The following is a 288,358-nucleotide window of genomic DNA, read 5'->3' on the forward strand; positions in this document are numbered from 1 at the left end:
TTTCAGCTGAACTCTCTCATGTTTATTTAAGTGGCTGAGTATTAAAATAATGGGAATAAGGTAAAACAGACCTGTTCATAACGTGCACCAGCACAGCCAAGCGGGAACTAACATACCATGTATTTATTATATTGTATCATAGTTGTCCTTCAAAAGTCAGCACTGCCATGTATTTCTCCATCTTTTATCCAGAGGGCAACATAACTCTCTGTAACTGGGAAATGCTAAGCTTTTAAAACACCTAAGAATGAGGAGATGTATTACCATGATATCATACAATGAATGGAAGATGTGACGCATCCCTCTTACTGGCAATATTGTAGATTTACATATATTAGCAAATCAGACGATAATCTTAAAGGACGGCATTCCGAACATTGCATTTGTATCCTGGACATTTATATGCAGTACGTTGAGTATATAAATACCAGTTTTCTCTGACAAATACGAATGTAAAACTGCTAAAGAAACTGTAATTTACATGGTTACTTTGGCTAAGTATCTGAGAAATAGGCCAATTCAGATTAGTTTCCTTGCAACCTCTATTTTAATGACTGTACCTCTTTTCTAAAGGCCAGCTTACTCATGTAAATGTCCCATGGTCTGAATTGCATGCAGTAATCTTGAGGGGAGAATATGTATTTGGCACCATTTTCAATGATCAAGACACTTTACATGACATTCTTGTTTAAATGCCATGAAAATCAGAGTTAAGTGCTGTGTAAATGAGGGCAGAATAGAGCCCTTTGTATCTCATTTTCCAACTGCCATGGGATCATCTGGAGGTATAACCACATAAATCCCCCGAGGATATGTCTCCAACTCTCTCCCTTAACATGCTGTTCCCTGATCACATTGGAAATCCACTCAATTTAGATTTAATCTCAGCAAAATCTATCTACCCCGGACTTTCTTTCTAAATTTGCAATACTATCTTTTTGGCACTTTTTTGCTTGGGCTACTATGTTTAGCTGCATTTTTGCTTAGATATCCTCAAACCTGCTTCTCTGGGGGGGCACCACTGTGTGTCAGGAGGGTAGGGATCTCTCAAAATTAGAGATCAAACTGTTGGCTCAGCCTCCAGTATGGCAGCATATTGCTTCCTCTGCCACTAACTGCTGCATTGATGTTAGGATTGTACCTTCTCCCTGCCTTACTTTGCTTATCTAAAATATGGCCATAATGTTTTCCAAACATTTTTTACTTTCTAATCTTTCCAAGTTAAGGCTCTACATTGCATGGAGCAAAAGTATGACTATTCTCCCCACCCAAAAAAAGAAGTGCCGAGCTTGTAATGAATGAGTATAGCAAATTTACAAGTAAAAAATAAATGGCAAGTTGCATGTGGAGAAAGAGAAAGAGACACAGAGACAGATGGATTTATATAAATTCAGCTTTTAAAATGTTGGGGTTTGTTTTTTTTTAAATTAAATAATTGTAAGCAGTAACCAGCTGTAGTATTATTCTTCACTGTGTAATCTGCACAGTGAAATGTAAACAGGGGGTCAGGCTCTCCTGTGGCCATATGACCCTCTCAGCAGGAAAAGAGGGCACGGAGAGAGGCTGTGCACAGAGAAGCGTACAAGGATATTCATGAGCTGGGAACTTTTGCAGCAAAAAATAGCTTTCCTGCATAGTCAATGGTGCATAGCGTTCAGTTTAAAAACCCTTATTAAATTAAGAGGAGCTTTCTGCATCCACCAGCCTTTGCCGCTGCTGCTGTGTGTACTTCCATAATGTTGTTGAGAATACTGGGGCTTAATATCAACTCGAAGGTTTAGAAAAATGCAATAACATTCAGATACAACTTGATTACTGACGGAACAGAGATACAGAACATGAAAACTGATATGTCTGGGGAATCTAGGTCTTCTGAATCTCTTTGTTCCTTAAAAAAATTCTTTCTTAAAAAATAAATGTCTATCTATATGTATATATGCATTCCTTTGTCAACACAGGAAGATGGAGGGATTGGCAGCCAGGCATTCTTCAGTATGTTAATTATCTAATGTTTTCTGTTCTTTAAAATTCTCTTCTTTTTCTTCCTTTTTTTTGCAGATTAAAAAGCTGAGCCCATCTCTGGCACTCTGATCGTAGTTCTTGTGCTGTGTATTTAATACAGCTTATTTTTTTAATTCACAAGCATACTCTTTCTGTCATTGCTATAGTCACTATAGCGCTGACTACCTTTTTGTTGTGGCTCAAACATCTTTTTCTCACAGTATTTTTATGACATAACAAACCTTTATTTATTTCTTCATTTATTATTTTAAAAACCAATATAGTTTTCCACCCAAAATACCCGTTTTTACATAACCTTGAGATGCCTATTCATTCTTTCTCAGGAGGCGTACAGGGGAAAGGTGCAGCGCCCCTCTAAATCACAAATGAAATGAGTTTGTTGGCTTGAATAGTATTTCTCCTTTCAACCCTCCGCACATTTCAGTGCATTCCATTAGTCATTGTTCAAATGAGGCTGTTCTCCGACCCCAGAGGCAGGGGAGGAGGGAGTTTGGGGTTTAAATGAGTTTGCCGATCAGTACATAGAGGCACATTGTTTCTCATCTTATATTTTGCATGTTCTATTTACAGACAATAACCCTGGTTCCCAGGACAAAATGTTTCAGGTTTGGAGCACACTGTATGTTTGATGCAGCTAATTTAAATAAATGACTTTCACATTTAAGCAATTAAACCTATAATTAGCACTGTTTGAATGAACTAATCAGCTAATACCCTATGACACACAGTTCTTTCTTTCCTCTAAATATTTTTAAAGGGAAAGGAGAGAGTTTTATGAAAAATTATAGGTGATGCAGTAAAAAAATATGCTTTTATTCATGGAAATTACAAAACAACACCACAAACTATTTAGACGGATGTTCTCCTTTTGCCTTCCAGGGAATGTGGAATTATGCACACTCATTTCCTCCAAATTCAGGGGAAAAGACTGCAATAAACAAAGTAGTGAATCTTTTTTAAAATGGGGCAAACTTCTACCACTGTTGTGTGTTTTTAAAAATACCCAAATGCACTTTTAGAGGTACTTTGTACTCACTGTATTTTAAAACGTGTGCACACATCTAATCCAGTGGTAGGAGAGCTGCATAAGCCATACCCTTGGGAGATTCCCTCTGACTGGCAGAATGTTAGCCGCTCTCAATAAGATGGAAATTTATTAGGAGGAAATTATCCTGGTGTCCTCTGAAAAACAGCATTTCTGATAAAAATCTTGTTCTCTGACAACACTGTAACAAGGTACATTTGTTAGCTGGTTTTGTTCCTTGGACTCATCTGTTAATTTTAATTCTTCTGTTGCACTGCTGTGTATTTACGTTCTGAGGCAGACATGATCTATGTGTGCTCAGTGGAGATTGAGATGTTGGGGGTGAGAGGGCACAGAAGTTTGGGAGAGAGCTAGGTTGTTTTTTTTTTCTTTTCCTCTAGTTAAAGTGGAAAAAATGTCCTTACATTTTTATTAAAGCTTGAATTTTTGAATAAATGTTGTGCCTCTGAATCTGTTACTATAGATTTCTGTTACTACAGAAATATGTATAATTTATCATATAATTCTTCTTTTCTTCAGCTCTGTTGTCCCTAAATGTCACAGTATCACACACAGGCCATACGAGTCACACCCCATACTAGCATTTTACTTCCCCCCCCCCAGAACACCACTAAATGTCTTCAAATGCTGAAAATGGCTTGAACACCCTTGAGCTGTTCAACTCTGTCTATCCTCACTGCAGCTCCACTATGGGATTCAGGACCTTTCTCTCCAGCCTAATTTTTCCTTGAGTCTCTGCCCCATGTGGGGCTCAGGCTGGAAGGTTTTCAAAGAAGGAATGTGGATTCTTAATGAATGAAGCTGGCATTGGGAACCCTTCCCCTGGCATTATGACTTGCCACAGTTAGTAGGTACGTAGTGCTCTGCTCTTCCAGACCAGAAAGGACAGCAGGAAGATGGCAGATGGTCTTTTGTGGTTATATAGCTCACCAAAACTTAAGTGAACTGGTTTCTATTCCTGTGTGATGACTAGCTTCTGAAAGTGCTTTTTCATCTGCCAAGCTTAAGATAAGAGCTAGTTTAGATTTAGGTTCTTTTTGTCAAACATTTTGGGGAGAGTAGGAAGAAAGTCACAGGATTCACCCTTGCTTTTGATGGAAAGTCTCACTTCAGCAAGGAATTTCTTTTTTAAGTAAGAGAAGGAGATAGTACCACCCTATGCAACCAATACTGTGGTGTAGGGAACATCAGAGAAGGTCTGGGTTTGAACCATCAGGTTCAGAGCAGAAACTTGCACCTCAGGCTTTTACGCTCAGGCAAAGGATTTGTCTACCCAGTCATTTGTCATGGTGATAGTCTTTCTACCTAATGCTTCCAAATGTTTCCTCCAGCCTGGACTGGGGAAAACCATTACTTTTGTGAAACTTTAATAGATAGGAAAATAATTTCTTCCTTGCTCTACTTCTGAAAATCAGGGTATAGGTGTCTGAAGTACTGATAGTTCTCACTGTAGATGAAATCTGAAGGAGTGGCAGATGATCAACAGCTCAGGGAAATCAAACCCTAGATATTTGAAGTTGGGCATCTAATCACTGAGCATCCCAAACTTCAAAGGAATTCACAAATTTTAGCCTTAATCTTGCTATGCTTCAGTGCCCATATACAAAACAGAAGCACTTATGCCCTATTATTTAACAGGGGATCTCATCAGTACTGCAAGAGGTGCCTCCACTTGAGAGACATATGATACCAGTGAAGTTCCTGGAAGAGCTCACGAGAAAACAGATACTTTCTTATTCAGTGAAGCTTTTGGATAAAGTGTAGTGAGTATTGTATGACAGGGCTGGCAAGGTTCACACATGGCCTGAGAGATATCCAGTTGTGAATACGCTCTCTTGAGAACATTCCTGTACAGGAAGATACTCATAAGCACAGGAGAAAGGAGGTGGCCCCGCAGGTCACCCCACAGCGATGTGGTCAGTCTTGCAGAGATGGCCTGCAAATCTAAACTATGATCCCCCCATGTTTCTCTCAGGATGCAGATCAACTGGACCTTTTCTTAGCACACGTCTGCCACACCTTTGAAGGACTGCTAGGGAAATTACTCAGCTGTAATTTTACAGATTTGGTTTGGAATTAAGTGGTTTTGCTACCAGGAAGCTCATTATTTCTAGAGCAGAATGAAAACTGAAAGACTTCAAAACTATTTTAATATATTTTTCTATGTTATAATCTCTGTATTATATAAAATGATGGTTGTTCTGATTATGTACTGACAGCCATTACCTCTGAATGCAATTCTTTAAATATCAGGAAATATCCAGCTAAAGCAGCTTCTGTAACATACCTAACTCCTACACAGCACTCTAACCTATCACTTTGTGAGGGTCTACGCCTCTCCAGTGCTGTTAGCAGAGTTGACCTCATGCAGAAAAATTATATCTGCAAAAAAGTTTCTAAATACTATCCTGGTTGGTTCAAAGTTTAAAATTTTACTTTGAAAAGTAGAAATGCTATTTTCAAAACTACTCTGCTTGTGTTTCTATTCATTGTTTCCATGGCAGAGCTGAAAACTATTACAGCTGTGTTTTGGGTGGTCTATTGTATACCACTGTTGGTTTTGATTATTACGTGCAACACTCTCTTGGTATGTGTTTCACTGTCCCACTGTCTCCACACAAATAAGGAGTGGTGCTGCCTCCACCCATTGTTTATACAATTGCTCTGTGGTTACAAAGTGGGAAACCTAACTTCTTTGCCCTCTTCTGCTGAAGGGGTTCCCATGTCCATACACTGGTTCCTAGGGGTGTGCCCTAAACACTAGGTTATAGCTTAGTATTTAAGAGGGCACCGCTCTGCCCTTCCTTCAGGAAAAGTCCTGGAACCAAATGTAGAACATAGAGGAAGGAAGGAGCACGATTCAATGTCCAAGTGATAAGGACAGCTGGCTGAGATGAGGACAGCAGGTTTCTGCTGGTTTGACTCTGTGTTTTAAGTTGGACCATCATCAGATAAAAAAACCCCAAACACCAAGGAGTATAGAAAGAAAGATACAGGCTAAGGTATTGCTGACCTGATTTTTAAACATGCTCTTAGAAAGACCTTCTGCTAAAGTCAGTCAGGCAATGCATAGTGCATTTGCCTGGAATATACTGCTCAGTGTAATGGAGACTAACTTTCAATAACATGTGTTTTAAAGTCTGCATTTGGACATTGCTCCAGAAGATGTGATTTATTAAAGGTTCATAATTCTCAGAACAGAATTATGAGTAGTTAAAATACAGACTGTTGTCTGTAAGATACAGACACCATTTGCTGTTGAAGATGGGAAAATAAAAGTGCTTCCTTGGACCCAGTATTGTGAAAATAAGTGATTGTGGGTGTAAAATTAGCGATTACCTGTATAAAATGGCAGTTGTAAATACAGTGTGTCTAAGCTGACCAGCAGAACACATCCTGTCCTGTACAGCAGCTAGCAAGGATCAGAGTAAACAAAAACTGCAATGTGGCCTGTCTTCTCTCGCTTTGCAATTATACAGCATTTGACCTTCTGCAGCTGAAGCGGGACCTTGTAGCCTAGCCATAAAAAACATCCTTTAGAAACCTACACCTTGAAGTGGGCTTAAGAGAGCTGAGACACGTGTACCTGGAATCAAAAGTAACTGATGCCTTACAACAGTCAACAGAAAACTTTCTTACGCGATGGTAGAGTTTTTCTTTAACTATGCAGTCTCATGTGGTTTTAATTACTTGATGTAACTGTTGCCATTTTACTTTGGTTTTCTTTGTCCAGTTTTCACCAAGAATAGGAAATCTGTAAAGGCAGAATTTTTAACTCAAATCATTATTCAAAACTTCCTGTGTTTGTCTGAAACTCTGAGCTTTCTGCATGTGTGTCTCCAGGTTAGTTCCGGCAATATCGTTAAATGATCTTTTTTGTATGTAAGATCGTCAATCCTTGATTTAAGATGGTGTCATGGTAAAAGTAAAAACAAAATAAAAACCCAGGGTATTATTTAAGGGAACTAAAATTAAGATCATTTCTCAAGTAGGAAAAATGTACAAGATGGGGCACAACAGACTTTTATATCCTGAATAAAAAAAATCACTAAGCTTTTGTATTCATGAGAAACAGAAGTCTGTAACCTACTTGACTAAACAGTAGAACAGGAGTTGGTTGAGCCCCCGAATGGACATAACTCTGGGTTGAATGGGGATGACTACAAGCCACACAGATCATGTTGTGAACACCATTGCCTCCTCTCTTTCCTCTGACTATATCCAAGTCTTGAATACATATTTCAAGGAACTGTGACCTGAATCCAGATGATTGATCACAGTAGCAGTAGAGTAAACTTTCAGTATATCTTCACATTGACAGTGAACCTGATATCAAACTTTAACCTGCAGCACTTTGCTTTCCTATAAAATAAGAATATTCTGTCCTAAATCACTGCCTTTTCAAAAACATAAACAAAACAAAAAAAGCCAGCTCTTTTTGACTGGCTGCATTGATTTCCATATAATTCCAAGTTTCTTATCTCTCTGATTTCCCATGCACTCCTTCTTACCTTTCCTGATCTCCCATGAAACCCTGGCAGAGTATCAGCAGATCTGATAGTTTCTTCTGGGCTGGCTGCCATTACCATATTTTATGTACTTCAGGGTTTCTGTGGGATTGATGACGCACAATACATCATTGGACTGCTGTGACCAAACAAGGTTTGCGTGCTGCAGCTTCCCCTAGCATTTTGCCAGAACTGCTGAGACCTATCAAGGGGCTGAAGAAAGATGAGTAGATGTTGGTGAGGGATGGAGGAACAGTGTTGAAACAGAGTAGATGTTGGGTAGGAGGAGAGGTCTAAAAACAGTGGCAGGGGAAGAGTTAGTAGGTGTTTCAGAAATATCTGAAATTGAAGGGAAGATAGAAATATTCTGGTTCAGGGTAAGATATAAGGAATAGGCTATTAGGGTGAAATGAAAATTGAGAATTGAATAGAATGGAAGGAAAAGAAAAAGGTGAGTTTGGCTTGGAAGAATGATGGCTGCAGGGCAGTATGATGGTGAACAGGAAGCTTCATTAGGATTTAGTAAAATAAGCGTCTTTGTATCTATGCCTTTGGCTGAACTGAACTATACTTTACAGCCTTCGTGAAATAGCCTGTCCCTAACCATGGTCCATTGCTGTACAAGGTTATTAGCGTTAACCAGTGTATGACAAGGTTTATGTCTGTGCTGCAGGACAGGTGCATCTCAGGATCACATGGGTGAGCCTTGCAGTGATGTCCTAACCCTGTGTTGGGAAGACAATGGGGCATGCTGTCTGCCCCTTTACCTCACTGCCAGTAGAAGAAGACCTGGCTGCATGAACTGCTGTATATGACTTTAGAGACATCAATTTGGACAGCTGGGCAATCAGTGCCACAAGACACACTGGAGAGTGTATCTGCCTTGATACGCACCGCCAGATTCCACTGATCTGGTGCTTTTATGATATGTGTAGGAACAGCAGAATATGATTTGAGCACAATATGCCTATGGAAATGCCATTCCGAAATTAGCAATAAATGATGTCAAGCTCTATGCATGGTATATGCTCCCGGTTTCTTACAGGAAACATCATTAACTTAAATTTTAGGTTGTTAAACTTCATTTGACACCATCATATACTGTAAAAAATCTAAGAAATAGCTAGTACAGTCATTCAGCTCACTATCCCATTCTCCCACCCCAGTCTCACCTCTTGCCTCTTCATCTCAATAAGCACTGTCTTTGAAGAATGGTTGTGGGAGATGCATAAAGAAACCAAATACATGAAAATAAAAGTTTTGGAAGAGGAGGCTGAGGGGTCTCTCCTTTTTAGACCTCATTGGCAGATGCTGAGACTGTAAGGACAAGTGTAATCTATGTCTTTGTAAAAGCTTGCATTTTCCCTAAAGTGGCAGGTGCCTGCTTTTGCTTTAGACAAGAAATGCTGTAAGATTTTCCCAGTGTGACTCAATCTGATGGTTTTGAATCAAGGAAATCAACGTGAATTTGAATTTTAGAGTTTCCAAAGTGGCAAAGGCTTAAAATTGTGCCTTAGTGAATATATTTACAATTAAGACCTTCTGGGAAGTGTGAAAGAGGTAAGAGCAGTAAACATACAGAAATTAGTCTGGACAATTTTTCAACAAGGGAACTTCATTTTAAAATGTTTCCTCTGTACCAGTTAATAAAAATGAAGCTTAAGTATGGAATACTTCAAAAAACTATTATTGCCTTTGACTTATTTGCAATCAGATGTGCTCCCTGAAACTACTTAGAAAAGCCTGAGCTGCAAAATGGAGGTGTGACTGCAGATCATATACAAACTACCTGCCATCTACCTTGCACAGGGGATGGGAGCAGCAAGGAGACAATCCATGGACATGTCCCTCCATAAACTTGACTACACATACCAATTGTGTACTCATCCTGACACCCCCATCCAATTGTGCTTTTTTTATTACTCCACTAGAAAACTGTAAGTGAGCCTAGATATGGTTGGTAACACTTTAGAATCATAGAATCATAGAATCATTTAGGTTGGAAAAGACCGTCAAGATCATCGAGTCCAACGATCAGCCATGCCCACTAAACCATGTCCTGAAGTGCCTTGTCTACGTGCTTTTTGAATACCTCCAGGGATGGTGACTTAACCACTTCCCTGGGCAGCCTGTTCCAATGTCTGACAACCCTTTCAGTAAATAAATTTTTCCTAATATCCAATCTAAACCTCCCCTGCTGCAACTTGAGACCATTTCCTCTCATCCTATCACTAGTTACTTGATAGAAGAGACCAGCACCCATCTCACTACAACCCCCTTTCCGGTAGTTGTAGAGAGGTAGTTGTAGAGATCTCTCCCATAATGCAAAGAAGTTCTGAAAATCTAAATTCAGTTCATCAAAATGTGAAATGATTGGATTTAAATGTTTTTTTTTAATGGCAAATCGCAGTGTAGACTTAACTGAAGGCATGTGAACACCTTTGTTTTGATCTCTACGTAACACGTATTACTAACTAGGGTGCGATTATAACATACATATATACATGAAATGCAAAGGTTGTATGAAGACTTAAGAAAATTTTCAGTGCTCATGCTGTTAATGTAAAACAGCCCTGTAATTGTCGTTATTATGTTCATAATTCTTTAGCTGACTAAATGTCCCTTCTCACACACTTTCATTTATCCTTCCCGCCCCAAATCTTAAGATTTTAAGTTTAAAAATGTAAAAACCTAGAATGTTGTGAGTTAGAATTGTCATGCCTGAACTCAGTCCAAAATTTCATATCATGTTAAGGATGAGGTGGTTTTAAAATACGTGGCATTGTTGTGCTACCCTTTCTAGCCAAGACACAGAAAAGTTTGACTGCAGGTCCTGTGGCAATTTTACTTGCTTTTTCACTTTTGCAAATTAACACAAATGTCTTGCTGGTTCATTTAAAGCCTTTTATATTCCCTCCAAAATTTCTATCTTTATTGGATCCACATCTGTAGTTTTGTTTAATATGAACTAGATGCTGAAATCAAGGCAATATTTATTAGGACGCTTGCACTGAAGAAGGCTTGCTACAGACAATGTGTTGTGCTAGTTCTCTGGGTACAGTGTCACACAGAAATAAAGTATGCTGGAGGTTTTCTCTGTTTCTCTAATTACAAACAAAGCTTTCTAATCAATTACCTTCAAACTTCACAAGCAAAGAGATATGGACAACTGTACATAAAATTCCACAAGCTGTTGTACTTCATACACGAAACATTGTGCTGTTGTGAAAACTGCAGGTTGTTAATACACCAGTATAAATGGGCATGCATGGCTGCAGAATCTGTGTGATGGGAAGACAACAGACAGCAGAGAGCAGAATGCACTCTTAGAATCAAAAATCAAAGCTAGCGATGAGAGCGGAAGCTGGGAGATGCAGCTGCTGCCACTGAGCAGTTGGTTGGTGGTGTCCTGTCTCTGTGAGAGGCAGCAGCTCCTGATGTGGGCTGAGTTACAAGTCAGAGGGAGCTCAGATCTGCTGCTTCTCCAAAGATGTCAGCATCTTTCCACGCTGTCTGCAATATGTGCATGTCGGACATGTTTAAGATGCGTCTGGTGTGTTTTAAATGCTGAATTAGATACATGGCCACTTTTTTGGTCACTGGATATAGGTCACTGAGTATCACGCCTGGAAGGTATGAGATGTAGAAGGAACAGAATCTATGACATAGAAGAGATAAAGATTCATTCAGTATATATTTTGCTTAGACTCTATTTTTCTGTGCAAAATCATTATTCACTAAAAGGAGAGGCACAGCCAGTCTTTCGCCCTCATGAGCTGGAACATTTTGCTCTTGCAGCATAATCAGATTTTCCAAGCAAAACTCCTGGTTATTTCAGTCACATTTATGCAGCCGTACAAGGCCTTGGCAAAACTCAAGCACTGCAGAGCATGGTAATATTTCAAAGTATAAAATTTAAATCAATAACATATACTTAAATTTTAAAGGCCAAATTAAAAAAATATATTGTGTCTACAAAATATGCATACAGGTAACTGATTGCATTTTTCACATATTGAGTGTACCATCTACAACAGTGCAGAGAGCACCTGCAACAGTGATATCCAGAATCTCAATGGATCATATTCAGCATGCTTTCATTTCCTGGCAAGTTTTGGCTTGCGTTTTGCAAATGCAAAGGTTTAAGCTTAAGATCAAATCTTTATAAAGAATGGAGAATGAGTTAGAAACATGAAATAAAAGACTAAAAAAATCTGTGTAGGAAATAATATTTTCCAACATACATTTCTTTCCGCTATTGGTTGGGACTTGGTGTTAAAATAATTGAATAAATAAAACAGAGTAGCACTGCATGTTTTGTAGTAAGGTATAACTGTTGTTTCAAAGGAACGAGGTGAATGCAGTATAGGCTCTGGTGGGAGCTTGCCTCAGTTATATGATAAAGGCCTAATTACAAGATCCAAATTGCTGTCAAATTAATCCCACCTTGGTACCAGGCACAGAATTTCTCCATGCATCATTCCCTTTCACACCAGTTCTCCTGTCTGTCCATCATTTGTTCTGCTTAGTACGTATGTCTGTGCTGTGCGAGATCCAAATACAAATCCCTAAGCTGTAATTTCCTGAGGTATAACTACATGACTTCCTCCGTCATTCATCTCTCCCTTACCTTCCCCACCTGTAAAATGGGGCGAGAGACCCATATGCAGGAAGTTCCACAGTTTTGTCGTAGTGCTAATCACCACAGTGTCTCTATGAATGTTTATAAAGTGCTTTGAAGATGAAAATTGCCAAAGAAGTGCTAGGGATGATTATTGTAAGTTAATGAATAAATTTCAACATGTATTTGATTGCCAGGTAATTCAGAAGGGAATCACCAACCCTTCCCTCTCTTCGAAGAAGAAAAGTTGACAGTCAGCTAGTTGCTAATTAGCACTCAACTGAAATGCCTCCAAAGCTGAGTGCTCCCAGTTGAGTCCTTTAAAAAGTAAGCTTTCCACTAATTGAAATATGCTGAAAGTTGAGCAGCGGGTGAGGTGTGTAACAGGTAAATCAGTATGGTGGAGTTGGGTATGTAGAAGGAATATTAAGCTTTTCCAGGTAGGGACTAGAACTTTGGGGGGAAACGCTAGCCAAAATGAGCATCTCTCTCATATTCACACATCTGTTCCCTTTCTGAAGCCCGGTTTGTAATCTGTCACAGGCAGGCGATGCTGCCATACATTTGTGAGGGCAAGTTAGGGAGGAAGGGTTGCTTAAAGATTGTATTGAACTCTGGTGTTGCTTATTTCTTACTATACTGAGGGGTGGCTATAATGATTCTTGCTTTGGACTGAGATAGACTTAAAAAATTTTGAATACGTTAGAGCTGAGTGACTGTGCCACCTGCATTTAATTCATATGTAGCTTGTCTGTAAGGGAAACTAGTGTATCGGAAAAGGGCTCGGACTCTTCAGGTCCTTACCTCTCTGCTGGCCAGTCTGATTTTTTGCTAGAGGGTCAGTCTCCCAGACCATAGTCTGCTCCTGTAGCCTCCCCCACCACTTCTTTGGATTACTTTTTTTTTTGGCTGGCTGCCAATGCTATAAACCGCAGTACTGTCTTCTCTGCTGCTGAAGGCTGTTTTCTTCCTCAGCCGCTGGGAGATGGCTGCAAGAGGCAAATGACAGGAATTTCATCCCTTTCTTTTCCCTGCTTGACTGCTCTGGATTTACCACCCTCAGCATCAGCTCTTCAAGCTTTCTTCAGGGAAAACACACTCAACTAAACTTGTTGAGCACTTTGGGTAAAGAATCTCAGTTGCTTCAAATAGCACTTAGCAGCATCAGCCTCCAGTGATAACCCACCCCAAACTTCAGTAGTGTATACGGGGGCAGGGGAAAAAAAAAAAAAAAAGAAAAAATGTTTAGGGTGAGAAACTACCAAGGCAGATATTTAGAAATGATTCATGGAAAAGGAACTCTGTACTCGGAAAGGGGCTATGGGCAGGTATGGGTGATATGAAGGAAAATGGGAGAAATGGAGTGAACATGGAAACAAGGGGGAGATGGAACAAAACAAGACAGAACTGTTCTTGAAGCTGCTGGATTATGCAAAGCACCCTTCGTGGTGTCCTCAGAGATGCAGCAAAACCAAGGTATATAAAATCTCTTTGGCGTTTTACTAGTCTGGAAGATGATCTGGTTCTGCCAATGGGCAGGTGTTCTTTGGTATCCTGAAGCTATTGCAGCCCAGGGAAGCTCCCCTGGAGGTCAAAGGCTGAATATTTCACACCCGGGACCTCATCCTCTCCTCCCAGCACCTCATGGAGCTATTTGCCTTGACAAGAGTCCTCTCTGCCATGGTCACGATGTACTTTGTAGTTGCAGCGCCCAGGTGTGATGCAGGGTAGGTGGAGGCCTCCCAAGTATACTGTCCACACAGGGTGCCAGCTGACAGCACCATGAGGAGCAAAATGAAGCCTCTAGTGCTTAAAGCATAATTCTTTTGTGAGCTGAAGAGCCAGACTCTGCAGCTGAGAGCTCCTACAGACCAGTATCCCCTCTGTGTTAGGCACAAAGGGAGGACACTTAAAACACACTGAATGCTGGCTTACCATAGCTTAATTGGAGAGTTGGCAAGTCAGTTGGTCTGCTATATCTTGGTATCTTCAGAGGGCCCATCACTGTAACACCAAGATATGGTTTGCACCACTTCGAGTTTGTCTCATGTTTTCTCCCCCAGCTCTGTCTCTATGGGTATAGCAGGCAGCCTGCTTGGTTAGAGATGGGCAGGCTCCTCAAAGACTGCATTCAGCTGAGCATTCATAAAGTTCCAAGACAAAATTTAATATCCATTTTGATTGCGGACAAAGACATTGTGTACACTGCAGAACTAAAAAATATTTAAAATCCCTTTTGTATTATCATCCATTCAGAGGTACTTTGAGCATCATTGGTGAGTGCTGGAGCTGTAACTTTAATTTACTAGCGTTAAATAGGTGAAGAGAATTCTTAGAATTGTCATATGTATCGAATTATCATTATATGTAATTTATGCAAGGTAGGTTTGAGCTCACAAAAAGCCTGAAGCATTTAAAAGATGTGAACCCTTCTTGCTGCACTGTAAACTGTGAAACACAGTAGTTTTGGTGGGCCCCACTTACAGATTTTTTAAAAACCTTTCTGATAAAAATAATCATGTCATTTATTAATGACAGAAAAGGACAATTATCATGATGAAAAAAACAGTAGTCTACATGGAAAAAGCCTGGAAGTGTATACTGAGCCCAGCAAATATTTTTAACAATGGATTAAACATACTTATTTAGTTTCCTGTCCACAAATTGTCTGTGAAAGGACAGTGTTTTCCGGAATATGTTTTTTATTTCAATATATTAATATTTAATGCAAACAAATTACAGCTTCTAGATTTCTTAGAAACTGCAAGCATCTGGTACACACTATTCTATAGCTATAGAAATTAACGGCAGTATTCAGATCTGAAACCTGTCAAAATCCTGTGTTTGAGCTCAGCAACTGAGTGTATATTACAGATGATGTGTTATTGCTGGTAGTTCCTCATTGTGCATCCCAACTTTTGATAAGCAAATTTCATTTAGTCACTCATGAGCATCCACAGGAAAACAGTTTTGTTCTTTTACCTAAGGTCACTCCATCAAAAGTCTTCAATGCTATCTGGCTTTTGTATAAACAAAGGACAGTTTGAAAAGGTAGTTTTGTTATTTTTTTCAAGAAATTCATGTTTACTTGAGTATTCTCAAGAAATCTCATTTCAAGTACCTCTGGTTTTTAGCTCTTCATTTGCTGTGTATCTTTAACCAAGATCAGTCTCTCCTTTCCTGTTTTTTCAACAGCTACAAACCACCTTAAATGTATCCTTGTAAACCTGATTACTGACAGAGACTGAACAGTCAATGCATACCAGGGATAAATACAGCAATTACACCTATTTACAGCTGTATCTCTTTTCTGCATTATTATTATTACTAAGTGGTTATTAAAAATAGTGCAGCCTTCAGAGCTGCTTCGACTGTCAGCTTGGCAAAGCGAGGACCATGCCTCAGTTGCGCGTGGCACTTTTGGCAGCGCTGTGTCACGGGGCTGTTGATGCTGCTGCGTGGCGTGGCGTGGCGTGGCGTGGGTGCCCTTGCAGTGCAGGCTGTGCCAGGGGCTCCAGTAATAGTCACGACGAGAAGGCAGCACCGGACCGTGTGTGACGGCTTAAACAGCAGAGACAGATGAACAGACAGCTCTGGTTCATCCCTTCTCGCTCCCTGCTTGTGTCCTGGAGTAAGTTTCCGCTGCTGGTTTTTGGTCCTTCTATCATAGCGCATCTCAGCTACTCATAGGCACTGAGGGTTTCGTGCTGGTGGGTGCAGTGGAAGACGACCCACACCCTTCTGCTCCACCAAATCCACGCTTCCCGCTGAAATGAAGGGAAGTTGTCCTCCAGAGCTGTCAGTGGAGTCCTTGACTTACGTGGGTCCTTCTGCTTCTGCCCAGGAGAGGGCAATCCAGCACCCAGACATCAGCCAGCTCAGCGCACCATGTCTTGAGGCTCCTTGGGGTGTCGGGGGTCTGTGTGGTTAGCGCCTGGCCCGAGGGGCACGAAACATGGCTCGCTCTCTGCTGGTGGGGTCTGATGGCACACTTCTACCCAGCTCCCCTTCCTCAGCTGGGAATTGCAGGCCCGCATCCCGGTGCCTGCCTGCTCTGGTGTGCCGTCGTCTCCTTTCCTGCCCAGGTGCAGCACCCAGGCGGGGGCCGGGAGAGCCTATGCGGTGCGGAGGTTTGGGGACTGGGTAACTGAGGTGGTCACAGTCCTTCCGCTCTGGGCTCGGAGGGGTGGGGAAAGGCTCTCCACTTTGAGGCGCGGCGATATTCGCACGTGCATACACCCGTGTAAATGCAGCTCCGCACAAGCCGTTTCCTCATCTGTTTGTAGCTGTGCGTACGCGGGCACAGGAATATATTCATTTTCGGATTTGGGGAGACTAACTAGTCTCTTCCTCTTGTTTTCCTCCACCTCTTTTTTCTCTGCTCACATTAAACTCATTTTCCAGATTAAGGAATTTATTGATTGTCCTACGTCTTGGGCCAGATGTTTACCTTTGACCTCAGAGCCGCTTTGGGTATCAGCTTGATGCCAGTGGTGCGGGGGTTTGGAGCTGCCCAGGCAGCGGGGCTGGCTGCACGGCCCCTAACCGGCACTCCCGGAGAGCACACGAAACTTTAAAGGCAGCAGATCCAAGTGGGAATCAAGATGACACTGCCAGGATCCCTGTAACTTTATTTTCCTTTGATTCTGCCTTCTGTTTTACTCTTCTGCGTGTCACACTGGTCTAGATGATAACAGGCAACTAGAAGTGCTGCCGGAGCCTGTAATTAGCAGGTTCCTACCCTGGGACTTGGTTCTTGTTGGTGGGCTGTAGGTGTGCGATAATTTGCCAGTTAATCAATGGGAATTATTAAAATATCACTGCATATTTTTGCTTTGCGCTAGACCCATACACAGAAGATCTTATATGGGGTGTGGGGGGAGTATCTGGGGTTCCCAATCATGAAAGCAAATCCTACTGCTGATTCACTTTCAGGACTCTGAGTTTGGGGTTTTTTTTTTATTTTAAAGCAACCTCTTCCTTTCCCCCCACCTCAGCCAAAATGAAAAATATTAATATTATTGCCATGTTTAACTTCTTGAAACAGTGAATTTTAGCCTAGTCAAAAAGTCCTTAAACAGATACAGTTTTCAAGCTACGCAGAATTCCACTGTTTTAACTACAAAAAGCAACGTGTCCCTTCTTAGGGCAAATAGGTTTTACTTTGCATTTGCTTTGTAAACAAAGTAAAATCCAGAGTTTGGTGGGTTGATTTTTTTTTTTTTTGACATTTATTTAAGTAGGTGGTACTTCAGCCATAAAAATTGTGTATATTAGTGCTGTAACTGTAATTTTTCTGGTCATTTTGGTTTTAGGCTTTAAGGTAGCCTTGCTAGGATCTGTTAAGAGTACAAGGTAGATGCAGGGAAGTTTTCTCCTAGGTACACAGCCATGTTAGAGGTTTCTTGTGCGGCCAGTGAACCCTGGCAGAGCACTGTTGCTGTCATTGCAGCACTATTGAGCCGAACGTTGTACATGCCATTTATTAAACTCAGCACTTCCTGTGATGGTACTGGAGCGACAGCACAGCATTGCTACATAGCTGGGGAGCATCTAGAGAGAGAAGCGAAATACCCCATGTATTATCTGTTGGCTCTGTGTTTAGTGACAGAAGCTGTGGGAAGTCTATAAAACAGCTCAATACGTCACTTCTTATGGAAACTGTTATTCCACAAGAGCGTACAGAAATAGTTTTGCTGAACAGCGACTGGTAGATCAAAGACAAATTGTGATCCCAATCAGTGGTCACTAGAATAAAACAATGAACTTTTGTATTTTATCCTGAAGAGAGAACTCAGGTTTTCCAGATTTAGCCGAGTGCCAGCAAAACCAGAATTTTTCAAATCTGTCTTAAAATATTCCTACATTCAGTCAGAGTCGAATTCATTTTTTGGCAGTGGGTGAAGCCATATCACACTGAAATATTTGGTGGGACTATTACGTAAATTTAGAAAACATAATGGCGCGTGCCTTGATTTCCCCTTCTGCGAAATGGGTGATCCTGTAGCGTTCCTGCGAAGCACCCCGGCTGAGAACCGCTGTGATTGCAGCTGATTGTTATTCTCTTAACCATATTAGTTAAATCTGTTCCTAGAGTGGTTCCATTTGCTTGACTGAATTTACATCAGAGATTAATTCAGTGCTGTTTATTGTTGTTTTTACATTTATTCAGTACTGTAAATAATGCCTGATACTTTACAGCTGTGTATAAAGACACAGTCTGTGCTTCAAGGGCTTTTTTGTACAGGTAATTGAAGGCTCCCCTCTTAAGCCTGGCACTTTCCCATGTAGTGGATGAGCCCATTTTGTTTCCTCTATATTTTGAGGACTTTTCGTTCACGTGGTATCCGCTCCCAGCACTTTCCTGCAAGTATGATTCAACAGATAAAGTTCATCCTTCACCTCCAAGGGGTGACTACCTCCTCTCTGCCCTCCCCTCCTCCCTCGGCTGCCCCGTCCCGTGACACCCCCCCCCCCCCCCCCAATTTTAGGTATCTTTCCTTTGCAACGTACTCTAACCGCTACTGGATTTATGCACAGCAATGATCCTGAAAATAGGGACCGGTCTCCTACCTAGCCGCCGCCACCTTTAAGCCGGATAGCTGCTTTTAAAACGCTCCATTTGTTTCTTCCTAGCCGCCGCCGAAGGGGATTGCCGGCAGTTGTTCGGGGGGCTCGTTCTGCCACCCGGCTCTTTGTGTTTTTACATTTTTTCCGGGAGGTTTCTGTTATTAGCATTTGACTGCTCTCCATTGTGTGCGAAGTGTGGTGCGTGGAGGTGATTTCTTTGTGCAGGCTCCCCGGCCCCGGCCATCCCGCCTCCGGTCCAGCGGCAAGGCCGCCCTCCCTCTCGTCCCCCCCAAACTGCCGATGCGAGGTGCAGCCCCCCCTGGCCCCCAGCCCGCCCCTCCCCGCTCCCCGAGGGCACCGGCGGGCTGGCGAGGGCTAGCGAGGGCTGCCGAAGGCTCGGTAGCCCAGCCCAGGCACTTCGAGCGGGCAGCGCGGCGCTGAAGGGAACCGTCTGGGAGCGGGCGAAGCACCAGCTGCGAGCGGCGGGGATTGTCGTGGCCTGTGTTTATGTATTTTGTAGTAATCACATTTCTGACATTACCCAAGCGTGCTCCTCGCGGAGGGTGATTGGCTCAGGCAGCTTTTAAACCACCTATATGCTAACAAGCCTTGCTGCCAGGTTCCTGAGGGGTCCTGGCTGGGAAAAATTAAACCCAAACCTTAGACCCCTGTCAGGCGGAGAGGAAAATTGTATTTTTGAACTAGTCTACAGCGCGGACAGGAAATGACCCCTCCAGAAACTGCTGCTTTAAAAACGAGCGGTGGTGCCTGAAGCTATCCAGTCTCTCTCTCTCTCTCTCTCTGGAGCCTGTGCGCTCCCGCTCCCCCCCCCCCCCCCCCCCCCCCCGTCTCCTGCTATAGAGGGCTCCCACAGCAGTTCCCAGGCAGTGCGTGCAGCCTGGATGTGTGTGTGTGTGCGCGCTGCTACTTTGTACTGTGAAGAACACACAGCCCATGTGCTCTGTATGGATGTTGATGATACTCTGTGTAGCTTGAATCTCTGCAAGCAGGCAAGATGTCCAGCACACCACATGACCCTTTCTATTCTTCTCCTTTTGGCCCATTTTATAGGAGACACACACCATACATGGTGCAACCAGAGTACCGAATATATGAAATGAACAAGAGGCTGCAGTCGCGGACGGAGGTAAGTCCCTCAGCCTTGTTTTCCTGTGCATGGACCGTGGTAGGCTTCAGCCCGAATTCCAGCTGAAGCGTCCCACTAGACAGTACAGTGTATGCAGGCACGAACCCTAATTAATTTAGTAGTTTAATTGGGTAATCCCTCATTATGTTTCCACGCAGAGCAACTCTTTGAGGAGATACCAGCTTAGGCTGAAATCTTGAAATTACAGTACAGCACTTCAGGATTGATTATAATGCTGGTCTCAAGAAATTTCTTTGCCTTGCTGTGTTGTTTGCTCAGGATCTGTCCTGCTGGCATTTGCAGCTATAATATTGCAAGGTATCGCTTGAGCTTTTGCACAAAACTCATTTAGAAACGTTGCAGGTTTAGGGGGAGAGACAAACCTTCCTCTCGTTTTGTTTTGTAAACTCGTTAATATTAAAAATGAATGGTAACAGAAAACAGGAGCAGAGTTTTAAAAACTTATTCCTAGGCTGCACTTAAAGAACACATGTTCAGGACGACCGACGAGAGAAATCCGTGTTTACATTTAGAATGCTGTTGCTTTTAGCAAGAGAGATGATCAGTTCACGACTTTATCATATAGCTGTCAAAAGTACCCAATAATGTAAACTACATTCACTGTTGGTTATGCTTTGTATAATGTGTTAGTGGTTTATACGCTCTGGCTTCTATACCCAGATCAGCCACCACAAAGAATATGCTGAATAGGAAGGGGAAATACTTTTGTCACTTAAAGAAAAAAAAATAGTGGAGGCTGCATCTCATTATTTATGCGGTTAAATAAAGCACACTTTTTAGTCTGTTGAAGTGAAGAGTGTGTGGACTGAATCAGGCTGCATCTCTGCCCATGTGTCTGTGCTTGTGCAGCAAACATTCTTGGTGCTGCAATTTTTCATAGTAGTTTACTAGTGGTGCCCTGAAAACACTTTTGGAAAGTATTAATCTCTTATAGTGAATGGCTTTATATAGAGGCAAATATCTGCCAAATTCGTGGCAGGAAGCATGGTAAAGGAGCTCAGATTGATCTGTTTGTTGTATTGTAATTCTTTAAGAGAACATGAGGTTATCATAAAATAAAACACACATGCCTGAATTGTCAGCTAAGCCATGGAGAATCTGTGACGTTTAATGTATATGATACAGCTAACGAGATGTGACCTGCTTTCTGATTGGGTAACTGCTACGGGGTAACTGCTTTTCCAACACTGTTACCACTGCTAGTCTTAAAACATTGCTGTGGAGTAATCAGTAAATACACTTCGTGCTGGCTAAAAACTGCAAGCAGCTCGTTGCTCCCAAAATCATGGCAACTGTTTGTCAGTTTTGCCCCAAGTCGTTGGCTGTGGGGGGTCACTGCCATTTAGATAGAATGAGGGGGCTTGGAGGGTTTTATTTGCTACTGTTCATTGTCAGTGTCTTGCAACTCTGTTCCTTACATTCCTGTACATATTAATGTAATAATTTCTAGACTTTTTCAAGTGAAAAGAACAAATATGTATCATTAAGTGATTCCTTCAGAGTTTTATATACAAGCTGTTCTGAAAAGCTGTCAGTGTTAATTCAGCTGTTCTATGTAATATTTTAGTGGTACTTTTGAAAATTGACCGGTTTCTGATTGTAGCTCCTTTACAAACGTTGCACTAGAAAAGTTTTTGAGGGACTTGTGAAACAACTTCCCCCTCCTGCGTTGCTGAGGTGTGCTGGGTTAGACTTTAGCGCATTCAATTGCAGTTTTTGCTGTGCACATTCACATGGACTGTTGTGGGCAAAAAGCAGTAACCTGCTCTTTCTTGCTACTACTGCCATAGGTTTCAGCAGCATTTTACTTTGACAGACAATGCTTAGTTAATGAAGGCCTTATGCTCCAGTATTTCTTTTATTTGCTCAAGGTAAAAATACTTTTGCCTTGTGATTGTTCAGTGTTTACATTCTGGTTCTCTCTTTTTTTTAATTTCTGAGCTCTGTGCTGTAAGCATTGTTGTCTGTTGAAATGTATTTTCTAGCTAGCTTCAGCTCATCTCGTTCATCCTCCAATTAAAACACCTTCCTTAATAAAAAAAAGTTAGTTTCCTGGGACACTTACAGTGACTAGGTGTGGACAGCCTGTAAAGAATCATGCTGGCTTCTGGGGCAGGTTGGGAGTGGAAGTTTCACATTAATTTTACGCACTTCCAAGCATGTTTGGGATTGGTAGCTGAAGGCTTCTAGAGCATGTGTAACTAGCTCTGAATTTTTTGAATCCAGTCCGATGGAGCCCTGTATGGCATGGAAGGAATGTGCTTGTGCTGTGGGTGATACAGGCTTGCTGCATGAACATTTCTCTTCAGGCAGTCTTTGGAATAATGTAGGCACTGGTCTCTGAAGGAGGCTGCTTGTACTCTGTGAGCCCCAGGGGGTAGGTGAGCACAAGCAAAGCAGCTTAAGGGGAAAGGAATTACAAAGAAACTCTCCAAAAGACTGGGGGTAGCCAGCTGGCAGATTCCACTTGGACCCAACTTCTGGAGAGAGCCAGTGGCAAGTGAGGATGCATTAAAAAATGGGAACCTACAGCTCTTATCCCAAATATATCCTTGGAAAGCCTTTGGGATTTTCCCGTTTTCCTACAAAATAAAAATGTGCTTAATAATCCTTTAGAGTCAGATTCTCTGCTGTCCCTTGCAGTGATCGAAGTTCCAAGGCAGAGCAAAATGTACATAATTCAATTAAGTTGTACAGAGGATGGATGGAGAGCCTGTGAAAGGAGTACCTGTATGTCATGTCTATCTGTGTTCTCCCTTCCATCTGTAGAGCCCACCTTTGTAGTGCATTCCTATAGCTGCTCTCCAGAGCTTGCAAGTAGGAGAGAAACGATTCAAAAAAAGCAATGGGCTGCTAGAGACACCATTAGGGAATCCACCGGTAAATGCCATTTCTACTCCTGCTCTCCCAGCAGCAGGGTCTACGGTATGTTGGGGGAGGTGGAAGTGTCCTCAAAGTGGCTCTGCACTTGGGGACCCTCCCTGAGAAATCCACTGCTTCCACTCTGGTTTGTGTCAGCATTGGGTGGAAGGGAATAATAATCGGTGTGAAGGATGTGCTCAGTGTATTAAGCAGACAAAGTACAGAGTGATAAAAAAAGGTCATTTAGATGCAGGATGGCTATCTTTGTTGTCCTTGTTTTCTTTAGGAAGAAATGGTAGTCATGAAAGTAGAGAATTAGCAACTCTAGTCTGTGCTAGATGTGCAAACTTTTGCTCTCCAAACTTCTCACAACTTTATGGGCTCCTCAGGCAGAACCTACAACTGCCTTTTTAAATTCAGGGTCAGTCTTAGGCGAAGAATTCCAATCACACCCAGGCAGGGGGTGGTTTTATGATGTAAGTACTGGCAAAAGTCCACCACCTAGCTAATTCTTATGTGATCTAAAGTAAATTAGGGAGTCTGAGTTACTAACTAGTGTACAGGAACACCTTACCTTCCTTAAAAGTTGTTCAAAGAAATCTAATCTGGTAATACTTTTTTCTAAGTGGAAATTAATACATGCTTTCTTAATAATACTTTGGGAGCATCTAGTGCCATTTTGTAATGCACCAACAATCCTGATTTAAAGAAGTGAAATGAATATTTAAATGTTTAATAATCTCTGGCAGATATAAAGATAAATCTTATTTACTTCTATCATAGTTGATTAACTTTCTGGTTAACCAAAATGCAGCTGTTTCCTTGCTCTGTGTGTGGTTTTAAGTATTTCATTACTGTTCACTCAAACTTAGTTTATCTTAATATTTTTATATCTATGTTAGTTTAACATTTCAAGAAAGCAATCCTGTTGCGGCATAATCAGCAGTTTCTAAAGTTCCAGGTAGCAATACACAACATAGGTAAATTAGCTGAAATATTTTCTGTGTTTTTTGTAAAACTCAATGTTTAAAAAAAGCCTCTTTTCCTCTTTGATGTTGTAAATCCTTTTCTGTTCTAATTTTTAATCATTTGAAATTGCTCACACTTAAAAGAAAACAAAAGGTGGTTATAACTTGTATATAATTATTTTTCAGTAACATTACAGTGCACTGTGGATAGATCACTTAAAGTTGCTGACAGTCTAAAGTTTGAGGCATTGCTTTATTGCCAATAATACAAGAAATGTATCAAGCCTTTCACTTGGTTTAGTCCCCTATATTGTTAGAACTTTTGTGTATCACAACATATTAAATTCACCTGTATCTCTCTCTGTCACTAGAAGACATTATGCTTTACATCACCATTATATGCAAAACACAGCTTTCCTTCTGGCCAAGAGAGCAGTGTTTTAAGGGTGACTAGAGAACTTGATTAGTATCATATTTGTTTTAAAGACAATCAGCTTAATCAAATCATATTAAACCCCTATTAAACTGTACAGTGAATTTAACAAAAGTAGAGATTTCATGATGAAAGAAAATGTAAAGAAAATTAAAAGGAAAATAAAGGAGGATGTTATGATTATTTAAAAGCTACTAAATGAACTGGAAGCTTACACAGACATTCATATTCAACCAAATATTTAAAGCAAATCGAAGCAACCCCAAATTTCTCCAGTTTAATGGAAGTCTCTTATTTTACTTCCTCACGTTGCTATCTGATGAAATAATATTTTCTTCTTCTTCCTGATGCATTTTTAACAGATTAGTCATAAAAATCTATGTTGTGACATCACATTTGTTCACATAGCAACTTAGTATCGCAAATAGATCTCTCGTATTGTGTACATAAGTCTGAGTTTGTCCAATGAGTTTGTTTTGTTGAGGGGAAAACACATAAACTTCTGTCTCAAAGTATTTTTGAGGAAATATTCTTTCACCCACAAATATACTAATACTTAGCAATTCTAGGAACATGAGTAAAGTATTTTAAAAGATTACTTACAAACCATGCTTTACTGAAACTAAAAGGTCAGTTTTAAAAGAAAACCCTTGAACTCCTTTAGGCAGACACTGACTTCAGAATGGATTCAAGGCTCTTTTTACTGATTGTCTTTTATTTCATATAGTTTTTTCATCCCTTTAAAAAATTTCAGTTGCAGCTGTTTTCAATTAAAATTGTTACAAACTAACAATTCTTATGAGGCTGGGGGAGAAAAAAAAGACTCTACTTCCTTTCCATGCTGATCCTTAGCTTACAATCAGGGATGTCTTGCTGCTTTTTTTCCTCCTAAAGTTATAATATAGAATGTAAACTGCAAGCATAAGGAACAGGGAGCTTTTGGGGGCAGGGGCTGGTGAGGGGGGAGAGAGAGTCAGTGTGAAAGTGTAAAAATGGATCTCGTCTGCAAATTACTCTCATGCTTACTAGATCATTTTCTATAAAGAAATCTTTCCAACCCTTCCTTTTCTCTTTTTCATTCTTTACTCTTTAAACCGTAAATCCACTTTAAAAAACTTAAACTCAGTCTTTCCCTGATATAAACAAGATTTACTATGCAGATCCAGTCTCAAAAATAGAAGCCTCTGGATGGTGAGAAGGAACAAAATAGAGATCATAACAAGGGCCCAGTCCTGTTCTCTTATTTAAGCTGGAGTTTTGCCTGCAGTAGGATTGCAAGATCAGATAAAAAAAAAAAATCGTATGTTTTTGGTATATATACTTTCTTTGTTTACAGAAAAAAGGGTATGGGTAGATTGCTAAACTCATTGCAGTATTTTTAGCTGGACTCCTCACTTCAAATGGTGTTTTTTTGTATCTTTTTGCCAAAAGTTGCATATCTGCTGTAAACAGGCATTCCAACCATGCTGATACTTTGTTTGGTTGCTTCCTCCCCAAGAAGAGCTTTCTTTCCTGCACTGTACTGTGTAAACAGGGCAGCATATATCCTCAGTTTTGCTGGGTGCTCTTTTCCAAAAGTTGTTTCTGGGCTACGTAAAGCCTCAGAGGGGTGATCCTGGCAGGGACAAGGGTGCCCCAAAGTGGCTGATGATTAGTCTCCAAAAAAGGCTGTGGTAGGGCAGGGCCTGTTGGTCTTGTTGGTCTCAATTGTCTTATCTATTAGGCAAAAATAGTAGTGAAAGAAACATCTCTGGACCCCTGGCTGAAATCTTCTCCCTAGGCTTGTGTCTTTCTTTTCCCCAGTACATTCGTTCTGTGTTTGGTTACTGTTAGAATTTCAGAGAGAAAGCACTTTATGGTGCCAATACTGTTTCCTTTTCTATTACGTTGTGGTGGACAGCCATGCCCTTCTAAACTAAAGCCTGTAAGTTACTGATCTAAGCCGAACACTACACTTGGTACTCCTGAGGTAACTGGGGATCAGCTAGAACCACCTGTGGACCATAAACCTCAGTATGGGAACAGTTGATGCTTCTGGAGACAACTCTGGCATTTTCGTGCCTTATGGGGCTAGTGAAAAATCATTGACATGGAAAAATGAGACCTTTGCAGAACTAAACATGAACTAGTACTTGGTGGCTTTCTAAGCCTATCACCTCTTCAGGACTCAAGAGTGTTGGTAGTGTAGAGTCTTTGTAAAGGCCATAAATTTTACAGGAGCAGGCTGTCCTCTCCATGAGACTTAGGTTGGCACCTTGGCACCACCTTGCTGTTTATACACCATTGTCAAGATGACATACTCATGATGAAGCTCCTTGCCAGGGTGGTGTTCCTGTCTGCATCACACAGACTTGAAGCATGAGACTTGAGCGTAGCAGACTTCTTCTTTATGAATAACTCTAACTACAGCCAAAATATAAGTATCAAACTAGAACTTCTCCTTAAGGTGTTTCTGTTGTCAATATTCACATCCAGGTACTCGACCAGGGCAGAGTCACAAACTCACAACTGACCCAGTAAAGCCATAACTTTACGCAGGTTTCTAAATGTACTTAAAATCTGCTGCTTGGTTACCTGCAAACTAAATAGTTAGGTCTTTGCATCCTTCCAAGCAACTAATAAATTAGAACATTGCTGTAATATCTATCGCACGTGATCTCCAATACCTGCTGATATCCATCTCTCCTGATTCTAAGCCACAGAGTCAGCTTGCCAAACCTAGTTAGCTGAGCAGAAATACTCAAGTCTGTCTGCACCATTCGTGTGTGTGTTTAAAAAGGGAAGGGGGAAATCTAACCTCTGGGTATAGTTTTGCCATCAGATTACTCACATACAGCAGATTCAGTATCTGTCCAGATCCTGTCCATTTTACACAACTGCTAGCTGCAGACTAGAGCATCCTTCATGATCCAGAAGAATTGCACAGGCTAGTTGAATGACCTGATCTGTTGCATTCAGAGGGCAAATGAAACATTATGTGTGTATGAAAGTGATCATATTTGGAAATCCCTGATTAAGGCAGACACGAGAATAAACCTAATCATAGATCATTCTTCAAAAACTAAATACCTGGAAAAAAACAGCTGTCCCTGTTTGAGTATTATTACCTGCAGTCTTACATCATGTGTGCAGCAGACTATTTTTACTTTTCTTTTGGACTTTCAAACATTTGTTTTTTCTAACTACATTTTTTATTAGGTTATTTTCTAAAGTAGTAAATTGAGAAAATTATGACTTCCAGTACATTGCACATTTAAAGTATTTCATGTACCTTATTGCGATTCTTGTTCCAGTTGTGCAGTTTTGCTTCAGCCATTAGCAGAAGATTGTATCAGAGAAAGGACTGCCATCTGTCCTAGAGCAGGTTACAAAGAGACTTCTGAAATATTAATGACCACATTATACAAAAAGAAGTATCCTAAATCTTTAAATACAGTAGTCACATGGAGAGAGGAAAATGCTCCAAAACCAAGAAACTAAATACAATGAAACCTTTTTGTTTTATTCTTGTTTGAGCTGAAGCACCCTCAGCATACTTGATCCCTCAGGAAGGCAGTCGGCAGCACCAGCGTTCCTAACCATCTCCTCTTCTAGGGACTAGAGATCTTCCAGGGTGTGGTTGGCAAGGCAGGCATGAAACCTGCTTTGCTGCTAGGTTTGCAAACAGGATAGTATTTTACAGTTGGAAAAAGGGAATATGAAATGCCTTGCACCTAGAATGCTATGTTTTCTTAATGCAGTTTACAAAAGTCTCACGCATGGGTTATGCAGCAGTGGAGGAAGGCCTACAACTGTCTGTTTTACTCTGTCCCCCATATTCAGATAGTAACTTGCCTTTTCAGGTCAATGTCGCCATCTTCCATAAGATGTATCCACTTCCATTCTTGTATCCACTTTAGGTACTAAAATGTTTCCATGTTACTCCATTTCACACCACAATAATGTTATTGTGATTAGAAAGGAAAAGAACTGCTGTAAAATAGTTCCTTTAGAGCAAATGAAAATTCTTCTGAGGTTGCTCAGCATCTTGCAGAAGGGACCCTCCTTCCTTTTGGTACCTGGCCAGCATTTCTCCACCTTTCTTCTTTGCCATACCAAGATGTTAAAGATGTTGACAGGATATAGATTCTATATGTGCGTTTGCAACCATACCACTTGCTGTAGCGGATGAAGGCAATACAATAGCTCTACCACTTCTACCTAGACTTAATCACTGGAGGATCAGTTAACCCTTAGGGTAATTAGGTACTAATGTCGTTGATGTGATTTGAAGTATCATTTTAAGCAATTAGAAGTTCAGATATAATGTGATGCAATTATGCATTATATAGCGCATCTATCCATTTTACAGAGCAAAAATTACCATATGTGTTGTGGGAAGCTTGGCATTTTGCACTGACTGGAGTTCTGCTTGTATTTACGAACAGCATGCCTGTAAACTATGGTAATGACTCTTTGAAGACCACACCTATGCACATTGCTGATTATGTTAAAAAGCATAGGCCCATTTTAATGAATATGTTGGCATGAATAATGGGACATGAAAAGCCAACACACTGGGTAAAGGTTCATTACCTGAGTGCAACAAATACTACATGCAAAATTGCCATGACTATTCACTTGAGTTTAACAGTGAATTTGCTTTGGCTATGCTTGTGCTCTTTATGCGTTTCTGTGAATGTTTGCTCAATGCAGTTTTTTTCTTACAAATTATTGCAGAATGCAGATTTCAATTTGTTAAGCATTCTGGAAAGAAGTTGCTTATTTAATATGGGCTAAGCTGAGAGGCAGTGTTTCCTGTTTTGAGTTTCCAAAACCTCCCAGATAGAACCATGATACTTAGAAATTAAATACACCAGAGAAGAACCTCTGATTGCTTTGCAGTGAGGACTGACTGGTGTATGAATGTAAAACAAATTAATGGCAATGACTGGTGGCAATGGGAAAATTACAGGTCAGTAAATATGATGTGTGTGCATATTTTTTTCATGGGACTGGATGCTGCTTACCATGCAGTTACTTTAGGAAAATGTAATAAGAAAAAATTGGTGAAAAAATTCAAAGCTTCCTGGCATTTTAAGCTCTAGATCCATCTGTGCTCATCCAGTCAAGGATGAGAAACAGTAACACACAATATATGACCAACCACAGCGTATAGTCTTAGCAGAATATTACATGCTTACAGCACACTGCTTGTTATGAAAGACGAGCAAAAATGTGTCTTAAATTTGAATAATTAATACATTCAAATAAATTATTATTAATTCCTAGCAACTCTGGGTAGAATGAAGTGGAATTCATAAAGTTTATTATTTAATGTGAATGATTAACTCAGCTCTTTTCAGTACCTCTTAACACTCTGTCAGGGTTAATAATGCAAAGTAAAAAGATCGGTCAAGATGCCAGCGCACCAAGTACATCTCTTCTCTGGCGGTGCTGTAAGATTATTTAACACCCACATCAAGAGCATCCTGAAGCAACCAAGTTACACCTTGACTGATTGTTTCATCCAAAGGGCTGCACTTCTAAATACGCAGTGTAGCACAGACTTCCTCGTACAGAGCAGTGTTAGCACTGGTATGTAACCTGAAGCCACAACCTGCGTGTCTAGACTGACAAGAATCCTACCAGTTGAGCCACTGTGACACCTTGTGGCTTATGAAGCAACACAAGCATCTTTTAGAAAACAGGTAAAAACCAGAGGTTAACGGGTATTGATAAATGCCCTCTCATACAACTATCAACAAAATCTCTTTGCTGGGTTACTTTACTATGTTTTCGAGATACAGTTAAATTAAGTGGTAGTGGGCTCTTTTCGGGGTCCTTGTATTATGTATTTTACTGCGAAGTGCCGTAAGATGGGGCATCATTTCACTAAGTCTGACCTGCTGCTATTACCTCCAGTGCTCTGGTGTTTGCTTATCATTCAGATTACATAAAGAAACACTGTTTTGGCTGCAGTACAGAGTAAATATTTTATTTGTTTGCAACCATTAATTTGGTTAGCCAAAAGAATGCTTGAAGGGAGTAAAGTACTTTTTGGTGCTGAGTACGTTCAAACGGTAGCAGAATTAAAAGTAACTAAGATATAGTAAGCATTTGGCAATGGGCATGCAACTCTGTAAAACCCTGAATTTGGGGTTAAATAGATCAGTGTTTCAGCTGTGGATAATTCATGAACTACAATGAAGCTGTATTTTGCTGAGAAATTCTCAATAAACTTAAAATGGGGCCAATAATGCATGGAGCCGAGAAGGAACTCTGCATCTGTAAAGGCTCAGGACCTCAAAGTACCTGACATCAGTCTCTTGATTGTCACTTGTTACGTCTTCAAACGAGCACGTCCATGTTTCCTTCCATGGTGATCCTGAGCATTTGAGAGGATTTTCCTGTAAACTCATGCATTATGTCCTGTAACACTTTCCTTGGCTCCGATGCTTTCAAAAACTTGGCAACAACTGGGCTGAAATAGTTGCCTTCTGTTGCCAAACACTGACTTACTGCTGAATACACTCCCTTACGATGCAAGGGGTCGGCATCCCTCTATTGTCCCTTATCTTCAGGTATGTCCACAGTGCTGTCACTTAAACATAATACGTAGACATACATGCCCAAACTTGCATTTAACTTGCTGGTGTGGGAAGCAGTAGCAGCACAGGGCTCAGGGCATGCAATCTACCTTGTTTAAGGTAGGTATTTTGATCCTTTGCTGAGCTTTATGCTCTTAAAGTTAGGTGGCTACTGATGCTTATACACAGCCCTGTCTTCATGATGTGTAATGTTATATTTATTATAAGATTCTTGGGGCTGGGACCACCTTCTCTGTTCTTGAACAGTGCTAGCACAGTGGAGTTCTGGTCTGTATCTGCAGCCTATTTTTAATACTGTGCTGAAGTAGCTAACTAAAGGCTAAAAGGAGGTAGTAGTATTTAAAATACTTTCAAAACCAAATCTAAATATACCACATTCATTTTGATTTCACAAATCAAAATGTTTTAATTGATATTACATATATTTATGCACTACAAAGAATTATCTGACTAGAAAATACCATAATACTCTAGGTTCTTGGAAGATGACTGTTTAATGTTATTAACACATTTTGTTACTTCTCAAATAATTCAGCACACCGGTGCAAACTTACTGGCTTTGCCAAGCAAGTACAAATATATTTTAGGGCAGCATTCTGCTGGTTGATTTGTACATCTGATATTGTTATTAAATCCATTACTTTTTTTAGTGTAATTCTTCAGTAGTTTCATGTCACTCAAAGCAGCTCATTCCAAGTCCATTTTCTTGTAACAGTGGAAAGACCGTCTTATCTTAAATTCCACGGGAGAAGCATATTCTTCTCAATGGGAACTGGTGCTGTGGAATATGTACTTTATTTCATGAGGATTTGGGGAGGGAATATTGTAAAGTCTTGTATTAAATAAGTTCTTGTAATAAATAAGTATAGAGATGAACCAGAGAGGTTGTTCTAGGGAAGAAAGGCAACACTTATTTTTTCTTTTATTGTTTGCACTCTACTGATTTAATTAGCCAGTGAGAAGAGACCCACTTTGAATATTAAAAAGACAAAATCAACTCCCCCTTCCCCCGTCCCCACATCTGTTGCCTTTTGGAGACTACTTACAGTACCAGAACCACCCAGAGTCTAATGGATTTTGCTTTTTAACAGACGTTACCTCTATTTGCTTGCAAATAAATGAGGTAGTTATGAATATTTTATTCTGGTTCTGAGGGAAAGGTGCTGTTTAAATTGTCATTTTGAAAGAAACTGGGCTACCTTAAGCAAAACTAAAACATTTTTGCTGTTACATAAATGAAGGTATTCACAGTCTTGATACATTTCTGAATGGTGATCTAATAGCAATATCTTAATGAGTACCATATTATAGAAACTTAAATCATTCCTGCAACTGCTTGAAGTTGGAATGAGTGGAGTCCTGTGCGAGGTTATACGTTGGTCAGGAGCAGGAGAGGATAGATGGGTAAAACTCCTGAAATGATCTCTGATCTCTGCTCTATTTCATTACACTACTGCCTTCTGCAGTATCAATTAGATGGACTGAATTTCAATAAGAAAGCAAAGCAGTTCACTGCACCTCTGCTGAGTTAGGCCCACCCCTGCACAGGAGCTAGAGCCTTCTTTCTAATCGCAGTCTGGAATATGAATATTAATGCCTCATCCAGATTGCAGTATTGTAGGACCAAGGGACCCTTGTCCTGCTCAGTGCCCATCCTATTTTGTGACCTTTCATCATCTGTGGACACCATAATTCCCTTAGCTTTGTTTAATGCCACATCTAAAGACAGCATCAAAAAAGGGGGGATTTTTTCAATAGTTTTTTCTCAACATTTTTATAGGCGTACACTAGCTGCTTTATTAAAATATTTTTCCTGTTGAGAGGAAAGAACTCTCCCAATTTTGCTGAAGGTGGCTTTTTAGAAACACAATTACCTATATAATTTTCAAGATTATTATTAGGAAGTTGTGGTGCTTAGTTACCAGCTGGGGTTAAACCACGACAGAAGTATATGAAACTATTAGGACCATGGGAACTTGGATAAACCCACCCAGTGTGCAAATTTTGTTACCAGAATAGCTGCACTAAGCTTGAGAACACTGAGTGTGATTATAAGAGTCAACTGAGAAACATAAATTGAGAGCTCAGCCCAGCAGTCTTTCCCTTCCTTAGAGATTGATGGCACACAGATGCACGATTGCAAATAACATAGTTTGTGGGCCAAGGATGCTGTTGTGATTTAAAAAAAAAAAAAAAAAAAAAAATCTTTTTCTCTATCACAAGATTCCTACATTTGTTTCCACCTGATCTTGTAACTGCAGCTCCTCATCCCATGCAAAGCTTTCCTGTTTATGTCAATGAAACGAGCATTTGGGCCTGTGTATGAAGGTGCTAGAAGAAGGTGCAGAAGCTGACACAGCAAAAATTTGTTTTGTGGAGCCTACCTATTCTGATGGGTTTAGCCATTTTAGGTGACTTAGTTCTTAGAGATGAATTTGAGGCACCTTAAAAGGACTAGAAGGCCGTATTCAGCTTTTAAGTGTTGTCCATAGTTGGCTATGTGATAAAACTGCATGTTCAGGGGCTTAGATTATGTTTGCACTTACCATTTCACAAATGCCAAAGGTATAGTAGAAAGCATGGTTAAGAACAAGCAGCACTCACTATTAAGGAATATTGTGTAGCAAAACAAATAACAGAAAGGGGGTGAAGTTTTTCTCAATCAGAAATTTAGCTGGAGAGAAATGTATGGCCCATAAATTAGCAGAATAGTAGGTAGATCTGGCAGGCTGTATGAAAGTACATCATTTAGCTGAGCTTAGGCACTCACTCCTTGAAAGTGGACTCTGAAGCCTACATTGTTAGCTGTATTAATAAATAACAAATTTTGCAAGATTTGTTATTAGGTTTATTCTTCATTTGGTTTTAATACCAATCAAAACCAAATCCTGGACATTCATAGTTAATATTTTTCAACATTTTTCTCCGGCAGCTGCTAGCCTCTACTGCTTTACCAGGAAGGGGAAAAGAGATGATTAAATGAAATTCATAGCCTTTTAGTGTCTGCTCAGCCTGTGACTGGCAGCATGTGGGGTTTGTGGCTGCTGACCTGGCAGACTTACAGCATTTTTATGACGTCAAGTGCACACATCATGGGTCTGTGCAAGCTAAATATGGGCTTCAAACCCCCCCTCCCTATTGCTTTCATTTAGGAGACTAAGGACTTCTCCCAGTAAAAATCAGAGCGAAAGAATTGAGCTGCTCATTACGGTTGCAAACTCGTGTGCTTGGCAGCATGGCCTCAGTTACTGGGCCCAGCAGTGTTTTTCTGTCGATGCGCTTTCTGTATAGTGCTTTATTTGTTTGGTATAGTAAACGATAACTTGCTGCTTTAATAAGTGACAAATGGATGCAGCTAGCAAATCTGAGTTCTGCTGAAAAAAATTAGCAAATTCTTCATTAGCTTCAACAGCACCAGTGCTGTATATCTACCTTAAAGTATGGATTCCTTCAGTTTGTTACTTGTATGAACCTTTGGAGTTCTTTTGCTAAGAAAGTGAGATTGAAATAATTATCTCTACAAGGTTTTATACATGTTGATAAAATGTTACTGTCTGTTTCACACTCAGTTGCATTTAAAACCTGTGGGTGCATTTCAGGCCATAAAATAAGTTTACAAAATAACAGCAGTCATAGTTGTCTCCCTTGCATCTACTTAATGATTTATTTATTTCTAGGAATTGCATTTGAAATTCCCAGACATCTAAACCTTTTTCAGCATCAAACTGACCACTGATCTTAAAAAATCATCTACATCAGCAGCAACTCAATCATTGACAAGGGCTGGAGGAAATGAAACATCTGGGATCTATTAAGATTTTTATTTATGCTTTTAAATATTGAAATGTGTATCGCTGCTTGCCTTTTATGCTTAGAGCATGAATCCATTAAAGCAAGCTCTCACAACACAAACAGTTGTATGGTAAAGTGATTTGGGCTAGAAAGCTGGGACCCCACCATGAAACTGTAGAGGAATTGCAAGGAAGGCGACGACTGTGGTGAACGTTAATGTATTTATTTATTGCGGTGATAGAAGGACTTTACCAGGTTCTTCCCAAAGATAACAGATTCTTCAATTCTCTTGTGGCTTCTCACAGAAAATGCTTCACCGTTGCATTTATCTGCTTTCTATACACCGTGCCTTTGAGGTACAACCTTTGGAGTCTTTGGTGAAAGTGATGGCCTGAAATTTTCTCACTACCACACTTTCAGATAATCCCCTACCTGCACCCTCGTAGGACACTTTTTATATTATTAGCTTGCCTTTGTAATCATGTAGTATTTTTGGAGGGGGAAGGAGGCTGTTAGGCTAATTGCTCAGGCCTCATCAGAAGTCAGCTGAGTTTCCACAAACTCTGCTAATTCTCTTCAGCTCCCCTGTTCTCCTCGGGAGCCTGTGGAGACAGTGGGGTGCAGGACGAGGGGATTAAAGTCTCCGAGGTGCTCTGTCACCACAGTACTGGGCAGACTGTAAACACATTGTTAAGGACAGACATTTGGGCAACAGGCAGTGCTGCTGCTGGGCCTTTTCGGAGGTCGGTTAAGGAAAGGTCTGAGCTGGAGTGCTGTCAGGTTTTCCACAAGGCAGCCCCGCACCTGGAAGGGAACGGCCATGTCTGAACGAGGCAACGGTTGTTGTGTTGGGGCCTAAATTTTCCAGACTGTGGGCTCGTGCTATTGCTTTGTAAATACACTTCTCTGTCTTGCTCCTCTTTCAGGCAATACATTCAATTTCTAAACTAAAGAATCGTGTAGGCCGGTCTCGTTAATCAGGTACTTGCAGATGGCCCTTAGGGAAGGAGAAGACCCCGGAGGTGGTCCCTCTGTGGGAGCCTGCAGCAGAGCGCAGGCAGTATGGCAGCGCTGCCGGCGCGCAGACACCTGGGTCGGCAGCACGCACAGCACCTGGGGTTCTCGGCATCAAAAGCAAAAGCTGAAGGAATGGCTCGCGTTAACGATCAGTAAGTAACTGTATCCTATTCTCACTGGGACCAGTCACTAGAGGGGGTGAGATCTCATATATTAACCTAGAGTATTACAGTCATTTTGGAGGAAGATTGTAAATCCTACGTATAGTGGCTGGTGGAAAGAGGAGCTCATCACCAGGTAGCAGTCCTTCAGCTGAGACCGAGTCCCTTCCATCCCACAGAAACCCTCTCGTAAAATATATTTGGGATTTTGTCTACGGCTTGCTGATTTTACTGGAGACTCTGAACACAGTAGCTGGAAAGAAATACCTGGAAACCATGTCATTTGGGGGGAAGAGGAAGGGAAAAGGATGCACACTTGCAGATAATTGGTGCATTCAAGGTATGCTTCCCATAGTGAGTTTTACCAGAATTTTCCATTCTTTACTTTTGGATTCAGGGAAATAGGAGAATAATACAGTAAATGCTGAAAGTTAATTTTAGGAAGGGAGAGGTGTTCAGAAGTGACTTGCCAGCAAATGTACCAGTTTGACTGACCATGAACAGAACGAATGTTTAAATACCATTTTTATAGACAGTACTAACCCAAAGGGAACAGTACAGAAGGGTTTGCTGATGTAGCATACAGTGTCTTTAAAAGGACATTTTGAAATTTGTTGTGACCTGACATGAAAATTCAAGATTGGATAGTATCCTGTAGTGAAGACAATTTACTTAGTTCTGTTACCTTGATGAGCTGCATTTAAAACTTGCCTATGATGTATCTAAAAAATTATACTGAAGTAATAACTCAGTGAAAAGCTAATATATTATTTATCCACAAATCTTCACTAGATTACAAAAATTTTAATATCCTTCAGGATTTTACTTTGGGTGTTGTCACAATGTACACATGAAAACATTAGACACGTCAGCATAAAAACTTAAAGAAAAGTAAAATTAGTTGAAGTTTCACCCAGAACCTCCATTGCTGATACAGGGAACTGCAATGAATACAGATGATTCCACAGCTGATTATCATTCAAAATACCAATGCTGTGGATTTTTCCTTTTAAGAAGTGACATTGTAAGAGGGATTTTTTTTTTTTTTAATAGGTTTAAATTGGCATTTCTCATTCATTTAGAGAGATGCACAATGTTGTAATAGCTGGCAACCTAAACTTGTGGTAAGAATGGAAAAGCACATTTACAAACTCTTGCAGCTAGATCATAGCGTGGCAATTCTGTGAAAGACTGTTCGCTCAACGATTAGTCGCAGCACTCTTACTAAATGTGTTTCAATTCATTTTTTGTCACTGAGAAATCAAGAAATGGGTAGCTTATTAAAGGCGACCACATCCTTTTATGCAAATTTAATGCACTTGGCAGGTTTATCGTGATAAATGGTCAGGATAAGATAGTTCATGATGTATCTCTAATCTCTTCTGTGAAGATGTTCATGTCTTGCAGGAAGTAGCCCCTTGAGAGCTCAAATCTTTAGAAGTATGTGGCAGATGGTGATGTCTGCAGAGTCTCATAGATTGCTTTGAAGTTCCTCCAAATGATGCCTTCAGTTAGTGTGTCTGAGTGGTGCCCTCTTCTCTCCTCCATCATGTTGTGTCCCCAAGTTGTTTCTCATACTGGGAACACGCACCACATCCTTACAGAGTACATCTCAACTCACTCCCCAGTCTTGTCATATCTTTGCCTGTAAAGTTGTTCTTCCATTAGGCATCTTGCATATTTTAAGTACAGTGGTTCACAACAGGAAAACAATAAAACAGAACAAATGTCTTAGAAAAGCCTATATATCATTCATGCTTTGTGTTCAGTTTTTGAGTAAATCTTTGGAGCCAACATCAGCACCAGTGTCTTGTTAACTAATTAATCAATTATAATCAATTACCAATATTAATTAGGCCAACTTCTCTTTAAATTAGTAACAAGAAGTGGTTAAATTTTAATGCTTCTGCAGGGAGTCTGAAGGAGCTCCCCAAATCAAAAAACACTACAATGCTTTTGAAAATCAAAACTTAATTTACTGGAATACAACTAATGAAATAGATACAACATAAAAGCATAAAATAATACAGGTTAGAGATCTGAACAACTGTATTTTCAGAGCTGAATATTTTCACTTGTCATTAGTTGGCCTTAATTGATCTGAGTTTGGATGGGCTTTTTTTCTGAAATCAAGTACCAAATTTCATGTAAATTTTTATACCTGTCATATTCCCTTTGTAAGTTCCCATTTTAGAATCACTCTTCTTAAGTATTTCTGTTACCATCTACACTGTACATAATCTTGTATGTAAAAATTGGTAATATTTAGTTAGGTATACAAAAATTTATAGTGTCTAGGACTTTTTTGGCATTAGTTCTCTCTCAAATGCAATTCCCACAGCTTGATCCCTTTTAAATATCTGTATTTGTAATGGTTTTTCAATCATGGCCTACCAGTTCCCACTAAAGCCATAAAAAAATCATGTATTAATATTTCAAGTAGTAGTTTCATAATTATTTTGCTATTCCTCAGTCTACTGTATGCCATGTAACAAAGTATAGCTTCTATTAAGGCTAAGACCTAAATATTTCTGTTAGCATCACACTTTTACTGTTTAAACCATCCTTGAAGGCTTTTTTTCTTCTTACATGTGTAGGAGCCATGGCTAACCATGCTGCAATACCCAGTTGCTTTTAAAAGGGAGAGGGCCAATGAGCTGTGTATTCTTGAGATGCGATTCAAGGAAAATTCGGGGAAATCATTAACTTCTGTGATTAGTCCAGTTTAAAAATTCTTGATTTTGAGGTTGTACTTGCAACTGTCAATCTATGACATTAACTAACCTCTCCCTGTTGGCATTTTTTTATGAAGTACCAGTAATTAAATGTTGAAGGTACATTAGTACATCTTAATCAAAATATGTTTTAGGTCCTTGTTGTTATGATTTGCAAAGCGTTATAGTTTCATATCATAATGCAGTTGGTTTAAAAAAAAAAAGAAGAAGAAAGCCCTGAAAAACAGTACCACAGACCTGACTCAGCTGTCTGTGATCTAGAAAGGGGTACTAAAGAATTGTAAAATCTCCTTGTTAAAATTCTGCTTGTGAGTTAAGGAAAAGACTGTAGTGACTTTTCTATCTCTGTGACGTTCCCTTTGTTTCTCGTTATTGCTATAGCATGTCATGCCAAGGTGATTTATAGAATCACTTGGAACGATTCTAGATTTATAAGAATTCATTTGCAGAGCAAAGAGGTTTTTTTGCTTTTGGAATGGAAAAGAAAGTCCGAAATTATAGTTACAATACTTAATTTAAATATATATTCTCTTACCCAATTGGTACTTTACAGTCTAGATCTACAAGGCCTATCAAAAGACTTCTTTCCCTTCCACAAATAATTCTTGCAGTTCTAATCCAGACCCAATGAACACTTTAATAATGATGTATCTTGTACTATATTTTAATAAATTATGTGACTGAATGCAAAGTTAGATTAACCCTCACTCAGAGTGCCTGGCTGAAATGTCACCTTTGCATTTCTTCCCCCACGTTGAACTGGCAAACCATTTGTACATGCAAATGAAATAATAAATATTTACTTGTTTACTGCCCTTCCTGTGAGTGCAGATTTTTCTGGAGGAATGGGGGACAGACCTGGCAGTTGATTCAGTCCATTCTGAAACCTTTGGCTCGTGTGCCAGGGAGACTGAATCAGTACCTGTAACTTGCTGTGCTCTAACACAGATCATATTAAAGTTTAATGGACAAGACCATTGGAGGCAATCTGGCCGTGACCAGAAGATTCATTTGTTCAAGTCTCACCTGTTTTCTGATTCAGCTATTAAAAATATGTCTGGGCCATCTGTGTCCCTCTTGGTTGCTGTCCTTTTTGTATGAGCCATGCTGCTTGTCTTCCATTTGTTGAGCAGCACCCTTTCTTTCTTGGCCTTCTTTCAGACCCAGAACTAGACCTCCTCAATTCCGTGCTCTGACCTAACTCTTCTTGTCCTCTGGCCCTGGAAAGATTGTTAATAATATGGTGCTATGTTTTTGCTAGTGAAGTTCAGTAATGAATATTGTACTTCTCTGGATCATTTCTTAGGCTTTCTGGAGCAGCACCCAAAAGACCAATATATTCACAATTCTGAATTTTCCAACTTTGATGTTAATTTTGTTGTAGATTTTTTTTTTTAGTAATAGCAAAATAAGAAACTTCTTTCAGTATTACTCTGAAAATCATCATAATGACCATATATCCATGTTGCAAATGAATATGCAGTACAGTGGTATCAGTCAAGAATGTCCTGAATAGTACATCCATTGCACACATTGTGAATCTTAACCCAAATGTTTTATCTAGGGCATCTTTAGACTGTGCTTATGAGTGGATTGCTATCTGGTGATCTAGTGATCTTCAGAGGAGAAAAGCTGCTTAACTGGAGAGAGAAAAAAAATACGAAAAAGGGGGGGGGAGATAATGCCATCAAGACTAAATGCTTCACCAATAGCTAATATCTGTGTCCACACAACTGATGCTACTTTTTAATCAATAATATGCACTGATAAAAAGGAGGTTGTGTATTCCAGTGTGGAAAACCCAAAATATTTACTCAACCGTCTGTTTGCTTTTATAGTAGCAACAAATCTAGACTTTTATTTGCAAACTGTGAACAAAGATGAAACACTAAAATGGCTGTGAAGTTTCCTTTTTTTTTTTTTTTTTTTCTTTTTTCTTTTTGGAAATCCTTTCCACAACTGTTGGTTTAGTAAATGAACACATTTTTAAATTTTAGGCATCATACATGGTAGCTGTATAGACTAGCCAGAGTCATTTCACTTACAGGAATGCCAGCAAAGCTCTGAGAACTGAAGCAGACCCTAAAGCTAGCTTTAATTGTCCTGGCCATGTGGGCACAAACATGGAGATCATGTGCCATCTCTTCTGCGTTGCTTGGCCAGCCTGCCTGGAAAGAGATATCAGGAAAGGACAGACTGGCATAAACCCTCATGCGCTGTTCCTGGGAACATCATGAAAAAAACAGATTCAAACTCAATAATACTGTGGGCCAGCTAGCAGAGTAAGGAAACTATTGGCAAAGTAACAGCTTTGGTTTTAGAACAGCCCGGAGGCTCTTGTTTTTGTTAGACACTAAGAGGAAAGACAGTTGATAGATGCTATTTAGATTAATCAGCTTTGATGCTCTCTTTCTAATGCTAAGGGTTGCTTTAAGTAAATACCTTTTTTTTTTTATTTTTCCTTCATAGAAGAACCTTCCTCCAGACTTAACAGATGGGTTAAGAATGGTCATCTGGTGATGATCAGTAGAGTAACTCTTGGTTTTTGAGGAACGTAATTTAGCAATGAGTGTGTACGATTGGCCTGTGTGACCATCATGTTTATACAAAGGCCAAAACTGATACATGGCTTGAAATAGGTTACTTGACCATTTTCTATGAACTCTAATACAGAGAGGAGAAGGTGAAGGACAGAGTCTAAAAATATACCTGATATCTTATAGCTGTAAATAGCTGTAAAAGTAGTTGATATTGCAGGATCCTCCTCTGCCCCCGCCCCAGTATGTAAGAAAATAATGTATGTATGAAAGAAAGCAAAACATTGTAAACTTCTAGGATGGTCTGCAGCCAAAAAGTGGTAATTCTACTTACTAAAATAGAATAGGCAGTGTGTTCTCAACAGAAGAATATTGCCAAAAGGAGCAACTGAATACATAGTCTATAAAAAGTATGGGTTTAGGTCCTGTGAATTTCTTGCAGTTGAATCCAGTATCACTTAGGAGAGTGTAGAGCACTTGAAAATGCGCAAAACCAAAACCCTGGAAAATTCTGTTGTCACTTTTCCATCCACGCTCCCCATCTGATTTTGTCTAAGATTCATATTTGAAATTTTAGTTAAAAAGAATACTGTCAGCGATATAAAAAATAAAAAAGCAAGAAACCAGAATTCCTTGCCAGTAGTACTATAAATAGAAGAAACATTTTTTTTAAAAAAGGTCTGATATACCTAGCACTGTGTATTATGTAGTGTTCAAATTTGCATAGTGTTTTCTACCAGGTAGTGAAAATATATTAATTACCCCCGCCCTTTCCCCCCCCCCCCCCAAATCTGTTTGTGGTGGATTTCTGGGAGGGGTTTTCTGGAACTGGTGGACCTGCAGGACTACTTATGAGGGCTTCATAAAAGGTAACTAGGAAGAGCAAAGTCCCTGTTGGCAGCCTTTTACTTGCCTTGCAAAGGTTAGCGTATCTCCTGTTTAAAATTTGTAGGTGTCAACATATAAAAAAAAAAAGAAAAATTATGCATTGTTTGGTTTCCTTGTCACTTCCTAAACACTAACTCCATTGTGCAGTGTCTGGATTATAAATAAACTGATTCATTGTCCTCTCCTTGTGTCCTAATATACAGGCTCAGAGACCTCAACAGAGATCCATTGAAGTTCATTAGCTCTGACTGCAGCTTCCAAGTTTGTTTGCTAATTGATAAAAATACTAAACAAAGCCTTAAAAAGATCATCATCACCCCCACCAAAAAAAAAGAAAGAAAAGGAAAAAAGGCCTGGATGCCTGAGTTGAACTGCCAGACATTATCTGTTTAAATTCTCAAAGATAGTGAAGGAGATCTGCATAGAAACTCAGAAAGAGCATCTCTAGACTGAACGCTTTCTCACATGTCAGTGTTCTCACAGGCTGGCATGTCAGAAGAGGCTTTGCAGTTTTGTTTTTTAGAGTGTCACAAGATAGCACAAGCATGCAAGCTTTCTACATTGCACGAAATTTTAAGAAAAACTGATCTCCTCAGATAAGAGTATGAAGGAAGTGAGTAAATTCTGCTGTTTTCCTTCCATCCATCCTTCATCTTGCTCCCATTCAGAAGGTTACATTTAGATAGAAAATTTAGACCTCAAACATTCTCTTCTGTATAAAATTTTTTGAAAGAGCAGTTTGGGATGTGGTTGCATGTTATGTTCGCATAGACCTTCACCTATGAAGTGATCTATCATTGAGAAGCTCGGCACCCACGCACAAGTGTGTCATGGTGCCTGACTTCATCGTAAATCTGGGGCCTAAATGTTTTTTTTCAGCACAGATTGCTGCAGTGAAGATAATTTTTGCTATAGTTTTTATTGTACTTGAGCTTTTAGAAGACTTTCCTCTGTCTGTGCCTCTACGTTCACACAACAATTCATTGTTTCAGCTGGGATCAGCAAAAATAAGCATTAAGTTGGATGACTAGATGAATGGAAGGAGTGAAGCTCTCAAAGCTAGCAGTGAATCTTTAACATATGAATTACATGCTTCTTCCTTTAGCCTGTCCAACTATTTTGGTGTCCCCGACAAGAGCTCATTGATGGACAGGCCTCTCTCTCTCTCTCTTACAGTGAAACTGTTTTTGGAGAATGTCCTAATCTGCCTGTCTAGGATCTTGTATTAACACTCATTGCCATTGTATCTGAGCACTTCCCAAGTGTCAGAACAACAATGATATCTCTCTCTCTTCCTTCCCCACCAGGGATGGAAACAGTTAGTTTGTTCTTTCCTCGTAAGGGAACTTAAATGGGGTCAGGGAGCCAGGATGGTTAACAATATGGTTTTGTAACTTAGCTGGATGGGTGGATTTCATACCCATTGTTGCTTTCTTCCTGCTTTGTGGTGGTTGCATGCTCGCTTGCCAGCTTCCCTTCCTGGTCATTGGCACAACTCAAAAGAGGAAAGGAAGGGTCTAAGTGGCTGGTTGCAACAGTGAGGCTGGGAAGAGGTGAGATGTTGCATGAAGCATTCTGATAAGGAAGAGGCTTGATGACATGATCAGATAGAGGAGCTCTAAAAGGCTACGTCAGATCTGCTGAGAAGGATTTGCTGCAGTACCAAGAGGTCATGTATCTTTCTCTTATGAAGCCCCATAGGAATGGGCTATAGTGCTAAGAACTATGTGAAAAGCCTAATAGCAAGGAAGGGGAGTTAGTTCTCTCTCACAAACCAGTGGAGAGTGAGTCCTACACTGAACTGTATAGCCAAATGTGCATGGTGGAGGTCATATAGCTGGCAGGCCCCAGCTTTTGCTGCAGTTGGGTGCTGTCTAGTAACTTCTCCCAAAGGCAGCGACTTTAGCAGGGTTATTCTAGTAGGCAGGTCATGCTGCCAGAAAGTGACTCTTAAAACATTTGTGAGGAAAAAGAAAATTTAAAAAATCCATTGCTGAGAATATGCTCCTGGCCAAAGGTTTTATTTATTTATTTAGCTAGCTCAAAAACATTTTAGCAGTGTCCATGTACCCTTTGCCTGAGAGCTCTGAGAGTTTCATCCTTTACTCCCCTGAGATGGGCTTGATGGCAAGAAGGGAAGTAGCAGAAGATAGACAGGGTGGTGCCGAGAGGCTCAGAGCTGGAGGACTGCATGGCGCAGGATAGATTTGCCTCATTAGGGCAGGATACAACGTTGGCTCGAACATATCAGATGTGCTGGTTGCATGGTCAGATCAGAGGAACGCCACATCCTCAAACATTAAGTTCTGTTAGGCTTTTCAGAGTGTGTGAAATGCAGGGGGTTTGCATTTCTTCTTTGAGAATATATTTCCATGCACTCTGTCCACCCTGACCCTCCATACAGACAGCAAGAGTGGCACAACTAAGCATTAACAACACGGCATTAGGCATGACATTTCCACTATGGTCAATAATTCTGCAGGATTCTTAATGCAGTATTTACAGTATGAGTTGCTGCGAGAACTACAGGCACGTTGTTGCTAGAACAGCAAACAGCAGTGAGCTAAAAATACCAAGGGCCAAAATTTACTATTGGGTTAAATCTGTGAACTGTGTTAGTTTTTGAGGGACTCCCTCATGCATAACCAATTTACCAGTGTATGCTGCTTGATGTCTGGCCTCATAAGCCCTTTGCTTTCTCAGTTTTTGTAGTAAAAGATTCCTCCAGATCTACCTTATTTCTTATTGGAAGGAAAGTGCCTGGCCTTTGAGAGCTCTCTCTTTCCCTCTTGTTTCTCCATTTCTTTTTTAATCCTTCCTTGGTTTCTGTCACTTTTGGTTCACAAAAGCTGATGTCCTTAGTATCTGTCAATGCACAGGATGCCCCAGTGTTAGCTGGTGATTGATAGGTCCTTTACTGAACCCATGTTGTCTTTCTACATCCCCTTCCCTTTCCGTGTTTCATTTCCTTTTCCCCCTGACTACACAGTGGTTTCCAAACTGGATGTCTTTGGCACTGCTTTGGCTTTGAAAATACTTCACATTTACATGTTTGGGGAGTTCTGGAAAGGAAAAGAGGATGGTTAAGGCTTTTGTGTTCCTCTTGTTTTCTGCTAGAGTTTGAATTTCCTTGAATTCCAATGGGAAAGAGAACAACTTTCACAAGAACAGCTTTGACAGACTGACCGGGAGTTAGATCCTGGGAACTTGCACAACAATTCACCCGTACTATGAATGCAGCAGTCAGAATACCTCCTATAATCTCCTTCATCTGCAATTCAGAGCTTTTGATTCAGACTGCAAAAAATGTTTAGTTCAATATCAAAAGAGATGAGAAAATACAGGTATCCACCTCTTACTGGGCTTCTAAAGCTTCCAGAGAATGAAAAGCTTTCCTTCTTGCAGCTGTCCATGCAGTGGTGTCATGTCTCACCTTTGTTCAGATTTGCACTATTCTGGAGAGCTCTGCCCAGCGTATCTTAGAGATATTTTTCTGTAGGTATCTTCTGTCTCAGTTTTGCTAGCTAGACTCAACTCCATTCTCCCATTTTCCTTTTGACTTTGGATTTGGTTCATATATTTGTTCTTCCATAAAGTGTAGGCAGAATATCAGAGGCAATTCTTTCCACATCACTCCCTGTGATAGTCTCCCCTCAATGACCATAACAGCCTGGATGGCTGGCAAAACCCCTCATCTGACAATCATTTGCAATTATTTAATTTATCCACACCCCCAAATTTTGGTTATATTTTCTACATTTTCTACTGAACTCTGTACTGTTCCAACTTGAAACTCCCTGGTGCCAATGAGACACCTCTGGGAACAGAGTGTTTTTAAGCCATCCCTTCTCCACCTCCCATAACTCTAAGTGATAGCATGAAAGAAATGGAAAGCTGATTTACACAGCTCTAGAACAACTTATGTTAGTATGGAAATCTGCGTGTGGCTGTGATAGCAGAGAATTCTTACGGGAGCGTGAACTAACCTGCACAGTATTTTGGGCAAAACTGCTGATGGCAGGAAAAAGAAGTGTCTCCTGATCACTCTATTTTCACGTGGTGGAAAAAAACGTTGGCCATTACCTGCTGACTGAGGTGCTGCCTTGATCCTTTTGGCCTTGGAGACCAAGAATAGAAGTACCAAGAACTTAACATGACTTAGTTACAGGCAGTTACTTGCTACACTGAATAACACAATCTAGACAGTTTTTTCTTCCTACCTACACATTAGCTTTGGCTTAATAGTTCAAGAGGATGATCCAGAAAATAGCTCTCATGCTTTAGTAATTTCAGCAAATGTTTACTTATGTTCACAGAATTGAGTGCAGACTGAAGCTTACTCAAAAAATAAATATAATTCCCTCATATAATTCCCTCACATATGCATACATGTTTTCTACAGTCTATTGTATTTATTAGTATGCGTATTTAAAATAACGCTACAGAGAGATGTTAGTCCAAGATTTTTTTCTTGGACACAATCCAGCTTACCCCTTCTCCCTGTGGTGGGCTGTTCCTACACTCCATTCCCACAGGACTTTCCTCTCTTGAGAGCTGTCATAATCTCCGTAAATATTAGGGTAAAGTAGCCTGACCACTAATCATCACTCAGCATTTTCCAGGTGGAACAACACCTGTTCATTTGGATGTGGGGAATATGCGGCAAAACTGTTCCTGCTAGCCTGGGACGATAAATAATGTTTTGTTAGTTTTAAAATTAGTTTCCTAAAACATACAAAGAACTGAGAAAATTCTGGATGCGTGGCTATTAAACATGCTTATCTGTGTCAACAGAGTTGATAAATGCTGATGCTATGCTTGTATGATTAAATAGGGAATACGTAGCTGACCAACTGAAATAAGAAAAGGACCTGTCACACGGGAGCATTTTGAATTCAGCTTCTTCCTTTAGGACTGAATGACAGTTTTAGCAGACAGAGAGCTTAGAGAAACTCATGCCTGACACTGTATACTCCTAACCTGCACAACATGGTATAAAATACATCAGCTTAAATGCTTTGTGTTAGCAGTTTCCATAATGTGCCTTACCTTGAATTTGTGGTAGGCTAACAGCATGCACCCAGTCAGTTACTGACTGATGTACAGACACATGCTAGATGGTGGTAGCTTGTTTTCTGGGTCTGAACCCCAGGTAATGTAGCAAGAATGGCCTATGTTTAGAGCACTGGGTTTGAAAACAGGGTTCCTTAAAGGCATTTCTTCTGCTGTAAGAGCTCTGTAAGACGAAGGTTCCCTAGCACTATGATGAAGAGAGGTTAGCTGACAAAAAATAAGAAAACATCTTTACAAAGAGGTAACAATCCATTAGTTAAAAAGCACTGCTTTGGAACCTGGAGAAAGAATAAATACATCTGATAACCCTTGTTGATCTCATGGCCCTATTTTTCATTCTTAAGATACAGTCTGAGATTTCCAGACCATAACTGATTTTTCCAAGTCTAACTAGTATCTCCCCAAATACATATTACATATGTTATATATAAACACACATAGTAAAAGCATATTTTATTCTAACTTTGTCTGATTTTGTTGTTATCCTCCCTTCAAATGAGAGAACATGGGGGAGATAACATAGCATTACCCATGTAATCCTGCCATGATCCTTTGTTAAGCAATCCAGAATGCCAAAGAAAAAGCAGGAGAAAACTCTATTTTGTAGGAATTTTATCCCAGTGGTCACTCTCGGGCATCCCTACTTATGTCTTCAGCCTGTTGATCGGGGTTGGAGGTCTGTTGCTCTACATGCCTCTTGGCTTTTACCCTCCTCCTCTAGGCCACCTGTGGATCTTGTTAATTGGTTTTGTTAGTGTTCTGTTGTGGTTTTGGTTTTTTTTTTAATCGTGCTACTTTCATTTAAAGTGTCTAATTCAGATTTAGTAATGTAAGTATCAGCAGTCAGATTTAAATATCTTGGCCATAATGTTCATACTGCACTGAAATATTGAATCTGTTCTCACTAAGAAGGCAGTTTTTCACACATTAAAGGAATATGTCGAATGTTGGATCTGTTATATTCTTGAAGTGTTGGATCTCTCCCCTACTCAGAGCAGCAGTCCTCGTCATATATTGCAATTCAACAGTAAAATATTGAAACACTATTGAATCACATGGATTCTTCCCATGCTTCAGTCCTATAAAACAAGAAACAAAGCTCAATTGGCCCCTTGAGCCTGAGACAATAATTCATCAACGCTGTTAAAAGAGTATGTGTCTTAAAGTGCTAACACAATTTTTTAGCTTTATATGTCCTCTACAAATAATTGGATGGAAAAAAAACCCAGCACCACCCAAAAATAAGTGTATATAGCATGCATTGCTTGTTCCTTCCCTATATCTTTTCAGGTTTAGTCTATGGCACCGTCTGTGTCTCTTCTCAGAGCTTGTTTAAAACCAATATGCCTATTAGGTTTCTGTAAACTCTGTTTACACAGTCTCCTGGACCTGTGCATGAGGCATTTAATTCACTGATAAATACCTCAGCTCTTTTCTAGTTAAGTGATACAACTCTGTGCTTCAGTAAAACTGAGGTTCAAGATACTATTTAGAAAAAAAAAAAACTATATAAGAATTTCTAGTGAAATAGTAGACAATGCTGTACCAGAATTATCTTTAAAAAGCAGCATTACTGGGTGATTAGACTTTGTTTTTTAGAGTTAACTGTACTGAGTTACACATGTATGTATATTGATGCAGTTTTCAAAGTCAATTAATAGTGCATCAGCTCCTGTATGGAAAGAGGATGTTGCAGAAATAATTATGACATGATGTGATAACCCCTTCTTAAAAAAAAATAAAAATTAAAACAAGAAAGGAAAAAAGCAAAGCAAAACAATACTATACTGTTCTGGCCATCAGGAAACCACGACAATGCTCCCACCTTTTTCCTGTGACTTACCCAGAGTTCCTTCCAGGCGACACAGATAACTGATAATGCTGCGGACTGGATCCTGTGCCAAATGAAAATAGAGTAATTTTTTGTTAAATTTATATCTGATTAAAAATGGATCTTAACAACACCCTTTCCACTCAGCTTTACAGCTCTTCTAGGTAAAATACTTCTTTGTAACTTTAAACATTGCATCATTTCCTAGTGCAAGTGTTACTTCAGCAGGACAAGCACAAAAAACTTGCTTTACCGTGTAAGTTCGTATCTCATAAGCTAACTGTGATTGAATAAGAAGGTTGTTCATCTCTGTTTCTACTGAAGAAATAGATCTTTGGATTTAGGTTTTATGATTCTCTGGGACTTGAGTATTTCTGAAACAGCTAGATTTACCAATAATGCTTTTCGAAGTGCATGTGACTTAGGGAAACCATCTCAACTTGCAGTATTTGAAATGCAGATGTGGTCCTCTACATGTGAATGTTTGGGGTTCTATTTGTGTCTTTATGGGCACCCCCTATTCTCCACGCAGATGCGTGTTTTACTGTCTCCCTCTGTGCTCTGGGCATGGTGGAACTGGGGCAGCTCTCCAGCCACGGCTGCAGCAGCACATGGGTTTTAGCCTTAGAGGTCTTTGATGTCTCACTTAGAATAGGGCCACTGTTTTATCTGTTTAGGAATGGTGTTTAGGTAAAATCCGGCATCAGTGCAGGGCTCTGCAACCATGTCTTCGGGCAGTGTGGTGTGGATTAGGAGTTGGCTGCAGCATCAGGGTGCAGAGAAACTCTTTGCCTCCTGCTTGCTGGGTGAGAAGGGGCCCCTCTGGTGTGGGTGAGTGATGCTGGGGTCCATGGGGACTTGCTGTGGCTCCCATCAGCACACACTCACAGTTATCTCATGCTCTCCTTACAGGTAGGGAACTCTTCATAGTCCCTTGTTTTTAGCTCTGCTCACTCAGTTAATTTTCTCAGGCGTTTTGCAAGGGTATTTATGCTTCAGCCTGTACTTAGCAGCCAAGTTATTTTTTTCTGACTGGCTACTACTAATGAAGAATAAGTCAATTTATCCTCATCAGTTAAATTATAAATACAGAGAAAACAGAGTAAAAATGTCACCACATGGAGATGCCTTCGCTTTTTTCCACTCCCAAAATCCTGGTTTGTGTAAACTGAGATAAATATTTATTAAAAATGCTGGGCACAGTAACCCTCTTTTTTAAACTATTTGGATTAGCCTGTGAGATGTAACTATTGATAACAGACTTTGGTACCTCTGTAAATAGATTTACCCTGTACAGCTATGTCTTCCACTAGGTTTTAAAACAAATGCTGCGTTTTATTTGAGCTGTGTAAGAAAGGAACTTGTGAACCACCAAAAAAATAAAAGCTGTCAGAAGAAGGTTAATCTTCATAGTATATATTGTGATTAAAAAAAAAAAAAGAAAATGCCTTACAGGCCAAAACTTGACCCCAGACCAAATGGGATTAAAGGGGACAGACAGAAGGGACTTCCATGGACTGTGTGGAGGTCTTCTGTGCACGCAAAACATGTGCAGGATGCGAACGGGTGTCGTCACAGGTGTGCTGGTCTCCCCCCTCCTCAGCACATGTGTCTGTGGGGAATGAGGCAGCTGATCGGTGCAGTCAAAGCCTTTCCCAGAGGGGCTGATCCTGCTCCCCTTGAAGTCAATGCCAGGGCTTCTCTGTATTTCAAAGGAACAGTGTTAACCCTCTATTACATGCCCTGGAGGTTGTCCTCTGGTGTGACCACTTTGTGCCATCCCAAGCTCATAATTACTGCTTCTGCTGTAGTAAGTGTGCAGGCCAGAGGAATTTGTATAATTTTTTTCCCTAAAAAAAATACAGTGAGGAATTTCAGCATTTTATGATGTTTTTAATAATTAATTGTCAAAAACCACAACAAAAATAGATGGACCATTAAAACAAATTTGCAAGCCATTGAAGTAAAGAGCTGCAAATAGAAGCAATGCCTGTATTCTACCTTCAGCTATCAGTATAAAACTCATCAAAGTAAACCAGTTTTATTTAGACATCTGGAAAATGTACTTTGACAAACATCCACTTGATGACTGTCAGTGTCTTATAAAGAGACTTTGATATCAAAGATCCTCAGAAACTGTCAGAATAAATCGTATTTTTTTATGACAGAAGGATGTTTCCTAGCCATGATTTGTATTGTCTGGTTGATATGTTTTTAGTATCTTAATACAAAGGATTATTTTTACAAATGTTTTTGTATCTACTTGTGCAAAATGACGTGACATTAAGAAGATATTTTCAGAAGTTAAGCAAACCAGAAAAGCAGAATCTGTATTCATGATCCTTCCAGCACTCTTAATTGTTCTGTCCCCAAGGTTAATGGGTAGCAACTTTAAGACTTTGGATTTTCAATAGACTCATAGAGTTTAGGTAATCTATCAAAGCCCCTTTTCAAGCAGATGAAGAGAATACACTAATCATGTACTTTGAATGATATTGTTTCCTTGCATTTATGCTACTGAAATATATAGGAACAGGGCAAAATACAGTTGATTCCGTTACATATTTTAGCCTTTCTACAAATGGCTTTTCATCAGCCATATCCAGCATACCTCACCTGAGATACAAAGAAGATAATTAGTCACTGAGCTGTTCGAGGCTGTAGGTATGACTGCAGATGTCCAAAACCATTTTTTCCTCACAGCTTTGCTTTTTTTTTTTTTTTTTTTTTTAAATCCAGAAAGGAGGTGTTGCCTTGCAGTGTTACTGGAGATGCTGAATACATTAAAATAGGAAGATGAGAGGAATGCCTTGTGGGGACTTCTTGTAAACATGCAGCATGATTGCTTTTTATTGGAGAAGGCACTTCTGTGTTGTTCTGTGCAGTGCTGTAGTGCCATAAATATGTTGAAAATGCTGTGAAAGCCTTAACTGTTTAATTCTCGTAATCCATCTGCGAGCACTAAGTGATTAGTTGCAGTTTATCCCAGTGTGGAAGCTGGTCTTGGTACTTGCATAAGCCTGCTCTGCAAGGCCCTGCAGGAGATGGTAATGCCCACACCCAGTGTGGCTGGCAAAACTTCTCTAGGAGATTAAGAAGAGGGTGGGCAAGTGGTCCTGGGTAAACAGAAAATTCTGCAAGAGACGAGCAGTTTAAACTGTTGGAGGAATAACAGTGTACTGGCTTGGTGTCTACAAGGGTGCTCACGCTGCTTAATTTTAAGCACCAAATTTAGGAGTAGAGTTCCCTGTTTCGTCAGGAGGGAACAGAGGGTCCCCATGTAAATGAATCAGAGCAAGAGACAAACTAAATTTAGGTTTATATATACATCTCTAGGCTCTGCTTTTCAGCCTCACTTGGACAGTCTGGTATTTGCTTAAATGTAGGTTTCCTCACATGTTTTTTTCCGGTACCAAAGAAATGCTGTGGTATATCTCAGCGTCCCTGCCTTGGGAGAGTACATTGTTTGCAGAAAGGTATTTTATAGGCAGATAAAAGAAATCCAAGAATCTTGAAACAGTTTGTTTTAGGAAAGCAGGCTGCCTTGGGGTGGATATCCTGTATGGAGTCAGGAAGGTACAGGAGGGGACAGGAGATGCTGTGCTTGCAGTGGCTGTAGATCTAGAAATGGATAACAAAGGGGCGGGGGGGAAGTTAGTTGCTCTCTCGCTCTTTCTCTCTCACACATAGGCTATTTCTGTCTAACAAATATCAATTTGTCAGTATTACAAAGCAGTCCTGCTAAGGAAATGCCCTATTTTCAAGTTTTTGTTTGCTGCAGAGTTTCAGGAAGTATGGCCAACTTTATCTCAAAATGAAGTGACTGAATTATTTCATTATTTACCTTCAGGATGGCTAAACAAGGATGCAGTTCACTTCTAAAACACTACATTATTTCAGGGCAATTGCTTGTGATACAGGTAATTACATGATACAATTCCCTTGTTTAAGGGTGGCTGTTCAGGGAATCACAGGTATCAGCCTACAGGGACACAACTAGCATTGGCTGCAGCCTGAACATTGGACTAAGTGAGTTAGAAGGAGGCTATTTATACCTTTCAAAATCTGTTTTTCTTAGATATTTTTTTGACTATCCTTCCATGTTTTGGGTCAACCTCAGATGGTGCTCCAGGAGAACCAACTTCAACTCAGTCTGAACCAAAGGGCAGCTGGAGTGTGCTTTTTCCTGGAGGTTAAAAGATCATGTGCTCTGTTGTCTCTGCTATTACTTAGTGTATATGGATTTTTACAGGTGTGTACAATCCTTATTCTAGAATTGCTTGAGGAAATGAAAAGGAATCATCAGTAACTTAAATTTTAACTGGAGTGAGTCAAAGCTTATTTAGGAAGGGGCTAGAGAATCACTGGAAATAAGTGTATGCTGCTAAACTTTGTCCTGCAAGGCAAGACTATGAGCTATTTTGACTAGGTGGAAAAGTTTTCAAAGCTATAGGTAAGGTTCCACAAAAATAGCTTGTAACTTTGTGATAGTTATGTCCTGGATTATATTCCCCAGTTTCTCTCCATGACCGCAAGTGTTTGAGCTCACCACCTTGTACTTCTAGCAAGGAGTTCCTTTCAGCTGATTTGGGTAGGTTACTTTCCTTGACCTAGGGATGGTGGTGTTCCTCCCTACCTGCACATGTCTTTCTTCAGGGAAGTGGCCTCCTCTGCTGGTCATTTTATTTTTTCCTCAAATGTGGGAGATGGAGAACTAGTATTCTCATTTCCCTTTGAAATGATCTTTAGTTGTTTGTTTTGGCAAATGATTTCTGAGAAAGGATCCGTGAGAGCAATTGCTACTATTATATTAGCTTCCTCTAACTCATTTCTAGCCCCACCCCCAAGTCACCTCCTCTCCCTGCTTTTCCTTGTCTTGACTATTCCCCGCTCTGGTTTCCTTTGGTGGGTTTTTTTGGGGTTGGGGGTTTTTTTGCCTGTTTATATCTTTTTGTCGTCCTTTCAGTTATGATTTTTCATCCATCAACTCACTGCTTTTCTAAGTCAAGCCAAGAATCTGCAATACTTTGCACCTACGCTCATTTAGCCACACAGAGATTTAAATCTTCAAGCTGTAATTTGTCAGCCAGTTCTCACCTTCCTTTCCCTCTGTATGAACAGCCTGTGTCTTTCCAAATTCCGATTTTGGGATACTCTCCCTCCCCGCCCCCCCCCCCCCCCCAGCCCCGTTATGTTTAATTCCTAGGAGGTAGGCTGAATTAGGCAGAATAAAACGCTGGCTCCACTGCATGCTCTTTGCTACAGAGTAGTGCCCACACTTTTCATCTCTGTGACTCATAACGTACAAAATTAGTGCCTGCAAAGCTCGAGGAGCAGGGAGAAGCTGCAGTTCCCAAGAAACACTGTTAGCAGGTGTAAGCCACTGCTGCCACTGAAGATGGTGACTTTTTTCTTTGGGCTTATCCCTGTTGCCCATCCTGCCTTTCTTTCCTTATGCCAGAAGAAGCATTTGTGTAACTTTCCAGATTGGGGAAAGATTTCAGGTAAAGCAACTGGGGAAAATAGAAGATTGATTTGATTTTTTTGTGTCGAATGCAAAGATTTTTTAGTTGACTTGTTCCTTCTTTTTTAAGGAATTTCCAGTAATTATTTTTCATTTTTTGTTTTCGTGGATTCTGTGATGATAGAGAATGCTTAAATCCTGTGTTCACTGCCAGAGAAAATGTGCAAAATTTTGCATTATAAATCTGTCCAGGCGTTCCTGTGGTAGCCAGAGACCTGCCAAAACATATAGACTCCCTGGGAATTTCCCAGGCCTGCAGTGATCTCACATCAGCTACAAATTTGTAAAAAAAGAGAAAAAAATTTTTTTTTGTTTCGTTGCTTTTACCACATCATTTAAGAAACAAAAGTTACTATCCCACAGAAGGATTCCCAGTTGGAAACTATTTCAGTCTTAAGTGGAAGATGAGAAACTTGATATACTCAGAGCATTATATCAGCAACTGTAGCTAACAATGTAGTTTTGAAAATATTTTAGAACAGAGAATAAAAGTTAGCATGGTTGTTTACATCTAAATCCAAACTAGTCTCCTTATTTGAGTAAACTTTCAAAACTGTTATGCTTTCTAATAATTGTGTATCTGATATGAGTTTGTGCATTACGTGTTTAATTGTCATCCAGAAAATTGAAGCTTTACAGTTGGTACAACTAAAAATATAGTCCAAAGAGTTAAATTTTCAGTTTTTGATTGAGCAATATATAGACATATGCATGTATGTATATATATGTATATATGCATATGTATACAACCTTTCATAAATATAGCTAACAATATGTTTTTCTGCTAGATAAAAAAATCACAGTAGAGCAGAGTGTTAGTAGCCTGTAATAATCTAAAATAAGTCATCCAAGAAAGCTGAGGTGACCATATTTCATTCGAAGCTGCATAACTCTGCCCATTTCAGAATTATGATGTAACAAATTTATATTTATCAGCACAGTTTTTTTGAATTCAACCGTATTTTTTAACATTTGAAATAGCACATAATATTCTCCTCTGTTTAGGAATGCTTTCCTGAAAATTTAAGTCTGCTCCTAAATGCTAATGCAAGAGCTAGTTATAGTTCAGTTGAATTTTAACAAGTGTATGGATGGCACGTTTCTGTGAAATAAAATTCAGTGTAACTTTCCAGGGTACTTGCTCTGCCAAGAAGCATGTAATTTCCCATGCTAACTGTATGTAATCGTTGGAGGATATCTTGTGGTTTCTAGTAATAGAGATGGAAAAATATGCCCAAATTGGTCAGGCTAGGTAATGTTATTTTGAGCTCAATCCTACATAGCACTGAGCATCTCCATCACTCTTTCTTCCTTGTGGGAGACAGCTGGGAGGGAGGCACATTGATGCCCATTTTGATTTGGGACTGCAGCTGCAGATCCAGAGCTAAGGGATCCCTCTTTAACCCCAGCTGGAGGTTATGCCCATTTAACTCTCTGTTTGCTCTCTAACCCCTCTCTGCAAAACCATTGCCTCTTATAAAAAGGGTGGCTTTTGGTTTTACCTGGAATCAGTTCACAGAACTGTGTTGGAAAGTGGCCAGACAAACAGGTCAGCCGTCTGTAATGGTTGTGCGGTGTCTCTGCAGCACCGAGTGAAGGAGAGAGGGGACTGACTGGGGACTGGGGGGGAATGTGAAGGAATGAGGGAGGGCTGAATGATGGTGCTAACTTGGGTCTGCTGCTGGCTGGGCTGTTTGGTCAATGACCTCTTAAGCTGCTCGTTCTTGTCAAGGTGGTCTCCCTCCAGCTGTGCCCCCTCTTGCAGTTGCAATGGCACGTCTTGAACCCCTCCACAAATTGATTCTGCTTGCTAAAGAAACAGAAAGCTACCCCAGCAAACAGACAAATCCACCCAGTGTTTTGACAGGTGAATAACCTGACCTGGCCCACAGAGGAGTCAGATGAGCTCAAACCCGAGGGGTGGAGGGTCTGCAGAGCCAGGAGAGGACAAGGTAGGAAGGGAAGGAGGTCAAGAGTCTGCTCAATTTGACACGAGGAGCTGTTGCACAGGCTCAGCTGTGCTGCTTAACCACACTCTCAAAATGGGATTTGCAGCAGCCAGAACACTGTGTGGGGAACCCACCAGCCTAGCCACGAGGTAATGCAGGAGAAAAAACAGGAGATGTAAATCCTGCCTTTGCTGTGGTCTGTGGGGAAAGACTTACTTCAGTTTGGGACTGTCAGCTCGGTTGCTTCCTGGAGCAGCCACGTATCCCTTTCCAGCTGCAATATACTCGCTCGTTTTTGCATAAGGTGCTGGTGATGAAGAGGTTCCTCAGCTTTCTTGCTTATCATGGGCAAATGCGCCCAGAGAGCCACATCCATGCTTACCAGGCAGGATGAGCTTGGAGAAGGGACTCAAGACCACAGGTTAGGGAATAGGGCACTCACCTGGAAGCAGGGAAAACTGGGATCCAGTCCTGCTCCCAGCACACTGGCCACAGTTCTGATTATGTGCAGAAGAGGAGACTTCTGCAAACATGAGGAATGGGATTCACCCAACCAAATGTGGATGGCAACCTTTGAGTCACATTTCTAGATGCCATTTATAATCACTGGAGAGAAACATGTTTGCATAGGAAACAATTTATCTCCTTCCAATGTGGACATTTAAAATAGATCAGATGAATTGCAGCCTCAGAGCATCTTTCTCTCCAGAGAAAATTTAGAGAATTTAGAGAAGCAGCTCATATGTAGATGGCTACACCGAAGGAGCCTGGTTGAGATAAATCTTACTAAAAGTAACCGAGGAATTCAGGGGTATTTTGAGAACAACACTTTACAATTCTATTGCCCGAATTTTCCTCTCTAAAATTCTATTGCCTGAATTTTCCTATCAGCATCTAAGTCATTTAGTGGATCTGGGTCACATTACCTTACAGGGTAGGACCTTTGTTTCCCAGAGTATAATGATTTTCATGTCCAAAAGTGCACTTCATGTTGCACATTCTGATGGAATTTATAGCAAAAAGCCTAGCATGGGGGAGACAGAAAACGTCAGAGAATAATTGTCTACCGACTTTTAACAGTGAGCAGAATTTGTTTTGTGCAACTTTTTGTCAACCTGAGCCTTTTTCATATCATTAAGATGCATACGTTATTTAGATTGGGAAAAAAAAGAACATATTGAACAATAGTCTGGTAGCCACAAAGCTGGGAAAATGTTTGCAACGTTGATAATTTCCTTTGAAATATTGCAGCCTGATCCTGCCGATTACAAAACCGATTTTGTTTCCAGGCTGTGAAGATAATGGCTGACCATAGTAGACAAGCCTTTCCGCCAACAGAAAGGTGGCCATAGCACACCAGGAGCAAGTTCTTCCCATCCAAGCTGGTGTGTTACTGCATACTGGGTCATATACATATGTGCACAGAGCAGAAAAAAAAAAAACCCACAGAAGAAAGGAAGAATAACTACCTGCTATCCAAAGGGCTTGGCCATATCTCTAAAAGTAAAGGCATAGCGAAGAGAAGTTATTTTGCCATTTTCTTAAATAGTATCTGAATTTACTTCTGGTTTTATTTGCTCAGTATAGACCTCTTATGGAAATTATGAGAGAACTAGAATATTGAAAAAGTGAGCTTGGAAAAATAAAGTAACGTTGCTGATTGTAGGACAGCTCTGTTCCCCTTATCTGGCTGTGCTGCTGCACCCTTCCTGTATGGAAGCCACCAAATTTCAAACTATAAAATAAGTGTCAGGATACTTGTTTTTCTAAAATTTGTGAAGTGACATGACTCTTGAAAGTCTGTGAAGGTTTCTTTTCACTGGAACAGATCTAATAAATGCTAATTCATCTGCAGAAAGAAATAAACATTTCATTCTGTTAAAAACATATCCATATCCATATAACAGGTGTGGTCGTGATCCAAAAGGGTTGGTGGCACACGGCCAAATAGGACTGGCAAGTAAAGACACCTCTCCTCCACAGATCATCCATAGGCAATGACATCTGTTGCGATACACAGTGGCATTGCTGTGGTACATTCCCATCAATGTCATGCTCAAATTCAGAATTTAGGTCTCAAGTCAACATTTTTATTTTCTATTGAAACAGAAATAGCTCAGTAAAAATGGGCTGGGAGTTTTAACAAAGACAGATATCCATTATTACAAGCATCTGAATAAAACAAATTCATGAACAACTGATCAAATTTCAGTATTCTCTGTTTATATATCACAGTGTCATGGACTGCAGTCCCCCTCAATCAAATGACAGTTGCTTTATACTGACTACAGTAGTAATCGTAATGAAGCAACAGGTGAAAAACACAGTAATTTAATTAATTAAACCTCAAGCATTAATTTTCCCTGTATTTGAGTCATAGTTTTGGGAAAGAATAACAGAAAAGTTATGTTTGTTATTGGAAGTTGCTCCTACATAGCGGCTTTGTTTTATCTATTTTTTTATTTTCTAAGCTTCACACAGTGGTTTGATTCTGATTTAGTTAATGTTCAGCCTATTCAGCAGGGTAAAATTACTGGGGTGAGCTTTATTGCTGTAATGGAGGTCTTGAGAAATTTAAATTGAGAAGTATTCTAATGCATCTCAGTGGAATATTATCTGCCTCACTTCTGAATGCTCTGCTACCGTGTGCAGAACATGGCACATAAGTGGCTTTTGGGGCTTGCTGCATTTATGCAAGTGTTTTTCGTTGCCGTCTCCTAACACAACAAAAAGACACTTGAAGCCTCTTCTTGGGGCTTATTTTTATTGCTAACTTAGATGTAAATAGACTAAAGTCCACCACAATTCGCCTGTAGGCTTTTTTTTCAAATGTAGACATTGTGATGATTTTCAATGAAAAATTCTGTTGCTGAGGAATCATTGAAGTGAAGGTTTGTGAAAATCCATCATTGAAGATAGAGCCAAGATTAAATTAAACAAAATTATTTTTGCAACTTCTTGTAGATGGAAATTGTTTATAAGCTTATATTATCCGGTCAGGGAACATAAACTTTATCCTCTGCTCTAGCCAGCCAGTTCTACAGTGCAAACGTTGAACTGCATTTAGTGAATTATCTAAGGAGTATGCTATGTGAACAGCAGCAAACATTATATGCTGAGATGTGTTCAATACACTGTTCATTGAGCAACTCTAAAGAGTAATAGTAATAATAATAATAATAGGAGCCTATTTGCAGACAGTTGCAAGCAGGAGAAATGGCTAAATGCTTCAGTTAAATTATTCCTTATTTGCCTTGTCATACTATGTGGTAACAGTTAATAATATAATGCATTTTAGTAATGGGTTGGGTTGGGTTTTTTTTCTGTATTACTTCCTCTGGACAGATTATCCTCTTCCATTAGCCCATTCTCAGTGGTTTATTTGTTTGCAAATTCCATTCAATGATCGTAGGCTGAATTCAAACTCAGCTTTCCTACTATGTCCAAGCGATGAAATAATGTCTTTTTGTGGACCCTTTTCCAGCAGATCTACTAGTGGAGGGTTTTGTTGCTATTTTATTGAAATTCTTCCTGTAGGCTTGGTAATAGCTGTGCTGAGTATCAAAGCTGGAGATAGATATGGATCTCCTTTACACATTTTTCAGAGAATTTCTAACCCCATTTTCTGACCTTTAATACTGTAAGATACTTTAATAAATATTATGATTGAGACTTTCAAACAATCAGACTTAGGATAGTATTAAGTCAGTTTAAAATTACATCAGTTTTGTAGTTCAAATATGAAACTTTACACCTCACTAAGCTTTCCTATTTGTATTTAACTCATCTACTACTTTCTGCAGAGAAAAGTATTTAAGCTTGTAGAAAACGGTGTCTTCTCTTAGCTGTTTATAACAAGCTGATTAATGTAATGTATTACAAATAATGTGGTATTCAGGTGTGGTTTTTTAAACTAAATCAGTTCATGACAGACTTTATAAAAATGCTAAAGACAGAACGTATATTCAGATACATCCATCTAAAAGCAGAGGAACATTGTGCATTAGAGTGAAGCAAGAGGAATTTTAGTGTATGCAGTGGATATTGCCACTTGCATAACAATTCACCTCCCTCCGTTGCTAGTGAATATTCATATTCCCATAGTAGGGCTCTTTGTATTTACTGTTCTGCCGAAGTGCGAGATGGCATCCAAGCCCTCTAGCGTTTTATCAGAGTAGACATGTCATTTGCAATGTTATTCTAAGCCTTCCTAAATAGAACAAGCTGAGATGAACAATACTTTTGTACACCTCTCCTAAAACTCCTTAAAATGTAAAAGTAATGTGATATTGACTCCTATATAACTTACTCATTTTGTAGAATCACTTATACTGGCTTGACTTGGAATAGGAAGCGAAGGTGGGGAGAAAGGAGAGAGAGTGGTTCTCTGGACCCCGAGCAGAATGTATCTGTAGTCCAGAAAGCAAACTCCAAGAATCATCTGCACTAGAAGAAATAGTTTCTAGTATAGCATGCAGGAGAGAATTATTACACAGAAAACAAATTATATAAGTTATAGGTGATTCCATTCAAGGATTCTGTTTACTGTATAGTTGGAGTACAAACTTTCCAATAGCTATCACTGCCTGCCTGTAGAAGTACAGCCTGTAACTATGAACTGTAGACTGTTTATAAAATAAGTAATCAGTATGATTCCTGTCAGTCTTCCCTGCTCAGCTAGCCCTGCCTTCGTGGCCCTTCCCTTGCTTCTTATACCATCCTTCCTACCTGTGCTCCCCCTCAGGCCTTTTCTTCCCGCTCTTACCGCACTGTCCATGTGCTGCATTCTTCACTGTTCAGCACTGGAGCTGCTCAAAGCATCCACTCTGGCAGCTGCGTCTTTTCCAGGAAAGCAGCCCTCACTTGCTGCTCCAACAGCCCCCTTTCCCTGGGGGGTATTGGTTGTTCACCTCCCTTTCCTCCCTCCTCTCTGCTGCCTTCCCACTCCAGCAGCTCATTACCTCAGCATGTTAACTAACACCCAAGAGTTGCATGCAAATTTTAGCACACTTTACTTACAGCTGCATTGGCTACGTTTCGCTAAGGGAGTCTCGCCAGAGCAATCTGGACCCAAACTGGGACAGCACTAGGTGCTCTCCCTGGCTTTGAGGGGGTTGTTCTCTCTCTAGGATGGTCGGGACTGCTCTCTGAGCAGTCTGAGGCGCAGCTGAGTTTCACATAAAGCCTGAAATCTGGAATCTCCAGGTCAGACCCAGACGTGAAGCAAGTATACAGCACAGCTTCAGGTGCCACGTTTCAAAACAAATGTAATTAACATCTTCTGTCTTGCAAGGGATTCAAACCCACCTGCATAGCCACTCTTATGAGATAGCTTGTTCTCATACAGTTAGCTTCTACCATGTTTATGTGCAAATAGTGCTTTAAAGTGATCAGGCAGCGTAATTAAGCAAAACTGTCTTTAGAAGCACCAAGTGAGTTTCCTCTTCATGTTGGTAGGAAAAGAGGAAACAGCCATCAGGCCTCACACTTAAGCACACCAGAATGATATGACTCCTGTCGCTGCTCTTCAGTGCCTCTCTAATCAAGGTGCTTCTTTCCAGATCACAGTTAATGCTTTGGCAAACCCTCATCAGCCTCCAGTGCGCTGCAAGGACTCGGAACGCAAACATGGAAAGAACAACCTGTTGTTCTGATAGGTTGTTGTGTGCGGTGCTGACAGCGTACCTGCAGCAGCGGGGCTGGCGAATGTATGAAATCAGAGATGGGTGCTGGAAAGTTCGTTTTTAACAGTGCTGGAAAGGGCTGAGCCTTTGGTGTGCTTGAGCAGGAGGTGCTCGACCCCTGGCAGCAGCTCCGCGGCTGAGGGGCTGCCAGCCCAGCTTCATGATGCAGCCCTGCAACCTGCTGAGGGCTTCTCTGGGTGCCTCGGGACAGCGATTCAAAGCCTGCAGACAGACCCCACTAGGGAGCGTAAGCGGCGTTGGCTGCTTTTATCCACCATCCTTATTATATATTAATATTTCCAAATACACGAAGGCAGAGATTTTGTTCTCAGATTATACAGTGACTTTTGTGCACCATCTGTATTCTCTACAGATACAGTCAGCATGCTCTGGCTGCAGCCTGCCATTGCAGGTAGGCCATATTTATTCAGGTAGTTACCCAGTGCCTGTTACCTAATGAAAACCTCATTGCCACAGGTTTCTGTCAGGGCAAGGGACATTCAGAGCAGCAAATGGGAAACAGCTGTCTCATTCCAGTTGGATTTCTTTGGCTTTTGTGCATTGCAACTGTGGTCCTGTTGGGGTTGGGTGTCTTTTTTGCTAGTGTAGTTGTCATATGGGGTTTAAAGGACTGATCTTATTTAGTGAGTGTTGTTACTGATAAAGATAATTTTAATCATTCTCTTTCTATAATCTTTCAGCTTTTCAGCGTGACAGGGTTATATTTGCTATTTGATTTTATTGCAGTCTCTGTTAATTTGAATCTGATTTTTGTTACTTTATTACAGTATTCAGCAGCCATTGTATTTTATAAATATAAATGACTTATGACTTGAAACACTTGAGCAGGACATTATAACTTGTCATTTTGTATTCTGGAAAACAGATTTTCATTATTTTGTCAGGCAAACTTTAAGCTAAAATGCCCCTATCAGTAAATGAACAGCATGACTTACCTTGGCTGGGAGATCTAAAGTAATTTGAGTGAGCCTACTGCAATGCTTGCTTTGTCCGTCTTACACAGGCGATACTTCCATCAAAAATAATGATTCTTAGAACCACCTTTTCATGGGGGTTTTTGCCCTCAGCACATCAGCAGATACAAGAACTCATTTTACAGATGTATATGCATGTGTAGGTATGGCGTAAAGATGGGGTATATTTCAGATGGCACTAGCTGCCTCTGATGCAAGAGGAGGGGAATGCAATTAGTTCTGTGGAAGTCTGTACATATTTGCCAGAATTTATAAATGTTTACAAGTAACTGGTCTTCACATAAGCAGGGCCCTCAGGGAGTGCTAGGCCCCCATCTGCTGGAGAGTTTTATGTCAATTCTGGTGATTTTTAGGTTATTTTCCCTGCATTTTTCTCTAAGAATTATCATCACTTGGCTTTCTTACTTAAATGTTGATAATGCCTGGAGAGGCAAAGGCCTGATTGTTCAGAATACTCTACGTACATATGGTGAGAGACAGTTCCTCTCCCAACAAGTTTTCTATCTAAATAAACAAGGTTAACAGGGCTGGGAAGAGGCAATAACTCCCCATTTCACGGAGGAAACATCAGAAAGTGAGAGGAGCTGAGCACTGAGCCCCAATCCTGACAGGCAACGAAACGCTTGCTCCTGGCAAGGGCAGAGGTTTTTGGAAAATATTTTCAAGTTGAAAACAGTTGGAAACGTACTTCAAGAAAAATAAACATTGCAATCTGCTTGGATAGCTAAGGAGGAATGGCACAGAACTTGGCATCCCAGAGGTTTTGGGGATTAACGGCTTTCAGCTACTTTTATGTCCTTTTGGGGATATTCTATGGCCTCCTGAGTAAGTTTGGTAGCTTAATTTGCAGCTCTTCTGTGTTGTAGTGCTTCCTGGATCTGTGCCTTTGACTGGAGTCTCTCGACTGTACTTACACAGCAAAACCCTTGATGTGACCGAACTCTGACTGTGAAGTAATCTCTTCCTTGGTGGTTTTGAGGAGCCTGAGAAGGTAGCTGAGATGTCTGCCTTGGTGTTTGCAGGGAAGGCTTGCTCGAGGAGTTTCTTGCATGGCTGGCAGCAAAACAAATGGGGACTCTTTCTAGGATGCAGCTTGTCTTCTACACGCTCTTAGTTGGGATGTAGGAGGATGACACAGGGGGATGTAACGAAGACATTGAGAACAGTCAGGCTCGTACAGAAAATTCCTTCCTTCGCCCTATCTTTCCCCCAGCGTGGCCACTGCAGAAAGCAGCAGTGAGGATGTTCCTGGGACTAGCCTTACAGCTCCTGCCAGCCACCTCAGGGCAGTGTGTTCCAGTGGCTGGAGTAAGATTCATTGCACCCTAGAATTTCACACACATCTTTAAGGGCACCTCTAATTATGAATGTATTACAGGTTACAGTTAAAAATTGTTAAAAACGTGGAAAAAAATTGACACTTAAAATTGTAACACTGGGAATGTTTAAAAAAATACATTTTTCAACAGCAGGCTAATACTTAAGGAGGTAAATCTTGTATTATCGTTTCCCTCTTCTTCCAGGTAAGAACAGGAGTGGATGAAGAGGGAACGTTTCTGGTTCTGTAGAGGAAAAGCCCCTCTGTAAGCCCCTCTGTCCAGTGGTGATGGCATTCCCAGGGGAAAGCATCCAGGTTTTGGGATTCTTTGGGAAATCTGCTGTTTCTCCTCTATGAGGTCTAAGAAATCCTTCACAGACATGCCCGAAGAAACTAGCATGAAGCTGGGCCCAAGTTGTGCCAGCAAAGAGTGGTTACACTTCCTCACACAGTGTAGTTTGAAGAGACCGTCAGGGCTATAAATACAGTTGCCTGGTTATAACATTGGGCTGCTTGCAGGGGAAATTAATCGTATTTAGGTAGAATCCCATGTATTGCTGCAAATTGCAATCACTTTGAAAGTGACAGGATTCACCTGATTCTTCTGAAGTCCTGCTTTCATTCTGTGACCCGATGTGATGTAGAAAGGATCAAACAATCTCTATATTAAAAAAAAAGAGAGAGAAACTGTACTCAAACCATAAAAAGGTTTTTGGTTTCTTCAAAAGAAGAAAGGCAGTCTTGCCATAAGTTCGGTAAACTGCATTTATAGTGCTTATGCCCACAGATTTAGCTTGTAACAGGGAAATGTGCTATGTTTAAATACCCAGAAGGAGTCTGGAAGACAGATTTGTCCTGATAGCTTGTCATTTACCAAAATGGGTAGTGATAATTGGACACAGGAGATGCTTACAGATCAGCCTTTAGTGACAGTGCTGATACTTACTGAACACATAAAATATCTCATGGTGGAGCTTCAGTGCCTTTTCTCTGATCAGCCCGGGTGATGTCCCCAGCAAACGCCATATGCACCATTGCCAACTGCATTTTATCAAGATATTATCAGTTCAGTCCCTTTCCCATTCTTTAAAATATTGTACAACTGTGCATATTAAAATTTACAGAATATTAATGAAATTGGAGAAGTGTAAGATAGGGATGGATAAACCCATCCTTCTGAGGTTGCCTTTGGTTCTGATGGTTCTGGCCTAGACTGTAGCAGGCATATTGATTACCTGCCAGGTTTAAACCTTTTTTCCAAACCTTGCTACCCTTGATTGGCATTACACCACTGATCTTAACCTTTTAGCCACCCCTTTGGTATTCTGTGCCATAGGGGTGAATGTCGCTCCGATGTAGTGGAACAAGATGAAGAAGAAAATAACTTCTTCAAAGAGTGAAAAATCACAATTAACAGAGAATTTGGGTATCAAAGAGCCTCCCAATCTTTCTTAATTAGAGCCCTTTCTTTTGCATTGCTTTTAAGTATCACTTGTTGCAACTTCCTCTTTATTTAGTTTATGCTTTTAAAAAAATGTGGGGTTTTTTGTAAAGCACTGTACACAACTATGATATAATGGTAGAAATCTCAGGAAAAGGTTGTATATCGTTCTGACTTCTCTGACTACACTTCTGCCTGTCAAGTAACTTATAAGAACTGGGGGTTTTTTACATGCTTGGGTGCCAGATCTTAGATGCAGGATACTTATCTCCTGGCTCTGTACCTCCTTTTCTGTGCTTTTAACTAGTCCCTTTCCTGCTTCTCATGTAGGATACACAACACTGCCTGCAAAGGGTGCCTAGATTGCTTAGTTGTAACATTAGGCTGTCTAAGGAGCTGCTGAAAATGATATTCAGATGAAGCCAAATTGCCAGCTAAATATTGAATTGAGCAGTAGATGATGAAGTCCCAAGTGGTATTTTATTATTAATCTCATCAGGAGGTTGTAAAGAACAATACCAATAATTAGTAAGCCTTCTAACCCTGCAAAACAGAACCTATTAGTTATATTACTCTTCATAGTGTATTTCATTAATAACTTCCTGTTTTTCCTCATCATGTATTATCACATGAGAAGGATTGCTGTATCTTAATGAAGGTATAATATGAATTAAATAATACAATTTGACTGAACAGGTTAAAAAATTATTTATTCAGATCTAAACCAGTGCTCAGTAGGTTAGTGTGTGTGATATAAAAGGTAACTTTTTTTTTCTGAAATGAGACCTTGGATTAATGGATGCTGGAAAGATTTAAGAACTTTGCTGCCCTTCTGCTTACATTGTTACCCTAGATATAAGATAGTCAGGCTGTATGTTATATTCATATCCACTGCTTCTATGACAGATGACCTGAATGTAGCAAAAAGATAATTTTATAATATAATGGCAAGAATTTATAAGGATAAGAAATGAGGCTAGTAGCTAGCCTATAATGAAGGTTCTTTTTGAGGAAAGGATCCCTGTACAGGAGAGCTGTTAAGATCTGCTAAAGTAAATGGGATTTAGGCATATACATAAAGTTAAACACATACTTCAGTGTTATTATTAATCAGGATCACAAAGTTTGTTGAAATTTGTAATTGAGTTGAGAAAATGTTTGAGTATATTTCCCTTGACTTGTTATGGCTTCAGTAAAGTCTGTGCTGCATCATTTTACCCAAAAGTTATTTGGAATAAAAGATCCAAGGGAGTTCAGTAACACAGACTGGCTCAAGTTCTCAAGAGAGCACAAACACTAAATGCATTTATAGATTTAAATTTAAAGCATTTTGCTAAAGGTTACTTAATTTAACATTTGTTGGTATGTTCTAGAAATGGTTTCTCTGACTGTACATTCTATGTATGTATGAGTACCAGGTTAGCTCTATGCTTTGAACTGATAAATATTTACTTAGAAAGTTGTTGGGTTTTTCTGTAGTTAAGCTGATGAGTGGCTAGTATAGGTCTGGTGTGAAGAGAAATACCATCTCAAGCCAACCTTCCTTAAAGTAGGCTAGATGCTGAGACTGTTTTGCTACTGTCCCCTCAAATGCTCACCACAAGCCACAAATTGCCCTTTTAGCAAAGCATAGCAAACTGAAGGCAATGGTAATCAGCAGTGCCTAGGCAAAAGCTTGCAATCATTGCTGTAGCAACACACAAAGGCAATTAAAGCTTCACATAAATAAATTAAAAAAAAACAAACAAAGAAGGTAATGTTAAATGTCCAGTATGATCTGTCAGTATTTAAACTTAAGGTTGAAATTGCATACCTAGTTGGCTAAATATGTGAAAGAGAAAACCCTGCTTTTGCTCTTAGGGATCTTCAGTTTTTAATTTATTCTTCTGTCTTTGGCCCAAATTAATCCAACTCTGAAAACCTTAATGTTGCCATCTTTTCTTCAAACTTTTGAGGAGAAACAGGTGTACTGAAAAGCCGTTTTCAAGCTTTAGGGCTTGCTTTCTTTTCTTGTTTGTTTTGTTTTGGGGTATTGGGATTTTTTATGAGTATGTTTTTTTTCCATGTGTCTGAGATGCCAAGAGCCAGGCTAGTGGGTCTCTGAGGTATCTGATAGACATTCAAATACGTTGTAAACTATATTTATTACTCTGTGTAAGATGCAAGGCTAATGGAATGAATCGATAATGCTCTGCATACACACGCTGTGTTTACCTAGTTCTGCATAAGTATGAATGGAAATTTTACTTGTTGTTTAACTAATAATTAATTAACCAGCTATATTAGTTCTGGGTATTGATTTTACACTAGCAGTAAATTTGATAAATCTTTTTACAACTATTTAATTGTTTATTTCTTTGTTTGTAGATAATAAAATTAAAAGTCATGGCTGAGATATTCAGCTGCCAAGAATGAGCACGCACCCATACAAACCCAATAGTAATTCTTTTCTCCCCAAATTCTTCACAGACATCAAATCAGAGTCTGATCTATGTACCCACATGTATCTAAATGTTGAATTCTTTAGAAGTTGGAAATAATAAACCTCTAATAGTACAGGCAGGTGTCTGAATTTGGAGTAAGTTGCCCACTTAGAAGTCCTAATGAGGAATAATCCAGGTGAAAGTGGCAGCCACAAGTAAATGTCCTGTGACTATTTTAAATTGAGTTAAAGATGCTTAAAGGTGCGTGGAACCACTGCAGGGTAGAAGACAGGGATCTGAACACTAAAAGCCTATGCAGGCTCCACCTGAAGTTAGTAAGTCAGAGTCCTGATGTAGACTTCTGCGGGTAAGCATTGTTCCTGGGGGTGTAAATGGTGAAGAAAAGTATGTTTGGAGCAATGCTGGTTAGGAATGATGTCCTGCTACTCATTTAGATCATGAACTGTTTGTCAATACTAACAATTAGTGGGCTAAAGATTCCATTGACCACATGACAAGAATCAATATACACAGTGCTTGTTAGTTATTTACCACAGAGTATATTAAAGCCTATAGATTCACCATAAATCCTTTAAAGCTATCCTGCTATGATCCTTGCCACAACATGCATTGACACATCAATAAATCCTTTTGACAAGGGCGATATGTGAAAATCAATACCAGTTTATCAGCTATTTCCATGTAGTCTTTTCTACAAAGGTTTAAAGATCTTTTCCCAAAGCTGTATAACTGACACGATGTAGGGACAGATCTTGTATCAAGTAGTGACCTTGATTAATGCTGTTCACTCAAAGAATTTTGTAAATCCCATACAAGGGACAGAAAACCATTTCTGATGAGGTTCACTGTTTGGAAAGTGCTTTTCAAAGCTTTTACTGAAACTATTTTTTTTTTTTTTTTGTGAAAGCGAATTAACTTTCTGTATGCACACAGAATGAATTCGGCTTTTTTTTCTTCAAGAAAAAGAAGTTTCTTCTGCTGATAAAAAATTGCCAGGTGTTTCCTTTTCACTAAGCTATTTTCTACAACTTAAGGGCCATCACCAAAGGCTGTGATGTGTACTTACTCTGCTATACAAACTTTATTGCATTATAAAAATAGATTTAAAACACATATGTATAATGCTAAAGTATACAATTTAGGCAAAGTAGACCTTTTTTTAGCTGGTTCTTATTTAGTGCTTGAGGAACTTTGAGCTGATCCCATCTGATTTCAAGTGTCAAGCAATCTTTTAAAAATCTAGGTTCCTTTGGCTTCCAGTGGTTGGTTATCTTTCATGTCTAAGTAACAGATTATTTAGATATTTACAATGATTCCTTCTATGTACACTTTTCTCCAAATGTATGCAGTAGTTTTATCCTGGAGATGTATACATTACTTATTTTACCAGCAAGTTCTAATTGTCCTGGAGGATGTAATAACCTTTGGGACCAATGGAAAAAAGAAATCTTCCTAGAATACAGAAATGTATCTGAAACAAAACTTAAACAGAAAAGAATAGCTACATTAAAAACATTAATTGTTATTCTTTTAGATTAAACTCTTTTCCCCCTTTCTTGCACAACAAATTAACAGTTTGAATTCCAAAGTAGGCAAAATATTTAATTAGTTCTGTATCTTGCATTCAGGGGCATGTAAGTCACGCAGCAGCTTAAAAACCATCTCAAACCCCACAGAGAGGAAGGGATAAGGAAGCCTATTACATGCCTCTTTGGGAGTACCTCTGCGAAAGTCAGCTTTGATAGAAGCAAATCCAACTCCCACTTCAGTCAAAGGGAGCTGGCGTTGCTAATGGTAGGGTTCAATTCTGCCCCTTTCACATAATTTTTCCTGCAAAAGCTGAATGCATTGCATGTTACAACTCAGTGCAAATGTTTCCTGTAAAGTTTTCTACAGATACTGACCCTAAAGGAAGGAATAAGAAAGCTTTGGTATGCATTGTGATAGTTTAAATGAACTGATGCAAAAGATAACTGTAGCACTCATGATGAGAGATTCTGGTCTCTCAGTCTTCCCCCCCCCCCCCCGCTGCCTTCCCATTTTACTGTAAAAATCTTACCTAAAACCTCCACTCTAAAATCTCAATTATTTTGCTATGCGTATGATATATTATTACACACTGTGTTATCTGCCTTTCTTTCTCCCCTTTATTTTCCTCACCTCTCCATCATTTTTCCTCTATGTTGTTCCCTCTGATGAATCTTTGAAGTACTGATAAATGTAATGTATTAAATGGCAGTAAAACACAGGGAAAACCGTGTATCATTTAACTACCTTGTTTATGGAGATAAAGATATTTAGATGGCATCCCCTCCCTGGTTTAGATACATGAACTGTCCTTAAAACTAGTGAATTTTTCACTTTTCACAAAGGATTTGTTAAATACCTGCTCCCTGTCTCTCTCTCTCCTATAAAGAGGAAAACTCCATTTTCACTCCAAGCTGCTCTTTCCCATTAGAGTAGTCTGGATTTCTCAGTGCACAACCAGGATGGGCTTCTGGTATGTGCTGTAGGGACTGCAAGCTGAAAAGGGAGCAAAGCATGAAAAAAGGGTGGAATAAAATCCACATAAACAACCAAAGAACAATGATCCCTGAATGAAAAACAAGGTAGAGTAGCCTCGGGCAACAGATAACCCAAGCTCCAGCTGACCTTGGCAGCATGACAGGGTCTTTATGTAAGGACAGAATCCTCCAGCAATTTCATCAATTTTGCCCCAGTGTCAACCTTGCATCTGTTGTTATTTTACGTCTTCTTTTCTTTGTTTTCTCTGCTCAAATGTATTTATTGCTCAAATGTATTTGTTATGGCTAATAGAAGGAAACTCTCTAAGTATGCTTGAGTTCTCACAAGTCCCTCAGACTCCAGAGGACTGATGAAATTCAGGACTGTTTTTTTTGTTTGTTTCAAAACTCTTGAGCCAGGGAAAATTAGATATTAGTTGTGCACCAGCAGGGTTGAATTTTGGGCATAAGAGCGGTCTTGCTTTTCATTTTGGCATAGTTGTAGAGTATATCTTTTGCTCTTTCTGCTGTGAATGTGCAGTTAAACTAACAGCAGAGGATGGAAAGGCAGCCGTTTCAAGCACGTCAGTTGGCAGCAACAAGACCTTAAGCATGAACAGATTTGTTGAGGCAGCTTTCCCAGCCTATTCAGTAAAGGCAACCAATTCTGAGCCTTGTGTACTATGAGCTGATGGGGTCTATTAAATATCCTCACATAAAACACGCCAGGGGCCAGTGTAAGGGAAAGAAAGGAGTATTCATTTAGAGACCTAAGTTCAAAACTGTCAACAGTTCCATCTCACCAAGGCTACTTGTTTGACTATTCATTTGCAAAGGATGCGTGAATGCACCTTACTTTAAAATTGTAAAGTCTGCATGAATTTTTTATCGTATAATAATTTTGCCATTTCTTTTGCTATAACAAATGGTCATGCTGCTGCACCCACAGCTGGTATATGCGGATCAAACTCTGGCCAGCTGAGAGAGGAAGATTGCTTGGTGGTGTTTTTGTTACAGACTACCATGTACCCTATGCACCTGTATTGTTGCATGAGAAGAACATTTAAAAGTGGCAATATATCAACAAGAGTCAAACGCTTGTGAACTAAGCTATACAGGATAAAAATGTGTTACCATGATGTTTTGATGTTTCAGCAGTTTTAAATGTTAATATCACTTAAGAGAGTGAATTGCAAGTTTTAATTGATAATTGCAAAAGGATCATTTCTACTATTTGAAGCATTTTGTGTATATCTTCATTTAAGACTGATCAACTGATTTCCAATGTGTTTATTTTTAAAAGAACGAGTCCTATAGCTTCAAGAAGCACATTAGTAAAAATATTGTTAATTTGTAATGCTACTGAAAATAAAGGTGTCTTCTGGTTGCATAGTTAAAAAAGAGACTGGTTGTTATGACTAGACTGATAAATTATTACATGGAGCACTGTTTGCTGTTTTCAAAAGCAGAGAGAAGTTTTATCAGTCTTCTGCTGATTGTGCCCATCTTGATCAGATTTTGATGCAGAGGAGGTGCAGTGGCAGAAATCTGTGCAAAAAAGCCCTTTAGGAAGTATTGCTGCACAACCATGAGGTCTCTTCAGAAAATTATTATCCCTATAGTTGGCAATTTGGGTTAGGAGCCAAGTTAGAAGTTTGAACAAACAAATGGCAAGGAGCAAGAGAGAGGATTTCAGAGGCAGGGATTTGTTTGGTAGTCAGGAAGATGGTTTTATTCCTGCCCTCCAATCTGACCTACTTTCTTTGCTTTAGTTGTTTCATTGTTTTACATGAACAGTGATGTAGCATGTGTGTTAAATAAGTAGTGGTGTTTTGGCAAGAAGAGGTTATATTTCAGGAGAAAGACTATATCAGTTGCTTTAGAGAGTTTGTAAATCCACTAGTAGAGATACCTGAATTCTGAAGTCTGACAATGCTGCATAGATATTTAACTGAATTAATGATAAGGTGTAAAATCATACCAGAGTCTGTTAGATGGGGAAGCAACAAGCACATTATGGTTTCACCTTCAGTTGTTGTGTGACAAAACCAAACCACCCATTTTTCAATGTGCCTTGCACAGTGGGGATGACAGAATATTTTACTTCTTTCCAAGTATACAATGGTAGTGTGCTAAAATACTCAAAGCATTTTTATTCTAGAAATAATATTTCCTCAGCTTCTAGGGTCATAAAGAGAACAGACTTTAAAAACAAAACCCAACACCAAAAATCTTGGGGAAGCCTAGGCTGTGTAGTCAGTCCACCCATTATATGTGTTTGTTCCCAGGAATTTCTGAATTCCTGAGATTCAGACATCCCTTCCGTACTCTGACTGAGACCAGGGCCTGTGCTGGAGACAGGTTGGAAGAAGAAGGGCTTGCTTTTAAAGATGTCTCAGTGTGCATTTTGGCAGAGTTCCTCTCAGGAGTCGTAAAGAAATTTGGCAGGTGAAATGCAGCAGTCCTTTGCAAAGATGTTTCCTCTTGTTTGAACAGCTCTGATGGCCAGTGCCGAGGAGGGACAACTGCCAATCACTCCTAAACTCTTCCCAGCCCTTTTTGGGAGAAACTGATGTCATGATTCATCTTCGCATGAGGCAGTGCTCATGTTTCCCTGCTGTTTTATGCCTCAGCACAGGAGGAGGTTCTTTGTTTTCTCTCCCCTTGCACTCGCTCCTTGCAGTTCCATGCAGGGCTAAATACAATCTGGCCCATGGTAGAGATTTGGAATCCATTTGCTTGCTCTTCTACAGCTTTCAAGGCTTGCCAGCAATACTGTGGGAAGCCTGGAAAAAATTAAAGTGTTATTCTATCCTGAAACTTGTCTCTGCAAAAATGCTATTCTAGGCTCCCATGTTTATTGTTTCTCCATGATTCTCTGTATGAAATTTGATCAGTTTAAAAAAGAGGACCAAAAAAGCAAAAAAAAAAAAAGAAATAAAATCCCTGATTACCTGCCCAGCAGACTCCTGTGAGCAACCTGAATTCTCTCTCCTCAATCTGAGAAAAAAAGATTCTTCAAATAGGATTTAGTGCTGGTGGTACACACTGCTGGTGAGTCAAACCCAGCTGAGAGCGGCTCTGCTGTGTTTGAGCTTAAAATTCTTTTCCGCTGAAAAAACTGAAGCTACCTGACAGCAAATTCACAGTGCAAGGCTATTTTTAAAGGTTAGTATATTGACTGGTTCATAGCGAAAACTGAGGGCTGTAAACTGTGGTGCGGGAGATGGGGTTTCCTCTGAGCAGGATTTTCGTCACCTGTATTCCAGCATCATTTATTCACCCTGCAGAGTAACTTCTCATGTTTCAAATGCAAATCACAGACCAGTTCTCCACGGAGCCCTCTTACGACAGCCTGAATCACCCCTGTATTAGTTCAACTGGAGTGAGGCCCCGGAGATTTGAATATTTTCTCTCTATAAAATTCAGTGAAGTTTATCACAGACTTTCCTTTAGAAGCTTTTATTGGGAGGAAAAGGACATGGCACATAGCTTGGCTTTACCTTTAGGCTAGTGGCAGAGAAGTTGTGCTCTACCGAAAGGGTCCCTGTGCCATAAATACAGGGAGGTACATCACAGGTCCTGATGTGAAGAAGATCTGCAAGAATTCTGGATTAAAATCAGCAGATTCATTAATGGTCAGATCTTGTAAACTGGTGAGTAGCCTTTCCCATCTCTGGAAATTGTTTCTGTTTGCATACAGAAAGCAAACAAGTGAGCTCAAACGAGTCTTCTTGATCTGTGAAAAGTAAAGCTCTTCTGGCCTACAGAGGCATAACGAAGACACTTGAACAACTCTCCAGGGAACTAAGAGCTTGGCCGTTATTAGTTAGCTTGAGAGTGAACTTACCTCCTTAAATATAATTAATAAAGAGGATCAAGCTTAATGGACCACTACTTATTTAAGCATAGGAAAGCCAGGAAACTCAGAAGTCACATACGCAAATCTATCTTTTATTCTTTTGGTTATTCCTATACAGCATCTCTTGATAGTCACGTATGACAGGCCAGAGAAAAGGGAGGGACTTTGTACATAGCCTTGCAGCTGGCATCCCCTCGGACCTGGCCTCACATTCTGGCCTTAGAGGAGCTGCTGAGTCTGATTGCCTCGAGTGGCATGTGTCATGCTTCACCTCCGCAGTGCCAGCACTGAGCGATGCGGGCAGCCTGGCACCGAAGGCCGAAAGCTGGTGCTTGGTGCTCGTCGCCAGGAAGGTGAAGCCGGGCTTCACTGCGCTCAGTGGGGTAAATTACTGCCTCAAGCCTCAGTCTTAGCTGCAAATCCCTTCACTTATCTGCATTTAAAACTGTCTCTTACGGTTAGTAAGGCACATTTTAAACACGGCTGTTTTCCCATTTTTGAAAATCAATCATAATATAGCCATTAAAAAAAAATTGTGGATACTTGCAAACAAAGAGAATTGCAGGCCATTATTTGTTGCAGTCATTGCCAGGGTTGATGTTCTCATTACTTCTAGTTTTAAAAGTCCTTTTGGCCCATGACAAAGAGGATTTTTTCAATTTGATGACATCTTGCAAAATAAAATAATGCACTCTTAAAATAATGTGCAGTGAAATGATTGCCAAAATCTATCACAGAAGGCTATGCTTTCATTATATCAGAAGTATTAGTAATCACATGTTTTATACTACGTTTTGTGCTCTTTGGTGGTGTAATAGATGAGGTTTTACTAAGATTGCCTAATGTTATCCATGATAACTCCCTGTTTGCAGTTGCTGATAACTGCCAGACTTTAACCATTTGGCATCTCTGTGGGGCAAAGCTTTCCATGCTGGTTTTCTTCTTAGTTGAATCTGTTTTGGAAAATTTCAGCAAAAATGATTCAAACATTTCCAGGCATTAGGCAAGGGGAAAATATATTTGTTTTGACCACACTGAAAAGTCCTGGCAAACCTTGCTCTGAGTAGCTGTAGCTTCGCCTCCCTCTCTCTGTCCCCCATCCTATTGTTTTGAAATAAGGATCTGAAATTTGGCAGGAGGTTGATCTTTGTCTTATAAAATTTTTATGAAAGGCATCACATTGGGTGAAGTTATAAATCTTTGAGAAAGTTTAATGAAGGCAGGTGGGAGAGTGGAATTAGCTGAGAAAGAAAACAGTGCTATCCCTGGTTAGTGCCATTAGGGGGAAAGCAAGGGGGAAAGGGATATGAACAGAGAAACAGTTAATCGGGGATGGGACACTAATATGAAACTGGAAACCAAAGGGAGTTACGGGATTTCATATTTCCTATACAAAAGATCAGGCCTTGGAATCAGCCTTTGCAGAAGAAAAGATTTGTGGGGAAGAAGGGTCAGAAGTCCACTAGCCTGCCACCAGCAGCAGATGGTTTGGGAAAATATAAGTGAGTGAAACTGAGAAAGGACCGAACACTTCCACTGATACATCAGCTTATCCCAAATGGGAGGTTGCATCTGGAGCACTGCGTTCAGGAGTTACCAATGCATACTGCCTCCACTAATACACCTAATATGTTTTAAAATTTGTTTATGCTTGTGACGTCTACGAAGCCCTCCAGCAATGAGTTCTGCAGCTTGTGCACTGCATGAAAAATTACTTCCTCTTACTGGGTTTAAAACGGAGCTAATTTTATTAGATGTCCCCACATTTTTTTTTTATTTATTTATTACAATGATGATTATTAGACTGAATAATCATTCCCTAATCACAGACAAGAAAGTCCAGAACTTTTATGACTTGCAAACCTCTGTTGTACCCATCCCCAGTTACTTCTTCTGAGCTGAAAGCATGTGGTTGGCCTTTTTTTATCACTACATATCATTAAACCAACATTTCCATGGAATTATCCATAATGGTTCCGAGATTTTTGTGCCGAGTGATAATAGCTAGGGTCCGTTGTGGTTTAGATCTAATTAGGATTGTTTTCCCTCATATGCATTACTTTGCATTTATCAATACCCTCTGCTGTTTCATTGTTGTTTAGTATTTTAAGCCTCCCACAACTCTTTGCATTCAGATCAGCCAGCCAAAGTGACTCTCCATGCCTGGTAAACTTTTCCATGTTGTTATCCATCTTCTTTCAAAGTCCTAGTAGACTATACCTAACATCTCAGGTCCTTGGGAGATGGGCTGGTAGGTTTCCTCTTTCGTGAAAGCTCGCCAGCTATTTCTACCCTTTGTTTGCTATCTTTTAATGATTTATTAGCCAAGTCTTTGGTTTTCCTTTATTAAAACTTAGAATAAGATAAAAACTGTCTGACTTTCATAAAAAACTTCAATGCTGCCACTTGGAGATGCAGGAATTCAATTTGCCTATGAAACTTTAACAGGCATCTTTTAGCTTATAATAAATTCTCTAATTAACTGATCACATGGTATCCAATCACATGATTCCTGCTTTCTTCAGTGCACAGCATGGCCCTGTAATGGGAATGAATCAGCATAACATAGGGGAAGACACTGTCGTCTGGAGAATATTTGTTTCAGAACTTGGCAACTGCACGGTGAATAAAACGGGAAAAATTGTCCCCCTGTTAAGGTGGTTAAACATTAAGCTGAACAGCTGGTTGCATTTTCACATCTTACTTCAAGGTACTCACAAGTGCAAATAACACGCAGGTTCTTGTAAGGACCAAGGCCTTTGCCTGGCTATTTACAACAGGCTACAATAATTTTACACGATATTAGAGCAGTGAATGTTGTGGCATTCTCTAAGAGAAATTCTGGATGAAGGAAGACACTCACATGCAGATATATGGACAGCTAGATCTAGGCACATAAGATCCTTCTTCTAAGTGTAATTCAGAATTACATTATTAGTATTATTATTAGAAAATATCTTTGTCTCCAGGCAGCAGAAGAACCACTGTCCACTATGGTACAGAACAATTGCTTGCAAATGATGAGGCTTAAATGTTGGCAAAATAATATCTAAACTCTCAAGACAACTCTGGTGTTTATAAATCAACACCAGCTGTTCCTGTTTATGCAATACTTTGTAAAAATAAAAGAATAAAATAGAATCTGATATGACAGCTCATATACCAAGATTCAGCTTTCTGCAAAAACAAACCAGGCCATTAAAAAATGTGGGGTTTATTTCAGATATTCTAACAGAGCCAACTGGTCTCATGATAATAAATGTAACCATGTTTCTCTAATGCCTTTAGGCATATGGCAGGTACTTGGCAAAGAGACTCCTAAAGCTAAGCCATCAGAAAGGTTTTCTTGCTCTCCCCCTGGAAGGAACGAAGAGGAAGACCCTCTCATAGGCGGCACCTGTCAAGCATTTCTGAGCCATGTCAGGCTCAAATTTGCCCTGAGTGCCAAATTCTGATTTCTGTCACACAGATTCTGTCATAGAAAGTGAAGGGATTCTCTGAAGTTGGTGGGATTTGCTTTAGCGTAATTGCCCTCAGAATATAGCCCCAGATCTCTCTTATGAGCTGGGTGTGTAGTACCATTGGAGTATTACTCCCTGCATAATTAAAAAATCTTGGGTTGCTTATTTTGGTGATTATTTCTCACATGCAGGGTGGCCTAGCTGACACAGTTAGCTAAAACCAGTTAAGTGGGAAAAAAAGTAAGATTTAGTCATCTCACAGCTAGGTGCCTGGCCCCCAGAATAGAATAAAACCACAGGCTGATTTCTAGTAAAGTGTAGGGTGAAAGCCAGGCACCTCGGAGCAGACTTTCCAAAAAGCCATTTGCTAAGCTCAACGCTAAGCTCATGATGGGGTGGTCTTTAGAAGGGGGGATTATTTTTTGTTTTGTTGTAAAAGCTCAGCACCTTTCCAGAACTGGGATTCACCCAGACACAGCTGCCTGCCCAAATCCCTGAGGATAGGAACCTAAAATTTTCTTCTCAAAAAACGAGCATAGAAATGAGCGCTATTTTTCCTCTTAATTGTGTCTGGGAAAGGTAATAGGGGCTGCATCTTCACCTCTGCTAGTGTTTTAGTTTGTACGTGGACTGCCACTTTTGAAACAAATTATCTGAATGTCTCCACTTACTGCATGTTGGGTCACATTGCAAAGCAGTCGGCCTGTGTGAACTGGACCTTAAGAGCTCTGACTGCTCCTCAGCATTCAGCCCATGAGATTAGTCTCAAGCTCATTGAAATTAAACCCTTCTTTCCTCCTCTCTCGCCCCGCCCAAACCCATATACTGTGGGCATTGGATCATCAGCAACAGCTGCTGTGCTCTTATTGCAGCTTGCTAATGCAAATGTGACTACAGACCTTCTATGTGAAAAGCTATTGGTTAGTCTCCAGAAATACAAGACCCAGATCTTGCAGAGGTGCTTGGCTCCCATAGCTCCAGAGTAGAGTTTGTTCTTGCTTAGTTCCTTCTTGGCCCTGAAAGTTTGTGTTCCCTTCTAAAAACAGTGACAGAGCCTCAAAAGAGTGGCTAAAAAGGGATAAACGGTGCCTCTTTTGCACTCTTTTGGAAATTAGAGCACTGCCTGGGTGATAGAGAAGGCAGTTCTGAATCTGTGCAAGCTGCAGAGAGACTTGAATTTGGGTCTTCTTGGTAAATACTTTACTGATGAGATTGTCATGTAGGAATTTTCTCCTCTTTACCCATACTGGCCCAACCCTTCAGGGGCTTAGGTGCTGTCTGGCACTTGCCAAACCATGTTGTGGCTGTTTAGGGAGGAGAGGTCTTGGGCAAGATGGAGCCAAAATCCAGCTGACGTAGGATGTCTCGGTGTGGACATGACAGTGTTTTCAGAGAGCGAGAGATTACATTTTGGAGGCTTTTTTACTAAAAACATGGATGGGGGTGGACTTCAGTTGACCTAGTCTGTTATAGGTGATAAAGGCATTCTTTGGTTCTGGCTTCCTATTCTTTCTAGATGGCATATCTATAAGTTTTTCATTCATGAAATGTTCAAAAGCAGATCATAAATTTTTTGACTGCTTTTGAAAATTGTTCAGATGAGTGTTATATCTCACTGTTTATTGTTCATGAACTGTTTGTAACAAATTTCCTATCTCTATTCAGATTCGCTACTCTTGCTTTATGGCTGGTCACATTTACTCATCATTTCCTAGTATTTTTTTAAAGCAAACAGAAATCCCATCATGTGACAGACTAACTAGTAGCAATAGTAGGTAGTCATGCTGGTTTTTCTATTATCTAATTCTGCAATGCATTTTTTATAAGCTACCTCTGACTCCACTGGAAATGAATTTAATTTAATCACAAAATTATTTTTCTTTTGATGATTACATTCATCTTGGCAACCTGCCCCTAAATTCATTGTTCACAAACATTTGTATGAACTAAACTTTGGTTGCAGAAATCTACATAAAAAAATCAAATTGAGATCAGATTTCTAATTTGAAAAATTACCTACAAAAAGATTTTTACATTATTCAGCAACTTCTTCTGTTGACTGTTATACTACAAACAGCTGCCTGTAGATTATTCAGCAGTGCAGTGGTAGGACAAGGCATTAAATTGAATACTTGAGAAGTGGGATGTACTTTCTCTGGCTGAGTTTTATGGGCCTTGCCTTGATAGAATTGTTCTCAGAATATTTACTGCTCAAAAGCCACATTTATTTCTAAATTGTATATAGCAATAACTGTATACAAAAGAGCACCATAATTTTTTGAGGGTGGGGTTCAGGTGATGTTTGTCACAGTGATTTAAAGCTAATCAAAAGGGTTGGGTAAAATAAAAAATGCAGTCCTGTTAAGAGAAGCTTGGCCCCAGAGTGGAGCAGAAATGCGCACCTGGGAAGGGAGTTGTTAGGTCTTGCACTGCATCCAAATACTGTGATCAGTGCTTACCAGAAGCCCACCACCTTAACAGTGTCTATTATAGCATCATAGAATGATTTGGGTTGGAGGGGATCTTTAAAGGTCATCTAGTCCAACCCCCCCTGCAATAAGCAGGGGCACCTTCAACTGGATCAGGTTGCTCAGACCCCCATCCAACCTGACCTTGAATGTTTCCAGGGATGGGGCATCTACCACCTCTCTGGGCAACAGGTTCCAGTGTTTCACCACCCTCATTGTAAAAAATTTCTTTCTTATATCTGGTCTAAGTCTACCCTCTTTTAGTTTAAAACCATTACCCCTTGTCCTATCGCTACAGGCCCTACTAAAAAGTTTGCCCCCATCTTTCTTATAAGCCCCCTTTAAGTGTTGAAAAGCTGCAAGGTCTCCCTGGAGCCTTCTCCTCTCCAGGTTGAACAAGCCCAACTTTCTCACAGCCTTTCTTCATAGGAGAGGTGTTCTGTCCCTCCGATCATGTTCGTGGCCCTCCTCTGGACCCGCTCCAACAGGTCCATGTCTTTCCTGTACTGAGGACCCCAGAGCTGAACGCAGTACTGCAGGTGGGGTCTCACCAGAGTGGAGTAGAGGGGCAGAATTGCCTCCCTTGACCTTCTGGCCACGCTTCTTTTGATGCAGCCCAGGATACGGTTAGCTTTCTGGGCTGTGAGCGCACATTGCTGGCTCATGTCCAGCTTTTCATCCACCAGTACCCCCAAGTCCTCCTCAGGGCTGCTCACAATCCTTTCATCCCCCAGCCTGTATTGATACTGGGGGGTTGCCCTGACCCTGGTGCAGGACCTTGCACTTGGCCTTTTTGAACATCATGAGGTTCACATGAACCCACTTCTCGAGCTTGTCCAGGTCCCTCTGGATGGCATCTCATCTCTCAGGCATGTCAGCTTCACCAGTCAGCTTGGTGTCATCTGCAAACTTGCTGGTGTGCATTCGATCCCATTATGTCATTGATGAAGATATTGAACAGTACTGGTCCCAATGTGGACCCCTGGGGGACACCATTGTCACTGAAGAGACATGTAGATGGCCTTCCTACTTACCAAGTTTTGTGCAACATCTGGAAAGTAAAGACATGAAACTGTGAAATCTCAACTTTTCTGTTTGGAGGTTTGCTGGGACATGACATTTTAGTGGCAGAATCCACTAAATAGAACACATTATTTTGGAACTCTGTTTTTAGCTTATTTATTTACGACTTGGCAGACTCCTAGTCAAGAGGGGATAACCCTGGCCCTAGTGATAAGTTTTAACAACTGCATGTTTATGCACCGGTAGGTATCAGGAGGTCAGTCATAAAAACCTGTCAGTTTGTATTACTTCTCTGTTGACTTTCTACCAAAGCATGAAGGAAGGGGAGCTGCCATCTTTCTCTTTCTACCAGTGGGTAGTATGTCATGAATTAGATAAAATAAGCTGATTTTTTCTTATATTTGTGCAAAATGCTGTCCCTTTGAGAACTGGAGAAAAAATATTACATTTCCATGTATTTATTCTGTCACTGAAGCAGAGATACTGCTTTTGCAGGTGAAGGCAGTGGAAATAATACACAAGACATGCTTCTTCTGGACCTTTTTAAAAACTCATTGACAGTGCTCTCAGATGTTTGTGATACCTAGTGTTGAATTTTGATCAGGTATCCCCAAAGCAGATCTGTTTGGATATTAATGAACCGTTAATTTTTAAGTCACATGCAACAGGGAATAGTGAAACTTGCATCGTCTTTAATATGTTCAGGTCACTTTCTTTTGATACTAACACTCAAATCAAAGAAGCTGAATGAGAAAAAATAATATCAAAGATGATCACGGTTTCTTCTGCTCCAAATGAGAAATTTGCACTCTGTTTAACATCCTGCCTCCAAATGAGCTTGCAGTTATCTGATATTGATGGCCGTAAGAATGAACATACACAATTAAAATAGGCAAGCCACTCAGTGCTTCTACCCAAAGCAGAGCCAATCTCTGAAGGATCATGCAATTGGCTTAAATGTCATCCTACTGAAGAAGAGAGTTTGGAATTCCCTTTATTCCCTTGTTCATGTTTAAATGCATTTTGTCACACTCAAGCTTCTCTCTGCAACCATGGCTACCGTCAGGATAGGCTCCTGTTCTTAAAAAAAAGAGCACACTTTAATATCTATCTAGAGGACCTAAGAGCTTTGATTTTAAGTTAATTTTTTGATAGGAGAAGCTACAGAGTGCACACTCTACAGCAGAGGAATAGAGGACCTAGTTATTCTAAGCTTGTAGCAAGAAAGTAGATACTGAAGACTGACAATTTCACATGTTAAGCTACAGGGTCTATCTGTCTGCTCCCAGCACTACACCATGCAGAACAGACACTGCTGCATCTCACCTGCGGTAGACCCTGTAGATCAGGAAGATACCCAGAATTATTTTGATCATTATCTGGATGGGAAATAATTTTTTTTTTAATTGAAACATGAGGTATAGTAGCTTCCTTAGAGGTATTTATGGTAGCAAAAGTAAAAATGAACAAATTGTATACCTGCTTCTCTTTATTTCATATGGGGTAAGTTACTTTTGAGTTTTTTCTCTCTCAAAATCCAACAGATGGCCACCTTGGAAGTACAAAAGTCCTTGATTAAATCTAAGAAGTACACCTGGCAAGTGGACATTTTCTAGGAATAAAAAAGGAGTGTAGTCTTTCAAGTAGGAAACATCAATTCTTAGAGCTCTGGTTACTTCATACAGTACCACCTTTTCACCTTGCATTTCTTAGGAGACATTTACTATGCCTGACTGCTGTGCTTAGTATCACAGGAACATTGTGGAACATCATGTATCCTTTTATGTTTGCAAGGCACTGCTGCTGATGGTCTGATAGGTTAGATATTTCCCTACAACATTCTGTATTGTGAGACTCATCCTGTACAATGTAGAGGACACTTCTGTTTCACATTCCATCCTCACCACTGGGTTCAGTTGGTATATATCAACTGACAACCCATAGGATCGTATGTCTGCAGCACACTGTATTACACAGTTGCAAATATTCAGTGTCTCTGCAGTTTCTAGGCCGTTTCCCCTGGGCAGTTTGGTATCACCTCCTTGGCTGCTACTAATGAGTGCTTAGAATATCGGCAGAGGGATGAGGAGAATACTGACAGCATAATCCTGCTTGTGGTCCCTTCAGATCAGGGTGCATATTTTCAGGGAGAGAGAGAGAAGCTGTTTTGATTCTGTACTTGTCCTGCGAGTCCATCAAGGCTTTAGGATGCGAAGGCCTGCGATTGTCAGCTGTACTGGGGAGTGTTGAATCAAGTCAGAAGGAAGTCAGCCCACATCTGACCCCTGCCAGATGTTGAGCCTTACTGAACTAGAACATTCACAGGAGTCTGAACAAGGAGCTGCTTGCTTAATACAAAGCATATTTGATCTTCAATACACTCCTTTGTCCTTGCTGATATGCCGCGAGATACATGGTGGGCTCTGTGCTGACCTGGCAGTTTCTGATGGGCCTCTTGCAGCTTTCAGACCTCACATGTTGTGGAGGTTATAGAAAGTTCATATTCATTCTAGAGTGCCTCAGACCAGGGATAACTTAATATATTATTTTAAGAGGCAGATGACCTGATCCAGGAGACACAATTACAGATGCTGAGACTATCAACAAAAAGTGAGTGTATGTATCAGTGCATCTGCTTGTTGAAAAACCTCTTCCAAATCAGAAAGTAGAACTAAGAAAGCAAGAGGAAGAAAAAGGAACAGAAGTAATTTGTTCTAGAGCAGAGAGGTGATCCTTCAGTGTGGCATACAGAAGTCAGGTGTGAAAGTCAAGCTGATTGTGGAGGAACTAATCTGAAGAAGGAGAATCCTAAGATGTTTGAACAGTCAGCACCTGAACCCAGCACCTTCAGAAGAGGATCTGTGATATTTTGATATAGTCTTTATTTGAGGACCTAGAGACAGATCCAGCTATGATCAATTTTGTAGGCTTTGATTAAACATAGTGCATAGAAATATGATAACATCTCACAGCGGTTGTCACTGCATTGGTAGAAACCAAGCTGCTTGGTGTGGATCCATATATTCTGGGCTGAACTTGACATAAGCTTCCCCTAGTCTAAGAAGACATTAGCACTGAATCTTTTCTGACTTTCTCTCTCTCTCTCTCATGACAGCTCCTCTGGTAGTTACACATTCCCAGAAATGGGACCATGTAGTTTCTTAGCTTTGTCAAGGTTGCTGCTGACTTCTCAGGCTCTTTAGTAGTCTCAACACACATCTTCCAGAAAAGCTCTGAAACTGTAGTTGCTCTGGGTTTATGGCACTCTTGAGGAACGCATAGTACTTAAAAAAAAAATGAGGGTTCTGAACACCATTATTGCTTATTTTTGTTAGAAATGCACAGGTGTAGCAAAATATCCCCCCCCCCAAAAAAAAACCCAAACCCAAGCCGCACACTATGTGTTTTTGTTAAGACATGAGGATTTAGATCTTTGAAAATAGGTCTGAGCTACCCGAGAAGTGCATTCCTATACATAGCTTCTTTAAGTTATTTCACTCTCCTCTGCAGCAATTCTGTGCGTGATTCACCATGTTATGCAAAAATGTTTTCTTTCTTAAAATAGTCTTCTGTGTGTTTGAGCTTTCTCCCAGACTTCATATTCTTTATGGTTTTAAAAGGCTGTATCAACACTGGTATTTTTGTTTAGGCTATAGATATGCACCATGTCTCTAGATCCTGTTCCTTAAAGAAGTTGGGGAGGAAGGGAACTGCTTTTCCCAAGGCTTTGCTTGCTCTTTGTCAGAAGATGCTTTCATATGGAAGGCAAAGAGGGTAAAAATCTACATCAGCAGTCCTAGGTGTCACTCACTTGGCTCTCAGACTAATGCAAAAGTAAAAAATCAGAAAGACCATTAGTCAGGTTTCACAATGGAGCTTGTTGGCTGGCATGAACACACCAAGAAAGTTCAGAGTTTCCAAGCAAATTCACAAGCTTTCCATAAGCAAGTTTTCCAAATTGTCACATGCATATGGTCCTTTTTTATACTTCTTTACATCCTACAACTTTATTGAAAAAGAAATTTTGAAAGCATTAGAAAATAGGGAAGGCCAAATACCATCTATCGAAAGCTAAGAAGTCTCAAGTGAATCAGTTTTACTGCTGATCTAACAGGTCCACAGAATCTGAAGTGATAGCTTGTAGTTCATAGGAGGCTATTGCTGTGATGAAAAGATGTTTAAAATTTCATTAGATGTTTATGGACCCAGAGGTGAGGCCCCAGTGGATTATCATATACAACATAAAGATTTTTTTTTTTTTTTTAAAAAAGGATTAAACGCTTACCTGTTATGATCTTTCAACTAGATCATATCAGGTCTCAGCTACAAGGATGACCTTAGTGGGTGATTTCCCTGACATACGTAGTTCACGCTTGGCCTTGCTTACTTTGTTTAAATTTAGGTTTATACATTTTTCATGTTTAAGCAGTAGCGTAGCTAGTAAGTAGGCATTTTTAGTAAATAATTGCTCATGTTGCTACTAGTTGACTGACAGCAAATGAAATCCTACAAGGATTTTTATACATTTTGGTGGTAGTGATACAGATAAGTGGCCACTTGGTAGGTGAGAGCTTTGTTTATCTAGGGTTTTAGCATAATCATTAAATCACAGCTTTCTCTAATTGCTTCAGCCACAGCCAAACTCAGTTGGATGGGATTCTGTAGCAAATGGAATTCTGTCACATTCAATATCGGTGTTTGCTTTATTAAATAGCATTTCTCTGGGGACCTGCATAGACTTTGGAGTTTTTAATTTGTTACAGTATGTAATAGCTGGCTTCTGTGAAGGAATTGTTCACCAAACTGCATTCTTATTATTACTACTGATGCCTTTTTACTTTAAATGAGGTTGACAAGATAAGATATGCCATTTAGAAGAAAGCTGTACTTACTTTGCTCAGTGCAGACCGAGTTTTGAAAGGAAGCACTTCTTGGCATGCATAAATTCTCCCATTTCTTTTAAGTGAAAATTTAAAGTTAATAATTAAAACAAACACACAAACCCACTCTGTTATCACAGTCTCTGGGTTTCCCAATGTGTGCTTCATTCTCTCTATATTTCTTTTGGTGCCTTTCAGGACAGGAACTAAATATCCTTTGATTTAGCAACCCTAACACCCTTGTCAGTGATCTGTTACACTGTTATACAATATTATAGCAGCAATAACACTAGAAGTTTGGGTTCTAAGTAGTTTTTTTCACTGTAAGCAGGTGATTCAGATATCTCCATTTGAATCAGAGTTTTAATTTGTAAATGCAAATGTCAGTTTAAAAAGTTCACTACCCTGTGCTCCTCACCATTAAAACTTGTAAACACTGGTGTATACTGAGAATCTGTGAGTGTCTTAAGTACAACCCATCCTTGCTTTGTTGGAGCAACCTGGACTCCTGATTATTGTTCCTTCATTAATCAGACTTGGCTGTCAAATGCCCGTTAGTGAGTGTTATGTGCTTGAGAAGGATAGTGCTACATGATGGAAACAGGGAGCGACTAAGTGATCTGACAGTAACAGAATAATACATGAGAAATAACACTATTTGATATGTGTTGTCTTGACTTAGGATTTCCTTATATTTCAGATTCCTGAGGATGTAGGAAGGTACATATGAACAATTCTGCCTCTATTTTAATTGTATTTTGTACAGGAATTTTGTATCCGGATACAGGATAAGGTAAAACAAAGGACCTGAGGGCCTTTATTGGCAACTATGGCTAGCTGGGGAGTGAAGTTAGGAAGCCAGGCAAATAATCACATCTTCTTCATTTAAAACATTTCATACTGGCAGAAATCTTTAACCAGTGCTCCAACTTCTGTCTGCCACTCGGAGCTTTTTATATGAAACAGCAGGAACCTGGCAGCCTGGAGAGCTTTGAGCGTTGCGAGCAAAAAACTTGAACATCATTTATAGGTTTTCCTGCCAAGACTGTAAAAATCTAGACAAAGTAGATACGGTTGTTTCACACAGCTTTTCACTTATGTGTGTCCTTCACTATGTAAGCTCCCAAAACCTCAACCAGTTTTCTTCCTGAATTTTAAATTCTTCGTAGGTACATAGAATAGGATTTATCTTACCTACCTTTATCCCTGTAAAAGTTACATGGCTAGACTGAACTATTCTCTAGGCTCCCTCTACAGTCAGCAAACAGACAGATATCTCCAGGAGGCTTTTTATCTCGTATGAATTTAGACAACTGTCTTGGGGTGAAATGAATCCCAGCCCTGTTGTCACCCTCCAGCTTTGATTCAGCAAATGTAACAAGTTCCATTTCCATGCTGGGATTTGGAGCCTTGCATGGAATATTCCAACATCTGATTTCCACTGAATTTAATGGAAAATGAATGCATGTCTTTCAATTAGCTTTGAAAAATCTCAGCCTTAATGTTTGATTAAGTTTGAATGCACGTGTGTTTGTATATAAAAAATGACAAGCAATACGTGTAGCTGTATCAATCTAAAAAAACTGAGCATCTGACAACTTCAGCTGATTAGTGGCCCAAATGGCTGATACGGATGATACTAATTTTGCTATAGTGTTGAAAACTGGACCAAGTAAGTAGAGTCTAAAATATGGACTTAATAGCTTAATACCTCAGTGCTACCTTTTTTCTTGTCTCTCTCTTAAGCAGAGTTTAGATTCGGAAAAACACATTTAGCACAGATAATATTTGTGGATAGACTGACATTGCTAGTTGACAAAAATGGCTGTGATTATTAATGCTAATAAGTACAGAATGTATACAGGAATTAACTTGAAATGTACTTGCTGAAATAAAGATCACAAGACTGGGGCTTCTGAGATGCGTTGAATAAAAAATGTAAATGAACTTTTAAGGGACATAATTTGCAGGTGACTATATCTCCTTTGTGAAATTATTTGTTAATTTCCACAGTGGCTTTTTGCTTAAAGAATATGCACTGTTTATGTAGCAAAGATACAGTAGTTTTTTCATTAATAACACACAACAAAGAACTCGATTTTGTGGTTTACCATTGCTTCTTACCAGAATTTCTGTAAAGCGCCATAACATTTGCTTCTCTGCACTATCTGGAATTATATAGTGCTGTTACAATTTCTTTGGGTGATACCTGAACACTCAGAACCACAGTTATATTATTAAGCACTTAAATGCAGCCAACAATATGTAATTTAAAGTGTAGATATGCTTGTAAATAGTAACAAAAGGGAGTGATTTCTTAAATACTTCCATCTTAAATGTTTTTTCTTTTTCTGACTAGTTATTGCTAAATTAAGCTTTTGTGCATGAGATTACCTGTCCTCTAAAGGAGATGGGACATACGATACACTGGATCTTTTCCACTTCATATACCTTCCCAAGAAATAACAGCTCTTTGGTTAGACTGAGCTGTCCAGCATTGTGATATGCTCTTACCTGGTTTGAAAAGCTTAATAGGAAGTCATAATCTTTAGTTCATTTGACTTGCAGGCTAACAAATGCATGCTTGGATCCCAGTACAGCAAAGCACTTAAGCATATCCTTAATTTTAAAAGTCTTTTGCTGAGTCTTAGCAAGAGTTTCTCAAAGTCCTGTAGGGTAGAGGGTGTGTATGTGTCATTTAGAGATATATCTCCTCACCTATATGTCTTTTCAACCTGTATAATCTTCATTTATGATAAAATCAACTCTTCATTGCTGCATTAGCCCTGTCACCATCTGATACTCCTCCAAGAAGCTGGAACATAGGTAGGAGCTTGGTTTGTCTTATCTGGGTTTCCCTTCCCTACCTGGGCTGCTAGACTTGCACAAGAACAAGAGATAAAAGCAGTATGTTTTCTTGACTCAGCTGAAGAGCTGCCTTACCTCTCAAAATACGGTCTGTTAGATCATAGTTTAGACTGCAGTTGTTCAGAGACAGGGACCTCTGAAGGTCCCAGCTTTGTACTTGCCTCTAACAGGTGTGGTGCTTTCATGAGACTTCACTGAACAAAGAGGTGGTGGGAGTCCAGTGTGAAATGGAGGTGTCAAGGACTGTCTTCATCATGTTCCCATTGTAGTATTTAAATGTTGTCAGTAATAATTTTACTTTCACTGTAATAACTGATAAAGGCATTTGTGTTCACTAAATTTTAGAGCCTTGGGAATTGGTGCAGTTGGGTAGATAGACCCAGAGAGGCTCTTTTACTAATGTTGCTGGGAATATGACTTTTTTTCTGTGCCCTAGTGACATATGATGTTTGATGCTCTATATTCACTGATGGCAATACTAGTTATTGCCTTTTCATTGGGATAGATGGCACAGTAGCTTCCATTTACTCATATAGATGGAAGTAAACAAGGTAAAAAAGAAACCAGGTCAAAATGTCAGAATAAAATAAGAACATTCATATGACTGACGGTAGTACAACAGATAATAGACACACTTAATATTCCATCTCTATAAACCATTCTCAAAGGCTGAGGCTGTGGAGTATTCTGTGGCAGAATAGAGAAGTGTAACCGTGGTTCATTTTTGATAAACACAAAACTCAGGTCTGTGATTTGTCTGCAACAATCATGGATGGAGAATACTACTAAGGAAATCCATTACTGTTCCCAGCCAGCTACAGACATCCTCATGCCTATTGAAAAGAGGGCTCAAATTTAAAAAAACTTTGAATATGGATTTAGCATGCACTGTATATATACCAAGTCCAAACAGATACTATGCTACGGGTGGAAGTGTCTACTTCTGTTAACAACTGCACATGATTTAGTTGTTAATGCCCAGTCATTTTGTTCACACAGCCAGAATATAGATCTTATCCATAGAGACCAAGTGCAATCTTATCCCATATACTTAAAAAGGACAAAAGAGCATCTTCTGCTAGTTATTGATAATATTGCTGTGAAATATCAAGATGACGGCATGGTGGCTATAAGGAAGTGGCAGTGGAATGTCTTAAGCCCAGCTTCATTGCTCTTTTTTCCCCTTTCTTTCTCCTATCCATTCTTGTGCACAAGTTCCAGGAGTGGAAATACTGAATTCAAATTAAAGAAGCAGGTGAAAAGACACATTTCATAAATTAACTCTTTCTGCTCTCTACTGCTTACAATGCAGTATTAAACTCTGCAGTCTGTGTCTGTTTGCTGTAGGTGAATAGTGAAACATGCACAGAGTGAATATTTAAGGGTTCATCTCTCTTTTGTCCACGAGCTACAGTCAAATTTAAACAATGACTAATAATAGGTTTGAGACCGGCATTATTCTTTTATTCTGTTATTAGACTGAACCAGATAGCTCTCTGTCTTACCCTTTCCTTGACAACTTAAGTTAGAAAATCTCCGTAATTTTAAGGACTCCAATTTTAAAAGGATATCCAACTTGATATACATGTAGTATCTGTGTAGATGGAAAAATTGGGTGGCTTAGATGTAATGGAATAACTATACTTTTATAGCTGTGTGTAGACTGGTCTTGCTATTTGCCAGCCTAGCGAGCCGTTGCCACAAGTACTCTAACAAAAACTCTCTAATTTGGGCATATGTTAGTGGCCAAATAACAAGGGAGAGGTGAACCATGCTTCTAAACATAAGAAAAATGTTTTTCTTCCTCATATCAGAGTCAGCATGTTTCAGTTAATCTGAACCCCTGGTATAATTGCCTAGTGTGGACTTGCTGTTTGAGTATCTAAGTGACACTATCTCAAAGCAGTGTATCTGCAAAGCTGAGGTGTATGGCCAGCATCATTACAGCATAATTGTTTTACTGTAGTGATGCTGATTCCCACATCCCCGGGTTCAGAGTACGTCAAGAAAATGGCATGAAGCAATTTACATATTTTGCAAAGTCTCTCTCTTTTTCTTTTTTTTCCCCTCCCATTTTTATCTGAAATAAAATAATTAATGTATGATTTTCACAGTTCCCCATTCAGAAAATGAGCTATTACAGCTTTCCCCCGTCCCATGTTTTGTTGCCTTAGAGTGTAGTGGTTTATAGGCAATAAAAATAAGATTCTTGATATATTAAGAATTTCCAGTGAATCTGTAAGAGTAGCTTTCCGTTATGAGCTTTCCCCTGCAATTCCATTGGATTCTTAAAGTTACTCCAGATTTACGTGAGAAGCAGAGACGTCGCTCCCATTTTGCACCCGAGTCAGTCTGTCTGAGGCAGTATTGCCGTGGGGATCTGTTGCATGACTATATTCCGCCTTTTCAATAAAACAGAAACTTGGTGTTGTTTCTTTACTGTACAAACGAAGATAAGTTCCAAAGTGGAATGTAAACAATAATTTAATTAATTATTAAGTAAGCTGAAGAAAGTGATATGTTTTGGGCATTGAGCAGAGTTTTGGCAAGAAGTTGCAAGTATATAATGGAACAGAAAACTACTTACCACCAAAGCCAATTCTTAAAATCTTTCTGCCAGTTTTACTACACATTGTTTGAGAGATGGCATCCAGCCACACTAGTAAGTGAAGTAAAAGCAAGCAACACCATTAAAACTGTGAATATGTGTGAAATAACAAATGGAAGGAATAGAGTTGGGTATTCCTGTCAGGGGGAGGGGAGCTGGAGATTCTGTAAGATACCACTAGCTGCAAGATCAAAGGTATCTTAGTGCTATGTAAAACATGCTTTATGTTTAAGACAAAATAAATGAGATAGAGTAACAAATGCAAAAGCAACAGAAGTGATCCTTACAAACCAGCCCTGGGCAAGGAGATTGGTCCTGTTTTTCAGGTGCTTTTAATAACTACACAAGGTACCACATATTGCTAGCAAAGATGCTCTGAATGTAAGGTAGGTGTGCATCTTCTTGGACCTGTATGATAACAGACAGCCATTTATAACTATATGGGTTTCTCACCTACATACTGTATATGAGTATTCCACTCTTTCACTCTGTTCATACTGTTTCCAAGAAAATCAATTTAAGACTCAGAATATCAGTATTCCATATAGAATTTATATAAATAGCAAAAAACCCCTATGCCAGATCATAAAAACATTGTGCATTGCAGGGCCAGACCTACAGATCAGTACTCAAATGTCCAAATGTATAAAATTAAGATATATGGATCCCTGTTAATTTGTTACTCCTGTGAAATTTATATCAGAACCATAAATATGTTGGGTAGACTCAAGATGGGTCTAATTTAAAGCTAATGGGGAAAGTTATTGGTTTCTTGTGTTCAGGCATTTTATTTTTAATGGTCTGTCAGTGTGCTCTGAGTATAAACATTAGTGTCAGAATTTTTTTATGATACTTATCTTGTAAGTTTCATAATTTGTAATGGCTATGCAGTTTTTACAGGTGTATTTAATGGCAAAATCTTATCTTGAACTGCATTTTAAAAGCTCAAGTGTAGTTTGATTTGCTGGGAATGGGAGGAGGGGAGGAATACCATTCTCTCCTTGGGGAGACAGCAGTTTCCTCGTACAGCATTAACTTGAAAGAATATGAGAAGCGCGCATGTTGCCAACAGGAGTGTGGACGTATAGAGTTCTGAAAATAGTAAGTGTCAATAGGGAAGGGTTGCAGGTGCCAGAAGAAAAATGTAAGCTCCCAAGGGCACTATCTCATTTTATTTTTGCCTTGTCCAATGCCAAGCCACATAGGTTGATGTTTAAAATTCAGTTCTTCCCTGAAAAGTGATTATATTAAAAAAAAGGTCCTGTTTCAGAACAGATGTGTTTCCCATGTGTATTCAGAATTGCATTTATTTGTTTCCATTACTCTTTTTTTACTATACTATTTACACCTGTTATATATGTGCAGCCAAAAGAGATGTGAGAGAAAAAACAAAAATCTGCTTCTCACTGGGTATGAGCCGTGGAGCTGCTGCAATGGGGCAGCTCTGCCCAAGGTTTGTAGGCAGCAGGACCTCTGTATCCACTCTTCTTGGGAACACAGTAGCCATGCTCTGTGGCTCTGTCCCCTCTGCAAAACACTAGCCTAGAAATCTCTAACAGGGGGTTAAACCACTTAACCTGTGATGGCAGCAAACTGAGACGATTATTACTTCTTCTATCTTTGTTAGCCACCGAGGAGAAGTGATCCACTCTTCTTTATACCAATCTTTTCATATGGTTGAAGACTGGCGTCACTTTCCCTGTGAGCTTCTTCTGTCTTATACTAAACACAGCTAGGTCCTTCTGCCTTGCTTCATATGAGTCTTTTGGGGTTGGTTGGTTTGTTTGCTTGTGTCTTTAAACTCAATGATTCTTGTTGTTCTTGGCTAAATTCTTTAAGAGTGGGTGGCCCAGACCTGGCCACAGTACTCCAGGAGTGGACAGACTATTCCAGTTGAAGTCCTTCCAGAGATGTGTTTGCTGGAGTGGAAGGGAATTATATCTAAGACATTTCCCTTATTTGCAAGAGCAACAGATTGCTGACATATTTGCTTTATGATCTGGACCATTTTCTACAGAACTGCTTAGCCAGTTATTCCCTATTTTGTATTTGTGCTTTTGTCACTTCACTTTATTGAATTTCATCTTCATTTCAGATCATTTCTGCAATCTATCAAAATCATTTTGAATTCCAATTCTGTCCTGCAAGGTATCTGCATCCTCTCTCAAGCGTGGTTTCATGTACTGACTTTTTACATGAGCTCCATTCTGCCTTCCAAGTCATTAAACAAAAATAAAGGAATTTGGAGAAAATGCCGTAGGCTCAGTTGGCCTTATATTCCAGTTGCAAGATCTATTTTGGTTCAGCAATCACCATCACAGGCAAGTAGAAAAGCCTCATTTGGCTTGCAGACTCTTAATCATGTAAGTGTGTAAGGTGTAAAGAAGAACCCAGCTTGACTCTCAGATCACACAGTGAACATGTGGGACTATTAGATGGAGGGGGAAAAAGAACATCATTGTACTTAAAATCTGATTACATTTGCCAAAGAAATCAGAGTCAGGAAAAAATATTGAAACCCTAGGATTCCATTTACTTGGAGACCCTATTCAGAGTTGAGCCATGCTTCAAATTACAAATAATACTGGAGGTGGAGGGGATCAGAGGGAACAATGAGAGTTGTGGCAGAAGACGTTTTGCTGCTTGGGTAGCTGGCTACAGCAGCATGGCATCTTCACTTCTGACCCAGCTTGCTGGCTGTCTCTGCCCTCTTCTCTCCTTTGACCTATTCCTTAAGTTTATTTTAATACAAAATATTTTTAAAGTATTAATTTTTTTTGTTGTTATGTTTAGGCCATTATTTCAATGTTTGAGCGTGTGAGTGCACTACGTGAAAGGGAGGTTGCCATGGTAATTTCTCATTATTGTTGAATAGAAAAATAATTACTCTGGCAAAATCCCCCGTAACCTGTCAGAGCATAAGTTAAAGATGCCTGGGGGCAGCCTTGCCTTCACCATCCCCTTTTTGCAAGAAAATGGGGGTGATTTTATTATTATTCTTTTTTTGCGTAATAACTGGATCCTTTTTCAGCTTGGCTACGGGACACCTCATTTGGTTTTGTTCACCATTTGGCTGTGAGAGTAGTTGGGCCCACCTGTGACAAGGGTGGAGCAGAGAATTGATCAGCAGAGCGTATCCAAGCGTGACAGGATTTATATATTCTATAAAGGTTTGAGGGGGGGGGGGGGCTGGGGTGTTGCATTTTCTGTTTTTCCTTCTTCCTGACATAAAATATGCAAAAGCATAAGATAAAGAACTTGGACAGTATTCAAACTGTGACAGAGTCTGGATATTTCATCTAACCAGGGAGGGAATCCACAGAAATTCCATCTCCTCATTTTCCTTGCCTTCAGACTTATTGGAAGCAAAAGTGAGTGCAAATATGTGTGGTTTTGAGGTGAGGCCCTGCACTTTCCCTGCCCTTCTCTGTCTTTCCCATGCGCATTCGCATCCTGACTGTATGATGCTCCTCTTTTGCCTCTCGTGTCTTTGGATGCTGCATGAGTAGCTCAGTGATACTCAACTACCGAGTTAACAAGAGCTGCAAATGTGGTGTGTGACACTGCTTAAATCCTTCCCTCCCCTCTTCCTTCCCTGTGACAAGCATGTCCGAAAGATCTCCATTAAACGATACTGCAGCCTCTCGTTTGGCAAACAGCAGAGGGTGGTAGCTTGTAATTACTTGTTGGACGACACGCTTTCATATGGGCTTATGATGTCACCCACCAGGCTGTCCTGAGTGAAGGATCGGTGCACAGAGGTGTGTTGCTAGAAGCTGGTTGCTGGGCTTCTGTTGAACACCTGTATATATATTCTGTACTTGCCATCGTGGCTACTCAGCAACGTTTGCGTGTGGAAACACTCATCAGGTTTACACCAGCAAAGAGGAAAGAGCAGCAGCTTTCTGTGACAACAGATTTCTAAGGTGTTGGGGTGGTTTTGAAACCTCTTTGCGTGACTGAATTTTGAGCAAGTAGCACAGGGCCGTGCCGCTCACTGTCCTGCCGCTGCTGAGCAGGATGAGCCTTGGCAAGGAAGGTGAATTGCAGGCTCTGACCCAGCCAAGAAGTCTCTCAGGGGTCTCTGGTAGGAGCTGGAATGCTAAAACCGGTCCTTACCATTTTGCCATTGGATGGTTGACAAAAATCAAAATGAAATTATGAGGCAGGAAAGACCCTGCTCAGCAGTTTGGAGTGAAATCCAATAGTAACGTCTTCAGGAAAAACAGGAGCAGAACTGAAAAAACCAGAAAGTTATTTCTCTGCATGTGTACATATAATGAGTATGATAGATGCATGTGTTGTCTTAAATCGGCATTTTATCTCAGGGTTTTTTTTTCTTGTGAAGGTAACAAATGTTTTCTGGCTTAGTTATATATTGCTCAGGCATGAAGAGGTACTCAATGCTCACGACGCTGAATGAACCCGGCCTTCCACGCTGGGAAGGCAGCTGCCGTGAGTGGGATAGAGTGGCTCTGAGGAGTACGACTGGGGCATCTTCAGAAGCGTATTTCCAGCTTTGTTGCTGATCCTGCATCCTGCAAGTGATTTAAATCTCAGGGCCTCAAAGGAGCAGAAGAGACTGCACTGAACGTTTCAAATCCAGCTACTAAATATATCCATAGCTTTTGAATGAAACGGTGGATTCTGTTGTTGCCTGACTTCTGTGAAAACCCTTGCAAGCTGGACCACTTGCACAGGTGCTAGGTTTGGGTGCCTGTTGTTGATCACCCAGGTCTGAAAATGCCTGGTTCAATTCTCAAAGCCAACAGACCACCTGTAGCGGTGTGTTGGTGTATGCTTTACATTGTATACTATATTAATAATTGCTATGTTCCAGCTGTGTGTATTACTGTAAGTCTAAGTATACACAGGTCATCTTAAAATGTTGTTTTCACTTAATGTATCACACTGAAAAGTAAAGATTTCTCACAACAATTACATTTAAGTAACAAGCTGGTATTTAATTAATCTGCAGTAGTATTGTATTTATATTAAATGCATTGGAGTGGAATGGCTATTATATTTAGTTTCTAAATAACTTTCTTGTCAGCTCATGCTGATAATCGGGTTATGTAGCATTATAGAATTAAGTACTGAGGTTTTTTCATTATTAGGACCAGGCATTTGAGATATACAGCCCAGAAAAGAGGGGAAAAAATCATAATCGCTTTATTTACAACTGATTTATAAAACCATTTTTAACATTTAAAGAAAAACATGTATTTATGAGAATGAAATTTTTTATATATTTAGTGTGCTTGATAAAATGAAAGACTGTTTATTGTATAATAAACTAAACATTTTAGCTTTTTTCTTAAATTAGAACTTTATCTAGGAAAATTAGTCTGAAATATCATATAGACATCTACACCCCAAAATCACAGGTGAAGAAGTGCAAAGTATGTGTGATCCTGTCGAATTTCTTTTACAAAGGATGAAAATATTTTCATTTTGCTTCCTGTTAAGTGAATGATCTGTTGCTTCCTAGGATAGCGACAACCTCTGGTGGGATGCCTTTGCAACTGAATTTTTTGAAGATGATGCAACCTTAACCCTTTCATTTTGTTTGGAAGATGGACCAAAGCGATACAGTAAGAGATATATTTTTTGTTCTAATTTTAAGCCTGAGTTTCTAAACACAGTTTATCTGTAAGACACAGATGCAACCCTGGCAATGACAAAGTCACTTGTTTGTATTCAGTGACTATCAAGTTCCATTAAAGAATTGCATGGGTTGGGAATCCATTTTTTTGTGGAATTCCTCTGAATTTTATTACATGAAAATAAATTATTTCCTGGTGGATTAGGGCAAATAATACAATATAATCTTTGGAATTTTTTAATTAATTTGCTTTGGCTGTGCTTGCACTCTTTATTAGGTTGGTTTCCGCAAACATTCAAGTGTTGAGTCTTGTGGAGAAAACTGGTCACAGAAAGAGAACTTTGTAGCAAATTTCAGTATTGTTGCTGGAAGGGCTTCCAGATTTAAACAGGAATCAGAAAAAAACCCCCACCAAAAGCTATATCCTTGCTGGTGTAGATAATCACTATTCCATCAGCTGTGTGGATCTATGCTGTTCGTACACATTAAGGACCTGCCCTGGATATTGTCTGAACAGCCGTGGAAGTCTAGAATACTCTCAACCAAGCACTAAATGAAAGCTTGAATAAAAGTGAAGCAGTGAATAAATCTGATGGCATTGGTATCCATTGCCCACATACGCTGAGCAGAAAAAAGGGGTAAAATTCATCAAACAAATTGTTTGAAGTGAATAACTCACTCAGCTTTAGCACTAAGCAACAGAGAGATAAATATTGAAAAACTGCATTGCCAATTGTTTCACTCCATTCAGAGTGACCCCTGCTTCACGGTGACAGCTTGTGCTCTCTGCTTAATGTTCTGAATCTCGCAAGGTTCTTCTTTTTCGTGAGAGTGACTGATTGTCAGTGTATCACTCACACACTTCTAATTCCTTTTATCAATTATCTCAGGTATTTATTTGACAAGTGTTACCTTCTCCTGGAGAAAAAATAACAGCCACTTTGAACGCACGTTCTGGGATTAGTGTTGACAGAATTACAGTTTCTTGCCTTTCAAAGCAAGTGATAACTCTGTAAAGGTCCTCAAATTACAGCCTATAGCAATGTTGGTAACAGCTGATCTGTCCTGATTAGATTGAGTCAACTTGTCAGATATCAGATTTGCTAGTTGTGTTATCAGTCCAGAAGGCACAGATGCATCAGCAAAAAAGCAATTAATGTCCAGTTAGATCAGAGAGAGTTGTGTTTCTGGAAAACAGTGCTGCATATGAAAGAATTTCTCAAAGAGTAAAATATTCCTATTGTCACAAATGCTTGATAATGGTTGTGCTATCTGTAACTGGGACAGTTTGGTACGGGGCAATACTATGATTCTTAGCATTGTTGCTGATAAGCATGGTTGAAAGATCAAATTACTGTAGGTCTTTTTTAAAAGCGACTAGTACACAGGATTTTTCCTCTGGTTTTAATTTCTGACCTCTACACAAACTGTTGTTGCTTTTGGTGGTATTATTCTCAGCATCTGGAATTAAAGCTCAGCATCTAGGGCTCTTTCTGTTCATTCATGTTTCCTTTCCTTCGTTAGTAAATATTTATGTAATTCCGAACTACAGTATTAGTGATTCTTTCTGACATGAGCAGCATTCCTGTTTAGTGATACTCTAAAGAGCATGCTTGAGCTGTTCCAGTCAGGGACTTCCATTGCCATCTGAGTAGGCTTTGAGAGCAGCCTTGGGGATGCCAGGTTGTCCAAGTCCCTGCTTGGGGACACCTCCAGCGTTGCTTGGGGAGGGCACAGAGCGGAGGTTGTGTGTTAAGAGCAACCCTCTCTTCCTACCAGAAAAGTTTGTGTCCAAAAATACATCCAGGAGTTGAGAACAGAGCAGTCTGCTCCCCTTTGGGTGCAAACATTAGCAGAAAATCGCTTCTACGTGTAGCAGGTCCTCGCTGAGCAGAGACCTGATCGAGATCTCCATTTTGCCTGCCCAAGCTGCATGCGTGCTCTGTTACAACTATTGAGGGTCTTGGCATCTCTCAAAGACCATAATGTAACTCAGTACCTTTATTCCAAGTAACTGGTGAGATCTCTGGCCAGTGGGCTGAGGCTCCTGTTAGGTGAGCAAGAGTATGCTGAGTGGTGGCAGCATCAAGTGTGGAGTTTTGGAAGAGATGAAACAAAAGTGCCTGGTCTCCATCCACGCTGTCCCCAGCGAGACATCTGCCTCCTTGCCCAGCGTGCACACTCCTTAGTAACTAGTGGGCATTAAAAACATTGGAGCTGGCTGAGTGGGAAGAGAAAAGACAAATTGTTTGTACTTACTCTTGCAGGCACAAACAGTAATGGAGGGAACCAAGATTAGGCCCTAGGAAAGAGAAACAGGCATCCTTTGAGAAGTCATTTATAGAGTTGAAAGTGATGAAAGATGCCGACCTCTTGCCTTTGCTCCAGGATTCAGCTCAAAATTGCCTGCCTTTGTCTTGCTTCAGCCTGTGAGAGATTTGCTTACATCTCTGACACCAGTTGTGGCTGCCACCTCATTTTCTTTCCTTTGGGCAATGGTTTCCCTCTTTTGGGAACTAAAATACTCTCTTCTGGAGCAAACAAATTCCAGAAAAATCTTGGGGGGGGGGGGGAAACGACGATGGGGGGACGGACAAATAGTTTTTTGTTGTCCATGGCCACAGTTTTTCTCTGGGTAATGGCAATTCCCAGTCCTTTTCCCTCCTTGTCCTCAGGGACTACCTGGATCGTGTCTTAAGACACCGGAGATGAGGAGGAGCACGGTGTTTTGCCCCAGGTTCCTTCTTCAAAGCCCCTGCGAGCATTGTGGGAGGCTGCTGGGAACTCACATGTTCTCTTCTGCTCTTCTTTAATCTTGACCGCAGTCCCCAAACCCTGCTGGGGGCTTCTTTTCCATGCTTGCTTTAAACTTTTCCTTTCCCTGGGTTTCCTATTGCAGTCTTTTTCCCAGCTGGCTCTCTGTCCTGGTTTCGGCTGGGACAGAGTTAATTTTCTTCCTAGTAGCTGGTATGGTGTGTTTTGGATTTAGTGTGAGAATAATGTTGATAACACACTGGTGTTTTAGTTGTTGCTAAGTAGCGCTTATCCTAAGTTAAGGATTTTTCAGTTTCCCATGCTCTGCCAGCAAGCAGGTGTACAAGAAGCTGGGAGGGACCATGGCCAGGACAACTGACAAGGGATATTCCATACCATACAATGTCATGCTCAGTATATAATCTGGGAGGAGTTGGCTGGGAGGGGCAGATTGTTGCTCGGGCATCGGTCAGCGGGTGGTGAGCAATTGCATTGTGCATCACTTGTCTTTTCTTATGTCTAATTTCTCTCTTTTTGTTATATTCCTTTTCCTTACAATTATTATGATTGTTATTATAATTTTATTATTATTGTTAGCATTACATTTTATTTTACTTTAGTTATTAAATAGTTCTTATCTCAACCCATGAGTTTTACTTTTTTTTTTTCTGATTCTCCTCCCCATCCCACTGGGAGGGGGGAGGAGTGAGCAAGCGGCTGCGTGGTGCTTAGTTGCCGGCTGGGGTTAAACCACGACACTCTCTCTGCCCTCTGCTCTTACCTGGACAGCTCAATCCCACAGCCAGTGCAAATGTTCAGAGCACGTGAATCAAGCCTGTAAATCAGTGTTTGTGTGTTACAAGATTTAAAAAAAATAGTACTTTTACTTGCCTCCCATTTCTTTTAACTTTTAACATACAGTTCTGTCCAAGAAACTCTAAGGGTTGTAAACTCACTTCTTTTTTGTCTCAGAAAACTAAGCTGCTTATTTAATTTCATGGCCCCAAACTGAGGCTTTATGAAAAACACTCAATATTTTTGGGCCTGCCTTTCACATTGCCGTGTTTTATAGCACTCCTCTCTATACTGAGAAAAGCGGTTTTCTTCCCTTTGCCACTCTCACTGTTGGGTCTGCGAGGTTTCTCCTTGACTATCAGCTCTGAGATTTTTTAATTTGTAGGGAAAAATAGATACAGGTCAAAGTGGGGATTTTAAGTCACTGGGTTATGTTTACTTTACTTGGCAAAAGACAGCACTATGTACTGATACTCGAGCTAGCTTTAAATGTGCCTGTATATCTGTATGGCACAGCATGTAAAGATACTTACTTATGCCCTGGGAAGAGTAGAGGTCTGTTAGTTCAGTGATCCACCAGTGCTAATTAATTTGATTGCCAGGTTTGTTAGACCTAGACCAGTTATCTTTGCAGAACATTATTCTGCCTTGGATAGATGTGCACTTGAAAGCCCAGCTCAACTTTTTGTGCAGAGATTCTGTGTCAGACCTGAAATTGTTGCTGTGCCCATCTTTGCAGCTCTTTTTGTCTTTTTTCAGTATTTTATTTCTGTAGATGTGAGGACTTTACCTTCTGCAATCCTTCCTCTCTGGTACAGCATTCCAGAAAGAAGATACTGTCTTCTTTCAAACATCCACTGAAAATGTATGTTTTTCTCCTGCTTGCTTTTACCCCTCAGCTATTCTTTTTGTCTGCTATTATCTATGAACCCTACTCATGTTATTAAATTCTATGTTGAAATAGAGTTTTAATGAGAAACGCTACAGAAAATAAAGATATATTTTAATGTAACAAAGGTGTAAATTATGTGTGTTTTCTCTAGTCTGGCTTTTTGGCTACAGTGAGATGGAGAGAAAGCTCACACGTTCCAATGCCTAAAGACAGGGAAAGATTCCCAAGACCAAAGAGATGCTACCTGTTTTAAACTGCATTAAATTATATTCAACAGAAACTAAGAAGTAAACCCGTAAAATTCATTTTACAGTGAGAGCAAAAAGAAATTTGCTTTAATTTATTATGCCCTGATTTATTGGGTCAAGAAGTAAATAGGATTTAAACAAAACCAAGAAAGAAAATAAGCCTAATAGAACAGATTTTTTTTTTCCTTGTTGTGGATAAAACATATTCGTTTCCTGTTAAGAGCCTTCTATCCCTGTAAAAGAGTAAATACTAGACTCTGATCCATTGTTGCCCAGGTTCTTTGTTTCTTAGAGACAAAATATTTCCCGAACAGATAAGAGAAACAAGTTTGATTGACAGCTCTTAGCAGAGTCTCATCAGCTGCTGTGCTGACAGCCTGGTGATGCGCACTGTGCTGATGTGGTAGGGACTGACAGGTGATTGACAGCCCAAGACTGTGGAGACAGGAAAGATGAAGCATGCTCAGTAAGAATAATGTGCAGTGTTTATGCAGCACTGCAGAGAACAGGAGCTAGAAAGTTAACTCTTTCAGAGCAAAGTGGCACTATAACACATAATGGATGCAGTTGCCACTGTACAGAAAATTAGAGCTTGTCTACATTTCTGTTCACTAAGTGCTTTCTGTTCATGGAGGAGCTATATACTGTGAGGAAGCAAAAGCATGAGCTATCACATTTGTGGCTGTAAAAAGATTTCATGTGTGGTAGGTATGATGGAGTCCTCAAAATGGATTTATTTAAGCTCATAGATGTAGAATGTACTGAGAATTTCAGGCACTTTTTATGGGCTTCCATCACCCAAATTTATACGGCATTGCATAATGTTACACAGCAGAAATTTCACAAGGAACCAGTTGAACTCTTTTGCTCTATGTATCCCTAGAAAAATATAGTGATTTCAGTTTATTGTTGCTCTGAATCTGTAGCTGATAATTGAATATGCATTTTGTGTTATAATTGCTGCTGCAGTTTGTGTTTGGAATGTACAACATAAATATACCATGCTTTGCATTTTATGCAGTTATTTATTTTCTCTATTTGGTGCATGAACCCTGCTTGATTTTTCTTCATTTCTTGATTTTTTGAAAACTGGAAAGTTAAGGGTAGAGTTTTCTGGGCAATAGTTTCAGAGTATAGTGACCTTTGGGCCAACTGGTAAAATCATCAGCTTTAAAGCGCTTATCTAAGTTTCTCTGTGTGCCTTTAGTGCCTTTAGAATATATTACATAGGTTTATCTTAGACTTTACTACAAATTATTTAGTGAATACACAGCGAGTGAGCTGCAACAGATTCATTCTACCTTTGTCCCTGTTTATAACCTATGCAATACAGGTAACTTTACTGCCCTTTATTGGATAAATTCTCTGAGGCTTAATGGTGGAAAGCTATGTCTAGTGGGCATTTCTTACATGCAGGGAACATAGTTTGGGAATAAACAGGGAAAGCTCACCTCACATTACCCACTTGCTTTACTATTGTCAAAAAGCTGGTTTTGAGAGGCTAGCACGCTACATTATTACCCCAGGTTTCTACAAAACTGTTGTCTGGTTTCTCTCACATAAGTCTTACAGAGAAAATTAAATTTGCCAAGAGAAACAGATTGTAGTATTTCCAGGAACATGCCCTTTCTTTTTCCTTTTATTTTTTTCCTAGAGAAATCCCAGTCATTAAACATGATTTGAGCATTCAGGTACAACACAGTAAATTGGCCTAGCTTAGTAAGTGAGACAGATTATTCTGTGCGACTGCCTGGTCTTCATCTTTATATACCATTCTTCTAGTTTGGGGTTTTTTTTTAAAGTTTCTTGGCAATACATTAACGTTTCATTTCAGAACACAGATGAAAGTTTCATTACAATCAGGTCTAACAGGTCCACAAGTGCCTGTGGATCACCACTAGCACCTCCATGCCCCAGCTACTGATTTGTAATTGGTAATTACTTCTTAAAATTGGTGTTTTAAGGAGTTCTCAATCCACTTTACATATGCTCTATTAAAACTGTTTATTAATAATTTTTAGTAAGAATATAAGCAATGCACTAGTAAGTCAAATGCATTACAGGTGTCTAAGTGTTGTTACACCTATGCACTTATCTTTATTACCCAAACTTCTGTAAGCTCATCAAAGAATAAAATGAGATTTGTTTGACAAGACCTATTTTACATAAAGCCATGTTGACTGGCATTAATTACATCCCTTTCACTTCAATCTTCGTCAGTTAAATTTTGTATAATTTTTTTCACTGTTTTGTCTGGATTGATATCAAGGAAGTGTATTATGTTATACAGTTACCTGACTGTTTAGTGTCCCTTCTTAAATATCAGCACAACGGTAGTGGTTCTTTTTTAATTGCCTCAGTAGTTCTTTTTTTTTTTAATTATTATTTTATAACACCAGATAGAAATGTGCAAAAGAAACTCTTAAAATTGCTAATTTTAAAGCATTTACTCCTAATAGATACTATTTAAGATCCTTCTTAGCTGCTGATGGACTAGGAAGCACTTTTCATCTCAAGATCAACATTCTTTCCAAAAGTAGAACAAAAAAGGTTTTTGTATATTGATGTTAACAAATTTTCTGTTTCCAAATTAAATTAAGTTTTGAATAAAATTCAAGATCTTTCTTATTTTCTCTAGCCCATACAGTCATGGATTTTTCACTGCCACCTTCAGCATCTCATTCAATATTTTATATTTCATAATGTGTTTTTACAGAGTGCTTTCCCCTTTTTTCTCTTTGCTTTTACATTCTATATTAATTGTAATTATCACATTTTTTTTCCTTCTAATTATTGCCTTCATTTTTCTACTAACTTTTGTGCCAAAGTTGTTTTCTTTCTCACAGTATAGTTATGACTTTTGGGTATCTTACCAAGTCTGTTTAACAGATTCTTAATTTTCATGCATAGTTTTTATCTGTATTTTGTCCCAGTCAGTTGAGCTTTGGTGAATCCAGTATTTTAAAGCACTGGCTGTATCTCTCCTCCCGATTGGGATTGCCTTTTCTTTGCCTGTACTGAATGCATGTTTTGGATGGCATTTGTACAGAAACATGTGGTCTGACTGGAGAGTGTCCAGAGGAAGGCAAAATTCTTGAAAATGAGAATTACCAAGAAAAATGAAAGAATTTGAGTTGGTCAGTCCATAGAAGAGAAGACATGGGAAAAAGGAGAGGGGAAAAGGGGACATAATAACAAGAGCTATCAAGGAAAGGCATGTGGTCTGTTTCCATATCCACGACGAGCAGCAGAAGAGATGCTGGCCTTAAATTGCATAAAAAAGTACATTGAGGGGTGGGTCAGTTCCTACCAATAAGAAAAATGAGGTGCTGGAGCAGATTCCCTAGGAAGGCTGTGGAGACTCCACCAGCCAAGGGGCTGTGCCTGACCTGCATCTCTGATTCCCTGGAGTCCCAAAGCAAGTGCCAGCTTTCAGCCCCCTGTTCAGTTCAGTCTCAGCCATCGTAACAAGTTCCAGAATGATTTTCTCATCTTGGGTGCTAAACTTTTTGTGATAAAATACACCCTCCTATTTCTCATTTTTAACAATATGAATAATGTTTTTCTAATACTGCTGGCTATGCAAGACTTCCAGTACAAATCTTCCACTGATTTTGTTCAGAACATGCATTTTTCTTTTTCTCCATATTACTGACAGGTGCTGAAGGAATAATTCCTTCTAGTTCCTGATTTGCGATTAGCAGATATGAATTAGACCTTCACCTCTGCCTGCTGCAGCCTTGTTAGTTAGCATAATGTTCCTGCGCTTCTGAGTTATCGATACCTTTAAAATACAAAAGGGCTTCTTTACTGTAAAGTGCCAGCCATGTGCCATATGTGTGTGCATGCATGTATGTACACACACAACCTCGGTTAGGTACTCCATGGAAAGGTTTATCATTAAAACTGTCCTATCAACCTCTTTTTCAACTATCTTACAAATAAATACAAGATTTCAGATATCTTACAAATGGGTATCTCAAATCTCTTCTGTTTGTTACTAAACATGTTACACAAATCAATGTCGGAGACCCTATGCCTGTAAAGTGGCACCTGGAAAAGGGCTACTAAACTCCTAATGTGAATATCACACAATTTTATATAGCCTCTAATTGCAATGGCACACCGAAATCCCAGTCAGTCAGATTGATTCTGCTGCTGTATAAACAGATTAAGCGATAAGCCCTCTTTGGGAGAAATCATAATATAATAGGACATGATACATTATAGGAGTCTAGGGTCCATTCAGAGAGCAGGAAGAATAAAGGCAAAATTAACGTGAGAGAATCAGTGATTTATGGGCTTTTTCCCTGCCCAATACAAATAATCCCTTTGTTGTGGTTGGCTTTTGTTCACCCATTTGGTCCAAATTATGTAGTGTTCAGTTCTTTCACTCTGCTGGAGACAGTCTTAATAAAATGCTGGAAATCCATGCAAAATAATGGAAATCAATAGCTTTTTACACCAAAATATTACACAACTTTTCACCATTACAAACTCAGGGTAAAAACTTTCTTTCTTTTCATAGTGTGATGGTTGTTGTGAAGAATTGGTCAGTACTTTTTCTGTTTTGCTGAATAACTGGCAGGTAGATCAGTGTTTGGCTTCAAATGGCATCAGTACATTAAATATAGATAGTTAAGTTTTTTTAAAAATTGAGAAATAAAAGTGTTGCTATACTAAGGTATTTTAAAATATTTTTGATATAAAATCAAGTATTCAGTTGTTATTACTTCAGCTTTTAAAATGATCAGGTGATTTTTAAGATGGTCAGTTAATATATGTTATGTTCTTGCAGAAAAATGTTCTAACATACTTACAGAGTTTCTGTAAGAAACAAGACTCACTCTGAATATTCATCCAAATCTAGAATTATATGTAACTTTCCCTAAGTAGTCAGGAAATATTTTTCTTCTGCTTTTTTCATTTTATTTCTTTTCTTTTACTACACTTATGTTGTTTCTTTTTTTCAGAAGTGAAACGCCCCACTCTACGAATGACCTAAGCAATACCATAAAAACCTGGAAACTTTGTGGCAGAGCATATTTTCATATTGCCAACTCGTTTCTAGACCAAAAAGAGGCATTTAACAAAGTATAGCAGTTTTACCTACAACTGGTATAAACTATAATGCTTTGGAGCATACGGATTGCCTGAAGGTATTAGAAACTAATTTCCTTCTGTAGAGCACTGAATAACTAAAAAGTGGACCGTCAGACTTTTTTCTTTCCTTTTTGAATCCTCAGGTGTGGGTGAATCAGAATATCAATCCTAATGGGTCTGGGAGCTTTATGTATATTATGACAACTTTATCATAAATTGAAAATTCTACATTGTGCATACACACTTAACACTGCAGACCTCACAGCTCTAGGACGCTAGCAGGACAAGGCTTATAGGTGCAGATGATCTTTTTTAAGTTCAGATAATAAAAAATTCGCTGCAAAATATGACCTCTACCCACAAATTTAATCTCATAGACATGTATGCACACACAAATAGAACACAGTCACATATGCAAACGTGCATCCTAATATAGTGTTGGGTTTATTACACAAATGTGCATGTTTGTGTTTACTGTACCAATAAAACTTTTAATAAAACTTTTACATTGTATTTCGATGATGCAGTAGTGCTGTTCCACATGATGCACCTTACTTTTAGGCACTAGGTATTTACTGTAGTGCAGTATTTTTAAATGGCTTAGGAGAATACAATATGCAACATCACCAAAAATTATGGAATCTTTATAGAAATACATTTAAACTGGGTCAGCTGCAGCACCATGATTAGTAGAAATAGAGCCAAAAGCTGACTCTGGACACTGAGATACTGTTCCCAATTCCATATTGGAAGTTTCCTTGAATTAATGGAGTCATGAATTTTTTTTTAAAGTCTGCTGTGTATGAGAAGGCTGAGATATTATACAGTGGCTATCGTTCTTTATCATATTGAATTCTGCACTCCAAATTATATTACCTTTAAAATGTTGCTGACATTTTGCTGTTCCACTATTCTGATCCATACAGGTTTTATACCATAGTATTTTAAGTTCATTCTGGTGCATATAGCAGCGTAAGCAGCACCTTGCATTTCTTGTTTCTTCTCTCCTTGTCTTCTCAGAGAAGTGGGTTCCATGGAGTATTTGTTCAGGCTTTTTTCAAGACAAATGACGCCAATATATAGGTACTATTAAAAGTTTGCATCAGAGAGGACAGTTTATAGGTATATGTACTGGATTTGGAACAGAATGATTGAGATTTGTGATATTCCTTTGGTTTTGTGGAGTTCAGACTAGTATTCTACTGAACTACTGGGAATGTCCTGTCTCCTGAAGGACATTGTTCAGTGCCTGGCTCTGCCTGGACAGGAAGAAGTGCCAATCCAGGTCCAGTATTCCAGAGCTGCCCTTTTTTGAAGGTTCTTGTCTCCAAGTCATTGAAAGTGAGTGTTGGTACCTTGATTTTATATTGTATGGGAAAGCCAAGAGGAGTACAGGCTAGCTCTGATGCACTAGAGATGGCCTGGGCTGCTGAGGACAAAATGCTGCATGGAGTTACCTGCAACCTTGTGGTTTCACTGTGTAGGTCTGTTTCATTGCTGCCACCCAGCCAAGACATGTGGATCATCGTTCACTGGTTGAGACAAGTTTATTGCTCAAGGGCGCTATCATATGCAGCTTAGCATTGGACAAGAGTCTAGGTGATGTGTCTTCCATACCCCTACTGCAGAATGAACTGCCCGCTTGTAAGAGTGTTCCTTCAGCCAAGGGGGCTTGAGCCTTGGCTTACAGTGTCTTCAAAGTGCTGTACCTTCATTATCAGTGTTGCCTTTTTCATACCATTCAGGTTGAAACAGCTGCTTTTCATCTGTGACCCACGGTAATCTTAGAAGTTTACCATTTTGGATATAGTGGAAGAATGTGTGCAGAGAAGCACCAGTGGACAGCTATCTGTTCAGCAGCAGCTTTTGAGTCAACATCATCTGTGCAGTTCACTGGGTGCCTGAAAGTAGATGTTGACCATTTTGTTGTATCTTTTAAAAATCCATTACTGCTCCCATCTCCATTTGAAAAAGGCTTTTATATACAATTTTATCTAGTCCAGAAATATTAGAATACTGTGTAATTCAATTTTATTTTTGTCTTTAATGTCTGGACCTGAATTAATAGGGCATTACTTTTCATCCTGATATCAATCTTGTTCCTTTCATTCAGATCCAAATTCCTTTGTAGTACATGATTTAATTCAGTAAAATGAGGTAAAATGAAACCCTGGTCCAGGGAGCATTAAACTAACATAGTTTTGGTGGCACATGTGATAGCAGCAGCCTGCTGTGTAACTGTTTGTGTTTCCCTCCCTTCTTTTAGTTGCTCAGAGACTTTAAAACTTTTTTCACTCTCAAGAACTGCTATCATCTATATTTGTTCCTCCCTCCCCCCTTACCCCCCCCCCCGCCTTTCAGCCTTAAGGAAAATCAGTTCATCCATTATTAAATGAGATTAGAGATATTAAAAATACACTTTTCTTTTATAAAATGAAGTCCCTATGATTTTTTTTTTAAGCAATCCTGAACTCAAACTAGCTTTGTATTTCCTAACTGAGGATCAGTGCTTTCTTTTGTGGCAAATTAGCTTTGATTTGACAGCTATTTTTGTTTCAAGATTGTATGCACACCAGCTTTTCTGCTGAAGCTTGGCTCTTAGGGACAGTTGCACATGCATGGCTGGCTATGCATCAAATTCTGTAATCCAAAGGGATGCTCCAGGTCATGGTTATTTAAAAAAAAAAAAAAAGGACAAGAAAAAAGTCCAGGCAAAGAGATGTTGAACCACAACGTGGCCTTGCACCGAGAAAATGTTTATCAAGTTGGAAAACTAAGGAGTATCGGCCCTTTCCAGGCTGTTTCTATTCAATATTCTGCTTTTCTTCATCATGCATGCACAACTAAATTGATTGAACTGGTTAGTAGTTTTAGAATGAAAATGAAATAGAGGATGTCTTATACTGAGAGAAGGGTTTAACTCAGCTTAGTAAAATGTGCATGACCTGTAATGTGAATTTGTGTACAACTTGAGAACCGTATTATGATAGGGAGAAGGTGCTCAAGTAAATAGAAAGGAAAAGTCTGGACAGTACATTCCAACTTGGTGATCCAGCATCTCCAACCACCTTCAGAAAGGTAGAGTTTGTACTGTTAGCACTCTCACGGGCAGCTTGTTGATTTAAGGTTATAATCTGTTGTGCTAGTAGCTGGAGGCTACATTGACACTGGTAAAGCAGTGCAGTGCAGTAGGAGAGGACCTGAAGAGCAAAATGGCTGGTGATGAGAACATGATGTCCACACAGCACATGTCTTGCAGAGGTTTACTTTGGACGAGGTCCAGTCTAGTCTAGTGAACTAAATGCCTGTTAGTGGCTGGCATGCATTAGGTGCATTCCTGGAGTCCATCTGATTCCTCTCTTGTAAAGGGAATTCAGTCTGCGAGCTTGGAGGCCTCTCCACAGCACAGACCAAAGCAGAGTGATTTGGCCACTGACTTCAGAAAAGCAGTCCTTAACTGAGCTAGAAAGTGAATGTGATTTAGCTCTGGAGAAGGAACCCTTTTGTGATAATGCCTTCATTAGGCATCCTGCCAGGTGCTATGTCTGGCATCCTGGGTAAAAAACTTGGTTTCATTTTACTTTTGATATAATTTATAGCATAGAGGGAGTAACCCTCTGCTCTTCTCCCTTGCTTCCAAAAAAGCACGTTAGCCCTGGAGGAGTCTATTCTACATATCCAGCACTGATCGTGTTCCTATGATAATGCTCTTCTCTGGGCTGATGGCAATTCCTCTTACTAAAACACCTGCTTGATTTTTTTCTTCTAGAGATGTGGAGAAGGTAGACTATTCAGCACACCACCTCTCACCCTTTTCACTTATTTTAGTCTTTGTGAGGCCTGCAGCCTTGCTTTTCAGCTGTGTCTCTGCCCTTCCTGGTGCTGCTGACCTCCCTCAGGGTAAGCCGGTAGCCAGGCTGGGCAGTAGCTGGTTTTTCTGCTCCAGACCCACTTCCCCCATGTTGGGTCAAGCAACTAGCCCCAGCTGACAGTCCTAGAGTGCTGTATGGAGACCCCATCACTCAGGGAATGAGGTCATGTGTGTTCTTGGCATACTTTAAAAGCCAGTCTTACATCCCAAAATGCCTTCTACTGAAGCTTCTTTTCCCCCATCAATTCTCTTTAATAATAACAAAGATAAAAGACCTATTTAGAATCTGATGGTGTGATTCTGCAGTTTAGAGCTCAGATATAATAAATATAACTTTAACTGCTCCTAGCAATAACTTTTTCAAAAGAATGTAACCAATATGTCAGTAGAAATATTGTGGACTGCCATGACTTCAAATTAGTATTAATATACCTTGATATGTCTCTTGATTGTAGAAAGGTGCACACATATATCTAGATTGTAGTAAATTTGTATACTATGAAATTCATTTGTGCAAATATTTGTGATCCTGTAATTACAGTCTGCATTATTGCAATTACTGCATAGGGAAGCAGGATTACGATTGTGCTGTCAGCTTCAATATGAACATCCCCTGGCATCTGAGCACACTACAACGCAACATTAGCTTTTGGTGAAGCTTTTGCTGCAACTGCTAGAATTAGAATCAATGCCAGCTTCTCTTTGGCAAGTCACTGCTATCCTAAACCCAGGTATGTGGATCTGGTCATTCTGTGTATTGGTCACCTGCAGCACACAAAAAAAGTATTAGGAATGGAAATAGTGTCCGTGGGGAACATTAACTAGTACATAAAATGGCAGTGTAGCTTCTCAGCAGAAGTGGTCAGTGAGAGCTGTGACACAAGTACACAGAGCAGAGCATCCTCTGGACCTGGCAATGACTAATGCATCTTGTTACAAGAAAAAATGAAGTGTCCTATGAGACAGTTAGCAAGGACCAGCTCTCTCCTTGCCTTCATCATTACAGAACTGCCACTTCTGGAGAAAAAGGACTAACCCAGCATTTAGACCTCTTTCGAGAAAGGAGGAGAATGCCAGTATTTGATTTTTGCTTGTTTGTACAATGTACCACGAGATAGTCATTCAATTCTGTTTAAGTAAGTTGAATGATTGTTTAAAGACATTTTAGCATCTACTGGAAGTGCTAGTTAACATGCAGAGACAATAAACAAATTATTTACCCAGAGCATGTTAAAGCCATTTTTAAGCAAGGCTTTAATGAGATAATATTGGCATGTGAGAATTTTCTGGATTGCACGTCTTTCTAATTGAGTATTCCACTTCTGTCACTTCTTTTAAAAAGTAAGGTTATTGCAATTGCACAGCATTTATAATTTGTCCTTATGAAACTGATACATCTACTCACCAGACCGTGGCACATTTCTCTAGACCTGTTGATAGGATCTAAACTATACTTCTTCTGTGTGCTTTGAATTTGCAAGCAAAGTCAGCAGGATTGAAAGGGACAACCATGAGTCCTCTACCATGAAATTTTGAAACAGTTCTAATATTAGAGAGAAAGAGCTGGGAGCCTGGATCAGACAGCTGTGCTATGGTAGCATTTACAGCTTTTCATGTACACATTACTATTCGATTTTCATTCTCACTGAAGAACATTATATGCAAGCTTTTCAAGTGCTTATGTCTTTCTCTTTCCCTCCTTTATACAATCATAGTTATACTCTGATTTTTGTCACTGTTTTACTTTATGAAAGATGCTATTTGACATGTCTAGCTAGTTTAGTTATTAAGGAAGGAAGCAACGAGAAAATAGGATCCTAATATACTCATTATATTCAAGTCAACAGTGCTTGAGCAAAGCAGTGCTTTTGGTTTATACTCATATGCCTTACCTATGCAATGATGAGGCAAAGGGACAAACCCCAAAATTTTCAGAGGCAGAGAATGCTTACAGTCATTTTTACAAGTGTTCGTGTAAACTTCTCATTAATATATCCATGACTCTCATTATATAGAGCCATTTAAGAAAAAGAAAAATCTCTATTAAAAACATCGTGCTATGTATTTAGAGTCTCACCATCATTTATTAAACTTATTCATTAAACTTAAACTCTTGCTTTTTCATAAAGTAATTATTAGTGTTGCCAGATTTCTGGCACAACTAACTTGGTAAAATGTCATGCATATGTAGCCCTCTTATTTGAAAACCGATCTAGGAAAGTTGATACTTGATTGATTACATATGAGTAAACCTACTATTTCAGACAACGTAGCTGAATGTATTTTATGCAAAAATATTAAAATGCATGGTTCTAAAACAAAGATAGGCCAAAACATCAGTAATTATAAGAGTCTTTGTGCAGGTTCACAGCAGTACAGCAGTTCTCTTTCATTTGATAATTACCTTGTTAAGCTAGTGTCCAGCTAGCTCTGTTTTAAAGAAAAATAATCTTCTCATTAACTCATGGCAGAGCTCCAGCACTCTTCATCAAAATACTGGTCTGGAAATTTAACTGAGTTTTAGATTTTCTGGACTGAAGTAAGCAGCTCCTTCACAGATTCCCTCTGGATCGTTTGCCACTTTCTTTTTCCATTTCTCTACTACTCCATCTCTACCATTATACTTCAAATTATGCCATACTTAGTTGCCTGTGTTTGGATGAGTTCTGCCCAGCGCTACATAAATGGCAACAACTCCCCATCTCAGTACAAACCAGAGTATGTGGTTTTGGGGGTTTTTTTTGCTTGTCCATTCCCCCTCTAACTTTGTTTGTTACAATTAAAAAAACAATGCATACCACCTTTTTAACTCATCACATATTTTTCAGACTAGACAGAGATGTGGTTCATGCTGCAGCGATGGCAGGTAACACAAGAATCCTCTAACAATACATGTAAAAGTTTCCTTGGATGATGTGAGAACGGCTACAAATCCTCAAAGGGAAGTTCCTTCCTTTCTTTGGTATTTCAAATGTAGATCAGACTTGTTTGATGGGATTGCTGAGAGCTGTTGACAGACTTAGATCAGTGGTAACCTTTCTTAAAAGTTACATTTTCTTCTTTTTCTTCCTCCAGAAGAAATCTAACTTCCTGTTTCACATCTTAGATGCCTCATGCTCACCGAGAATAGCAACAATCAGGTTTATCCTGTTGCTGAACTAGCTTAAATATAGACATCTACAAAGACAGCAATAATGAATCTCAGCTAATATCCTGTTTATTCTTACAGAGCTTTTGTATAGATTCCTTTGCTGTCACTGAAGATGCTTTTATGATTTCTGTAATGTATTTCTCTTTCAAAACAGGCGAGAAGCTTTCATCTGTCTGCCATCATTACTATTTACAATTGCAGTGGCACTAAAGATGATCTTCCTCAAGTTTCCAATCCACAGTATTTTCTCAGGCGCTTCAAAACTGCCAGAAGTTATTTCAGGGATAATACATTTAATATAGACTATTAAATCTGATGCCTTGAATTCCTCAAGACATGTCAGGAGTGACTCAAGCTCATATTTGTTTCCCCACGAACCGCAAGAGAGCATCCTTTTATTTGAAATCAACCCAATTTTATCCATTGCCAAAAGTCCAATGAAAATTAGTTCACGATGGCTGAAAGGTCGTAAGATGCTTTGCTAAAGGTATATCTCTTCAGAGTCCTCCACCCAGTGCTGTAGACATGCTGCAGAGTAGGAAAGTCCAATTTTCTACTTAAAGAAAAAAAAAAAAGTCATGGGGGGGTGGGTAGTGCTGTTTCAAAGTCCTCCTTTGCTTTTACTTAACGTGACGTCTTAAGTAGTTGGTTCTTTTTTGACTTTGTATGGCAGTGGAGTGCCCAGTTCCTTCATAGACTTTCACATCCTGACCTTGTGCATAATCTGAGAACATGGGAGAGGGCAGGAAGGGGCTCTGGCCTGTTGGATCCCCCCTGTGAAGGACTCATTACCCTTACCAGCTCCTAAGCTGTCAGTGCATAGTACTGTGCTACGTGACATCCAGAAGTGCCTCTCTGCAGTCTCTGGGACAACTGTAATTCCCATGTGGATGGAAGCTGAATTGGCTCTAGCAACTGCTCCCTGCCTCTTGGTAGGAAGAACCAGCCATTTTTCCTGTTTGGGAACATTTATAGGCGTGCATTGAGCCTGCCTTCCCCTCACCATGCACTTCTATGCTTATAGTTCCAAGGATCCCTGAAATGCTTTGGCAATACCACTTTACTGTTTCATCCCACCCAACTGAGCCATCTGTTAGAAGGTATTGGGTTTGAAGTTTGTTCAGACTGTGCTATTTCTTTTAAGTTTAGTGGGACATAGGGGTTCATCAGTGCTATGTCTCTGTAGGCAGAAAAGTGTCTTTTGGAATTAGAATCTCAGAAAGTGTCATGGTCTGCAAATTTGATACAGTTGGGAACAGTTTTCCTATTTCTATGTATTTCCTATTCCTATGGTTTTCCTGTTTCCTATGTATTTGGACATTTGAGCTCCTCCAAGCTCCCTATTACCTGCCACTTCATCCCCTCCTCTCCAGTGCATGAGAAGAGTCAGCGGGAGCCTGACCACAGGAGGTCTTGCTGGAGATAAAGGGTAACTGCTGGGGCTGGCCAGGGAAACAGTACCTGAGACCCTAAGGGGCACTTGGTACCGGGGAGAATGAAGGATTGTAAGAGTTTGTAATGTCCGCCAGTGGGGTAAACACTGGAGAAGGAGGTAGGAGAAGAACAGATTGCAAATATTTATTTTTGTCTGTTCATTTCAAAGATGTACTTGAGGCTCAGTATTTGGCTTATAGCACACGTGCAGGGAACCCTAGCACCTGAAAAACACAGTGATCCTCCCCAGACTGTTGTGGGGTTTTTTTAAAGTAAACATCAAGATGGATTTTTTTTTCTTAATATAATTTTTGATTGTTCTGAGGTCTTATCTCTTGTGAAAGGCAACACAGTGAGCTGGATAAGTAGTATTCTAAAAACTCTGAAAATAATGAGTCCAAGATGAATTGTCTTGCTCTAGGTATATATAGATGCTAGGAAGAAAACACAAATCCTCTGAGTTCTAATTCCTGAACTTTCACTACAAAATCAGATTTTTTCTTTAGACCACCTTTCCTAAAGCTTTGGACAAGATGCTGCCTAGTTAGAAAATTATTTCTGTAGTTAACCTCTTCTTTTACTATTATTTATTTCACTTGTTTTCTGCTGTTGCCACCCCTGCCACATTTTGCCTCATTTTGGAAAGAAGGCACTGAAATAGCATGGGAACTGCTGTTTTCTCCGGATCCGGAAAATTGCTAAATACCATGCTAAGTTACTTATCATTGTAAGAGATCCAATCTGATTTTAAGATCAGAGTCAATGAAGTCTAGCTATGTAACCAAAAGTTTGAAAGCCTGCATGATCTAAACTGGACCTCTTGTGAGTTGTGTTATCACCAAAAAACGCAAAGCAGGTATTTTTCTTTTGCTGTAAGTGTTCCTTGAGATCTGAGAAGAATTCACAGAACTTGCACAGGAAAAAAATCTCTCTTCCACATTGGCATCATTAATCCTGCATTTTCTACAGCAAAATAAAAATTAATTTTATGTAGCGCAGAGCTAAAAATCAAAGGTAATAAAACCTTGCAGGTTACTTCTAATATTCTACAGTGTGTCTGACTGCATCACATTATCAATGGAGAAAAAACAGTTTCCATTGCAGCACACAGTCTTTTTCAGCTTTTTATCATATAACCTCTTGTTTTTATGAGGAAAATTACCATGCTCTCATTTATTTTGTCTCTGCCACTTTTATCATCCTGGAGGTGAGAAATTCTGTACCCAATGATTCCTGTCCAGTAGCTGTTCTGAGAATCAGTGCTTTTACATACTTTTTAAGCGAGATTTTTCTTCGCTAATTCATAACCAAAAGCTACTGTAGATAATACTGTGCAAACAATGTATTGTATGCGCTAAATAAAGCTGCTGCCTTCTGCTGTGATTTGTAACTGAAGTTACACCTCAAAAAGTTGAGAAGGTCTAAGGGATGCAGCTAGCAAAGGATCAAAATCTTATCTACTCAGATTGTGACAGTTAATTCAGGTAAGATTTGTTCTGTTGGACAAGTTCAGATGCCTCCTTTGATTGCCTATCCTAAACGCTGCCACACATGGGAGATGGGTATTCGACAGCTCAAATTGCCTTTCCACATGCACAGGTACTAGGAGCTTCCAGGCTTATCAGAGAGTTCTCTTCTGCACAAATCAACTGTAAAGACTTTCTAGTTGACCCTCTTGCAAATGGAAGTCCATCCACATCTTAGATGGAATTAGGTGGTGTGAATTTTGGTCATCATGTTTGCAATCAAGTGTCTTTACTTGCAACACCAGTCCTGCTTACATTTGTTCTGTTTCTTATATCTGTGTTCCTTTTTACCGAGGCAGTGCTTTACTGTTAGACTGTGAGGATGATGAACATCATAGACAACAGGTTTCAACAACAGGGTCCTAGAATATGTTCTAGAGCATGTATTTAAGGCCTTAAAAAATTGCCCTAATTTTCAAAATTCCAAACCACCTAATTTTCCACAAAGTCAGTGAAAGTTACTTGCATGGTTGAGGGGAGGATTGTCATAGGCACACAGAGGAGATAGATAAATGCCACATGCATGTGACAAGCCAGTGTGAGGTTAGGTGGCTAGCTGATACCACTAGTGCAGTTGAAAATGCAGACCTGAATATCAAGGCAGATTTTAAGAGCAAATCTGTGTCGTGGAAAAAGCTTGTCATGCAAATAGCCAGCATTTTCCCCCATTAAGTTTTTGGCATCCAGGATACCTTTGGTCTGTATTTCTAAGTTCCTTATAGGTAAGAAAGCCTCTTAAAGGCAGACAGTAAATGCTGGTGTCTCTCCATTATTAAATGTCTGATAGAAAAGGGCAATGCTTCTTCAATCACATGGCAGTTGTGCATTGGATTTGTGAGGCTAAACTGTTAGTGATTCATAGCTGTCTCATTTTGGATAGTAGAGGTAAGCTGTTAGGTCCTTGTGAAAGACTGAGCCTCTTCTATACCACTTCATTCATATCTTTTTGGGTAGTAGTGACAGTCTGTGTAGACTGCATCATGTTGTCTATGTCTATCATTTGTCTCGTAACTGTTAGGTTTCCCTATAAATACATGGCTAAGGAAATATAATTGAATGAATTATACAATAATTTTATTAGCTGACACAAAAATAAACTTCTACACTTTTTTCCCCTAGAGAAATACCATGACATTTGTGTAGATGTGAATTAAAAATGCCATATAGATAGGGCCTGGACTTCTGAACTCTGTTGAAATGGAATATATATAGCTGTCAAAAACAGTAACAAAAAACTAGGCAGTGAGGAGGCAGATCTGTCATTCAGAGTGATTGGGCTCACATACATTCACCACTTTCTGTATCTTGCACTATGCAGTATTTGATCGTCCAGACGGCTTTTATCAACTGTTCAACTGACAGAAGTCCATTGAAAATTGGCTTAACGGTGTGTGAATTACCTTGCTATGATTCCTCAGGCACCGGAGGGCGGCTGTTAAAGGCTGAATCTGATTCACCTCTGTGCTCATGTCAGACTAAGCAGGTGTTACTTCTGTTTTTATTTGTTTTTTCTGATTATTCCTTTAACAGAAATTGCCAAATAAAAAACCCTTACAACTTCTTTTAGCTAAAGAGAGGAGAATTTTCTGGAATGCAGTGTTTACTCCTTCCCTAATGTCAGTTTTGTTTCCGTTCCTTTAAAATACATATCCATGTTCAATTAAGTTTATTTTTCTCAAACAGCTAGTTGTCTGTGCTGCTTCTGAAGCAAGGCAGGCTTGAGTCTTTGCTTTATATATTCTAATGTCCACAAAAAGACAAAAAGGATCAGAGAAAATGGAAATGGAAGGACCTTATTTACAGGAGAAAGTTCTACAGATCTAAGTGGTTTCAACCAAATGAGTAGATTTTATTTTGATGTTTCATAATTCCCAAACTTCTGTGGCTACTTCTAAAGTGCTGTTACTGCTGTTTACCAGCACTTAAAAATTTACAAAGAGCAAAGACTTTTTGCATGAGTAGATTCATCCCAGTTTCCTTGTCCTTTCCTGTCTTCAAGATCAGCCACTGCCTGGCAAGGAGCATGCTATTATCTCACCCTGCTCCCTACTATGTAAACTGCTTACTGCCTTCCTGTAAAAGGTTAGGTTCTTAGTATGTGGTTAAATTGACAGAAAATAAGTAGCATAATGCACGAGGTGTGTTACACAAGTTAAAAATCACACATAACATCAAATGCACACGTTATTCGACACAGGAACCACAGCTATGAATGTAAGACTCGCTGTGCTCAAGCCCACATTGAAGAAGCACCTTTTTCCATTCTGCAGCAATCAGAAATCTGTGTATTAAATCAAGCGCTCTATTTCTGTTCCTTCCGTTTCTTAGTCTTTGCATATGTGTGTGTATGTGTATATTTTCAAGAATCTAAAATCAGAACTCATGTCTGCAATTTTATTTATAAAGCAAAGTCTTGAATGGACGTTTTAATGTGCACAATGTGAAGAAGGACATTTAAACCTCTCAGCACTGCTTAAGTTATAAGTCAAACTTTCTAGTCTTTGGCTCAAGCCTGTAACAAATGAGGTTGAAATCAGGGAATGCAATGGCTGATAATTTAATCTTTTGAGAGGAATTGCATCCTATGGTGAAACATTCCCATTTAAAAGACTGAATTCTAGGAGGTGGGACTTGAATCTGATATCATGTTGCTTTCCCAGTGCTGTCACTCATTGGCTTGGGGCAAGTTGCAAGACTAGATTTACACCCGTGTGAAATGTGTATTAGTCCTTTCATGCCTGAATCTAAGCTTGATTGTCTAGAGTGGATTTAGACATATCATTTGGATAAGTTTAAATTAGATAATAAAAATTGCTTTGTTTTCCTGGGACAATTGGCAAGGAACTGGAACTGGAGAGCATCTCAGTTGATACCCCAAATTCTAAACAAATCCCAGTGCCTATCTGAGAGCTCAGGCATAAGTTTAGCATCTGTGACCACTTCTCTTGTTCTGGGTTACACATGGAGTTCTGGGTTATCTACAAAGAAATGGCAAAAGCATCCACATGGTATCAAACCAGGTACTGTAGTTCATTTTGTGAGGTCTCTGAAATAGATTATGTGAGTGCAAATATTTGTCAGAACTGGTCTTGGCTATTCACTGATTTTAAACAATCGGATGACTGTTGTACTGCTTCCCTAGGTGCTAAAAATCAATGATAATGCCAGGCTACTTCGTTCGTTGTTATTTTAGAAAATCCCTAATCAAAACAAGTGTAAGTGCTGATGTGTGCTCAGTGGTGGAGTTTTGTGTGTTCCTTGGAAAGATGATATTCCCTGGAGAGAGAGGAAAGGATTAGAAATGATAACCACTTTTTAAATACATCAGCTTGCTCATGTGTGTGGTGTTTTTTATCAGCTTTACAGCAAAAGCTTCATTTGATTTGTGCAGGGATGTGGATAATAAGGAGAGAGGCCAGCGAGCTGATTTTTATAGTCTGTTTGTAGCTTAAACAAAGATCTGGGATTTTGCGGATAAAGACCAACTGAAATACAGCAGATTATGCAGCTTTGTTTTTTTCAAAGATTTGTTAATTTTTTCCGCCACACAGCCTGATTTTCATGTGTCCACTCCACATGAAAACAGGGAGTTTTAAAACAGAATTTGTGGCAGAACTTCATCAAATCCTGCTCCTTGACTGTGGCTGATTCTTTGTATTCAGGAATGTGCCGTGCTCAGGCACTGTTGCATTTGTGATAAACAGGGTTTGAACTTAGACCACCATGATATTAGTACGCACAGTTCTTACTGCTAAAATGCCACTGTTCTGGATAAAATCCTTGAAGTCAAACAAGAGGTGGAGCAAGCTGCTGTCTTCAGTGGAGGGTGAATATAAGTCAGTAGCATGGCTCCAGTTTTTCTGTGACACAGTTAGAGAGCTTGATGAAAACTGTACTGCCTTGTCTTCTGTACAGGAGTGGAACGCACAGCCCTGCCAACAGATTTCTCAGTGCAGGCAGAAGTAGTATTTTCCGTTTTTTTCATTTAATTTCTTGTGAGCATCGTATACTTTATGCTTAAGTTAGGATCACTGGAATGCAAAGCGGCTTCTGGATGCTGAGAGCTAAGTGAGAATTGCTGTTGAAGTCCAGCACTGTGTCTCCTGCACAGACCCTGCAGTTCACAGCTTGCTTTCTTTCGAAGCTGACCAAGATGCCTTCACAACAGAGCTGGGACCTCCTGCATTGGATGTTAGCTGGAAGTGCAAAGAACCAGATAAATAAAAAGCATCACAGAGATGCTCTGTGTGAAAGTATCTGCGTTATTTTTAAATGCATAGCAGAAAGATAGGATAAGTGCAAGGCAGAGCGGCAGGACATCACATCAGTTTAGCAGTACTGGTCATTGTCTTATTCTGATGAAGTTTTTTTGTCCGGTGTTGGAAGAAATGGATGTTTTTAAAATTCATTTTTAGCTTGGTCTAGAATTTAGCTTCCTTCAGAACCTGAGATAGAGATATTGGTCACATGTATTTTTACATTCCAAAGGAAACAAATATAGGAATAAAATCATGTTTCCCTGCAGCACTTGGAAAGCAACTACTATTTCATCCACCAGGTACAAGACCACCTGGAAATTCAGTTGACTAAAAATTGACTAAAGCTGTATCTGCAGGGAATATTTCCATTGCAGGGAAAGCTGCAAGGAGTAACTCGGCAGCATTCTTGCAGGCAGTGTGATATAGTGGGCAGAGCTCTGGCACAGCTCTGGGGGGAGCATGAGGAGACATGGGTCTCAACTCTTGTAATTTGTAAAACAAGTAAAGCAATGCTTTTGACTTATGTGTTTTTATTTTTTTGATACATTATTTATATACTTTACATTTTCAATGCGCCATTTTTTTTTTTTTTTCTTTTCCCCTTTAAGCAGGAAATAGCAAATTGAAAGAGGTGGTACAGGCAAAACAAAGAATTCTTAAATAAACTAGAGCTACTTGTAGGAAGATTGAACCAGCTGTCAGTGACTTAGAACAGCTAAGGGATGGGAGCTGATTTTGCTCCTAATAGCTAGACTGTCCCTCGTTTTAGAAGACTGCTACATATTTTCAGCTTATGTTTTCAAATTTGCCATCTTTGCTGTAGTCTTATCATATCTCATGTACAACTGACACCCTGATGAGAGATTTCTGAGGACAGCTCAGCCTGAGTGATCAATTACTGCATATTCAATCTGTAAAGCACTTGGGTTCTTAGTGAGGTTAAGATGCTGAGTTTTCTAGTACTAAGGGGTCGAGCTCTGATGCTAGTCCTCATATTAGCTAGTACCTAATCCTGTATCAACTTCAGTGGGGATGTGTGTTGAATGCAATATTATTAAACTTGAGTTAAGGTAGCTGGCGTAATCCTCAAAAGAATACACATCAGTATATAATAGATACGGTTAAAAAACCAATGCCTTTTATAAAACCATTGGCTATACATGAAGAGGAAAATATCTGAAAATAATATTCAGAGCTTTCAGAAAAACAACTATTAAGAATTCCACTTCCAAATCATCAATAAGCGTGTTGTATTTTGTGGTATGCTTTTGAATGGTACCAGGCTGTGAGTTTAGATCATGTTCAGTTCTCTTGCAAGTGTCTGGCCACAAAACACAGTTCTGAACTACCTGCTTTTTATTTTGCTGATTTTGAAAGGACTGAAGTAGTGGGGCTGCTGTTGAGGGACTGCGAGCCAACTGCCATCCTCAATTATATCAGGTGTTCTTTGGCTTCAGTAGGGTAAAGTCACAAAGTCTCTTTAAGAGCCTTTTTTGCTCTACAGGAAATGTCATGTCTAAGGTATAGTAGTGCATCTATCATGAAGCGTTCAGTTATGGGGCAAAACATTGCTAAGGGAGGTAAATTCGGTCTCTGGGAAGCAGATGAAATAAAAAGCAAGCTAAGAGTCTCCAACATAAATGAAAGAATTCGTATCAAAAGGATAATTGTGACTGTGTGAGACAAACCCTGTGTTGCTCTGACTTTTATACAACTGTCCATTGAAATTCAGGGTCAGGTTGTGCTGGATACATAAAGGCATATTTTGAGGACTTGATCCAAAGGGAAAAGCAGGCTCCATGGACTGGCTCCATCAGGACAGGCTGCGGCCTCAGACTAGACAGGCGTTAGTATGGCCACATTCACACTGTAGGACATGAAGCAGAGGCGTGTTGCGCATCTCAGTGTTTCCTTTCCTGTTTGTTGGAACTGGCACATTGGCCAGTGCGGGCTTTTAAACTGCCCCCTCCACACAGGGTGAGGAACCCCCTGCCCCAGGCAAGGACATCCTCCCCATGACACAAAGTCTTTAGGTCAGCACCAGGGGGAATTAATTACCGGAGACTTAGCCTTGCTGCTAGCCGGAAGGTTCCTACGTAACTATGTCCCATTTTTTAAGAAGTGGGTTATCTCGGCTCAGCTCAGCATGTTGACTTCATTAGGAGTCTTTGAAGGTATCTGCATGCTTGCTCCTGCCAGTGGAATAGGCACTTGATGTCTCCAGCCCCTGCTTTGTCGCAGGCCAGAGGCAGAGAATGCCCCAAAGTTGGGTAGCAGTGGCAATCCTCAATCCTCAGTATTTCCCAAGGGCTGCTTCCAAGAGTGCCAGTCAGCAGGAAATAATTTCTGTGTCTTACTGTCTTGTTTTGTGCGTTCCATTGATCTGCTCACCACTTCAGAAATGGTAGAAACATGACCTTTCCCATGAATTTTTAACATAAGGGCCCTTACCTTGCAAACTCATCTGCCTCTGCACACCCTAGAGGACTAAAGTCAGAGCAGCTTCATAGGGTAGCAACATTTGTTAGCAGAGATCATCCTGAATCTGGCAGAACTGAAGCCTAAATACTTTCTCATTCTTTTAGAAATGTCCAACAACTTTAGGATTTTTGTTTTAAATATATTAAGCAGAATCAAGTTTTTAACCTGTGCTTTGAATTAACTTTCTGACCATAAAGCAGTAATTTCAACCTGTCTTTCTTAGTCTACAAAGTTAATTTTTAATGCTTCAGTTTACAATTTGGAATAAGAATAAGATTTTATGACGTTCTATTACTGTACATCAATTTGACAAGATTCCGCTATTAAAGTTAAATGTTTTAACACACATTTATAGTTGGAAACAATCTCTGTTATTCTGAGATTGTTTAACAATAAATACAAGCTGAAATAAGTAAATTTTATCTGTTGTGAAAATAGTCTGTCATTGTTAAACAGAATTTCTATTATACACATATTATTTAGTATTATTTGAATTAAAAAGAACAATTTATTTACATTACAAACTGTAAATTTAATTTACTGTTAAACAGTTAAATTACAGCATTTGTGAAGCTAAGCTGCCAGTAATTTGACCACAAATGTATGTGATTTTTCCCCCGAATGCTTTACACAGAACATTATGAAAATGCATACATTACAAGAATCCAGAGAGGGAGTGCAATTCAAGCTCTCCTAATTTTTATCTGAAAATCTATCCATTTTCAGCATTAGAAAGTAAGATGCAGTAATGTATTCAGAGTGATAGAACAAGGGATTCTGATGGCTTTCAGTGTCTAACACCCTTCTTAATGCTTCTAGGTTTTGATCCTTTAAGATATCATCTTGAAAATCATTGTGAAGGAAAGCTACTATAATGTATGTGATACAATGCATCTGGTATCTGCTTGCGTGTTGTTTTTTTTTTTTTTAACTGCCCTTTTTTCAAGTGCTTTAAACTCATACGTATTTTTGAACTGGTTTCCATATTCAACAGTTACTACTGACAACAGTTTTCACATAGTTCACGAAGGTCTGGGTCCTACAAGGTGTTGACTGCTCTGGTGCTGGTCTCACAAGGGTTACCTCAGCTTTAACCTGAGCACACATCTCTGTTCCCTACTGACCTAGTGCAGTGCTAGCAGAAGGGCTCACATCTGGCTGCTGGATTTGGGGAGGGAGCAGCCTAGTGGATACCAAAATAAGAGACGTGGCCGAGACTTGGCATCAACAGCATATGAGCCCTGAAAATGAAGAAGGTCTGAGTAGAGACTCTAACCTTTCTTTGCTGTCCCTTCTGACTTCCAAGCTGGAGGCCTTCAGTTCAAATTCTCGCTGGCATATGCTTCTGGATGCAGAAGGTGCTGTCATGCACATCTTCTGCCACATGAACATTAGCTTTGGTGGCATACAGAAAGGAAACATATGGTAAGACCAGCTAGTCCACTGGCAGGACTAATCAGATGGCAACCTCAGTTTTTGAAGGGTTAGTAAGAATTTGTAAGTTTTTAGTGGGACATTGCTGTTGTTGGACATTTTCTTCGTCTGCTTTCTGCTACTGTGGAACGAACAGAACATGTACAGATCATCTGCCACTTTGACACTTCATTTAAGTGGAGACCTTAAAAGATGCGTATGGCTATCAGTGAATTTGGCAGAGACTATACAGACCTACTTTAAGTGATCAATTTGTCCCTTCTCAAGCCTAGGCACTTAAAATTTGCATTTTCTTGTCTTAGCTATGCATTCTGGATCTGGCCTTTTGTTTTTCCGCTACTGGTTGGACCCTTGCATTTAATTCTGTCCCTGCCTACATAGGAGCTGTGTCTCCTCTTCTGTAGCTGTACTGTCATGCTCTTTCTTCTTCATCTTCTTTGCAACAGAAGAGTCACAATTTGTCTTACATATAACTGGCCAAACAAGAAAATATTTTACAATTTGATAATAGAGAACAAAGAGAATTTTAACATCATCAATAAATGAAAAGCTGAATTGCTTATGCAAGCACAGTTGGAACGATTACACGGTCGTGTACAGTTTCACCGTCTTTTCTCTACTTCAGCTACTCTACCCACCCTCTTACTCCATCAAAACTCTCCAATGAGAATCTCATTCTGGCTTTCCATTTCCTTTAAGGTCTGCTTCTGTACCCATCACCTCTTATATTGCTGCACACTTGACAAACCAGAACAGCATATGTCTTTACTGTGCTGTCATGTGCAAGAAGCAAATTAAAGTGTTTTGTGAATCTCAGTGCTAGTTTCATTTCTACATGATGTGGTACAGTGTGTTTGCACAAGCTGTGCTGACAGATAGGATGGAGGACGTATACCTACCTTGAACAATTATAGTCTCATCAAACGTTAGTTGGCTATGGTTTTGAGTTAGATCTTCTCCTGAAGAGAGAGATTCAGTCAGTGATAAAACACACTACATGTGTTCTTCACATCTCTTTTGAGAAAATTTCCATTCAGAGCAGAATGGTATTAGAGAGGCACCAACTTGGCCAGATCGTTATCAGTGTGGCTCTGGCTGTGTGTTCCTCAGACAATGCACCACTGCCCCATCCTCTAGCTGCCTCCGGTTTATTTGCACTCAGCAGATTCACAAGGAAGGCCTTTGTGAGTTCCAGCACGGGCAGCTGGCATGAACCAGTTGCTCGAGATGAGCAAACTCCTTTCTAAAGTCTGTGAAAAAACATTACTTGGAGCAGTAAGAGGTCAGATGTATCTTTTTTAACACCAGGAAAGCCTCTCATTTGAGTCATGCAAGCAAATTTTCTTGGTGGTTCTTGTTCTCTTGCTCTGTGTTACCGACTTGCACATATTGAGTTCCTTGCCTCACACTAGCGTACCATGGGTACTCTGTAAAAGGTCAGTATATAATGATATAGCAGTTTGTACTTGATGACATTTTTCACACTGGATTTTTTCTCCTAAACATTTCTGAAAAATATCACACAGTTTTTAAGCACTTCTGAGCTGAATTTGAACAAGCTGCCGTTAGGAATTCGCCATCACACTGCTCACCCATCCCTAACCTTGAAATGTTTAAAAATAAATAAATAAACGGATTAGCATAAAATAATATAGTAACCCACCAAATTTATTTAGTTTAATTTATGCTAATCATGGCATATTGGTGCTCTGGCAGATAAAATAAAGCTGGTGGAGAAGATTGCGTCGAGGAAGCTATGACAATTAACCCTAGAAATTATCACTCTGAAAGTGGGTTCAGCTTTGCCATTGAAAAGAACCAGTCCAGCAAATTCCGTTAACTGTCAGTAATAAGACGGATTTATTAATTTTAGGGGTGCGTAAATTTAATTTTTCATTTATATATATACACATGTATACATGTATTTTCTTAGGGATGTGTATATTCCTGTTAGATATTAGAAGTTAAAGTACTGGAAAAGATGAAAATATAACTTAATCCAGGACTGGATTCAGGTTATTTTGTACAGGCTTTTAATTCTATTTTTTTCCTAATTTTAATTTTTAATTTCTGGCTTATAATTCTAATTATGTTTTTTTCAGGTTATAGAATATACCATTTTAGGAATAACTGTACATAATACAGAATTTAATATTAGTTTAGGCTTTCAGTAACATCAGAAGTAATAAAAATGACCAAGCAGAAAAGGTTGTATTCATCTTTACTGCTGTTTGATCAGAGAAGGATAGATGGACTGTATCAGGTTGCATCTGTTATAATTGTGCCTTGGCTCTGGCTACCAGAGGAAGCGTACAGCCCACAAAAATAAATAAAATTATTATCATAAACAAACAACTATCTCAGGGCTTCTCATGTGCTCTAGTTCCTGTGTGTGCTGATTTGCTTTTAAATGTAAATTAACTCCTTTGGTTTCTGTCTTACAAATTTGTATAGCACTCAGTGGAAACAGAATTTTAGCTGTAACTTTTTTCCACACAAAATGAAAGATTGAAAATGGGGGGGGGGGGGGGAGAGAAAGAGAAAAAAAATTAATGTTCCCTTCTTCGCTTTAGGCAACATTGCATAAGATAAATGTCAGGCAGGATTTAAGTGCAAGCAATCTTTGAAAAGGCAAGATATTTTTACTGTTTGCTAGGTTGGGGTTAGGATTTTTGTTGTTTTGGTTCACTTTTTAAGGAATAGAACCACAGGCTTAAAGGTGATGGCAAGGATTTTCCAAAAAAGATGCCTCAATTAGATTTTAATTTTATTTAGGACATAAGTAGGTGGCCTGGTTTTCAATATTGTGGAGCAAGCAACAGCAATCCAAGGCCCATGAGGACTGCAGGATGCCCACCATTTTTAGAATCCATCCATTTGTTTTGTGGCTGCTCTTTGTGGCTTTAAATCATATTATCCTGAACCTTATAACAGTTCTTTCCTCCTGGTTACTGCCTGCAATGTCTGAACAAATGGCAGGGGCTGAGCAAGTAGATGCCTCTGCACAGGGAGGAGTAAAACTGATGATGTGCAACTTCTGTTACATACACAAAACAAACATGAAAACAAAACTAATTTTCTCAAATGCCTTTTGTTTGCTTTTCTTATTTGAAGCAAGGGTCACTAGCAAATTTTCAGGCTCAATTACAATCTCTTATGGATTGCATTATGTTTTGAACTTGCATAATAGTTTTCATTTGAACTTCTTGTTTTCAGTCACTTATAAGTTGCCAGCGTGTTCACTTGGGGGTTAAAAATGCTCCCCCTGCATATCTGCCTGGAAATCCTGTTTGCCCGTCTGAACACAGTTTGAGCCATTTTCTAATACGGACCTAGATAAAACATACTTTTCCACTTTTACAGAGAATATTTGTGGACTCTCACAGCTAGTTTGGCTGTAGGTAGAAACTTGAAATTTGGCATGGAAATAGCTCTCATGAAGGAGAATTGCTGTTGCTTTTTGTAGAGAAAATTGCTTTTGATTTGACTGAGCTGTAAGCCTTTGAGCAAGTGGAAAAAAAATTTTATTCTCTGAGCTTACAGGTTGTGCAGTGGAGGAAAGACTCTGTGCATATGGTTAATTTAGTGAAAGTGCAGAGTATAGTGCAATATGCTTCTGAAAATGGGTGGAGGCACCTGAGGCTGGGACTTTATAAGGTATGAGGGACACATCGGAAGAACTTTCAACTTTTAGGGACTAAGCCAAAGGCTCCCTCCTCTCCTCAGCTCCTAGAGATCTCCAAACTGATGCTCATAACACAAGCAAGCAGGTTTTCCTATGCACACACAGACATGTTGCTCTGCCCCAGAGAAACAAAAGAAGGAAAAGACTTTGTACAAATGTTTTTAACCTCTTGTGGAGTTGAAATGACATTATGGTCACACAACAGAAAATCCAGCAGATCTGTCATGCCATATACACCATGATCCAGGTAGCAGGGTCTGTATCTAATCTTTCGCTTGCCACATCTGCTGCCTCAGTTTCTTCACTTCTGGCTAATATCTATCCCACATTTAAATTTTTGAAAATCAATCTTCAGGTATCTCACATATTTTTAATTTCCTTCAAATTCTCTTTTTTCCAGCCATCTTTCCAAGGCCAACATATTCCACCTAGTCCTTTAGCAAAGCTTATTTTTTTTTTTTTTTTTTTTGAAGACTTCCCATAGGGTCTCTACAGTCTTCTCTTCCCTAAAGTTCAAACTGCTCCTCTGGATTTGATGACACAGGGCAGAAGGAGGGATCCGTGGCATGTTCCTTCCAGAACAGCTTTTGTTGCCTGGGCAGACAGCAGCTCTCCTGAGCTCTGGCAGCTTCTGTCCCGGCTCCAGCTCCCCTGCACCTCCCTGCCTTTCTCACTGACTGAGCCCTGGGCTTCCTTTCATGTGCAGCTGTGTCACCTGGCTGTCACTTCATGAGTAGATCTTCAATTCCATCACCCGTGAAGCGGATGAAGTTGTTGAACTCAATATATACTTAAAAGGCCAGCTCTGTGACAGGCCCGAGCGCTTTACACGTGCAACTTCACTATCTAAAGCACTACCCAATTATAATTCCTCTGACAGATACTGATCGACACCCCGCCTCCAACAGGGTCAGATCCAGTCTCCCCAAAATACCCCTCTATCACCCCTGGCTTGACTCCCTGCCTGCAAACATGGGTACTGAAATCAGGCCAGTGCTCAGGGAGCAAAGTCTTTTCTCACTGGTGTGCAGGGAGGTGAACAAAACCTCCCTGCAGGACAGGACCTTCCTTCGCCAGAGCGTCCTCCCAAAGGCTGCGGGTGGAGATCAGAGTGCCGGACCAAGGGCAGATCCATCATAGACCTACCTATCGTAGAAGCATATCATGGTTTTCATATTTCCCTTGTCTTTATTACAAAGCTGTTTTCTCCAGAAAAGCTGCCAAATAGATACATCATTCACGCTTGCTCAGGCCTGCCTGTTGGCCTGTCCCGCTCCGTCAGAGCCAGTAATGCTCCTGACCCCATTGGACTTGATCCCCACGGAGATTTCAGAGAAGGGATGCTTTTCTGCCTTAGGCCTCTAGCTGCCAGGCTTCCCCAGTACAGACTGACACAATATCAAAGCCAACTTATCCACTGCTAAATTGATTACGTTGTCAATTGGTTAACCTAGGGCAGACTGTACGGAAAAAAATGTGTAATATGCGTTTGTTGGCAAGAGTGGATGGAGCTGGGCAATGGAGATGCACCGATTATGACAGTGGGACATTTTCATTGTAAAACATTGGAAGATGATGTACAGTTGAATGTTGTAAAATGTGGCTGATATTATTTGAAAATACAACATCCTCTGGAATAAAATCATAGACACATGAGGACTGAGCATAGGTAATTTTGGTACCTCTTCACTTTTTCATGCTTAACTGGTATGGTCTTACCATTCTTCTAGCTGCCTCCTGTACAGAAGACAGCATGCCACAAAATGGTAATGGGGTGGTGCCAGTTGAAATGGCAAGCTGCAACAGTTGGATCCTGGGCCTTGAATCTGGTTCTGGCAAAAGGACAGGATGCCACTGTAAGCATTAAAAAAAACCCAACAAACCACCTAGAAAAATTTCCAAAGGTAAAACATCTCCAGCAATGTGCTGCAAGGAAAAAAAGCCTAATTAAATTGCCCAAATCATTTTAGCCCCAGAGCTTGAAAATGTCAGTAAATAAATAATTGGTTATGCAAAGATTACTCTTTTCTGCTAATAGAGCATAGGAGAGAAGAAGCAAAGCCACTAGGGGTTCCTTCTTTGATCCATAGCAGGTAATAAAAACACAGACAATACCACCAAAATGGAAAAAAAAAAAAAAAAAAAAAAGACATTGCCTTTCCTAGCTGTCAGTCCTCTCCTTGCTTTGGAAGGGAGGAAGGCAGGTTATCACTCATGCATACGTGAAATTCAGCCTTGTTTGCAGTATGATTGTATAAATGGCACTTTATTAAAAGCTAACTGTTATTTGCAGACTTTAAACTTAAACACAGACAAGTTCAGGGATAGATATAAAATCAATATAACTCTTCAAGTATTGCAGACAACATTTTGAAAGGCAACTATTTAGACTGTAGCAAGTGATTTACTGATAAGGTTGTTCTGCTGTATCTGTTTGTTGCTGATTTGCTAGACCTTGTCCATTAACATGACTGCAAAATGGGACTGAGAGCTTGGTTTGATTCTGCTGTAGGGCTTTTATTTCATCCTCTGAAAAACTTGAGAGTGGCGTATCTGAAAGTTTGTACAAGAGAACTCCTAACACCTAATGTGAAGACACAATGTGTTTTTACACAAAATGTGCTGTGCATTTCAGATGATTTTTTTAATCGTGAACTGTGCTAAAAATCTTGATTTATTCTGGAACGATTAGGTGCATACAAAACTCTAGTAGTGTGTAAGCAGAGGTAATGAAATGCTGGGTTACTGACTACTCCTTTAACTACTTCTTATTGTCTTTATATGGATTCTGATGAAATTATATGTGAATTCTGCAGTATTAATATTAATTGTATTTTCCTTGTATTACATGGACTGAAGTGAGCACAGTAGCCATGAAACAGAATGCCAATATTTCCTTGATGGCCCCATCTTACTACCTTAGTTTTCTAGCTTATCTAGTTCTGAGTACCATCTAATAGGTGAATGTCATTCATCTCAGCGACATTAGTTTCATGTCAAATGTGACTTAGGCTTCGAGGTTGATGGGATGATAAGTAGCCCACCATTTCCCCCTGTGGGAGATAATGTCTGCACCAACCTGCCTTTTACATTCAAAGGTCGTGTCCAGTTGAGAGAGCAACGTGTACAAATGGGATTTTAGGTACAAATTACCTTTTGCCCTGAAAGTACAGGGGGGTTGTGACACAATAAATATGCAGGTTTTTCTTCAATCTTACCTGTCCCTATGACTATTCAAGCAATTTAAAAAAATGTACACAGCTTTAGCTTAGATATGCTTGTCTCTTTAATTAGATCCTTCCCCCAAAAAGTCAGCTTTTCAAAGCACAAGTCAGTCAAAAGAACTAAAAAACCTGCAAGCATAGACTGGACAAGTGTCTTTATATATATAGTCATGGTGATGAGCACAGTGGAAGAACTCCTATATGGTTTGAGGACAACAGATGGAAATGCTTTAGAAATTTTTTTTCTGAAGAGCTTTTAAAATTAATTCAATGATGATATATTTTTGCCCATAATTTATATTTAGTATTTGAGGTCTCTCATTTTACTACCTACTCTAGAGATTTGAAAAAATAAACTAAAGTATGAAAAGAGGACATATAAATGCATACTGACATAGTGCTGAAAATGGGATGGGAAAAATTCTTATCACTTTCCAGTCTGTATTGCGAAAATATTATTTTTTAATTGTGGTATTTGATGCATAGGCACCATATTTTGGACCAACATGAGTTTTAACAGGTGAGGCATCATTTTGCCCAAGGAAATATGGAGTTTATGGCAGTATCACTGCCAGACCTCTAACTGCTGTTACTGTGACACTTTATAGTGACACTAGTGACCACCACTGTAATGGGTGTAAATTCTACATGCACTGAGCTTTTGCACACAAGTTGAAGGGGGAGGGAGGGAGGAGAAAGAGGAGACAAGGCTGTACAATGCTTCATGACTGGCTTAAGGGATATTAAATCGACCTTAAATCCTTGCCAACCGGTTAGATGGGTAGCGCACTGTTTCTAAAATTTGCAAGTCAAAGGGAGATAGGCCTAAATTCTTTCCGCTATGAAACCCCCACAGTCCTCTGCCTTTCAGGCAGAAGCAAAAAGGAATGGAAAATTCCAAACTAACGAGCGCTTCATTTTTTTTTTCTGCAGTGCTGTGCTTAGAAAAATTGCACTCTTTTTTTTCTAAGGCAAAGAAGTAAAATTAAAGTTGTATGACTGTTATAAATATTACATGTTCAGGGTATCAAGAGTACCTGTAGTTCTCTGGTTTCTGAGGGTGTTTTTGAATTAACCCTTTTATAGATACCGGGTGTTGGGAGGAAAGCATAACATTCATGCTTAGTCAAATCTTACACTGTCTGTTAAGGAGAAAGTATCCTATCTTAAAGGTGCACTCATTGTAGTAATAATTTGTGGTATTTGTACGTACACTTGTTTGCATGTCTGTTTTGTAGAAGTGGACTGTAGAGTATTGAGAGAAATAATGACTTGGCCAAGTTTGCCTGACAGTCACAGATGGAGCCAGAAATGGAACCCAATGTCGTCAGTCCAGATTCTGTGATGCTTCATAATTCTTTCAGTTTTACTGAATATTAGAGATTAGTCAATGTAGACGTTGGTTCCATATTAAATGCATATGGATTCAGCAGCAGAAGGATTCAGGATTCAGGAAATGGTGAACTTTTACTGAATTTCTCAAAGGCTGAGACAAATATGCTGTCCTGTTTCATTGACATAGTTCAGAAGAACTTCTGACTGATCCTTTGGGAGGAGTAATGTAAGATGGAGGAAGTTGGAGCTGCCAAATTCCTTGGCTGAGACATCATAAATCTGAAGGACCCATACAAGCAGGAATGGAGCATGCAGGAAAGCAGGCGCTTCTGCTGATCTGGACAAGAAACTTGCACCATGCAGTGCGCTGACATTCAGGCAGCTGATGTTGCCTGGAATTCACTTTGTCATGAAATTCACTTACCTAAGCACTGCTCTTGCAGGGGATGAGGTGCTCCCAGATATGCTTCCTACATGGTTAAAGCTCCTGTGTAGCTTTCTGCTGGGTCTTGTATAAGCAATAGAGAGACTGTCTATGTCCTCATTTCACATATTCGCAACATCTTTCTGTATAAAATCTATCTGTAATTTAACCTATACTGTCCAGATTACAATGCTTAAGAAGAACTTCCATCCTAAGCCAAAGTAAAAAAGAATACTGTCCAATTTGTTGTATTTCTTCTTGTGATACTGTGGATAATTTTTTAAAGCTGCTTCACTTCTGCTTCTCCATTGACTCCAGTGAAATTACTCATTGGATCAAATTTTGCTTTTCCCTTTCATCATAATACCCCAACCACACACCCTAGCATCTCTCTGCCTGCCTCCAGTCTTCATATTGCAAGCTGCTCACAGTAATAATGAAGTCCTTTCATTTTCTTCATAATCTTTAGCTGTCTTTGGGCTGGTTGATGTTCCCATAATTTAGGTAAATGCTACCCTATTTAAATAAATAAACACATTAAGTAGATTGTCAGGTATTAACATAGACAAGATATCCCTAACGTAATTATTGTTCTGTGCATTAGTACTTCAGGAGTGGATCTTTTCTGCGTATGGCATTATAAGACTGTTTTTGGGGAAATGAATACCAACTCTTAAATTCAGTCCTCTCTTTACTGCAGAAGGAATCAGGGATCTTTGAGAAAATGTACCATTTTGGATAAATGTAAATAGCTTTACTAATTGTGTCACAGGCAAGAACAACAATTTGAAAAGATGTCAAATTTAATTTATGTGGCAGTTCTTAAACATTCCCCAACATGTCTGTCTCTTTAAAGTTTTGACTTGCTTCAAAGCTATTTTTGCCTCTGACCACTATCTGATGAGAAATTCACATGTGCTAAATATACCCATGATAATAACCTTATTTTCAGTCCTCCACTAGAAATGCTGATGGCCTGAAAGGGATTTGAGTCCTCAGTGTAGCTTCCCCGCCATTATTTTTCCAGTGGATTTCAGGAGAAAGAAATGGTTAGAATGCTAAGCAATAAATACTGCTGTAATGTTGTTTACCAATCATTTTGTCAATATAACAATAATATAGCAATAACAATATGTCAATATAACAATAACAGTATATATAATAGTAACGATATTTGTCTCACAAACGACTCTTAGCAAATAGGTGACTAGAGAAGGGGGTTGGGAGAAATGAATTGCTCACACCTATAATACAGTGCCAGGTGTGGGTAGTATAATTCCACCTATGTGATAAATTTGGGACAGAAAGGAGTGTTGCAAAATTGTTGAGTTGTTCAACCTAACTTCAATTTGATTTTCAGGTCTCTGGGCTACTGCTTGAAATGCAGACCATGGCAAACTGCTCTGATCAGTATACATGCATCGTTCTTAGCTTGAAGTCAGTGAGACTATTGCAAAGACACCTCAGAGAGAGAGGGCGTTGGAATCCAGGTTTCTTCTGGAACAGATCTAAATGCCACTTTCCACTGATTATTTTGGCATGTTTAGGGCAAATGAGGTGTGCCTGTACGATTAAGGGCCATGTTCTGGTAGCTAGAGCACAGCTTGATTAGAACTCTTCTGTTGTTTCTGTGTGAGTCCTTCAGCTGAAGAAGTAGAAATTTTTAGTTCTTGCATCCAGCAGTTCCTGATTTAGCTGAGGTAGATGATAGATAGGGCTTAGGTACAACTACGCTGTTAGTAAGTGCTGAGCCTCCCTGCTGTAATGCCCTGCAGAAAGAAGAGGGCACCCTGGTGTATGGTGCACTGTTGCCTTAGAAATATTTATGTAGCCTACAGGTAGCAATGTCTGTATTTTTCTCTCTCTCTACCTCAGCTGGTCTACACAGAAGGCAGCGGCATCCTCGGTGTCCACCAGCTGTAATGAGGTTCTGAAGGCTATTGATGCAAACCTTTCAGATTACCAATGAAAGGTTAAAGGAGACAAACAAAACCCCCAAACAACAAGAAAAAAATGACTAAACACAAAATCCCAAGATTTAAGAATCTGGGCATTATTGTTGGAAAAAGGTGGAGGGGAGTAAATGTGGGTGTTATTCCAACAGTGGTTTTAGTTCTGCATTGTTTCTGTGATTAAGGCAATCTGGCAGAGTGGGATTGTTTTTGAGAGAGAGCAATAGGGAAATATCTTGGCCAGTGTCTAGAGAATACAAGACATTGTTTTTGTGAGCTCCAAAAAAGTTAGGAATCGATTTAATGAACTTACTTTTCCAGAAAACAGGTTAATTCTCAAATGTTTAACTAGCATGGCCAAAACTAACTGCTTATAAGTGACAGATCACTCTCCAAAATAGCATAAGCTTTAAAGAACATAATATTTTTAAATTTTGTCACTTGATTTCAAATGTTTTGGGTGTGTGCTTGTTCAGTTTTGGTTTTCTTCTGCAACCACTAAGTCTATGAGGATTTTCTTTTTATCACATGAAGGCCGATTCTTATTCCGGGACCTGCTATTTAAGAAAGTCATCAACTATCATTAGACTTTCAGTAAAATTATCAGCTAATCATTTATGGTAGACTGCATTCTTCAGGGCACTATCAATGAGCCATAGAGATACTCTCACCTACAGGCCACCATTTCTGACTCCCATGAGATGAAGGCTGATACAGTCATGCAGAACATGAATTTTACTAGAAATCTGAAATAGCAAAACTGTACTTGCTGTATACATATCAGAGTTGGGTGGAGAAAATTAAAAATCAAAACAATGATCAGGACCTAAACTCTTAATTTAGTTTAACTTAATTTAATTTAATTTAGTTTAACTTTAGATTTGAGCTCAGACCTAAGCATTTGTGACTTTGAGGCTTAATAAAGATAATGCCTATAGGATCTTTTTCTACCGTGATTGATTTTGAGGTTTGTGAGCAGTTCCTACACTTAATCTGTGAGGGTGTCCACTTTTGCATGCTTATTCATGGTGGTAGTTCTCCTTGAAGATTTGGATGAAGCTAGGGTGGTATTTGCAAATTCCTGTCCATCAAAACAATTCCAACAGTAGTAGAAGTTACATAATAAAGAGCTTTATCTGAATATTTAGCCCTGAAATTAATAATTCCAATTAGAAATTAGAATTATTTTGCTTAATTACTTATCATGTCAGAATATACAGATAGATAAATGAGTCTTTCTGGTAGCATTCTAAATAAAAGCATAATTTTAGTGATCAGGTGAACATTCTCTTCCTTCTACTATCAAACTGACAGAAAACTACAATACAAAGGTATTCTCATAATTTGAAAACACATTCCTTCAACAAATATTTGATTTGGGTTAAGAAGTGAGGAAGATTATAGCTGTCTCTTGGTGTTTTATACTCAAATGATGTTAGTTATCTAACAGGAAAAATTAGGAATGTGGCAAAGAACGGCATGGAATTCTGTGTTATAGAAGTACATTTTATTTAGTAAATCTTATTGTCTTTTGTATATGTTAGGTGAAAACAAATGACATTCGTTTCTTTCTGGTACACTCCACTACATCACATGAAGGTTTGTTGCAATTTAGCAGTACTAATAAATTCTTGAGCACATATTATTTTAAGAAATTAATCATTAGCCTAAACTAATGCAGGTTTTCTTCATCTTGAAGTTGCTTTCATGTTTAAATGGACTTTGGTTATTTATAGAAATACATTCTGATTATTTGTCTGATTCATTGACATATAAAAATCACTTTGTGTCAATTCCTGGGGGCTAATTTAGCCTCCTAGTGTGGTGTGAACCTTCAAATGTGATGGGGTTGTAATACTCGTGCTTCATTTACTAGCTCAGTTTACAAACTCTAAGAGTTGTCATTCTTAGGTAGGGGAAAATGGACATAGGCTTACTGCCCTTTTAAACCAAAAATTAGACAGTCAAGTGAATCCCAGAAATATTTAGGTCACTAGGGTTGTCTGAAGGCCATCTGCACCAAACTTTGTCTCAAAGCAGGGCTAACATCAAAGCTAGAAGGTATTCTGAAAGATGTAAGTCTCGGATCTGGTCAGTGACAAAATAACCTATTCATTATTAATTTTATTTTTAAAATTTATTTACTTTAATTTTCCATTATAAAGGAAAATAAGTGACAGTTCTTCCAGAAATTAAATAGTGGGTCTTTAAAGCACAGGTTTCTATATTGTATAACACAGTCTGGATTATCTCGGTCTTAGCTCAGTGAAATCCCATCATTTTGTATGTATAATTTGATAGACTAGTGGTATGATTAATACTTCAGCTTGCTACACATGCTAAAAGTTCTAGAAGGAAAACAAACCATTCCTTTTCATTTTACAGATAAATAATCTGAAAGGCTGCAGGAGATCTTTCCAGGCAGAGACAGGAATTGAGCTGATAGACCCAACTTTTATCCACTTTGGAAAAACCATGTTCTTTCTCCTTGGCTGTCCTGCCCATGCACACTAAAATACATGCTTCTCCCATAGCTAGAAATAAAATCTCAGACTTCTGTTTCCTTCACTACTGTCTAGTAACTATAATAGCAGGCAATTGGTCATTTTTCCATCTATATCTTAGTTCATATACAAGCTACATAACTTGTTTGGGCATTAGAAGTCCATGGTCAGAAATTGAGAGTGCATGTAAGAAACAAGATGACCAAGTTTTCGACAGGACAAGACAGGGCTGAAAAAGAAATAAAATTGAGTTTACTGATTTGACAGCATGAACAAATCTGCAATGAACACCAATGTTTTGCAGTGAAGTTTTATCTTAATCTTTCAATTAAAATCATACACTTGAATAAGAGTATTTTACATTTCAGCCACTTCTCAGACTTGGATTTCTTTGTGTTTCTCCTCAGTGGCATTGTAGATGGGAAGCTGTGAAAGCAGTTATTCATATCTTTTGGCCTCAGCGGTCACTTTGCATTGTTTTACGTTGGTTAACTTTTGCAGAGCAATCCAAAAAAACCAAGGGGGATAGAGAATCCATGGTGGTAATCTAAGAACACAGAAATTACGGATCTGAGGGCCTTTGGGCCCTGGAGACCAGCTCTGTTAACTGTACACTGACTGCTTCTCCTCCTTCTTAGTTCATTGCCATCAGATCTTCAAAAACACTAGAGTGAGTCTTCCCCTTCCCTGAATATTGAAGGCAAATGGGAGCATAATATGGACAATGGGCTTTGGCAGCTAAGGCCTTTCCCAAACGCATGCAAAAAGTCAAAAACATTTATATCAGTCATGTGGAATGTTTTATTACTATTGATAGATACAACCCCCCTCTCTTTCCCCTCCACAAGAAAGAACTTCAGGCTTCACTGAACCCCTAGAGGATTCACCATCTGATAAAGGAGGAAAGCACAGATAAAAGAAAAAGAAAAAAAAACAGGGGAGAGGAAAAAACAAACTGGAGATGTTCCCAAAGCAGTGTATAAGCCTTTCCAAAATGTCACTATGTTATTCTGATAAAGCAGCTTAGCTCTAGGTTTTGGCACTCTTCATCCAGTGTTTTTGTGAGAGAGAGCAAGAAAGAGACTGGTGAGACTGGTCATTTTTGGTTCTTTGGTCATTCCCTATCTAATGTTTGGAATATTCATCTGCCTCTTTCCACACTTAAGAAACTTGGTGATGCCTTTCATCTACCTTACCAGAGACTCAGGAAGGAGGATTGTTTCATTCCCTCAATGAACCCAATCTCAGCTGGGAACACCTCTCCTTCTCTGTCTGTGTCTCTTTGTTCAACTTCATGTCTACGTATCTTCGAGCATGTTTTTAAGGCCAGGAAGCTCAGCAAGGGGAGACTCATGTCTGCACTTGTACCTACAGTTTAAAGGTATTATAGCACAGAATGATTCACAGATATTTTCTAAAAGGCAGTATTTTGAGGCGTGCACAGTCCCCCCCTTTTTTTTTTTTAAAGAACAAGCAAAGAGCTGTAGTAATTACCTCCAGTCAGCATAACCCTCAGCGTTCATTGCTGTCACAGAATAGAAAAATATTTCTTCTTTGTATTTCTGGATGCAATGTTTTCCACTTTTAACTGCAGTGTAAAAGGACAATGATTTTCTTCTCCACCCCCAGAAGAGTGAGAGATGACTGTTTAATTAGAGCCAGAATTTGTAATGTTCACAGAACAATTTTTTCCCCATAAGTGTCTCCGCTGATATGGATACCGTTTGTAGCTCATCTCCATACGTCCTTACTATCTGCTAACAACAGAGCCCTGCTGCAGTTGCTGCATAAGCAGTTTTTGCTTTTTTAATAAGGAGAAGTGAAGTCTTGTGGTTCATCCCAGTGGTGCAGTTTAAGAGAGAAACAAGAAATGAGGCAAACAAGGGCAAAGACAAGATTCTTTTAACCCTCTGATCGCTTTTGCCACGTTGCTTAATTTACATTGGTGACAGAAATTTCAGTGGAATGTGCCTGGTGCACCTCATTCCCCCTTGCTGCCGAGAAATATCAACTGGATGCTGTCAAATGACTTTTACCTGGCCATTTTTTCTTGCATTATTTGTCATAGCTCATTCTCTGTTTCAGCTATTGGCTCCCTTGGATTGCTGCGGCACTTCAAAAAGGAGGAGGGGAAATAGCAAACTGTCCAAATGGGATCTGCTCAGTGGGGCCCTGGTGAGAGAAAACCTGCTGAAGCAAAAAAGAAAAGTTGTGGGGGAAGCAGGGGAGAATGAAGACTAGGACACCAACCGCCTCCTGTTTTAAACCTTCTATAGAAATGAGCAATTGTTTGCCTTAACTTTTGCCCATATAAAGCAATTATAATGGAAATAATCCCATTGTTTGTAAAGGAGATCTTTGCTGCAGCTTGTGCATGAATTGCTTTTCCATCATCTCCTGAATCTTTCAGAAACGGGTGGGACTCAGGGCTGTTTTTTTAAGGCAGGTTTGCCTGGCAGACACTGCACTGACCTGCACACTTTGCATCCTAATAGCCAATTTAATTGCTCTTCTCTGATTCCAATGAAACGATTTGCAGAAAGGCAGTGCAATGTTGCCAGGCATAAAAACCAAACCCCACAGAGGGGTGGGATATAGGAAAAGGTGTGATGTTCATGTTAATCACTAATTCCAGTAAAAATGAAATATTGGGGAGGAAGGGTTATGTGATCACAAACATATTGCTGGAGTGGAGCTGCTGTAGTATCTTTCTCATTTATGGAGCAGTGAAATGTAGGAATGATAATAGCTTGAGTTTATATAGCACCTTTCATCACAAAGGATCCAGAGGTGATTTACAAACTTAAACTGTTATATAGATGACACTTATAAAACAGAACACAATTGCTGTTTTCAGAGTAATGATCTGAAACACTACAGATTGCATTAGTGCTACTGAAGTGATTTGGGCCATTATTGGAGAATAGGTAGGATTTTTTATTTTCGTAGAATAAAAACTGGATCATAGTGGCCAGCTCGTGAGCAAGCTGTGACAGCTGTTTAAATGTGCCCAGAAAAGCAGCACAACGCAGGAACCAGCACAGCTGGGGAAAGAATGTCTCTCTTGACACAGAAACTTCAGGAGTGGTTCAGTGAAAGCAGTAGCATCACCATCGCATGGAAAAATCCATGTATAAGAGCTCCTGATCTCTATGGAGTGGCACAGGCCTTTCAAGAAGCCTTGACTTTTACATTTCCTGCAAAATTATGTCCAGCAGCTTGATGGTCCAAAGCACTGCAGGAGGAAAACAGGCCTGCAGTCCAGGCTCCTGAGGAGCAGCAGCCTCTCCTGAATTTGCAGTCTCTTTTGTGCCACCTTTAGGTTCCCTTCCAGGTTTCGTGCCCAGATGCTGGTGCTGCCTGTGAAGTTTAAACGTGATTTATGGGAAAATACACTCAGGGTATGCTGTATGAAAAGTTAATATAGGTGGATCTGACACCTGTAGGAGCTATCATCTTTTTTGTCACTCATTACCCCTCAGATTGTGATTGCAGAAGTGGTCTGTGCTGCCCAGCTAGAAGGCTGCAGGTAGGAGCAACTGCTGTACAAACTGCAGCTCTTTTGTCTGACTCCCATGATGCGAAGCATTATCCCAAGTGCCCATTACTGCCTGTTACAGGTGAAGTTACAGCACAACTCTCTCCAGCATGAATGTATGTAGTGACTCATCTGCCTATAAACTGAGCTGAAACACTCTTTAACATTTTCTCTGTAGAAAGAACTCGGTGTTGTGGGTGAAGCTGAAAATCAGACATCTTCACTTGGTACAGACTGAAAGCAGATGTAGGTGAAAAGGGGTACAAATGACTGCTAATCCTTGACTACTAGTTCCACAGTAATCATGAGGAGGTGGCACTGACACCTCATGCAAACCCTGCTTCTGCACTGTGCCTGCGTTCCTGCACAATTATCACCACACAGTATTAAGTGGAGGTTGCTTTCATCAGTGCCTTCAACAAGACTTGCATTTCACAGTCTGTAGGAATTGTATAAAATACCCACTGTAAACTGTTAGCGTGAAGTGTTTGGAAATATTTAAGAGATGGGCAGAGGAGCTGTGTGCTTTTTGTTTCAGCAACAGATCTAGTCCAACAAGCTGTTGGGGGGCTGTATCCATTTTTATTTTTGTTTTCCTGATTCGTTGAGGACCCATCTACTCCATGCAGTTTATTTTGACCTAAAAAAAAAGTTCCAAATGTAATGTATTCTAAGCACTTAGAATTGAAGTAATGTGTCTTGCTGGCTATATGGAGTACTAACAAAGTAGGTATTAAAAAAAAATGTAAAAAATTTCAGCTGAAAGATGCGAGATCAGCTTGACGCTAAGCAGAGTGTTGGCAAATCTCTGCGTGGTTTTGTAGCTATGTGACTCCTGTGCAATTTACTCTGGAAAATGCAAGCCTTAAAACTTTGCATAGCAATCTGAAAATATTTGTCTGTCCTGTGCTTATTCCAGTACAATATGAAGAGTAATTCTAAATGCAACTACAGTAATGCAAACTGATCTACATAATGGGATTTGTAGATTAAAGCCTAATTAGGGCAAGTAGCTCATGAAAGCCTCCTCCAAAGTGCAGCTGCTCTCCCAAAAAATGCACCATGGAGCAACTTGTAACAGTCTTTTACCAAATGGTTCTGTATTTGTAGCTAAGTAGACTAAATACCAAAAAGAGCATTGGTCCTGAATTTATATCTTGTTTCTGATAAAACTGGAATAAAGAACCACTGAAGGAGATGAATGCTGTGCGGTTGTTTTTTGGTGGGAAATGGGGAATTTGCCCAGGAATATAAAAAGTTAAAATCATTAACTATGTGTAATCCTTCTTTACAAATGCCTGTACAAAACTCAAAGCTATTCTTAATTCTTCCACAGGAGATCAAATACTCTGCCCTGGACAGGTTGCTTCTTGAGCTAGCTAGAATATCAGAAGACCATGCCTCTATTCTATTTTACTTTAGCTTAGAGTCTTACGTATTCTATTATTGTTATTACTCATGTTTTAGTAGGTTTATTTCTTATATATGAGGTATAAGTTGATGAGACAAAATAGGACAATAATATACTTTCATGTATTCACATTTTATGAATTCTGGATCAGCACACCAGTTCAACAGAGAGACGCTTAAATTTAAGCCTGCGGATGATTACTTCGCTGAAGTGTGATCTTACCGTTCTTGTTCAGTTTTTGTTCACTACTTTGGTAACAGTGTTGTTGATGTCAGTGGACGTTCTGCCTCAGAAAGAATTCACTGGAACAAAAAGGAAACTTGAAGGTATGACCCAACCTATAAAGGGTTGGATTTGCTTGCACCAGAAATGCTGGCGCAGGAAGCCGCTCTTACCCAAAGGATGGTAATAGTGTGCAGCTCTATCCAGCTGAAATTACAAGGGAAGGTTACAAAGACATAATGTGACAACCCAAATTAGATTTTGGCAAACTGGGCAAAACTAGCACCTTACCCTCAAATTTTTTTACAAGATTTCCAGGGTCCCCAGTGGTTAGGACATGAGATTTATTTCTTGTAAGAAGACTGGCTTGTCCAGGAGCAACATGTGAATTAGAAGAAGAGAACAGGAGAAAAATAAGTCAAACAGGAAAAAAAACGCACCACCACCCCCACCACCCCTCCCCCCCAAAAACCCCGACCTAGGAGCACTTTTATTTATATGAGAAGATAAAGGTGCGTGCCTAGAAAACTAAATCAAATTCTGTGTGTAGATCTGAGAAATATTCTGCTGGTTTATGAAAATTCAGTGTTGATCAAAGAGAGAGAATCAAGCAGTTAGCTTTTTTGAATGAACGCTAAAATGTGTGTTTTATTAGGGTTTCTGGTACTTTTCAGCTGTATGAATGCCAACCCTCTCAGCGAAGCTTGCTGGGACTGTCGGGAGGGAAGGTCCCAGGCCGGACCGTGCGCTGCTGCGGCTGAGGGGGCCCGGTGAGCTCCCGCTGCTGTAGCGCTTCAGTGCAAACGTTTCTTTTCAGTAGGCGTCTCAGCAGAGACTGCTGATTTAGAGCAAAAAGAATTGGTTGATGTTTGTTTTGCTGATGGCCAGTTTTTGTGGGAAGGCAGGGCCCCTTGGAGACTGCACGCCGGGCTGTGCTGCTACCTGCTCGTGCTTAGTTAGCAGCAGACTGAGGCAGACCTGGGAGAAAGCTCAGCCTTTGCCAGGGGTGGTTCTGGGGGAAAAGAATCCGTTCACTGACGCAGAGTCTTTTCTTGTGCGAAGTCCCCCCGGCTCTTTCAGTCGTGTTTCCCGAGCTGACTGTAGGCCCTTCCGTGGCAGTTCGGGCACCGCCAGGGAGGGTGCTGCGTGGCTCTGCATCGCCTGGCTCCAGCTCCCGGCGCAGCGTGCCCACGGGGGGGCACGGCCCGTGGTTCACAGCCTCCCTCCACGGGGCTTCGCCAGAGCTCAGCACTCCCCCGGCCGCCAGTACCGCTGGCACCGCTGCCTGCCGCAACACCCACCCCTGGCAGTGCTGCACAGCACGACCCTGCCGCTTTCCAGCCACGCCACGCTCCTGTGTCTCTGCAAAAGCCGATCCACTTATGTGGGTGCCTCCAGTCCCCTCAACTGGATGATGCAGGGATTAGAGTGCTAGCATGTTTCTTCTTCCTTTCTCTCTTGTCTGGTTGTACAACCCGCTACTGGGGACAGGCAGCGGCTGCCAAATTGCATCCTACATCTGTTCATTTCCAAACGCGCCTTTGTTAGGTGCAAACGAAGGCCTCATTATTGGCTGTAAGTATGTAGTCACTTAGGAAAATAAGCCGATAAGTAAACATCTGAATGAACAAATTGGTGATTTGCATCTACTTGTTCCCTGAATGTGTTCACAAGTGGTAAGAAAAAGAGCCAGTGTCTCCAAATACATCCACGTGGCATTTCCCCACAATATACTTTTTCAAATAGACTGTCTGGCTTTTGCAGCCAAGTGATATGCAGCGAAGTCTGGAGAGAAGAGTATTGGATTTAATAATCTGGAGGTCCGTGGTAAAGGTACAAAGATTACTTACCTTCCAGAATACTTCTGATTTACTCCTAAACACAAAGTTGACCATATGGAGAACTTTTTATGTCTGAAGAAAAGCACCTCACTAATTCAGGTCTGCAAGGGGAACTTCTGCTTCTTATGACAGCAAATCTCTGGGCTCTCCATTCCTACGAACTTTCCATTTTTCTGCTCAGTAGACTGAAGTTTAGATTCAGGAATAGTATAGAATTAGAGGCGAATAAACTGTTAGAGAAACTCTTAAGTCATATTGACTTAAGTGATGAGATCATGCCAAGAAAGTTAATACAGGCAGCTCTAGGGGAATGCTGATCAACTGATTTATTCACCTCTGTTTGTTCTAAGCAAAAACATATGTCTACGGAGGCTTTCAAAGCAAAACAAAAAGCTAAAAACCCCAAGTTTCCTTTAAACCTTTGTTGTCTTCACTCCCTGCACTATATATTTTCATATAAAGATAAAACAGTATGAAGACATGAACACACAGCATAAATGCCATTTAAAGTATCTTTTCAATTCTGCATTGACATTTATTAAAAAACCCCCTTGGATTCCAGGTTGTGTGGTCCCACATTAGCGGGCCAGAATGTGGCCACATGTTTCTGCTTGCCTTGGTCACTGCTGATCTCCCTTGCCCACTTTGTTATGCTAAAGGCCACTGCCTGTGGTTTTATTATAAATGATTTTCTGCAATTTATGCTTGCCTGTAAGTTTGTACAAAGATAACTTGACAGCCTAAGATCTAAAGTGAGTTTTGGCTTTTTCAAACTGTAGATGTACATTGGCCCCAGAGGCACACGATCCCATGTTAAAAGGATGAATTTTTTTGTTGTTAGTCCTCTCCTTTATGGAATCCATTCTCACTCTGACATGCAGATTTGCTGAGAGTCTATTAGTGTTATAAAAAAATGGGACCCAATTTTCATTCTTCAAAAAACTGCCAGAAATGGAACAAAACAAAAATTCCAGACAAACATGCATGACACACAAGCATCCTAGGAACACTTAGAAATATCTTCTATTTCTAGACTATAACCTTTCCCAGAAGTTAATAAATATAAAATGTCTACAACAAATCTGTGCTCTGGACAAATTCAGTGTGGACTTTAATATAGTTAGTTATTCATCAGTATGAACTATAAAGCATTTACATCAAGACACTGAAGAGGCTTTTAAATATTGTATTTTTAATCTATGTAATAGGGACTTATATGTTTTGTTGTGATTGACTATCAAGCAAATAACACATATCTCACATGCAAACATACAGTTCTGAGGATCGGCTGTGTAAATTAAACTCATTTGTGTAACTGTGCTTTTTGCATGCATCTGCCTGTTTCTGTGATAGATGGAGATACTACCACATCACCAATGAAAACCCCCACCCATGAGAGAATTCATGACTCTCTTCATTCAGCTGTCTATGGCCAGAGTTTTGAGTCCTTTTTCATAAGAATTCTTTGCATGTGTCTGGCTTTACTTAGGCCTTTGCTTACATAAGAATTTAAAGACTATCTTCTCTTCTGTTTCCATATGTAAGCATTAAGGACCACATTTAGCTGTATGCACCAGGAAGCAGGCATGCTATTCTCTCCAAGATTATATTTTTTGTTCTTAGATGTTGAGATCATTAGATGTTTGTTAGATCATCAAAGTGTTGAGAGATATTGTGTCTTTGCCCCAAAATTCATTACCACAATTCTTTGCCACAGCAGAACCATAAATGGATCCCTGACAAAGCAGGAACTGGCTTCTGGGAGACTTTGCAAAAACCTTGTAATTGAGTGGGTATGGACTGACCACCATTGCTTGAAAGGGCAAGTCCAGTTGTTTGAAAGTGAGAGAAGTGATTAGCATGGTCTGGATGAGAACGTCAGCCAGCAGTGGAAAAGAGAAGGTTTAGACTAAATGTTATGGGAGAATGTCACATGGGCCCTACAGTGCTCTCCACCGAGAAGTGGTTAAATAAAACAGTTGTGTTGGATTAAAAAATAAGTAAATAAGGGGTTGGGAAAAGTCACAGAAGTGTACCTCAGGGAACGATCTTACATGGTTTCAGGAAATGACCAAATAATACATTCATCCTTATCTTAGTGATTCACCTTAACATGAGCCAAAAGCCCTTCAAGTCTCTGAAGAGGCACATGGCTCATCATTTTTCAGTGTTTATAGGTGACAGAAATGAAATCCCATATTCTTTCTTTCTCTCCAAGGCACTCACTGTTAAACCTGATACACTCTTAAGAAAAGGCTTTCCCCATTAAGCACATAAATCCTAGTGCACATAAAGATTTCCCAGTTATTGCATGATGGAGAATTTGGTTGTAACCAGAATCAGTTACCTTTGAATTCCTAAAGCAAAGATGCTGGTTCATTAGCACAGGAAATACTGCTCAGTACAGGGGGTTCTGATGAATCAGGAGCTAACTGATTGTCTAAAAAGCATTTGTTGCATATGCAACTAGTGATCATGAACTTGTTATATCTGCGAATAGAAATTATGGCACCAGCCAATAATGTCTACATTTAATACTTTAAAAAAACCCACCTTTTTACCAAAGCTGAAATCTCTTCTGGCATAAATGATGGCAATATTATCTTTAAAATTGGAATTGTAAATCTTTGGTATTGTTGAAAGAGATTGTACTGGTTGATCCAAAAGCCATGACTGTAAAAATGTGAAAAAAGTTCTGAAAAGTCCCTGATAGAAGACATGTAGAATCATCTTTGAAAAGTAAATACAAGTAAATACAGAAATAATGGGAAAATGTGAAAGTAGAAGCAGTGAATTTAAATTACAGGTTAAAAATGCATGCAGTGGATAAGAGAAGCTAAAGAAATCAATGAGATATAAGTAGAAATAGAATTAAAATAGTAAGAAAGATTTTAAAGGATATTAGGAATAAAAATCACCTTAATCCAAGACTAGGTCCGTTGCAATATGCAGAATGTAAAATCAAATAATACAGAAAAGTCAGAAATGTTCAATTAATAATTCTGTTCAATGTTTGAAGAGAAGTAGGAGATGATATGGTGGATGAAATGAGAAGTTTACCATCTGCAGTGAAAGAAAATGTGAAACAGTATCTGCTATGATTAAATGCTGTAGAAGAAAAAGGCCCAGAAAATGTACAATTAGAAGTCTTAAAGGAATTAGCCAAGGAGCAGAAAGAACTGAATCACTTGATGATTGAGACATAACTTTAGGACTGGACATGGAAAATTACCCGTGGAAGACAGGCTTCATGGAAGCTTAAATGCCGCAAACAAAAGCACATAAGGGTCCAGTGGGTAAAATTTGGACTTAGACAAACTCAGCCTTGAAGGAGACAGATTTTCCTTGTATTAAGGTAATTTAGCATGGGAACAGCTCACCAGGGAAGGTGGCAGACTCATCAGTTGGAGACTAAAATGAAATGAGATAACTCTTAAAAGAGTTGCATCTCAGAAAAATTCTATCCTGTGTATAGACGAGGTCAGACTAGATGATCAGAGCAGTCCCTTTTGGCCACAGAGTATATAAATTATAAATTAAACTCAAACTAATTTAGAAAATGATGATTCAACCCAAACTGGAAACTAATTTACTGTCTCCTGCATTAGACTCTTCCCTTTTACAATGTCTCCAGCATAACTGCCATTGATTTTTATTAATTAATGGCACATGTTTCTAATATGGTCTGTTTTGTGGCCAGTTAGTACTTAGGTTCCGTTTGTGTTGCTGCTGTATACGCACATGTAATGAATTATATGTAAAAAAGGACTGTAAAAGAACTTACACGCGAAAGATAACATGAGAGACAACAGGTGGACACAACAGCCACATTGAAGGGGGCTGAGGGGTGGTACGATACCAGGTAGAACTGAAGTGTTTCTATTAAATATAATAAGGATGCCATCTGTCTAGATATGCCTGAATGTTCTGTGGGGGCTTTTCAGTGAGACCGGCTGCTCTAGCAAAAAGCTCAGAAGTAGCTTTACAAATGACAAGGAGAAAATCTTATTTAATTGTCAAAGAATCAGACTCAACAGAGCAAGCTACCACAACCCTGCAAATACAGAGAGCACATGCACGGAATCCAGGCCTCCGTAAATATAAATATTTTCAATGTCCTTATTTTAGAGGATGTTGAACATAAGGATGTTGACAACCTTAGAGAAGCTGAACAAAGTCATTAAAGTTACTCCTTGAAAAGCCTACCTAGAAATATATATTTCTATTCTGTAACAGATACTTCCAAAAATATCTGAGCAGTAATAGATGTTTCATCATCAGCTCCAAGAAGAGATGGGGTACCTCTCCTACCATTTAAAATAAGTTTAGAATGGGTATGCAGTGAGAATGGTTGCTTGTACCAAGTAATCTTTTAGACTGCAAAGAGTGGTATTGTTTCCTTCCCAGTCACTTGGAAGGGCAGAGTGTACCTAAACCCTGTGAAAGATATCCTGCTTTCAAATTCTCAGTGGCATCCTGCACTTCACTGGGTACTTTTCACCTGTTTAGACACTGTTCTACAAGAGTCTGGTTAATTATTTTTATAGGATAAAGACAATAAAAGACAAAATGAGCCAGATAAGCATCCCCCAAAACAAGTTGTAATACTTGGAATATAGTGGGTTTCATATACATATACATACACACACACATATATATACACATAAAATTATATATATCATGTGTATTATATAGTATTTGTTTACTTACTTGTTTATTTCTGCAGCTAGCTCAACTGGCTACGCTTGATAACCCACAATGATTCCAATATTTCTGGGAAAGCATCTTTGATGGACTGGGGAAAATAATCTTAGACTACGTGCAGTGGTATGCATCCTGATACCTTTGTCTATAGCTGTATGTGGGACAAGTGTATAAAAGGTGATAGAGAGCTTCAAACCTTTATGTGTCATCTCTGTCTCAGATGGCATTTAACGTGCACTGTATATGGTACTTTTATCTGTAGCTCTTCCTAAAGCTTGTTAAGAAGCAGAGGCAGCGGTTTGCTAATATGCTCATATATACAAGTACTGTGCAGAAGTACATTGTGCAAACTAAACTGTGGATCATTGACAAGTGGAATTTGTCCAGTGATTTCAGTGGGCAACAGATTAGGCCCATCCCATTCATCATCATACACGTTTAAAGTCCCAGCAGTCACTTCCGACGAGTTTTACAAACAGCAGCAGCAGAAAATCTGTATTTCCCAGCAACTAGTTAAACTTATTCACTGAAGTATTGCGTCTGTCTGAGGGAGAGCAAAGGTCCTTGTAGTGCGGTAAGGCAAGACAGGCACCAATGGGGATTTTCCCTGCACCGAAACCCCAAGTCTGGGCCAACAGAGTAGTTTTTTTGGAGGCTGCATAAATCAGTTTGTATTAACATCATGGCTCATGGTCCTTGACACAGGAAGAAGGATTAAAAAAAAAAGATTCTTAATACATTTCTCAGGGCCTGTTGGTTTTTGCATTATCATCTGTGTACCTGCCTGCCTCTCTGGGTGTCTGGTTATCAGTCGTAGTGTGGCCTTCCTAGAATGCTGTGTGTATTTATCATTTGAGCTGCTTTTTCAGTCTGGTTTTTTTTCTGTAGAAAAGTAATGAATGTATAGTGCAAGCTGAGGTGTTTCTTATATCCTCATAATTTGGAATTCAGGTGCATTAAGAGAAATTGGTGATGCTATTCCTTGTCCAGTCAGTTACTTATCTGGAGTCATTTTGTTTTTTCCTAAAAATTGAACAGTTGCAATCCCAATACAAGTGTTATATGGTTTTAATATATCATTACTTATGAAAGCAAAGCTATTGATTGCAAAACATAAGTGACTGCAGATAGCTTCTTTTGTTTCTTACTGTGTTTGGCCTCGCCATCTCAATTCTTAGACGGCAACTCTTTTTCTTCTTCTATACAAGGCACATTTCATATTGTACTACTGAAATGTACAGCTGTGTTTAGTAGCTCCATCCTCACACATTTAAGAATAGCCGTGCCTGATTTTTTTGAGATTGTGCCAATATTCCAAATGGCTTCTCTTTTGTTTTTGAGAAGTTAAAGCTTAATTTTGGCATTTATCAGTTCTGAAGTTATGTTTGGTTTCAACAGCTTTTTTTCTAAGACTCATCATCTGAAATAACCCGCAGTAATTACAAGAATTTGTCAGGATATTGCCGATCACCTCCTGCACGTGGTTTTTCGGGAGAGGCGTGGGGCAGGACGCGAGGAAGCGTGCGCCTGCGCATGAGCCCTGCCCGGGGAGTGCTCCCCGGCTGCTGCCCGCGCCGTGCGGTGTCAGCAGCAATCCACCTCGACAGCTTCCTGATCTTCAATCAGTCTTTATGGCCCCTAGTCGCTTGTTGTTCAAGCTGTGTGTCACAGCCAGTCACAACAGTTACTTCAAGCAAATTTTCACACTCTTTGGCTCAAACTGCTGGCAGCATTCCTAAAGACTCTGAGGAAATAATTCCACAAAGTGGCATAAATTAATGTGACTAATTAACATGATGTTAATTATTTGTAAATTGTATGTTTGGATACACATTACTTGAGAGGCATATGTTACATTCAATGTTTACTGAAACAAGTGACTGCTAATCGCATCTCCTGAGTGTTCCTTTCACAACAGTCAGCAAATAGAGGCTTCTCTAAAAATAAAAATTGTGTCCTAAGGGAATGCATGAACTATAGCATGCAGTGAAATGGGGAAGTGGAGTAGAGAGTTACCTTCGTGTCAGCCTGAGAAACGCATTGGAACGAGTTTCATAGGTAGTAACTACTTTCACCTCACATGTAAGTCAGGACGTATGTAGTATATTAGCAGAATGTTTTTAAATGATCCTTTTACAAGCCGGTAAAAAAATAAATGGAGCTCATGTAATTAAAAGTTGCACACAAGGACAAGACCTCAATTTAGGGTTGAAAAAGCAACAGTAACATGGTTGTTTTCTAACTTTTGAGTTTCTGATGTGGTGCTGAAAGGGTCTTCCTGCATCATTAGCAGTAGATGTGCAGCACTCGAGTGGTAAGTGCAAGGAGGGTGTAAATACGACACGCTCGGTAACCTGCGACTTTCTCAGCACAAGAGCCTCATATGGTGAGTTACAAGCTGTCTACAGACAACTGCTCCAACCACACCTGGGAGCAGACTAAGGTACACATTATACTGAGTCCATACAGGTTCTCGCATGCCCTAGAGGGCATTGACAGATCATGCTGGTACTCATCCTTGCACGCTGCTTTTGTGAACAGCAAGTTTGGTTTTGAATGACAGCATTAAAGGGGTATAACAGAGAAATGCAGTCAGTCCAGTGGTGTGGTACCACAGGACACCACGTCATATAAGCCCTTCATTAAATTGGTCAAGCTCCATTATTTAGGATTGTTTTCTCATTACCACTGCCAGAAAGTTATTTTAGAATACAAGGTGGTAATGCTTAGAAACTCTTTTGTAATTTCTAGATCACATTTCTCCATGATTGCTTAGAGCTATTTTTTTGTCACATCAATATTCTCTTTTAGATTAAATAGTTCTTTTGCTTCTCCCATGTTTCCCCCCAATTTCATTTACATCACATCTTTCAAAGTGCAGGTCCATGGAAGCTTAATTACTTTAAATGCTGGGTTATTTTCCTGCCTGGTTATTTTAGCAGCTCCCTAAACTCACTTGCCACCTGACTGCACATGCGCTAGTGGTGGTGCAAAGGAGAGGGAGGGACCATGTGGCTGGAATAGAAAGACAGAGAGGGAAATATAGATATATAGAAAAAGGGGCAGGCATATGGTAGCTGTGAATTACATCAGTTTAAGCTGCCATGGTACAACACCTTCAGGCTTCACTTCTCTGTACTGAAAACATTAGCTCTTATTTAATCTCTTCTCATGAAATGAGCTCTGAACCCTTCCAATCAAACCCTTCTCTTCATCTTTTCTAGTTCATGTGTTGTGAAGAGCTGTGATGCTGTGTGTTGCTTTCAGTTACAGAGCGTGGGTGGCCAGAGCCATGCAAAGCACCCTCACATTGCCCACCCTGGCCTCCGGTCTTCCCGAGGTCTGTGGCGTTTGTGCCAGCCCCATGGGGATGTCTCAGATACCCTACAGGGTCTCAGGTGGCACTAGACACTTAACATTGGTCTTCTCAGTCTAGCCCTCCATGACTGACAGTTTTAGATGTAAAATTTCATCTCCTACTGTGAGATTTATGTTATTTCTGAGTCAGCAACCTTGATATTATTGAAATACTCTTGAATTTAAAAAAAAAAATCCCCTTTTCTACAATTTAAAACCAAACAAACACTGTCTTGAGAATTGTTGGAATCTTGCTGCACAGAATAAGTCTTCATTTCTTGAACCGTGCAGCTGGCAGCCACAGAAAACTCCATCTCTAAGAGATGTACTTTAGCAGCCAGATCCAAAAGGGAGAGCATGGTCAGTACAGACAGAACATTTAGTGACTGAGGTGACTGATCTAACAGCTTCTGATGTATTTTGTTGTGTGAAAAGTACATATTTTTGAGAAATGGATTTTCAATCAATCACAGTAACGACCATATCCTGGATACTAGGGAAACCTTTGCGTTTTACCCTTTGTCTTCATCCTACTGTACTTCCTATTCTTACTTCAATGCATCAAGGCATTTCAGCTTCCCAGTAAAGAAAAAGGTTTTGACTTTGTTTGTTTTTTTTTTTTTTTAACACAGGCAAATAACATGTTTCCCTAACATTCTTTTTTGTTTTGGAAAGACTGAAACTGCTTTTGTTGAAAGTTAAAAAATTAAATTTCATCTGAGGCTGAGGCAAACATCTAGCCTGGAAAATTTCAGCTAAATAATTACAGCTTGGCAAAGACATAAGCAACTGAAACCAATGTATTATATTAAAAAATATTAAGCAAACTTAACCAGAGCTCTTGTCTGTATTAAAAATGTACGCAGGCATACATATGTATATACTGTGCTATTTTCTTATATATGTAATGAATAATGCAGTTCATTATTTTTGGAACTGTATCATTTGCAGTACTCTTTCAAGCCAGCTCCTGAATTCAATGGGGCTCATTGTATATGTAAAGTTTAATACATGCATAACTCTTTTGCAGGATCATATTCTACAATATTAATGCAGTATTCACATTATGAATTTACTTGCCTGAAAATCCAGAATATTTTAAAATATGGCTGCACACATACTGGCAATTAAATTACAAACCCTAGCATTCTACATTTTCATGCTTTCTTTGTGTAGAACAGTTGTATTATATTGAAAAAAAGACAACATGTAACTCCTGTTTTTTTCCAAAAGTAAGTTGTTGTGGTTTATAGTCTTTTGGTTTTTTTGTCTTTTTTTTTTTTCTTCTCCTGGAAGAGGACGGGAAGATATATTCAAAATCAGATTTTACATTTTGCTTGTTTAGGGAGTATTTCGACACCTGGGTGCATGCATCCTCTACTGGCAAGGGTGGGGTGGAAGCCCCAGTTGCTGTTGTGCTGAGGTGCAGATGTTCAGCAGGCTGGTTTGGAGCCTTTGATGACTTAGCTCTGCTTGATTAAAGAGCCTTCCACAAATAGATACTCTGAAAGTCTGTTTTGTGACCAGGAGTCTGATCTGTTTGAACTCTCTTGACCGTTAAGTTAAAGAGAAAACTCAAATCTGTGCATGGATGGGCAACTGAGACTGGGATTTGGTGCTGAAGTTACACAGAATACAATAGCGAACTTATTTTCAGAAAGTTACAACTTCCAGCCACTTTTCGAAAGAAACTTAGAAGAGCTTTATTATGCCACAGTTCATAGTGACTCAGAATTCTCCATACAATGCATTTTCAGATAAATGGAAATAGGTGAGTACTGGGAAAAGGTTTTGTTCTATAAAAACAAAAATGCAATTTTTAAGGTTTTGCAGTCATGCTGAAATCATATTAAGGTTTTTGAAAAGGGAAACAAGAGGGTGAAGAATTACATAAAAATAATGACTAACAGCAGGTCTTTAAGCTGTGAAGTCTATTTCAGAGAGAAATGTTTATATATCCCTTTCTCAATTGAAGTAATTTTCTTAGCATTTAGATATTTCCTACATGTTTCTGACAGTGGTCAGACGACAACAAAAAACCTAGGACAACTCAAAATATTTTTACAAGAAAACAAATAATTGATTTTTTGAAAATTAAAAAATAATTATGGTCTCTTACTCATATATCCTGTTCAGCCAGGCAATTGCTAGCTGACTCAGATAGCAATTGAATCAATTACACTGGCTAGGCCACCCTTAAAAAGGTGAGAAAATGTGCTGGCAGGTCCTGTCTCATGTGGCTGTGCTCAGTCATGTGAAACAGAGCCACTACTCACAATAAAACAACACAAAAAAGTTAGGATAGGACAGGAGGTAAATAACAGAAATTGCAGAGAAGAAATTGCAACCTGCAGGCAGAATTAATCATCAGAGCTGGTGTTGGGAGATACCATGGAAATAGGTCCAGAGAAATACTATTTCACTGAGCACGTGTGTGAAGGACTGTTTCGTTGGGGATCTGCTTTCCCCAGTGGCGTAGTCCTTCAAGACTGAAACCTTGCCCAGGCAGCAGGTCAGCTGAAAGGAAAGCTTTGGTTTGTTTGATGGCCACTCCATCTTGCAGTGCTTGGGTTTTCACTAGATGTTTCAGGCACAGCCCAGCTGTGATTAGTCTGAGGAGAGGACAGGCTGAGACCTTGTGGACTCAGACATATGACATGAATGTAATTTTAAGGACCTGACACAGACCCCAAAGATTTGGCAGGGAAGACTGACTTCCGTTCCACTACTTAACTATTCGTAGGTTTTTTTTTCCCTGTGACTATACTCACTGTGCTGAACAGCCCATACAAACTGTTGAAAAGTCCCAGTTGTGAAGACCTGTGATGTAAGACTGACAACCAGTACTTGCTAACCCCATGGATTTCACTGGGAGTTTGACCAGAGCCCAAACACTAAGACACCACAGGAAATCCAGTTTTCTTTCTGAATTTCTCGAATCTGCAAGTGATATTTTGAAATATCCCTAAAGAAATTAATTTGAGAACTGCAAGGATCCTACGTATACTATGAAAATTGTGACCAAAGCTGTTGCAATCCCAGACTGCACTGAAGAGAGCTGGTATCAAATGTCTCTGAATTATTTTTCAATGTTGAAATAATTTCAGACACAGAACTTCTGCAGCGTTTTCTAGGGAATACTTTATGTTTCAAAACTCTGATTTCTGATTTTGGTTTACTTTGCTTGATATTATATATTAATTTAAACTTTTATATTGTTTTTAACTCTTTATATTCTTTGGCATTTTTTAGAAATTTTCAGCCTCATAGTAACTGCAGCTATAAATTCATCACAATTCCTTTCTAGCTGTAAGATTTATGATAATGCAAATCCCCCCCAAAAATTCAAGAATTGGATTTCTAGAAAAAAAATGGGTTAGAACTTTAAAACAAGGAAAGTCATCAAAACCTAACAGTAGTGACTTTCAATGTATATTTTAATGCATTCAAAAAATTGATCTGCCTTCTGGAATCACTGCTGCCACCTCAAGTCCAAAAGGTGTTTTCTGAAATGAAAAATGATAGTATTAGAATTTCAAGAGTCTCCTTGGGTGTGGGCAGAAGGCTGCCTGCAAGTAAAGCCACTGGGAATAGACCTCACGATAACATGAAGTAATGGGGCAAGGAGAAACTTCAGGAGGCTGGTGGCTTTTTTCACTTAAAGGTCAATTTTGTTTGTGGGATGGGAATGGAAGAATCTCCAACAGATTTGGGGGAACCAAAGGGTCAGATTAGGCCCCTAAAGTTATAAGTACCTCTCTGGCTGGGCCAAGTGAACAACTGCTGTCTCTTATGGGATTTAAAATTGAAGTCAGCACCTTGGGTTACATCCTAATTTCCTGCTGGCGAAAATTGTGCCAATATATCAGATGTTTTTAACGTGAGCGTATACTCATTCACAAAAATAGCCAACTAAGGTAAAGTTAAACTGCAGGCATATAACTTTTTCGTCTATGCCTCACCTTTCTTTTAGGGGTGTTTCTATTTGTAGGTTATATCCTTGGGAATGTGCATGTCCCTTCATGCTAAACTAGAAAACCTTCTCTTGCTGTACCCATAAAGGACATATTCTTGTTCTCCCTTCTTTGCCTGATATGTGACACACAGGGCAGATACACACACCAGCCTCTCTGGTTTTGTGTGACAAGACACAGGTCCAGCCATTGGCACTGTGCATCTCAAAGATGATGAGTTTCAGGTATATAACCTTCCCAGAATGAAAAACCACCCCAGCATCTCTACATTAAAATTAGACTCATTCAAAAAGTCACATGAATGTGAAGTTCCTATGTTAGCTGTATTCTTAAAAAATGCAATGACATTCCGTGATCTATTTTAAGAATTTTGTTATAATATTGTCACAATTTGCCTATTCATTACTTAGACATCTCTAATGGAGAGATGTCATTTAAAAGTGCAACAGCGATGTTACTTGCTTGATTTATAGTCCATTCTTCTCCCTAGCTTTCTGGTCTGCAATGGGATTTCTATTGTTGTCTGCTGTTAAATCCCAGCATAATGGACACCACAGCTGCAGTGGACAGCTGTAATTTTTACTGACTTCTGTCTTACTGTGTGACTCAGCTATGCAGTTCAGTACTCAGGCCATGTGTTTTGAAAATGGATTTAAATAACGTAAGTGTATATATTGTTTAATTAACAATAGGCAATGTTTATTCTTTTGAACTTCACACTGTTGAAAGAGAAACAGTACATGTGTCTGGTTTGAATTTAATATTGGCATTCCCCATGTGCTTAATGAGGGAATGTATAGGACAGCTGTTTTGGATGTATACAGAATGTAAACCCTCAGTGGAGCGTTTAACTTTTTGAAACTACATTTAATTTTAAAGTCTCATGAAAGGTAAAATAGTCACAAAACACTGAAGGAGTCATATGATCTTACTACAAAGACAGCAGGAATCTGGTATATATTAGCCAGGATCTTTAGTACCTAACACCATGTTTTGGTGTTTGAAGAAGAGTTTCTTGCCATCATTTCCTTACTAACTACCTTTTTATCCCTGCACAAAACCTTAGAAAGTACCTTCATCATCCCTGAGCTGAAATTGAATTGATATACCAGCTTTTCACCAGAATATCCCAACACATTCAGCTTGTCGTCTTGTATGTTGGATCTTGTCCATTGAATGACACCTGATACCTCACATAATTGAACAAGAATTGTATGCAGCTATTGTTGGGGTTTGTACTTAATAACAGGTAACATACGCTTACATGTAACTTGCTCGAAAAGCTGAATATTTTCCTCCAAACAACTTTCACCGGGAGAACATCTGTAAACACGCACTATCCCCATGTCACTTCTCTATGGAACAAAAGAAGAGGGAAGGTGATAAATTTGCACACACTGAAATGGAGCAGTGTACCCCAAAAGCATCTCAAATTTAGCTATATGCGCAAATCCCCCTGAGAAGTAAGAACCATCCCTGAGAGGTAAGACAAAGTCGTCACCCAACAATTTGGCCTCTCTGTTTCATACCTGGTATGCCAATGAACATTCCATAAAGCAAATCTAGGTTACTGAATGGTTTGCAGGTGAAAAGCCCAGTGCTAACTACAGTTTAAATATTTAAATAAGTCCTCCATTACATTAGGTACAAATCTGTTTTCTGTCAACATTCAGGCACTCCAACCCAGGATTTTAAAAAGAAATATCAGTTAATCGTAAATCTATCTCTGGGCTGTATGAGCCTCTCTAATGTGTAATTTCAGGAAAATTGCCACAGGACTAATGTGTATCCAGCACTGAAGCATGTAGCACTCTCCATGAGGTTCAGTGTGATAGAAAAGTGGAAATAAAACCCTCAGTCTCTCCAGGAGGAGGTACGTTAGTGTAGTGGTTGGCCATTTTTAATATCATTTGATATCTTGTAAATGCATAGGAGTATTGAGAATTAGTAGTCTGTTTTTCTTGTGTTGCAACAGGAGGGCAGGTGGTTTTCTAGCTCTTCTCCAGGTGAGAGCAGTTTTGCTGGCAGCAGTGGTATTTTAAGAGAGGAAATAGTGTCGGTATTTCCACATTTTTATCTGATTACAGTAGCTGTTTAACAAGATTCTTTACACCCTCAGTCAGGAAGAATGTTAGCTACAATCTGTTAATTAAAACTGGAAGGGTTTGGGTTTCTTTGGAAGAATTTTGGTCAACTGTCAAGTGGTCAGTATGGACACTGGATACTTATGACAATATTCAGCTTCTATCTAGGTCAAATTCTGTATTGGATTGATAAAATTAAGAGTTTAAGGCTGTAGAATACAATGTAGTATTAAAATTATTATCTTTGATATCTGGAAAATTATGATAGCTAAGAACATTTTGAATATATACAATTAAAACTCTTTGGCTTTAGAAAACAAGATTTGCTGCTATGGATCAGCATATGGTTTACTGTTCCATTTGAAGTAGTTTGATTTTTAGCTGGTTTAACTTAGAGATCATCACTGTATTTAAAAAAAAAAAGTTCTAAAAAAACCTTTTCACCTAATTATGATTTATATGACTACTGTAATTAATGTAATAACACAGGTAATGTTTCTCACAAGTATCTCAGGAATGGTATTATCCATTTATTTCTTTTTTGGTATTTACTCTTTGCATCTGTGTGGTGTTGATTTTTTCCTGTTAAGAGTTTATTTAATTTTGTACTCTGTTGTAGAATAACTTTCCATTACAAGAAGTACCTTGGATACAAGATCAAATATTTTGCTATGTAGTCCACACATTAAAGAATCAGTAAGCTGTTTTCTGTATTATAAGTAGCTTGTTCAAAGTAGGAGCTTGCAAAAGTAATAGTAAGACATCTCCAGTCTGTTTTTTCTGTTTCCCTGGATATAAAAGGAGCAGCTGGATACAATATGTCTGCCATAGTAAATAACATCCCAGTAGGAACTGCTTCTCTCTCAGAGAAAAGTCTAACACCGAAAGACTTACAAAATGTGCAGACTGTAGATTCTACTTTAGTTTTTACTTTAATTCATCCTATAGATTATGTCCAGGTATATGTTGCTACTTTTCTACATATGATTTTTAATGAATGTATTTGTGAGTATTTAAATTAAAACCTAATAAATGGAAGGGTACATTAGATTTTTCAAAGGAAAGATGTAAAACTCAAGTCCTGAATTCTGAGTTTTAAACTCCTCTGGGAGGGATGAAAACCCTATAAAAATATTTTTGGTGGTGGTTACAATGTGCATGTTCACATATGTATGAAGGTAAAAGCAGTGCATAAGAATTTTCCAGAGAGCTCTGTGCATGATGAATCTGCAAATTAGATGCAAGTTATTTATTTTATTTAAATTGTATAGCCATTTGTCACATCGCTTGGAAAAAAGCTGTAAGCTAGAAAGGTTATGTTGAATTTTACACAGCTTAAAATATCTGAAGAGCATTCTGTTTAGGTGACGTCTTCAACTATTAAGTACAAGGTACTCATCTGAGTGCCAAATATAAAATGTTAAGACAGCTATTTGGCATGTTGGCCTGTTATATGTACTTTTTTCTAAAATTTATGTGATAATACTTGTTAGATTTTTAAAGGTTTTCCTTTGTTTTGTAATCAAGATTTGTTGGTGGTTATATTTGGAATATGTTTGCGTAGGTGTACACAGACAAGCACCCTTAGACATATGTATAAAATAATGAGGTAACAGTTTATACAATAGTGAGATATTTATGATTAAATGTCAGTTACAGATTCATTATGCTGTTTGACATCATTATATTTGTATGTTTAAACCATGAATAATTCTTCTTCCATAGCAAATCAAGACTATATTATTAAAAGAATTAAATAGTTAACCAGAAGTTCACCTTGGTGAGCTGAATTCTCCTATTTAACTCAACATCCACTCCACTGTGAGGGGATGTTAACGTACATCATGCAAACCTTTTCCTGCACTATACCTGCAGGAAAGCAGTTGTTACTATGGGTTTCAGCTAATCTAAGAGTAGGATTTTCTCCGGTATAGTGCATCTGTGCATAATTGCAATATCAGGAGCTGCTCCTAGAAGCTGCCCCCGGAGACCAGACACCACCAAGGGGACCACCTGCAAATTGATAGAGGTGCAGAATCTGGTCTGGCAGACGTGAGCCATGTACATTGAGGCCAACTGAGGTGCTGCATCAGGAACCGGGTCAGCGGTATCTTGTGCTGCATTGGCTTGCTCTGGCATGGAGGTATGTACATGCCATGAAGAGAAACCCCCCAGTCGCTGAGGAAAGGCTAAGGGGAAGACTCTCTCACGAAATCATAGAAATGAAGGGAACGTGCTACAGAACTGATTCCTTTTTCGTTCTGTGCCTCACTTAAGATGATTGTACAGGATTGCACTCCCCCTCGTTTGCTTTGTTTTTCTTTTGGAAAGGAATTTTAAAAAGGAGTGAGCAAACACATACTGCTTCCCGTGAGGGAGATCAGTGGGTTGCATGTGCCCACAGGATGGGTTACAAAGACAACTTTGGCGTTAGAGATAGTGCAAGTTCCAGTGATATTCCCTGTACAGCAAATGAGGAATTATTCTGGCACCTGCAGTTCCTGTAGTAATAGAAGAAGCCCATGCAGTAATGTACTCTATTATTTTTATTTATTTTTATTGTTACCATACGTAACGAGAAACACTGGGGCCTGTCCCCGTTTACTTTCCTGCTCAGAGTACTGTATTTCTGTGCAAGAGCACTGCTCAAAAGTGTATGGAGAAGAAGTTTAATCCCACAGTCATGCAAGTTACTGCTCTAGAAAATGATGTATATTCTAGTTCATCACATAGGAAAACCAAAAGTTAGTCTTATATTCAACTGTATCTGTGATGAATACTGTTTATTGCTATTGATGTATAACATTATAAGAGGAAGTAAGAGAAGCTATTGTGGTAGTCTAGGAAATGGCTAATTTTCCTCATTCTTTTGAGCTGTTCCTTACCAATGTACTTGGCATTGGATGTTAAAACTTTCATTCCTGATATAGAAAGTGTAGGGGAAAATGGAATCTGCCTGATAGTCTGTCTGATAGCTTTGTTCAGAAAACAATAGTTTTCATCTTTTAATTAATATCATCTGATTAATTCTCCAGACCATATATTTTTCCATTTTGCTGCTCTTGTCTGTAATCAATTCCTTGATTTTTATTTCTTGGAAAAAATGTGTGGTTAGGTTATTTTTTCCCACCATTCCTCCTGTTAACTCTAACTTTGCCTTCATGCATGTTACAGTGTATCCCAGAAGGTCTTGTCTAATTTCAATAACTAAATAATCTCTGAGGTGGCAGCAGCATTTCTTAGTGTTCTGTAATGATTCTGAGAAACAAGATTAAATTTAGTGCAGTGATGATGTAGGAACCCATTCACTGTCATGAATAGATCATATTTAAATTGTAGAAACATTTTACATTACAGGCTTATATTAACAAAGTCCAGGGTGAAGGAAATAAATTCAAAACCTGGTATTCAATCCTGGAAGCGTGTGTCTCAGTCTCACCTGAGGAGAGGAGGAAGCTGCTGCAGAAACTAACTTTATTCATGTGATAGAGAGTGACATTGCACCAGAGGAAAAGGGTCATCACTCCTGAGCTTTAAACAGTCTTTTAAACATCCTACACCCAGATCTTTAAGTGATTTGGAGCTAAGGCTGCGGAACTGACCTTAATGTAATATTCTGGAGGGGCCTGGCATAGCTAGTGGTGATAGATTTGACATATTCTTGGCAGTATTTCCAACCTTTTGGCTGGAGTAGCCTCTAGAGGCCCCTTTGGAAGTGTTTGGTGGCCCCCTGTCCTGTTGTCTGACTACAGATGTGGTTCTCCTGTGATCCAGGTAGAGTAGGAATCAACCATACGGCAGCTACATGCCTGTCATATATGCCTCCTGAGCCATGATGGGACATGTAAGCAGCCTCCGTCATGTCACGAAGCACATGAGCACTCCCAGCACGTGATGGACAGGATGCTGTGGAGCTCCAGAAAGCAGGAGAACGCAGCGAGGCAATCCCAGGAGGCACAGCTGGCCTCTGGGTTGGGCCTGGGCAGTCTTTCATTCGCAGCATCCCTTCAAATTAGAAAGCATACTGCCATATTCGCTACTTGTGGTTTCTTTCAACACGAGGTTTGAAGCTCAGGCAAGCTGCGGTGTTACAGTCTGGTCAGACATTTCTTTCAGCTGCAGATAGGCGTGTTAATTTAGTTACATGCTCTCAGAAACATCCTTGTTATCAGTTCATAGTGGTTGCCTCCTGGGTGAGCACAGTTCCCCAGTAAAGATCTAAAAAGCTCCAGGAAAAACTGGGTCCACTGGTGCAGAACATCTTCCAAAACTCTTTCCACAGCCACATATTAACTACTGAATTTAGGCTAACAGCTACAGATCTTCCAACGATGTTGACTTACTTTCTAGCAATAGCAAGCTCAATAACCCTGCTAGAGCACAATGCTAATCAGCCTCTAATCAAGTCTCTAACCAGCCTGGAAAATCCGTTATCTGTTTGAAGAGCAGAAATTCATGTATTTGTCATTTTTTATTTTTCTGCCTAGCACTTATAATAGCTTTTCTTGCTATGCTCCATCTGTTATGAGAAGCCTGATATATTCTCACAGATCTGTGCTTTTCCACTTCTTTTCCTGTATTGTGAAGATGCATGAATGCTTAGTTTGTTAATAGATATAGGAAGATAGTTATGTTTAAAACACAAGTTCATATAAGAATGTTTATTTCTTGCAACACGTTGTATTCTAAGGCTCTATACCAAATCTACATGATAAGCTATCCTTTTTCTTATGACCATTTTAGATCACTGCTGGTTAATAGCTGATTTTTTAGTACTTTAGTTAATTTCTTGCATATAAGTTGTTTTTATTTCACGGGTTGCTCTGAAATAAAATTTCTTTAACGACAATTTTCTTAAGAGGTAATTTACTACTATCTCATTTTGTCTGACCTCTAAATTAGCTTTAAGCAACCACAATATTAGAACATGCGAACAAATGCAACATAGATTTGTCAAAGTTATTATCCCAAACTACACTGATACCTAGATACAGGAAATGTGGTAGATCTGATATTATTTGGAGTTCAGCATTTGATACAGGATCACACATGGGAAATTACTAGTCCAGTTCAACAAGGTGGATGTTAGTAATGGTACTGCAGAACGGAATGGAGCTGAATAAAAAAGAGATGACAACAGGTTATGTTAAATGGAGAACTGTCACACTGGAAGGAAGATATCAGCAGAATTTTTCAAGGATCAATCTAGAGGACTTGACTTACTTAACATTTTAATTAATGATGTTGGCACAAAATGTGGAAGTAGAGGAATGGAATTTGGTGGTGGCAAAATATTGTGAGGCATCATTAATATAAAGGATGATCAGAATATTACACAGGAAAAATGTTCTGACCTTGAGGACTCAAGTAATAGAAATGAGATGAAATTTAAGAGTACGGATGGCACTTAAGGGCTGCTAAAAAGAATTTCTGCTAGAGACTTATCAGTTGAAAACGACAGAGGAGGCAAAAGACCTGTGTGTAACAATCAGTCATAGAATAACTATGAGTCACCAATGTGATACAGCTGTGAAGAAAGCGATGTGATCCTAGAAAGCATCAAATGAGATATTTCCTGCCGAGACAGGGAAATGTTAATGTTGCAGCAGTACTGGAGAGCTTGCTTTTGAAAAACCGGACACTCATTTAAGAAAGATGAAATCCAAGTGGAGCAAGCGTGAGGAATGGTTATAGGGATGATTAGAATGATACAGAAACTTATGTTGTGCAAACAAAGTAAAAGGTTGTGGCTTGTTTAGTCGAGTAATATAAGGTTGAGAGGAGACTGGATTGCTGTCCACATGCTCTTCAGGGGGGGAAACAGCAGCGTGGGAGAAAAGTAGCACTTGACACTAAAACAAACAGATATGAGTGAATATAAGCGGGGAATTAGAACATTTCTAGTCATCAGATCAATGGGATCTGAATCGGTAGTAGCAGTGGAGGAAGAAATGGACCGGTTTTAAGACAGAGCTTAGTAAGCTCGTGGAAAAGATTATATGATGTGATTTGCTGAGTCAGTAGGGGACTAAATCTGCAGATTTATGAGGTCTTATGTTCTTCATTGCTGTTAATCTCCTATGTATGCATCATATCTGACACAGCTTGCTTAGACCATGCTAGCTTATTTATCCTCAAATTGATATTGAACAGCAAGATGCAACCTTTCCTTGACAGGTATCCTCATTCGCACCTAAAACATTGCTCAAAAGTACTCAGAGTCGGAAGATTTATGTAGTTATTAGAGGTACTTTAGATTGTACAAAAGCTGGATTGTATTCTAAAAAAATTATGGAATTATTCTCATTTATGTTAAGGCTACATTACATAATTTTTGCAAAGGAAACACAAAATGGGTGTAAATAAAACTGCTGGGCTGCTAAGAGGACATAAAACACCTTTAATACCTGTAAAACTCAGGTCGTCTTTGCTGACACAAGTGCAGACCTTAAAAAATATGAAAAACATAGTGTCTGCTCTGTCCATTGTATGTTCACTTCCACAACTAATTCACTGTAACAGTGTGGTAGTAAGTTTTACTGAAGTAAGAGGTCGAATTTGTCTCCGACTAGAAGAGGAGCTTCTTGGAGGTTATGATCCTTGCGATGTGAATTTCACCAGCAGAAATTCAAATGCACATCATTTCTAGCAGGATAATAAACCTGAAGGTTCTGGGCAGCTAAAAATGTTGATCTATAGATGCCTGTCAGTAACAATTAACTATACAGGAAAGTTTTCCTATTAAAAATATTTGTAATGGGCTAAATTATTTTCTGACTTTAGGAAGTAAAAATAATTTTAAAATATATGCAAGAAAAGAAGGGGGCTCTGGCGAACAAGCAAGTACAGGTTATCTAATTTCAACTGTGAAGTGGTTCTTCACATTACTCCCCTACAATAATGGATGGGGGGGTGTGGAGCTATGTCTTAATAGAGCACTTTAAATCACAAGAGTTGTTATTAAAAGAAAATAAAAGAAAATCCTTAGGGGGCACCATCTTGGGTTTGCCTGGCTCATGCTACTAGAGAATACTTGTCTTCTTTGAAAAATATTTTAGTATTACAATCACAGAACCCTCTATGCTCTCTTCAGCACAAAATATCTGCTGCTTTACCATTATGGACATTGCAGAAGGTTGTGCACAAGGTTCTGAAAAAAAACAATTCCTCCAGTATAAACATCCTTTATGCAGAAAGTTGAAACAAAAAAAGAATGCAGTACACTGACGTGTTGCTAAGCAGCAAAAAGGACATATGTCAAGAACCATCTATGTCTTTTGTATTACTACACTTCCTTTCCTCACACCTTCATCACACAAGCTGTTATGATTCTTATGTATCCATAATATGCAGAGAAAATGACACAGAAGCTAGTTTTTCCTCCATTTCTTCTCCATTTCCTTTTTTTAAAGATCTAGTGTTAAAGACAGGTCCCTGGTGGGTCTAACCTGGTTGAGACACTACTAGTTTCAGGTCAGTCCACGGCTTTAGACATTTTTGGTGTAACTGATTAATGCATTAGTTGATGGGCATCATGTTGAAGATTTTGGGGCCTGGGTTACTTGCAGAAGTGAAAGGAAAATCTTGCCAAAAGGAAGAATATTAACCTTAGAAATAAAATTGGCCTCTCTAGACCGTGAGGAGGTCAGCAGTATTCTGCTGCTTTGCTTTGGCTGGGATAGTTAAGACCTGCAAAATGGTGACTGCCAGAAAAAAGAGGTAATTTGAAAACGTTACCAAGCAGGAGTTTTGAGATGGCTTGCACTGACCACTAATTTATATTGCTGACCACATCTCTTATTCAGTGGAGTAGGTGTAGTTGCTTCCTAGCAAGTTTTCTCTGAAAAAGCATTAAGGTCTCCCTCTTACTCTCCTGCAAATATTTATTTGTGTGAGTAGTTTCAGTGACATGTATTTGGAAAGTGTCTTGTATTAAAGAACTTTTGCTAATTGATTATATTTTTTGCAAGGATATATTTTATGGTAATCACATTCCATGGTTTTAAAAGCATTTATTTACTGTGAAACTATTACACAGCACTTGCAGGACACACTGTCTTCCTGATAAGAAATGTCTCCTGAAATGAGAAAGAGCTTTTCTTAATTTAAGATTTCGGTATTGGGATTATTTTTTGTTATTACAGCTATTAAAAAATCTCTTCCAAGTAGTTTCGTATTTTCAAGGTCAAGATTTTTTGAAAGGACTAATGGGACCCAAATTTCTTTTCACTTCCATCAGACCAACTGTGATGAAGTAATGGTATTCTGCAAGTTGGCATTGGAACAACAAATTATACATCAGCCAGGATTCATCAGCCAGGGCACATGCCTTTTTCCCTATGTGCCCTATGACTATATGACTAATAAAAAGCCTATTTTTATTGTGTGTGGTCCGGCTTTAGAATAATAATCATCCTCGAAGATTAAATTAATGAAAAATCAATTTAGCAATCAAATATTTCAGCCATAGTGGGTGGCTGAGTTAAGAAAGTATTATAAGCAGAATATAATTTGTTCAGCCGTATAGGCAGTTGTTGAATTTCTTATTCAGCCATCAATTACTGCAAGATGGTTAGCTGAAATTACAATTAAATAATGGTTGCAAACCACGCTGTTAGAACACAGTCACATGTGGAAACAGCTGTAGTTATTTTAAAAGTGATCATCCCTGCTGTTTGCTATTGCCCTTCCTCTGGAGGTGACTGACCTCAGAGGGGGGCTTTTGTCACACGCTGCCTTGCCAAGCCAGCTTCAGCCACCACCGAGCCCTCGTGTGGAGTAGGACCCTTCACGAGGGCTGTTGTGGTGTCTCCCCGTGGGCTTGTAGCTCCCAGCAGGATGACAGTGAGCAGCTAAGGCTGGTCATGTCTTGCACTGCTCCCGCTCTGCCTACCGCGTGGGTTCGCCTGTGAGCACGGGCCTTTGCCCACATGAAGAAGTTGTCCTTAGCCCCTTTCATGGTGACACTTTTATAACGGCGTGCTTCGTGCCTGCGTGCAAAGAGGGGTGAGCTTTACCTGAATAAGATCTGTTTACTCTCTGCTACTGTGACCACTCTTGGAATGTTGCTGCTATAAGTATTTCAATAATATTTACTGTCCTACAATTATACTTATATCAAACTGCGTGTAGATTAGGAACTGTGCTGCAAGAGCAGTATTTTCAGTGAAAGTATTTGCAGTAAGCTTTCTGTTTCAATTTCGGACATGTTCAGTACCCATCTTTATGACATGAATGAAAATAATTAATTGCTTCTTGATGAAATAATTGCCCCCAGTTTACTGTGCACCATAGGACATTCTAGAAGACATGGGAGAGGCTTTGAAATTTGCTCTCAAGGTTTTCAAGGGAAAATGATGATAAGTTAAGGAAGATTTTGGGGCTCATCATCAGTTTGTCATTCCATTTTAGGGCTCAACTTCTCACAGAAAAGCAGTGATATAATAATGTGGGCCAGGTCTTTCCTTCCTATTCATGGTACAAGGGTTTTTTAGTACTTACCGTTTCTCTCACAAAGCATTATATGCTTGCTTACATATTCAGGGGGAAAGGTTGTTCTCTGCAAGCTTATCTGTTGCAGTATTTCCAGCTATCCTGTCTTAAAGCATTCGCTAGTAGGCACAGGTATGCAATACACCATGAACAAATGCCACCCCCACCCCCCCCAAGTTATTTTGTGTCTTGAAAGAGGATGTGGGTTCAGATGTGCTCCAATACTGCACCACTACTGTGTCTTTCTAGTAGTTTTACATGTAGGCGTTTGCTGTTAGGTGTTTGCTATTGTTAAAAGTGACAGCTACATCCCCCTCTTTAGGCAAGCCTTTCAAAAATAAGTGTGATTTACATATGGTTTGCATATTTTAATCCATAATTTGCATATGCTAATTGACAGTACATTTCAGCAACAAATGGTATTGCATGTAGTCAGCCTAAAGTGTAAAGAGTTACAGGAAAGTTTGCGTGCTCAAAGGCAGGGTCCCTTCCGTATCTCAGCAAAGACCGAACTGCTGCTGACTCTCCCCAGTGATGCTGAGGGGGGCTTCTATATTGCACACTTCAAAAGCATAAGTAAACAAACACAATGGTCTGTTTCCTATTTTCAAAATATATCTTGCAACTCTGGAAGGCAATCATCCCTTGCTGTCAATGTCTTTCATGACAGTAACTTTGTGCCAGATCATATAGAGATTTGCTCTTAAAGTGAGACTACATTTCTGAAACTTTTTCAGGTAATGAGGATCTTAATTTACTAGCAAAACCATATATGAAGTAAATGTCTCTTGTAACCGTGCAGAGGAGTCAGGAAGTAGAACTGTGGTGTCCAGTGAACCGGATGAACACACCTCTTTGCAGCATGGACTGTCATGCCATGGAAAACAGCAATGCTGCAACATAAGATTAATTTCTGCAGATTGCCAGGGTGTTTTCCAAGAACAGGCAAGATCAGTGGGATACTCAAAAAATACGTATTGGAGGAAACATCGAAGTTTTTGCTCAAAAAGGTGTTAGATAGGAAAGGACATGGTAGGGAATAACTCCTTTAATGATATTTAGGTTGCTGAATATTGCAACAGTTGACCCATACTGGAATAATCTTATAAAGGGAGCCCACTGGGATCCTTCTGTTCTGTAGCAGACACACTGGCATCAGTTTATGTATTTTCTAGGCCACTATGTTTCAAACAAGAGCAGTTTCATATTACTACTGTCAGTGATGCATTGAGAAAAAATAGTGAAAAAGACAAAAAGAAAACCTGTATAATTTTCCATTACAGTGACACCAATGTGGTATCAGTAATATAGACCATCCATCTTGCAGTAGTGTATTCCTGTGGTTAGCAGATATGCAAGTGGCTGATGACTCTTTCCTTCAACATATCTAATGTTGCCAGCAGTACAGTTTTTATTCGGTGTTTCAGCAAGACTCCTGCTTAGTATCACATTTAATAAAGACAATGTAGTAATTCCTGGTAAATCTAGGAGAATGATTCATAGGTGGATAGGTAGTTGGAAGAATCCCCCATAATTGTCATCTCACTGTGCCCATTAAGAAACATCCATTGGCAGTCACCCTCTTGGGACTAGTTTGCAGACTTGGCAGGGAGCACTGCTACATTTGCCCAAGATACGTCAACCCAATGTACCATGGTCAGTATAGTGAGTATGGCATGGGAAGGAGTTGATTATTCCACACCAGTCGGCTAGTTACATAAAGTAACGTATTTACATAAAGTTTTGTATTTCAAATAAATCACTATAGAATATACCAAAATATTCTTAATTTCTGGAATCACTGGGGAGACAAAAAAGACACCCACAACATAGATATTGTCATTTTTTTCATGATACTGGAGTGTAAACATAGAAGTTTCTCTGAAAAAAAGTAGGAATTTTTCTTGGTTTGTGATCACATTTAGGTTAAAATTTACTCCTTATAAAGTAAACACCACTTTTTCTTGACACTGTTAAGAATGTCATTCCTCAAGTGTAACTTGTAGCTCTGATGCAGTAAACAAAAATGTTGTTTTGTTAGTACTACCATTTGCTCTTAAATCTTCTCACAGTTGCATGAAAACCTGTGTTCTGAAATTCAACCATTCCCATCACCTTTCTTGAGATTCTGCAGGTTTGGGTGCATTTATCACTACTTAGAACGTTCAGAGCACCGATAACTTAACAAACAAGTGGCAAACACAAATTCTTCAGTGGAAATGCTTTGGGTGACCTTCTTGTGAGTGACTTCCATGTGAGTACCCCTTTGAAGGACATTGAATGGAGCAGAAGGTTTACGACATGGGAGAGTAAAATGTGAATGGGATGACATACAAGTGATGAAACTCGGGGGGAAAAAGCAGGTGGAAATAACAGCGGAGGAGCAAAAGTTCAGCTCCCCTATGCAGCATCCCCACGCAGAGCGAAGGCTTCCTGTGAAGTTGCCTCTTTGGGGGTGTAGTCTGCCATCTGCCTCGGAAGTGGTGGATTTTTAGGAGACATTAAAGGTGAGAAATGTCACTCAGAGCCACTGCTTGTGACTATGCTGCACACCACCTCATGGGAATAGCTCTGGGAAATCAAACTCGTGCTGCTTTGCCGGCACAACGTGCATATGGTTAGAAGCTCCTGTTCCACCCCAGTAGGATATTGCGTGAGTGTGTTGGCATAGAGGATTAGCCTGAAGAAATTCAGAATCACTTTGCTAAATGTTTATTGCTCCTGGAGTGGGAACGTTATGTAGACAAAAAACACATACTGTAAGAGAGGGTCGATATTTTCCTCTTTCAGAAGTGTAGGTCCCCGTATACTGATGCGAGTTTCGTCTGCAGTAACAGGTGAGACTCGGTTGCATGGTGTGGCAAAACCAAACCACCCCATGAATCTTTTCTGCAGTTATGTGTCATGCATTGTGTTACATTGTGCAGACAGTGTGGGCACCTACTAGGTACGAAGCCCAGGGGAGAAGAGTCTTTAGTATCACATTGGTTGCTGTGAATTGTTTTCTATGTTAACTCGTGTACATTCAAATATTTAATGAGTTATTTATAAGTTCCAAGCCATAGCTTAGACCATCAAAGTAATTTCACTCTTTTCCAATGGCAAGCAAAATAGCCATCCCTTTTTAAGAACCACTTGCCTCTGAGGTTCTTGCAAAGGCAGGAAAGAACAAGAATTTCAAGCTCAAAAGCCTGCGAGAATAAATTCCCTCATACAATTTTTAGCACTTCCTAACTCTAACCAGATGTGAGGTATGCAAGAATAACCTTTTAATTTATATTTCTAGCTGTGCTGATTCTAGGAACAGGAGGATAGGAGGGATGTGGATAAAGTACTGTATAAAATACAAGAGTGCTGATCCAAAAAAATTTTAAATGTCATGTTCAGTCCAAGGTTTGTGCAGAGGTCTGGGAACAACTTTTATTTGTCTAAATTGCTTTATGCTTCACTGTGGGCGATTTTTCCTCCTTTTCTATTTTTTGTAGTGAAATGGCATTTTAGTTTTGAATTAATCCACAATTTTGCTGAAAAAAAATTATGCAGAATTCAGTTTGTATTAGCAAGTAGTTGCAGAGCAAAGCCCATTTCTCTGAGGTTTTCAAGTTGCGTGCACTGAGCTTTATTGACATGATCTGGACACACAGGGAGGAGAAACAGTGCACCTACCTGTCCTGCATCAGAGTGTGGCACTCATCCTCTGCCCTTACCTCTTAGATGACTAACTTCACAAAACTGAAGATAATTTTCTTCCAATTCTTCTTATCATTATGCAAGCAAAATTCCTGCTGTTTAAGTGGAGATCCATGAGGGACCAGGATTTGTCCTTGAATAATGTCTGAACTAAGATCAGGATTAACAGGGGGAAAAATCATTTGAAAATATTCATGTATGAGTGTAGTGAAGGAAGACTGACTTTAGGCAGAGATATTTTTCTATGGTTATGGTGAAAAAATGACTTTGTAGGAGTGTTACTTTCTATAACTCTTCTGTGTAATGGATGCCTACAAGATAACAATTTTGGACTGGCTTTTCTGCATTTTATTCCAGCACCTTTTTTATTTGTCTTATAACACAAGTATGAATTGGTTCGTACCAATCTTACTCTTATAAGGTGTTAGGTTTTGTAAACAAATGTGTCAGCTAACTATTCACTGCAGTAATCGGCACGCAAATTTGTTTCCAGATCCCGAGTTGATTTTGCAATGCTGCTGTTTAAAAAAATATACTTGGTTGTGAAATATGTACAAATTATTTGAAAGCCAGGGGGGTAGTTCAAATATGTATGTATACAGCACCATATCTTCATGTTTACATTGCAAGTGGAGTATCACATTTTTTTTATTCAGAGTCCTGTTTGACCATGACAAATGTGGAAGATACCAAATTAAATTGGTTTTCCCATATTAGGTGATTTCTGTACATTTTTCAAGTTTGGTAGATTTTGAAAAAATATTTTTAATTTGTTAAAGAAGTATTTTGAGTTAGATAGTCATATGCATGTTAAGATATCAGAACATTGAGTTATCGATCTGGATCCCTCTCTCTGGTGTCAACAGGGATGCTTATTGGCAGCGTTGCACTGTAACCCTATCAACACTGCTGAAAGATAAATGTTATTGCTAAACCTTTAGAGAAAAACTTCCCACCTTGAATTTCTTCAGTTCTGTAAGAAAATATGTTCCAAGAGAAATTTTTTTACATGTTTCCAGTCTGGGATCATAAAGTTTGTATATGTTTTTCTGTAATTAAATTAAGAGTTGTTAGGTCGATATTTAGCGCATGAAGTTCCCTGTGATCTCATTGTGCTTGGATGTTAATAGCTATTAGTAGCTGTGACTTCCATGTGTAATTGAATGCAACCATCACCTTTGTAGCTTTCTGCCTGTTCATTTTTGGAAGCAGATATGATGGACCAGGGCAAGGATCATGTCACAATTGTCCTTTTTTTTCCCATTTTTTTCTTAGGTTTTTACTTTGGCTGTTTTCAGGCACAGTTGTTGGTCTGGGTGGGCATTTGGGTTGATCCTGTCTGGTGGTTGTTACGTTTTATGTTCAGGGGGTCCCTGAAGCTGTCCTGACAGTGGCAGTTCAGCATTGTCATGGGAACTGCATCTTACCTGTAGTGGTTCCAGAAATCACAGGGAGTCGATGTAGCAAAAATATATCAAGAAGATGATATAATAACTCTCTGTGAAATGTGGAAAAAATGTATCATACAGCTAAAAGGACAGAAAACATAGGAAGAGGCTATTTCAGCTTCAGTACAGATTTGTTTCAGCACTCATTACTGATGCTACCTTTTTCAAGTTAAGAGCATTCTACATTACTTGCTGCATAAAATTTTATTAAAAACTACATACAACGTGTGTTCTGACTGAAGCTTATAAACCTGTTACATTGCTTGCCCTTTTCTGAAATTGGTTCTTTATTATTTGATGTTTTGTCAGACATCTGATTTGTATAGCTAAACACAGGGCTCTTGCCTTCATTTTAAGGGTAATAAACAAGCTGCACTTTTAAAACCAACAAAACATTTTAAAATGGTAGAATATTTTCCTAATTATTTTGTCTAGTGTGTTGAATACCTTTTTACTTTCCCTGCAGTTAGCTTCCATGAGCTTGAAAGAGAAAGAGAAAGAGAGTGGGAAAGCAAGCTTTGCTGCAGAAAAAAAGAAATCAAAGCCAACCACCAACAGCTTTTTGAAAAAGAGTGTTCTGGTTGTTATAAAACATGTATATAACCAACAACTGATATTATCCACTGGTGAGATATTGTTCATACGTCTACAGCATAAAATTACCAGAAAAATCATGCTGGTTATCAATCCACATGTGCTCAATGCAGTTTGAGGATTTTGAGAATGCCATGTGTGTCTTTTATCATATCACTGTAACCCCTCACCTCCCACCAGTTCTCCAGACACACTCCCCACTATGTTATGTCCCCTTTGATGCACATATCAACACATTTCACCTCTGATATTTTTCACCTGAATGTGGACCGTGCTGTGATGCTTGACTGACAGTGCTTGAGCACGAAGTCCTGCGTTCAGGGAAGGGACTGTCTTTCTCCTTCACATTGCCTACCTGTGGGCTTCAGTCTTGCCATGAAAAGAAGTCTTCCAGCCTCGAGGAGGTCAGCTATGCCTATTTGGCAAATGCCTATATGAGCCCATTCTGTCCACATGCTGGGCTGACCAAATGCTGTGTGGCCATTTTCATCTGGCTCAGAGCCCAAACAAATATTTCCTGCCTCTTCACAGGGTTTACTTGCTCAGACGTGATGCCACGCTGTGCAAACACGTAGCTTTTGGGTTACTTGAAGTGTTAGCAGAGCAAGTTGGTGTCTGCCTACAATATGTTTTATAGATACCTTCATGGCTATGTTTACACTGTACTAACCACAGTGAAGGAGTAGCTTTAAGTAACTTAAACTAGCTGCCATAAGTACTGTTACTAGCTTTCTCTCAGTAGAAGGGAGCTTGTGGAGAGCTGCAGAAAGCATCCAAGAAGAAAGGTAAATTCTGCCCGAGCTGAGCCCTGTGAGGTCCTGGCAGCCTGTACTTGTCCTCAGGCTTCTCATCAGGCATGGTGGTGGTGGTGGTGTGAGGTGCTATTCTGGCAGATACAAACTGGACTGAAACCAAACATGGGATTTATCAGAGTTGCAGCTAATGAAAGGTGTATGTTGCTGCTGATTTTGCCTGGATATAAATCAGGAGCTTTAGAAGTGAAAAAGCTATCCACTACACATGGTGCTCTGTCTCAGTCACTCACAGCTTCTCTTTTAATGTTTCTAAGGGTGAAAGGGACCTATGCATTATTCAGATCAGTACTTTGTCAGTTGTTTATTCTTCCCTCATATAGGCTGTAAATGTTTAATAGTATTTCTAGAATACATGTAAGATTTTTTTTTTTTTTCCTGCCCCAGCTTCCAATCTTGACATGGGTTAGAGGAGAGAGTGGAGATCAGAAACTGGTAGAATTATGTTGTAGACATCTGTCTTCAGAACAACTTTGCGCCAGCAAATACAGCACAACGTCTTCCTACATGCTTTCGTAGCAATAGTTTGAATATTTATACAATGTGGTGGGGGGGGGGGAAGATCCCCAGCATAATGGCCAAATTCTTTGCAGGTGGCAATTGGTGTGGTTCCAGTGACTTGCTTAATTTTTGTGGAACTGTTTGGATTCAGATCAACATAAGATTAATCAAGTCGATTGCTGTGAAATGTGTTGGATGGCCAGTTAACCCTACACCAGCACGAACACACCACAGAAAGGCAGACACCCATTTTCTACAGCAGCTAAGCTTTGGTTTTGAGCACTCTGTCTAGGTTCTGCCCCAGACCAGCTTGGGTACCTGCATAAAAGAATTGTGGCAGTATGTGAGGGTATGGCCAACATCACTTTATCTTAATGTCATTTTGCTTGTGCTTTTACATAATTTTTTGTTTCATGCCCTGTTTAGTATTCTGCTAGGTCAGATGAAGTCAAGGGTCAGGGGTGTGCTTGATTTAATACAACTGGATGGTTTGCCTGGTTTTTGTCTGTTCCTTTTGGTGTCCTGTCATTTGAATTTTATGTTTTTGCCTTTATTTCTTGAGACGACTTTTCTGGGTATCATTTTCTGTGCTGTGTTGGTCCTTTGTGCCGGTACAGATTGCATTTGTTCATCTAAAAAGCCTGTCCTGCACAATTTCCATCATTTTTACGGTCTTACATTTTGTCATTTTCTGCTTGAGTTTGGTTGTGGTTTGTTATGTTTTGACAGTGGTTTGTCATACAGCTGTGAATAACCTCTTTGGCTTGCCTTTAAAACTTTCTTCTTTGCAGTTGTTGAACAAAGTTAGCTGAAATACTCCTTCTTCAAACAGAATGATTAGCACAGACAGAAGTGTGAGTGGCTGTATACTGCAACCAGGCAAACCATTTGTTCCAGCTTTATTCGCATTCAGAGTGCAGATTTTTTATGCAAATATAAATATTCTCTTTGCTAAAATATTCGTGTACAGATCTTTCCTAGGGAGTGATGGTTTTGATTTATAAGATGTGGAATTTTTACAGTTAAAGCTGGACCTTCCTCATCTAAGGTATGTCTTTTGTGTGTGGAAAAAGAATATGGGTAACCCCCTCAAACACTTTACCCCTCCAGCCTAAAAAATCAGCTTACACCATAGGCTTTCTCAGAAATGTGCCTGCTGTGACAAATTCTGAATTTTTGAATGTGGCTAAGGGTCTGGCCTGCTCTGTACTACTAGAAACCTAATTCAGTTGTTTAAACAGAAGTTGTATGGGCTCTGAGTTTTCATTTTATGATCGGTTAGCAGACTCCCTGAGTTCTTAGAGTGGATACAGAGCGAAAACATAAAGCTTGAAGCTGGTACAGAAAAGTGCAGGGCTGGTGCTCTGCTATTTGTGCTTGAATTTGAGGTGCTGGTTGTAAGACCCGCAGGAAAGGAGCTGAGAGTTCAAGTGACTGTGAGCCAGCCATGTGCCATTGCAGCAAAGAAGCCAACAGCCTCCTGGGCTGCATTAGGGAGACTCTGAGGGAGGTGATGTTTCCCTCGGTGCTGGTGAGACACATCTGGAGTAGGATTCTCAGTTTGGGCTCACCATTTAGAAGACAGACATGGATGTACTGGAGAGAGTCCAGAGAAGAGCCATGAATATGATTAAGGGCTTGGAGGATCTGCCATACAAGGAGAGGCTGAGAGAGCTGAGACTGTGCAGCCTGGAGAAGGGGCATATTATCAATGTGTGTAAATATATGATGGGGACAGAGTAAAGAAGACAGAGCCAGACTCTTCTCGGTGTTTCCCAGTGAAATGCAAGAAGCACTGGGCACAAAGTAAAGCACAGAAAATTCCATTTAAACATAAGAAAAAGCATTTTCCTTGAAGGATGGTCAAACACTGGCACAGGTTACCCAGGAAGGTCGTGAAGGCTCCATCCCTGGATATATTCAAAACCCAGCTGGACACAGTCCTAGGCAACCCACTGCAGGTGACCCTGCTCTGAGTGGGGGGTTGGACCAGACGATCCCCAGAGGTGTCCTCCAAGCCCAGCTGCAATCCTGTGAAAGGGGTCTTGGACTTGCTTTCCACATCCCCTGGTCCACACGGTCTCAGCCTGAGGCTGAAATACTTGAGATATGAAGACTGAATTTTGTAGTAAGCAATTCTTTGAAGACTGGTAGTGTGCTGCGAGTATAATAAGGAAAGGATTGGGAGGAAATTTTATTGTAATAGGTAGGCTGGCTGAGCCTTAATGAAAAACTATGCTGATGCAGTTTAGCTTTGTACTGAGACATACAGAGCTTTTTAGTTGTTTTCTGACTGTTTTTACCAAAATGATTTATAGTAAAATACTGTCTCTCTTCAGAGAGGTGATGGATTTAAGACTGAGTTGCAGATTATATGTCTATGGGAATAAGGGTCATAAGTTGTGGGGAGTTAAGCTGAGGTCTCATTGTCCTGAAGTTTCTGTTACTTGTTCTTGACTCAAGTGTGTTTTAAAGGATTGAAGTGCTAGTTACAGACTTTCGAGAAAAGGAAATACACTGTCAACTGAATCAAAATTATGCAGGCAAATCCTCACCAGGGTAAAATGTTGTTAGAAAATACTTACTGGAGAAAAGGCAGAGTCAAACCTAACACAATGATTGAATTACACAGGATAGAAGGAATTGGAGAGGGAAACCTAGACATTTACAATTTTATAAGCTTTAGTGTTTTGGGTTATAGCTTTTAACTGTAGGCAATATTATTGACATAAAGTAAATAAGATATTGCAGATACCATGGAAGTACCATGGATCAAAACAAAAACACCCCCAAACATCGGATTCCGCATGTGGGAAGGATTCAAGTCACTCAGTCACAGTGCTGAATCCATGTTACTCATCCCACTTTGCAGTTTTGCTACAAAATTGCGAACAAAGGCAAAATGGTTGGAAACCTTAGATTTCCCCAATTTCCATGAAGTGCTAAGTAGATCATTAAAGAAAAAACCAAAATTGTAAGGACAGGGGAAGAATGTATGTATGGCTAATTTTACTCCTCAAAAAGCTGTGCTTTATTAGCAATATGGAGGTGGAACTTCCACTGTCTTCCAAACTTCATGGAGTTTAAAATCTATAATGTCTGTAGATTATACAGATGTTTTCTGAATGTTTAAACACAATGTAGTATATTACTAGTATACTACTAGTAATAGTATACTAGTATACTGTAATATATTATTACTACTGCTGTAATAGATTTTAAATCATATATTTAATTTTACTTAGTATTTAATTTGTATAAAAACCTAGAAATTTCCTGTAAGTGGAAATTAATCATACATTATAATTTTTATTCTATAAGTAGTCTAAATGATAGGAGCCCAATCTTACCCACTAGATAGGGAGAAAAAAAGGACAGAAATGTGTGTGCCAGATTCTGCCTTGGATACATGTGGGTGGTTTAATCAACATGTCCCAGACATCTCTGAGACAGAATTTGGACTTATTAGACTGTCTTTTCACTGCCTTTCGTGCCATACTATCAAATCTGACAGTAGCTTTTCCTGGGAATTGACAGATTCATGTTGTATGGGTTTGAATCCACTCACCAGATAAGGTCTTAGGAAGGTGGAGGGGCATTCCCACGAGCAGCCTGCCTTGCAGCAATTCCAGAGAGCAGCTCACAGTACTGAAAACTGGAGCTTTACTGTTGTCCAGCTTCATGGAGGCATCCCTCCCTCCATGTCCCAGCCAGACGGACTGTGTCTGGGAGGGAACACACCTGACGTGCTATTTCACTGGGACAAATTTGGGCAAGTAGAAATATAGGCAGAATAACAGCAATGACATCACTATGTAACTCCATGAAGTTTTGCTTTGTGTGTACTGACTTGTTTATTTCAGTGACAAAAACATATGTAAATGAACATGCCAAGCTCTAGCCCACGCAGATGTCAATTAGCCATGCCCAGAGATGTCAATTAACAATTAACAGAAAGCTCAGGCTTTCTTCTGCAGTGCTCAGGAAAGCTCATTTGCAATCAATGGGAAGTCCTCTCCCGGCTTCCCTAGCCCTTACATCTGGCTGAGGGAGAGTTAGGCAGAGTATCTCCATTTAATTACTGAGATCCAACTGTGACAATCTCTCAAGCAAGGGACTTTCACTTTACAGGACAGCTCAACTTTTTGTACTGGGAGCCAAAAAAACCCACAGCCCCAACCAGTGGAGTTCCTCGAGCCTGTCTATAGCATGTGGATGAGATAATCAGCTGCAGGCTGCACCAGAGCTTCCAGACAGAGCTCCTTTAAGCTATAGGCACAGGGTGGTTTTTTCATTCTGTTGCTGATTCTGTGGAATGTTTAAAAGCTTTTTATATTTTATGTTTTTATTTGTGTCTGGTTTATTACTTATTTTGTGTCCTGGCTCTAATTGAAGACATAGGACTTGACAGGATTCAGGGCTGCAAAAACCAGCCTGGAAGCAATAAAACCAGTATTTTTATTTCACTGATTAACACTTCCATTGTTTCACTTCTATACCAACTTAGCATTTATCTTACATGGTGTGTATGTATATGCAAAATCCAAGCTTCTGCCCCTGAAAGCATCTACTGTAAAGGCAACACATGAGCAGTTCAGTGAGCAAGGAGGGGTTTGCTATCAAGCCCTGCTTCTGCAAAGAGGCCGTGAACCTTCGTTCTGTAGAGAGGGCATTGAGATTTTGACAGCCTATCTTTGGGACACAAAGGGAGGAAGTGTTCTTCTATTCCTAGCCCACAAATAATACCAGTTTCCTGTGAACTAGAAAAACATGTTTACTTTCTATTTTATTCAAATCTTCCTTGGGAGAAAAACCCCAAACCAACAGTACCATCACCACCACATGGTGTGCAGTGGTACCACAATTATATTACAAACTATTTTTTTAACTGGCTTTCTGCCCATAGCTAGTCTGAGGCTTGCAAAAACCCTGAACTTCACAAGTTACGGCCGTTCCCACCTAGAGATCGTTGGACTTTTTGGCTCAATTTGGGATGGAAAAATAATTTTAGACTTAAACATATTCCTGAGAGAATGAAGTATTTTACACTCAGGCAAACATATTTAAAAGGGGAGATAAATGAAAGGACAGCATGAAAATAATGATTGCTAGGATCAGGATGACAGAAGGGCACCCTAATCATTATTGTTGCATGCCCAGGCCAAAAAGTGGGAGTTGTGACCCAAATGCATCCCTCCCTGAGAGGCAGGCCTTGAGCCATTTAATATGTCAGATGGTTTCATTCTTTTCCTTAGAATTCCCCAGGAATGATACTTAAGAAATTATATATAATATAACTGTTACTGACCTATAAAGCTTCTTGCCTATGTTCATAGATTGAATTAATTGATTTCTGGACCACTCATGTTTGGGGGAGTGTTACAAATCTACCTGTCTTACTTCAATTCTAAAATTATATTTAGGTCTCTGATCTACTGGAAAGGTATACAAAATCACATGTAGCCAAGCCGTTACACCACTGAATAGGCTAAAGGTACGTCATTCAAGCAGATAACAGCATTATTTTTTGTGCAAAATAGTCACTTCAGATATGCCTTTCTTATAGACATTTTCATATAAATAACTATTACCTGTTGCTAAATCCAGCTGATCTTTGTCAGTTTGCTTTGCTATCTGGGGATTTGCTAGTACAAATGAAGCAAACGTTAAGGGGCAGTGCCTGCTTCTCGTGGGAAATAGTACCTCCTCAGATACTCAGCTAGGGATGAAGGATGCTGCCCAGGACAAAATGATAATTTAAAGCAGCATTCCAGTGATCTGGAATTAATGCCTGAATGCTGAGGGGCAGGTCAATTTTCCTTCTATTATATCCGGTATCTTACAATGCAGGGTGTCACATTTCACACTGTAAAAGTCTTTTGTGGGTAATGTCACTGTAAAAGCCTGTTAGTATTTGTATAGATGCAGGTATGAACCTACGTCTGCTTTCCTAAGCCTGAGTATTGGGCTCAGAGCCTCAGCATCTGCAGTCATGGCTATTCTAATGTATTCTTGGAGGCAGATGATATAGCATCTATTATTAATATTGTTTGATAAGTCCCATGAAAAGGCCTTCTTTCTACTTATTTATAATTTTGACGAACTTGACCCAATAAAGCTGAAATTGTTTTTGCTTTTAGCTAGTTCTTTTTTATTTAAGCCAAAAAGGATTTCTTCTTTCCCCCAAATGGAAAAATATTGTTTTGTCCGTGTTACAAAAGTCTTGCAACTTTTTTTTAAATGCCCAAGAATCTGTATGCTCTGGAGTAGGGTTGCTCAGCTTTGCAGCAGGGGCTTCCCCTTTTGTCCTCTTTATGGAAATCTGACTGAATTTAGGAAATTTATAAATCTTTGGGGAAAAGAAGCACCCATTCTCAAGTACTCAGTGCAGGCTTTAGTAGAATTTGACAGCTAAAGTTTCCAAGGACTCCATTTCCCAGGAACATAGTAAGGCTTCTCATAGGAGCCCAATGGGGCTATCCACATGCCAACTGCAGAGGGTAACTAGACATGGTGCAGCTCAGGGCTGTGTGGAGTTGTGGACATTTCCACTGCAAAGCCCACAGGGAAGGCTCCGCTGGTGCTGCACACAAGAGCAGGAAGCCCGTCCTTCTCCTGCACTGCCGGCGGATGCGCCCAGGATCCAGGTGGCCCCGCGAAGGAAGAAACTTGACCTGAATGTGGAGGAAAGAAGAGGGAAGAGGAGGGAAAAAAAAGAGCAGGATAAAAAACAGGACAAGATGACATTGATGTGAGAGGGGGAGAGAAATAGTAACTGGGAGGTGAAAGGAGAAGATGGAGGATGATTAAGTAAGGGAGAGTTGGAAGTCAGTGAGAAGAACACAGGGAATGGGGAGATGTTTGGCTGGGAGGGTGGGGTGGGGGCACAGAGGGAAGAAGTCCTCTTGCCTGGTCCCTGGCTGGATGAGAAGCTGAAGGAAGGAAGGAGAGATGGGGTTCGTTTGGAGAAAGAATCTGCTGTTAGGAGGAGGCAAAGTGGGGAAAAGGGCAGAGAAAGAATCTTGGGGGGAAAAAAAAACACAAAATCAAGGGCTTAGACTGCTGAGGCAGGGAGCCTGGGGCAAGGAGCTGGGGCAGCCTGGCTGGGTAGGAGGGGCACTGAGAAAGTGTGTGTGAAGCTGGCATTTTGGGGGGAGTGGAGGAGAACAAGGAGACTGAGACTAGATAGCTGCTTAAGTAAGCAGAATGAGGAAATCGGGTGCATTTGGGAAGGGTTAATGAGCCACTTTAAACAAGAGAAAAAGGGACAGCATGCAAGGAGGGGGAGAGAAGACAGGGAGATACTGGGAGATCAACAGTGAACTTGGAAGATAACTGATGCAAAGCAACCAACCATAAGGTGAGAAAATAGAGGATTGGACCATGGGGGTAGGTGAGCAAAGAGACTGGAGAAAGAATAAAGAGCAACAGTTGGATAGGAGTCAGGACTGGAAGGAAATCCGGTTGCAGGGAACATCACGAGGCTGTAGGCAGAAAGCCTTGCAGTAGCTGGGCAAGGATTCCCCTGAGAAACTGGAAAGAAAATCTGCTGGGCAGCCCAACTCCAAAGCAGAGGTGCTCTCAGGGTGCTCTCAGGACCCTGACACCAGGAAAGGAAACTACAAGAGCCTCCCTGTACTCAAGCTGCTACTGCAAATGCTTGCTCTCGGAGCTCCTGTGGCAAAGATCTGGCTCTGAGGGTGGCCGTATGATGCTGCTTTCGGGAAGTGTGGTGTGGGAGGGAGGAGCCCTACAAAACCAGGCAGAGATACACTCTTAAAAGTGTATTCTGTGGACTAAAAGCCAAGCTCTAAAACATGAAGGAATTCCAATGGCAGTAGCACATAAAGCTTTGCTCAGCCCTGTTGGTGCGATTAGATATTACACCATGCACTATTTAGACTATACTTTCCATTATTGTCTGTGACTGCCTCTGGGGAACTGCAAACCCAAGACAAAGCCAGCGTACAGCTTGCTCTGTGCTCTGCAAGTTATGAGTTCACTTTACTGGTGCAAGGATGGCTAAACTACATCCTGAAGTGGTCACAGGTATCAAGTTGTCCCATACTCCTGCCTTCACGTTACTTGGAGTCCTCCTAGGAAGCAGCCTTCAGCTGACTCTGGCAGAAGATACGTGGTGTTGCTAAAATCCCATTGAGATATACAGTGGCAGACACAGGTGGTGTGTGTACATCCACACCTAAGTGTGTCCATCTACTGCAAGAAGGGAAGGAAAAGCACTTTTGCCACACTCATATTCCTATGCCCAGGAAAGGATTGTATATATGCATGCAGCAGAGCTGGGGGTGCGCACACATATGTACTTGAATACTCATATACACAATTATGGTTTGGAGGAGAAAAAATCAAGGAACAGTCCTTTGCACTTAAAATGCACAAAGTTTGTGATGATCCCTAGTCTTTATAAAAGCTGTTCCACAGCCTTTTGTTGTTCTTGGAAACACCATCTCTTGCACAAATAAGCTTTGTTACCACTGTAGAGAGTTTCATGTTTATCCTAGAAATGAAATGACCTTTTTAAGCCATTGAGTGCTTCGGGAAGAGAACCAAAACCTTGAACCTGCTTCAGTCTTCTGTGGCAAGGCAACATGGTGAGCTGAGGACAGGTCTGCTTATTAATACAGGTTTCCATTAAAGTTCCTTCTGGAGCTGAATATTAGCTATAATAATTTATGCTGGACATTTGCATTAGCTATTTTCAATTTTACAGACAGACAGGGTCTGCATGTGCATCTGTCATTGAAAATCAGGTTCGATGGGGCATATCCATGTGTGCACCTCTACTCCTCTTCATCCTTTTGGTCCCCCACTTCGTTGTTCACAGTAGCATATCCCTGTGGCAAACATAGGTAATGCTTACTAGGAAAAGTAATAAGAATAAGGTATTTAATGTATCTCTAGCCTTCTTTAATGTGTTGTAGCTGTGAATACAAGGCAAAAAGTAACGCCATATGACCATGCTACTTTGGGAACGGTCTATGCAGTTAAAATAGTTTCTAGATATTTATGCAGTGCATAAGTCACATGAATAGAAGTTTATCACAATCAGTAGGAATGCTGGATTTTCATATCACACATTTGCTGCTTAGGATGATTAGCAGGAAATTTAATTTGCACTAATTAGCCTTAGGGGAGCAAAAATTAACTTGATGGGTAAATTTCACGTTTTACTATATACCATACCAACATGGAGAAATTTGAGTTAAAGCCTGAGTTGAGTCCTATGCTGATACGCTGGACTTTAGTTTTTCTAAATTAAATTAAATGACTGTGGAAAATTAATATATGCATGGTGAGTGGGTGGGTTTTTTCAGGAGCTAGAGTCATAGAATAGTCTTTCAACATATTCATTGAATTGTCAGCCACTTCCAGAGAGTGTGGTATATTTTTGTACATTAAATTACATTAATATCTAATATTACAGCAAAAGCTTTAACAAGTCCTAATTTTCTGTATTTGTGTATTTTCATTGTATAATGTGCGTTATGACTGCACATGCAATATTGCACATTGTAATGCACAGAGCAGAAACAGTTTTCACAGAACTGTGAAAACGCCATACTTTTTAATTTACAACACCCACTTGCAAATACATTTTTAGGGTCAGGAGCCTTTGTTCGTATGCTGGCAAAATAATTTTTTTAGAAATTACTCTCAAAAGTATACAGCAAATGAGGGAGGCATGAGTCACCACATAGTCCTAATAGACAAATAAGAATTAGGAACTAATGAACTCTAATTTTGCCTGTTGATGGTGACTTTTCTATCTCATTCTTCCAAAACACAGTTTAGATCTCTTGGTTTTTCCCTCTGTAAAATGGAGGCAATTTTTATGTATCCACCACTTAGAATTACTGTGGATTGATTAATGCATGCAAAGCAATGAGTCACTTGGTATGGAAGTATCGGTCTATTATAAACTGAAGTGTTCTGTCATACCAGGCTTGTGGCTGCATCCAAAATTATCTGTAAAAACAGAGATGGAAAACATCGGTTGCATATGAGATAATTGCCTTTGATGTCAGTGCTTCTGCTAGTTTGTGCATCTGAAGTACACTCAGAAGCTCACTATTACTATTACATATTTGGAATTAGACCTTGTAGTACTTAGCAGAAACTGCTATTGAAGTGAGGGGTGTGACTTCAGTGAGTGTTTTGCCCAAGTAAGTATTGCAGAATTGGGTACCTTGAGTTCATAGTTTGGGGTTTAAGTGATGCATATAAGCTAGTTCAGGTGCCTGCTCAGACTTTCTAGCCTATGACATAAATACTTCTGGTCTAAAAAGAGATCTCAGATAGACCTGTGGGTAGTCATATATTGTGTAACATATATCGTATTGAATTCTCAGGTCCTTCTTCAATCCCCACGACCCTGATTTCTCAGCAGCAGCCCTCCTATTCAATTAAGAGTGTGTGTGCACGTGTGTGTGTATGTGTGGGTGGGTATATAAAAATATACATGTGCCCCCTCACAGACCAACATATATGTGTACACAACTCCCCTATATAAATGTGCTTTGCCTTTTTGGGTGTACGAGTATATTTCTGTAAATGCTCACCACTTGTATTTATACATTTATGAGTAATATCCAACTTTCAGTCATAATTGACACCATGTGGCTTTCTGTATAATAATTACTTTGGGACAAAAAACCTTGCAGATGGTTTCAAGAGTGACTCTAACTCGCCATCAATGTAAAAAGATTAAATAAGATGAGCCCACTCCCTCTGAATGGAGTAAGCCATTTTCATTGATTTCAATGGGAGCAGGCGCAACATTTCTACAGCAGAGAACATGTATTATATTCGTTAAATGAAAGTTTGATTTCATTGCACTTAAAATTATTCATGTTCTGTTAGCAAATGGTTTGAGATTTTATAACCTAGAGCATTTGCTGAATTCTGCTTTGTATTTTCCTCACAGCAATTGGAAGGACCCTCATTCCTCGTTATTTTAGCACTGTCTTTGAAGGAGGTGTAACAGACCTGTATTACATTCTCAAGCACTCAAAAGAGTCATACCACAACTCATCCATCACAGTGGACTGTGATCAATGCACCATGGTCACTCAGCATGGAAAACCCATGTTTACCAAGGTAACAGGGAAGACTCAATAAAGCATGTTGTTGGTTTTTCTTTTTCTTTTTCAGTGTGTATAAGGGTGAAAAATATTGGCTGTTGCATTTTTCTGGTAGACTGAGATTATTTCTAATACTGAAAACCCTTGAAGCCATTTAATTACTATTTTCTATATTCATTACGTGACTGGAAAATTCTGTGGGCATCCTCTGCAATTCTCCCAGAAAGATTGCAAGAGAAGCACATAATGCCAGGTTGCCAGAATCATCAGTTGTATGTGAATTAAATTCAACCTGCCCATCTCCTTTTCTCTGGGCTTGATTTTAAAGCAACAATGAGATTTTACATTGCTGGTACCTACCATTTGGGATGGTATGCATTACATTTGATACTTACCCAGTCCAAGGACTATAAATCTCTAGGAAAATAGTGATTTAATACAGTAGGATGCTGGTCCAAAGGGTAGTGAAGTCAATGGAAGGAGTCAATTGATTTAAACATGCTCTGGACCAGGCAGTTAGTGAATATTCAATATTTGAAATTGATAGTGAATTATCTTCATGAATTGGCCACTTCTAGTCCTGTAATTAAACTGAGTGCCATATATTTATACAAAACAGTACCAAAAAGGTGGAAAATACAAATTAAAACAAAAATTTTCTTATGTTAAAAAAATCAGTAAACTCATTTTCAAAATGGAAATGTCCCCTTTCATAAATTAACAGGAAATGATGATTTTCCATCTTGTACCTGTTCACCTGCATAAATTTTAACCTTTGCATGGAGAAAAGCACAAAGGGAGAAGGGGCAGCAGGAGGAGATAACCCATCCATGTTGCCCTTGCCCTGCCCTGCAGGACAGTGGAGGTTTTAGAGTCAAAAAAGGCACCGGCTGTTGACAGCATTATGACCAGGGCCCACAAGGCTTATACTGTTTTAGCACATATGCGAGTCCCATCCCTTCGTAGGATCTTCCCTGCCATCTTCGTGGCTCTTGGAGTGGGGCTCAAAGAAGAGGGAGAGGAGGCCACTGGTGTGTGGAGCACTGGTCAGCTGGGAGGTGTGTGTTTAATGGTGTCGTCGTTCCAGCTCTCCCACTCCAGCCCCCTGTGACTTACATAGACGTAAACAGAGAAAAAGAGGGATGCAAAGAGACCAGATATTCCTAGGTACCACTCTTTGCCACCTCACTGCTCACGAGGAGTTGTGCATGCTGGCCATGTGCAGGGGATGTGATGAGGGTATTCAGTAGCTGCTTCTCTGCGGAGTTCCCTAAAGCGATTTCTGTGTCATTTCCCTTTGTGTTAGCTTTAATGCAATAGCAAATAAAAGGGAGGTTTTTTGGAATCAGTAAATACAACACGCTTTTCTCAGTTCAGTTAGTTTATTTTACTTATCATGGCAGCACATTACAGTGTTGTTGCTTTGGAAAGGAGGCTAGTATCCAGCAAGTCAAAGACAGACTAGCCGCAGGGACCGGGCTGGGTGCACACCTCGTGTGAGGGGGACCACAGCCGCCTCCCGTAGCACCATCCTCTTGTGCGCAGTGACTCTCTCCGTCTGCTGCAGCCCTGGCAGCGCACGGCCTGCTTCAGCCCTGATGTTTCCGTTGCAGATTCCGATATAAACCTCTGTATCCCAGTAAAAAAGTTCAGGTGGGGATGTGATTTGGATTCTAGGAGAAAAATTCGGGGGGTTTGATGGCTGTGTGTTTAAAATATGACTATGTTAGTAAGAGCAAATTTGAAATAAAACAGTAGTTGCTGGAATAAGGGAGAAGAGAATATATTACTCTCTCAGAAATAGGTTAGAGCCAAATGTTGTCTCAGCTGTGCGTGTGTATCTTCTAGCAGAGATACTGAGGGCAGAGATCTTGTACCCAAAGGTAAACGCCTACTGCCACAGCATCGGTGGTGGAACAAAGCAGACCTCCCATAAAAAGCAGCGCTCCAATAGACTGTGTAGCTCCTTAGATCATGTCTGAATTTGACCCAGTGAAACTACCACAGAGGGGGTTTTCATGCAAAAATATTTAATAGCTCTTTCAGTTTCACAGACAACTTCTAAGCTGCAAATTCACTAACTTCTAATAGAATGGGCTGAAACAGTTCTCATCATGAATTGAACCAGGAATCCACAGCTGCATTTTATTCATGTCAACATTTTCTTAGTTAGAGCAACTCACTGCATACTGCAGTATTGGACGAATATATAAAATGGCATTTCCAATTTTTTCTTTAAACAAATATGGCTAGAACATGCCTAACAATAAGAATATGAATAGTCCAGCTTCTCTTTGGAGGGCAAGAGGTCCTTGTAACGTGCCACACAAAATTGTTTTATCAAGGTATAAATAAATACTATAAAGAATTTAATACAGTTCAATGGCATGAATTAAATGTGGTAAGAGAAGAGACTGAAGCCCTGACTACCATGTTTGTTTACCTGGCAGATGCTTCATTTTTTTCTCCAGGTAAAGGAAAGCTTTAGGAGTCCTCCTAAGTCTCTGTTTTCACTGTGGTCACCGACACTCCAACTTTATGTGTAGGCAAACTATTTTTCTGCAGTTAGCAATGTTTATATTTCCCAATAGATTGGCAGAGGAGAGCTTTGCCTTCACAACAAGAGCAGTGATCACCCTGTGTTCGAACCATTCTCTTCCTGCGCCCAGCAGTGGGGCCATCAGCTGGATTTTATAGGCGAAGCCCTTGAAACTCAGTGATTTTAATCCTTACTAACAGTCTCAGGCATTTCCCACATTTGTATAAGCTTTAGGTTTCTTTTCAAGCAACAACTCACGTTTGAGAAATGGTAGTTAATAAAAGGGGAAGACTTCTAAAAGATGCCCGGTGTTAGGAGAGTGAGACTCTGAGCAATAAGGCACAGGACCAAAGTTGGTTTTCATAGGTGCAAGCAGTTAAATTTCCTACAATTAATAAGTGCAGTGAAGGGGTTAAAAACCTATTGGTTAGTTTGAGAAATGTTCTTTTTTAGTTTTTTCCTGGCCTAGTCTAGAGCAACCACGTGATATACTGAATGCCTGCCAGCCTCTTTCTTGTTGATCCTCCGGAGACCATCTGTGCTGGGGGCATTGATTAGAGTGTGTCTGCTGGGATTACATCTTTTCTGTTGCCATGCCAACTAATCAGCTGATTTTGGTTACCACAGAAACAAAATGTCAGAGCTCACAGTACGGTAACATGAATTCAGCACAACAGAAAATGTTTTCTTAATTGGAGACCCTTTTGATTTTTTGGATTCTATGTAAAAGGCAGCTTTAAAAAAAAAAAAAAAAACCCATTTAAAATAAGAACTGCACCAATTTTATTGATTAAAAGCAATGCGTAAAATTCTGCTCTATATAAGGAAATTAAATTCCTTTATAAGATGTATAAATTTTTACCACTGTGATATGAGGAATGTGTTTCAGTTTTTCTATTAAAATTTGTTAATGCCAGTGCATAAAATAAATCTGTTAAGAGCTGTGAGGTTTTGAGCTTAAGAGAAGAAACATTTGAGAAGCCACAGGTATTATTATAAAAAAATACTTTAAACCTGAAGTATTTTCATGTTAACTGGTCAGTAATCAGGATCTTTGGCCTCAACACTGTAACATTAATATAAAAGGTTTTTCTTCTCGTTTGAATCCTGATGTGTGTGCATGTGTAACCCTGTGTAATTTCTCATCATAGTGCAAGTGGTGTGAAAAATCAGAATCAAGGTCCAATGACAAATAAGCCACATTAAAAATTTGAAGGCATCACGAAGGTGTGTTGAAAAGGGCAGATGAGAACCTGTTGCAAGATTCTCCTTCATAGGTCTACAGTAATTTGTCTATATAGTATGCCTGTTAAAATTACCTGTGTGTTTTTGCAGAAACAGCCAGGAGGAAAAACTATGACGATGTTAAGTGAATTGTTAACCAGAAAAGCCACACATTGCCCAAGTGGGACCTAGCCAAGTCTGAGTTGTAAAAAGGCTCAGCAGACTCAACTGAATCTAGGATGGCTAGTTGTTCGATCAAATATTAGTTCTATTAAAATTAAAGTTGCAGAAACTCTTTCTTTTGAAAGCTATTACACCCTTTTTCCACAATATCTCTGTACCCTGCACTTGCAAGTTTACTCTGAAAAGCAGTTGTAAGTCTAAACATCCAATTTAAAAAAAAATCAATGACAGATGTAGTTAATTTTCAGATCAGGCATCATTTACAGTACTCCATGGTACTCCTAGTCAAGATACCATTCTGAGCGTATATTTTGCACCTTAAAGAAGACCACAGCACAGTGGGTTTTCCACATAAAGTTGTGGACAGTTGTTTAAAAGTCCCCAGTAATTAATTTTATTTTTCATTTCCAGGTAGTACCCACTTGCTGCATTTATTCCTCCCATCTTTCCTCTCCTTTCCTAGGGAAGACCCCTCACAAAGCTGTATGAGCCACTTTCTGTGGAAGCAGCTCCATTGTCCATGACTGCAACCTCTCCCCTGTTCCCCTAGCTCTCAAACCTGCCGTAGCAATGCAGCTCATGCAGCCCGATGGCAGACACCCCATCTGGCTTTCCTTGGAAGGGGGGATTAGTAAAAGTAGATAAGAAATTAAAGAAAAATAAAAATGGGATAAAATGCCTGGAAAAGACAAGAACACTTGGAAAAGACAAGAAGGAAAAAAATCGGGTTTGGCCACAGGCATTCAGAGCACTGTGTACTCCAACTGGACATGAAAGGAAAGTTTATATGCCAAGCTATTGTAAGGAAAGGGCAATGTAAAACAGGTTGGGAATGACTGGTTCAGCAACTTGACATCAAATGCGTGCAGTTGCACCACAGCCACCTCCACTGCAAGGTTCAGTCATTAATTAGCAGTAGCAAACTGTGAGGGGAAGAGAATTGATGCAATAAATAAGATTTAGCGCACACAATATTCTATGTTTGTAAAATGCTATAAAATCTATAGTATTATAAGTTACTGTCTCCACGGTAAGGCCTATGAAGTCATTTTCCCACATTCGCTTTTTCTCCCCAGAGAACGAAAAACAATTAATCTAGCAGAGATGAACAATAGAATACTGCTCTGATATTTTTGAATGTTGTTTAATCGATGATACAATACCATTTAAAACAAAATTCCTGGGAATTTATTTCATGCATTTTATGTATTCTAGGTATGCACAGAAGGACGTCTTATCTTGGAGTTTACTTTTGATGATCTTATGAGAATAAAAACATGGCACTTTACTATTAGACAGTACAGAGAATTAGTCCCACGCAGCATTCTAGCCATGCATGTAAGTAATCCTTTTTTCACTTGACCTAATGCAAAGAGGTGAGATTAGGTTTATGAAGAACTCCAGCAAATTTCACACCCAAGGCAATTAACTATAAATATTTTGTTTTGCCTGCAACTGCATCCATTTACAAGTTCTTTCATCACTCCCTTGTTTCTCAGTGCTCTATTGTTGCCACTGTTGCTATGTTTTCATTTTGTTTCAGCACATAGTTTTCTTTTTAATCCCATTTGGTGGTCTGTATGATTTGGGCCCAAAATCTGTTCTTGTTGGTACAAACTACACTAAAGTCAGTGAAAATTCAACATTGTAGGTACAAATTATATTTAGTCTTTAAATGAAGAAAACTAATGTTACCTTTCCATGAGACAGAAAAAAATGCCATATATTAACATAGCAACCTTTAGAATTTTAATCCAGATCTTCCTTTTTTCCACATTTCAAGACTTTTCTTTTGTAATTGAGTGAACACACACACAATAGAACATTAAAATATTAAATATTCTACACATTGAAGTCAAAATATTATAAGGTAAATCATTGTGGAGAAACAAAGGACAGAGTCTTATTGCCACTTTCAGTTCTGCACTGTAGAAGCATTCTGACTAGTAGTGCTCCATATACAAAATTAATTGCAGGACTAAGATTTTATAGAGGGTAAGAACACAGGCCCAAATATGTGCCTGTATTTTGTCATCAAGTTACTTACTTAGATATCCATAGATAAAGATATATCCTTAGTGAGGAGTTTTAAATAACTGAAGAACCCTGGACTTTTTTGAAAATACTATTACAGGCCTCTAGAAAATACCTTTGAAAACCTACCCTGCCATTTCTGTCTCAGGTTTATCTTTTATTTTAGAGGGCTGATCTTCTGAACTCTTCAACAGTATCCCATTAAGGGGCAACAAGGATGGCCATGAGTGACATTATGTATTTAGGGGGCTGCTGCAATTCAAAGAGAGTGGAAGCAGGTTAGCCAGCAACCAGTAGGTATTAATTTTAGTAATGAGATTGATCTCATTTTAAAGAGGAGGCTGGTCTCACAGGTAAAGCTCCTGGCTAGGGTCAGAGAAGGACTGTACTTGTATTTTTCCTGTTTAATTCTGGGAAAATAACTTAGACCAGAAGGGTTCTCCAGCCTGTGCTTAATGCCACTTATGTGATCTGCTCTGCTGAAGGTGCCTTGATGAGTTCTCTCTGCTTCAGTTTCTTATCCACAAAAAGAAAGCGATACCTTCTTTATTCCTGCCCTTATCTGCTTAGTCTCCTGGGACTTCCAGCCAACAAATGGAAGGCTCAAAGTGTACTGTGATCCCTCAGGAAACTCTTTGGTGGGGCCCCGCTCACTTGCACCCCTGTGCATGACCGGACCTCCTAGATCTATCTTTTGAATGGGCAGGGACAGAAGGAAGATATTGGAAAACAGTCTTTATTCTGCTCCAATTTCATAACACATACATTTTCCTATGCAAACAAAACTCTGTAGCTTATTACATAAATTTAGCATCAATGTGTAATTTTACCATAGGAGCGGCACCTCTTTTCAGAGAACCCTCCCTGCATTCCACCAAGCACATCAAGAAAAACAAACAGACAAAAAGCAAAATGAAAATTTTTCTTTTCCTCTGTTGTTTAGGCACAAGACCCTCAGGTGCTGGAGCAGCTGTCCAAAAACATCACTCGAATGGGTCTGACAAACTTCACCCTCAACTACCTCAGGGTAAGCATACCATAGCTGATGATTATTGTGAGGATTTTTTAAAAGTTACTGTTAGCTTTGAGTGAAGGTAATGAGAACGGAGTCTGTGTTGGTCAGGTAAGAAATGGACCTAACCCTTAATGAGGGTGAAGGAGAGACTGTAATAAAGATGTAGCTGCTAACAATGTGACATTAAAAAGGATAAGAATTTTATCATGGAGTCGAAGCGATGTATGAGTAGCCCCTGTTTTTAACAGTCTGTCTTCCCAGTTTTGACTAATGGCTTTATTTTTTGTAAGCAAGAAGTTCCCCACCATTTTTCCTCTCTGCTTCACTGTTCCTGAGAAAATGGCAGCTCATTCTTATTAAGAGCTGCCTGTCTTCTCCAGCTTTTCGACCTCCCCGCCTCTCCCAGGCAGAGGCAGGGCTGAGAGAAAGCTCAGCTCCAGCTCTTTTTGCAACAGTCCCTCAAAACAGTCCTCACTTCACTTGCCTCTGGGAGCCTGAGCTCCCTCCTCAGCCTTGCACTGAATTGAGTGTGTTTTTTATGATTAAATAATGCATTTGTTCCCATTGCTTTTTGACCCTTAAAGTGCATTCAAAGTTTGGAAGTTTATTTTTATTTTTGAAAGTATTCCCTGGTGTGGGCTTGCAATGCATACACTGAAATATGGGTTTGTAGAGTTCACATTTCAAGGTTAAAATTCAGATTTTTCTTATTTCTAGACATGCCATTAGTAGATAAAATGAGGCAAATTGCTCAATGATACACCAAGCTAACTTGGCCAAGAATATCTGATATTATTCCTTTTAATTGTGTGAGTAATTATTCAAGATGCTTTTTTAAGATAACAAGAACACTAGAAAATGCAGTTATTTTCAGCCTAACGTAGAGCTGTACCTGACAGTCTATATTGTAGCTGCACTTCATTCAGGTCTATGAACCTTGTAATACCTTCCCTATGGATGGAGTACTATACCCAGAGTGTTTTGAACTCCAGGGGGGACAGCGTGCAGGACTGAGACGTGTGGTGAGATCTCTCTCACTCTATATCCACAGCTTATAGACAGCCTGTAGTTGTACTTACTCTCCCAATATGGTAAGCCAATGCTGGTTGTTGCTTATGTGGTGTTACTGTAAAAGTTACTGTTCAAATTATAGTCTGAGTTGTGCAGGGCAGGTCTGCTGTAACAAAACTGAAAGAAGAATATGGGATAAAACCTCAGAGGAATAATACATTGCATTAGAGTTTTTCCATGTATAACTTCAAGAATAATATGTCTATGTTGTACATATTGTATTCTCATGGTTAGTTTAGTCTGTGGTTTGGTACAGAGGGCAACCGTTGTGCTTTGGCAACATCCCTCTAGCCACATGGTCATTGTCTTGTGGTGAGGCATCCTAGAGCATGTTCTCCAGAAATCCCCATGGGGATTCTTCCTCAGTCACGCCAAGTTTTGCATTACACCCTTGTGGCATACTGGGCAGGAAGCGACTGGCTTAGGTAGGCAGTTTCCATGTTTTCTTTCCAAATTGTCCTGTGGCACAAGGCATCGCCCCGCTTTTGAGGTCTTTGATCCCCTTAGTGTGACCGGATGCGCCGGCAAGCACTTGGGCTGGCCCACACCAACCGCAGTACTCGGTACCTGTCCTCCGTGAGACTCAGAGGGCCATGCTGAATTTGCAGAGCTATCTCTATCACCGACGCCTTCTGGGTACTTTGTGGTATATTCTGTAATTGCTGAATGTGACAATGCAAATGAGAAAGGCAGGGTCCCTGTAAGGACACAGCTGGCATCAGGCACCCATGCTGTTCCCCCCGTCAGCATCAAAAAAAAAAAGCAAGAAAGAAAGGGGGGAGGGAGAAAAAAACCCTCAGAAAAAGAAAACTGGGATCAAGATAAGCACTAGGAAGATGAGCAGTGAAGTGGAAGGGGATGAAAAGATGAAGTCTTACTTTTTTCTTCTTCCAGACTAGTTTTGTTAGCTTAACAGACAACATTAGGTCTCTGGGTGCAAAGCTTCCTCTAGCTCCTGCTGTGGTGATTCCAAAAGGAAATCTTTTTTTTCCCAAGCCAATCTTTGCGTCTCTTTCTTGCGGTGAGGAATTGATCATTCTGATCTTTTTTTCAGATGTTCAGCTCATCATGGGAGCTCGTATTACATGATACATTTCCATTTTTACTTCTTTCCCAATTACTTTCTTCTGTTAATTTTAACATGAAAATCTTTCTGAACTCGGGATTGTAAAGTCACGCACTAAAAATGTGGTAAATGTGCTTAGGTTTAAGGTGTTTTGTTTTGTGGTTCTTTTTTTTAAGTCAGCGTTTTATGATACTTTATTCAGTCTTCCTAGTGTTTAGTAATTAGCATTGTTACGTGGTTTTGAATAAGGACTTGAAACTAAGCATAAAAATGATTTTCATTTTTTTTCTGCTGCACACAGCAAAGGCTTGTGATACTCATAAGCGAAAACTTCACTGATGGGCAGAATTAATCATTTTTATTCTCCAACGTGCACACAGCAGCAAGCTGTGCTGCAGTCTCTTTAAAGGCAGAATTTAAACCTGGACTTGGTTGTGGATGTGATATAAAGGTATAGCCTGTGTTTTTTACGCTCTAGACATCACAGAATGCTAAATCATTGCTAGTTGGGATAATTGCAATTGCTGGCATGTAAACCTCTGTTCCGGAGTGCCACATGCCTGTAGAGCCACAGCTTTGGATGCATGCCCTGGTTTGTCTTCATTCACTCCGAGTAAAGCTGTCCAGCATAGAAGAGCATTGATTTTGTAAATCATATTTAATACAAATTTAAAATATATCTTCTTGGAACGTGGAAATGAAGTGTTTTGTCCTGTGCCATTTGCCAAATGCTCTTTCTCTCTGTTTTCTCTGGCTCCATATAAGACCATAGGCTTCCTTTCTTTCTAGTTACTAGTTTGTTTTGTTCCAGCATAATTGATTACCTCATCAATGGGGTCAGCATACTTTGCTGTAGCTGCTGACTAGGAGTTGAATAGGCTGTCTCAGAAATAATGAGCAAAACCTTGTAGGTTTTAAATTAATATCAAGCTTTTAAAAATGTAATTTCTCATCAAGTCATCAAGTAGTAGATATTACAAACTATCAGATAATAAGGCCAAGACCTATATCCTAGTCTCAGTCGGTACGAGTCCAGGAACAAACAGGAATCCTGTACAGAGTTTGAAGATGGAGATAACACTCAGAAGAACAGTTTCCACCAAGCTACAATAATTTAGTCCCCACACATTACCTTATTTTTTTTTCTATGTAATTTTCTAGTTGCTCAGCTATTTTATTTAGATCTTCAATGGATAATGGATTTGAATGCACTCTAAAAACAGTAGCTTTATACCAGCAGCACTTTTCACAATTTGGAGCTCAAATGTTTCTTGCTGCCTTCTATAAAATGATTTATTCTCTCAAAATTTCTGACATTATAAAAAAGCCAGCCCCTGCTATCAATTAGGCAGGACTACCCGGCCTGAGCCTTGAAATAGAGTTGTGTCTTGCCCAGCTGGTTTTCAAAATTTGTCTTTGCTTTCTTACACTGGCCGGGTTGGAGTGATTTTTTAGAGCTCTTCCCCAGGTGTAGCTATTGTGTCCTCCCCAGGCTGTGGTCTGCTCTGGTAGCCAGTTTAATGGCCTTGATGGAGCCGAATCTGCATCTGCCCTTTGCAGAGCGTTAGCGTGGCAGAGCCCTCCCTCTCTGCGTCAGGAGAGGTATCTAGGCAGGGGAATGCACACTCCCTTACATCCTGTATGGCTATATTAACCAAGGCTTATCTGAGCTACAAATTATCCATTTTTTTTGTTTTCTGTATAAACCAATAATGAAGTGTTACTATTGCAACACAGAGGACAATATTTTCTGAATCCCCACTTTCACTAATTTTGCTCCTAATACGTAACAGTGTGTGGCAGCTATCTGGTCAATATTTTACAGCTGTTTGTGTATCTTCAGTGAAGAAGGACAAAGATTACATGCAAGCGTGTTAAGGATGCAAAGTCAGGCACTCGGGGAAAAGAAATGCTGTATTTATAGTCACCCATGCAACATGAATTCGTTTCCCTTTGTGAGTTACATTGTGTCACCATCTTCTGACTACATCATCATGCATTGTGCTTCCCACAGACTCCCCGATGCATGCAGCGCATGGGATGACTACCCCTCACACAGCAGCAAGTCCTGCAGCGCTACTCATTTCCTTGTAGGCTCTTCTGCAGCGTCATTCTAGGATCTCAACTGCAAACGTTAATGGCTGCATAGCACCTACCAGCTGAAGAGGCATTGTGTCATTCCCAGTGCGCACATGTGGCACTGAGGCACGCAGCTGAGCACCGGGACACTCTGAGGGGTCAGCTAAGGGGAGGTGGCCATTCTGAGAAAGCAGGGGCCTGATTTTTTTTTGAAATTTTGGAATTTCCTCTCACCCCATATACTAATAACAAAACTATTGCCATTGGATGCTGTCTGTTGTCTCAGGCTAGCTATGTAGTTGAAAAAGGAGCAGGTGGTGTTTCTGGGAACACACTGGTGAAAATACTTTTTCTGTGACTTAGGACCATAGTAGAGCTTGGGGACAGGGGCAGTTTCTGAAAGCGGCATGGGGTTACTCTAAGCTCATCCTTTCTCGTTCTGCAGTCCCTGCTTCATGTTTCTGCCATGTTTCCGTGTCTTCAGTAGACACAAATGAAGTTCTACATGCAGCAACTTCATTTACTTTGTGCTGTGCACTGAATGGGGGTGCTAGGGAAACAGAGTATGTGATCATGTAGCGAGATGCTGTATCCTAACGGATATGAATAAGAAGTTCTAGTAAGGGTTCACAAGCACGCAAAGGAGGAGGTTTGGATCGTTTAATCATTCTGGACCTTTCCCTATGAAAAGTGTCAAAATTTTAAAGAATCCTTGGAATTGGAGATGCTGAAAGCAGACACAACCTTTTGTAGACTTTATTCCTGTAAATGATGGAATTCTTCAACCTAAACCCATGCAGCTTGGGGCAGCTCTCCCTAGGAAAATGCAGTCAAAATCAGAGGTTCTCACAGAAGGATTCAGATGACTATAGCTGGCTATCCGTAATCTATCTGTGCTAACTATGATTAGCTGATTCTGCCAAGGTTTTCTGGTAATGTAATTTCTTAGCATTTATTTTAGTAATGATCACAGTAGTTTCTGTTCCTCTCTTTTATGCATCTAATGCTTTATAGACAGTGTTACATGTTACTTTCAGAATAATAAATGTATTCTTTGCAACAGCTCATACAGTCAAATGTTAGCTTTTCACTTTTTTAATAAAGACACAACATCACAGAACATTTACATCAAGAGTTATTCCGTCATAAGTAGGAAAGATCAGAAAAAACAATACAGCAAATTTTTTAAAAAAGAAGTGGTCAGGATGAAGTGGGTGGGACAAAGGAGCAGGGGTGGGAGAGTTGCACAAGACATGACAAGTAGAGAATGAAGCACCAACTTAGAAATGTTCTGAAGAGAAAATGGAATCTGAAGCAACCTCTGGATAGGACATGGGTTGGAAAGATAACATTCATAATGTTAACAATGATAGTGGTGTGCTTTTCGTCCATTGAACTGTAAGCATTTTATTAAAACAACTGAAGTGGTTTATAGATGGGAAAATTGTGGCACATGAGAAGCAAAAAAAGATGGAGCAAGCCCAATAGCATTTAAAAAAATCAGATGGCAATTTTAAACCAGACTTTGGAGAGTACAGTGAGCTGGTGCAGTAGTGACCACTTCTGCTTCCCATGGCTCAGAAACAGATTTTAGTGTCTGTGGCTAGAGGAATTTTAGAAGTCAGTGAAAAATGGGGAATGGGAACAGAGTGCAAATGATTAGAGAACAAATTGGGATTTTAGCAGAAATGGCAAATTTTACTGGTATTCTGGAGACGGTAATGGCCAGTCTTCACACAAAAGGCTCTACCAGGCTCATGAGTATCAGTTAAGGAGAAAGATATATTATGTATGAACACAAGCCAGCTACTGTGCCCACTGGACATACAGACCATATGACCTTTGAGATAAAATTAAGGTCTGGACTAATGAGAATGGAAGGATGATAATCAGCGATGTGAGTCCTTGAAGCATCCATGAGTAAGAAATTGGAATGAAGTTATGTTGGAGCAGTTTAAAAATAAAAAAGTCAGAAGGGTAAAAGGGAGAAAAAGAGAGACAAAGACAAAGCACTAGCCATATAAAAACAAGCTACAAGATTTGAACTAATAATGTAATTTCAGAAAAGGAAAAAGATGAAGAAAAAAGTCCATGAACACAGCCACAGGCTCTCTTTTTTAGAAGACCAAATTAAAGCTTGGACTAGTATGCAGTGCAGTCATAAATAATAATAACTATTAATTAAGTTTAGGAATGAGAGCTGCAGAGGTAGGATTTGTATGAAGACCTGAAAACGCCCAAACCAGCTTCTTGTTCAAAGCAATGAAAACAGCAAAAATTTTAATTAGTTGTTTAATATTGAATATCCATGGGTGTTTGGTGCAAATTATTATGCAGGGAGGGGTAGGTGCTCAGAAGAGGTCAAGAAATAGGCTTTAATGCAAAGCTGGTGGTTCAAATCTTTGTTCTTGGAAGCAGTTATTTTAGAACCTGAAGTATTCATTGTGGAAAGCTTATGGCAGCCCTATGGTCTGCTCTTGATTTGGAAAGAGAATCCTATACACCCCCCCCTCCCCCGCCATTTTTTTAATCTTCAGAAAGATTGTTTCATGAGTCTGTTTATTGTGATATCACAAGTAGCTAGGTCATATAATGTTTTAAAATAATTTTCTATATGTAGTTAGCGTTTACTGGTTAGCGTTTGCCCCTTCCCCTTCCTCTGCCACTCTTTCTATAGGTAGAACGGCATTACTGCTTACCTGTCTCTGCTGGAGAGATCTTCTTTGATGCATCTCAAGATCAAATTTGGCTCTTCCGTGTCTACATATGTTGGAGGCTTGCTTTGGGCTCTTGAGTTTGATCCTATTTCTAGGATGTTCCTGAAAAGTTCTCATCTTTCTTGTGTGATGCCCTGATCCTTGTCTGTATGGAGGGTGCCTCCCCACTTTTTCATTCAGTCTGTCTGTATACTCCCACTTTTACTTCTGTAATCTAGCCATTTTATATTCACAACAGAAACCCTAAACCCCCAAACTTGACTCTAAACAGTAAAACAGAGCGAGCGTTTCAAAAGTGAATAACAGTCCTGGGTTTCTGCGGGTTTTGGAGACCAGCACACGCAAAGCTAACTTTGTCTTCTAGTCACCTCCCTTGTGCTGACTGGTGCAAGCACTGTCAGAGCTGGGTCAGGAGACTGATCTGATAAAAAAACTTATCTAGTCCTTTCCACCCAACTGATGACCATCCTTATGAGCTCCCTGAGTACTACTTGTGCTGGGCAGGGAAGAGAGCAGCAGTATGGATTCATATTGGCTGGTATCTGTCTTGAAGTTGGACCTCATCCCCAAATTTGCCAGCACTGAAAGAAGAAGACAAGAAAGTGCTGGGGAATCCTACAGATCCTAAGCTGTAAATTTCCCTTTCTTACTTCTGGATCTGACAACATTATAGCGGTTGTGTCTGACCTATTATGACCTCACACTGCTATAAATTTATTCACTTCAGTAGAGTGGCTACTGACTTTCAACAGTACAATTTAGAGCAGACTCTTGCTTATACCAGATTACCATAATTTACAAAACTCGAACTGAAAACAAAATAAGCAGAAAGAGAAAAAGTTGATTTATTGCACTCGTTCTGAGTGAGAAACAAAATTCTATCTATATATACATACATGTGGATATAAATGGAACGCACATTTTTGTAGGTACCTTATGAACCATACTGTTTAGTAGTTTACTGATTAATTGCAAATATTTTCCATTTGTACTAACCTTTTAGGAAACTTCAGTAAACTTTTTCACTGCTGTATGTACACATATATGAATATCAGTGTCTATCTGCTGGTCATGAATGTGCAAATCCGTGCATTGCTTTTGATTTGTAAGCATATCTTCTGTTCATGTTAAAGGAAATATCAACAGGTGTATCAAATTAATAAAGAGAAGCCCATGATTTTGTGTTTACCCTGCCTAAGGTAGACCTATAGGATGTAACATGGAGAATCTACAGGCAGTGCCGATGAGCAAAGGTGCTGAACCAGACCTGTGCTGATGCATACATGAGGCTTGTGAGCAGAGTGGAGGCAGAAGACATTATCAAAATGCTAACATGGGTTTCCATTTGAATTGTGTCATTTCTGGTACTGTGCTCTGCACAGCTAGAAAACTCTGCTATATTGAATATTCCTCCATATGCCAAATCACTTCCTTAATCCTGTGGCTTGTTACCTTTTCCAGTAGGTGTTGCTTCCTCACTGTTACTTCATAATAAGGCAGTTTGTTAATCAAAGATCCAGTTCAACATCCATTAAAGTCAATGGGTATATCTCCTTTGATCCAAATGTCATCTCATAGTTTTTCATTTATTCAGAGGTCTTTTATACCCATAAAATCCAATTTATTGAAATTAATTTCTGCATTCCCTTGGGCAATTTTAGCCATGAAAATGCCATGCTTCATGAACAACAACAACAAATGGTTATTTTTATTGCATTTTTTTGTTGTTTTGTTTTGGAGTTTTGTGACAAAAGAAAATTAACTTGATTTAGCCACAGATTATAGTTCTTAGGTGAGCCCAAAGGAACAAATATCACCTTGGGGATCTGATTTGAAGAAAGGGTTAGGAATAGAAAAGAATGAAGGAATACAAAAGAATAGAGCTTTCATAGCAAGACAGAGAATTTTCTCATTTTATTAATCATTCAGGCAAAACTTAGAGCTGATTTAATTAAAGGACTGTGCACCATCTCTACCCAAGATAAGACGATTTTACATAAAGTAAGTATGAGGCACATGAAAAAAAGCCCACAGCACTATTCCCTAGCCTAGATTTCATAGCATCTCATTTATAAAGCAGGATTGGACCCAGCCATGCTAGATCAAAACTTCCAAGGAAAACATAAGCACTGTCTAAACAAAATGGTGTTGGTGATTAGGCAGAGATCACAGTACTCTCCAGAGCAGACCTTGTCTCACTCTGCTGCTTCGCTGCACCAGCTTCATCAGGAGTATTACCACTCTGTATACCACAATGTAATGTAGGTCCCAAGTCTACAAGAAGGCAGAGGTTTCTTTATAGAGACTTCCCAATCAAAGTAATGAAATATAAAATGGAATAATTTTCTGATAGTGGTATGCAAAGGAAGGAAGTAAAGTTTCAATCTTCTAAATACTACACTGGACCTTTCCACTGATTAGCTTTTGACAAGATGTATTAGATCTATGGTGTCATTTGAAATACTATAGTCTATTTAATAGCAAGTCTCTGTCTTTTATAACTCTCCCAATATTGTGGTAGTATTCCAGTGTATCCTTGGATGCCTTACTGATTTTCTTTCCTAGTGTGTGAGATGAAATGTTCAGCCATACAAAGGAGAGGATATCATAGATTCTATTCCTAAGTGCCCTTGAACAATGTAATGTTTAAAATTAATTAATTTTATGAAAATAATTGCAATAAGAAACAGAACGTGAAATACAGCTTGCCCATTATGATAGCTCATAGTGTGAGGAGAAGGAAAATTATTCAGAACAAAATGTATATTCTTGGGGTCTTTCAATGTTACCACCAAAATCTTATTCATGACACTTTTTGTTTCCTTTGTGCACCTTCTTGGTGGCTAATTGTATGTTGAAGATAATCTGGTCTCTTTATTTCTCAGCTTCTTCAAATTCTTTCTAGTTTAGTATAAGGATAGGTTGGTTCTTATAGTCTTATTTTAATATTTAGATTCCTACTATGGGCCACTTTGCTACCTAAAGTAAGCTTCCTATTGCTATAATAAATGGTAAGGAAAAATTCTGCTTTCAATTACACAAGTATACAAACTGGAATAACATCTCAGAGAGCAGTGTCCTTTCTCCAGAGTGACGTAAGTGGGTGCAAAGCTTCTCCTGTGGTATTTATATATTTCATTACCTTCAGAAATACAAGGTACGAACACTGTCAGATTAACCAGTGAACTTCACAGCAGCAAAAGACAGGTGGACACTGTCATATTCTGACCTCCAAGGCTTGCTCCCAAGCCTCTACTAATCAGCCCAGATCTGCTGAGACCACAGGGAGCAGCCATGCACTGCTCGAGATTCTTCTGAGTATGAACCCAGTTTAGAGGGAAAAGGCTGCCTCCCTTCTAGACCAAAAAAAAAAAAAAACCCCGACCACAAAAGCTTCAAGAGCTTTCTTTTTCTTTTTCACTGACTACTGCAGCAAGGATTAGAAATACATGAAGCAAGAGGAAAAGCAGCAGAAACAAAAACTACCCACATAAGCCAAAGCACTGTAGCCCTCCAGGGGGCTTGAGAAGGATGTTCTCTATGAAGATGCTCTCACTTCTCTGCTTACACTGTCCTCCCACGTTTCTTGCACCAAATTCTGCTGAAGACCGTTTCCTTGAAGAGGATAGAAACCAGAGAAATCGTACGAAGGGTCAAAATATAAAACAAAATACTTTTTTAACACTGATTAGTTTGGAATGATATTTCAGGCTTTTTTCTCTCCATTTCCTTGAAGTGAAATTAAAGAAGAAAGCAGCCTTTTTTGACACCTGCTATGAAGGCAGTTATTGGTCCTTGATAATGCCTTTGGAAGTGCCTGCTTAGTACTTCTCGAGTTGGATGTATCATGCCAGCTTTTACCCCTAATTTATATTCTCACACAAGCCTAAAGGGAGCTTGCATTTTTAACTTCCAGTGTTTGAGTTCATTGTTCAAAGTTTTGGTCTTTTATAGTTTCTTTCTGGACAAGAATTAGATTAGAAAGAACTTCAGAGGATATCAGCTGCAAGAGGGTTGTTGACTTCAGTGGAATTATACTGAGTTATAAAAAAATCAGGCCAAAACAGGGGAAAAAAACTTAGAGGAAAAGTATATGCATTTAATATTCTTCGAGCTTGCTTTGACAAAGCTTTTAAAAGGTGAGCTGCTTAAATTTTGCTCACACTGATTTCTTTTAGGCACATAAACTTATGCTTTCCCAAACAATTAATACAGTTTATCTTTGCTCAGCTTCCTAATAGTAAGGCTGGAATCAAATTCTTGAGGCAGTGTCTGAGGCTAGTTATGGATACAGTCCAAAAAGCTATTCATCTATATGTGTAATCATGGAAGGAGATGTATATAAAGGTGAAAACAGCTATTTGTCATCGCGATCTAGCTTAAAGATGATCTGTGCCTTGGGAATAAGGCAATATGGGCAGTTTTTCTTCTCATTAGCTACTTTATTCGTATCTGCAGGGGCTGTCAGAAACATGCATTTAATAACACTCGACTCTCTGTGTTTTAATAAATAAGGCTGCATGAATCTATAGAATATCACAGAAATTGTGATTGTGCAGAAAAACGCCTTTGGTGATGAACAATTCAACCTCCCGCTTGGGAGTGCTCAAAAAAATTAAACAAAAGCCAAAAGGGATTAATCTATGATGACTTTTTTGGTTTTTGCTTATCACACAGATATTTTTATATGAATATAAAATTCTGTGTTTTCCCCAGTTTTAGTTGAAAAAAAACCCCTATATTAGTTGGCCATTTTAGGCAGCATGTTACTGAAGCAATGGGAAAGTCCAGGGAGTGCATCTGTGGTTGGTTATCAGTATTAAACACCTTGAATGAATTGCGTAGCATCAGGAAAACCAGATGACTTCAGCCATCCAAAAAGTACAAGAAAATGCATTGCCTGCAGGCTCTTGTGGCTATTATAAAATAGAAATAATTATGAAAAGGCAAAAAAGTTCATCCATGTACATTTACTAAAATATATGTCCATGACATCATTGAAAATGTGCCTGGAAGTTCTAGCATAGTAAAGCCATTTCCTATAATGAATTTTATTATGCCTTCTCATATTTTCTGTGGACTCTGAAAATCTAGATCTACCTGCACTCCCACCATCATAGTATCAGATCTTTTTGCAATTTTTAATTTTTTATTTTAGCAATATTATTAGAAAAGCCGTTATACCCATTGCATAGGTGAGGAGCTTTAGGATGCTCAGAAGGACGTAAAGCCACAGTCAGACTTAGGGGCTTCCCTGCAGCCTTCTTTGACTGGAGTTCATTGCTTGGGACACCACAGGCATCTGTGCCATGCCAGTTTCAGCCAGCCATTCTCTTGTTTATTTTTACAGCACAGTATTGGAGGTGGTAAGTGATGCCTGGCTTTATCTGGTATTCCAGAACCCTTGCCCAGAAATCTTGACATATGGGTCAATGTCCTCCTTAACCTGAGGGAGTTCAAAGCCTCATGTGCTGATGCACAGTGAACAGGCTGAAAAAACAGCGTGTGCTGTGAGCAACCTATTGAAGCTGGGCCACAATGCAACTAGGAGTGCATGGCTCCCTGGATCAGAAAGGAGAGTACAAAAAGGAGCCAGACTGTCTCAGGTGATAGGGAGTGTGGACTTCTATGCTCCACTCTTTGCTCTCAGGATTCATTTTTTTATTGAAGAGCCACTGAAGAGCAGGTTGGAGTGAAGGTGCCAGTGGTTGCTCTTCTATGTACTCAACTTGTACTTCTATCTATTTAAGCCATCCAGGTCTGTCAGACTTAGAGCTCATTTGTCTGTTCAAGACCCTCAGGTTATGTCCATCTGTGTATGTTAAACAGCATCTAGCAATGTTCTTAGGTACCTGAATGCAATGTCTATACTCTTTTAAAGCTGTCCCTGGCCTGCTTTGCAGACTCTCAAATAATTCCTGGGCACAGTTCAGGAGTTGAGTGTAATATAGAGTCCATTGCTGGAAGGCAATTTGTATGTGGCCTCCTGTCTTGGTGCATGAGAATGCTTAACATTATGAAGGTGGGCCATTCCCTGCCAGTTGGCCTCACTGCCTGAGAACAGCGCTGGCACATTTAGTTTACTGGGTTTGCTATGGCTTCAGGGGGCTTAAGCACACTACTTTGTGAATTCTGAATTGTTTGAGTATGTGCCAGGCTCACCTCAACCAAGGTAGGTGAAACATAGGTGCCTCAGCAGGACTTTCACGGCTTGTACTCTTGGAGTTGAATGCTTAAATGTAGGTACTTTTGCACCCTTTTTTTCTGTTGTTGCATTTAGTGGTATGACCACGGTCACAGATGAAGAATGAGCTTGAAGACCAGCTATCCTAATTTTTTTGCTTGCTATCATTACCACCGTTTCATTCCTTTTTTCTATATTAACAGAAACGCATGCTTGTGTGTACCTATTCTTTCTGTCACAGGAAAATGCTACTATTGTTCTCCTGCGTACTGGGATCACAGTTGGTAATAACAATTTGCTCTGTCAGCTAGCAGGAGAAATGGCAGTCTCTTTTTACTCCCGTCCCATATACACTTCTAGTAGTGACAGAAATACCTTTCCTTGCCTCTATGGAAGAGGCCAGCTGCCTAGACTGGAGGCAGGCGTGTAATGGCCAAGCATCAAAGTGCCCAACTGGTACATAACACAACACATTCCAGGATGTGAGGACAGCTCCTGAATGCCGTGGAGAACCTGTAACACTTGGAAGTGTGTATCTGGGTCCACAAAATGGGGCTAAAATCTGAAAAAAAATGACAGCTCCTTCTTGAATACCTCTGGTCCTTGTGTGCCTGTCTAAGTAAAGTCAGAATTTACTCTTTGATTTCTTTTGTTAGTGCTGCAAAGTCATGCGGCTTGCAAAGATTAGAGGAGTTCCTCCTTTCTGAGTCTCACTTTACAACAGAATTGTTAAGCGCTGAGTGCAGTGTTTTATTGTGGTGATATATGAGACAGAAGGAACGCAGCTTGACTTTCAAACTCCAAGCAAGAGTTTGCAGTGCTAGCAATTAGGAAGAAGATATTTGTACATGTAAACTGCAAGTCTTATCTGGAAATCACTGTGAGATAATAATCTTGGGACCTTATGACGTTATTTTACCAAGACACAAATGAAGTATAACAGCGGTTTAAGGACCTTGTTGTGCGAAACTTTGCACAAATCTAGTAATAGATCAGCTGGTCTGTTTGTAAAAGGAGGGAAGGAAGACTATTTATTTCCCCCCAAAGGAACTGCTACAAAGCTATTTTCCTTATCAGAAGAACACCTTTTTCCTGAATGTTATCTCTTTGACATTTGTTCTGTATAACCTAATGAGGGCAGGTGGAACACCATGGGAATGAGTTATTGTTGATTTGATATAATTTTAACTTTTGTTTCAAGCCTGCACATGGAGTTGGTATTTTGAGCCTGCATTTTGCTTATTGGTGACCTTGGGCTGTTTTATAGTCAATAGAAGGAAAAAAAAAATAGTGCTTCTTTTTAGTTCTTGTCTGTTAGGTGGCTCAAAATCTTATCTAGAGATCGTGACGGAGTTTCTATATATTTTTTCTTCTGCGAGCAGTGGAAAGTGTTGCTTGATCTCCCTGCATAAAGTGGTAGGGAGCATTTGTGATTTAGATTCTTCCCTGAATGTTTGATTTAGACCTCTTACGCATCTCATAACAAACACACAGTGGTCTTCCTGGCTAAGGGCCCTGCTGTGCTGGCAGGGTGAAGCAGCAGCACACTGTGGCTCTGCCTGCTGTCCCCAATACTCAATGGAGCTGGGTGCTGCCCGCCCTGGCAGCCAGACACAAGCTGACCTTTCTGCATGAGGGAAGGTTCCAGGAATCCCCCCCCAAATGATCTTTTGACGTGGTCATGCCCAGAGGATGGGCTTTCCTCTGCCAGACGTAAGGGGCTATGCAAACCTGTAACTACACTGGTGTCAGCAGCATCGGTGTATGGGTTTGATCCTCCTCAGAGTGGATGCAATGTTGTGCACACACTAAAAACCAGTGATTGGGAGAGGAGCTTGTGCATCCTCAGCTATGCCCATGCTCTTCCTGTGGCCAGCCTGTTTTAACTTGCCTTCTTGGCACTAAACAAATAAGTATGGGGGAGACCTGAGGGTTAAAAAAGATCACTGTGGGAAGTAAAGCCATGGAAAGTAAAGATTTAACCTTATCTGTGCCCAGGTGCAGCCTCTTCCCATCCTGGCATGAACCGAGAGGTGTGTTAAACTCTGGATCAGACAGCATACAAGGTTGTAGAGTATCAAGGCTCGGGGAATACTTTGACGCAGTCTCTTGAATCTTAAATGGCTGAACATCCATGGTCTGTTTATGTGTCCCTAATACTTTACATGGTGCTATAATACTAAACCCTAGAAGAAAGTGAATTCCCAGTGCTGCTACTCTACCAGATTGGGGGCAGCTTGTATCACAATAAGAATAAAAACTGCTTTAGCTCAGTCTGCCAGATAAATGACCATTCTTTGGAATTCCATCAGGAAAATATTTCTTCTGAAAAACCCCTTTCTCCTCTTCACCATATTTGGCTACTGGGAAAACTAGAAGAGTCATATACAGATAAAAAGAAATTTAAATGCAATATAGAACTAAATGTTGTTCTATCTGTTGTCATCTGTCCTGTCTTCTGGCCAAAGATATTTGGTCCGCAGCTCTTATGTCATCTTACTTATGCAGCCCAGCCATAGTGGAGTAAGGGTGATCCCCAAGAGCTTTTCTGAGTCTGGACCTGAGAGCCACAAGCCTCCACAGTACTATCAGTCTCTGCTCCAGAAGGACCCTTTCTGGGGAGCTGAGATAATCAGCAGTAATTAGAGCTAAAGTAAGATAGCTTTCCTTAAACAAGCCAGCAAGGATCTGGCTCAGAACACAGTCCTAAAAATGCCTTTGTCTATCACCAAGCAGAAAATTTTCTCCAATTGCTTTCAGAAACCCACACATGGATTGGCCGTCTGTACCAGTTCCTTAAGCAGCATTTGTCCCACATCACCAGTTTCAGCCACACATTTTTGCCCACATGCTGCCTATTCCATTGGTTATTTTTTGGACAGATGCATTCCTCCAGCTGGTTTGCTGTACAGCCACACAAATAGCTGGGCTCACACAGCAGTGGGGACAGCATGGTGCAGCTTAAGCTGGCATTGCCACCTAAGAAACAGTAGCCTTGGTGTAGTGTCCTTTGGATTGTGTCCCTTCCTAAAGCTTCCACATGATTTCTTCTGCTCTTGCTTTCTGGAAGAGGGGGAGAAGGGAGAGAAGTCAATTAGTATTACTGTCTCTGAAACAAGATTTTTCCTAAGTAGCAGCTTATTCAATATTTGATGGGTCATTCAATCACAGGTTATACAGTTGGATACAAATACTTGCAGTCTTCTTGCTTCTCAACAAGAGAAGAGTTTAATTTATTTCTCCACTTAGCCACAGATTACTGAAGGGTTGGGGAAACTGGGGCATACCTAGTGAATATAAAAATATTGCCAGCATTTTTCACGTTCTCCACACCATTAATGTCCACTTCGTGGTGCACATACCATAATGCTTCCCAGAACACTGAGACTAGGGTTCTTTTGCAGTCTGCAAAACTAGTTAAAAGCTTAAAAACAAAGGGTCTGAAAGAGCATATTCCTGCTAAAGCTTTGCTGGTTAGTGCAGATTAATTTATGCTCATGCCTTGATCAATTGACTCATGCCATAATGATCTCATACTTTTCCCATTCAGTCTCAGAATATTTTTAATGATTGGAAGTCTCTGGCTCTGGGTGCTGGCTGTGCTTTATGTCTTGTGTCATCTCTTAGACTTAGCAAAAATTCTTAGCAAGAGTTTCCACCTTTCAGTGGAGCTAACTAAAGGGCTCTCCAAGCTGTATGATTCTTCGTCATCAGCTCCCAGAGTGAACCCACTCGGGAAGAACAAGATAAATCAAACAACATAGGCAAGGACATAATGCAGACAATTCACAATAAGAAAGTAGCTGCATTAGTCTCAAAACAGCAATTCAAAGGAGCACAGGATTAAGCAAATACTGTATATGCCAGTTCATTTGCACCATCTACTGAACCAAGTATCAGAAGGGGAAAGGACAGTAGACACACGGGACTGTGTGTTGAAATACATTTGGAAAAAGAAAATTGTTTCAGAAAGCTATGAAAACAAAAATCTGGGTGCTTACAAGTCTGCAGCCAGAAGAGGGAAGGAAGAATGATGTCATTTCATAGACTTCAGAGATTTGATTTTTTCATCTACCATTTTTAGGAGTGGGGAAGGTTGTGGAGCTTAATATTATCCACTCTGGAATCTAGTTCAGACTCAGATAGGGATTGCTATTTAACTATAGGAAACACAAGTGTGGAAATTATTATGCGGAGAATCAGAAGCACAGGTTTTTCAAACATGCTTGGATGCTGTGAGTGAGTACATGCAAAGTTTGGCCTTGAACACAGTGACCAGGATACGGCCACAGACTGACTGTGGTTTAGATGGTTTAGACAATGCAGCTGATTACTAAGAATGTGTTGTGTTGATCAGAGCAGGTGATAGGCATTTGGATCCTTTCAGCTGATCTTCGGATCAATAATGTTACCAAGGAAGCTTTCCTGTAAATTACGATCAAAAGCTGAGAAACTCGGTTGTTCAGATAGTATTGTGCAATATGTGTATTAGTCAAAAGATGATATTGGATTTATGTGTTGCCAAACACAGGAACAGTAATATAGAGAAAAAAGATCCCAGTATTCCAGTAGTCTGGGAAGTGCTGGTGCATCTCTCCGAAGTGTCATATGGTGTATTAGCATATACCAACCCATTTCAACCACTGAAAATATGTGTTTATTTCTCTTCATCAAGACTGCTTAAATATTGGAAGTTACAGTTTTTCACTTGTAGTATAAATTGCTATAAGAAACGTAATCGAATTGTTACTTATTTAATTGATAATAATTACACTTAACAATCTGTGCCGCAAAAGAGAATGGCTGTGGAAGTCAAAAGGGATTTGCATAGAAGTTTAACTTGGTGATAAATGGCTTCCTGTGTGAGATGACACACAAGAGCTGCAAATACTGTCCCATCTTTAAAGACATGAAAAATTCTGATTTAGCTGCAGAAGAAAAAAAAAGAGGTAAAGAATTTTCTGTGTCCTTTCTTTTGGTGTTGAATAGGACAATATTCTGGAACATGATTTTAAAAATTAGAAGGGTCTCTTAAAAATGGAGTAAAAAGTAGTAATTGTTTAGATAGTTTAATTTTCAGTTCTTATAGTATCAGAACACCTCAAAAGTACTCATAAAAGCATCACTGATTGATAAATAGGTGGCGTTAAAGGACATAAGGCATCAGCAGAGAATCCAGTCAGACTTTGTGTATATCATAGGCTGTTATGTTTTACTGAATTACTGCCAAACTGAGCCCAGTGGCTTCCATTTCACTGAGACATAACTGGTGTTTGGCAAGAGCAGAAAGTATCCTCATAGCACCCATTTCAAATTATGGAATTATTAGTTTCCTTATTATATAGATGGGACATAGAGTAGTTCAGGGAACCATTGGAAGGTCTTTCTGGATGCTGCATGCTCTACCAGGAGGCTATTTTCTCAGGGGAAAAAAAAAAAAAAAGAAAACACCACAGGAATCTTAAGGTCTCAGTAACTCCTTCCCCATAAAACTGACTTCTCCTGACACTAGTGGTGATAATGAGAATTTGACGATTGTTCTGTGACTTGTGTGATATTTTCAGTCCTGGCTGGAACACATTAAAAAGCTGTTTTGAAGATAGAGGATACATTACTGTGATCACACTAGCAGAAAAGTTCAAAATCTGTCCTTGCTCTCTAAAAGCACTGCACTGCCTGAAGAAAATTGATGTGTTAGCATAGGCAAAATTACCCAAACTGTGTGCCAGAAGTGAAATTCACATTGCCTTGCTCACATAAGAAGATGTAAATTGTAATTTATTTTTTTTAATAAATAAAGTATAAAAAGCCAAATCCTAATTGTTGTTGTGGTCAGAGTTTCCAGAGACAGACACCATGTCTTGTGAGCTTCTGGGGACATGGTGGCCACTCTGGAAATAGCAACTGCACTGTCCCCAGCAGCACCAGCACCGCTGCATACTGTCTGTATGCATCAGTAATATATGGACAGTGCTATCTGCAAGTGATCACAGATTTTGGCTTCCCGATCCAGAAACGTAGGTCTGTCCAATTAGTTCAGTTCCTCTTCACCATGGAAAACAAATAGGACATCCCAGTCACCAGACCTGTAGCTGTCATTAGGTACACGATGTTCTTGGCGTAAGTCTCTCTGGCTGCATTTCTGCTAGTAAACCAAACAGAACTATGGCACTGAGTTGAGAGCTGGCATATAAATATCCACCCAGGTGAGCTGTTGGCACGTTTTCTCAGACAATTTATCCCATGCCACCTTGCTCTCTCCCAGACCGCGTCTCGGTACCATTCTCAGAGCAGCCCGGGTGAGGGATGGTTTCCAGTGAGAAGTGTGACTGGGGCCACCCTCCGCTGGCAGCTGGCAGCTGGCAGAGTTTAGCTGTGTGCACACAAGCGCTGCTCTGTCATGTGCCCTGAGGGCTGGAGAATGGGCCTCACCCATTTTGTTTGCAAGCATATATATACCCGTAAGTCTGTGGTTCCACACCCATTAGTAATGGATCCTTCTGCGCTGGATCACCAAGCCATATAAACTTAGCCTGGATCAGATGGGAGCAAAATTACATTTCTGTTATACTAACAGAGCATCCGTTGTGGAATTGAGACTGACTTTGTTCTTTGTGCTGGGCGATACCTGATCTGATGCTGGAATGGAACTGACAGATGATTCCTTGTATGGCATGAAGCGTGCTGATACAAAAGTAATATGTCAAATATTTTTGAAAAAAATTGAACCGGTCAAATTAATTTCTACAAGCACAGCTCTCTGCATCACTGGTACCCAGGAGCTTTAACACCAGGGTTGCTGTGCTGCTGAAGCACAACCTCAGTCACACAGTTAACAGCATTGAGAGCAGTGCTGCAGTGCAGTTGGCAGCACCGATGCACGCACAGAAGACCTTTTTCAATATTGCTATTATTGAGAACTTCAAATGAATGGATGCATTTGAAAGACTTCCCAGAAAATACATTTCCTTTTCAGCTGGCAGCTCAGTTATTCATCTAAGTAGTCTGTGGATTAAGTAATTTGACAACCATTGAAAGCTTTCTTTTTGTGAAACAATTGTGTGTTATTGCTCTCCTTTTTCCATTTCACCTGTACAACTAACCCAGAAATTCAACACAGACATATCAAGACATGCACCGAGACCAGACAGCAGCCACACCAAGTAGCGTGAGATGATGCTGGTGCATCTCAGGAACTACTGCAGGATGGCCTTGTAAAAGACTGGGGAGGGAAAAACAGAAGCAGGGAAAGGGTTAAGAAGATTGTTTTTTCCTATTTGCTTTTTAGCTTACTTTACATACGTGGGGAAAGAGGGAGCATGGATCTTAGTCATTTCACATCACAAAAGATTAGTATAGGGGAGGTCAAGTTGAGGTACAGCATAACGTGTTATAAGGCAGTTGAATGATCCAGTACCTAATTTATTAAGATACCAGGCAGATTGGGCAGTCTGATTTTTCTAAGTGCGTAGTGACTGTCAGTTTGGTTTGGTACTTCTCCATCTTTCTGTCTAATGCTATGCTGCAGTGCGGCGGGGGTGGGAAGAGGCTGGACTCTCCCCGCCCGGCCACAGCCGCCGTGTCATGGCACTTTTCACTCTCAGGGGGGACGTTAGGTGTGTTTCCCCGGGGCCTACCTCTGCAGCACCGGCAGACCACCGAGCACTGGTGTGCGCGGGTGGTGTAAGGCGGTGCCGTCGCCGCGCACGATGCCCCCATGGCGCTGCGAGATGCAGTCGTTCTGGGAAGCGGGAGCCACGCGTGCCGGCATGTTATACCTCCACCTGACCGTCAGATCCACCCGCCTTAAATCCCATCTCTGTTTTTTGTACAGATCTGACAGAACAGCTCGAGTACACTGTGTACAGTCAGAGGAAAAGTATTGATTTTGCTGTACCTGAATAGAATTCTTAAGAGAAAAACAAACCTAATGTTGGTGGTTTGTTTTTTTCTCTTTTGACTTTTGTGCTTGGGTTTCTGTACTCACTATACAGGATTTGATCCATGTGAAGTACAGAGTTAGAGCTTGATTTTTAAGATGAGCACGACCCAGGCTCTGATTCGTTCAGGCACAATTTCAGAACCAGTAAATAATTTTGCCCATGTTTTATTGCCTGTATTTAATTGAAGTGCAAAGTAATAATTTCCTTCCTACCTACAAATCAGCGAATCACATGGGCAGTTATTACATTTTTCTGGGGCAATTATCAGGAACTGTACCCTACATCAGCATTACCAAAAAGATTCTAAATGTAGCTTATCTGCAATTCACTGGGCCAAGGGACAACTGGCCTGATCTGAAATGCATCCTTATTTATTCTGAGGATGTTGCTGTGAATTAAGTTTATTAAAACATTATTTTAATAATAGGTATAGTATAGATTAGTTGTGTTACTAATTATATTGTTATGAAAACAGTTTAAGCATTATTAACGCACACCCTATCAATACTTAAAAGCATCGTTGCCTGATGGTGATAATACAGCTTCACTAGTGGATGATCTATGACTGCAAGCATTAAATACTCTCTACTTTAAAGTCATTAATCCCTACTTTCTTCGAATACGTTTAATTAAAAAGTTCCATTTTCCAGTAATTGCTGTTTTTATATAACCCCAAAATGGAATTTTATGGAGGCACAAGGTCTTTTATATAAACATCCATCTGTCCACAGTGTAACAGTGCTGGGACAAGTTTTGTGGATTGGGCAAGAAGTGGAGAGATTACAGAAGACTCTGTGTCCCTGTAAGAACTGTGAACTTTTGTCCTCTGTGTAACGGCTCTGGAGGATTTTTGCTTTCATAATTTTGGTACCAAACAAGGGAATTGCAGAGTCAAGAGGAGAGAAAATCATGAAACAATAGGTTTCGTGTCTAGTGGAGTTGCTTTATTAGTTTATAAAGAAAAGCTTCTTCCGTATTCTTTTTTCCTTTGTCAAGCTCTGCACTGTGAAGTATCATCTGCTTCTTATATTGTTCCTTTCTATTTGAACACAGAATTAAGCAAACCTCAATTGTATATGTAAAAATACATACACATATATATCTCTCTCTATGCATCAGGCTGAGAGATATCACTAATAAAATAGAAAATATGTTGGTATTAATAAGGATGACATTCAAAAAGTATGAAATAAATGCATGGAAGTTTGTCAGCTTATTAATCATTCCATTATAAGTGGTGTTTTTACTTTCATTGCTCTAACATCTAACCACAGTTCATTGGCTAAAGGCCAAGCTAGCTTTTGCATTGGCACATTACCATGCGGTGTAGTTCTGTACTTCTCTTCCATTTATTAATGCTGCAGACTTCCTTCAATTCAGGCTAAAAATAGAACTGGTTATGTGAAAAACACTGCATTTCTGCTTGAGCTGCAGTATAGAAACAAGAGGATTTTATATTACGGGGGAAGAGATTCATGACACAGAAGAGCTAGCTGCTTATACTCTGGAAAAAGCTTTCTTTTTGCATGGTTGTAAATAAGATTAGAGTTGCTATGTACACGTTAGTCTGAAGGCTGAATCATAGCTGTGATATTGCCTCAGTATGTATGAATCTTCATGTGTACCTGTTGTATGAAGGAAAGCTGATTTCTTGTACAAGGAAACCTGAAAAAAGTGCAGTGTACAAAAGTGAATTTGTAAAAACAAAGACGAAGGTGATGTTTTGGTTTTCAGTATAAAGAGTCTTCATCTGTGGCACATATTTTGAAGTACCCTCAAAAAATTACACACTAAACTAAAACTTCAACGGCACCACTGAATTTTTAGACTTGTATTTTGGCCAGGCATAGCCTCTCCTATTGTTCTGCTTTCAGTATCTTTAAGGCAGCAGTTGCTGTCTCCAGACCACTTCACCACAAAAATATTCCTAAACTTATTTCCAAGTTGTAATACAGCTGCACACTAAAAATTGTCAGCATTCAAATGCAGTCCCTACACTCTTGATCTTTTTTATAATGCTGTGATTTGTTTTGGATCAGCAGGAGTTTGAACAAGACAAACAACATACCGGATTCCATCTGAACCTAAGGGAGCTGCCAGGGACACAGGTGAAGAGTGATAGTGGATGCATTTCATAGTCAAAATGAAAAGCGGCAAAACTGATAAGGTCTCATTGTTGCACAAATAGAAAAAGCTAACAGTTTGCATATCAGAAATATCAGGTGTTAGGATTTGACTCAGAACTGCTGAATAGTAGCTTGTTTGCCTTTGGAGAAATAGAGAGGAAGGAAATGTCATGCAGCAACATCACACGTGATAGTGATGGGAGATGGCAAACAGGGAAATAGACCTTTCCGATGCTGTTTCCTAAAGATACTGTTTGGACTGGCTGTGATGGTGGATTATTAAGGAATTCTGGTTATTAAATATCTGCGCTTGGCAAAGAATGAGAGAGGAACAAACCTCTTTTGAAGTGCACAGCAGTCTCCAAAGTCACCCATGTTTTGTTCTTAACTCAGTGTTGTGTAAGAAATAAAACTGGTGATTGTGTTAGGAGCAGAGGCAATAATAATGAAATGAGAATAAATTGTAAGCTGTATGATTTTTGAACTTCTAGAGAAAATGAAATTAAGACAGCTTTCAAATGTCATGTGCCTTGCACCGGGCCACTGAAACACAGTGAGGGAAAACAACAGCTATTGGGTTTCCGTGTTGATTCATAACCTATAATTGGATGTAAAAAAGGAGAGATTAGTTCACAGGACAAGGGTCAAGTAAAAACTATTTGGTCCAAAGTGCTTAGCTCCTCCTGTTAATTACTACAGACCAGCCTTAACCCCCACATAATGGTGGAACTCCATCCAAATCCAGTATAGGCTGAAATCAATGAATCTGTTCCGATTTACATTAAAATTTAATTTTGTCCTGACAAGCTCTCTGAAATTGATACTCAGCGCAATACCAAGTACAGTATAAAGGATCATATCATGCAGTCAACATGATGCACTTTGCAATATAATTTAACACTAATGTTAAATTAAATTACAAAGATAAATTTTATGGTCTCCCTTAAAATCATTTAAGAGCTTAATTCTGATCTGAGATATGCAAGACACAAATCTTGCCTATTGATCACTGAATATACAGATAGTTGTGAGAGAAGAATCATACAATATGACGGGCTGTACAAGACTTTTCATTATGATACAGGCTTGTGATTTGATGTATTGATCCTTTTCTGCAGTTAGGATCTCTGCTCAAGGAAAAGGCTCAAGCAGGTCGACTTCATTGCAGAAAACACCAAACAATCTATATACTTTGGATGAGGGCAGATTGCACCAGGAGGTCTATAAGGAAGAGTTAGGTGGTCAATTATTCAGATTCTGGGTTTTCACAGCCTTCAGAACTAAGCCCGTCAGGAGGAAGATGAGACTTCTGCTGCAAGTTCTTTTGTTTTCATTAGCTGAAAATACATACAGCAACTGGATGCAGTTTGCCTCTGCCATTGGGATTCCAGGAATATCAGCTTGTGTTATTGAAATGAACTGCCCTTACTTTGCCTGATTTGTCATCAGGGGAAAAGGAAAGGAACCAGATAACCTTCACTGTTCACTTTGGTGTAGGAAATAGGAACAGGCGTGATCCCAGCTGGTGCAAACAATATTAAAAGCTCTTAAGACTTGAGTGATGCTGTTGAAGGAAGGGTTTTTCAAAACATAGAATCATAGAATGGTTTGGGTTGGAAGGGACCTTAAAGATCATCTAGTTCCAACCCCCCTGCCATGGGCAGGGACACCTTCCACCAGACCAGGTTGCTCAAAGCCCCATCCAACCTGGCCTTGAACACTTCCAAGGATGGGGCATCCACAACCTCTCTGGGCAACCTGTTCCAGGACCTCACCACCCTCACAGCAAAGAACTTCTTCCTTACATCTAATCTAAACATCTCCCCATTGTACAGTGGGTGAATAGGAAAAAGAGCATTTACTGAAAGGACATTCTTTTAATGGCTGGGTAGTGAGAGGAAGAGTGAATAATTTAAAGTTGCAAAGTTCTTGCAAAGAGTCCAAAAAATATAAATCTATTAAAAAGCAGTATTAAAACTTCAAAGAGTGAAGCAAAACAATAGAGCTCTTTTCTAAACCCATAAACTATAGATCTAAATAGAAAGTTTAAGCAAAATCACAAGGAAAGTAAAAAGAGCTACTTTTTCAAAAAGTCTGAGGGGAGAGGGTTATCAAATAGTTACAGCAATGTCTGGGAGGCCTAAAACATTTTTTTAATGCTTAGGAGTATTGTGAAACAGAATTCATTCCAGCACATGCTGTAATGACGAGCATGCTGCCAAAGTGATAACTAAATAAAGCAGACGTCAAACTCATCTCCACAAATGCAGCTCCAGCATGAGTGCTTCCCCTCAGATGGGGAAAGGAGAGCACATCTGTCCAGTTCAGCATTCATTACATGGCATCTCGAAGGTGCTTCACACCTTTAATTACATATAAACTGAATGTCACTAAGACTGCTCATGTCCAGCGTAAGAAATGCTTAGTTTGGTACAATATGAATGCTAAGGAGGCCCTCAAATGAGATTCTTCTCAGGGCAGAGTGTGCTTAGCTGTCTGCAAAGCATTTCATCAGCAGTTCTGCAAGAACAAAGACGTTTGAACCTGGAGCCCTTCTGCTAGTATGGGCACACTGCAGGGAGTGAGGAACCCAAAGTGCTGGGTGGGATGCAGTGAAGGAGGGAGAAGCTTTCTGAATTGTAAAGGAGGTCGAGTTCTTTGCTGACGAGGTGCACGGTTTTGATGCTGTCACTGATGCCACCACATGAAAGGGAAGAATTAATGGCCACGAGAGCTAGCAAAGTTTCCATAATCACCTGCATTGCTCCAGAGTGTGTGGAGGAGAGGGCACTGGTAGAAGCTGTTAGCTAGCTGATACGTTAAAATAAAAAAAAAAATTAAAAAAAAAAAAAAAGAGGGAAGGAGAGAGAGAAAGAAATTAAATTGGGGTCCAACACACTAATGAGAATTAGTTGCAGTGCTGGTGATAGCTGTGTTAAGAACTGTTCCTGTTTCCTACCCAGTCATAGTATTTGCCTGGAAAAACACATTTTTTTTAAGCTTTGCCTTACCTGAAATGAATGCTGCTTCTTTCCATTCTCACTGTTGCTGGGAATTGAAATGGCTGCAGATACAGAGCAGTGTAAAAACATGATGAGCTATGTAGCTTGGGAGCAATTGAGCAGCTGAATACTGCATTATTGAGAAATCATTTGCTACCTCTGGGTGTTAGTGAGAAACTGGAGAGTCCTAGACTGGCATTCAGGGCAGAGCATAGGATGAATAAACATTACGGAGTGCTGAGTATTTACTAGTGAATCCAGCATGGAGCTTCAGTAGTTGCATATCATCCCACTGCATCTTGCAGGGTTGGCAACACCCAGGAAAGAAATAGTGAATTCCAGGAGCCTTGTGGCAGAATTGATCTTATATTGTTTCCTAAATAACCAAAGTATCAATGAAATGAGTGACATTTTGCTTAATGTGCAGCAGGCAATCTGCATAGCAAAACAGCCATATTTTCGAGTGACAACACATGAGAACCATTTAAATACATATCAGTAGTCCTCAAGGGACTTGTAGATAGCTACATGAAATTGTTGTTTTCATGTGCATACCTTACTGTTGCCAAATTACTCCTGGCTTAGTATTTTCCCTCTTATCTAGTTGAGATAGGAATCTCTTCAGAACGAGGGGCTCAGTAGTTTGTGAAATATCCATGTGTATCTCTGGCACTGTATAAATAATAAATAATAAGCTATAGATGCTAATGATCATTAATATTGCAAGTGTTAAGCTGGAAATTGAAATTCCTAGCTTCTTAGGTGATTGCAAGTATAAATATTTCTTGACTCAGCATGGTGAGTAGTCACAAAACATGGAACCTTCTCCAGTGTGGAGTGATGGCTATTAAGTATATCCCAGACCCAGTAAATCTCAGGTTACAGAATTTGTCCCAGAATCTGCTCTTCCTATGGTATTGTGCTGCAGAATGAGTTTCTGCATCTTTTAAAGCTAACACAAAATATCCACTCCATATGGTTTTGGAGATGTACTGAAAATACGAGCCAAGTTCAAGCTGATGCAGTGCTGTCTTGCTGAGCCCTGAACCAGTCTAAAACAATTTCTCTGAGAGGTGGGGTCACATTCATCTCAATGAGATTTTAAGTCAAAGCCTAAAGAAAGAAATGTCAGTGACAGGTTTTAAACCTTTTCATTACTATCTATTTAAAGCAAATGTACTTAATTTAGGAGTAAATACAGTAAATGTGCCTATACCATATTTCCAAGCAGTTTCCCACCTCCTTCTGGACACCAAAAGCTCATATTGTTCCCTACCTATGTAGCAAAACTAAGGACTTCAATCTGCTTATGCACTGACAATTTAAAAATCTTTGGCACAGAAGGAATTGGAAATACGGAGAGAACAGTAGTCACGGTAAACAAGTCAGGGATCCCCCTATGATATTGGACTACTTAAGCTATTGGAGTTAAGAGCTGCCTTTTCATTCTGTCCCAAAGATCATCTAAGGTTTCACTAAAATAAACGAGCCTGTGCAGACTGGATTTTGAATAGTCAGGTTAAAATAACCACTTTTATAATTTAAATCAAAGTGGTTACTGAATTTGCTGCTTGCTACACTAAGTAAGTACTGCAAAATTTCAAAATTGATCATTTTATTCCATGTATATCATTACATGGGATGTACAATGAACATTTCTTATTAGTGTCCACATCTCAGCAGGAGCATACAGTGGCTCTTCAAAAAGTGAAAGCAGTTAGCAGACTAGTATGTTGAGTGATGGGAATCTCAAACCCACTTATTTTGGCTTAAAGTTTATCATGCAGGGAAGGAGCATGGATATAGTTGAACCACTGAAATGCACTGATGGAAGAGACTTATATTTGATTTGACATACTGGGCAAGAGCTTAGAACAAAGCAAAAGCAATCCCCTCCAGAAAAACAAGTATGTAAAAAACCGCCTCATTTCCTTTGGTTCATAAAAAACCCAAAACATTTCTCATTTATATCTCTGTGTTTTTAATGGAAAACAAAGACAGTTTTTAAGATGAAAATGTTCTGTATTCACATTGTGATTCTTAAAAAACACTAGCTATTTTCAGCAGTGAATTGCAAGCCGGCCAGTGAAAGAAGCAGCAATATGTTCCTAGGAAATTTTCATTCCTCCCTCTGTTCTGCAGAAGAATGATACTTACATTAATTTTGAAAAACAAGCATGAGCAGAGAAATTTAAACTCAGCTATAAGCCTTCCCTATTTCTAACACCAAAGAATGAACCGTATTGAGGACTGCAGCAAAGCATTACCGTTTCAGTGCCATACTGCTGGGAGCGCAGGACACTTGCACAGGGCTTTGACACCACTCCTGGAAGTCAGACTTTCAGGTATAGCTCTTTCACAGGGGCTGAAAAAATATCCATAATGTGTCACCTTCCTCATCGCAGATGTATTAGTAACGTGTCATGAACCTCTGGAAATACATATCTGTGGATGTCCATAGAACAGTGTGCAGAGACCTGTCGGTTCTTTTCAGAAATCCTGCCCCACTGAAGTCAATGGGACCTTTCCCAGGGAAACGCATTGGGGCCAGAATTTCACTGGCAACGTTAACTGGAGCCGTTCTCTCTAGAGCACATATAGGGCATGCAGAGGGAAGACTGCATTTCAGCATAGAAATAAAATGTCATTGTGTTCAGACTTGTTAGTTAGTAACTCAAAATCTTTGTGGAGGATAAAAAATGAGCTCTAAAAGAAAGCACTGAACCTGTTCAAGGCTGCACAGTGTATTCAAGGTATACATACCTTCACTGTCAACACCCTACCCGAACATTAGACAGTGACTAATACTCCCATTTAAATGTTTTTTTGTCACTTTTAGGAAGGGTTGTAAATGTCTGTGAGCTCTGACTATGCAACAGGTCCTGTAGTTTTCAGGTGATTAATACAGGCTTTCAACCAGGAGAAGTTTCAAGCATCAAAGAGTTAAAACTAAATTTCAGTAAAACTTCAGGGAACACTCTCATCGCTGTCAGGTGCCTTGCTGGTTTCATTCAGAAAAACCGATGTTACTTTATACATTAACATTTTAAAGTGTCATCTACATGTAAATTCTAGATAATTCCGGGTTTTTAATTGTGGTTAGTGAAACTTCTGCTTATACAGACAAAACTGGTAACCATGGGAAGATAGAGTTCTCAAAAGTTGCTTCTTCTGATAGACTTTGGGAGTCGATGGCTGAGCAGCACTTTACTGACCAGAGATGTTTCCTGCTTTAAGGAAACTGTCTGGTGGTTATGTCAGTCTCACCACCTAAGTATTGCAAGACTCGAGTCCCACTGAATTCTCTTTAAAATGCAAAAGGCATTGAAAGCCTGAAAGGCTGCAGTTCTTTTGTGCTCCTAGCATGTAAGCAGGGGAAGACTGTTAGCTGGGCCAGCTCTGCCACCTGCAGCTCACAGCCAGCAGGACTGCAACGTCTTCACCAACCTTCGCTACTGGAAATGTAAAAATTCTCATGGAGGTTTCACTGAAGAGGGTAATTGCTAATTCAATTAGCAATAGAATACATAAGCTTATGGTATGCAAAATTAAGGTAAAAGAGAGCTTTCACATTGGTCTTTCTGCTAATCTTCACTGCTATCGGAATGCACGTCTATTCTCAGAATAAAATAGAAACCTGGTGTTAGAACAAAAATCATAAGGCTAAAACCGTTCTTGGTGTGACTGGAGTGATCTCAGAGCTGAATCTGAGCCCTTACCTATGAAGGCCGTTTTTGGCTCTGCTGATACCTGAAGTATTACAGGAAATTATGTGTGGATCCATATTCTCAGAATCCTCTAACTCCTGTCTGCAGTGCCTCCAGTATCTCCTCATATAACTCCCTTCTTAAAACACACTGGGTTTTGAAACCTATAAATGCTAGTCTTCTCCTCTGAAAAAAAAAAGTCATTAAAAAAATAAAATAAATCAAATCCTTCCAGATGTGTTTTACTAACGCAAAAGACCATGTGCTTTATTATGTTTCCTACTTTCACTTCCCTGAGCCCCAAGGGTATAACATTACCATTTTCTCAAGTTGGATCCAAGCCCTGTAATTGATGAATTGTCCATAGGATCCATATGGAACTCTAGCAAAATCACTGACACTCTATACAGCACCAAAATGTGTGCATGTCTCCCAGTGTGTGCTCAGCACCCACAAATATAAACTTTTCATGCCAATGACTTCTCTCACTTTAAAAAGCTGTGTTCGTCTCTAGCAGTGGATCCAACTCACAGCTATGTGCAGTGAAACAGCAATGGTTCTGCAGTAATGGTCAGACATCATTGTGATGTGTTCAAATAAGAAAACATGACTGGAAGCTAAATCTAATAATATTGGGTTACTAAGCATTGTGTGGAGTTCTTTCAGTATGTTTTAGTACTGGAGAGGGAAAGTAGATAACCTATTACGGTACACATTCTTTCAAATATGTTATAAAAGCTAAAAGAAGCATAATTTTTCTTTTAACTTTGGGCTTCATTCAATTGCCCACACACTATAGACACCTTCTAGTGCCTGAAACACCCACATGGAGCCTTGAGTCCTTCTGGGACAGCAAGAACGATCAGATGGATCAGATCCAGCATAACCTAGGGCATTTCAGCTGGTGCTAGACACCTGTGTGTGGGCAAATGAGTCCCACCTTTTGTGTTGTCTAAACGTGGAGCTTGGAAATGTCTAACTGTGTCTTGTCAAGCATTGCCATTAAAGGTTCTGGGTCCCTAGAAAAGTAGAAATTATTTCTGTGATCATACATCGTCACTGCACTGAAGTTTTTAAGTCTTTAGGGTGTTTTCCTGGGTGACTGATTCTGAGCTGTGCAGAAAATGCTTGTAGAAGAGATCAGTTTTGCTGGTGTTCCAAATATCATTATTATTATAGTACTGCAGTAAAGACTTGTACATTTTAATATTATTGAATGCTTGAAAAAAATGTTAAAATAGATGTTTTGAAAAGGAATCTCACAGAGTGAGATTAGGTGATCTGTAGGGAATAGGCAGTCTAAGCCTCAGGCTTCTTCTGTATGCCAATGAATGTAGGAGTATGTAAAACATTTTGTTAGCTTTGTTTTAAGAAGTCACTTTGTAAAATGATGCAGTCAAACCAGCCTGCCAGTTACCCTGCTCACTAGCAGTTAAAGACGGCAGGTGGTTTTGGCCAACCTAGCTCTTAAAAGCATCTTGTCCCCACATTTTTAATCTAGCTCTTTGCAAAAACCAAGCTACTGATTGTCACTGGCAGGTTCCTCAGACTTAAGATAATTGGACTGTGATCTTTTCCTCTTTCAGGGATTCGGTTTTGAGTCACTTTAGATTTCAAGTAGGTCTCAAGGGTCACTGAAAAAGGCTGTGAGATTTAATATCAATCATTGTTAATCCAGTTCGTTTTACATTTGTGCACAATTCACATGAGCTAGACGCATTTAAAATGGACTTGTCACTATAGAGTGCAATGCCCTCCCATTACTCCGGCATCCAAAGCTGACCTTACAATTTGCAGACTTTAGAGGGAGAAAATGGTTGTGAATTCCCCAAAACCAGGAGGAATTCATGCGAGTCTGTACAGCTCCCAAATATCCAGAAGATGAGACCGTGCTGTGTCCCAGTGCAGGGGCCCCAGCGCTTGTCATTTTGAGTCCATGCATGTGAGATCAGTTAGGCATTGCTACGTTTTGGGTCCATATCCCATTTTAATTTTGGGTGTGAAATGAAAGAGATTATAGACAGGATTAGCTGTCAAGATGATACCTACAGACAGCAGGGGCTGCATAGTTCTCCTCAGTGTGCATTACGGTTAGAGCACAATCGGAAACATCTTTGCCAGATGATAAAGAAGAAACATTCTCTTTGTTGCCAACAATAAATATATACGGAGGAGTAAATGTGTCATGAATAAAGTGTCCCTAAGGAAATCTTGGAAGACCCTACATGTATATTTACATACTTTTAGTCCCAGCAGCAGTAGAGCTACGTGAGTGTAGTGCTCTGCCCAGGCTAACTAGTTTGTTAAGAATTAGCACAGCTATCTTTTTCATGCTAGTTACTATCTGCTTATAATGAGACAGTTTAGGCAGCCCTGCCAGAAACGCAGACTTTTGAGAACCAAAGCAATGGTGTCGATTATGATCACGAATCTCTCCCTCTCTCTCTCACACACACACAACCTGAGCAAGTGCCTGCAGGTTTCAGAATAAATTGAATAAGAACTCAAAATACAACACCTCTTTCACAGCATAAACTGGATCCTGCACATACTTTAGGCCCTGATGCTCTTAATTTTTGGTAGAATATTGAACTAGAGGAAAATCTGAGCCCAAAGTGCACAATCTGATAGCAGGTCTCTGTCTATTAGATTATCTTGCAGATATTTATCTGCAAAAATATATGTAAAAAGTCTATGTAAGAAAAAAGTCAATGAGGCAACTGCAGATTCAATTTCTGCAGTTGGAAAAAAATAATTCCTCATACTGAAGCTCTTCATTCTCCCTGCTGCTTTATGTTATCTCTGTTTTAACTGCTCTTAATGAAAGGCTCATCAAAAGGCAGTGCCAATACACAATAATATTTAAATGCTGAATTAATCTCTTAGTCGTCATGGCAGCTCCCTTTCAGCTATTTTCCCTGCATACTTTCCATCTCCATTTATAAGAATGAGAGTGGGGTGCACATGGGGAGAATGGAGCAAACTTTGTTCGGCTCTACAGCCCAGAGAGAAGAATTGGCCTTATGTCTTAAATATTTGTAAAAGTATGGGAGGAAAACATCGCCTGTTGAAGTAAATCCAAGATGCTTCTTCATCAAGACTTGCTAAAATTAAGTAAATAACTCAAAACAAGATTCAGCTTAAGTTATGCCTTTCTGCAGTTGCCATTCTAACTTCTAATAATTTGACCAACTTGTTGCCTTACTCCTGTTGGTAAAAAAAGCCAAACCTTCCCCTGCTTCTAAATGCAGTTCTGCTCTGAAAAGTGACTAAAAATGGCATGCAGGCTTCATGTTATTTTGTGTCAGCTATTTCCTTATCGAATGTGCTCAGTTAGCAAGTAAGAACCTTTTCTATCTATGTGCCAGCCCTGCAAATTTCAGGTGGAACCTAGGGGTCAACCTGGATTTTTTATTCTCATGTAAGGTGACCAAAAAACAAGGATCCTGCAAGTGAGAGTAAGCCCTCAATTACACGTATGCAGTTCTGTAGTCTTCTGTGGCTTTGCGTAAGGTTTAACTGACTGGAAATGATTCTGTGATGATAAACAGGAGGGAATAGAAACCAGCTCACTGTGTTCTTTATGCTAGATCTGCTGTACTAACAGGAGCAAAAAGCAGTGAACAGTGATTTTAATTACTATGTGAACAGGTAGAAAATATATAAGACTATTTAAGGAATAGGTTTGCTTGAAATTCCATGTTTTCAGAAAACTCCAGCTTCAACATAATAGAGCATTCAAGTTGATGAGGAAAATAAAATGCTTCCCTTTTTTCTTGGACATGTCATTCATGTGATGGAAAGAGAATGTATAGTACTCATAACAAGAAAGGAACAAAATTATTTGAATTATTTTGCATGCAATAGCATAATAAAATAACACATTTACAACCCTCATTTATGAGAAGTCTTCACTGTGGAGTGCAGCAGGACAGAAGATGACTGTGTGTATATTTTACTATATGGGAATGATAACCCGCTATGGGCATTTTATTATTTATTAATTCATCTTTGCAGTTTTGGCAATCAAGCATGAAAATTTTCTACTCTTCTGAAATCTCTGTAGTCTGGAAGACCAGAGTTGCAGTTTATCTGATTTTTTATTAAAATAGTTAAGATAGCAAATAGTGAGCAAACGTTTTCTCAGTTCCGAGTTTTGATTGTGCAATCCCAGTGCAGATTAAACTGAGCTGTACAAGGCATGCTCTGTTAGCAAGGGTAAAAAAAAAAGCCAAGAATATACTTTCCAGCTATGTAAATACTGATCAACTGAATTTTTGCTTGGATTAAATCATTCTATTCTGACTCTTTCTTCCAGTTGTGTGTAATACTGGAGCCAATGCAGGAACTGATGTCAAGACATAAAACTTACAATCTAAGTCCTCGAGACTGCTTGAAGACTTGCTTGTTTCAAAAATGGCAGAGAATGGTGGCCCCACCGGGTATGTTTCATTTCCAGTGTTTTACTTATTTTACAGTTAAATTAATATAGAAATGATGGGAAAATTTACTGCAAATTTACTTACAAAGGAAAGTACTAAGAATTAGCACTGTTCCAAAAGTAAACCTGAAAATCATTCTGATGTTTTATGATTTCGGTCTGACCCAACTGATTTATAGATGTGCACATTCAGATGGTTTCACTATGACTAGGATATAATTTAGTACAAAAATATGTGTAGATGGAATGCAAAATGCCTACTGGCTCCATTAGAATTCATCGTTTGTGTAATTCAGCTTCCTGCTGTGACTCTGAAATTACAGCTACAATTCATAATTAATTGTCTTTGAGACTAATATAATGTTATTTACAGGCCTGGACCTAATCTCCTTCCTCTTACACCTCAAAATAATAATTCTCTCTTTTTTCAGGTTATTAAAGATTTGTATATCCAAAACTATTCACATGGGTGCCCAGGCCAAATTTTGAGAAGTACAATTGCCCCTCTGTTCTTTGCCAATTTAAGCAAAGTTATGTAATTGTCCTGATTCGGTCTGAGTTTAGATGACTTGCACAGAAATGGCATTCAGCACACTCTAACATGTTCTCTTGGGAGCGGCAGTTTGAAAGACGAAGCCCACATCAGAGGTAGAAGGAACTCAAATGGCAGTTGCTTGTATGCTGCATCAATGGCAGCAGTAGGGTAGAAAGCTACGTTTAGCCTTTGCCTCTGGCTGGGTCAGTTGAGCCTGTACCCTACATCGGAATAAGACCTGGATTTTTATTTAGCACTGTTGCTTGCTGTGTGACCTTCAGCAAGTTACACAGTCACTTTGAGCGTCATGGTAGTTATCATGATACTCCCATTGGTAAAACGCTTTCAAATATCTTTACAGATAATGCTGGGAGAATAAGCTTTGTTAGTCCATTATACAAAATTGAAAGCAGATTCTATTGGTTTGGGTCCAAATATTATTCTATGGTTTGTATGTTAAATCTAATACTACTACTACTAGTAGTAAACATAGAAATTTAAAACTGGATGAAAAAATATTTCAGCACTTCTGCTTATAGATCATTTTAGTACATGCTTTACAATATCTACCATTTGCTTTCCTTCTTACCATTTTATTGCAGCAGAACCCACGAGACAACCGACAACCAAACGGAGAAAAAGGAAAAACTCTACGAGCAGCACTTCCAACAGCAGTGCTGGGAACAATGCAAATAGTACCAACAGCAAGAAGAAGTCAGCTGCTGCAAACCTGAGTCTATCAAGTCAGGTACCTGTAAGTCTCACTTTCCTTTTAGGCCTGAATTGCTTATGCTGCTTTAATTCTTTCCTTACATTGTAAAGAAGGTGCATTCTTGAGCGTAAACTATCACAAGCAAAAGGCGATCTTGCATAGTATGCTGTGGAAGCTGGGGAATTAGTGGAGAGATGTGAAGAAGCCATTCTGCAGTGCAGCTTTAACGAATGACCCTCAAGCGGGGCTATCCTGGGGACCAGATGTGATTTTTTTAAGGCCTGGGCCAGCTCCCCTTCTTGTCAGTGGGAGTCCTTCCACCGGCGGTGGGACTCAGATTGGGCCTCGTGTTTTTAGATGTAGCACGAATCTTGCAGACTTCCATCTGCCAGGTGCTAAGTGAGGATGAGTCCGTGTGGAACAGGACAGCTGTACCTAAGCAGACCGCTGGTCTCTCTACGTTAGTACCTTACCTTTAATCGGTGCCGGGTTCACGTGCTTGAGTGGAACAGGTTATGTATGAATTAACTTATCTGCAGAGGTTATCTCTTTTTCCAACCGCTCCACTTGCAGAGGGTAGATCCCCAGGAATATGGGTCTCAGCTTATCCATCCTGCTAGCTGTAACTGTTGACATCCTAATTATATAGGGAAACACCAAGTCATTTCCAGAACTGTACCAGCACTTTAATAATATCACATTTATTGCCTTAGTCACAATATAGGGGTAATCAGACCCCAAATTGTGACAAAGTGTGCCTTAGTCAATACGGAGATAGCTTATGCATTTTAAAGCTAGGGAAATTAATTTGGTGTTATAGGAACTATAAAGTGGTGTCTTGGGAATAACATGCAGGGATTTTTATTGGATTTCTGATCAGCAGATAGGAAAGGGCTAGGTCTCCTCTGAAGCCTGACAAAGAATATAGGCCTTTTGTTAGCACAAAGCAGGCACTTCCTAGGAAGCTTGAATACCCAGATAAAAAAGAGGAGTAGACTAACACCAGTGAAATGAAATGAAGATTTTTGTTTAGCAACTGATTCAGCAATCCACTAGCTTACAGAAGCTTTGGGCTTCAGTAAATTAAACTCATATTTTCTCCTTGTCATATTAAAATTTTCACATGGCTTGCATCCCTGGAGTCAGATTCTTTCCCTAATATAGGCATCTCTGGGTTTTTCTGGCAGCACAAAGCACTCAGAAGGCCAGCTACCTGATCCTCTCGTGGCAGGGACCACTCTGCCTCACTCTGTCTGCCAGAAAACCCCTTGGATCAATAATCAACCATATTTAAGAAAAAACAGCAATTAGGTGCAAAACTGAGCAACCAGCTAGTTCCCTGCTGTCTCCAAGTTTAAAAGACAGTAAACTCACTTTATCTCAGCTACTCCCTGCCCTGAGTTCAGTTCAGTAGAACCAGAATCTGACCCCCTGCCTCTCTTCAGCCTGCTCCTCTCTGGAGAGACAGCTTTTGTTGGCTTCAGTGGTAGCCACGTGTACTTGTATGTTTGAGTGTAATTGAGCCCTCTGATAGTTACCTGTCACTCCCACTGATATTCAAGCTGACTTCAGGTACTGAAAGGCTACTCCTGACAGATGAAGTAGTCAAGGCTACTCTTCCTGATGGAGATGATAGTTGAGCATCTGAGACATAATGGTGAAGTCTGTCATGGTATGAGGGATGGATTTTTAGTCTTCACTGACTTTCAGGATGCTGCATAGTCAATATTTTTCAATGTTGTTTGTTTTCTGTACCAGAGTAGCAAGATGGTCCAAACTCTTTTGTATCGAGGATCAGGTTTCATTTTTAGGACCCTTCTCCTTTCCCTCTGCAAAGTGGAAAATGCTTAGCTGTTCGATTTGACATACTAACAGCTCTTCACATCTTCCCCACAGCAAAGATAGCAAACCAGATGGAACTGATGGTTGGGCCACCCTGTAGAGTAGACAGAACTCAAAATAATTTCAGCAGTAGGATATTTTGGTGTAAAACTATTCAACACTTTTCAGTTAAATAGAGAGATGTTGCCATGTTTCTTCAAAATTATGCATACTTTGAAGTGGGCCTTCTTACAGGCATGCCACTGCTTTCTGAAGTCAGCTGCAGGTAGCAGTAACTTGCTTTCTGTTTCTTTCTCTTAACTTCACCTTAAAGTGACTCATTCAGTAGTTAATGTTTGATTTCCTGCATATGCAATAGAAGACAAGATATCCTCAAACAAAATTTGACAGTTTTCATCTAACTAAAAGCTTCATTTGGCCATAGAGTTTTCTGTGAATGGGACTTTCCTGCTCAGTAGAAAAAACCCTACTGAAATAATTCATTTTCAGTGTTAAAAGCATTTCCCCCCTCATTATTAGAGAAGAGGAATGAAATAACTGCATCTTCTGTCCAGATGACTCACATAACCAAAGCTAGTTTTAGTTTCATTTTTCCCATCCTCCTGTCTGGAGAACCCCAACGATGAGCTCATATCCATACCAAACCTGGATTAATATGAAGTCATGTACTCCAGCTTTCTCTTTTTCTCCAGTGATTTCTTCCCAGCCAGCAAAGACAGTCTCTCCATCATAATAGAATCTAACTCCTAATTTCCTGTTACTTTTATGCTTCTATCTTATTTTCTCCTTGATAGTAAATTAATCCTGGTTAGAGAATGTTTCCTTAGCCTCTATTCTATGCAATGTTTCTTGGTTTAGGGCATTAGTAATTATTCGGTTTTGCTCCTACAGTAATGCTGTGTACACTCTGGAAAATGTGCGAACTTACCATATACCTCATCCACATTTCTCACTCGCACCATTAACTTCTGTTTCTTTAATGAGGTCATCATGTCTGGAGAGGCAAATGTTCCATGTTCAGGACAGTGACCGGAAAGCAGCTGGAGTACCATCAGCCATGACAAAGCTTGAAACTTAAGAGAGATCTGTCACTTTCCACATAGCCCCTTCCGGATCTTCAGATAAATACATGGGGCTAAGCAAACCTTGATCAATGAGATGGAACAGTACTTGTCACATACAGGTTCTTCTCCAGTAATAGGATATTGTGCCATTTCCTCTACGTGTGTTATTTTCTGATCAGTTCTTCAGGCAGAGGCAGTGCTGACAATAGAGACCCAAGCCAAGAAAGTGAAATGATGTGGTTGTATTTCCATGCGTGGGTCAGGTTGGCACTGCACCCTGAAGTTCAGTTGCTGAAGCCTAATCAATCAGTATCATTTGTGCCCTTTGTGTTGCCTTAAATTTATTAGCACTTTGTGCTGATGCATTCTGATACATCTTTAATAATACAGTCTTCAAAAGCATCTTAGGGGTCTCTGCCAGTGGGTGGGTACACATCTTCCCTCTCATCAGTAATTTGAAAAGGGTCGGTCTCAGTCTGTCCTCATATCTCTAACTATTTTTTACACTTTCTCAACCCTGCTAAATAAAACATAAAGTTTTGCCCTTTTGACAGTCACTTGCACTCTATTACACTCATTTTCCCTTATAATGGGGGGGGGAGAGTGGTTTCTGTGATTCTGCTAGTTCTCATGCTACTGATTGCAGACCTTCAGCATCTCTTGTCAATATGACTCTTCCTGCCCAAGTCCCTTGTTTAACACCTTTTCTACATATGACATATTTCCTATGTTCTTAAAACAAATGTAGTTAGCCAGTGTGCTACATGATTGCACTGCACAACTCATGCCTAGGTTGGCCTATTACTTGTCCAGTGATGCTTTTGACCTGAATCCTGTAGGTACTGAGGCAACACACCGTAGCATGTTGGAAGTAGAACCAAGTGCCGCTAAAGTCAGTCCAACAGCACAAATACAAAACCATTTTTCTCACTAGAAGTTTTCTTCTCTCAGGTTCTCATTGGTGCAGGCTCAATAATGCCAGTGCTTTCCACAAATGCACTGGCTTTTTTTAGTGTGTAAAGAAAGTTGACAGAACAGGGACCCAGAAATTGTAGTTCACTCAGCTGTCCTAGTCTCGGCAGATGCCAGTCATTTGAAATGTTCTTAGATTTGTTCATGTTCTCGATCACATCTGATCTTTGGAAGAAATGTTAACCCACTGTGCAGAAACTGGAATAACCAGTTTCCTCTTTCCCCTAAACAAAGAGCAAAGATGGGCAAGACTCCTTCCACAAGGTTCATAGAAAACCTGCCTTTCTAATGTTAGCCTTCCTATGATTTCAAAAAGATTAGTTATCTAATTTGCGTGTGTCATTGCCTTATCACTTACACAGTACTAATTTCCTCTAATATTTGAAGCTAGCTGCAGTGTTTTCCCAAGTCTTTGCTCAGTTTTCAAGCCTCTTTACTGGCTGAAATTGTATTTCTTTGCATTTTTCATACTCTTCTGTTTCAAATAAAACTTTCTTGCAAGCCCAGGCCTTTGTACGTAGAACAGTGACTTGTACACTGTGATCTGTGGATTACAGATATATGCAAGATCGTCAGAAGGGGCCTGTACCGCCATTATCACTGAAATATCACTTTCTGTTAAGTTTAACAAAAACAGTGCACATTGATCCATTTTTATCTATTTGAATTTGGAAATTTGACAACAATGCACAACTCTCACAAACTCTAAGAACCATTGCTCTAGGCTGCTCCCAGTCATAACTATAGAAATTAATAGGTGGATTTTGCTTTCATTTACTAATGAAGATCCTGTTGAGTGTAATACTGTAGCCATGAACACAGTGAAAGATCATTTGTGTTGGAAAGAATAAAGCATCACTACATGCCACTAAGTAAATCAAATGTTCTTTCTTACACCCAGAGTCCTAATTAGAGCCTCACTGCACTCTTTAAGCAAGTTACATACCTCAATAATCTCTCTTTCTCTTTGTAGTTCTCTGTAAGCTCCTCAAAAGCCAAATCCATAAATAAACCTGCTAATGTGGAAGGGAGCAATACAACCTCTTACGTGTTTCAGAAACAGGGGGTAGGTTTAGGTGGTTTGTAATGGATGTTGTGGTACCAGAGTTACAGTTCCAGGGCCAGAAGATTAGTGTCAGAAATTTTCCCGTGTCTCAGAACCGTGCCATTCAGAATCTAAGATTTAGCCGTAAGGAGATGAGAGTGAACAAATTGGTTTCCTGTTGTTGTGCTTTAGGAAAAATATTCCAAACAAGACCAGAATGTCAAGTTAACAGAGAGGACTATGATGAGATGTGAAAGATAACCATTTTCCTCTAGAAAGTGTTTACTCTGAAACCGAATTAAAATGTCAGTTCTGTTTCCATAGATCATTTCAACACCAATGTCAGTCCAATGTTTTTGTCTTGGAAGCAGTGACCATTATGGGTGCAGACAGCAACGGGGCTCTCAGTCATTAACAATTTTTGTGCCAAGGAGCTAAGGAGTCAATTATTAAAATAATCACCACTAACACAATTCCGTAAGAAGGAAGGCAGGCAGGAGGAGGTACCCTTCTTCTTTTGACTTAGCACTTAGAGGTGTGCTGGCTGCTAAAACTAGGGTAATTTTCAATCCTTGGAGTATGAAACTTGCTTGAACAATATGCTTGATAGTTTCAAGCATTTTTAATTATCTCAGGCTTGTGAAGCACTGTTTGTCTACTTCTGGGGACTGTGACACCTGAGCTACGAACTAATCGCTGTAACACACTGAGCGGGGCTACGTATTAACAGCAGCAAAGATGGCAGGCATAGGGATGGGGAATTTTACATGGCCCACCACACATTTTTACCTCCAGACTCCAGTAAAACATTGTTGAGCCATAGAATGATCTTTAAAATCCCAAGTTAAAATGTTTAGTTATGTAACTGGGCAAAAAAAACCTTTGCATTTAGCAAACAGTGCTAAACTTTGAGGCTAGGTGTAAAAAAGATGAAGCCTGAGAAATGACCGGTCTGTTAAATAGAAGTGCTTGCATTTGAGTTGTGTATGAAGTGATCTCTGTGTATAGTTTATATGCATCGATTTAAGTTTGGATGGCAACTAGGGTTATTTCAGGATGAAAGGTATGATATACATGAAAGCTGCTTTTGTGGTTATATTATTAAATAATACATTTCTATCACATAATGTAAAACATCCACTGCTTTATTTACAGTGCTTCACTGCAACCATATTTTACTATCATGAGACATTCCTTGACCAAAAATGTTGTTTCTAATCACAGAGTAAATTAATAAGATTGAGTGACTACAGTCTAAATCTTTTTTAAACTAATCTAGTCAAATATGTGCTACCATAACTAGGCCATAGCAGTGTGTGCTGCCGTGCAAGAGACTAGGGTTTAATTCTTGGATTCTGCTTCTCACTCCATGAGCAGGAGCTAGGAGCACTCCAGAGCTGCAGCCTCAACCCTGGGAGGGATGGAGCCTTGTGTCATTCAACAGCAGTGACCCCCACTGGCCAATTTAAGGAGAAGCATTGAGGGGCTCTAAAAGGAGTCACTTCCAGTCCTCCTCAGAGGTTGGTGGTCATTGCACGGGATCTAGTGAGTGGAGGTTCAATGGGGTGCACTCGGTGGGGTCTTCAGCTTTCAGTCTGAGGAGCAGAATCCTCTCCGGGGAGGAACCAGCATGTGTGCTTCCTGAGACACTATTTTTGCCTGACATAACTATAGGCGGCAGGATTGTCGAGAATATATATATATTTTTTTTAAATGTCCTGTAACTAATGCTGTGATATCTATCTTTTAAATAGAACGAGGGAAAACTCCACTAACCTCAGTATAATTGTAGTTTAATTCCCAGAGTGAGAGAGAGAGATACTCAATAGCATGGAGAGAAATATAAGTGCAAACTGTCCTCTCAGTGGGTGTCATTATATTAAAGAAATAATATTTGCAGAGAATCTGAGAAATTAGAGATGGAAATAACTTACAAGGTCATTGAGCATCTCCCCGCTGATGCAGGAATGTTTCCTACAACAGATTGAGATTTTTCCCAGCCCAGTGTTAGGTGACCTGAGCAGCAAAGCTAGCACTGTTCCAGTGGGGTCATTAATCCTCAGTCTGCAGTTCTCAGTAACAGGAATACTGTCTTAGCAGTGGGGGTTATATTTTCGTTTACTTAATGTCATCTTAGTACCCTAGTTTACATCTCATCGGATTGGCCTAAAGCAATCCTCTTCCTTTCAGCACTTGCAGCTGTTAAGCATATTTACCCCTCCCAATCATTTGGTGGATGTAATACATATTTAATTCTTCGACGTGGCCTCCCCAGCCAGCAGTTCTAGCCCCATAGTTATTTTTGATGCACTTCTCTAAGTCTCATCCAAGTTGCCGACCTCTTGCTGGTATGGCAACAGGGAGAACTTGTGGTCCATACTCAAGACCGTTGAAGTAAGAGGAAAAGTTGCCACCTCAGTCTGTGATTCTGTATTTCAGCCACTGTGGTTCTTTTTGCCTGCTGTATCACACTGCACACTCAAACCCAACTTGCTGTCCTCTGCCAGGTCTCTCTTGTCATTAATGCTCTCACAATACCATGGGGTTAGGTCTGGCTCAGCAGTGCACACTACATATTGTCTGTTGTTTAGAGGGATGAAATAAATTAGGATAAACTTTTGGTTATAAACACCTTTGTCTTTTAAACTTTTATGTCGCAAAGCTGTGTGTGAGTTTTATTTAATCAAATATTTTACGGATATATGGAGTAACAAAATATAGACAATGTAAAGAAGAACTCATGTAACAGTTTCCATCTACTCACAAATTTTTCACATAGCACAGGCTGAAAATATGATGTAAACATTCTTCTGTAGCATGTCAGCCTTTGCTGAGGGATATTGAGAAACAGTGTAAATACTTACAGGCAATAATTTGTATTGTTTCATGGTGAAGGCAGTACATATCTGATTAAAAAGAAATCTTATTAAATGCAAACATTTGTCTTCTGTTTGCTTTTTACAAATGCTTTTACATTCATAAGGAGGAACAGATCCTTTAAAATATGAATCTGTTGTTCACTAGGCTTCTTGGAAGGGCTTGTGAAATCAGCAGGTACAAAGCTAGACATCTGGAATAACTGCACTTTTACCAAACGCTAGCTGATGCCCTGCCACCTGAGCTGCATGAAAAGATGCATCCCACATTTCTTTAGCGGTTAGCACAGCAGCCTGATTCTCCATTGAACAGAGAGAACAAGCGAGCTCTCTGGCTTTGCACCTTTGCTTTCCAGTCTCAAGTTTGCACCTTTCTATCCCATGCTGGTTAGGTTTTTTGCAGCAAATGTGTGATGCACTGGAGTACAGTAGGCGGTTTACTTGTTTTCATGGAAGGACAAATTGTACTTAAAGCAGTGATTAGATGAATTCTTTCTTTCTTGCATGCTTCAGTTTTTGATGACTACTAGCTTCATCAGTGTAATTATAATTAGCACTCTTCATCTTCCTTTTACGGTACCAGCTGGACAGATTGGTCCTCTTACTGCACAGATTGGCGGCAGGGTTGCCTACATGGAGTTAGGTGACAGGCACCATGAAATAACAGATGGTAAATTCAGGGCTTGTTGGCAATCAGCAGGTTTTTGCTAATGACTTAATTAGCTATGCAAATTGTCAAATCAGTGTGAACATTGTTTTTATCGAAAACTTTACCTAAATTAATTACCATAATTAAGTAGCAGAATGTCAAGTATATTGGATGCGTAAAAGGGCTTGGCTGGCTATGGATAAGAGAGTTACCATCTTTATTAGAGTGCCGTGCTCCACATTTGAGAAGTCTGAGGTTAAGAAATACAGTTTCTTTTAAACTACTTTTAAAATACGCCTATCGCCAAGTTCCGACTGAGATGCACCCTGGTGCCTTTCCAAATAAAATGGCTCAGGAAAGAATTACTGGATAAAGGCTAAATATTTCAAGCAGGAGTTTAAGGCAGTTTCATAGCCTGCTTATTTGCTTAAAATTATACACATTTTTCAGTCTACCTGCTTTTCAGTTCTGGGGTTTCTGAGATCCAGAGCCATAAGCATGCGGCTAGAGAGATGTGTTACAGTTTTTCATTTAAATTAGAAATAAGCGTAAGCCTGTCTCCTGGTTCCTACTATGCAGGAGCTTTTAACTCTGTTGTTCAAATATCACAAAGTTAAGAGATGCAAATTCTCTAACATAATTTTTTTAAGTTGATTTTTTCTCTCTCAAGGTTTCCATATAACAAATATTGGGTGCTGTTCACAGGATGTCATGGTGGTAGGAGAACCAACTCTGATGGGAGGCGAATTCGGGGATGAAGATGAAAGGCTTATCACTAGATTAGAGAATACACAGTATGATGCAGCAAATGGCATGGATGATGAAGAAGATTTCAACAATTCACCTGCACTGGGAAATAACAGCCCGTGGAACAGCAAACCTCCTGCTAACCAGGAGACTAAATCTGAAAACCCCACACCACAAGCTTCCCAATAGGTTATTCTGCAGCAGTACCCACTGCAATGTATGTCAGTGGGTTATTAATTACTGTTTCACAGCATTCTTAAAAAAAAAAAAATTTAAAAAACCACCTTTCAACGGATACAGTATCTATTTCTAAACTAAAGCTATCTGTTGTTTTTTTAATTAGGGAAAACTCTTGTATAAGCTTCCATATACATTTCTTGGAAGCATTCACATACAACATGATACTGGCACTGACCTCAATTAAAATAATTGAAAATTAAATGGCATCTCATGGCAAATTTCTGACAATACATTTTATTGGAAGGGGTTGTTTTTTTCCTCATCAAACAATGGCCATATTTTAACAAGTCATCAGTGCTCAGGATCTCATGAACATAACTATGTAAAACTTTTTACAATTGTAATATATTTTCTGCTTTTCAACTTGCACCTGAATTTCTTGTTTCAGAAAAAAATCAGCTTTTAAGGAAAAGTAATTTAAAGTAACTTTTATTATTTCTTTAACTTTTCTTTCATCAGTTAATCATTTAAAGGATCCAGCATTTTTAATTTATGTTTAGCTGATGCCAGTAGATACTCTTTCCATCATTTAATAAAAATGCTGAAACAAGAAATGTCTTTTTTTCATCAAAGACATGAGAAATATTTTTATGTGGAAAAAGACACCCGGTCCTATGAGAGTTTATGCTTTGTAAAATTGCTGTCAATCCAGATATTTTAAAGCCATGTAATCCATTAATTTTGTGGGCAGCTTAATAAATCTAAAACTTTTGTGTTTTTATTATTGTATCTGAGTTGGCTTTGTTGGTATTTCTTTTCATAGTATATTTCTTGTATAATATTTTTGTAAAGCCCTCAAACCATTTTTTGGTTTACTTTTTTTTTTTTTTTTATTCCGGTGTATTTATGTGAAACTTTATAAAAGAAACTAATTTTTTCATTTACATATTAATATGTTCAACTCATCATGTAAAGACACAGTGAGTCAGTGTGTTATATAATACAACTGTATTTTATGTATGCTTTGCCAATAAGTGTGCCAATAAACTGTGTTAACAAACGTGCTCTTATATAGTGCATTTACAGTTCCTTGCATGCAAAAGACACACATCCACATGCAGGATGATGCACCAGGAATTTCTGGAATTAGCGTTTCACTGAATTATACACTGAATCTTTTTCCAGCAAAAAGGGAAGCCTGTAGTTTAGGTGTGAATCGCTTACAGCTCAATTTGGTTAGATGCTCTTTTTTTAACATTAATGATGTGTAACACCACAGGTCAGTAACAGTGGTGAGAGCCAAGCACAAGGGAGTGCAGGGCATCCAGCAAGCGCACCTCCATCCTGAACTTTGCATCCCTCGCCTTCCGGGGCTAAGGCTTATCAGAGCAGGGATTTCCACTCTGCTGAATTCTGTCTGATAGTTTTACAGTGAGTCCCTCAACTGGGGCTGAGAGGATTTAAAAAATTCTCCTTCTTTCTTCCCTTTGCTATCAAATCAACTGTTCACGGGAGCAAGCAAAACCTCTGGACTGGTGCAGCCGCTCTGAATACAGCCCGGCATGTAAAGCCCCTTGGCTGAGCTGGGAGGCACAAAGGCACATGCCTGCATGCCGAGGCAGTTGAGAAGCCCTGCAAGGTGCACCCTGTGGGTGGCAAATACTTACAGGGAGAATTACCGACACAGAGATCCTGAACCTACAAGATCCTGCCTCTTGTACAGGGGAGCGATGTTTTGCTCTTGACTGAAACTGTGCTTTTAATATTACTGACATTATAAAAGCATGTGAAGAGCTCCTGGGTTTTTTTCTAAGTGTACCCAGAAGCCACTCTAGGGAAATGTGTCTTCCAAGTGTATATACATATTTTTTAAGCATGCTTTTGCTGGATGTGATTCTGCCAAATTGTTTTGAAAACACCATTGCAGAAGAAATACAGGGCAAAGCACCCTGTGTTGCCACTTGGTTCTTCCCTCCCTGCCCGAAGAACGAACCACAGCCTCTGATGTGGGCACCATTCTCCTGCAAGCAAAATCCTCGTTTGATGAATTTTGGCATCTATGGTAGGTGTCGTTCCTGCGATAGCCTAAAAGATACTCCAGGTTTCTGTAGGATCTAGAGCACAAAGGATATCAACTGTAGGGTAGAATTTAAAACAAACTAAATAAACGTGGTCTGAGTGTATCCGCATAGATAGCAATGCTGCTCCTTCGTAACACTTGCAGGACGTAGGAAACTGTAGGTCTATTATTCAGTGACTATATCTGCCCTGATTTTTTCATGTAAATAATTAAATTCACAATGTATTCCATTAAGGGATCACTGGCTCCTATATAGCTGCTATAACATTACAATTATACACTGTAATTCTAATGTTTAAAAACACTAATCATTCATATTACATTTCCATGAGCACACTCTGAAAGGCGTTCCTTATTATTAATCTTTCAAGACTGGCACTACTATTTCAATTTTTAAAAGATTTATGATGTCATATTACTCCTGTTGTTTCAGTAAATAAACATAGGAACACTTGAAAAATGGGTAACAGACTCCTTAGAGTGCTGTCCTTGAATTAATCTGGAAGGACGCTTTCTCCATATCTCCTCAAGAACCCCATCTACAAGCTATCAATCCACCCTATTGTGGTTAGGGTGAATAACAGACAGAGCTAGCTGATTTTATACATTCACTTATTTATTCATAAAAGAAAATGTCCAAATGGCCCGGCTCCTCAATGAAGCGGTTTGAGATGTACAGGAGCTGACCACGCAGTCTCGTCATTGCTGCTTCCTTCATCTCCGTGCCCTGGGCTGTGGCAGGGGCTTTTCTTACCGTCTTTCAAATGACACGGTAAACTCATCAAGACGGAGCCTGTGATCCTGTGTCTTCCCACGTGCTTGTGCCCTGTCCTCAGGAACACTCCCTACAGGTAGAGAATTCAGGTACAGCGGTGACATTAACTACTGCGTTTTATGCCTTTCGGTTGTGGGTTGCAGTTAAATGACACTTTAATGACACTTTAATGACACTGGTTTTGTGCGCTCTGTGACTGTCTGATGCAGAGAAGTGGGAAAGGTGAATAAAGATCACAGGTGAGCTGAAGTAACACGTTCATGAGAGCTGAGGTTGCTGCCAGAAGAATGAAAGCTTGAAACCAACAATTAATTTTGCTGTAATCTAATCTCACCACCTACAAGAACATTGTATCACTCCTAGAATTTGGAGGGAAATAATGTTGTTGACACTTCTCTGGAGAGCCCTGCAATTACCAAAAGGAGGAAGGAAACTTATCTCATTATGCTGAAATACTTTCAAAGAGAAAGCTCTTGTTTGTTTTAGCTAAATCGAGGGAAATACTGGCCCTGAGAAGTGCCCTTGCAAATCAGAGGGAGGAAATTCCAGGAGTTTACTTAGAAAAGCAGAATCATATAATCAGTAAAGTGACTGAGTAAGAACACTGATAACTAAGCTGGTTGCTGGTGGGTTTTGGTTATTCTTTGAGTTGCTTTGTTTGGGGATTATTTTTTTTGTCTTGGGTCAGCAAAGCCCACTTCTCAGGGAGCTTCCAACTCACATGAGTCACCAACTGGTCTCACCAGTTGCCCCTCGTGAGAACATTACTGTTCTTAATGCTGCTTCTTTCTCCCTTTTCACAACAAGAAAGAAGCAGCAGTATTTGCAGCTCTATAGTCTTTTCAGGAAGAAGGTGTCCTCAGGTCTCATCATCTTTGCATCGGTATGTATGAATGTAATAACGTTGTAGGATAATTCAATTTGGAAGGGACCTTGGGAGGTATAGCTAGCATTCATATGCTCGCAGCATCATAGGGCTCTGTGAAAGTCATAAGCAACTAATTTTTAATCTTGGTTCTGGAGAAGGTACTACTCTTGCTCATTGGGGAAGTGTAACCAACTTGCATCCTTGGGGAACAGAGCAAAAGTACCCATTACCAGAGAGCTGCCAAGGAGAATCAGTCTTGAAGTGTGCAGAAAGAGATGGGGGTAGAGGGGAAGGAAACTACTGAATGGAAAGGCAAAATACTGAGCATTACTGGGTGTTCTCTAACACCAGGGTGGAGAGAGGTTCCTTCCCCAGCCTTTGCTGCGAAACAGCGTTAAAGGAGCCTAAAAGAGAGAACCAGCCATAAGAACAGACTAAATTTTGCAATTTCATGGCCTCCGTGAAAATCCCATTTTAGCAAAGACAGGATGAAAGAGAAAATATGAATGATTGATATTGAAGGAAACCCAGTTTGTGCCTAATATATCCTGGAGAAACTGCTAATCGAAATTGAATAGTCCTGAAAATATTTCCTGAGACTGCAACTCTGATCAAGTAGCCCTATGGTGATATATTGCACGTCTAAATTAAAGCTGCCCTGGGGCACAAGTAACCCCAGTAGCTGGTTTTACTGCATAGGACTGGATGATTTGTATGTTTTTTCTAGCTTTTTGACAGCGTATTTTTATACAAGGCCAAGGCCTGAATCTTCTACTATGTAAGAGGAGCTACTGAATATTTAACGTCCCATAGAACTGATGTTACTCTAGCATATCATTATGCTTCTATTAGGAAGTCTGGTGGTACCCCAGCATTGCAGAATGGCAGATGGTACCTTTAGATAAAGAGTCGCTTATGGAAGTCTCTAAATTTATGGACCATGGTGCTATGTTTCATAGGAAGATACAAATTTCCACTGACTGTTCACAGTATTAAAATCTGTTCTAATTTAGTGTGTTATTTTGACAGCGACTAGTACCAGTTCTTTCAAAGGGAGAGGCTTTATTAGGATCAGTGATGGAGCAATCTAGGTGCATTTCTTCCATGACCCTGTGAGTCACTTCTGAAATAAAAGAACTATATCCCTTACATCAAGAAATAATTTTAATGGGTATATGGGCAGTCTTAATCCATAAGCACATTTTAAAACACCATTATGCACTAAAGATGACATCAGAGAGTAATACACTTGTGCATACAGAATCAAAAACTTTATAAAAAGCATCCAGCCACAACAGAGCACAAACACTCCAGCTCCCCAAGAAACTCCTGATTGTGCTTCCATCAACTTTAGAGGCAGCAGGATGAGAACGATAAGCGTCAGTTTGGATAAGTTACTAAATGCATCCCTCATAACTCAGGCGCTGAATGCCGTTACTGCACATTAGCAGGGGAACGTGCTTCAGCTTAACCCAGATAAATGCTCACCCAGTGTACCTCCATTCCTGTTGGACACTCAAATTTAGGATCCTGTAGGTCTGAGCTCATAGCTGGAGTCCAAAATTCTCCAGGTTGGTTGTCTTTTCTTTCTGTGTGTGGTTGTGGGGATTTCATGAGGGGGCTTTTTTGTCGTTGTTTGGGGGTTTTTGTTTTAATTTGTACAGTGCTCTATGATATAAATACTTTTTAGGTGTCCAGAATCTTGCTGGTTGGAAGGTGGCATGCAGAACAGTCATTAGAGTGTCGGGGGGAGCTGTATTTCATATTATATTAAAAGGAATTCTGTCTGATCTCTGGAGATCCTCAAGTTGTGTATTGCCCCAGTTTAATTAATAGCTCTGTCTCAACAACTCTGAATTCATCTGAGATATTATGTACAATTTTGTATTGAACAGCTATAATGTATAAGGCTAGCATCTCCTTTGTAAGTGCATTAGGAGATGTTTTAGCAAATGCTTGATATGAAGCAGGCATTTAACACTCCTTATCACATTCGACACTAACTCTCATTTCATCACATAAAGTTTCATCCTCCCTGAGTGATCTCTTGGGGGGTCTGAGTACTGGAAAAGCTTTTAAGAACTGTGTTTGGTGCTTTCAGATGCTGGGTTGAGAGGGGTTTTTTTCCATTCAATTTTCTTTCATCTCTCTTTGATAGCTTATGAAAATTTGTTTACCATTTTGCCCAAAGTTTTTAACTTTCCATCTTCTGGCTATGTGTAAAACAAAACACAGGACTCACTTGCACTCCACACAGACAAACCCATCAAAACCAAGGTGGGTTGCTCCTGGATTGCCAAGAGAGATCAAATTCAGCAGACAGAAGGTGTGAAATTTAGGAACTGTGATGGATACTGCGCCTTGTGTCTGTCTTCAACTGCAAACTCCATTTTGAAAGGGAATTTTCAGCTGTTTTCTTTGAAATCTCCCCTCCAGGTTCAACTCATGTTCCAAAGGGTGATAACAAAAGGTGAGCAACTGGGACAGCTATCTATTCATACAGGTTTTTCAGTAGCTCTGTGACTGTCTCTGTGCTTAAATCTCCAATGTGAATCAGGTGTGCAGTACTACAGGAGCTCAATTTATAGGAGCTGGGCTTATAGCTAAGGTGTCCCTGGACAGTGATTAAGAACCTTTACTGTGGTTCCTGAGCTTTGTAGGAGCAATGCAATTTCATTTTTGCATATCACAGCTAACTCCTCTGCTTGCCTCTGTGCCGACAGGGACGGGGAATTTCAAGTTGGCTTTGTTTAACAAACTTCCAAGTTTTGCTGTTATTTCAGCCTAAGGGCTCAGAAAAATATAACTTAAATCAGGCTTCTTTCTCCCAGAAAATGTATTGTTTTTAAATATCCCCCACCCTTTTTTTTAAGTCAGAACTCCCTTGAGAAGGGCCTAACTCACAAATTTCACGCAGCAGGATTTGGCTTTACTGTAGATGTCAGCTGCATTCCTGTGAGGGAGGAAAAAAATAATACTAATGGCCAGTTTATAACGAGTGACTGAACAGTGGCACTCCACAGGGAGGCAACATTTTTAAGCTGAAGACCATGTAATAGTGGGATGTGGGCTTTTAAAATGGAAACAGAGTTATCAAGTCCTATGATTTTATTGTGAGACCCGCAGCATAGCCAGTTCTCAGGTAGGGAGGGGAACTGTTGGGGAAGGAAGGAGTGGTCTGTATAGTAATTGCCTTTGAACAGTCTGACACTTCAGAAAGTGGCAATCTGCAAGACGGCAGTTTCCAAGAAAAGCCTTTATACTGGGGAAGAATATTGCAATCAGTAATGAAGGAAACCTTCCAGAGATGGGCCTCATGCAGGCACTGCCAGGTACAGGGTGGGCACGTAGCTGCAAGGTCAAGACTCAAAAGGAAAATGGAAAATTTATTTTATTGTATTTTTTTATTCATTTTATTAATTTATTTTATTTTTTAATCATCTGTGATAACAGAGGTCAATGCCAAAACTGTTCTGGTTTCTTAACTGCGACAATCTCCTTTAACTGATGAACAGATGGATTAATTTGAAATCTGAAATAACCTTTGAGGTAAAATAAACAAAACACATGGACAGTGCTACCTTAAAACCAGTAGGGTCATTTTGTCACATTAAAGGCCTGGCTGCAGTCACAGCTTTTCCAGGACTGTTATACCTGTCCACCTCGCTCTCCATCCAGGTACCTTGCGATCTTCTCCAGGCCAGTGCCTCCCTGGTGGGAAGGTGTGCGGCCTTGACTTTCACTGCAAAACGCCTGCCTACGTGACTGCAGGCTGCTGTGAAACACCTAGAACAGATGTACAGAAATAATGATCCACAAAATCATGATTTTTTAAGATTTTACTTTATTTTATTAAACCAGAACCTTTTTGTTTGGTTTGAATGCACTTTTTCTTTCAGTTCCTTCAGGGTATTGAAATTTTAACTTATATTCTGATAATATTTTTTTCCAGATTTGATTTTCGTGCAGCCACAAGCACTACAAATTTGGGTTTGATTTAAAACAAACAGTTAAAAACCGCTGATGCTAAAAGTCGAATATCAAATACAAGCAACTCTGATCTAGCTAGGGGTGGGCTGATGAGGTTCCCTGCTCAAGGCTCCTGACTAAGGCATGACACTGCAGAGTGAATTACACAGATCATGTCCTGCCCAGCTCTCTACAGAAATATGCTTGTAAATGTTGCAGGGAGGTAGCTTGAAGGACATATGAATGATATAGATCACCCAAAGCATCAGTTACTCCATCTTTCTCCTCTCCTCCCTTCCCCAATTCCCTTCAATATTTGAAAATAGACTAATCCAAGAGAGTCGCAATAAAAAAAAAAAAAAAAATCATAAAAAGCTGTCAACTCTGGCTTTCCAGTTACAAGCGCACATCTAGGGATGCTCTTCTGGCGGTTGGTGCTTTCAATGTGACCAGAAGTGAACAACCCCGAGTGTAATGCAGCCGTTGTGTACCTGGGTGGCTTTAGTGCCTTCACTGTGTTTAGAGCGAAGCAAGCAGGACTGAGTCCTTCTCCCTTTTGGTTGTTCCTAAAAAACCCCCAGTTTCCTAAAATTCCCACAAAAGGACTCTGTTGAGAACCCCACTTTCAGTCCAAAGATAAAAGGCTTCGGAGCTCAGCTGGCCTCGCCGCAGGTCCGTGGCCCCTCACCGGGAGGACGCAGTGCCCTGGTGAGGAGCAGCGCGGGGCTGCCCATCTCATTAGCTGCCCTGTCCCATCCTTCGTCGGCTGGTACCACCCCTCCTCCTGAGCATCCACAGCTCTGCGCTGAAGCCGCTCAGCCTTTTACATGACCCAAGACACTTGTATGTCTTAACATTAGTGAGTCTTGAGTGGAGCTGTGCCAGTTTGGATCCCTTTATTAGCAGTATTAAATTCCATTGTGCAGGTATTTCCACAGCTGTGAGTTATTCAACATAAACTCCTACTGAAGTAGAGAATAGGCTGCAAATAACCCACCAGGGAACAATTTCTTAAGTGCTAGTCATCCAGCAAATTCCTTTATTCTCAGTTTTTATAGCAGGATTATTCGATGTAGAGGATATGTCCAGGTTATAATGTATTTGATTATTTATAGCAGATATCTTGTGGCATGAGCTCCATTTTAAAATGGACAAGGATTATTGGAACTAGACAGATGTGATGTTAATTTTCAAAACTAAGTCATTTTCAGTGGAGCCTGTGCTATTGCTTGCACTCTTGAGAATATCACTTTTCTGGTAATTTTTCAAACCCCCAGTTGTTTTCCTACAAAGCCAACTTCAGCCTGTGATTTCTCTGTTTCCCATATCTTTCCTTGATGATTATTCCTATTTCCTAGTGAAACATTTCCCTCCCCATACCACCAAATGGATTCCCCCATATGGGAAAAAAAAAAAAAAAAAAAAAGCAGCTCTTTTTCTGTTCCACTCTTCACCATCCCTTGAGACAGGTTTTCAGTTCTAGGGAAGCCCCAAGAGCAGGTGTCCCCTGATTTAAACCCATCATTAAAACACCTCGTACCCCACTGAATGAAAACTCCCTCTTCTGCCCTGTCACCTGCCTGAGCCACCGGCCTGCCCTTTGCACTGGGAAATGTATTTAGAGGAAACACACCCTTTTTCTAATGCTACTGCCTAAGGACAAGTAGAGCCTTATACAATTTTTCTTGCAAATCAGGCTATTGGCACGGCATAGTTCAGTCCCTTTTTGAAGCCGTCGTTACTCTCTGCCTCCTCACCCCGTTTGCTATTTGAAATACTTTGAACTGACCCAGTAGCTTTGTCGAGGGCCCCTACGTCTTGTTCCAAGGGGGCTGTTGAACAGCAGCTCCACATTCAGCTTCTCTGCCACCTTCCTGCTTTCACAAAAGTGATCCCATTACCCGGCCTTTCTGCCCGCAGATTTCAGAGAATCACGCCAGTGCCAGGCTGGCGTGGGTGCCACTGAATAACAGGCTCAGCGGGGTGGTAGGTATGCTAGAGCAGTAGCCAGACAGTGATGCCTTAGCAGATGCTGTGCCTCTGTATCTGCAGCTCTGTCTGCCCCTTTCCTCCATTTGATGAAGAGACCCGTTCTGGAATGTGTATTCATGAAGTTATTCCATACTGAGCTGAGCCATTAAAGTGCATTGCCTACAACTAAGGTCCTTTTTTAATTTTTTTTTTTTTTTTAAATCCCATGCATTTATGGAGGCACGCTGGTGTGGTTTCAAAGTGCTGTGCATGGCTTTTATTTGTGTGACTTCCATTGATTTTTTTTTTTTAATAGAAATTTTGTAGCAAAATCTTCCAAGTGCCGCTTAACAGTGCTAGGATTTCATTCCTATCATCCCTATCCTTTTTTTGCAGACTATTCAGCCAGCAATATTCAGGGCTTTTCTTAATGCCTTCCATCTCCTCTGTACTGCTGGGAAGGGGCCAGCCATCAGCCAAACAGCAAGTAAATAGAGTGTGTGCATTTAGTGTAGTGACGGGCACATATGTTTTCAGTGAGGAGTTTATTTGCCAGAAGAAAAGTAGTTTGAGAATTCAGGTCAACTTTTGGTGAATCATTTGAACTAATAAATATAAGAGGTGAGGACAGAGAGATTTCAGAAGTGCAGAAAAAGTTCATATCAATTTTTCTGAAACATATCAGCTCTGTTTAGTTGGGCTAGGCTACTCCTGTTGCTAGCAGAAAAAAAACAAAAAAAAAGGGGGAGGAGGGAAGAGGAAAAGGAGCAGGAGGATCCCCTGCCCCAAACCCAACACCTAAGTCAGAGGTGTTTAATAAATCCATTTCCTTTGGTGCCTATCGCCCTTTCACCCCAGCCCTTGCCCCAGCTCTCCCCCTCTCCTGTGCCAAAGCTCCCATTTCCAAACCCGTCCATTACAATCTTCCACATCCCTCAGTCCTTCTCACAAACGTGCCCAGGTGCCAGCTGGAGAACTCCCAGCTTCTGCCATCCCATCTGCCATCCCACACCTTCTTTCTAAAGCTCTGAATGAAACTCTCCTTGTCCAAACCCACCCAGAGCTCCCCAACCTCCACAAAACCTCCCCAAACCCCCTTCTTGCTTCAGACATCCATGTCAGAGCAGGTCCTTGGCTCTTCCCTGTTGGCTGCTGCAGCCCACTGTGCTCACCTTCACCGCCTCAAAAAGCCTCTGACTGTGCTCCAGCAGTGAGCAAAAGATCCCAGAGGGATGCTGCACTCACCGGTAGTATGGAGTCCTATCCTAACAGGTCTCCAAGGGCAGGAAAGGAGAATTATGATGGGGGAAATTCTGATGTACAGAACCTCTTTTTTCAGGTTGCATTCACAAGAGACTTAAATATCTTGGCAAAAACGTTGCCCTTAACGCTGACTTAAGATGTAAAAGAGCTGGATTCAGTCCTCAGACTCCCATGTTACATGAAGGTTACACTGGAAGGAGGGTGATCTCATCCGCTGTTGAAGGGCAAAGATGATCTCAGTAGTACCTGGCCCAGAGGACAGCGAGCGGCTCCACAGGATGCTGATGCTCTATGTGGAAACTTAGTCTTTGTCTTTCCTCCAAACTAGTCACAGGGGGGATTTGAGCTTGGATTTTGTACCACACAGAAAACACTATCCTGTTGGCTATTCAGGTGCCACTGGGATCACGCTCTCTTCTATCTACTGTCCCCCGTCAATCTCAAGTTTGCTTTTTGTTAGACTGAATAAAGAAGCAAGTCCCAGTGAACTGAGCACGATTCTTTCAAGCACGCTAAGAAATTTTGGTTGAAAGCTGATTAAAAAAGCCTATTACTTAATTTAACTTCTTTTTTATTTAGTAAATTAGGAAGCACTGCTACTGAGAGAGCTCCAGCCATGTGTCCCTGCCATGGAAGGACAAGGTCATTTTGGTGCCGGGGAGGCTGTCCCGGCCATGCAGAGAGGAGGGATTTCAAGGTACCCTGTAACGAGGTGGCAGTTTCCCACTGGGGCAGGTAATTCTGCTGATTTTGGTGAAATGAAAAGCTGTGAGGCTCAAAGAGCCTTATGTTAACGTGCTACCACCACGCTAAACCCTTGTTCTGGCTTTTCGAGTTCAGTAAGTTCAGCCCATGCAGCCCCTGGCAGCAGCCACAGGTGCAGATATTTCAGCATAATGGTCCGTCTTCACTGGCACGGCAAACAGAGCTCTGAAGAGATTTATGGATGAGCGTATTGAGTAGTATTGCATACTTGGAGATGATAGAGACAAATATTGGTGTAAGAGACCACAGCCTGAATTTACAGCATTGGTTAGGATACCTCTTCCCACAGAGGCATGCCCTGTGTCTGCCCTGTCTCCCACCCAACGTTGCGCTTTCCAGGCCAGCTACAAAGCTCCAGTCCTCGCCCACGCCGGCTGGGGATACCCAACTCGAGCATAGCCCATTGTTCAAATTTCATCTCTGACTCACAAAACGAACACACCTGTAGTCTAACTGACGGTCATTTAGCAAACGACCTCATTTAGAAACTAACACCCTCAGTCCAATTATCCCTCTTCTTCAGCCACATGTCCTTATGTAGCAGCATTGCTCATTTATATGCTAATTTTACTAAGTCTACTTCAAAGGGGAGAATTGTTTGTTAAAAATCTTACACTCCAGCCTCAGTTCAGACCATCTCATTATTTACCTGCAAATTTAGAGAGATATGGGTAAAAGCTCTGTTCTTTTATGATCTATTGTCTAGGTGATCAAAGGAAACCATTCAATATGAAGATCAAAAAGAGTCTGGCTCCCAGCAGCCCAGCAGCTGGCTCTGCCAACTCCCAAAGTCCGCAACCTCTGTTATAAGTAAAGACTGATTTTACTATTAAATAACTTTTGATTACAAACTGGAGGGAAAAAATACCCTTCACATCATAGTCTCTTTACTAAGGTGTTAATGAAACTAGGCTTCATATCGATATTATCTCAATTATTAGTCAAGGAATAATCACTCTGTATATAGTGTCTCTATTAATAATCCTCAGATAATGAAAAATATCCCACAGACATAACTAATACTGCTTGATAAATTGCTCGTGGCCCACAGCTAACCCAGATTTTCTTTTTTATACAGATATACTGCTCAAAGGATTTTTTTAAAACAGGAACTCAGACACAGAAGTGTTTACTATTTACAGAAGGCAAAAGCAGTGACGGTAGGTTGAAGCATCAAACTGGGACACCTCATGTCCCAGTCTGTTAGGGAATTATGTCAACAGAGTAACACGATGTGAATAATGAACCCATGCTTTTCAGGGCTGACATAATTCCTCAGCCCAAGGAATTTCAAGAACCGAGATTTGTAGAAATCCTACTCTTTTCTAGAAAAGATAACCCACAGAATTTTTCATCTTCACCACAAATAAACATTAAATAGTATACAGCTTTCTTTAGAAAAATAATGTGAGAAGTGAGAAAGTATAGACTTTCAGGCTTTAATCTCCCCTTTAAAGTCAACACAGTTATTCACTATAGTGTGTCTCTTTTCCACGCTACAAATGGCAATAAACAAGAAGCTGAGCACTGAAGTATATTTGGGGGCTCTGCGAGGGGAGCACGTGGATATTTTGACTTCTGAGATAATGAAATGTGTTGGGTTTTTTACCAAGTCACTTGATGCATTTCTGAAAATACACCAAATTCTCCTAAAAATATTAAGCTACCTCTAGAGAAGAAAAGCCTCCAGTGTTGCTAGGAAAGGTATTTTTCTTGTTGTGCTATAGCTGGTTTGCGTGATTCTGTCTGTTGTACCCTTTCCTGTCAGTCAGTAGTAAATGAATACCTCAGCAGGTCTTAGATGACTTTTAGTGCTGTTCTCATTTGGAGCAGATCTAAAGCTGATGTTTTGACCAGTTGTTAGTATTAAAGGTCCGATGGCACTTTACAGGAGGGTCGGGGTGTAAGTTTTGGTGTCCTGGCCAAATTCCAACATGGGTAATTAAATTCTGTCCATCTAAACTTCCCCCTGTGGCTTTAGTTGGCTCAGGTATTCTTAATTTCCTGTCTTAAAATGTTCCATAGTGTTGCAGAGGTGCTGTTAAATAGTTGCCAGGTTTCACCTCGGCAATGTGTGAGATGATTCATACCTTACCGGTTTGCAGATAGCTGCATGTCAGTACAGCCTATGAGAGCTGGAAGAAAGGCAGAGTGGAAATGACAAGATGTCATAATGACTGTTTCCTTCATTCATTTTCTAATTTTGTGACACTTCAGAAAAAAAATTAAAATCTCTCCATTTGTTAATGAAATAAATTCCTCTCCCCCTTAACCCGTCCATTTCTTGCATGCCCAGGAGAGAAGAGAGCAGCTGAACAGACGTGTGCAGGGCTAAATGAAAACGCAGATCCCTGACTATGCCAGGACACAAAGAAAACTGAGGTCCACATTTGAACTGCTCTCCTTCCTCGCCTCCACAACAGGCAGAAGCACATTTTTCACTACACATACTCCAAAGCTTTGAGAAATTTCACTTCCAAATCTAAGCTTTATGCCCTGAGATCATTCTTATGGTAGTTTTTCTTCTTAAAAGGTAGCAACAAAGCACCAAAACAGTGCTGAAGGTGACATGAGCCCAAGTGAATGTGTACTTTAAGTTGCTCCCTGTTTTGTCCTTTCACTGGCAGTTTAAAAGCTAAACAAAGTCTAAATTACACACACACCCCACAGAAATAAAATACAGCCTCCAGAAAGTCCTTGTTTGTTACGGTATACGCAAGTCTGTTATTTGACACTCCTTCATTGTTATCTGCCCCATTTCCTCCCTTAGTTTGCTTCAGCATCGCAAAACTTCTGAACCCAGTCTGTATGTGGAGGAAGAGCTTAAAGTATTTAGTCTTTCACCAAAAATAAGTTAGAAGGTGAAGCTGCCTTTGTTAGGGTGGAGAGAGGGGCTTTTCTCTTAGCTGATCCAGCCCACCCAAAAATCCAAGGAGCCCCCCACAGCTGTCTACCTGCATCTATTGCTCAGGTAAGAAGAAGTGGAAAATGAGTCTAACTTAAGTACCTCAGTTTGTTGCCTAAGGTGGGAGGAATATCGCTGTCATTTTAACACAAGCAACGTATAACGCGTCTGCCTTGTGGAACGGCTCATGCATTTATCATGAGGTAGCAAAACCAGGGGAGTAATAAATTGGTGAGATTTCATTCTCATGCAAATTTCAGAAAACTCTCAGTTGCTTTAAAAGTCACTAGGAGCACAGCAAACACCCACTACTGTCTTCTGCAGTGTCCAGTACAAGACCAATCTCTTTTGCAAGAGTAGGGGAAGAAGCTGAAATGCACAACAGCTCGATACTCCTGTTTTTATGGCTTTCTCCCATAAGCCTCGCTTCAGAAATGGATACCAGCGTAGCTCACAGTGAGAGCTTTGTCTGACTTGTCTGCTCAGGAGCTCGGTGAGTTACTGGCTGGATTACAATCACTTGGCTGCCCCACCTGCAATTCTGTGTTAGTGAGGGGTAATGGGCAGACTTTTAAACTTTTTTAAATAAGGAAAAAAGCTTTTTCAGAAAGAGAAAGCAAATATATGCCAGGTTTTGTTAATGACAAATGCAGAGCATTAAAAAGGCGGGGAAACATTAATGCTGCTTTGGGATAAAAGTGTCTTGAAAAGGCACATCTTTAACTGATCAGGGAGCTCTGGAGGGTGGGCCTAATCTTTTTGGTCTAGGCAACAAAATCTATGCATCTCATTTTCTGGCAGAAAGCCAGTTTTTCTAGTCTCAAGATTTCCTGAAATGAGATAATTAGGGCCTGATCCTGGAAACTTGGAAGGGGTTGAGTTCCCAGGAACCACTGTGTGGTATGCTGAAAAAAAAAAAAGAGGTTTTTCTGCTACCCTGAATGAAAACAAAAAGTCAAGCACTTTCTTAATTACGATAATCATTGACTATATAAAGCCAAAAAGTGATGAAAAACGTCGTGTAGGAAGTCCCAGTAAGTGAAGCTCTCTTTGAAAGTCAAGAGTTTTCACTTTGTCCTCCATGAATGCAGGTAGGGATCATTTTCTTGAACTGCTCTGATCCTGCTGCCCTTAAGCATATAAAACTCCCGCTTCAATCAATGGGAGCTGTGCATACTTAAGAGCTGCTGGGTCGGGCTCATAAATGTCTGTTACTGATTGTACGACACATCGGCACTCTTACAACTGATTAAAGGAACAGACGTGTCAACAGCAGATGAGACCTTTGCACAAATAGGATAACGACACCATGTCAATATTTTCCTAATGTGTGAATAAGTGCTATAAGGGACAGGGCACACAATATTCAAGAAACTGAAGTGTGGGAGATGATTGAGAAAGCTTGCTGAATTCTTATCTAAACACAAAAAGGAAATACAAAATATTAAAACAAATTATTAATATTAGAATATAGTATGTTAACATGACACTTCAGCTTCTCTAAAGCAGCCTGTTACCACTTGCCCTTGATATATAATCATGCACTAACCAAATGATTTTCTGTTACTGCTTTCCAGTATGGAATAAATGGGCTGGAAAAGCTTTCTTTTTGTCAGAGAAATTTCCAGACAAGACTGCGTGATGTGGTTACTGGAGGTGGCAGTACCAGGGCTACATATGGAGGGCTTGGCCTTTGCAGCGTGTGGGGATAGAGGTATGAAATGGTGGCAAGCCACCCTGAAGCCCTCTCTGGTCCTTGGGCTCTCTAGCTCCAGGACAAGTCCTGTGCAAGAAGCAAAGCAGTGCCGTTTTTCTTCTGTCTTATGCCTTGTTAAATATGGCTTGGAAACAGCTAATTGTGTAAGCATAATTCTGCATTTTTTACATCACAGACTGATCTAAGTCTAATTGATATAGTGTATTTATTGACTTACTTCAAGCTTAAACAGAAACATCATCATTTAGGTGTACAAATGCTTCTGAAGAGGCTTGTCTGGTGTCTGGGACCTCTTGGGGATCCTACAAACATTTTATCCTTATGCTTCCAGTACCAAAGTCAGTGTTAGAGTTTACAGGAGCACTTCAGAGGAGACAGAAGAAGGGAGATGGTGCTCAACCATGTACACAGACAAGGGCTTCCCTTCTCTGGAAAAGCTTCTCCTTGCTAGTTGTCTTGACGTAAGGCTGCTTTGTAGCACCTCACAGGGCAGGAGATCTCGTCTGCTTTCTCACTAATAAAAATGTTACATGTTTACTAACTTTTCCTAGTGTTGCCATTTTATTGAGGGGTAGGTTTCCACTTTTCTCCAGTCCAACACAATGAGAGTGGCCCTTGCTTACCTCATTTTTTTCCCTTTGCTTGAGATGGATACACGATGTAGGAATATGAATTCATCACCAGCTCAGTGTTGCCATCTGTCATGCTCCCCACCAGCCCTGAGTCCTCACAGTCTTTTTTCTGATGCCTCTTGTATAAGCCATTCTCAGAGTATATAGGGTCTCTAAAGACATAAGTGGGTAGCAGTGCCAGTTACCTGAGTTACCTGCTCTCTTGGTTACCACCATGGGAGACGCTAGTCCATTTCTATCTACAAGAAGTCTTTAAGGAGTCTTTTTATAAACCATGTATTAGCAACCAAAAAATCAAAGTAGACAAAGTGGGCAAAGCTAGTATTTAAGCCAGACTCCCAGGAAAAACAGAAGGGAAGACTTATGGTTGGACCCACTCTGAGCAGGGCCTGGACCAGAGGACCTTCAGAGGTCCCGTCTGACCAGGCAGAGTCTGAGTGTGGAAGGAGGGATGGAGTGAAAATGCATCAACAGGTTTTTGCAACGGACAGGCCCAGCTCAGATCTTGGCTAGTCATAAGGAAAAGGAATGGGAGGCTTCATGCTTCAGAAAAGGACCCCAGACCTCCCAGAAGACTGGGTACTGCTTGTCAGGCTTGGATGAGCTGCATTAGTTTCAGGACATAAACATATAGGATCAATCCTTAAGTGAAAATGCAGAAGGCCTTCGAAGTGCTTGAAGTGAGCACCTGATGTCTTAAACTCAGGGCCAAGAAGCTCTGGGGAATTTGGAAGTCCCCAGCATCATGCAGGGGAAGCTCAGTCATTCCCGTGCCAAATTAGTGATGATTTCTGGGTCCTACAGGAAAACTGGTCACATGTTAGCAGCGTCTATAACAACAGGACTTTCACATCTGTGTTTTTACAGTAGAATTTGTAATTCCGTAAAGTACTTCAGTGCTTATGAAACCCATTGCATGAATTAATAAATAATAATAGTTTGGAAACTGAAAGACATTCTGCTTCAAATCTAAGAGGACTCTAATCCTTTCATGCTACGAGGACATCTTTTCTATATTCCCTTTCTTGGGATGTCAAAGATATATGTTTCCAAAGCATTTGAACAATTTGACTGGGACCCAAGGGGAAATTTTGGATGCTTTGTGGTAGAGTAATGAGTCAGAAAGTTTTCTTGCCAGGGATTGAGAAATGCCTGACCTCATTTCTGAGAACACTGCATGCAAGGAAAAGATTTTGCCCTTAGTGGAATTCTAAATGTTTAGTGTGGACCCTGAGCATAAGGCAATGGCATCCCTGTTAAAAAAAAATTAAAGAATTTGTGATTATCTTTGTATTTACTTACAGGGAAATACATGGTTTAGGACAGATTTAAAACCTGAACAGTACAATTAAAATCTTTGTTTTGGACTAATTTTAGGTGTCAAAAGAATATAATAGTGAAGAGTTTCTGATTATCGTTTATTGAATATATAGCTTTGATCTAAGCTGTAGCTTTGTATACATAGTTTTTTCTTTTCAATCATAACTCTGGGAAAGCTGCTGGGGGTCCAGCCATTTGCACCAAGGCAGGATTAGCCATATCTATTCCATCTCTGACAAATATTTATCTAATTCCTTCTTACAGACCTCCAGCATTGAAGATGCCCCGGGCAATCTATTCCCAATGTCTAATCTAAGTTGTCCTTGCTCCAAATGTAAACCCACTGTCTCTCAGCCGCTGTGCTATAGTTGTAGAGAACAAGCAGCACATATTAACCCTGTGGCTATATGGAACAAGTTTTACTGAACTGCTGGCAATTAAAATTTGGGGCATTTTTGTTTTGGTTTTATAGTCCCTGGGTCTGTAATCAAAATACATGTTCCATAAGAAGAATTACTACTGGACCTAAGTAAAATTATATATAAAATTGCCAATTTTGTATCATTTTCTTCTGCAAAGGATGCCTAATTCTTTAGGCACACAGCAAAGCCCCTGTGGCTGGCAGCTATTCTCTGGGTGGCAGGCTGGATGAAACCCCCAGTGGATGCATGCAGCTCTCTGCTTTGCTTTTTTGTTTTGCTTTGTTTTAAGGTTTACCTCAGTAAGTCCATAAACAATATTATTCACTGAATTCCATTTATTTGCCACAAAACTGAATTGAGTAGATCAGGGTTTGACTGCCACCTTATCTTGGTATGCGATCATCAAACACACACACACATACAAATGTGTATAAAAATCTATGGAAATGTTACCAAAGCTGATGATAGCTTACAAAAGGTTTTTTTATGGTAATTGTTCCAACTTATGATGTTCTACAAAGGAAGGTCCTAAATCCACAACACTTTTTTTTATTTTTTTTCAGGCAGTGGGTACCACTGTCTTTAATGAAAATCGGTCTTTTCATCCTGGAGACTAATATAACTCCTGGCCCTGGAGTTTGAACCCTATCTCCCTAGACTGCCAGAGCATTCTCATTTTTCATCCCCACTGAGAACACAGCTACAGCACATTTCTTAATTTCTATCATATGTTAGTGTGTTTTGTAAAATGCAATTCCCTTTTTTAAAATAAAAATAATCAAATAAACCACATTGCAATGAATAGATGTTTTCCACTTTTTTACCTTACTTGATCAACTCATTTGAGAAGCCAGTAGCTATTTTCACTAGAGCTAGAATTTGTAAGACTTCAGTCAAAAATGTGACTTTTTATATCTTATTAAATTTCATGTGGGTTATGCAGAAAATAAATTACATGCAACTGTACTACATAAGTACCATTGCTGTATTTTTTTTTCACTGAGCAATTTCTGAATGCAGTATAAATCATAGGCTAAATTCTGCTGCCCTTCCTCCAACCTCACTGAGCCAAAATCCCATTAAAGTTAACTTTGAGATTTGGCCCCATGACTGGATGAGTATGGGAAAGCCTGTAATTTATAAGGCCATATCCAGTCTATTATACTTCTGGAAAATGTGCAGAAATATATTTTTAAGAGACTTTTCTCTCCAAGTTCCTAAAAAAGCCTGAGTAATTTCAGGGAGGCAATCTGATAGACAGATTTGTATGAATATTTATATAACTAATAACAGAGCCAATACTTCTAAATATTTTCTAAGAATATTCAGTCAAGTAAAACAGTGAATGCATCTTGGCTGTTTGTCTTCTTTCTATTTACTTTCTTTGAATATTCCTGCAGATGAGTTCACAGGCAGGAGTGTTGAAGAATAATGACACTATTCACAAAGTGGATTTAAACTTGTAGCTTGGAGCAGTTTCATCAGAAATCTCTCCTAATTTGCGAATAGAAATAATGATACGTGGCAAGCAATGTTCAGAAAGATCTTGCATTTTTAATTTTGAATAGTGAGTCTTTCAAATGTAAACAATCTACAGGTGATATTCAGAGAACCTATTGAAAGAGTGTTTTCAACTAATCCAAGAAAATTATAAAGTATCTATCTTCAGAAAATATGCAAACAGAGAAAGGTTAAATCAATTAAGTAGGTTATTTACTACAAAATACTCATGGAAACTAACCCCGAACAGATGTATGCTGCTCTGATGTACACTTGTGGTCTATTTGAAGATAAATTAAAATGCTTCTCTTAATATCAAATAAATACTCTTCAAAATGCTTCTTCAGATCTTCAGTCATTACCACTAACATGTGCAGTGCAGAATTAAACACTGCAAATATATGCATCTTAAAGGTCAGGACCTGAATAGAGAAGTCTGTATTTCCACCAGAGGAATTAATAAATTCCCACATACCCTGTAAGCTTGAGCTCAAGTTCTTTATCAAATAACTTCAGTCTTGATCACTGGGATGAAAATAACCCAATACAAATTTGAGAACTGCCCTGGAAGCTAGTTCGATTGTAGCTAGGGTCCCTGCTCCGAAGTCCTGCCAGGCTTTTCTCCAGAAGGACATCTTAAATCTGGTTGAGTCCCCAGTGCTGGGCAGACGCTAAACAGCTGGGGGTCCCCAGTGTACCTCCTCCTTACAGTTTTGAGTAAGTAACAAAACAAAATCCAGGACAATGTATCAGTTGTTAGGTCAGGTTTTTTTCCCTACTTACTGCCCACCAGCAAGGGGGAAGGGACTAAAGCTTCTCTGTCTGAATGGGCAGTGTGGACACATTTATAGGACATGCAGAAAAGCTGGCATTGATTATGAGCCTCTTGGATCCACTAACAATAAAGCACAGTATAGACTTTAGAAATCATAGGCTGTTCAAGCAACGGACATTTACTACAAGGCTAACTACTTTATTCCTGGAAGTTTTACATTCTTATATGTTTAAACTGCTTGCACGTGTATATGTAAACCACATACTTAAATGTGCACATAGTCTGCAATTGTTTCAATACCCGTAACTTGTCAGACATAGCTGGTTATTATATTTTACAAGCACTAATATGTTTGATTGATGTTGATATGTTCTGATTAAATTTACTGCTGATTAGTTGATCATCACTTTGAACAACAAGAAATTATATTTCACTGTTTTTATTACACTGATTGGCATTCAATTTATCAACCATGGCACCAATGGGAATTATCAGAGCTAACTGATTTCTAATGAGGATATATTAATTATATAGATGTAAGGAAATTCAACCATTTTTAGTCTGTTTTATTTTAAGACAAGCAAACATGAAACTATGAAAAGGAAACATCCAGAGCCTGCAGTAATCCTTAGATTCTACACAAGTGCATTGACCTTATACATTAGATAGATTGATCTGCCTGTAGAATGGATCTTTACTTCTGAGGGCTCTTCCTCTGATTCTGACTGAAGATTTGAAGAACTGTGCCTTTTTTCTTTTAAGTTTAACATACTGCTTTTTTCATCAAAAAATAATTCCTAATGGGAGAAATAATTGTTTTGGGTTTATGTTGTACAGCTTCATATCTTCTGGGATAAGAAAAAATGATTTTAAATAACACTGTTATTGGTTTTAAATACATGAGTAAAAAGGAACCAAGGACATAAAATATAAAAGTAAAAAAAAAAAATTAAAGCAATTAAAAACCTCTTCAGAGTCCTTACTTAAAATCTCATATATCTGTCTTCCCCTGCCTACGGATGCCAAGACGAAACATTCAACTAATTTTGCAGTTTTTAATACTAGCTTACCGGGTTTTGGGTCATGACTCTATTATAGCCCTACTATCTGGTTCTCACGTACTGATATCATCAGTGCCATTGGCCCTAATTCAACAAAGCACTTACGTATGTGTGTAAATCCCTCTGACATCCATAGAGAGTTGCACTTTGTTGAATTGGAAGCTGCTGTCATCACAAAATTAAACATGGGGGGAAAAAAACTATAGTTTTTTCGTATGTAACCTGAAAAGTAGCAGCCGTATGTGTAGACTTCTGCTTGCATTTTCCATGATACTCTCCCAGCTAGCCTGCAGGTCTCTCCCACACGCTTAAGCTGATCTGAAGTATGAGGGTGCAGCATCCTCGCACCAATGAACTTTCCTGCCTTTGCTTCACACATTCATTCTCCCTCTCTCTCTCTCTTTTTTTGTCAGATGAATTTGGTGTTTTGCAAGCCACAGTCTCAATCCTGCTTTAATGCTTTCTGAAAGCTGCTTGTTGCAGGCTCAGGATCATACCTAACTTGTGCGCCAATGTTTTCTTCAATGTGTTTGCGCACTTCTAGGCCTGCTAATGAAGGCTGAAGTGTTTCTACTTAATATACTCGGAAGGATCTTTTTGAATGCACTCTAGTTTGAGAGTAAGTTGAGGGTTTCTTATGAGCACATGCTCCAAGGAGAAAGCACATATACTCCATCTTTAGGGAATTGCTGGCTGTCTTAACACCTCTCCAACATGATTCATGCTAAAGCACTTAGGAATATCAGTCTGTCCATGTGTTGTTCACCAACTTCCCCAGCCCGTGCAGGAGCAGCAGGAGTGGCCTATTGGTATGAATAATTTATGACTGGGGGTAAAGCGTTTTTACATCTTCATATGTTCACCCATTAAGTGCAATTCAAAACCCACAGGAATGCACAGAATGTGGGGACTTCACTGGGCTCCAAGAGCCTTAAAGGAAAAGAAACTTATCCCCATGTGCCAAAACTTCAAGTAAAAATAACTTAGGAAAACTCTGTTTCTAATGCAGCATTTCAAATGGAGGATCTTAAGACACTTAATATTTCTTAATTATTTTAGCGCCATAGTGCTGACCATAAGACAGATGTCAAACTGACAGCACAGTTATTACCTGAACGCTAAAGTTCAGCTTTACAGATGGATGTGCTTGCAGCATGCACTCATTAAAGCATACATTTCCAAACATATCTTATTTCAGATTCTCTTCTTTATAGTATTACCAGACTTGTTATGAATAAAATTAGTTTATTATACATCGATAAGATGCTTATAAAGCACAGGGTAATGTTTATTTTTATGAATCCTTACCTCAACTCATAAAGGTTTGTTTATCCTTACAATAAAATAGGAACCTGACTGTCCTATTTTCAAACATGTGCAGTTTATTAAAACACTCAAATTCCATATTTAAATATGCTTCTGCTTTTTTAAGGTTGAAATTCAAGTAATGGTATTTAGCCATCAGCAAATACTACATAAGTGATGGGAAAAGGTGAAAATGCTCTCCCAGTATGCTGATGGGGCCTGTGACCTGTTTCCAGATGGGCTGTGTTGTTCCACAGTATGGGGAAGGTTAAGTACTCACATGCATAGCGTGGATATTTTAAAAATGACTAGCCAGAGCTTAAGCATCAGGTAAACAAACGCAAATTCAAGAGGAAGGTTCAGAGTTGCCAGTCCTCATCAAACTACGGGAGGATGCACAATTGTTATAGACCAAGAGGTCTTTTTCAGAAGTGGCATGTTGCTGGTACTGGTATTGAAACTGCCAGTATTCTTGCTGTGCAAATGCTTTCAACAGAGCTGCAGCTTTGCTGGAAAGTCTGAGCAGCCCATAGCTAACGTATTTTGGTTATCATGCTGGGAGATGGCTCAGGCACAGAACGGTCTAACTGGCAGACAGGAACTGTAAGAAGATGAATGGAGCCTGCTCAGTTTAGACGAAATCTTCTGACAATTAGACACAGAACTCTGATGTGTCTCAACAGGGCAAGAAGAACACACAGATGAATTTTCATAAGCTTGAAAAAAGGAATGTCACTGACACCAAACCAACCCTCTTGGCCAGAGTTCAAATTCTGCTATAACTATAAGCATGATAGAGACTTTTTTTAAAAAGTAGTGGTTTAACTCTAGAAAAAAGAATTGCTTTCTTAGTCTTAACTCTGGAAAATCAGAAATCTGTCTTAACTTTGGAAAAGCCATCTGAAATACTGATTCCAAGTTCTCCAAAAAGCATCACCCTGGGGCAGAAACACAGTGCAGAAAATTTCAGCCTAGCTGCTTTATATTTGGCAAAGTCATAGGATCTCTTAATAGGAGGGGCCAAACAAATCACTAAAGACGATGGAGACAGGCCTGAAGAACTCAGGGTTACGAAGCCAAACACTGAAAGGTCAGAAAACTCTGGAATTAATGTTAGATGATGAACTTTAATTTGCCATACATGGTCTTTAAGCACATGATGACATGCTTCTCTTGTTCCCTCCTGTTGAACAACCGCCTTGTCCAGCGCCCAGAATGAGCAGGGTTCAGTTAATGAGCAGATCTTCTCAGGGAAAATGTGAGTCCAATGTGAGAAAGAAAAGTTTTCCCCTTGCCTTGTCCTTTGAAATGGTGTACTTGTGTTCACTGACATAAAAAAGGAGTTTTTAAAACATTCTACTTAGCCAGACGTCAATGGTATCAAACTGGTAACGTAGAGCAATCTTAAAGGCATCGAGAAGTTTTAAATAGGAAGGTCTGAGGAACTATAGAAGCAGTGAAATTAGTATTAAAAAAGAAAAAACTTTTAAAAATCATCTGCAAAATAGAAGCCTACTAATTAAGAAGTACACATGCACTTTCTGACTTGCAGGTTTGTTCGTGGTAAAGAAAGCTTTTCTTACTGTTTTGAGAGTCACATGAAATATGTTTATAGCTAAAAATAACATTTTGTGAATACTTTCTTTTTAAAAAGTGAAAAAAAACATTTTTCATAAAACAAAACATGTTTGACAATGCCAGCAATTTTTCAGACAATATTTTGGTTTTAAAAAGAAAGAAAATTGGCTGAGAATTTTTCAACAGCTTCTTGAAACCCATTAGCCTTGGCTGCCATTCTTAAAGGAAGTGTACAAGAAAATTCATGTATTTAGAGAGGTATAGATCAGTAGTTAAATCTGGTACTTTGCTGGGTTAATGACCATACACAGAATGTCAATAGAGAGGATGCTACCACAATACTTTCTGACTTTATTGAAAGAAATACACTGGAGAATGCATTTGAAGGTAGGCAGCCCTTACTACTGAAAGGGGAATATACATCTTGGAAGATACACTTTGCATCAAAACAGCTTTATGAACAAAAGCTGTTTCCCTGCAGAGGTATTTCTGATTCCAGATCTTTTATTGTGAAGGTCTTTGTTCCTCTATCATGACACTGAAATGGTTAACAGCAAACTTTTGAAATCAGATTTGAAAAGCTTGATGAAAGAGCCTGATGTTTTGCCTGATTTTTCTTTTCTTTTCCTCTGCGGACAAAGGCCTTGAATGCTGAAGGCTGAAAAGTCTATTATCACCAGAAAGAACTGTAAGTAAACAAGGCATTACAATAATGAATTCTACAGTACATGACACGAAGGCAAGAACCAGCTCTGTGCAGCAAGCAGTGAAAGATTTGGCTGTATCTTGGCAATTTTTCAAAAATGATAACAATAAGAGGTTTTGTCGCTTCAGACATGTAAATCAAAAGGATATTTCAGCACTAAAAATGATACTGAGAGTTTCTAACCATTGACCCTAAACCAGCATTCAAAAATAGACATTAAAACTAAGAAGCTATAATCCTACAAGCCATGCACAATCAAATCTAAAGAGCTAAAAAGATTGAATTTTTAAAGTCCATTTGAAATTAGGTTGGCAATAACTACCCTTATCCACAGGAGAAGGATTTCTGATATTCAAAGTTAAGATGTGATAAAAAGGCATAATCCAAAAATTATACCAGGAGTATATTTCAAAACCAGCATTTAAAATGGTCTGAAATTCCCCAATCTTGTTCCTAAATAAACAGCAAATACAGAGGCCACACACATGGGTAGTTTGGACTATAAGGACACTGAGAATTTTATTTGCACGAAGTGAAAGTGGGCATAAGTGAAACATGAAGATGGTGAAATTTGATGTTTAGGCTTTTTATAGTGCATTAACATACTGTGCAAATGTGCCTAAAAGCAAATAAAACCAATAGCTTGGCCAGACTGGTGCAGTACAGGTTTGGCAGAGCAGAAGGGATCCGTTCAATACTTCATCTACTGATAGAACTTAAAGCTGCTTACAACTCCCAAAGCAGGAGAGAGTGTCCATATATGTGAGCAATGCCTTACAAACTCTAAAAGAGCACAGAAATGAAGGCATGGTATAGCAACCTGCTAATGGTGAATTGAGTCTTTTGCACTGTCCGCCTCATCTGTGAGGGAGGACAAGAGCCCTTGCTGCATCGGCAAGGTGTAGCTCTTAATGCCACTGACAGCAGAGTATTGCTGACTTATCTGGGGCATCCTATGGGAATGAGCAGTGTCGCTTCGAGAGACATATCCAAATAGCAGGCAGGATTGGACTAGGCACTTGTTCCTTTCCTTACCTAAGCCCTAACTACACACTCATACAAAAAAAAAAGCAAACAAAGGAGCAAAAGAGGGCTTTAAACAAAACACATACTCAGGTGAAGCAAAATTCTGCGGATGGGGTGCAGGTTGAATTCATGTATTGTCACCAACCTAACTGAGGTCAGCACCATGCCTGGCAATCCCCAGTGCTGCAACATTACAGCCCCTTTTCTCTCACATTAAACTGAACGAGCGTGACAGATTCTCAGCCACTGAACAACCTTCCCTTTGGGATTTGCCCCTTTAGAAGTTTGTCAGAGTCAGGCTCGCAGAGCAGGAGCACAGGAAGTTCAGGCAGCAAAACCACCACAAATCTCAGTTCCTGACTTTGTGATCTTCTGCATCAAACTTCCCCACAAAGACAAGCCCAGAAGACTCCTCTTGACAAGCCCAATGCCTGAAAGGGCAGTGAACTGAACTGCCTCTGAGGTGGTTTTAGGGTATGACCTAGACTGGGAAGAGTAGCTAAGATGGTTTGACTTGGGTGAAGATGACTTTTGGGGTAGAGTGCAATACAGGGTGTGATGGGGGTCAGTAATACTTTTCTAATGAGGAGTAGTAGAAAGCAGTACCACTCCATGAGGAGGCAAGAAAAACATCTTTCTTGTATAGATTGTCACCAAAGGGTCAGCACTCAGGCTGTGACGTGAAGTAGGCAGTGTTAAAGAAAGGATTTGGGGCATGGGAAAAACTTACCCTCTCGGCGGCATCGGATCAGGCTTTGATCCAGGCTTGGATCTATCCCAGGCTACAAGCATTTCTGTGCAGCTCAGCCGAGTCCAGTGCAAATAACCCCCAAAGCAGTGACAGTCCAAGCCCGCTTCAGGATCAGAAGTGGTAATAACACATCACGAACACAATAATAAGTCCCACCACTAGTTCAGAAATTTCTGTATGGTGTTGCATGACATAACATGGCACGCTTTTATACAACTACAGGTAGTTTTGAGTAGAGCAGAACAGCCTGAACATGTTCTGGTTTAGTGCTTACTGTTATTCCCTAAAGGAACAAGACCTTTCAGTAACAGGAGCACCTACAGAGCAAAAAAAAAAGAAAAAAGAAAAAAAAACCCCAAACCTCCCTTCAACTCTGTAAGATCTACAGTAATCACGTAAATTTACAGGAATCTTGATATTAGTAAACTGTGAGATGTTTGTTGAGGCTTCTACAAATGGGCCAGAGTGGAGCTGAAACCCAGACTCTCCAGGGAAATCTCCACTTTCCTAAAGGTCTGCCCTGGCTTCAATGTGTGGAGCTGAAGAACTGAAAAAGCAGCTCTCAGTTTCAGCTAGCACCAAAATTGGGATCAAGATCAAAGATTTGGTTCATGATCTGTCCCTGCTAGCCCAGCTCTGCTGAAGGCAAGAAAAGTTAGTTTCAGTTAAAGCTCTGGCTCAGGGTATATAAATGAACTAAATAAAGTGTCAGAAACTATGATCTTTTTCAGTGATAAATAGCCCACTTTGGGGTTTTTTTACTGATTCCATTTTATAAATCATTTTAATGTGCATGTGAGGTAATATTTTCATGCCAATTTGAGTTGCTTGGTGCTGACTACTCAAACGTATATATACATATATATTCTGTATATATATATACAGAAACGAGGAAGAACTATGAAGACAAATCAAATGGTATAAACACTTGCACTGTGAAACAAAACTTGATTATTTGCTGAAACATGTAATTAAGTATTAATACTTCATAATGTGTAAACATTTATCTGAAAATCAGTCAATAATAGTTCTCCTAATATTATTATTGAGACCTAATCATATATCCCTTTCACAGGCAAAAATTACTGCCATGAATGTGATTACTCTTGTTTAAATAATGTGCGGGGGAAAAACCCCATAAATTTCCACATGGACATGTTTATTCAGAAGTATTCAGTACCCAGTACACTTACTGGAAGCAGTGGGATTACGGGTGATTATGCAACTTTCAGCAGTATAAGTAACTAAACTTTCTGCTTTATCAGCATATCTCATGCATGCAGAAAATTTATTGCTGTTATATAACAAAAGTTGTTGCATTAGCCATTGGGCTGATATATTTTTTCTCAACATTAAATAGTTCCTCTAGAGTTTGCTACTTTTCACAGACATAATTAATTCCCAACGGATTTAAGTGATTTTAGTAACACATTGACAACATCAAAATACTTTATGTATCTAGAAGTTGAACCCAATATTTTTATTAAATTACTGCATTTGGATTACAATACAGGTAGTGAACTACAGCTCCCGGACACATTCCACAATGCTCATGCTTAGTAGGTCACAAAACCATTAAAGTGTTATTGTAAAACTCAGGAAGGCTGGGGCAGGGGCGAGGGTGGCAGGGAATGGGGCAAACCAGAGTGAGAACAAGCAGACCAACCTAGACAAATGGCACTAAATTACATAAGCCATACAGACTTACTACATGTTATTCATCCAGAGAAGACAATGTTATGCAGGAATGAGGAATAACACAGTATGATATGAAGAGGCAATGCATGGCCAATTAATTTAGTTTTTGTGAAAGGCAAAGAAGCTGTAAGAAGTTGTCATCGGACAATTTAGTTCTAAGAGGAGAGTGTAGGTTTAGGCTCATGTGCCGGGTTGTTTACCTGTAGAAGCTATTGAGTGGGTTGCAGAGAGGAAAGCATGAAATATCTCTAACTTTGTGCTCTGGTGGCTATAACTGTACCCTTTAATTTCCAGCCTGGCAACAGACACATGAAACATGGGAGCTTTGTTGAGCATTATACCCAAATTAACAAATCATAATGTTTTTTTTTTCACTATAAACCTGTTCCTAGAAATATTTTCCCATTGTGGGAAGCCCATTTGGCTCACAGTGAACACTCCCCTTCTGACAGAAGCTTCATCTGGTGCCTGTTTAGGTACCACCCAGAGCTCTAAGCTTCTTGGCACTGTCAGGATATATTTCATGCCTAATATGAACACATCTGATGGGTACACTCCCTGTTGACATGTCCAGTGCCTGGTCTAATAGGTAATTCTCACTACCTCAGATGGTAGCAGTGGGTTTTCTACTTTTGCCTAGCTTCCTTTTCCATTTCTCATTGGCCAGGACCTTAAATTACAGCTCTCTACTTCATATATCCTACTGGGTTACTGCTCCACGCAGCTGCACCTGAGAGACCAAAACCCTGTTAGATTAGGTGCTGTACAAACATCAGTTTAAAAAAAAAAAGATTGATCCTCACATAAAGAATGAGGCAGAAATGGAGGAAGAGTATGCCTGAGGAGATGTAGTAATGCCAATAGGTGTTTGTACATTTTGTAAGACTTCCTCATAGAGTGTTTTAGAAAGTAAGTCTGTCTGCCAAAGTTAGGTCAGAAGAGATGACAGGAAAAGAAAAATCACGATTAAAAAAAGGAATGAACTGGTGCAGATAGGACTGACCACTGTATGAGATCAGGCTGGTTTAGCTAATCCTAGAATACACACTAATGCACTCAGATCTAGTCTGTTTGGGAATACATCCACTTGCCTTATTTGTAACAATGCAGCCTGTACTAATGTTTGGATAATAAGGTATTAATGATTAGATAATAAAGATCTACATGCCCTGCAGCAGCAGTCCTCTGCAGCTGAACATCTGCGATTGTCGAGATCCTCGCCTGCAGGGCAGAAAGGCCCTCACTTTCTCATACCTTAACAGCAAAAGCTTGGACAAGATTTAGCGCCAGTTGGCTAGCCATCTATTAATGGTTTTTACATCCTTTAAGAAGAATTTTGCTGTTATGCTTCTTTCTGTTACATTTATAAAATTGTGCTGCTCTTTTATCTCTTTTATTCAGTATTTTTATTACATGAATTGATTTACAGCAGTCTATTATTAATATTTTCAGTTAACCTCTTCTGAAATCAGTTCTTTGCAATGCTTTATTTTTTCATGCACTGGTTCCTGGAAAGCCACCTGTGATTCCTAGCTCAGGTCTGGAAGTCTTCTGTCCCTTCTGGGAACGTATGTTTAGTGTCTGACTCTTCCAGTTCGTAATCTTGTACCTCAGGTCTCTGAGATGGCAGGGTGGCAAGGTTAGGTGCTGCAAACTTCAGCACTACAGTATTGAAGGTCTCACCATGTAACCACCGACCAACCACAGCAAAGGTCCTTGGACAAATCCTACTACCCAGGCAAGCTGGGATAGCTGAGCTTCTCACTAAAGACTGGATGCTGCCAGCTTTCTGGATGTCAGATAACTGAAACATCAGGGGACCTTCAGTTCTATATCCCAAGAGTGTAACAAACACTGCTTTTTTTTCCCCTCCTATTCCTTAGGCTTACCCCCAAATTCTCTGCAGACATTTTTACTTATATAATCAATTTATGGGTTAAACTCATCAAGGAACAAAGAATAGGTATCATATCAACAATTCACTACTGCAGTAAATTACATTTGTTAAAATTAGAAACTTGTTGAATAAGGCCTTGATGATAATTGCTAAAGTTGAGTATTTATGGTAAAGTGACACAGACTTAGTCATTAGAAAAGCAAAATTCAGCATTTTCAGTGTGTTGGTTTTCACTGACTATTGAAATTCAATATGCTATCACTGGAATTATTTATTGATCTATTTAACAGTTTTACAGACCATTGCCATATACTTGTTAACATTTGAAAAGCAAAACCAAAACAGCTATCTTTTATGTTCAGTCCATCTTGTACTATGACACATTTCCTGGATGAACTATGAGCAATAAATTCCATGTTTGCTACGTCTTTTTGCAAAACTATAAAATCTACAGAGGCATCAAAAATAAAATTTAATAACACAGATGATGCCCAGACATTCCTTTCCCATTGAAACTCCTAAGGGCTGACCTGCAGAGGAATCTAGATGTGCATTTCCCACTGATTTCAGTAAAAGCTATGAATAAATCCTCAAAGTAACTTAGTCACTGAAATATCTTACTCATAGATGATTGCCATCTAATACCATCTCCATTCCTGATTTAGGAGCCTGTGGGAGCAGAGAGCACTTCTGGAAGAAAAGAGAGCTGCTTTACCAGATACAATTGCAGTTCAGAGGAGAGGACAAGCCCCAGGAGCCAAAGCGGCTGACCTGCCTGGATCTGGGCACCTAACTCTGATCAGGTATGCTCCTCCAGGAGGAGCCTGAGGAGCGAGACACATCCTGCAACCATGCTCTGTTCTTGTTCACAGCAAGAACATTAACCAACATTTTCCATCTCCTTGGTCAGTTTAGGATGAAATCTTCCATCTGTCCCACTGGTGCTGTTCCACTTCATATAGTTACCAGAGGAACAAAAAGAGGCAGAACATACAGAATACTGGTTAATCAACATGAACTGAATATCCCTGCTCCAATTGTATGAAGTTTAACAAGGCCAAGTGCCGGGTCCTGCACTTCGGTCACGGCAACCCCATGCAGCGCTACAGGCTTGGGGAAGAGTGGCTGGAAAGCTGCCCGGCAGAGAAAGACCTGGGGGTGCTGGTTGACAGCCGGCTGAATATGAGCCAGCAGTGTGCTGCCCAGGTGGCCAAGAAGGCCAACGGCATCCTGGCCTGTATCAGAAATAGTGTGGCCAGCAGGAGCAGGGAGGTGGTTGTTCCCCTGTACTCAGCACTGGTGAGGCCGCACCTCGAGTACTGTGTTCAGTTTTGGGCCCCTCACTACAGGAAAGACATTGAGCTGCTGGAGGGTGTCCAGAGAAGGGCAACCAAGTTGGTGAGGGGCCTGGAGCACAAGTCTTATGAGGAGCGGCTGAGGGATCTGGGGCTGTTCAGTCTAGAAAAGAGGAGGCTGAGGGGAGACCTTATCACTCTCTACAACTACCTGAAAGGGGGTTGTAGTGAGATGGGTGCTGGTCTCTTCTGTCAGGTGTCTGGAGATAGGACAAGAGGAAATGGCCTCAAGTTGAGGCAAGGGAGATTTAGGTTAGATATTAGGAAAAATTTTTTTACTGAGAGGGTTGTCAAACATTGGAATGGGCTGCCCAGGGAAGTGGTTGAGTCACCATCCCTGGAGGTATTCAAAAAGCGAGTGGACAGGGTACTCCAGGGCATGGTTTAGGGGGCATGGTTAATGGTTGGACTCGATGATCTTGAAGGTCTTTTCCAACCGAAATGATTCTATGATTCTATGATTCTATCTCTAAGAAGAGACACTTGGAAAGGACCGAGTAACCAAATAACGTGGCCATTGGGGATCTTGTAGAGCTGAGTTTAAGCAAATTTCTTGGATCATACAGAAGAAGAATACGAGTCTTGGTCCTTCATCTCCCTAATGGATGCTCTGACTACTTAACTCTTCTGGACATATGCACGTAGCCTCTCCCCCGCTCACTCCCTCTCCCTCCTTCTGTTTCATGCTTTGAGCCTGCCCACAGGCTGTCCTCCTGTTTCTTCGCACAGATTGAGATGTTGGTTTTGGCGCTGGGCAGCAGTAATAGCAAACCATATGTAAGTTTCTACATGCTAAAGAATGGAAACATTTTCTTCTTAGTGTACCTGATTCAAGAAGGAATGAAGTCAGAATGCACTGAATATAGCTCTATGATACAATTTGCGCTCTAAAACTACTAATAGTTGAGCCTTGTCCTAAGAACTGTAGCAATTTCATCAAATACAATTCTGTTATTTCTCAAAGAATTGCTAGAGTTTCCCCATAATATTTTTTGCAAATCTTAATAGAAACACTGAAGAAAAAGTTGAAAGATATAGATGCAACTGAAAAAGTTTAGAGAAGAAAAATGAAGTTTTACAGCCCAGTATCTAAATTCAGCTAAGACATACTTGGACTGGGACACTTAAATTGCCACACTTTGTCTGACTTCAAAAAAGTTGTTCTTCAGGACAAAAGCTAGGGTAAGTAGAAAAGGAAAGCTTTATGTTTAGAACTACAAATTTTGGAACAAAAGAACAGAGTTTCATTTACTTAGTTTTTCATACTTACTCAAACAGATATTTTATCAAAGGTGTGATACCATGTAAAAACAACTGTTCATGTATGGTATCTACATATGTATCTTCATTGTAATATTGAATGACCAAATTAGGAAAAACAAATGAGTTTGTATGTAAAAAATGTCCTTTTACCCACATTGGCTAATGATGGATAACACACCGTCAGTATTAGTCTTGCTTGGAATTGAAGAACAAGATCTTTGGACATGTATAAAGGAGAGGTTAAGTATTTCACCTTTAAATCTGGTACTAAAAGCTAAGGAGAAAATCAAAATGAGAGATGAGTCACTGTTATCCGCGCAGGCAGGTTTTTACTATCATCTGCTTTTCCTGAGTCCTGCTCCTCAGTGAGGACCAGGAAAGCAAGACCGGCGGCACTTACGTTCACTGTAAAACCCCATGAGGGGCTTTACATTAGGACTGCGCTTAGCAGCTGGGCCCGGCAAAACGGTCAGCTAGGCTATGGCCAAAGTAGCTTACCCTGAAATCTGAAGCAGGAGCAGCCAGGTATATGCCGAGCTGTCCTCTAAACCTGAAAACACATGACCATTTGTCACAGCCAGGTAAGTATGGATATAAGCAGCTATATGATCTTTCACTTGCAACACTGGACAATCTTGTGTGCCGACACCTCACTGTTTTTCTGTCCGTATGCCTAGCTACAAATGGACCGGAATTTAGTCCTCAGTATTTTAAGGTATTACAGTTAATGGCAGATCTTTTTCAATAACAAGAAAAAAACATTTTCACCCTTCAGTCAATAAACATTTTCAAGTGCTGCAAAAGCTAAACAAGAGAGCTCTAAAGGTTTGGGAATACTAAGCCCTGATTGATTAGAATTAATCATTTATAATGAACGAAGCAATTGCTTCGTTCATGCCTCAGAGTCTTCCAGGATTTCATGAGGTATTCGAGGGATGCAGGTTTTAAACAAAAAAATTACATATAAAAATGTAAAATTCAACATAGTAGCTGCAGCTAAGTCTGAATTAACCAAGTAGGCATTCTCCTTTTCTGTCACTTTATTTGTGAAGCTATATTCCCTTTGGTGGGTCAGGTTTAGTGTTAATGTATTTGAATATTGTTGCACATCACAAATATTGTAAGACTGGGCTTAACTGCTAGAATGGAAGAGTGTTGATTTTATGCCATGCCTTGCGATAGATGTGCCTTTGTGTAAAGCAGTAAAAATTGGTAGAGATGGGATACAAGTAGCAGTAAAAAGAAAAATGTTGAGACTCTTTCTTTTAAAATACATCCTGCAGTTTAGCTATAAAGCTCCTTATTTTTAGAAAACCAGTAGAATTGTTCAGGCTCTGCCCCTGCAGTTTCAATAGCAGTCTAGTGCTTTAAAACCCTGACCTTGAAAAGAAAGCGTTTACATTGTAAATGTACTGGCAGTATGTAGACTATTCTACGACTGAGTATCCAACTGCGGTAAAAAGTTCAGAAGCAGGTTTTCTTTATTCTGAAAGGCCTAATCCATGGGGCTTTTTTAGTGGTAAAAGCACTCGGCACTAATTGTGACTTAGTTCTAGCAGTGAACCTGTATAATTCTCAAATTTCACACAGCCAATTAATTCCCATCAATACCAGGAATCACGGACTCTGATAGGTGTTGATATGAAGCATTTTTTGATGCTTAGATTTTCTGCAAACATAGGGGACCTCTCAAAGCTGGTTCTTGTGCCTAAAATGCAGTATGGTTTCATAGCTTGGGATTGTACATGAGCTTATGATGGCCAGAGTACTTAAAGGATAAGCAGAAAACAATCTGTGGAGGTAACACAGGGATGAAGTGTGGCACTCAAGGGATGTGCAGCCCCTCCTGCTCTGGGGGCTGCCTGTCGAAGGAAGTATGATGAAGAAGAGGCAAAACCCAACTGCATGGACACCCCGCATTGGGTCCAACTCACAGCAGATCTTTTGTAAAAAGTCTCACCTTCGAGAATCTCTTTTAAAAAAACTCACTTCCCCCACCTCACCACAAAGTTATCGGCTTCTCAGTTCTGGTATGGAGGTCGCAGTCACGACCCTACAGTTTAGGGAGACTTCTCTCTTGCTTCTAAAGCAGAGATTCACCATTTTTATTATGTACAAAAAAAGAGCACACGGTCTCCAAACTTACAGTTCTCATCCTTTAAAAACAGGATGATTGTTCTGAGCATTAATAAACAAATCTGTTAATTTGTGCTAAAATTAAACTGGTCATTTAAAGAAATTTAGCATCTGTTCTTTGTCCTGAATAATCTTAAAACAACAGACTCTCTCAATTCTCCATGTAGTCAAAATTAATTGAGAACTTGTGCACAAGCTGTACTTTATAAAAATAGGTTGTAATTAAGATAAGTTACTAATTATTGTTTTATCTAATTTTTATAATTATACAGGATCCAAAGAGGGTCAATAGTTCAGTTAACTCTGAAGTGGAGCTACATCAGTGATGTAGCTGGTCACCATCCTCCTCTACAGCTGGTCTTCACCAAACAAGTCAGCTAGATATGACAGTGATTCAGTGCTAGGAAGTAGACTGGGCATGTCACGAGTCCCCAGTATTAGAGTATTTTTTGGCACAAGTATCACTGGCTGAAGCTGGCATAAATGACTGAAAGGTCACCTCATGTCATTGCTGCCTCAACTCAACAGCACATTGAAAAAGCCCTACCAGGAAAACTGAGGCACCATTGAAAGGAGATCCCTTCAGCTGCAGTGGCACTATGACTGTGCTAAAGTCGTCTACTGAAGGCCATTGGTGGGCAAGATCTAGAAATTTCATTAGCTGATTGTACCCTGCTACAGTGGATGAATTAGCTGATGAAAAATATTAAGAATAAAACCCCCCCAATTGTGGGTATGTTCCATTAATTTGCACTAAAGCTGATACAAACATGACCTTTTAGAGCAGTCTTGTGAAAATTTGAGATTGTGACACCTTCAGAAAAGCTACTGAGGCAGCAGTTGCTGCTATACGGGCTCTCACGTCTTTCAAACATCCTCAGCACTGTGTCTGATGCTTCTTAAGTAAATAATTGCTGCAGTCTCCACATCACAGCTGGATGTGTTTAATACAGAGCTGGTTATACTCCAGTGTCAATGCCAGCTTGATAGTTATGTCCAGGGACTCTATTTGACAAGATAAATAATCAGGTCACTGTACACTGCTCGTTACATATTTGATTGAATCCCACCTGCAAGAATTCATCATATGGAGCCAACAAGACAATGTCCTTCTAGCATTTGATATCCTGAAGCAAAACAGTGTCAACTCAAAGGTCCTGGTTCTTCTTTAGCATATCTATCAAACAGTCAATGAAGACCTCAAACAAATGCTCGTAGAAGGTCATGGCCTTGCCAAATATAACCATCTTGTTAACAAGGAAAGCACAAAATAGCTATACATTTTTAGGGTTTTATAAATAAACCAGGGTAGTTAGTCTGGGAGTTAATTTTAATTTAAAAGGGTATCTTGAATAAAAGTAGTACTCTGTTCCTCTGATTATGTGATCATAGGTGATCACAGGTGATTCTTTTCCCTCTTCAAGTAGTTGAAACTATGGAAGTCTGTCCCCTACACTTCAAGACAGTGTTGTAGGATTAACAACCATTTCCCCCCTTAAATATTTTTATTTTTGGAAGTTCTTCTGCAGAAAAACTCATGGAGAGTATGGGAAACTTGCCTTTCAAAATGGTTGCTTTCCCCTAAGTGGAAGTGAAGTCCCAATACGATGCTGCGTCTATACTCTGCTTGAATAAGTGGTTACATGAGCAGAATATAGCCCACCATACTCCCTGACCTGGCTCTCTGAGGGCGTATTTATGGAGACAGGATGATTACAGCTGAGCTCACAGTGTCCGCAGTATGCAAAACTCAGGCTGCCCATCAGTCCCGGCTACCTTTGTAGCATATGGTATGAGATAGGGGATGAGTGCCCTTCTAGGAAAGATGCCAAGAAATCTGGTCTACAGGCTGTTTGCCAGACCATAGCACCAGCATGGCAAAAGCAATGCAGAACAGCAGCCTAGTCATCCTGCAGCTCAACCTGCGGGCACGGCCAGCGCATACCCAGCCTGCGCCAAGTGACGGAGGTACCCAGAAATCCAGCCTGACCCTACTCTTCCCTGGCTGCTTTGAGGCTTGCAGCGCTGGTGTGAAGAGAGTCTATGATGAAAAAGCAGAGCAGAAGAAGCCTATATCCACAGGGGCATTTTGAGAAGAACAGCATGTTTCCATTGTTCTTCCTGCAGCTGAGATCACAGGCTTCTCTTAACGAAAGTAGCTGCTGGCTATATTCTTAATGGGAACACTGTGATGACACAAAGAGAAAAAAACCCATGATTTCTATTTTTAGGCAAACATTTGAATCTGGAACTAGAAACACAAAAATGCCTCTCATTGGAATAATTTTATTTGGTAATGTTGTTATACAGCATTGCTGAGGTTCCTTGGATGCTGTTTCTGAGCATTTCTCATGCTATCTTCTATGCATTTTCTTAAAATTTCACCTTCCTTTGGAATTTTAGATATTATTTGTGTTTAATTTTGGATAATTATGTGGTTCCTACAAATTTCTTGTTTAGCTTCAAGTTAAGTTGAACTTTATTTCAATGCAGTTAGTCTTTTTCTTTATTTTGACACAGAATATTTTCTGCATTTAAGCACCTACAGCCAGTCTCACACAAGTCTTAGAAAATAGAGTAAATAGGTCGTATATTCTACTCCTCTGCCTCAAGGGAGAATCAACTATACCTGTGTCATCCCTGACAGATATTTGTCCAACTTGTTCTAAACAGCTCCAATGATGTAATTTCCATGTTCTCCTTATCTATTCCAATGCTTAAATATCTTCTCAAAATTGAAATCATTACGAGATTATTAAGAATGAAACTATGCCGCCACATTTTGCAGTGGAGTCCTTTAAATTAATGTGAAATGACATCTTAATGTAAAAATGAACAACTGTGTCTAGAGGTTTGTTCAAGATGGGTGTCCTCCCACTCACACAATAACAGATAAAGAATGATCACTAACCTTCCAGCTCTACAAGCAATTGCAAATCCCTTCTCTTCATTTCAGTTTTCCTAATTCTAGGAGCAGACATTGCATATCTGAACTACCTGCACATCTTTCGAGGTACTTCAGAAGGTCTTTACTGGAGAGACGTTAGGTGTTTATGCAGGAGACAATCTGGTGCGATGATTATAATTATATTGTAAGCATCCAGATAGTGTACCATGAACACAGGTATTCCTATTTTATGTACTTGCTATTTCAATCATGTTCTTTAACTGAGCTATATTTGAGATTTGAGATCTTAGCTGTAATCTTTTCTATCTGGGACTCACTCCGCTATTGCATGCAGTATATAGCCTGTAGGAGAGCAACGGCTTTCCATAGACTGACTTTGTCTGCCTTTGCCCTCTCCCAGTTGCTCACTCCATCCTGCTTTCCTGTATGGCCATACTCTGGCTGTGAGCTCCTAGAGAAAAACTGTCTTCTTGCCACACATTGGTACGCCTTGTTGAGCAACGCCTTGATCCTTTCACAGTGCCGGTAGTAAATACTAACAAAGCATAACTAAATTCAAAATAATGACAGTATATCATCAAAAGCTGTTTCAGCAATAATAGTAACAAACAGTTGTGGGTATTTCATGTAAATAGGCAATCTCTTAAATTAAACTGCTCTTCAGAAAACATATTGCATTTCTTTAGAGATTCACAAAACAGTGTTTCCATTTAAGAAATCTCTGGTCCATAATACACAGGTTTCTGAGGAAATTTCAACGTAGACATATCAAAGTTTCACTGTTGTTTTTTTCCACAATAGGGGCAATAGCTGGCATGGTCCCTTCATTCATCCTCCTGCCAGCTGCTTTATTAGCCATTTTAACTGTCGTGGTGCAGGGCAAACAAGCCACCAGAGAGACTGGTTGGAAGGTAGGTTAAGCAGCTGAATGAGAGGGGGCTGGAGGAGCAGGGGAGCGTAAAGCAAATATGTAAAAAAACTTATTTTAAACATTTTGTTCTGCTTTTCTTTAAAGGAAAAAACACTGTGAGAATTACTGGGGCTTGTTCTTTTTCCTGAAGTGCAGAACTCTGATTTTCTGAAAGGCTGGAGGCTGATGAAATCGCCTGTACTTTTAGCCTGAGCAAAGACTGCCCCTGTCCTAGGAATATTTTTCTCTACAAGTTTTAACAACCAAGCTTGTTTAGGCTTATTATTATTGTGCAGGCACAAAGTAACTGAAAGGAGGAAGAAAAATAAGAGATCTTTTCTGCTTCCATTACTGCTGGCTGCTGGGCCACCTTCTCCAGCCCCCTGCAACACCATGGCGGCTTTGCAGCTCTCCCCTTGCTCCAGCCAGGACTGCCTGGGGTCCTGCGTCAGGTTTCCCTCGGGCACCCCTGGAACTGCCACACAGATAAAATCCCTACGGTCTTGACCCGCAGAACACAGTGGGAAGTCCAAAGGGACTTCTCCTGCAGCAGAAAAAGGGCCCAATCCTTTATGGGGTGCCTCAAGCCAAGTGTCCTAACTGCTCGTGAAACCCACTTTATAAAGAGAGGCTTTAGAAAAGCAGACTCAGGTCTCCAAAGGACGAGTCCAGTTAAAGTTCTCCTGAATCTCCGAGGCAGTAAGGCACCTCCTTGTCCCAGCAGAGCGGCTCACAGGCAGATTACCCTACTGCTGCACTCGCACAGCCAAGCACGACTCCAACATATGTTCTTTGCTTTTTTGGCTGAAGTTACGGTTGTCTTTCCTTTCCTCTCTTTCTCTCCCCCGCCTCCCCACTCTGACTCTCACAGGAGCAATAAATGCCAGCAGTAAATATTCTCAGCCTTACAAGGATTTCAGTAAATTAAGGTTCACATCCAAGCTTTGGGCAACTTCCTGTATTCTAAATGGGATCCAAATGAAGGTTTTCCAAAGTCTATACAGTATAATAATAATAAAAAACATATCTAAATCATTAAAATGAGTGACAGCATTCCCTATACCAGTTCTAGGCTCCATAAATAATGTATAAAACCAATCTGCATTATATTAGCAAAAGATAAAAATTAGAAAAGGGTGAGAGTAAAAACGTTTCATTTTTCAGTAACACAAAGAAAATCCTCCCCGCTCCTGAGCTGAGAGCTCCATCTTCTGGGTGACAGTGGATGCGGAGTCGTTTTCTGCTTCTTGCAATATTAATATTTTTTAAATTTTCACTCCTATAAAAAGGACACTATAAGAATACAAGCTCTTTACTGAAAAATAACAGCAAACCAAAAGAGGTAATGCGGAGCAGCACCCCCTGCAGCCCCACCGCCTGACTTCGCTCTGCTTCATCTTATGTTTTCTCCCAAACTCTCTCTCATTAGGAACAGGCCAGTAATTTGTTCTCATCACTTACGGTGGTTATAGCCTAAATAATTAATGTACACTGGCATCCATGATCTGCTTTGCGTCCCCGCTCGTAAGCCGAGCGCTGCCCACCGTGCGTGCCAGGGTCCGTGCGTGGTGCGTGTCCCCCCTCTGCCCTCCCTGCCGCTGGCGTGATGCCCGTGGAAGCAGCGACAGGCTCCCACAGAGTGCTTCATGGAGACATCTGGGCCAAGCCCTCTTCCTGGTCCTACCCTAGGGGTTTTTTTCACCAGCGTGAGGTGGAGTCTCGTAATAGCCCTTTGGTTCAGCTCAGCTTTACAGGGGCCAGGGCTTCCAGCAGGTTCCTTGGGGAGTGACGCCCCATGGCACACAGCCCGACACACTCTGGGGTGGCAGAGGGCTGTGCGGGAGCCAGTGCTGTGCTGGCCAGGGTAAGGGTGCTGCTCAGCCTCCCCTTCCTCCTTCCCTCCCCGCCTAGCCAGCCCATACCTCGCAGGTCTCACTGGTAGGAATCCTTCCCCAAAAATGTTTGCAATCGCTATTGCATTTATGAACATTTGGAACGTACCGCCAGGATGAAAGACAACTTATCTCGTTAGTTTATTGCCTAATTTCATCCCATTGTGCCTCATTACACACCCTTTGACGCCAGGAGTTCCTGTAGGGCAGCGCTATTTCTCCAAGCCATCCTTCAAATATTTGTGAATACATCCCCCATTCTCTTACCAAGAGAGATGAGATAAAGCATTAAAAAACCTAGCTTTCCTAGCAGTTGTTTTTTTCTTTTTTTTTTTTCTTAACACACTCTTCAGAATTTGAGATGCTTTAAATTTAACCATTATTTTCTAGACACCATTAACCAACAAAGAGTGCTATGTTACAGGCAATGGTGAATAGCATGGTACAGTTTACAAAGCAATATCCTCCTAAATGCTACCAAATGCAGCAATCATCTGCTGCACTGTCATAGGCTTGTGATTAATAGAAATTTGGACGTAGCCTTGGCTTTTAAAAGTTGCAGACCAGAGCACAGAGGGGGCCTAAGGAATGAGACAACATTAAAAAAGGGAGGACACAGATATTTCATCAAAAATGGGCAGAATTCCCCCAGAGAGCAGACCGCAACAGAAAACCCACACAGAGTGAGCACATTCATGAAGTGTACAGGTTTCCACAGCCACCATGTCACCCCCAGTACATACCAGTAGGGAGCCACTTCCCTCCACACACTGGTGAGACTGGAGCCTGATGCTTTTGGACTCAAGACTCGTGCCTTGTTTGTAATGGGGGCAGCTGAGGAGAAGCCTCTCTTCACCCCCCCGTGTGTTCCTAAATGGTAGCTCAAGCTGAGTATCCCACCTCTTAGGCATCTGCAAAAGAAACAAAATGCAAATCCAGTCCCCTTCCTTTTCTTTCCAAAGCAACTATGTGAAGTAGAGTTTGGCGGTACTGGGGACTCATGCTCAAAAGGATCTGCATCAGATCTTGAAACTCCAAATTTCATGTGAAACTCATGGGACAAGAGGAAATCTACTGAGACATGAAGGAAAATAGGCTGGAGGACCATGCCATTTCTTGCTCAGCTGGAACAGGAGCTAATCGTGATAGCGCTGGAAGATAGAAGTGTGCTGATCCTGCTCTTGAGCACAGCAAAGCTCGGACCTTTAAGCAAGGTGGTGAGCTGGGGGTCTGAGACCAGCAATGGATTTTGTGATGGAAGAGGAAAGAGTGAGACATGAAAACCAGACCAAAGGGAGGGGAAAATGAAGAGGCTTACAAAATTAACCTTGTACATATTAGATGGAATATAACATCGGTGTTCTCTAACATTTATACTCAAAGCAGAAGGAAGTACAAAATACTGTTTGGTGGATTGCTGCAGTTCAATGGCCATCAGCTGTTCATAAATCAAGTACACAGACAGACTGCAAACTGCCTTGCTGCCATGACAAAGACACAGTGATTAATGTTTCTGTTATGGATTAGGGAGGCACTGAGGTAATATTATATGTAACTCTAAGATGCTACCTTTTTTTTACTTCTCAGCTGAAGGCCAAGCAAAGTTTAGTCAGTATTACTCAGAATTAAACTGCTAAGAGAGTGCCGTATGGTTTATTTTATAACATACACACATGTGTCCTTGCAAGTGGCTTTTTGAATTTTTCTGTAAATTCAGCAACAATTATGCAGTAACTGTGTCAGTATTTTCTTACACTTATTTCCCTATTTTCTGCTATGTAAGTTTCTGTACAGGCTGCATTTTAGCACATACGTATATGTAATTCTCTTTCCTTTGCTGAGGCAGTTTTTCGGTCTCGGCAGTGTGGCATCAATCCAGTCTCTACAAATCATCTAGTCTCCTCAGCCTGGAGAAGAAAGGAATCGCTAGAAATTCCACAAATTCCTCAGGGAGACAAGAAAAAGAGAGTCCAAAGACTCTCAGCAGGAAGAATTGTGGTGCCCCAGTCTGCACGGAGCCAGATCCTCCGCTGCTAGGAGGATGCGGTGGGGTCTGGGACACGGCAGGTATTGCACCCATGGCTGTCCTGCATCGTCTGTCATCTCCAGACCACAAGGCTCTCTCCTGTCGTATACAAACTCCTGCTAGTAAACTCAGATTAGCTCAGCTCTTGGACAGGGAATACATGGGTGTAGCTGGACTGTTTTTCCACAATAGATATGTTCTGAAAAACTTCAAGGAACTGTAAGGTCTGTAAGAACCTCTTGTCTCCAATGCCTTTCTATGCTCCCTGCTATTTTCTCTGCCTATGTGCAGAGACTCAAAGGATTCATTAATGGGATTTCCTAATCTCATTAATTGACCAAGTGTGGAAAAAAAAAGTCACAGACACTGATAAAGCTAATATTTGACTCTGGATTCCCACATTTGAAATCAGACCTATGCTTTTTGTTTTCTTATAAAGCTGATCTGCAGCACTGGCTATTCTTTTGCTACCCGTAGCATCAGTCTAACACTCATGCTTGTGTGATTCCAGTGTTTTTAGCTGAATGCACTGCCTGATGGATGGCAGTATTCTAGCCTAAACTGAAATATATTTGTTGGAATCACTGTTAGGAAAAAAATGTAACTCTAAATTAAAAAATATACTCCTCTATGCTTTCATTTGCCAATGAAAGAAATAAGTGAAATGAATGAGCCAAAATGCAAACCACATCCCTACATTCATAGAAAAAGTCATTTGCTGCTATTTTAGCAAAATGCTCACAGATCTCATACAACACATTTCCTCAGTTTCTTGTTGTTATAGGGCAATTGTTCCATGTTTATCAAAAGACTTAGAGAAACATAATGTTCTTGTCTGAGAAAAGTGTAATGTTAGTGGACAAACTGTTCACTTGATTTCATTTGGCTTCACAAAAAAGGTAGCTGTTGTATTTTGAATAACCAAAGATACCCACCATGTTTCCAATATATTGCTGTGTGCACATCTCACTATTTGCCTGATTAATTCTGTCAGTAGATATTTTATGAAGGGTACAGACCGGTACAGAGAACACATCACCAAATACTTTGAAATTTATTCACCCCTTTCTTTTCGTCATTATTCATTAAGAATGCACGGACATTTGTCTTCCAAATCTTTTACTAGATTTCCACAGCTCAGATTTTATGAAGCACACGGGTTCCATGAGAAAGGCTCATCAAAGTCATTCATATTCTATATTTATTTGCATTGATCAATCATCAATTAGCCTTTTAAATGTATGAAATTCTTCTTCATGTTCCTCTACTATCCACTTCTCCCATATACAAGTGACTAGTCTTTTTGTTTAACCTTCCAAGGCAAAACCAAGACTGTTCATAATCTTACAGAGGCTCAAAATCAAAAATAACATTAATGATTCTGTTTTTTCCCCCCAGTAAAATATTAAAAGAGATATTTTATTCACATTGATCTTCCTTTGCATACATTTTCTGGTTCAGTAGGTTTCAGCTATTTTCCTTTTGATTCTAAATAAAGCTTTTCAGTACAAATACTTCTTTCAGACTATTCAAATCTTTTAGCATGATAAACAGGCATTGCAATTTGACTGAATCGCTATATAGGTAAACAGTTCTTTATTCCACAAACATTACAGAAAGTGTTGTGACAAGTATTTTCATTCTTCATACACAGTTCTAGCTCTTTCAGACACTCTGAAAAAGTATTTACACTAAACGCCTTGCAGTTAAGACATAGTAAAGGCTCTTTACTAGGCATGACTCTCATTTCAGAATGTCTCTCATTTGGGAATAACTCTATCACCTTACATTAGTTAATCAGATAGGTGTGATTTTAAGTAACTTCAGAGCCTGAGAATACAAAACATTCAGGTTTTGCACTGGCTGTGGATACATGAAAATCTGCCTCAGACTTCTTATATGACCCTGAAATACCTGTTCACGGCCTGCAGGGGTGCATGGAGGTGCAGGGCTCGGGAGCGCGCCTTGAATCCTGCTTTTCTGGGTCTTAGCATTGTGCTTGGGATCCCTAAGCTCTAATTCGTATCTTGGAAATCCTGGTAATTAATAGTCCTGTCCTGGTTTTGATACACAGAAAGTGTCAGTACACATCCGCAGTGTGGATACAGCCCGCTGTTACACGCTGGCTCATCGCTGCAGAGCTCAGAGGTCTGGCTTTGTGGCACTCGGCTTTAAAAGAACACTCTGCTTTCCAAGGGTATGGGATTCTCTGCTTACACGGTAACAGTCACTCAGTTCATCAAACTAGGCATAGCAAACACTGCATAGGGGTAGGAAGGATGTTGAGTGTATTTTTGTTGTTCTTCTCACCAACCAGTTTACTAGTGGTTTATTGCAAGGAGAATATACAGTGAATAAAAGTGGTTCCTAAAAAGGTGATGGATATGAAGTAGCGAGTCCAAAAAAATGAACAATAACATTTCTCAGGTGGCTTTTTGCAGGGGAAAAGAGAAGCTTCCCCTTGGAGGTTTCTTTTCCTGAATTAAAGACGGTGCTCTGCTGGCTGCGGTCTCATTGGCCTTTGCCTTTTAAAATTTGCCTTTGGCAAAGATGTGCCCTTGGCTCTATCAGTTCTAATGTGAGGGGTGTGGACCATGGATCTTCTTCCTTCTTCAAGAGGAGGAACTTCTGATTTGGTGGTTTAAAACTGCAAGTGTGAAAATCTGGCGAGCAAATTTTAGCAGCTACACATTTTGATTATTATGACTCAAAGTCTGGTGATATCTTACATCAAAGAATAAAGACATTTACAAAGCCCCAGGTCTTTATGGTAATGATCAATGAATGATCAATAAATACAGAAAACAGTTCCCCATCATGTAAAACAACGGCCCGGAGGAGACCAATAGTTTAGTGACATTAAACTGCAGCTTTCCTCATTAGAGCTCTTGGTAAGGTGAGCCCTGTGATTAATGACAGATCGTTTATACAGCATTACCAGCAGGCAAATAATTCTAATTACCAATAACATTAAATCATAATCACTATGCAAATAATTTACATAATGTAATGGAATATCTGGTCATTACAGGGCAAACAATTCACAATGTTAACTGAGGTTAGTCTGTTATCGCAGAGTAAATAACATTAGAAATTAAACAAAGCCAAGCTAATATCAGGTTTTATCCAGTTAATAACCAGTGAGCGGATCCCTAGCAAAACACATCAGACCACGTAAAGATGTCAAGTACTAACTTTGGTGTCTGATACAATACAAATTGGAGATAACATGTAAAAACATCCTAACAAGCGGGATGTTACTGGCTATCTGGAGGTGTGAGAATGAGCGGCTGGGGGGATTCATGGTGAAGCTTGCTGATTTTTATTGCTTCATAGGTGATGTTTTCCTGTCTTTGAAGGGTTAAGTCTTCAGATGCTGGCCACAGGATCCTGCTTACAATGTGGAGGACAAAAGCACTGTGGCAGTCAAAACCAGCCCAGATGGGGCCAGTCTGTGTTCACACACTTGAAAGATAGCTGTAGAAGTAGCATTATACTAAATCTGGCATTAATCTAAATCTATTAACAGAGTTATTTACAACTGTGGAATCAGATAATGTTCTCATCCAGCACATGGGGCATGCAATGTGCCAGAAATATGGTGGGAAGGAAGAGAGCATAATATACAGGAGGTAATAATATACCTTGGAAAAAAGCAAAAGGCAGCCCAGACAATGCTGGATTACCACAACTGTGAAAATATAGATGAGAGGACTGAGTTATATACTTGACTAAGGAGGTGAAAATATTAGATGTTGAGGAGAGGTAAAAGGAACAGTTGTTTTTTAGCTTTTCATTTTCCTACTAAGAGGAAAGGGTAAGAGGCAGACATTGTTGCTGTGAATAATGCCTGAAAGCTAATAGATGTATTTGTGAGCTTTAATACAGACAATTTTTTACTAAAGACAGATTACATTTTATTTGCTTGTTCTCAGTTTCTTTTGTGTTCTGAAATCATAAAGCAGAAGAGGGTACTTGGGTTACAAAGCTGGACACTCAGGCACCGTCAGTAATCTTAGGGGCATTAAAGACTTTCACAAGGGACTAGTCTCCTTGTGATGCTGAAGGACATTTGTACATCATCAGTGAATTCTAGTTGAAATCTCCATCCATGGTAAACAAATCAGAGACAAACCCTTGATTTGTACTCTATCCTTATTCAGTGTTGCTCTTGTGACTCATTTTTCTTTTCCCAGTGTCTCAGATAACTCCATGTTAGGCCATGGACAGACATCCTCCTCAAGATCCCAAGTGCCTGTTCAACCATTCTACCCCCAGCTGTTTGCACAGCCAGCAGCTGGAAGCTGTCCCCACGGCTCTGCTCCTGGAAGGGATTTCGGGTGGATTTGCTAAAACACATCAGGCAAACTTAGCCCTGCTAACGCAAACAACTTTCATCAGCTGTTTAAATTAACCCAGTTGTGGTTGTCTGAAGCAGATTAGCAAATGCTGACAAGATTCCTCCTGAGGACAGTAATCTGTAGCATAAGCAAGTAGCATACAGATGGGGGAGAGAGAGTATTTCCAATGGGAAGAGCCGTGTGAATGTCCATCCCTGATCTTAGGTGGCTGCGATGAACAGCTGTACAGTAACTGTGTATTGAAAGCAGGTTAGCCAAACTGAGGTCAGTCAAAGGGACGGGAAGTGTGGGGCACAGTCTTGGGTTTTGGCATGTTCAAGTACCTACGAAAAGAGCTTAGTTTTCATACATGCTGCCTGGTTTCTGCTCTTATGAAAGTTAACGTTAGTGGCAGATGCTGAGCACCTGTGGGACCACCAATTTATTCAGGCATCTCACTCTTTATTAAAGTGCCAACTTTAATCTTAGATTTGGAATTTTTTCTACTGTACATAGACCTTCTGAGGTTTTAATAAATTCTCTTTAAAGGAATCCTAATCTCAGTTCCTTCAGTTCTTCTATTACCAGGAACAATATTTAGAGTATGAAGGAGGCTGGGAAAGAGATTGGCCAGTCCTGTAGCAGGTAACCAAAGTGGTTTTGCTGTAGTTCTCTAGTAAAACATCAAACTCACCTCATGCGTTGTGACTATGCAGTACAGATGTGTTTGCCAGTCAACTGTTCTACCTGTGTATGCACAAAAAGAAATTCTTTAAGTGACACGAGGAATTGCTCAAGCCTTTGTAAATCCAGATGTAATAAAAGAAGTCAGTAAGGTGGTACTGAATGAACTATTTTGATATTAAGACTGTAGAACATTATGGTGTGATAAGGCTTGAACTGGGAGAAGGGCAATAAATTAGTCTTATCCTATTTCAAATGCTTAAATTAGATATAATACTAGATAATGCAGAGGTTTAAAATGTAGTTGTGCAGTGATGAATTCTGCCCACGTTTAGTGTATCAGGAGTTAGATATAATGTATTGCTGAAGAGTGGGTTGTGAGAGTCACCTTCAACTTATTAGCCCTAATCAAGAGTGCAGATGTGACCCTTCCAGCTTAGAAAGATGAGAAACAGCCTTCTGTCAAGGCAGAGGCATGAGATCCAGGCAAGCAATGCTGTAATTATCCCCCAAATTACTCTGTAAACCAGCAATGCTCTGGATCAGGAGCTTGGCCCTTCCTTGCCTGCCAGGGGACTGGGGGTTCCCACTGGAGGCTGCTTCCTGCTGC

General features: G+C 39.8%; 1 protein-coding gene across 10 annotated transcripts; it reads left to right on the plus strand.

The window, feature by feature from the left end:
* The first annotated feature begins 19,616 nt into the window (after positions 1 to 19,616).
* Positions 19,617 to 240,320, plus strand: LDB2 (LIM domain binding 2). Of its 10 annotated transcripts, none has more exons than XM_052780406.1 (9): positions 19,617 to 19,913; positions 97,342 to 97,444; positions 187,141 to 187,313; positions 192,459 to 192,581; positions 194,221 to 194,304; positions 228,506 to 228,629; positions 229,766 to 229,917; positions 236,176 to 236,318; positions 239,029 to 239,243. In XM_052780406.1, exons 1-8 carry the CDS (start codon positions 19,782 to 19,784, stop codon positions 236,278 to 236,280), a joined length of 996 nt encoding a protein of 331 aa, XP_052636366.1. In that variant the 5' UTR covers positions 19,617 to 19,781; the 3' UTR covers positions 236,281 to 236,318; positions 239,029 to 239,243. The 10 variants fall into 10 exon arrangements, with proteins under 10 accessions (XP_052636366.1, XP_052636369.1, XP_052636367.1 ...); XM_052780409.1 differs by having other exon boundaries at positions 229,766 to 229,911; XM_052780407.1 differs by having other exon boundaries at positions 229,769 to 229,917.
* Positions 240,321 to 288,358: the final 48,038 nt, after the last annotated feature.

This window comes from Harpia harpyja, chromosome 2 (genome assembly GCF_026419915.1).
Source record: "Harpia harpyja isolate bHarHar1 chromosome 2, bHarHar1 primary haplotype, whole genome shotgun sequence".
NCBI classification, from domain to species: domain Eukaryota; kingdom Metazoa; phylum Chordata; class Aves; order Accipitriformes; family Accipitridae; genus Harpia; species Harpia harpyja.

Excerpts from the sequence above, each read along its gene's own strand:
- LDB2 (XM_052780402.1), top strand. The coding sequence starts at position 19,782 with ATGTCCAGCACACCACATGACCCTTTCTATTCTTCTCCTTTTGGCCCA. Across the intron at positions 97,445-187,140 it reads AGATGGACCAAAGCGATACA|CAATTGGAAGGACCCTCATT; the intron begins GTAAGAGATATA and ends TTTTCCTCACAG. Across the intron at positions 187,314-192,458 it reads GAAAACCCATGTTTACCAAG|GTATGCACAGAAGGACGTCT; the intron begins GTAACAGGGAAG and ends TATGTATTCTAG.